Source organism: Neovison vison, chromosome X (genome assembly GCF_020171115.1).
Source record: "Neovison vison isolate M4711 chromosome X, ASM_NN_V1, whole genome shotgun sequence".
NCBI lineage: Eukaryota > Metazoa > Chordata > Mammalia > Carnivora > Mustelidae > Neogale > Neogale vison.
Genome location: NC_058105.1, coordinates 83,551,609 through 83,839,966, shown reverse-complemented (window position 1 = coordinate 83,839,966; position 288,358 = coordinate 83,551,609). Strand labels below are relative to the sequence as shown.

The 288,358-nt window shown below is 39.0% G+C and overlaps 2 protein-coding genes and 1 pseudogene across 11 annotated transcripts; 2 read left to right on the top strand and 1 right to left on the bottom strand.

Moving 5' to 3' along the window:
• Positions 1 to 60,890: 60,890 nt before the first annotated feature.
• On the bottom strand, positions 60,891 to 241,096 carry LOC122896631 (annotated as a pseudogene).
• LOC122896391 (spindlin-2) lies at positions 241,027 to 242,888 on the top strand. 5 transcript variants are annotated; one of them, XM_044234565.1, is made up of 2 exons: positions 241,027 to 241,269; positions 241,939 to 242,888. In XM_044234565.1, the coding sequence occupies exon 2, from the start codon at positions 241,941 to 241,943 to the stop codon at positions 242,715 to 242,717; it is 777 nt and encodes a 258-aa protein (XP_044090500.1). In that variant the 5' UTR covers positions 241,027 to 241,269; positions 241,939 to 241,940; the 3' UTR covers positions 242,718 to 242,888. The 5 variants fall into 5 exon arrangements, with proteins under 5 accessions (XP_044090500.1, XP_044090499.1, XP_044090498.1 ...); XM_044234564.1 differs by having other exon boundaries at positions 241,027 to 241,282; XM_044234563.1 differs by having other exon boundaries at positions 241,027 to 241,323.
• Positions 242,889 to 253,343: 10,455 nt separating this feature from the next.
• Positions 253,344 to 255,505, top strand: LOC122896386 (spindlin-2). Of its 6 annotated transcripts, none has more exons than XM_044234553.1 (2): positions 253,344 to 253,361; positions 254,556 to 255,505. In XM_044234553.1, the coding sequence occupies exon 2, from the start codon at positions 254,558 to 254,560 to the stop codon at positions 255,332 to 255,334; it is 777 nt and encodes a 258-aa protein (XP_044090488.1). In that variant the 5' UTR covers positions 253,344 to 253,361; positions 254,556 to 254,557; the 3' UTR covers positions 255,335 to 255,505. The 6 variants fall into 6 exon arrangements, with proteins under 6 accessions (XP_044090488.1, XP_044090483.1, XP_044090485.1 ...); XM_044234548.1 differs by lacking the exon at positions 253,344 to 253,361 and adding an exon at positions 253,632 to 253,885; XM_044234550.1 differs by lacking the exon at positions 253,344 to 253,361 and adding an exon at positions 253,810 to 253,940.
• Positions 255,506 to 288,358: the final 32,853 nt, after the last annotated feature.

The window sequence follows — 288,358 nt, the reverse complement described above, 5'->3', positions numbered from 1 at the left end:
ATCCTAGTCATGTTCCTGATCTCAACGAGAAGGACGCAAGCTTTTTCCCATTGAGGATTATATTTGCTGTGGGTCTTTCATAGATAGATTTCATGAAGTTCAGGAAAGTTCCCTGTATCCCTATACTTTAAAGTGTTTTAATCAGGAACGGATGCTGGATTTTGTCAAATTCTTTTTCTGCATCAATTGAGAGAACCATGTGGTTCTTCTCTCTTCTCATATTAATTTGTTCTATCACAATTATTGATTCGCAAATGTTGAACCATCCTTGTAGCCCAGGGATGAATCCCACCTGGTCATGGTGGATAATCTTTTTAATGTGCTGTTGGATCCTGTTTCCTAGGATCTTGTTGAGAATCTTAGCATCCATATTCATCAGGTATATTGGTCTGAAATTCTCCTTTTGGTAGGGTCTTTGCCTGGTTTGGGGATCAGGGTAATGCTGGCTTCATAGAAAGAGTCTGGAAGTTTTCCTTCTGCTCCAATTTTTTGAAACAGCTTCAGGATAATAGGTGTTATTTCTTCTTTGAAAGTTTGGTAGAATTCCCCAGGAAACTGTCAGGTCCTGGGCTCTTGTTTTTGGGGAGGTGTTTTTTTTTTTTTTTCTTTCCAATTTATTTATTTTCAGAAAAACAGTATTCATTATTTTTTCACCACACCCAGTGCTCCATGCAAGCTGTGCCCTCTATAATACCTACCACCTGGTACCCCAACCTCCCACCCCCCCGCCACTTCAAACCCCTCAGATTTTTTTTCAGAGTAAATAGTCTCTCATGGTTCATCTCCCCTTCCAATTACCCAAAAGCACATACCCTCCCCAATGTCCATAACCCTACCCCCTTCTCCCAAACCCCCTCCCCCCAGCAACCCACAGTTTGTTTCGTGAGATTAAGAGTCACTTATGGTTTGTCTCCCTCCCTATCCCATCTTGTTTCATGGATTCTTCTCCTACCCACTTAAGCCCCCATGTTGCATCACCACTCCCTCATATCAGGGAGATCATATGATAGTTGTCTTTCTCCGCTTGACTTATTTTGTTAAGCATGATATGCTCTAGTTCCATCCATGTTGTCGCAAATGGCAAGATTTCATTTCTTTTGATGGCTGCATAGTATTCCATTGTGTATATATACCACATCTTCTTGATCCATTCATCTGTTGATGGACATCTAGGTTCTTTCCATAGTTTGGCTATTGTGGACATTGCTGCTATAAACATTCGGGTGCACGTGCCCCTTTGGATCACTACGTTTGTATCTTTAGGGTAAATTCCCAGTAGTGCAATTGCTGGGTCATAGGGCAGTTCTATTTTCAACATTTTGAAGAACCTCCATGCTGTTTTCCAGAGTGGTTGCACCAGCTTGCATTCCCACCAACAGTGTAGGAGGGTTCCCCTTTCTCCGCATCCTCGCCAGCATCTGTCATTTCCTGACTTGTTGATTTTAGCCATTCTGACTGGTGTGAGGTGATATCTCATTGTGGTTTTGATTTGTATTTCCCTGATGCCAAGTGATATGGAGCACTTTTTCATGTGTCTGTTGGCCATCTGGATGTCTTCTTTGCAGAAACGTCTGTTCATGTCCTCTGCCCATTTCTTGATTGGATTATTTGTTCTTTGGGTGTTGAGTTTGTTAAGTTCTTTATAGATTTTGGACACTAGTCCTTTATCTGATATGTCGTTTGCAAATATCTTCTCCCATTCTGTCAGTTGTCTTTTGGTTTTGTTAACTGTTTCCTTTGCTGTGCAAAAGCTTTTGATTTTGATGAAATCCCAAAAGTTCATTTTTGCCCTTGCTTCCCTTGCCTTTGGCGATATTCCTAGGAAGATGTTGCTGCGGCTGAGGTCGAAGAGGTTGCTGCCTGTGTTCTCCTCAAGGATTTTGATGGATTCCTTTCTCACATTGAGGTCCTTAATCCATTTTGAATCTATTTTTGTGTGTGGTGTAAGGAAATGGTCCAATTTCATTTTTCTGCACGTGGCTGTCCAATTTTCCCAACACCATTTATTGAAGAGGCTGTCTTTTTTCCATTGGACATTCTTTCCTGCTTTGTCGAAGATTAGTTGGGGAGCTATAGACCAATATCCTTGATGAACACAGATGCAAAAATTCTCACCAAATACTAGCCAATAGGATTCAACAGTACATTAAAAGGATTATTCACCACGACCAAGTGGGATTTATCCCAGGGCTGCAAGGTTGGTTCAACATCCGCAAATCAGTCAATGTGATACTACACATCAATAAAAGAAAGAACAAGAACCATATGATACTCTCAATAGATGCTGAATAAGCATTTGACAAAGTACAGCATCCCTTCCTGATCAAAACCCTTCAAAGTGTAGGGATAGACGGCACATACCGCAATATCATCAAAGCCATCTATGAAAAACCAACTGCAAATATCATTCTCAATGGAGAAAAACTGAAAGCTTTTCCACTAAGGTCAGGAACACGGCAGGGATGTCCATTATCACCACTGCTATTCAACATAGTACTAGAAGTCCTAGCCTCAGCAATCAGACAACAAAAGGAAATTAAAGACATCCAAATCGGCAAAGAAGAAGTCAAATTATCACTCTTCGCAGATGATATGATACTCTATGTGGAAAATCCAAAAGACTCCACTCCAAAACTGTTAGAACTTATACAGGAATTTAGTAAAGTGTCAGGATATAAGATCAATGCACAGAAATCAGTTGCATTTCTCTACACCAACAACAAGACAGAAGAAAGAGAAATTAAGGAGTCAATCCCATTTACAATTGCACCCCAAACCATAAGATACCTAGGAATAAACCTAACCAAAGAGGCACAGAATCTATACTCAGAAAACTATAAAGTACTCATGAAAGAAATTGAGGAAGACACAAAGAAATGGAAAAATGTTCCATGCTCCTGGATTGGAAGAATAAATATTGTGAAAATGTCTATGCTACCTAAAGCAATCTACACATTTAATGCAATTCCTATCAAAGTACCATCCATCTTTTTCAAATGGAACAAATAATTTTAAAATTTATATGGAACCAGAAAAGACCTCGAATAGCCAAAGGGATATTGAAAAACAAAGCCAAAGTTGGTGGCATCACAATTCCAGACTTCAAGCTTTATTTGGGGAGGTGTTTGATCACCGCTTAAATCTCGTTACTAGATATTGGTCTATTCAGGTTGTCGATTTCTTCCTGGTTAAATTTTGGGAGTTTATAGTTTCCAGGAATGCATCCATTTCATCTAGGTCGCTAAGCTTATTGTCATATAACTGTTGACAACAACTTCTGATGATTGTTTCTACTTCCTTAGTGTTAGTTCTGATCTCTCCCTTTTCATTCATAATTTTATGAATTTGGGCTTTCTCTCTTTTCTTTTGGATTAGTGTGTCCAATGTTTTATTGATCTTTTTGATTCTTTCAAAAAACCACCTTCTAGTTTCATTGATATGTTCTACTGTATCTCTGGTTTTACCTAATCAATCTCAGCTCCAATTGTGATGATTTCCCTTCTTATGTGTGGAGTTGGTTTGATTTGTTGTTGATTCTCCAGTTCTTTAAGTTTCAGAGACTGCTGCTGTGTTCTGGATTTTTTCAACTTTTTTGAGGGAGGCTTGGATGGCTATGTATTTCCCCCTTAGGACTGCCTTTGCTGTATCCCATAGGTTTTGGACCGAAGTGTCTTCATTCTCATTGGTTTCCATGAATTGTTTCAGTTCTCCTTTGATCTCTTGGTCGATCTAAGCATTCTTAAGCAAGGTGGTCTTTAGTTACAGATGTTTGAGCTCCTTTGGAACTTTTCCTTGAGATTGAGCTCCAGTTTCAAAGCATTGTGATCTGCGAATATGCAGGGAATGATCCCCGTCTTTTGGTATCGGTTGAGTCCTGATTTGTGACCCAGTATGTGGTCTATTCCTGAGAAGGGTCCATGTGCATTTGAGAAGAATGAGTATTCTGTTGTATTAGGGTGGAATGTTCTGTATATATCTATGAGATCCATCTGGTCCAGTGTGTCATTCAATGCTCTTGTTTCTTTACTGATTTTCTGCGTCGATGATCTGTCTATTTCTGAGAGAGGTGTATTATGATCCCCACTATTAGTGTATTCCCATCAATATGACTATCTTGATTAACAGTTTTCTTATGTACTAAGCTGCTCCCATATTGGTGGCATAGATATTTACATTTTTTAGATCATCTTGGTAGATAGTAGCTTTAAGAATGATGTAATGTCCTTCTGTATCTCTGACTACAGTCTTTAATTTAAAATCTAATTTATCTGATATGAGAATAGCTACTCCAGCCTTCTTTTGAGGCCCATTGGCATGATAGATGCTTCTCCATCACTTCACAGTCAGTCTGGGTGTATCTTGGTTCAAAATGGGTCTCTTGTAGACAACATATGGATATGTCTCCAAAGGCAAAAAAAAAAAAAAAGCGAAAATAAACTTTGGGGACTTCATCAAAATCAAAAGCTTCTGCACAGCAAAGGAAACAGTTAACAAAACAAAGAGGCAACCCATGGGATGGGAGTAGATATTTGCAAATGACAGTACAGACAAAAGGTTGATATCCAGGATCTATAAAGAACTTCTCAAACTCAACACACACAAAACAGACAATCATATCAAAAAATGGGCAGGTGATATGAACAGACACTTCTCTAATGAAGACATAGAAATGACTATCAGACACATAAAAAATGTTCATCATCACTAACACTCAGGGAGATTCAAATTAAAACCACATTGAGATATCAACTTATACCAGTTAGAATGGCCAAATTCCACTGTTGGAATCTTCTACTGTGGTGGGAATGCAAGTTGGTGCAGCCTCTTTGGAGATCAGTGTGTAGATTCCTCAAGAAATTAAAAATAGAACTTCCCTATGACCCTGCAATTGCACTCCTGGGTATTTACCCCAAAGATACAGATGTACTGCAAGGAAGGGTCATCTCTACCCCAATGTTTATAGCAGCAATGGCCACAATCGCCAAACTGTGGAAAGAACCAAGATGCCCTTCAATGGACGAATGGATAAGGAAGATGTGGTCTATATACACTATGGAATATTATGCCTCCATCAGAAAGGATGAATACCCAACATTCGTAGCAACATCGATGGGGCTGGATGAGATTATGCTGAGTGAAATAAGTCAAGCAGAGAGAGTCAGTTTTCATAAGGTTTCACTGATTTGTGGAGCATAACAAATAGCATGGAGGACAAGGTGAGATGGAATGGAGAAGGGAGTTGAGGGAAATTGTAAGGGAGTTGGACCATGAGAGACTATGGACTCTGAAAAACAATCTGAGGGTTTTGAAGGGGCGGGGTGTGGGAGTTCAGGACAACAGGCCGTGGGTATTATAGAGGGCATGGATTGCATGAGCACTGGGTCTGGTGCAAAAATAATGAATACTGTTACGCTGAAAATAAAAAAATAAATTAATTAATTAAAAAATATAAAAAAAAATAAATATCATTTTTATAATTCATGGAGAATGTGGTTGATATCTATAGCAGAACAATGTGTAGTACAGGATGAGGGACAAAGAACCATTAAAACTGTTCTTTTTCTCCAGAAAAAAAATAAAGAAAATAGAAGGAGAGATAAAAAGATTCCTGGACAAACAAAAACTAAAAGGAATGGCAAACACCAAACCATCCCTATAAGAAATATTGAAAGGGGTCCTCCAAGCAAGGAGAGAGCCTAAAAGTAACAGAACAGAAAGGAAGAGAAACAATATAAAGTAACAGTCACCATACAGGCAATACAATGATACTAAATTCATATCTTTCCATAGTTACCCTAAATGTAAATGGGCTAATTGCCCCAATCAAAAGACACATGGTATCAGAATGGATTAAATAAAAAATAGACCCAATGATATGCTGTCTGCAAGAAACTCGTTTTAGACCAAAGACAACTCCAGATTTAAAGTAGAGAGGTGGAAAACAATTTGCCATGCTAATGGACATCAAAAGAAGGCTGGGGGTGGCGATCCTTAAAACAGATAAATCTGATTCTAAGCCAAAGACTATAGTAAGAGATGTAGAAGGACACCGTATCATACTTAAAGGGTGCGTCCAACAAGAAGATCTAAAAATTTTAAATATCTATGTCCCTGACATGGGAGCAACCAATTTTATAAGTCAATTAGTAACAAAATCAAAGTTGACAATAATAATCCAAAATAGTAGGGGTCTTCAACACCCCCCTCACTTAAATAGAGAGACCATCCAAGCAAAAGATTGAAAACAAAATAAAGTTTTAAAATGACATACTGGACCAGATGGACATCACAGATGTACTCAGAACAATCCTTCCCAAAGCAACAGAGTACACATTCTTCTCGGGTATGCATGCAACATTCTCAGAATAGATCACAACCTGGGTCACAAGTCAGCTCTCAGCCAGTACCAAAAGACTGGGATCATTTCCTGCATATTTTCAGACCACAATACTTTGAAACTAGAACTCAACCAGAAGAGCAAAGCTGGAAACATCTCATATACATGGAGGTTAAGGGGCATCCAACTAAAGAATGAATGGGCCAACCAGGAAATTAAAGTAGAATCGAAAAAAATCATGGAAACAAATGAAAATGAAAACACAACTGTTCAAAACCTTTAGACGCAACAAAGAAGGTCCTGAGAAGAAAGTATATACCAATACAAGCCTTTCTCAAGAAACAAGAAAGGTCTCAAGTACACAACCTAACCCTATACCTAAAAGAGCAGGAGAAAGAATAGAAAATAAGGCCAATACCCAGCAGGAGAAGAGGAATAATAAAGATCAGAGCAGAAATCAATGAAATAGAAGCCAAAAGAACAGTAAAACAAATAAATGAAAGTAGGAGCTGGCTCATTGAAATAATTAATAAGATTGGTAAGGCCTTGGCCAGAATTATCCAAAAGAAAAGAGAAAGGACCCAAATCAATGAACTCATGAATGAAAGAGGAGAGATCCCAACCAACACCAAAGACATACAAACAGCTATAAGATCATATTATGAACAACTATACTCTGGCAAATTTGAACATCTGGAAGAAATGGAGTCTTTCCTTGAGACATAAAGTACTACCAAAACTGAACCAGAAAGAAATAGAAAACCTAAATATAACCATAACCAGTAAGGAGACTTAAGCAGTCACCAAAAATCTCCCAAAGAACAAGAGCCCAAGGCTAGATGGCTTCCCAGGGGAATTCTACCAAACATTTAAAGAAGAATTAATACCTATTTTCCTGAAACTCTTCCAAATAGTAGAAATGGAAGGAAAAATTCCAATCTCATATTATGAGGCCAGCATAAGCTTGACCCCAAAACCAGACAAAGAGCTCATCAAAAAGGAGAATTACAGACCAATATCCTTGATAAACACTGATGCAAAAATTCTCACTAAAATACTAGTCAGTAGGATTCAACAGTACATTAAAAGGATTTTTTCCACCACGGCCAAGTGGGATTTATTCCTGGACTGCAAGGTTGGTTCAACATCTACAAATCAGTGTGATACAATACATTAATAAAAGATTGAAAAAGAAACATATGATACTCTCAATAGCTGCAAAAAAAAAGGACTTGAGAAAGTACAGCATCCCTTCTTGACCAAAACTCTTCACAGTGTAGGGATAAAGGGTACATAGCTCAATATCATAAAAGCCACCTGTGAAAAACCCAAAGCGAACCCCATTCTCAATGGGGAAAAACTGTGAGCTTTTCTCCTAAGGTCAAGAACACGGCAGGGATGTCTCCTATCACCACTGCTATTCAACATAGTACAAAAAGTCTCAGTCTCAGCAAGCAGACAACAAAAAGAAATTAAAGGCATCCATATTGGCAAAGAAGAAGTGAAATTATTACTGTTTGCAGATGATATGATGCTTTATGTGGAAAACCCTAAAGACTCCACTCCAAAACTGCTAGAACTCATACAGAATTTCAGTAATGTGTCAGGATATAAAATCCGTGCTGTGGGAGAGTGCCCAAGGAAAGACAAATTTTGAGTGTGGGACCCTCTCCAAGGCTGGAGTTCACACCTCACTGAAGAAGGTATAAGAGAGCCTACTGGATGACAAAGATGTTTGCTGGTTTGTGGGTGCCAGAGGTGTTTTACAAAACCATATCTGGTCTACAGTTGCAGGGTAAGCAAGAAACAACACTCTGAAACACATCAGTGTGAACAAGCCACAGGTAGTGGCCAGTATGTGGTAGTATAGTAAGAATAGCGGTGCTTATGGGGCTGGAGGCCTGGAGCTAAAAATGCCCTGTGCATAGAATCAGCAGGGCCTTTATTTTGGGAGGTTGCAGCACTGGGAGAACTACAAAAGAGTAGGTTTTTTTGGAGGGGGGCAGAGGATCAGGAAATCAGAGGGAATTAAGGGCTCAAGTAGTTTGGGTGATACCAAACCTAGTATGATGTACCAATGGATGTACCTATGAAGAGGGCCACAGAAAGCTGATCCCCAGGCCACATCAGTATTGGACATTTGATGTGGACAATTGTTCTTGGCTGATGCCTGGAGCCAAGAACTGAGGATAGTTTCATAACCACACCCCTAAGAACCAGAAATCACAGGCACTACTTCCTTCAATGCCCCTCCAGTGTCTTCTGCTGAGAGAGTATAACATTGTGTTCACTTTGAAGGAGAGATACTTAAAAAAAAATTCATCTATTATCAGAGAGTATGTTTTGAAGGGCTAACTTAGAGAAGATAGGCAATACATTAATAATTGGCTTCATGTCCTTTATCAATTTATGGGGTTCACTTCTATTTGTAGTATGCATTGATAGTAGGCACCCCAACTGCCAGTGTTATTGTTTACTCAAGTAAGGAATAGCATCGTCCTGTTATTTCTTTGGTAAATTAATGATTAAAGCATCAGGACTGGCTTTTGCAGGAGCTTTAATATACTGCTTAGGATATCTGGTGGACCTAGGATTCCCTGACCAGAACTGAGTTGTTTATTATTGTTATTATTGTTGTTATTCTTTTCAGTTAGCCACTGTGTAGTACATTAGTTTTTCATGTAGTGTTCAATGATTCATTAGTTGTGTATAACACCCAGGGCTGTGCTTTGCTGCAAAACCCAGGCTCTGACACAAGGGGTTGTCTTAGGGCTAGGGCAGAGACGCTGTGTATCCTGCATTTTAGTCCTATCCTGGGCTTATCTCCTCTACCTTTAAGGAAAACCTTGGCGTATGGTGAGGTTGCCTCTCACACCACTGTATTGTCCTTGAGAATAGAGTATTTTATACCTTAAATGCTGCTCTACATTCCTGGTAGCTGCACCTAAACTAAACAGGGAAAGAAGTTGCTTAGATTTCATTTAAAACCATGCCCAACAGAGCCCTTCCCATGAAGAAACACTGGGTGTGGTGAAAAAATAATGAATACTGTTTTTCTGAAAATAAATAAATTGGGGAAAAAAAAAGAAATGGGGCTGAAAAGTCCTGTGTTATTCTAACAAAGTGTACATGTGCACTATTGTTGTCAGTTTGAGTGATTTAATTGTACTTTCCTCAACTGTACTTCTCTCTTTGTTTTTAGGCTCCAAAATGGACAAAAATTGATGGGAGAAATGGCATATAAATATATATATATATATATATATATATATATATATATATTCCATTCTTAAGGGACAAGCTATCCAGTCTTTAGTGATTAAACTTGTAACTTATATTAAGAAGGAGAGGCATTTTAATTAAGAAAAAAACTTTCTTTTTCAGTGTGCCCATATTCAATAGATAGACTAATATACCACTTAATCAGAGAAAAAATACTTGAATAGTTGTTCATCCTTCCACTACTGTACTCTCTTTTTGGTACTACCAATGTATAAAGCATATTCACCTCTTGTGTTCAGAAACCACAGAAAATAAATAGCCTGCAGCCTTTTATTCTCACATAGGACTAGATGGGTTTCTTATCCCAGGCATCCTGAGAGCTTATACATGAGGACCTGTGTATGAATGGGGAGATTGTCCTTTAAATGCTGGTTGGACTTGCTTCCTGGTCCACCTGTCTTCGCTACCACCCTGGCAATGGTGAGATACAAATGTGAAATATGAAACTTGTTCACTAACAGGAGGAAAAACTCTCTAGAATTGCCACTTGGGAAGCTGTAACCACTGGACATCCAAGCAGGCACTCTGACTTGCTAGATATCATGGAGAATCAGTTTTTGTGGAAATAGACACCTCCAATCTGTCTTTTTGATGGTAGGCTTTTGAAGGTAGGCTGTGTAGCTGTGGTGTCTCTCCTTGGAGGAAGGAGAATTTTGGGATCCCCCATGAGGCATGGGCTGGGAGGGACCAACCAAGGGTTGCATCCTCCTAGTGACAACAGAAGTGACCACATGTCCTGGCACTCCTCAACACAAGCAAAAATTCAGAAGTGGAGAAAGTAGGAAACATAAAGAGCACAAATATGAAATCTTACTTGTGACCCTCATCTCAACCTGTCATGCTCTGGCAGAAGATACAGAGCAAGTTTAGGAGTTACTGAAAATTCAAGTAGTTGTTTCTCACTGGTCCAAATAAGGAAAAAGGGGATGGGGAATGGGGTAAAATCTGTACTTCTACATGGCTACCATTTGCACTTTGGGCAAACCTGACAACTACTGCACCACAGAAACCTTCCCCATACCTTTCACCTACATTCAGTCAGAATGTAATACAGTTTCTGAGGATACCTGAGCTCCATCACATTAAGCTCCAGTTTTCCCTCAAAAATTTCACAAGAGTGAGGTTTTTCTTTCCCTTTCTGTTTCTCTTTTCTGCAAATACCCCAACCACACTCAGGGATATCATAGCCACCCTAAGACTTCACCCAGGCCCTGTTTTGCTGCCATCCACAAACTTGGCACCTTCTGACTAGCTCAGGGGAATTGAATTTCAAGAGAGGAACTGGCTGGGACAATCCTCTCCCTAGAGAGTGCTCTAAACAGTATCTCTCTGAGACCAGAAATTAAACAAGGGACTAATGAACTAAGCCATCCTCTGGAAGGGTGTACTCTATGCCAGCAAAACCTGTTGCAGGGAATACTTTCCCTGTTATTAGTTCAGCAGGGAAATTTGCAGAACCTGTTCCTCTGCCCTTCTGGTCTGATGGAGATCAAACCTCTTCATGTCCTAAAGACAGTTCAACTTTTCAGAAAGATATATGCTACATTTCACTTGTTTTTTTTTTTTTTTTATCTGTGTGATCTGGTGAAAATAAAAACCACTGCCAATCCACACTTATTTTTATTTATTTACATATTTTTTTCATTTCAGTGTTATCCTCACCTACTTCCTATCTCGTATAGAAGTGTGGTCTTCAGGGCACTCACTTGGACCTGGGCATTGGCCCTGATGTATCTGTACTTTTAACCGTGAACTCAGACTCATTACAGAGCACAGACTCTGGAGTAAAAAGAGGTTCACAAGGCAGATGACTACTATAGTCAGAAGAAAGCCTTTATACTGCAGCCTGCTCAACAGGGAAGTTACTAGTTTTCACATTATTTATCCCACATAGGCAAATACAAGGTCCTTGTTTCAAAGCCCAGTGGACTCATATGGTCATTTTTCTTCTGCAGCATTTCCCAAAGTCTCTAGTCCCCAGCTCGGGAGACCTCTAAAGTTCCCGGGTACCTGCTGCATTTGGCCTCAACCCATCTTGCCTAAGACTCATTTTTCCAAGAAAATGCATTTTCTCCAAGGTCTACTATGGGCTGGTATACAAACTTGGAGTGGAACCTTGAAGGATGAAGAAGTATTGAATAAAAGAAGAATGGTGGACAGGAATTCTTTGGGATTTTTTGGTAATGGAACAGTCTAAACCACTTAGCATATTTGAGTACTTGACTCATCAAGTGGTATTTGCAATGACTGCTCATTGCTTTTTCATTTTCCCAACAATAAGTAACTAGTCCAGACCCTTCCTTAAATATTAGAATTCTGACACATAATTATGCTCACAAGTGGTTCACATCAGTAACAGACAAGTTCCTGGTCTATCAAAATGAAAAGCAGGGCCTTGCTTGAGATGCATATTATTAATTTCAATAAAAAGTACATTTATATCATATGAAGAAGTTGGAAATATGACAAAGAATACAGAAAACAATATCACAATAAAATAAAGAAATATAAAAAATGTATTGAATATTTTGATTTATTATTAACTTAAAAAAAAGCTAATTGGTTAAAAAATTGCCAAAACCTTGCAGGCCTTATTGCTTAAGAATTCTTTGACTCCAAACACGTTTTTCCTACTTAAATAAAAAAAATATCTGAATGTAAGGGTTCCTGGATGGTTTAGTTGGTTAAGTGTTTGCCTTCAGCCCTGGTCATGATCCCAGAGTCCTGTGACAGAGCCTCGCATCCTGCTCCTTGTTCTGCAGGAAGTCTATTTCTCCCTCTCCCTCTGCCCCTCCCCTGCTCATGCTTTCCCTATCACTCTCTCACATGCCCTCTCTTTCTCAAATAAATAAATAAAGATTTTAAATAAAAGTAAAAAGTACATATGTATATACTCATGAAGGTACATATCACCTCAGAATAGTGACCATATTCACCACCTCTAAAAGTTTGTTCCCTTGTGTATTGCTTTCCTACCGATCTCTATCCCTACCTCTGGACAACCACCAATCTGCTCTCTCTCATTATAGATTAGTTTGCATTTTATTGAATTTGTATAAGTGGAATGATACACTATATTTTCTTTCTTTATCTTTTTAAATTCAGCATAATTATTTGAGATTTATTCATGTTGTTATCTGATGTAATAAAATATTTATTATGTTATTGTATTGTGTTTCATCATATGGCTATTTTTTTCCAGTTTTTCCCTATTATACATAAAGATGCTATTAATATTCATGTGCAAGTCATTGTGCAGACATAATGCATTCTATTTTTCTTAGATAAAAACTTAAGAGCAGCAGTATGGTAACTGTATATTTAGCATTTTAAGAAACTGTCGAACTGGAGGGGCATGGAAAGATGGCAGAGGAGTAGGGGACCCTATCAACCAGTCCCTTGAATTGAGCTGCATATCTACCAGACCACTCTGAACACCCACAAAATCAGCATGAAATGTAAGAAGATATATCCAGATGTATATCAACAGAATATTTCTGGCAGCTGGTTTTGAGGTATGAAGCAGGGATCTGTGATTCTGTGGGCAGATATTGGAATATAAATAGAAAGACAAAGGGATCCACCATAAGCACTGGTGCCAGGAAAGTGAAATAACATAGGAGTACAAAAGCAAACCCTGGTGGGGACCAGGCACAGACTCGCAGATCAGTAGCAGCAAGGAAAAGATTTCAGGGTAGCACCCCACCAACTGAAACCTGGAGCTCTAGGGGCACACGTGTGAATAGGGGCTGGTTGGCAGTTTTAGAAGCACAAGGGGAAGAGACATTCCTAGACCTGGAGCCAAAGGCTGGGAGGGCTGCTGTGAAGTACACAAACCAGGACACTGTGATTTTTAGTAGCATAGACAAAAACGAAGTCAGTGTGGCTTTCTGTAGAACAGATTGTGTTCTCTCTGTTCTGAGAAAGAAGTTTGGATAAGGTCACATCTGCTCTGACTCTCAAAAGAAACTCTGAAAGCCGCCAGAGAAAGCCACCAGAGAACAAAAGCCCTCCAAAACCGGTTTTCACTGAGCGCATCCCCCACCACAGCTGGCATGGCAACTCTGCCCAAACAGGATTGCCTGCGTAACAGTGTAGCAGGCTCCTCCTCCAGAAGAGAGGCTGAAAGAACAAGAGTCCAACAACCCTAAGGTCCCTATAAAACAGGTGCATCTCGCTTGGATTGTTGTCCATAATTTGGACTCTGTACACTTCCTCAACCACCGCTCAAGAGAATAACTAGAACGTTGAACAACCAACACAAGAAAAATTAAGAGATTGTGACCTCCACCACAGAACTAATGGATATAGATATAGCAAGATGTTGGAAATAGACTCCAGGGTAACTATCATACAGACAATAGCTAAGTTGGAGAAAACCATTAGTGGCAACATGGATTCTCTAAGGGCAGAAGTGAGGGCTGATCTGGAAGAATGTAAAAATGCTATCAATAAGATCCAATCTAATCTAGATACTCTAACAGCTAGCATAAATGAGGCAAAGATCAAATTAGTGATCTAGAAGACAAACCTATAGAAAAGAAGGATCAGGAGGACACCTAGACTAAACAGCTTAGAATCTGTGAAAACAGAATTAGAGAAATAAAGAATACCATGAAACATTCCAATGTGAGAATTATTTGGATCCCTAAAAGAGCAGAGAGAGAGTGAGAGAAAGGACTAGAAGACACATTTAAGCAAATTGTAGCTGAGAACTCCCCTAATCTGGCGAATGAAATAAATATTCAAGTCCTAGAGGAAGAGAGGACACCCCCCAAGATCAAGGAGAACAGATTGACACCCAGACATGTAATAGTGAAACTTGCAAATTTTAAAACCAGGGAAACTATCCAAAGGGCAGCTAGGGGGAAGAGATTCCTTCTGTACAGAGGGAGGAACATCCAAATAATTTCAGAATTGTAAACAGAAACGTGGAGAGTCAGAAAGGGCTGGGAAGACAGATTCAGGGTACTAAATGAGAAGAACATGTGTACCAATATATTTTATCTGGCATTGCTGTCATTTAAAATGGATGGAGAGGTAAAGAGCTTCCAAGACCAGCAAAAACTGAAAGAATATGTGACCACTAAGCCATCCCTGCATAAATATTAAAGGGGAGTTCTATAAAAGGAGAAAGACACCAAGAGTGATATAAAGCAGAAATTTACAGACACAACCCATAGAAACAAAGACTTCACAGGCAACTTGATGACCATGAAATCATATCTTTCAATAATTACTCTAAACAAGAGCGGCCTAAATGCTCCCATAAAACAGCACAGGGATGCATACAGTACCCATTCTTATGCTGTCTACAAGAGAATCATTTTGAACCTGAATATACATCCAGACTGAAAGTGAAGGGATGGAGAAATATCTTTCATGCCAATGGAAGCCAAAAGAAAGCTGGGGTAGCGATTCTCATATCAGACAAATTAGATTTTAAGCTAAAGACTGTGGTCAGAGATACAGAAGGGCACTACATCATTCTCAAAGGGCCTATCCAACAAGAAGATCTAACAGTTGTAAATATTTATCTCCCAACATGGGAGCAGCAAACCACATAAGCCAACTGTTAATCAAAATAAAGAGACATATTGATAAGAATACGTTATTATTAGGGGATCTTAACATGCCCCTCTCAGCAATAGACAGATCATCTCAGCAGAAAATCAACAAAGCAACAAGAGCTTTGAATGACATATTGGATCAGATGAACCCCATGGATATATAGAGAACATTTCACCCTAAAACAACAAATACTCCTTCTTCTTGAGTGCATATGGAATCTTCTTTAGAACAGACCACATACTGGGTCATAAATCAGGTATCAGCCCATACCAAAAGACTGAGATTATTTCCTCCATATTCGCAGACTACAGTGCTTTGAAACTGGACCTCAACCACAAGAAAAAGTCTGGAAGGAATTCAAACACTCGGAAGTTAAAGTCCACCCTGCTCAAGAACGTTTGTGTCAATCAGGAAATCAAAGAAGAACTTAAACAATGCATGCAAACCAATGAGAATAAATACACCTCTTTCCAAAACCTATGGGATGTGACAAAGGCAGCCCTAGGGGGGAAATAAATAGCCATCAAAGCCTCACTTTAAAAAAAAACTAGAAAAATCCCAAATACACAAACTCTCTTTATACCTTAAAGTCCTGGGTAATCAACAACAAATTAAGCCTAACTCATGCATGAGAAGGGAAATAATTAAGATTAGAGATCGAAGAATTAGAAACCAGAAATACAGTAGAACACCTCAATGAAACTAGAAGCTGGTTCATTGAATGAATTAATAAGATCAATAAATCACTGGCCAGACTTATCCAACAGGAAATAGAAAGGACCCAAATTAACAAAATTATGAATGAAAGGAAAGATAACAACTAACATCAAGGAAATAGAAACAATTATCAGAAATTATTATCAACTAATGTATGCCAGTAAATTAAGCAACCTGGAAGAAATGGATGTCTTCTCAGAAACTTTTATAAACTGGGGGAGGAGGGACAAGAAAGCATAGAAATAGGAGACCCTGTTTCAACTGGTCCCCTAAAGTGAGCTAAATCTCTACCAGAACACTCTAAACACCCATGAAATCAACCTTAGATGTAAGACTATACACTTCTGGATCTCTTTGGGGGCAGAAGACATCAGTGGAGAGGTAAAGCAGAGTGGGGATGCTGGGACTGATATCGGAAGATGAGCAGAAGGGGGAGGGAGCGACCAGAAGTGACCCATTGCAAAGTAATATTCCAATACAAAAGTGCCCTGTGGTTGGGGATCAGAATTAACTTGAAGTCTGGTTGAAGACACTCAACTCAAAAAGAGCAAATGAGCTTAAGGGGTAATTGGTGGAATCGGGCAGTCATGGGCATGGGCCTAAACCCATGCATGAGGGCTTCTCGTGTGGGTGCCAGACACCACTCTCTAGGTCCACGGCCTTTTGTGCTCTGCACACCCTTCACAACCAAGGCTGTGAGTACACTCCCCCCAATGCCTGAGAGAGGTTGGTGTGGATGCCGGTGGTGCTCTTTAGGACCCCGGTCTTCTGCCACTGGCCGAGGGTCTGGACGCTCCTAGCCCATGCCTGAGAGGACACGGCACTATCTCTGGTTGGGATCCCTTAACGGCAGCAGCCTTCTGCTACCTGCACAACCGCGAGGTCAGAGAATACCCTCCTTGGGCCTGGACTCCAGACAGCAGTCCTGGCAAAGACGACGAATGGAAGCGGGCTCCCTAGGACAATATCACTCATGGTTTTAGTGGAACGGAGGTGCAGAGACGAACAGGTGCCTTGGGGGACCACTGAACAGTGGCTGGGAGTGCACCACCTGTGGGAGTTTGTGCCGTTCAGTGGAGTTTGTAGAGGGGGAGTCTGTGTGTTCTGTACCACTCAGAAGCGAGCAGACTGAAGCTTCTCTCTAAGGCAGAGATCAAGGTGCAGTTTGATTTCCACTAAACCTCTGAAAAGCACCCCAAAGCCCCAAAGAACAAAAAACTCCAAAGAACAAAAATCTGAAAAACCAGCTTTCACAGAACCCAGCCCCTCCATAGGGGGAAGGACTACTCAACCCAAGCAAGACTGGTGGGAAAACAATGCAGCAGGCCCCTCCCCTAGAGGGCAATCCAAAAGAATAAGAAAGCAACCACCACAGGGTCCCCATAAAACTGTAAAACCCCAACATCAGGGGAAAACAATATATTAAGCTCCCAGTATTGTGCTAAAACCTGTATATTTCATAGATACAACTTAAAAAAAAAGTCAGGTGTGGTGCATAAACAATGAATTCTGGAACACTGAAAAGAAATTTTAAAAAAACTAATAAAAATTAAATAAAATTCATTCTCACAATTCCTGTTCTTTTTAATTTTTTAACCTACTTACCATTACAACTAGAGGTTTAATGCAGCATATTACATAACAACTTTTTAACTTGAACTTTTTTCATACATATACCTGTGTTTTTCTTCATCTTTTCTATTCTTTTAATATACTTATAGATATAAGCTTCAAGGTAACCCTCTTTCCTGAATCAATGCTACCCTTATATATAAACCAGTTTTGATATCCTGTTATCTCTGGAAAGTTGAGTCCTTTAACAAAGATATCAAGATAGACCCAGGATGGACCAAAATAAACTTCTTTGCCCACATCGAGGACTTATAACCACCCTCCCATCTTTTTCTTCTGTCAGTGTTTCTGTGTATTGGTTTTTGTTCTGGTATTATATAAATCTTATTCTTGAGGTTCATGTTGGCTGGGTCCTTTTGTTTGTTTGTTTTCTTGACATTTACTTTTGACACTCTTTTTAATTATCAGTTTTTATCTATCTTATAAATCTTACTTTTGAGGCTCATTCCAGCTGGGTTTTCTCTTTTCCCTATCTCTCTCTCTTTTCTTTTTTCTTTCTTCTTGATGGTGACTTCTGATTGTTCCAAACGTTCCAGGGTGCATGTTGCCTGGATTGTGGTTGATACATTCAGCTATACATCCCTTCAACCACCTCTCACCAAAATGACTATGAGGAGGAAACTGCAACAGAGGAAAAATTCAGACACTGTGCCCTCTGCCACAGAACTATTGGATATGGACATAAGCAATATGTCAGAAGTGGAATTCAGGGTAACAACTACCCAGGCAATGGCTAGTTTGGAGAAAACTACTAGTGAGGACATAGAACCTATAAGGGCAGAAGTGAGAGATGACCTGGCAGAAGTTAAAAATGCTATCAATGAAATCTAATCTAATCTAAATACTCTAAGAGCTAGCAGAAAGCCCTTTGAGTAACTGAGGCAGAAGATAGAATTAGTGATCCAGAGGACAAAATGATAGAGAAAAAGGATTAGGAGGAGGCATGGAACAAACAGCTTAGAAGCCATGAAAACAGAACTAGGGAAATGAATGATGCATGAAACATTCCAACGTCAGTTATTGGGATCCCTGAGGAGATGGAAAAAGAAAGAAGACTAGAAGATAGGGTTGAGAAAATTCTGGATGAAAATTTACCCAATCTGGAGTATACAACAAACATTCGAGTTAGAGGCGGCAAGAATACCCACCAAGATAAACAATCTAGAAAGACCCCAAGGCAACTAATTGTGAAACTCATGAATCATAATTTTGGACAAGGGCTTCTGAGGGCAGCTAGGGGGAAGAGATTCCTTATATACACAGGAAGGTCCATCAGAATAACCTCAGATCTGTCCACAGAAACCTGGCCAGCCAGAAAGGGCTGTCAAAACATATTCAGGGCACTAAATGAGAAGAACACATTGCCAAGAATACTTTATTCAGCATTGCTGACATTCAAAAGGGATGGAGAGATAAAGAGCTTCCGAGACCGGCAAGGTTGAGAAGAGTATGTGACCACTAAGCTTACACTACAAGAAATATTAAGGGGGGGGTTATACAAAAGAAGAAAGAACCCAAGAGTGACATTGGACAGAAATTTATAGAGAGAATCTATAGAAACAAGGACTTCACAGACAACATGATGTCAATAAAAACGTATCTTTCAAATATCACTCTCAATATGATCAGCATAAATGCTCCAATAAAATGGCACAGGGTGGCAGATTGGGTAAAATGACAGGACCTGTCCATATGCTGTCTACAAGAGACCCATTTGGAACCTAAAGATAAATCCAGACGGAAAGTGAAGAATCTTTCATGCCAACAGGCCTCAAAAGAAAGCTGGGGTAGCAATTCTCATATCAGAAAAATTAGATTTTAAACTAAATTCCATAGTCAGAGATAAAGGAGACTACATCGTTCTTAAAGGGTCTATCCATCAAGAAGATCTAACATTTGTAAATATTTTGCCCCCCAATATGGGAGCAGCCAACTACATAAGCCAACACTTTAAAAAAAAATCTTATTGCTATGAATACATTAACAGTAGGGGATGTTAACACACCACTCTCAGTAATAGACATATCATCCAAGCAGAAAATCAATAAAAAAACAAGAGCTTTGAATTACCCTTTAGACCAGATGGATCTCATAGATATATACTGAACATTCCACTCTAAAGCAACAGAAGAGGCATCTGGGTGGCTCAGTGGGTTAAAACATCTGCCTTTGGCTCAGGTCATGATCCCAGGGTCCTTGGATCAAGCACCTCATAGGGCTTTCTGCTCAGTAGGGAGCCTGCTCCCCCCACCTTCTCTCTACCTGCCTCTCAGCCTACTTGTGATCTCTCTCTGTTATGTAAATAAATAAAATCCTAAAAAAAAAAAACAACACAGAATAATCATTCTTCTCAAGGGCATATGGAATCTTCTCCAGAATAGACCACGTACTGGGACACAAATCAGGGCTCAACCGATACCAAAAGATTGTGATTATTCCCTGCATATTCTCAGACTACAATGTTTTGAAACTGGAACTCAACCACAAGAAAAAGGTTGGAAGGGATTTAAACACTTGGAAGCTAAAGATCACCCTGCTTAAGAATGTCTGGATCAACCAAAAAATCAAAGAAGAACTTAAACAATTCATGAAGTCAATGAGAATGAAAACACATCAGTCCAAAAACCTATGGGATATGGAAAAGTCTGTCCTAAGGGGGAAATACATAGCCACCCAAGCCCCACTAAAAGAAACTGAAAAATCCAAGTGTACTGGAAAACAAACAACAAAGTGATTGCACCAGAAGGGAAATAATCAAGACTGGAACAGAGATCAATGCTATAGAAACTATAGATACATTAGAACACACCAACTAAACTACAAGGTGGCTCTTTGAAAGAATCAATAAGATTATTAAAGCATTGGTCAAACTAATCCATAAGAAAAGAGAGAGGACCCTAACTAATAAAATTATGAATGAAAAGGGGAGATCACGAGTAACACCAAGGAATTGGAAACAATCATCTGAAATTATTATCAACAGTGGTACGCCAATAAGTTAAGCAACCTAGAAGAAATACATGCATTCCTGGAAACGTACAAACTTCCAAGACTGAATCATGAAGAAATTGACAACCTGAATAGACCAATATCTAGCAACGAGATTGAAACAGTGATCAAAAACGTCCCAAAAAGCAAGAGCCCAGGATCTGCAAATTCCCTGGGGAATTCTCTCAAACATTTAAAGAACAACATGATCCTCTTAAAGCATTTGACAAGATACGGTATCCATTCCTGATTAAAACAATTCAAAGTATAGGGATAGAGGGAACATTCCTCAACATCATAAGATCTATCTACTATCTATGAAAAACTCACAGTGAATATCATTCTCAATGGGGAATAGCTGAGAGCCTCCCCTTTGAGATCAGGAACACAACGAGGATGACCAATTTTGCCACTGTTGTCCAATGTGATATTAGAAGTCCTACCAACAGCAGTAGAAAACAAACAGAGCTAAAAGGTATTTAAATTGTCAAAGAATAAGTCAAAATCTCTCTCTTCACAGATGATTTGATACTTTATACGGAAAACCCAAAAGACTCCACCCCCAAACTACTAGAACTCATGCAGCAATTCAGTAATATGGAAGGATACAAAACCAATGCACAAAAATCAGTTGCTTTCTTACACATTAACAAGGAAAATACAGAAAGGGGAATTAGAGAATCAATTCCATTTACTATAACACTAGGAACAATAGGATACCTGGGAATAAACCTGACCAAAGAGGTAAAGGATCTGTGCTCGAGAAACTACAGAACATTCATGAAAGAAATTGAAGAAGAAACAAAAAGGTGGAAGACTATTCCATGCTCATGGATCAGAATAATAAACATTGTTAAAATGTCTATACTGTCCAGAGCAATCTATACTTTCAGTTCCATACCAGTCAAAATTCCACTGGGATTTTTCAAAGAGCTGAAACAAATAATCCTAACATTTGTATGGAACAAGAAAAATCCAAGAATTGCTAAGGAAGTGTTCAAAAAGTAAAACAAAACCGGGTGAATCATGTTGCCTGATTTAAAGCTTTACCACAAAGCTGTGATCACCAAGACAGCATGGGACTGGCATAAAAACAGACACATAGACCAGTGGAACATAGGAGAGAGCCCAGATGTGGACCCTCAACTCTATGGTCAAATAATCTTCGACAAAGTAGTAAAAAAAACATCCAGTGAAAAAAAGGCAGTCCTTTCAATAAATGGTGCTGGAAAATTGGATAGCTATATGTAGAAGAATGAAACTCCAATATTCTTTTTACACCAAACTCAAAGATAAACTCAAAATATATAAAAGACCTCAACGTGAGGCAGGAATCTATCAAAACCCTAGAGGAGAACATAGGCAGTAAACTTTTTGACATCGGCCACGGCAGTTTTTTCAAGACATGTCTCCAAAGGCAAAGGAAACAAAAGTGAAAATGAACTTTTGGGACTTCATGAAGATCAAAAGCTTCTGCACAGCAAAGGAAGCAGTCAAGAAAACTAAGCGGTAACCCACAGAATGGGAGGAAATATTCACAAATGTCTCTACAGACAAAGAGCTGATATCAAGGATCTATAAAGAACTTCTCAACTCAACACTCAAAAAACAGATGATCATGTCAAAAAATGGGAAGAAAACATGAACAGACACTTCTCCAAAGAAGACATGCAAATGGCTAACAGACACATGAAAAAATGTCCATCACCTTTAGCCATCAGGGAGATTCAAATCAAAACCACATTGAGATACTCCCTTACACCAATTAGAATGGCTAAAATTAACAAGACAGTGAATAACAAATGTTGGTCAGTATGTGGAGAAAGGGGAACCCTCTTGCACTGTTGGTGGGAATGCAAGTTGGTGCAGCCGCTTTGGAAAACAATGTGGGGATTCCTTAAGAAATTAAAAATAAAGCTGCCCTATAACCCTGCAATTGCACCACTGAGTATTTACTCCAAAGACACAGACATAGTGAAAAGAAGGTCCACCTGTCCCCCAGTGCTCATATTGGGTATGATGCAAAAGTTGGTACATACAGTATCCATGATACATATGGATATAAAAGTTGGGTATTCTTTCTTTCTGATGGAGACATAATACTCCATTATATATATGGATCATATCTTCTTTATCCATTCATCTGTTTAAGAGCATCTTGGATCTTTCCACAGTTTGGTGAACATTGACCCTGAATTGCCAAGGAAATTTTGAAAAAGATAACAAATCTGAGGGTGTCATGTTGTCTGATTTCAAGCTATATTACAAAACTGTGATCACCAATACAGCATGGTACTGGCACCAAAACAAGGCTCAATTCTATGATCAAATAATCATTGACAAAATAGGAAAAAAATATCCAATAGGTAAAAGACATTCTCTTCAATAAGTGCTGCTGGGAAAACTGGACAGCTACGTACAGAAGAATGAAACCTGACCATTCTCTTGTACCATACAGAAAGAGAAACTCTAAATGGATGAAAGACTTCAGCGTGAGACAGGAATCCATCAAAATCCTAGAGGAGAACTTAGGCAGTATCTTCTTCGACATCAGCCACAGAAAAATTTTCCAAGACATGTCGCCAAAGGCAAGGGGAACAGAAGTGAAAATGAACTCTTCGGACTTCCTCAACATAGGTAGCTTCTGCACAACAAAGGAAACCGTGAACAAAACAAAGAGGCAACCCACGGAATGGGAGAAGATATTCATAATTGACATTACAGATAAAGGGCTGATATCCAAGATCTGTGATAAAAGAACTTCTCAAACTCAATAACCAGGAAAAACAAATCATGAAGTAAAAACATCGCAGAGGATATAAACAGACATTTCTCCAACGAAGATATACAAATAGTAAAAGACACATGAAAAAATATTCGTCTTCATTAGCTATCAGGGAAATTCAAGTCAAAACCACTTTGAGATAACACCTTACACAAGTTAGAATGGGGAACATTGTCAAGGCAAGACACTACTAATGTTGGAGTAGTTGTGGAGGAAAGGTAACCCTCTTACAGTTTTGGCGGGAATGCAAGCTGGTGCAGCCACTTCAGAAAACAGTGTGGAGGTTGCTCAGAAAGTTAAAAACATAGATAGCTACCATATGACCTAGCAATTGCACTACTGGGTATTTATATCAAAGATACAGATGTAGTGAAAATAAGGGCCATTTGCAGCCCAAAGTTCATAGCAGCAATTTCCACAATATCCAAACTGTGGAAAGAGCTGAAATCACCTTCAACAGATGAATGGATAAACAAGTTGTGATCCATATATACAATGGAATATTACTCAGCCATTAGAAAGGGTGAACACCTAACTTTTTTTTTTTTTCTGACACAGAGAGAGAGAGAGATCACAATTAGGCAGAGAAGCAGGCAGAGGTGGGAGGGGAAGCAGACTTCCCACTCAGCAGAGAGCCTGATGCGGGGCTCAATCTCAGGACCCTGAGATCACGACCCAAGCTGAAGGCAGAGGCTCAACCCACTGAGCCACCCAGGTGCCCCTGAACACCTAACTTTTGCATCAACATGGATAGGACTGGTGGAGATTATGCTGAGTGAAACAAGTCAAGCAGAGAGTCCATTAGCATTTGGTTTCAGTGACTTGTGGAAGATAAAGAATAGCATGGAGGCATTAGGAGAAGAAAGGGGAAAATGAAGATGGGAAAATCGGAGTGGGAAATGAACCATGAGAGACCATGGACTTTAAGAACAAACTGAGGTTTTTAGACAATACAGGATTGGGTGGATGAGTTAGCTTGGTGATGGGTATTAAGGCGGACACAGATTGCATGGGGCACTTTGTGTAATTCACAAAGAATGAATCTTGGAATACTATACCAAAAACTAATGATGTACTGTATGGTGACTAACATAACATAATAAAAACAAAATGAAACAAAACAAAACCAACAAACACACACAAAAAAATGAATCACTATGTTTGTATCCTTTGGATAAATTCCTAGTAGTGCATTTGTGGGTTTTAGGGTAGCTCTATTTTTAAATCTTTGAGGAAACTCCATATTGTTTTTCAGAGTGAATATAACCAGTTTCCGTTCCCACCAAGGTGTAAGAGTGCTCTCATTTTTCTGCATACTTGCCTACATCTTTTTGTTAACTGAGTTGTTAATTTTAGCCATTCTGAGGAGAATTATAGACTAATATCCCTGATGAGCATAGATGCAAACTTTTCACCAAGAAACTAGCTAGTAGGATCCAGCAGTACATTAAAATGATTACTCACCACAACCAAGTGGGATTTATTCCTGGGCTGCAAGGATTGTTCAACATTCTCAAATCAATCAATGTGATACAACAAAATAATAAAAGAAAAGAAAGGAACCGTATGATCTTCTTGATGGATGCATAAAAAGCTTTAGACAAATACAGCATCTTTTCTTTTTTTTTTTTTAGATTTTATTATTTATTTGACAGAGAGAGATCACAAATAGGCAGAGAGGCAGGCAGAGAGAGAGAGAGAGGAGGAAGTAGGCTCCCTGCTGAGCAGAGATTCCTGATGCGGGACTCGATCCCAGGACCCTGAGATCATGACCTGAGCCGAAGGCAGTGGCTTAACCCACTGAGCCACCCAGGCACCCCTATAGCATCTTTTCTTGATGAAAACTTTCTGCACTGTGGGGATAGAGAGAATATGCCTCAATATCATAAAAGCCATATACATAAAACCTACAGTTAATATCGTCCTCAATGAAGAAAAACAGATTTTCCCCTAAGGTCTGGAACATGATAGGTATTTTCTCTCTCATCACTGTTGTTCAACATGGTATTGATGTTCTAGCCTCAGGAATCCAACAACAAAAAGAAATAGAATGCATCCAAATCCACAAAGAAAAGGCAGCCATTCACTCATTGTTGTTGACATGATGCTCTATGTTGAGAACCCAAAAGTCTCCAGCAAAACATTGCTATAACTGATACAGGAAGTCACAGGATACAAAATGAATGCAGAGAAGTCAGCTTCATTTCATTAAACTAACAATGAGTAATAAGAAAGAGAAACCAAGGAAATTACTCCACTTAAAATTGCACCCGAAACCATAAGATACCTAGGAAAAACATAACTGAACAGGTAAAGGGCGTGCTCTGAGAACTATAGACCACTTACGAAAGAAATTGAGGAAGATACAAAAATGATAAAATATTCCATGTTCATCGATTGGAAGAACAACTATTGTTAAAATGTCTATGCTAGAGCACCTAGTTGCTCAGTCATTAAGCGTCTGCCTCCAGCTCAAGTCATGATCTCAGGGTCCTGGGATCAAGCTCTGCATTGCACTCCGCACTCAGTGGGGAGCCTTCTTCTCTCTCTCCCTCTGCCTGCTGCTCCCCCTACTTGTGCTTGGTCTCTTTGTCAAATAAATAAATAAATAGATAGATAGATGAATAAATAAATAAATAAAACCTTAAAAAATTTGTCTTTGCTACACAAGGCAATCTACACATTCAGTTCAATCCCTATAAAAATAACACCAGCATTTTTCATAGAGCTAGAACAAACAGCAATCCCGAAATTTGTATGGAACTACAAAAGATCCACAATAGCCAAAGTAATGTTGAGAAAGAAAACCAAAGCTGGAGGCATCACAATCCCAGACTTAAAGATGTATTGAAAGCTGTAATCATCAGAAGAGTATGGTAGTTGCACAAAAACATGTATAGATCAATGGAATAGAAACAGACCCTCAAGCCTATGGTCAACTCATCTCTGACAAAGTAGATAAGAATATCCAATGGAAAGAAGACAGTCACTTCAATGAGTGGTTTTGGGAAACCTGGACAGCCACAAGTAGAAGAATGTAGCTGGACCACTTTATTATACCAAACACAAAAATAAATTCAAAATGGATGAAATAACTAACTGTGAGACAGGAATCTGTCAAAATCCTAGAGGAGAACACAGGAAGCAACATCTTTGACCTTGGCCAGAACAACGTTTTGCTAGACACATCTCCAAAGGCAAGAAAAACAAAAGCAAAAATGAAGTTTTGGAACTTCATCATGGGTTTCTTCATCATGTTACCTTTTTTTTTTTTTTCCTCCTCCTTGTGTGACTCCTGCAGCTAGGACTTCCAGAGCTATGTTGAATAAAAATGATGTGAAAGAACCAAGATGCCCTTCAACAGATGAATGGATAAAGAAGATGTAGTCCATATATACTATGGAGTACTATGTCTCCATCAAAAAGGATGAATACCCAACTTTTGTATCAACATGGATGGAATTGGAAGAGATTATGCAGAGCAAAATAAGTCAAGCAGAGAGAGTCAATTATCATATGGTTTTGCTTATTTGTGGGACATAAGAAATAACATGGAGGACATGGGGAGATGGAGAGGAGAAGGGAGTTGGGGAAATTGAAGGGGGAGAAGAACCATGAGAGACTGTGGACTCTGTGGGACTAACTGAGGGTTTTGGAGGGGAGGGGTTTAGGAGGTTGGATAAGCCTGGTGGTGGTTATCGTGGAGGGCACGTGTTGCATGGAGCACTGGGTGTGGTGCATAAACAATGAATTCTGGAACACTGAAAAGAAATTTAAAAAAATAAAAATTAAAAAAAAATAATGAAAGATGCTTCTCCACCCCTTCACTTTCAGTCTGCGTGTATCTTTAGGTTCAAAATGGGTCTCTTGTAGACAGCATATGGATGGGTCCTGTCGTTTTATCCAATCTGCAACCCTGTGCCATTTTATGGGTGCATTTAGGCCATTCACATGAGAGACTATGGACTCTGAAAAACAGTCTGAGGGGTTTGAAGTGGCGGGGGGGTGGGAGGTTGGGGTACCAGGTGGTGGGTATTATAGAGGGCACGGCTTTCATGGAGCACTGGGTGTGGTGAAAAAATAATGAATACTGTTTTTCTGAAAATAAATAAATTGGAAAAAAAATAAATAAAAAAATAATGATATTGACATCAGGCTCTTTTTCACCTAAACTTTTATTTAAATTCTAGTTAGTTAACATTTCGTGTGATACTGGTTTCAGGAGTAGAATTTAGTGATTCATCACTTGCATATAACAATCACCATAACAAGTGCCTCCTTAATATCAATCACCCATTTAGCCCATTCTGTACCTACCTATCTCTACAACCCTCAGTTTCTTCTCTATTGTTAAGAGTCTCATGGTTGGCTTCCCTCTCTCTGTTTTTTCTTCCTGTATATTTATGTTTTGTTTCCTAAATTCCATATATGAATGAAATTGTATGATATCTGTCTTTCTTTGACTGGCCTATATCTCTTAGGATAATGCACTCTAGCTCCATCCACATCATTCTATTCATTAGTGAAAATGGAGACTTTGAACAAAATCTCCTACTGTTGTTGTTGAATTGTCTGTTTCTTTATTCTATTCTTCAAATTTTGCTTCATCTATTTTCAGGTTTTGTTATTGCAGTTTGCAATATTTGCATATATAGTTATTATTGTTGTCTTCTTGACAGATTGCCACTTTGTCAGATAAAATATCTTTTTAGCAACAGGTTTTGTTTTAAAGTCTATTTTGTCTTATGCTGGTATATATTGTCTTATGCTGGCCAGTTCTATTTTGATTATTGCTTGCATTTTTTTCCATCTTTTTATTTTCAATATGTTAGGCTTTTGTTACTCTAAAGTGTACCTCTTGTAAACAAAGTGGAGTTAGATTATGTTTCCTGTTTCTTCTACCAAACTCTATCTTTTGCTTGGGGAATATTTCATTCATTTACATTAAGGTAATTACAAATATGCTAAAGTTTATGTCCATCATTTTGCTATTTTGTTTTCTATGAGTTTTATGGGTTTTTTTTGCCTATACTCTTTCATTACTACTTTCTTTTATATTAATATATATTTTTCTACAATACCATTTTAAACAACAAAAAAAGTGATGAGTGGATATGCCTAATAGGTATTAACTCGTGCTTGAATATTCAGTAGAATTCACCTGAAAATCCATTTGCTCATGTACTTTTAGCTCTTGGAAGTTACAGAAACAGTGTTGTTACCAGCAAAATTTTTGTTTGATTTTTTTTAACTTCTTTTTGATTCAATCTTGTGATATTTAATATTTCTGGAAATTTATTGTTTTGCTTTAGTTTGGGTAATTTGTTTACATACAGTTTTTCATGTAGTATTATAATCCTTTGTATTTCCATGATGTTTGTTATTTCCCCCATTTCCTCTCTGGTTTTATTTATTTGGGCTCTCTCTCTCTCTCTCTCTCTTTTTATCTTAATGAGTCTCAGAATCTATTCAAAGCACCAATTGTCGATTTCATTAATCAGTTCCCCCTTTTGGAGTCTATTACATTTATGTTTAATATTTATTATTTTCTTCTACTATCTTTGGGCTGTGTTTATTCCTCTTTTTCTATTACCTTCAGAGGAAAATTTAATTGCTTATTTGAGATTTTTCTTGTTTCTTGATTGTTCTGTTTTGCTATAAACTTCCCACTTTGACTCTTCTTGCTATGTCCCAGATATTTTGAACTGATATGTTTTCATTTCCTTTTGCTTCCATATATTTTAAAATCTTCTCTTCATTTTAAATTGACCTATTGGTTGTTTAGGAGCAGAATGCTTTGTCTCCATTTTTCTTTCTTTTTTTTCAGTTTTCTTCTCACAATTAACTTCTAGTTTCATATCATTTTGGTTAGAAAATATGTTTGATATGATTTCAATCTTTTTAAATTTATTAATGCTTACTTTATGGCTAAACATGTGACCTATCATGGACAGTTTTCCATATGTACTTGAAAATAATGTCTGTTCTATTTTGGGGTTGAATGTTCTTAGATCCTTTAAGGCATGGTTTCTTTATTTTCTGTCTGTATGATCTATCCATTGATGTAAGTTTGGTGTTAAAGTTCTCCACTATTATTATATTACTGTCAATTTCTGCTTTTATGTCAATAAATATTTGCTTTCTGTATGTATGTGTTTCTATGTTAGGTTCATAGATATTTACAATTGTCATAACTTCTTTTTTAATTGATCCTGTTATCATTATGTAATGCTCTCTTTGGACCTTTCTATAGTATTTATGTATATATGTATGTATGTATGTATGTATGTATGTATGTATTTGCTATAGTCTTTGTTTAGTTTTTTATTGTGTTATGTAAGTCACCATAAAATACACTATCAGTTTTTCATGTAGTGTTTCAAGATTCATTGTTTATGTATAATACCTAGTTCTCCATTCAGTGAATGTCCTCCTTAATGTCCCAACACCAAGGTCACCCATATCCCACCCTCCATCCCCTCTAAAACATTCAGTTTGTATCTTGGAGTTCACAGCCTCACATAGTTCATCTCCAACTCTGATTTCCAACTCCTTCAATTTCTCCCTTCATTCTCCTAATGTCCTCCATGTTCTTCCTTATGTGCCAAAAGTAAGTGAAACTAAATGATAAAGGACTTTCTCTGCTTGACACAGTTCACTCAGCACAATCTTCCCCAGTCCCATCTATGTTGATGCAAAAGTTACCCAACTTCATCCTTTCTCATGGCTGACTAATATTCCATTGTATATACACACCAAATCTTTATCCATTCATCTGTTGAAGGGCATCTTGGCTCTTACCAAACTTTGTCTATTGTAGACATTGCTACTATGAACATTGGGGTACATATGGCCCTTCTTTTCACTACATTTGTATCATTGGGGTAAATATCCAGTAGTGCAATTGCCAGCTTGTAGTGTAGCTCTATTTTTAATTTTTTGAGGAATCTCCACATTGTTTTCCAAAGTGGTTGCACCAGCTTCCATTAGCACCAAAAGTGTAAGAGGGTTCCCCTAGCTCCACATCCTCTCCAACATTTGTTATTTCCTGCCTTATTAATCTTTACCATTATAACTCGTGTAAGGTGGTATCTCAATGTTTTTTTTTTATTTTTTTTTCAGCGTAACAGTATTCATTGTTTTTGCACCACACACAGTGCTCCATGCAATATGTGCCCTCTCTAATACCCACCACCTGGTTCCCCCAACCTCCCACACCCCACCCCTTCAAAACCCTCAGATTGTTTTTCAGAGTCCATAGTCTCTCATGGTTCACCTCCCCTTCCAATTTCCCTCAACTCCATTCACCTCTCCATCTCCCCCTTGTCCTCCATACTATTTGTTATGCTCCACAAATAAGTGAAACCATATGATGATTATCAATGTTGTTTTGATTTGAGTTTCCCTGATGGCTAATGAGAATGAACATTTTTTCATGTGTCTGCTAGCCATTTGTATGTCTTCATCGGAGAAGTGCCTGTTCATGTCTTCTGCTCATTTTTTGACTTATCAGTTTTTTGGGGTGTTGAGTTTGAGAAGTTCTTTATAAATCTTGGATATCAGCCCTTTGTCTGTAGTGTCATTTCTGAGTATCTTCTCCCATTCCGTGGGTTGTCTCTTTGTTTTGTTGATGGTTTCCTTTGTTGTGTAGAAGCTATTTATCTTGACAAAGTCCCAGAAGTTCATTTTTGCTTTTGTTTCCCTTGCCTTTGGAGATGTGTCTTGAAATAAGTTGCTGTGTCCAGTGTCAAAGAGGTTATTGCTTATGTTCTCTTCTAGGATTTTGATGGATTCCTATCTCACATTGAGGTCTTTCATCCACATTGTGTTTACCTTTCTTTATGGTGTAAGAGACTGGTCGAGTTTCCTTCTTCTGTATGTAGCTGTGCAATTTTCCCAGCATCGTTTATTGAAGAGATTATCTTTTCCACTGGATATTTTTTCCTGCTTTGTCCAAGATTATTTGACCATAGAGTTGAGGGTCCATGTCTGGGCTCTCTGCTCTGTTCCATTGGTCTATGTGGCTGTTTCTGTGCCAGTACCACATTGTCATGGTGATCACAGCATTGTACTAAAGCTTGAAATCATGCAACGTGATGCCTTTAGCTTTGTTTTTCTTTTTCAGCATTTCCTTGGCAATTTGGGTTTTTTTCTGGTTCCATACAAATTGTAGGATTGTTTATACTGGCACTTTAAAAAATACCAGTGGTATTTTGATTGGGATGATGTTGAAAGTGTAGATTTGTGATCTCAAAGGGAAGACTGTCAGCTTTCCCCCATTGACAATGATATTTACTGTGGGTTTTTCATAGATAGATTTTATAAAGTTGAGCAATCTTCCCTCCATCCTTATACTTTGAAGTATTTTAATCAGGAATGGATGTTGTATTTTGTCGAATGCCTTTTCTTCATCAATTGAGAGGATCATGGGGTTCTTCTCTCTTCATTTAATGATTCATTCTATCACACTGATTGACTTGTGAGTGTTGAATCAGCCTTGCATCCCAGGGATAAATCCTACCTGGTCATGGTGGATAATCTTTTTAATGTACTGTTGGATGCTACTAGCTAGGATCTTGTTGAGAATATTGGCATCCATTTTCATCAGGAGTATTGGTCTGAAATTCTCCTTTTTGATGGGGTCATAGCCTGCTTGGGGGATCAACATAATGCTGGTTTCATAGAAAACGTCTGGAAGTTTCGTTTATGTTTCTATTTCTTAAACAGCTTTAGAAGAATAGGTGTTATCTCTTGTTTGAGTGCATGATTGAATTCCTCAGGGAATCTGTCAGGTCCTGGACTCTTGTTTCTTGGGAAGTTTTTGATCACTGCTTCAATCTTGTTACAGATATTGATCTATTCAGGTTGTCAATTTCTTCCTGTTTCAGTCTTGGAAGTTCACAGGTTTCCAGGAATGCATCTTTTTTTTTCCCCCTAGGCTTCTTAACTTATTGGCATGTAACTGTTGATAATAATTTGTTTTTTTAATTAATCTATTTATTTTCAGAAAAACAGTATTCATTATTTTTTCACCACACCCAGTGCTCCATGTACTATACTCTATAATACTCACCACCTGGTACCCAGACTTCCCACGCCCCGCCCCTTCAAAACCCTCAGATTGTTTTTTAGAGTCCATAATAATTTCTGATAATTGTTCTTATTTTCTTAGTCTTAGTCATGAGCTCTCCTTTCTATTTCATACTTTTAATAATTTGGGTCCTCTCTCTTTTCTATTGGATTAGTTGGCCAGTGTTTTTTTTTTTTTTGTTTTGTTTTGTTTTTTTGTTTTTTGCTTTTTTTTAATCTTACTGATCCTTTCAAAGAATGAGCTTCTCATTTCGTTGACACGTTCTACTATATCTCTAGTTTATAAATCATTGATCTCTGCTCTAAACTTGATTTTTTCGCTTGTTGTGCATGGGGTTGGCTTATCATGTTATTGACTTTTCAGTTCTTTTCAGTGTAAAGAGAACTAGCATATTTGGGATTTTTCAATTTTTTTTTTTGAGTGAGGCTTGGATGTCTATGTATTTCCTGCTTAGGACCACCTTTGCCATATCCCATAGGACCAACTTTGCCATATCCCATAGGTTTTGGACGGATGTGTCTTTATTCTCACTAGTTTCCATAAATTGTTTAAGCTCTTCTTTGATTTCCTGCTTAATCCAGACATTTTTAAGTAGGGCCGTCTTTAGCTTCCAAATGTTTGAATTCCTTCCAAACTTTTTCTGTGGTTGAGTTCCAGGTTCAAAGCATTGTGGTCTGAGAATATGCAGGCAATAATCTCAGTCTTTCCATATAGGTTGTGCCCTGATTTGTGTCCCAGTATGTGGTCTATCCTGGAGAAGATTCCATATGTGCTTGAGGAGAATGAGTATTCTATTGTTTTAGTGTGGAATGTTCAGTATATATCTATGAGGTCCATCTGGTCCAAAGGGTAATTCAAAGCTCTTGTTTCTTTATTGATTTTCTGCTTGGATGATATGCCTATAAATGAAAGTGGCATATTAATATCCCCTACAATTAATGTATTCATATCAATGACTCTTTATTTTGATTAACAGTTGGCTTGTGTGGTTGGCTGTGCCCACTGGGGACAGAGATATTTACAATTTCTAGATATTCTTGTTGGATAGACCCTTTAAGAATGCTGTAGTGTCCTTCTGTATCTCTGACTACAGTCTTTGATTTAAAATGTAATTTGTCTAATATGAAAATCACTACCCAGCTTACTTTTGCAATCCATTGGCATGAAGGATGGTTCTCCGTCCCCTTCACTTTCGATCTGGATGTATCCTTGGGTTCAAAATGATTCTCTTGTAGACAGCATAAAAATGGGTCCTGTCTTTTTATCCAATCTGCTACTTTGTGCCATTTTATGGGACCATTTAGGCTATTCATTCTGAGAGTGATTAATGAAAGATATATGTTTATTGTCATCGTGTTGCCCATGAGGACCTTGATTCTATAGTTTATCTCTATAAATTTCTGATGCATATCACTCTTTGGATCTTTCTTCTTTTATAGGAATCCCCCCCTCCTTAATTTTTCTGGTAGTACCAGCTTGGTGGTCACATGTTTTTTTTTTTAATTTATTTTTATTTTCAGAATAACAGTATTCATTATTTTTGCACGACACCCAGTGCTCCATGCAATCCATGCCCCCTATAATACCCACCATCTGTACCCTAACCTCCCACCTCCCGCCCCTTCAAAACCCTCAGATTGTTTTTCAGAGTCCATAGTCTCTCATGGTTCACCTCCCCTTCCAATTTACCCCAATTCCCTTCTCCTCTTTATCTACCCATGTCCTCCATGCTATTTGTTATGTTCCACAAATAAGTGAAACCATATGGTAATTGACTCTGTCTGCTTGACTGATTTCACTCAGCATAATCTTTTCCAGTCCCGTCCATGTTGCTACAAAAGTTGGGTATTCATCCTTTCTGATGGAGGCATAATACTCCATAGTGTATATGGACCACATCTTCCTTATCCATTCATCCGTTGAAGGGAATCTTGGTTCTTTCCATAGTTTGGCGACTGTGGCCATTGCTGCTATAAACATTGAGGTACAGATGGCCCTTCTTTTCATGACATCTGTATCTTTGGGGTAAATACCCAGGAGTGCAATGGCAGAGTCATAGGGAAGTTCTATTTTTAATTGCTTGAGGAATCTCCACACTGTTCTCCAAAGAGGCTGCACCAACTTGCATTCCCACCAATAGTGGAAGAGGGTTCCCCTTTCTCCACATCCCCTCCAACACATGTTGTTTCCTGTCTTGCTAATTTTGGCCATTCTAACTGGTGTAAGGTGATATCTCAATGTGGTTTTAATTTGAAACTCCCTGATGGCTAGTGATGATGAATATTTTTTCATGTGTCTGATAGCCATTTGTATGTGTTTATTGGAAAAGTGTCTGTTCATATTTTCTGCCCATTTTTTATATGATTGTCTGTTTTGTGTGTGTTGAGTTTGAAGAGTTCATTATAGATCCTGGATATCAACCTTTTGTCTGTACTGTCATTTGCAAATATCTTCTCCCATTCCGTGGGTTGCCTCTTTGTTTTCTTGACTGTTTCCTAGGCTGTGCAGGAGCTTTTGATTTTGATGAAGTCCCAAAAGTTCATCTTCGCTTTTGTTTCCTTTGCCTTTGGAGACATATCTTGAAAGAAGTTGCTGTGGCTGATATCGAAAAGATTACTGCCTATGTTCTCCTTTAGGATTCTGATGGATTCTTGTCTCACATTGAGGTCTTTTAACCATTTTGAGTTTATCTTTGTGTATGGTGTAAGAGAATGGTTGACTTTTACTTCTACATATAGCTGTCCAGTTTTCCCAGCACCATTTATTGAAGAGACTGTCTTTTTTCCAGTGGATATTTTTTCCTGCTTTGTGATAGATTATTTGACCATAGAGTTGAGGGTCTATATCTGAGCTCTCTACTCTGTTCCACTGGTCTATTTGTCTGTTTTTATGAGAGTACCATGTTGTCTTGGTGATCACAGCTTTGTAGTAAAGCTTGAAAGCAGGTAACGCGATGCCCCCCATTTTATTTTTGTTTTTCAACATTTCCTTAGCGATTCGGGATCTCTTCTGATTCCATACAAGTTTTAGGATTATTTGCTCCAGCTCTTTGAAGAATACCGGTGGAAGTTTGATCGGAATAGCATTAAAAGTATAGACTGCTCTAGGCAGTATAGGCATTTTAACAATGTTTATTCTTCTGATCCAAGATCATGGAATGGTCTTCCATCTTTTTTGTGTCTTCTTCAATTTCTTTCATGAGTGTTCTGTAGTTCCTCGAGTACAGATCCTTTACCTCTTTTGGTTAGTAAGCTAAGCAACCTAGATGAAATGGATGCATTCCTGGAAAACTATAAACTCCCAAAATTGAACCAGGAGGAAAGTGACAACCTGAATAGACCAATATCTAGTAACGAGATTGAAGCGGTGATCAAAAACCTCCCAAAAAACAAGAGTCCAGGACCTGATGGATTCCCTGGGGAATTCTACCAAACTTTCAAAGAAGAAATAACACCTATTCTCCTGAAGTTGTTTCAAAAACATTGAAGCAGAAGGAAAACTTCCTGACTATTTCTATGAAGCCAGCATTACCCTGATCCCCAAACCAGGCTAAGACCCTACCAAAGAGGAGAATTTCAGAGCTATATCCCTGATGAATATGGATGCTAAGATTCTCAACAAAATCCTAGAAAACAGGATCCATTAAAAAGATTATCCACCATGACCAGGTAGGATTCATCCCTGGGCTACAAGGATGGTTCAACATTCGCAAATCAATCAATGTGATAGAACAAATTAATAAGAGAAGAGAGAAGAACCACATGGTTCTCTCAATTGATGCAGAAAAAGCATTTGACAAAATCCAGCATCCGTTCCTGATAAAAAATGCTTCGAAGTATAAGGATAGAGGGAACGTTCCTGAACTTCATGAAATCTATCTATAAAAGACCCACAGCAGCTATCGTCCTCAATGGGCAAAAGCTTGCAGCCTTCCCGTTGAGATCAGGGACACGACAGGGATGCCCACTCTCACCACTCTTGTTCAACATAGTATTAGAAGTCCTAGCAACAGCAATCAGACAACAAAGAGAAATAAAAGGTATCCAAATTGGTAATGAAGAAGTCAAACTCTCTCTCTTTGCAGATGACATGATTCTTTATATGGAAAACCCAAAAGACTCCACCCCCAAACTACTAGAACTCATACAACAATTCAGCAACGTGGCAGGATACAAAGTCAATGTGCAGAAATCAGTGGCTTTCTTATACACTAACAATGAAAATACAGAAAGGGAAATTAGAGAATCGATTCCATTTACTACAGCACAAAGAACCATAAGGTCACATATTCTTTTAATCTTTGCCATTCTTGGAAGCTTTTTATCTCTCCATCCATTCTGAATGTCAGCCTTGCTGAATAAAGTATTATTCCTGCATGATCTTCTAATTTTGTGCCCTATATATGTCTTGTCAGCCCTTTCTGGCTTGCCATTTTTCTGGTAGGACTTGCCAGGCATGACATTATTCTGATATTCCTCCCTCTGTACATAAGGAATCACTTACCCCTAACTTCCCTTAAGACAATTTCTCTCAATTTACTATTCCTGAATTTCACTGTCACATGTTCGATGGTCTTTCTGCCCTTGTTGATCTTGGGGTGGGAGGTTTCCTCTCTGCTGTAGGATATGAATACTTGTCTTATTCCCTAGATTAGGGAAATTCTCATCTAGGATTTGCTCAACTATATCTTCTAGTCCTCTTTCTCTTCACCCTGTCAGTGTTCCCAATAATTCTGACATTGGAATGTTTTATGGCACCATTTTTTTCTTTAACTCTGTTTTCATGGTTTCTAAGCTGTTTGTTTCATGCCTCCTTCTGATCCTTCTTTTATATCATTTTGTCTTCTAGATCATTAATTCGATCTTCTGCCTCATTAACCCTAGCTGTTAGAGTATTTATATTAGATTATCTTTAATTTAATTGATAGCATTTTTAAGTTCTGCCATATCATCTCTCACTTCTGCCCTTAGAGAATCTTTGTTGTCACTAATGGTTTTCTCCAACCTAGCTATTTTCTGCATAATAGTTACCCTGAACTCTATTTCTTACATCATGGTTATGTCCACATCCATTAATTATGTGACAGAGGACACAGTCTCTGAATTTTTCCTTTCTTGGGGGTTCCTCCTCCTAGTACTTCTGGCAAGAGGTAGTTGTGTGGATATATAGCTGAATATATAACCACGATCCAGACAATTTATACCCTGGCAAGTTTTGGAGCAATCAGAAGGCACCCTCAAATGAAAGAAAAAAGAAACAGCCAAAATGAGCCCCAAGTGTAAGATTTATAAAGTAGAAAAACAAGAGTGAACAAACAAAAAGCCCAACAAAAGAATAGAAAAAAAAGAAAGAAAAAACTATCTAAAATGAACCCCAAGAATAAGATTTATACAGTGCCAACAAGAAAGAGAGAGAGAGAGAGAGAGAGAGAGAGAAGGATTGACAAAAGAAAAGGAAAACTAATACACAGGAGGGGGTAAGAGGAAGTGCTATAATCCCTCAATTTGGGTGAGGAAGGGTATTTCATTTATTCCTGGGTGTGTCTTATTATCTTTGTTAAAGGATTCAACTTTCCAGCAATACAGGGAAATTAGAACAAGGATATATGGAGATATAGTATTGAATAGTGAAAAAAGGACTACATTGAATCCTATATCTATATATTTAAAAGAAGGAAAATAAGTATATGTATGAAAAACGTTCAAGTTAAAAAATTTACTCTGGAATATATTGTATTATGCATCTAGTTGAAATAGTAAATAGGGAAAAATAAAAGACCAAGAATTATGAAAATGAATTTTAAAAAGAGAAACATGTTGTTTCTAAGAAATATAAAGACTGTGAGGCAATACTGGAGCTCAGTATATTTTTTTCCCCTGGTATTGGTGTTTTCCAGTTGTATGGGGACCCTGTCATTGTCATACTCTTGTTTTTTTCTGACTTATTTTCTGGGGGAGGGTCCTCCTGCATGGTTTTTCAGTCAGTACTGCTTGGGTGGAATTGCTCTGCCCACTATCAAGGGCCTGGGCTCAATGGAAACCGGGTTTTGGGGCTTTTGTTCTCTGGAGGTGTTTGTCCTCTGGTGACTTTTTGCACCTTTTCAGAGGGTCAGAGCAAAGTAAACTGTCTGCACCCAGACCTCTGCTCAGAGAGAAGTCACAGTCTGCTCCGCTCTGAATAGTCCAGAACACACAGACTGCCCTTCTCTACTATCTCTGTGGAACACTGCAGTCTCCTACAGGTGGTGCACACCCCCATCCATGGTCTCAGTTGTTACCCGAGACCCCTGTTTGTCTCTGTACCCCTCATCCACCAAACCATGAGCAATTCTGGTCCAAGAGAGCCTGGTTCCAGCTGCTGTCATTCCCGGGACAACTGACTCAAGTCCATGCCAGCCACTTTCAGTGCCAGCAGCAGTGGAGGCAGCAGAGGTGACTGTGGTGGCTGCAAAAGCTGTCATCCCCAGGGACAACCAACTGGAGACTGCAGTGTGCCTGCTCAGATGTGGCTGGGCACTGGCTGTGGGCACATGCCAGCTGTGGCCATCCTGGGACTGTGGGCTTTGGTCCACGGCTGCAGCTGCCCAGTCCCACCAATTGTCCCTTAAGTCCCTTTGTTCTGTTTGAGTGCTGTTATCAATCTCCTCCCATCTTGCAGCCACCACTCTTTAAGCTATTTCTGGTCCCTAAGTACAGGGCACTTTCACATTGGGGTATTACTTTCTAATGATTTACTTCTGGTGGCTCCCTCCTCCTTCTATATACTGTCCGATATCTGTCCACACACTCTCAATTCATCTGTCTTCCTCTGCCTTCATAGAGATCCAGAAGTGTGTAATCTTACATCTCTGGCTGATTTCATGGGTGTTCAGAGTGTGCTGGTAGGTATCTAGCTCAATTCATGGACCAGTTGAAATAGTCTCTTACTCCTCCGTCATCTTGCCTCTCCTCCCTCTTATTTATTTATTATTTATTTATTTATTTATTTATTTTTAATAGAGGGAGAGGGAGAGAGAGCAAGAGAGGTGCAGTGGGAGAAGAGAGAGGGAATATCAAACAGGCTTCATGTCTATCATGGAGTCCAATGTGGGTTTTGTTTCCACAACCCTGATATTATGATTTGATCCAAAATAAAGACCCAGACATTTATCCGATTGAGCCACCCAGCCACCATTAAAAATTGTTTTATTTTCTTTATTTTTTTCTATATAGAAGGCAAATGTATTTATTTTTTATTAAAATAAATTAGCAAACATAAGTATATCATTTGTTTTTTATGTCGTGTTCAATAACTCATTAGTTGCATATAACACCCAGTGCTCATCACTTCACGTGTCTTCCTTAATGACCATCACCCAGACCACATTCCTCCACCTACCTCACTTTCCACAACTGTCAGTTTGTTTCCCCAAATCAAGAGTCTTTTATGGTTTGTCTCCCTTTCTGTTTTCTTCCCATTCAGTTTTCCCTCCATTCTACTATGATCCTCTGCACTATTTATTACATTCCACATATGAGTGAAACCATTTGATAATTGTCTTCCTCTGATTGTCTTATTTCACTTAGAATAATACTCTCCATGTTGTTGTAAATGGCAGGTATTCATCCTTTCAGATAGCTGAGTAATAGTCCATTGTGTATATGAACCATATATTCTTTATCCATTCATCCACTGAAGGACATCTTGGTTCCTTCCAAAGTTTGCTATTGTGAACATTGCTGCTATGAACATTCGAGCACAGGTGACCCTTCTTTTCACTTCTTCTGTATCTTGGTGGTAAATACCCCATAGTGAAATTACTGGGTCATAGGATCACTCTATTTTTAACTTCTTGAGAAACCTTCATAATGTTTTCCAGACTGGCTATATCAGCTTACATCCCCACCAACAGTGTAAAAGGGTTCCCCTTTTTCCACATCCTCACCAACATTTGCTGTTCCCTGTCTTGTAAATTTCCATAATTCTAACAGGTGTAAGGTGATATCTCATTATATTTTTTTATATTTTTAAGATTTTATTTTAATTCCACTCAGTTAATGTAAAGTGTAATAGTAGTTTCAAGTATACAGTGTAGCAATTCAACACTTGCATGCAGCAGTTGGGGGTTATTACCAGTACTCACTATATTTTTTATTTGTATTTTTTTATGCCAAGTGGCATGGAGCATTTTTTCATGTGTCTGTTGGCAATTTTTGTGTCTTCTTTGGATAAGTGTCTGTTCATGTCTTCTGCCCATTTATCGACTGGTTTATTTTTTTTTAGGTGTTGAGTTTGACACGTTCTTTATAGATCTTGGAAAGGTTTTATGATTGCTTTGATGGTGAAGTTAAGATGGTAGAGAATTAAGGGGAACTAGGGCTTTCCTTGTCCTTCAGCACAGCTGTATTGATGTCAGATCACTAGGAAGACTCAGGAAATCCATCTGACAATTGGAAGATTGGAGGTTGGAGGGAGACAATGTGACAGGTTCAACAAGTGTCAGGATATAAAATCAATGCACAGATACCATTTGGATTTTTATAGACAATAGGACAGAAGAAAGAGAAATTAAAGAGTCTATCCCATTTATAGTTGCACCCAAGACAATAAGATACCTAATAATAAACCTAACTAAAGAGGGAAAGAAAACTATAAAGTACTCATGAAAGCAATTGAGGAAGACACAAAGAAATGGGTTAGAAGAACATATATTCTGAAAATTTCTATACTACCTAAAGCAAACTGCACATTTAATTCAATCCCTATCAAAATACTATCAACTCTTTTCAAAGAAATGTAACAAATAATCCTCAAATGTGTATGGAAATAGACAAGACCCCAAATAGCCAGAGGAATGTTGAAAAAGAAAATGAAAGTTGGCAGCATCACAATTCCAGACTTCTAGTTCTATTACAAAGCTGTAATCATCAAGACAATACGGTACTGGCACAAAAACAAACACATAGATCATTCGAAGAGAATAGAAAGCCCAGAAATGGTCCCTCAACTCTATGGCCAACTAATCTTCAACAAAGCAGGAAAGAATATCCCATGGACAAAAGACAGTCTCTTCAACAAATGGTGTTGGGAAATTGGACAGCCTCATGCAGAAGAATAAAACTGGACCATTTCCTTATACCACACACAAGACTAGACTCAAAATGGAGAAAGACCTCAATGTGTTATAGGAATCCATCAAAATCCTTGAGAAGAACACAGGTAGTAACCTCTTAGACCTCAGCTGCAGCCACTTCTTCCTAGAAACAGTAACAAAGGCAAGGGAAGCAAGAAGAAAAATGAACTATTGGGACTTCATCAAGATCAAAATCTTTGGAACAGCAATGGAAACAGTCAACGATACCAAAAGACAATTGACAGAATGGAAATGACATATGAGGTAAAGGGCTAGTATTAAAATCTATAAAGAACTTACCAAACTCAACACCCAAAGAACAAATAATCCCATCAGGAAATGGGCAGAAGATATGAACAGGCATTTCTGCTAAGAAGACTTCCAAATGTCCAATGAACACATGAAAACGTGCTCAACATCACTCGGTATCAGAGAAATGCAAATCAAAACCACAGTGAGATACAACCTCCCACCAGGCAGAATTGCTAAAATTAACGAGTCAGGAAATGACAGATGTTGTCAAGGATGTGGAGAAAGGGGAACCCTCCTACACTCTTGGTGGGAATGCAAGCTGATGTAGCCACTCTGGAAAACCGTATGGAGTTGAAAATAGAGCTACACTATGACCCAGCAATCACGCTACTGGGTATTTACCCTAAAGATACAAATGTAGTGATCCTAAGGGGCACGTGCGCCCAGATGTTTATAGCACCAATGTCCAAAATAGACAAACTGTAGAAAGAACCTAGATGTCAATCAACAGAAGAATGGATAAAGTAGATGTGATACACACACACACACACACACACACACACACAGGGGGATACTATGCAGTCATCAAAATAAACAAAATCTTGACATTTGCAATGATGTGGGTGGAACTAGAGGGAATTATGCTGAGTGAAGTAAGACAATCAGAGAAAGGCAATTATCATATGATCACTCTGAGAGGAATTTCAGAGGCAGGGTGGGGGGTTGTGGGAGGGGTAGTGTGGGAAAAATGAAACAAAATGGGACCAGGGAGAGAGACAAACCATAAGAGACTCTTAATCTCACAAAGCAAACTGAGGGTTGCCGGGGGCTGGGGAAAGGGATAAGGTGCCTGGATTATGCACATTGGGGTGTATATGTGTTATGGTGAGTGCTGTGAATTGTGTAAGACTGATGATTTACAGACCTGTATTCCTGAAGTGAATAATACATTATATATTAATAAAAATTTTAAAAAATCAATAAGAAAAAGAAATTCTAAAAGTAATCCACTGGATTGAAATCAAAGGATTCTAGGGGCATCTGGGTGGCTCAGTGGGTTAAGCCTCTGCCTTTGGCTGGGTCCATAATCTCAGGGACCTGGGATCAAGCCCCACATCGGGCTCTCTGCTTGACAGGGAGCCTGCTTCCCCCTGTCTCTCTGCCTACCTCTCTGCCTACTTGTGATCTCTCTCTCTGCCAAATAAATAAATAAAATCTTAAAAAATAATAAAAAGGATTCTAGATTCTCATGGCCATGTAAAGATGAAAAGATCTCTGGTAAAAGTGGAAAAAATCCATTAATTTGTAATTTGGGTTTATATATTACATTTTTATCATCTAAAAGATTTAAAAGACAAATGCATAAAAATAAGTATAAATTTATGCTAATGTAATTAATAATAATAATATAAGTATAGGAGGATCAAATTATAAAGTAGTAGAGGTTTGTTTGCAAGTGAAGTTAAGTTGGCTTAATTAAAAATATACTATTGTTCAAAAAATATATATATTATTGTTCAAAAAACACAATATTGTTCTATTTTTTTTTCAATTTATTTATGTTCAGAGAAACAGTATTCATTATTTTTTCACCACACCCAGTGCTCCATGCAAGCCGTGCCCTCTATAATACCCACCACCTGGTACCCCAACCTCCCACCCCCTGCAACTTCAAACCACTCAGATTGTTTTTCAGAGTCCATAGTCTCTCATGGTTCACCTCCCATTCCAATTTATCCAAATTCCCTTCTCCTCTCTAACGCCCCTTGTCCTCCATGCTTTTTGTTATGCTCCACAAATAAGTGAAACCATATGATAATTGACTCTCTCTGCTTGACTTATTTCACTCAGCATAATCTCTTCCAGTCCCGTCCATGTTGCTACAGAAGTTGGGTATTAATCCTTTCTGATGGAGGCATAATACTCCATAGTGTATATTGACCACATCTTACTTATCCATTCGTCTGATGAAGGGCATCTTGGTTCTTTCCATAGTTTGGCGACAGTGGCCATTGCTGCTATAAACATTGGAGTATAGATGGCCCTTCTTTTCACGACATCTGTTTCTTTGAGGTAAATACCCAGGAGTGCAATTGCAGGGTCATAGGGAAGCTCTATTTTTAATTTCTTGAGGAATCTCCACACTGTTCTCCAAAGAGGCTGCACCAACCTGCATTCCCACCAACAGTGTAAGAGTGTTCCCCTTTCTCTACATACTCTCCAACACATTTTGTTTCCTGTTTTGTTAATTTTGGCCATTCTAACTGGTGTAAGGTCATATCTCAATGTGGTTTTAATTTGAATCTCCCTGAGTGCTAATGATGATGAACATTTTTTCATGTGTCTGATAGCCATTTGTATGTCTTGATTGGAGAAGTGTCTGTTCATATCTTCTGCCCATTTTTTGATGTGTTTGCCTGTTTCGTGTGGGTTGAGTTTGAGGAGTTCATTATAGATCCTGGATATCAACCTTTTGTCGGTACTGTCATTTGCAAATATCTTCTCCCATTCCGTGGGTTGCCTCTTTGTTTTTTTTGACTGTTTCCTTTGCTGTGCAGAAGCTTTTGATTTTGATGAAGTCCCAGAAGTTTATTTTCGCTTTTGTTTCCTTTGCCTTTGGAGACGTATCTTGAAAGAAGTTGCTGTGGCTGATATCAAAGAGATTACTGCCTATGTTCTCCTCTAAGATTCTGATGAATTCCTGTCTCACGTTGAGGTCTTTTATCCATTTTGAGTTGCTCTTTGTGTACGGTGTAAGAGAATGGTCGAGTTTCATTCTTCTACATATAGCTGTCCAGTTTTCCCAGCACCATTTATTGAAGAGACTGTCTTTTTTCCACTGTATATTTTTTCCTGTTTTGTCAAAGATTAATTGACCATAGATTTGAGGGTCCATATCTGGGCTCTCTACTCTGTTCCACTGGTCTATGTGTCTGTTTTTATGCCAGTACCATGCTGTCTTGGTGATCACAGCTTTGTAATAAAGCTTGAAATCAGGTAAGATGATGCCGCCAGCATTATTTTTGTTTTTCAACATTTCCTTAGCAATTCGGGGTCTCTTTTGATTCCATACAAATTTTAGGATTATTTGCTCCAGCTCTTTGAAGAATGTCGGTGGAATTTTGATCGGAATGGCATTAAAAGTATAGATTGCTCTAGGCAGTATAGACATTTTAACAATGTTTATTCTTCCGATCCAAGAGCATGGAATTGTCTTCCATCTATTTGTGTCTTCTTCAATTTCTTTCATGAGTGTTCTGTAGTTCCTCAAGGACAGATCCTTTACCTCTTTAGTTAGGTTTATTCCCAGGTATCTTATGGTTCTTGGTGCTATAGTAAATGGAATAGATTCTCTAATTTCCCTTTCTGTATTTTCATTGTTAGTGTATAAGAAAGCCACTGATTTCTGCAAATTGACTTTGTATCCTGCCACGTTACTGAATTGCTGTATGAGTTCTAGTAGTTTGGGGGTGGAGTCTTTTGGGTTTTCCATATAAAGAATCATGTCATCTGCGAAGAGAGAGAGTTTGACTTCTTCATTACCAATTTGGATACCTTTTATTTCTCTCTGTTGTCTGATTGCTGTTGCTAGGACTTCTAATACTATGTTGAACAAGAGTGGTGAAAGTGGGCATCCTTGTCTTGTTCCTGATCAATGGGAAGGCTGCAAGCTTTTTCCCATTGAGGATGATATTTGCTGTGGGTCTTTCATAGATAGATTTGATGAGGTTCAGGAATGTTCCTTCTATCCCTATACTTTGAAGCGTTTTAATCAGGAACGGATGTTGGATTTTGTCAAATGCTTTTTCTGCATCAATTGAGAGGATCATGTGGTTCTTCTCTCTTCTCATATTAATTTGTTGTATCACATTGATTGATTTGCGAATGTTGAACCATCCTTGTAGCCCAGGAATGAATCCCACCTGATCATGGTGAATAATCTTTTTAATGTGCTGTTGGATCCTGTTGGCTAGGATCTTGTTGAGAATCTTAGCATCCATATTCATCAGTGATATTGGTCTGAAATTCTCCTTTTTGGTAGGGTCCTTGCCTGGTTTGGGGATCAGGGTAATGCTGGCTTCATAGAAAGAGTCTGGAAGTTTTCCTTCTGCTTCAATATTTTGAAACAGCTTCCGGAGAATAGGTGTTATTTCTTCTATGAATGTATGGTAGAATTCCCCAGGGAATTCGTCAGGTCCAGGACTCTTGTTTTTTGGGAGGTTGTTAATCACTGATTCAATCTCGTTATTAGATATCGGTCTATTCAGGTTGTCGATTTCTTCCTGGTTCAATTTTGGTAGTTTATATTTTTCCAGGAATGCATCCATTTCATCTAGGTTGCTAAGCTTATTGGCATATAACTGTTCGTAATAACTTCTGATGATTGTTTCTACTTCCTGGGTGATAGTTGTGATCTCTCCCTTTTAATTCATAATTTTATGAATTTGGGATTTCTCTCTTTTCTTTTGGATTAGTGTAGCCAGTGGCTTATCGATCTTATTGATTCTTTCAAAAAACCAGCTTCTAGTTTCATTGATACGTTCTACTGTAACTCTGGTTTCTCCCTCATTGATCTCAGCTCTAATCTTGATGATTTCCCTTCTTAGGTGTGTAGTTTATTTGATTTGTTGTTGATCCTCCTGTTCTTTAAGTTGTAGAGACAGCTGGTGTGTTCTGGATTTTTCAATTTTTTTGAGCGAGGCTTGGATGGCTATATATTTTCCCCTTAGGACCGCTTTTGCTGTATCCCATAGGTTTTGGACCGAAGTGTCTTCATTCTCATTGGTTTCCATGAATTGTTTCAGTTCTTCTTTGATCTCCTGGTTGATCCAAGCATTCTTAAGCAAGGTGGTCTTTAGCTTCCAGGTGTTTGAGTTCCTCCTGAACCTTTCCTTGTAATTGAGCTCCAGTTTCAAAGCATTGTGATCTGAGAATATGCAGGGAAAAATCTCAGTCTTTTGGTATCGGTTGAGTCCTGATTTGTGACCCAGTATGTGGTCTATTCTGGAGAAGGTTCCGTGTGCACTTGAGAAGAATGAGTATTCTATTGTTTTAGGGTGGAATGTTCTGTATATATCTATGAGGTCCATCTGGTCCAATGTGTCATTCAATGCTCTTGTTTCTTTATTGATTTTCTGCTTCGATGATCTGTCTAATTCTGAAAGAGGCGTGTTAAGTTCTCCTACGATTAGTGTATTCATATCAATATGACACTTTATCTTGATTAACAGTTTTCTTTAGTATTGGCTGCTCCCATATTGGGAGCATAGATATTTATGATTGTTAGATCATCTTGCAGGATAGTCCCTTTAAGGATTATGTAGTGTCCTTCTGTATCTCTGACTACAGTCTTTAGTTTGAAGTCTAATTTATCTGATATGAGAATCGCTACCCCAGCCTTCTTTTGAGTCCCATTGGCATGAAAGATGCTTCTCCACCCCTTCACTTTCAGTCTGCGTGTATCTTTAAGTTCAAAATGGGTCACTTGTAGACAGCATATGGATGGGTCCTGTCGTTTTATCCAATCTGCAACCCTGTGCCGTTTTATGGGTGCATTTAGGCCTTTCACATTGAGAGTGATTATTGATTGATACGTTTTTATTGACATCGAGTTACCTTTGAAGACTTTCTTTCTGTAGACTGTCTCTATATTTCTGTTCAATGCTATTCTTGGGATTTTTCCTCTTTTATAGAACCCCCCTTAATATTTCCTGCAGTGTCGGCTTGGTGGTTGCATAGTCTTTTAAGCCTTGCCGGTCTTGGAAACTCTTTATCTCTCCATCCATTTTGAATGTCAGTCTTGCTGGATAAAGTATTCTTGGCTGCATGTTCTTCTCATTTAGTGCCCTGAATATATCTTGCCAGCCTCTTCTGGCTTGCCAGGTCTCTGTGGACAGGTCTGACGTTATTCTGATGGGCTTCCCTCTGTAAGTAAGGAGCCTCTTTGCCCTGGCGGCTTTCAAGAGATTATACCTACAATTATAATTCCTCAATTTGACTATCAGGTGTCGTGATGTTTTTTTGGAGTGTATAATCTTGGGTGGAGACCATTCAGCCTCTAGTATTTGAACGTTGGTTTCATTCGCAAGATTCGGAAAATTTTCATGAAGGACTTTTTCCACGATATCTTCTAGACTTCTTTCTTTCTCCCCCCCTTCAGGAATTCCAATAATTCTGACGTTGGAACGCTTCATGGCATCATTTATTTCCCTGATTCTGCTTTCGTGGGATCTAAGCTGTTTGTTCCATGGTTCTTCCTGATCCTTTCTCTCTATCTGTTTGTCTTCCAGATCACTAATTCTATCTTCTGTCTCAGTTACCCTAGCTTTGAGAGAGTTTAGATTAGATTGGAACTCATTGAGAGCATTGTGGACCTCCTCCCTGGTAGCTTTAAGCTCCGCCCTAACATTGTGAACATCCTGTCTGGTCGTTTTCAGTTCGGCCCTAATCAATTCTGTTTGGTCATCCATGGCTTTCTCCAACCTAGCTATTGCCTGGATAATTGTTAGCCTGAATTCTCTTTCCGACATATTGTCTATGTTGATAGCCGTTAGCTCTGTTGCAGAAGGTCCATCTTCTGTATTTTTCTTCTGTTGGGCATTCCTCCTCCTAGTCATTTTGGTGGGAGAAGACTAAACAGATGTAGCTGGTTGTATCAACTCTGGTGCAGTCAAGGTGCACCCTGGAACACTTCTGAGCAATCAGGATTCCCCACCCAAATGAGAGACAAAGGAAAAGAAAAAGGAAAAGAAGAAAAAGAAAAAAAAAAAGAGAGAGAGAGAGAGACAGGAAAGAAAGGGAAGATGAAAGAGAAGGTTCAGCCCGGATGGGCCCCAAGGTAAGATTTATGAAGTAGACAAACAAAAAGAGATAAAAAGACTGATACAATTATATGGCAAGAGAAAGAAAATATATATATATATATATGCAAATAAAGAAAGAACCTCGTCAAAAAGAACCACAAGTGTAAAATTTATATGCTATCAGGACAAACTCAAAAAACACAGAAACACTGGTGGAAGAAGATGGGAGAGTTCTTATAAATTCTCAATATGTGCGAGGAAGGTTGTTTTGATTCTTCCTGGATGTATCTTGATATCTTTGTTAAAGGACTCAAGTTTCCTAAGATAAAGGGGATGAAAAATTGGTTTACCTATAGGGGTAGTAGTGATTGGGGAAAGGGGATTACTTTGAAGTTAACTCTATATGAATATTAGAGGATAAAAGTAAAAAGGAATATACTAAACTAAACTAAAATTAAAAAAAAGGAATTCAAAAAATAAAAATGCAAAAGGAAAACATAGGTGTATGTATCAAAAAGTTCAGGTTAGAAAGGTATTATGGAATTTGATGTACTGTACAGCTCGCTGTGATGGTAAATAGGTTAAAAATTACCTATGTGTAATATATATTACACATAGGTAATTATATATATATATATATATATATATATATGAACCGGAATAGTGGAAACGAGTAAATAATACAAGTTTTCCTATGAAGTAGTGGTGGTTCTCTTGTAGTCCTTTATTTTTTTCTTTCTTGGTTTGTTTTCTGAGGGAGGGGCCTGCCACTTGGGTTGTCAGTCAATGATGTTTCCTGAGTTGAGTCCCTCCACCCCCCTCAAGGGGGTGGGCTCTGGGGAAACTGGTTTTTTTCAGGCTTTTGTTCTTTGGCGGTTTTTTTGCTTGTTCACTTTTTTCCCTCTCACCTTGACTGCCTTTGATGATTTTTGTAGTATTAGAAGAAATCAAACCGCACCCTGATCTCTGTCTCAGAGAGAAGCCTCAGTCTGGGTGCAGAAGCTGAATAAATTCCCCCTTGGCCGCTGCAGCGCAGGTTCCAAGTTTCAGACCCTAGGGGTGCAGGATCTTTTGCTCATCCCCAAAGCCAAGGCAGTGGCCGCTGTCTGGGAGCTCCCGACCACCAGAGAGGTTCCAAGCAGCGATCGCACATTGAGATTTTGCCGCCGGTCCGGGCTGGGCGTGCCCGGCTTGGGCGCACCTCTTTTCAGAGGCGGCTGTGGGTTGGGCGTGCGTCTGGGTCACTGAGAACGGGGCGCGGGTCCGTAAGCCACAGGCTGGGCTTTTGTGCGCCTCTGTCAGGGGAAGAGTTTCGCGCAGGCGTGGCTTAGGCTTTGAAACAATGGCGCGGGTCACGGAGCGCCGCTGGGCCTCAGTAACCCAGGGGAGCTTGAGGGACATGCACGCGCATCTCAAGCTTTGTGGTAGGGCTAGCGCGCGTTCTGCAGACCCGCGCAGTCCCATCCCCTCACAGGAGCCGGAACCCACACTCTCTGGGGCGCGCTGGCGGCTTAGGGTCCAGGAGCTGGTTTCTTCGCCACACTGTCTCTGCCTCTGCGCCGGGGAGGCCGTCTGGGACTGGGGACTTAAGCCCCTGTCCCTAGCCGCCCCGATTCCCACAATTTCCCCCCGCGATCCTTTGCTCTTTTGGAGTGCTTTCAACCAGTCTCCAAGTTAATGCTGGTCACCAGACGCAGGGCACTCTCACTTGTATTGGGGTATTACCTTCCCACCGGTCGCCACTGGTGGCTCCCTCCCCCTTTTGTTTATCTTCTGATATCAGTCCGCCATTCCCATTCTGCTTTACCTGCTCACTGGTGTCTTCTGCCCCTGTAGAGATCCAGATGTGTATAATTTTGATCTCAGGCTGATTTCATGGGTGATCGGTGTTCTTTGGTAGGTAATCAGCTCACTTTGGGGTACCAGCTGAAAAGACGCCTCTTCCTACCACCCTGCCATCTTGTCCCCCTCCTCAATATGGTTTTGATTCGAATTTCCCTGATGCCTAATGAGGATGAACATTTTTCCATATGTCTTTTTTGAAAAAGTGTCTGTTAATGTGTTCTTCCCCTTTTTGGACTGGATTATTTGTTTTTTAGGTGCTGAGTTTGAGCAGTTCTTTATAGCTATTGGATATTAGCCCTTTGTCTATAGTGTCATTTGTGAATATCTTCTCCCATTCCATGGGATGCTTCTTTATTTTGTTGACTGTTTCCTTTTCTGTGAAGAAGATTTTTGTCTTGATAAAGTCACAAAAGTTCATTTTCACTTTCCTTTCTTTTCCTTTTAGAGACATGTCTTGAAAGAAATTGTTGTGGCTGATGTCAAATAAGTTACTGCCTATGTTCTTCTCTAGGATTTTGATGGATTCCTGTCACACTTTGAGGTCTTTCATCCATTTTGAGTTTATCTTTGTGTGTGGTATAAGAGAATGGTCTAGTTTCATTCTTCTGTATATAGTTGTCCAATATTCTGAGCATCATTTGTTGTAGAGACTGTCTTTTTTTCCATTGGATATTTTTCTTTAAATGCTTTGTAGAATTCCCCTGAGAAGAAATGGCCCTATAGTTTTGCTTTTGGGGACGTTTTTGATTACTGCTTCAATTTCCTTGTTGGTTATGGGTCTGTTCAGATTGTCTATTTCTTCCTGTTTAAGAGGTAGTTTGTAGTTTCCAGGAAGGCAACCATTTCTTCCACATTGCTTAATTTGTTGGTATATATTTTCTGGTAATAATTTCTATTAATTGTTCTATATCTTTGGTGTTAGTCATGATTTCTCCCCTTTCATTCATGATTTTATTAATTTGGGTCTTTTCTCTTTTCTTTTAGATAAGTCTGACCAGTGGTTTATCGATCTTACTAATTCTTTCAAAGAACCAACTTTTAGATTCATTGATCTGTCCTAATGTTTTTCTTGTTCCTATTTCATTCATCTCTGCTCTAATCTTTATTAATTCTTTTCTTATGCTTGATGTACGTTGTGTTTGCTATTCTTTCTCCAGCTCCTTCAGGTGTAGGATTAGCTTGTACATTTGGAATTTTTCTAATTTTTTGAGAGAGGCTTGGATGGTATGTATTTCCCCCTTTTGGACCCACTTTGCTGTATCCCATAGGTTTTGGAATTATATGTTTCCATTCTTATTGGTTTCAATGAATTGATTATGTTCTTCTTTAATTTCCTAGTTGATTCAAACAATCATTGGCTGGAGGTTCTTTAACTTCCAAGTATTTGAATTCCTTCCAAATTTTTTTCTTATGGTTGAGTACCACTTTCAAGGAATTGTGGTCTGATACCATGCAGGGAATAATCTCTTTTGGTATCAATTGAGACCTGATTTGTAACCCAGTATTGGTATGTTTTGGAGAAAGTTCCCTTCAAGAAGAATGAGCATTCATTTTTTTAAGGTGGAATGTTCTGTATATATGTATAAAGTCCATCCAGTTCAATGTGTTGTTCAAAGCTCTTATTTCTTTGTTGACCTCCTGTTTAGATGATCTGTCCAGTGCTGAGAGTGAAGTGTTAAAGTCTTCTACTATTGGTGTATTACTGTGGATATGATTCTTTATTTTGGTTAACATTTGGTTTATATAGTTGGCTGCTCCCATGCCAGGAGCAAAATATTTACAATTGTCAAATTTTCACATTGGATAGGACCTTTAAGAATGATATAGTGTTCATCTGGATCTGTTAATACATTCTTTGGTTTAAATTTTAGTTTGTCTTATATAAGAACTGGTACCACAGCTTTCTTTGGAGTCTGTTGGCATGCAAAATGGTTCTCCATCCCCTCACTTGCAGTCTGGAGGTGTCTTTTTTCTCTTTGCTAAAGAACACTACTTCCCAAAGTTACAGGGATATTAAAACTAAAATAATTATAATTTCAAAAAAGGACAAGTTAAAAAGTTATATGCAATATGTTTTATTAAACATCATGTTGAAATGATAAGTAGGTAAAAAAAACAGAAGAAACATGGAAAAGAATTTTATTAAAAAATTGTATCTAAGAAATACACAAACTGTAAGGAAACCCCAGGGGCTTAATATACAATTTTCCCCTGATTTGGGAGCTCATAGTTTTATGGAGACTCTCAAGTTGTCATCCTCTTGTTCTTCCAGCTTGTCTTCTGGGGGAGGGGCCTGCCAACTTGTTTTTCAGGCAACCCTGCTTGGGGTTAGAGTTGCCCTCCTATCAAGTAGCTGAACTCCATGGAAACCAGTTTTTTGGGCTTTTATTCTCTTGCAGCTTTTGTTCTCTAGTGGCTTTTCATGCCTTTTTGGAGGGCAAAGGCAAAGGAACATGTCTGCAACCAGACCTCTCTCCCAAAGGAAAAAAGCCATACTCTGTTCCTCTCTGAATCCTCCAGAGTACACAGTCTCCCCTGCTGTGAGCACTGTTGCAAACTGCAGTCTCCCAGAAGTGGTGCACACCCCCAGTGATCCTCTCAGCAGTAGAACCAATCCCCTGCTTTCCTCTGCCCCTCTGTGCCTCCAAAACTATGAGTGATTCCTGGTCTGGATGTGTGCAGGTGCCCACAACAGCAGTGACTGACCCCTGGGTCCATGGGCCTGGGTCCACACCAGGTCCTCTTAGGCATGGGTTTGGATGGTAACAGCAACTCTGGCTGGCTGCTGTGGTCCCCAGGCTCAGGTCTGTGCCTACGGCCACCTGGGTACTGAGGTTTGCCCCTGAATACCCTGGATTTTGTTTGAGTGTTGTTATTGGGTCCTTCCCTTCCGGATTTCACTGTTCCCCATGCTATTTCTGGTCCCCATCACAGCTATTTCACCATGGTATTACTTTCCAGTGGCTAGCTTCTGGGGGCACCCTCCCTTTTTGTTTATCTGTCCAGGTAATCACAACTCAGTCCTCTGTACCTCTCAACTGATGATCATCTGATGCCGTAGAGATCCAGATGTTCAGAGTGGCTTGGTAGATATTTAGCTAAATTCAGGGGACCAGTTGAAATGGAGTCCCTCACTTCTACATCTTCTTGCCCTTTGACATACTCTATTTAAACCAAAACTGAAACAAGAATTGAAGGAAGGCACTGTATCATAATAAAAGGAAAATTCAACAAGAATATCTAACATTGTAAACATTGATGCCTCCAACATGGAAGCACCCAGATATATAAAATGATTAATAACAAACATATGGAAAACCTTTGATAATTATACAATAATATCAGGAGACATAAACAGTCCACTTAAGTCAATGGACAGATCATGTAAACAGAAAATCAACAAGGAAACTATGACTTTGAATGGCAGATTGGACCAGATGGACTTAACAGATATATTCAGAGCATTTCATCCTAAAACAACAGAATACACTTTGTTTTCAAGTGCACATGGGATATTCTTCAGAATCGATCACATAATAAGTAACAAACTGGGCCTCAACAAGACAAAAAGATTGAAATCCTACCATGCATATTTTCTGACCACAATGCTATGAAACTTGAAGTTCACTACCCCCCCAAAAAAGAAAGAAAGAACACAAGGAAGTTAAATAACATGTTACAAAACAATTAATGGACCTACCAGGAAATCAAAGAAGAAATTTTTTTAAAAATTGATACAAATGAAATTGAATATACAATTTTAGAAAAACTTTGGGATGTAGAAAAAAAGGTCTTGGTGGTATGAATATAATAATACAGGCCTACCTCAAAAAGCAAGAAAAATCTCAAATAAACAACCTATTTTTACACCTACAGGAGCTAGAAACCAAATAAGAAATGAAGCCAGCAGAAGGGAAATAAAGCTGAGAATAGAATTAAATAATATGGAAACTAAAAAAAATAAATATAAATATATAAACATATAAAATAAAATAAAATAAAATAATGAATTTTAAAAAGTAGAAAAGATCAATGAAACCAGGAGCTGGTTCTTTGAAAAATTAATAAAAATTGATAAAATCCTACTCAGACTTATCAAAAAGAAAATATACCCAAATGAATAAAATCACAAATGAGAGAGATAAAATAACATCTGACATCACAGAAATACAAACAAGTGTAGGAGAATATTATGAAAAACTACATGGCAACAAATTGTACAATCTGGAAAAATGGATAAATTCCTAGAAACATATAAACTACCAAAACTGAAACAGGAAGAAATAGAAAACTTGAACAGACCAATAACAAGCAGAGAAACTGAATCAGTAATCTAAAGTCTCCCAACAAAATTATCCAAACTCAGGTGGCTTCAGAGATAAATTCTACCAAATATTTAAAGAGATGTTAATACCTATTCTTCTCAAACTATTAAAAAAATTGAATATAAAGAAAAGTTCCAAATTCATTCTATACAGCCAGCATTAATCTGACACAAAAACTGAATAAAAACACCACAAAAAGAACCACAGCCCAATATCTCTGATGAACTAAGATGCATAAATCCTCAAAAAATATTTAGCAAAGAGAATCCAAAAATAGATTTTAAAAAATCATTCACCTTGATCAACTGGATTTATTCCTAGATAGCAAGTTTGCTTCACTATTCACTAATCAAACAAGATGATACACCAGATTAATAAAAGAAAGTATAAGCAACATATGATCTTCTGAATAGATGCAGAAAGAGCATTTCACAAAGTACAACATCTATTCATGATAAAAAAAAAAAACTTAAGCAAAGTACGAATACAGGGAACATGTCTCATCATAATAAAGGACATATACAGAAAACCCACACTTAATAAAATCCTCAATGGTAAAAACTGAGCACACTTCCTCCATGGTCAGAATAAGACAGAGATGTCCACTCTCACCACTGTTATTTAACATAATACTGCAAGACCTAGGCAAAGCAGTCAGAAAACACACAGAACTAAATGCACCAATGAGCAAGGAAGAAATCAAACTGTCACCTTTTGTAGATGACATGATACTATATATAGAAAACCCAAAAGACTCCACCAGAAGAATTCTTAGGACTTACATATAAATTCAGTAAAGTCATAGGATACAAAACTCAATGTACAGCAGTCTGCTTCATTTCCATGTACCAATAATGAAGCAGCAGAATGAGAATTCAAGGAATCAGTTTAATTTACAGTGGCACCAAAAGACATATGATAAGTAGGAATACACCAAACCAAAGAGTTAAAAGATCTGTACTCTGAAAACTATAGAACACTTATGGATGCCTGGGTGGCTCATTTGGTTAAGCATTTGCCTTCAGCTCAGGTCATGATCTCAGGGTCCTGGAATCAAGTCCAACTTCAGGTTATCTGCTCATCAGGGAGCCTGCTTCTCCCCCTCCTTGTCCCCCTACTTCTGTGTGCTCTATCTCTCTCTCTGTTGAATAAATGAAATTTTTATTTTATTTTATTTTACTTATTTTTAAATATACGTTTTACTTATTTGAGTTAGAGACAGAGAGCACAAGTGGAGAGGAGTGGGAAAAGCAGGCTCTACACTGAGCAAGGAGCCCAATGTGGAATTTAATCCCAGAACTCTGAGATCATGACCTGAGCCAAAGGCAGACACTTAACCAACTGAGCCACTCAGGTGCCCCCCAAAAATAATTTTTTTAAATGAAAAAGGGAACACTTGAAAGAAATTGAAAATGACATGAAAAAATGGAAAAGCATTCAAAGATGATGAAATACCACCTCACACCAATTAGAATGACTTAAATGAACATGGCGAGAGGAAACAGGTGTTGGCAAAGATGTGGAAAAAGGGACAGGTATTTTTCAAAGAACTGGAAAAAGTAATCCTAAAATTTGTATGGAATCAGAAGAGACCCCGAATAGCTAAGGAAATGTTGAAAAACAAAAATAAAACTGGCGGCATCATATTACCTGATTTCAAGCTTTACTACAAAGCTGTGATCACCAAGAGAGCATGGTACTGGCATAAAAACAGACACATAGACCAAAGGAACAGAGTAGAGAGCCCTGATATGGACCCTCACCTCTATGGTCAAATAATCTTCGACAAAGCAGGAAAAAATATCCAGTGGGAAAAAGACAGTCTCTTCAACAAATGGTGCTGGGAAAACTGGACAGCTATATCCAGAAGAATGAAACTCAACCATTCTCTTACACCATACACAAAGATAAACTCGAAGTGGATAAAGACCTCAACGTGAGACAGGAATCCATCAGAATGCTAGAGGAGAACATAGGCAGTAACCTCTTCGACATCAGCCACAGCAACTTCTTTCAAGATATGTCCCCTAAGGCAAAGGAAACAAAAGTGAAAATAAACTTTCGGGACTTCATCAAAATCAAAAGCTTCTGGACAGCAAAGGAAACAGTCAAAAAAGCAAAGAGGCAACCCATGGAATGGGAGAAGATATTTGCAAATGACAGTACAGACAAAAGGTTGATATCCAGGATCTATAATGAACTCCTCAAACTCAACACACACGAAACAGGCAAACACGTCAAAAAATGGGCAGAAGATATGAACAGACACTTCTCCAATCAAGACATACAAGTGGCTATCAGACACATGAAAAAATGTTCATCATCATTAGCCCTCAGGGAGATTCAAATTAAAACCACATTGAGATATCACCTTACACCAGTTAGAATGGCCAAAATTAACAAAACAGGAAACAACATGTGTTGGAGAGGATGTGGAGAAAGGGGAACCCTCTTACACTGTTGGTGGGAATGCAAGTTGGTGCAGCCTCTTTGGAGAACAGTGTGGAGATTCCTCAAGAAATTAGAGCTTCCCTATGACCCTGCAATTGCACTCCTGGGTATTTACCCCAAAGATACAGATGTCGTGAAAAGAAGGGCCATCTGTACCCCAATGTTTATAGCAGCAAAGGCCACGGTCGCCAAACTATGGAAAGAACAAAGATGCCCTTCAACAGAAGAATGGATAAGGAAGATGTGGTCCATATACACTATGGAGTATTATGCCTCCATCAGAAAGGATGAATACCCAACTTTTGTAGCATAATGGACGGGACTGGAAGCGATTATGCTGAGTGAAATAAGTCAAGCAGAGAGAGTCAATTATCATATGGTTTCACTTATTTGTGGAGCATAACAAGTAGCATGGAGGACAAGGGGAGTTACAGAGGAGAAGTGAATTTGGGTAAATTGGAAGGGGAGATGAACCATGAGAGACTATGGACTCTGAAAAACAATCTGAGGGGTTTGAAGTGGCGGGGGGGTGGGAGGTTGGGGTACCAGGTGGTGGATATTATAGAGGGCATGGCTTGCATGGAGCACTGGGTGTGGTGAAAAAATAATGAATAATGTTTTTCTGTAAATAAATAAATTGGGAAAAAAAAAGAAGGGCCATATGTACCTCAATGTTTATAGCAGCAATTGCCACTGTCGCCAAACTATGGAAAGAACCAAGATGCCCTTCAACGGACGAATGGATAAGGAAGATGTGGTCCATATACACTAGGGAGTATTATGCCTCCATCAGAAAGGACGAATACCCAACTTTTGTAGCAACATGGACGGGACTGGAAGAGATTATGCTGAGTGAAAGACGTCAAGCAGAGAGAGTCAATTATCATATGGTTTCACTTATTTGTGGAGCATAACAATTAGCATGGAGGACAAGAGGAGATGGAGAGGAGAAGGGATTTGAGGGAAATTGGAATGGGAGGTGAACCATGAGAGACTATGGACTCTGAAAAACAATCTGAGGGTTTTTAAGGGGCGGGGGTTGGGAGATTGGGGGATCCAGGTGGTGGGTATTGGGAGGGCACGGTTTGCATGGAGCACTGGGTGTGGTACAAAAATAATGAATACTGTTACACTGAAAACATAAAAAAAAATTAAAAAATCTAACAATTGTAAATATTTATGCTCTGAACATGGAAGCACACAAATATATAAATCAATTCATAATAGACACAAAGAAACTCATTGATAATAATACAATAGTAGTAGGGGACTTTAGTACCCCACTTACAGCAATGATAGTTCTAAGCAGAAAATCAACAAGGATACAATGTCTTTGAATGGCAAACTGGACCAGATGGAATTAATGGATATACTCAGAACATTTCATTCTAAAGCAGCAGAATGCACGTTATTTTCAAGTGTGCATGTAATATTTTCCAGAAGAAATGACGTACTGGGCACAAATCAGCCTTAAACAACTATAACAATATTGAGATCCCACCATGCACATTTTCTAACCACAACACTATGAAACTTGAAGTCACACAAGAAAAAAAAATTAGAAAGACAACAACTTGAAGTCAATGACAAGAAAAAAAATTAGAAAGACCACAAATACGTATAGGTTAAAGAACTTCTTACTAAATAATGAATGGCTTAACTGGGAAATTAAAGGAGAAATTTTTAAAAAAATACATGGAAACAAATGAAAATAAATACATGACCATCCAAAACACTTGGGATGCAGCAAATATAGTCCTAAGAGGGAAGTATATTGCAATATAGGCCTAACTCAAGAAGCAAGAAAAGTCTCAAATACATACCTAACCTTACACCTAAAGAAGCTAGAAAAGGAACAATAAATACAGCCTAAACCTATCATAAGAAGGGAAATAATGAATACCAGAGCAGAAATAAATGATATACAAACAAACAAACAAACAAAAAACAGTGGAAGTAATGAACAAAAATAAGAGCTAGTTCTTTGAAAGAATTAATAGAATTAATAACCCCCAACCCGACTAATCAAAAAGAAAACAGAAAGGACCCAAATAAATAAAATTAAGAATGAAAGGGAAGCAATCACAGCCAACACCATAAAAATACAAACCATTATAAGAAAATACTTTGGAAAAAAATATATTGCAATAAACTGGGCAACCTGGAAGAAAAGGACAAATTCCTAGAAACATACAAAGTACCAAAACTGAAACAGGAAAAAATATGAACAGACCTATAACCAACAAATAAACTGAATCAGTAATCAAAAAATCTCCCAACAAATAATAGTCCTGGGCCAAATGGATTCCCACAGGAATTTTACCAGACATTTCAAGAAGAGTTAATATCTAGCTATATTCTTCAAACTCTTCCAAAATAAAGAAATGGAAGAGAAACTTCCAAACTCATTTCATGTAGCCAGCATTACCTTGACTCCCAAACCAAAGACTCCACTAAAAGGAGAATTAAGGACCAATAGGTCCAATGAACATGGATGTAAAAATTCTCGCCATGATACTAGTAAGTCAAATTCAACAATACATTAAAAGAATTTTTCACCATGATCAAGTGGGATTTATTCCTGTGCTGCAAGGGTGTTTTAACATTCACAAATCAATCAAGGTGATCCTCTTAATGATGCAGGAAAAGCATTTGACAAAATACAGCATCATTTCTTGATAAAGACGGAACACACCTGAACACCATAAAAGCTATATTCAAAGACCCAGTTAATAACATCCTCAAAAGGAGAAATGAAGAGCTTTTTCCCTAGAGTCAGGAACAAAACAAGGATGTCCACACTCACCATTAGTATTTAAAATAATACTGAACATCGTAGCCTCAGCAATCAGATAAATAAAATAAAATAAACTCAAATAAAATAAACAATTTATTGTTTATTATTTATTTATAAATAAATAAATAAATAATAAACAATAAAATGCATCCAAACTGGCAAGGAAGAAGTAAAACCTTCAATATTTGTAGACAGTATTTGTAAACAATATGATATATTTTGATGATTTGTTGTTGTTGTGCAAGTTTTTTTTTATTTGGATGTAGTTCCAATAGTTTAATTTTGCTTCTGTTTCCCTTACCAAGGGAGACATATCTAGAAAAATATTTTTATGGCTGATGTCAAAAACTACTGTGCATTTTTTTTAGGAATTTTATGGTTTCAGGTCTCACATTTAGGTCCTTAATCAATTTTGAATTCGTTTTTATGTATGGATTAAATTTGTGGTCCAATATCATATTCTTAGATGTAGCTGTCCAGTTTTCCCTACATTTTTGTTGAATAGTTGGATATTTGTTGACTATTTTATATTACAGCTACTATAATAAACATTGGAGTTTACATATCTCTTCAAATTTTTGGTTACGTTTATTCCTGCTTCATTATTTTTGATGATATTGTATAGAATTGTTTTCTGTTTTAAGCAGAAATCATTTTTATTATGTTAAAATATCCCTTAATAAGCTAGCATTTATTCATGTAAAGGAAAGTCCATAAAACAGACTCACAACTGTATTATTCTTGTTTTTTATTAAAGATTCATAAATTATAAGTAAATGGTACTCCTTATAGTAGGTTACTAAAGGTGTATGCAGTTGTGAACTTGGAAGATCTTCTACCTTTCTTGTTGCTTCAATCACAACACAAGATTTATAACAAGGATGGGCTTTTATTTTGTGAACTTAAATCTTTACAAATGATTCAGTGCTTTTCTCTGCATGCATCAGTTTAAAGGCTTCATTAATTTATTCAAAAGAAAAATTGTGAGTCACAAATTCTTTAACTTTTATCTTTTTTTTTAAAGATTTTATTTATTTTTATTTATTTATCAGAGGGGGGGAGGAAGAGAGCGAGCACAGGCAGAGAGAATGGCAGGCAGAGGCAGAGGGAGAAGCAGGCTCCCCGCCGAGCAAGGAGCCCGATGTGGGACTCGATCCCAGGACGCTGGGATCATGACCCGAGCTGAAGGAAGCTGCTTAACCAACTGAGCCACCCAGGCGTCCCAACTTTTATCTTTTTTGATGTACATTCAGATGCCAACTTTGTGGTGCTTGCTGTATTCTTCCATTCTCCAAAGTTAATGCCTTTCCATGTGATGCCTGTTATTACCTGGAATGGGTGGATGGGCAATTTCTTCATTTGAAACAGCTATGACAACCACCACATTGATGTTACACCCTTTGTGACAGTCTCTGCTCTCATGACCTTCACATTACTCATATGCTCAAACGAGTGGTGTATTTTTCCCATCAGTCTGCTCAACACACATTTCCTAAATGGTTTTCCTGAAGTTCTGGCAATTAATACATTCAGAGACCCTAAACTACTTGAACATTTTGAATTTATCATTATTTAAGTCCATACCAATGATCTGGGACCTACTAGCCACCTTTTAGCCCATAATAATTGCTAGTCCAACTCCTCCTAGGCCAAGGACAGCATAAATAGAGCCAGGCTCCACCTTGACTATGTTCACAACAGCACTATAACCTGTTGACATGCTGCAAACCAGAAGGCAGACTATCTAAAGGTGCTAAAGGATCAATTCCAGCAAAAGAGGAATCAGCCACAACTCTTTATTCAGAAAATATGCTTGTTCCCATGTAATGCAAAATTGTATTTCTTTTTCAGGTAAATCTGCTAGTACTGTTTGACATTAATCCTTTCTTTTCAATGACTCTTGTCTTCTGGAGCTTTTTGTTTTAGGATTGAGACAAAATCTGCATTCTCTACATTGTGAAATGTAAAGTGGAATGACAATATAACTTACTTCCAACTTAGTAACTCCTTCAGCAATATTTTCCACAATTCTAGCACCTTTATGTCCCAAGATCACTGGGAGTCTCCACCAAGGATCTGTCCTACTCAGGATGTAGGAATTAGTGTGGCAAACTACAGCGGAAATAATCTTATTTCAAACTTCATGAGCCTTTGGAGTGGTACCTCTACCTTTTCTATGAAATGAGACATTTCAGCCAACACCCCACCCCCAGCAACTGCAACTTGTGCTTGCTAACCCATTTCACCACATCCTCAGTTTAGGTCCAGCACATGGAGGATTGTTTTCTGAATTTCTTTTGTGGATACTTCATTAGTACTGTAGATAAATAAAACTGATATTTCTTTACCGATTTTGTTTCCTTCAACTTTACTGGATCTACTCATTATTTCTAAACTTTTTGTGAACCCATTTAAGTGTTTCTACGTAAAATATGTCATCTGTGAACAGATCCAACAATTTGGACATCTTTTTGTAAGCTTGCCTAACATCTCTGTCAAGGTCTTCCAAAACTATGTAAGATACGAGTGGAAAAAAATGGATATCCTTGTTTTCTTCCTGATTTTAGACAAAGAGATTTTAGTTTATCATTAATGATTACTATGTTAGTTTTTGTCTTGTGATATATAACCTTTATTATGTTTAGGTAATTTCATTCTATCCCTAGTTGTTCATATTTTTTTATCATGAAAGTGCGTTGAATATTGTTAAATATGTATTCCATAACTATTCAGATAATTCTGTACACTTATCTTTCATTTCATGGTGTATCACACTAATTTATCTGCATTATTTTGAAAACATGCTTGAATACCAGGGATAAGTCCAGATCAATCATGGTGTATGTGTGTATGAATTTGGCTTGTAAATATTTTGTTGAGATTATTTGCATTTATATTCATCAAGAATATTAGCTTATAGTTTTAATTTCTTATACTTAGTGCCTTTATATTACCATGTTGATAGTTGTAATGTCTCCTTTTTAATTTATATATTATCTTTGAAGATTTCTCTTTTTTCCTAAGTTAGTATACTTACATGATTTTCATTTTGTTTAAGGCTCAAAAAACACTATTCTTGAGGGAGATGATTTAAGATGGCAGAGGAGTGGGGGACCCTAAGTTTGTCTGATCCCTCCAATACAGCTAGATAGCTATCAAATCACTCTGAAACCTGAGAATTCAATCAGAGATCTGATAAAAGAAATGCTACAATTCTACAAGTAAGAAAGGTCACTTTTTGGACAGTAGGAGGTTCACAAATTGAATCCAGGGAGATATATCTGCACATATGGAAGAGGGGAGCGAACCTGTTTAAGAAGGCTACTGCAAAGTATTATATGCAGCAGAATGCAAATCTGGAACTTTTAGAAGTATGTTACAATGGGGTATGCCCCTGGCATAAGGTGCTCAGGTAATGAAGTGGGGCAGAATCTCAGGTGTGACAGCATGGTCTCAGGATCCCCCAGCATTGCAAGAAGAACAGGTGGTGCCTGGGGGCAGGAAGAACAGCAGCTAAGAATAGCAAGTCAAAGTGGAAGCTTTCTGCTCTATGTTGCATTAACTGTGAATCTTTGCATGGTGGTGCAACTACTTTCCTGAAAGGGGTCCAGCAAAATGCAGAAGTATGCAGAGACCTCTCTCCTTCACAGGGAAGGAACAGCATGGGTCAGTGCCACGGGAGTCTGTAAAATTTGGAGTTTTGAACCCCAGCTACATGCCTGAAATTAAAAAAAAAAAAAATTCAGTCACAGGCCAGGTGAAAAAAACAGCTGTGAGGAAAACAAGGAAAAAAAAAGAGTGATTAGCTGTTTTTTTGTGGGGGCTCACTGAAGAGTAGAGGGTATGAACCTGCAGCTCCAGGGTACGACCATATTCATGTTGCCCACAGGTGCTGAAAGCCTTCATGGAGCAAAACAGATCCACACAGTGGAATCCAGAGCTGCTTAAAGCAAGCCCTGCAACTGTTCAGTATAGGCACATTTGCATTAGGGCAAGTCTAAACTGAGAATCACCACAAAAGGCTTTTGCCCAGAAGGCCTGCAAAGCTTCAGCACTTAGTGAACACAGTGTGTGTATATATATATATATACACACACATGTACATATATATATATACTGTATATTCAGCACTTAGATCCCTAAGTGTATTTCCTAAGTGCTGAAGCTTTGCAGGCATCTATGATGAGTAAACTTGGTGGGATCCAGTTATTACAGGACAGACATCTTATGACCATATTGCTTAAAACCCCTTTAATTAATGAATTAAAAATAATAAAATAATTTTTAAAATAGTGAAAGTTTAAAAATTAATATATATACATATATACACATACATGTGTGTTCACATATATACACATATACATGTTCACAAATACATGAAAAACATCCAACAAAGAAATAATACCTATTCTCCTGAAGCTGTTTCAAAAAATAGAAATGCGGAAAACTCCCAGGCTCTTTCTATGAAGCCAGCATTACCTTGATCTCCAAACCAGGCAAAGACTCCATCCAAAAGGAGAATTTCAGACCAATATCCCTGATGAATAGGGATGCTAAAATTCTCATCAAGATCCTACTAAATAGGAACGAACAGTACATTAAAAAGATTATCCATATCTGGGCTCTTTACTCTGTTCCACTGGTCTATGTGTCTGTTTTTATGCCAGTACCATGCTGTCTTGGTGATCACAGCTTTGTAATAAAGCTTGAAATCAGGTAACGCGATGCTGCCAGCTTTATTTTTGTTTTTCAACATTTCCTTAGCAATTCGGAGTCTCTTCTGATTCCATACAAATTTTTGGATTATTTGCTCCAGCTCTTTGAAGAATGCCGGTGGAATTTTGATCGGAATGGCGTTAAAAGTATAGATTGCTCTAGGCAGTATAGACATTTTAACAATGTTTATTCTTCCGATCCAAGAGCATGGAATGGTCTTCCATCTATTTGTGTCTTCTTCAATTTCTTTCATGAGTGTTCTGTAGTTCCTTGAGTACAGATTCTTTACCTCTTTGGTTAGGTTTATTCCCAGGTATCTTATGGTTCTCGGTGCTATAGTAAATGGAATCGATTCTCTAATTTCCCTTTCTGTATTTTCATTGTTAGTGTATAAGAAAGCCACTGATTTCTGCACGTTGACTTTGTATCCTGCCACGTTGCTGAATTGCTGTATGAGTTCTACTAGTTTGGGGGTGGAGTCTTTGGTTTTCCATATAAAGAATCATGTCAGCTGCGAAGAGAGAGAGTTTGACTTCTTCATTAGCAATTTGGATACCTTTTATTTCTCTCTGTTGTCTGATTGCTGTTGCTAGGACTTCTAATACTATGTTGAACAAGAGTGGTGAAAGTGGGCATCTTTGTCTTGCTCCTGATCTCAATGGGAAGGCTGCAAGGACCCTCTACTCTATGGTCAATTAATCTTTGACAAAACAGGAAAAAATATACAGTGGAAAAAAGACAGTCTCTTCAATAAATGGTGCTGGGAAAACTGGACAGCTATATGTAGAAGAATGAAACTCGACCATTCTCTTACACCGTGCACAAAGATCAACTCAAAATGGATAAAAGACCTCAACGTGAGACAGGAATCCATCAGAATCCTACAGGAGAACATAGGCAGTAATCTCTTCGATATCAGCCACAGCAACATCTTTCAAGATATGTCTCCAAAGGCAAAGGAAACAAAAGTGAAAATAAACTTTCGGGACTTGATCAAAATCAAAAGCTTCTGCACAACAAAGGAAACAGTCAAAAAAGCAAAGAGGCAACCCACGGAATGGGAGACGATATTTGCAAATGACAGTACAGACAAAAGGTTGATATCCAGGATCTATAATGAACTCCTCAAACTCAACCCACACGAAACAGGCAAACATGTCAAAAAATGGGCAGAAGATACGAACAGACACTTCTCCAATAAACACATACAAATGGCTATCATACACATGAAAAAATGTTCATCATCATTAGCCCTCAGGGAGATTCAAATTAAAACCACATCGAGATATCACCTTACACCAGTTAAAATGGCCAAAATTAACAAAACAGGAAACAACATGTGTTGGAGAGGATGTGGAGAAAGGGAAACCCTCTTACATTCTTGGTGGGAATGCAGGTTGGTGCAGCCTCTTTGGAGAACAGTGTGGAGATTCCTCAAGAAATTAAAAATAGAGCTTCCCTATGACCCTGCAATTGCACTCCTGGGTATTTACCCCAAAGAAACAGATGTCGTGAAAAGAAGGGCCATCTGTACCCCAATGTTTATAGCAGCAATGGCCATGGTCGCCAAACTATGGAAAGAACCAAGATGCCCTTCAACGGATGAATGGATAAGGAAGATGTGGTCCATATACACTATGGAGTATTATGCCTCCATCAGAAAGGACGAATACCCAACTTTTGTAGCAACATGGACGGGACTGGAAGAGATTATGCTGAGTGAAATAAGTCAAGCAGAGAGAGTCAATTATCATATGGTTTCACTTATTTGTGGAGCATAACAAATAGCATGGAGGACAAGGGGCGTTAGAGAGGAGAAGGGAATTTGGGTAAATTGGAAGGGGAGGTGAACCATGAGAGACTATGGACTCTGAAAAACAGTCTGAGGGGGTTGAAGTGGCTGGGGGGTGGGAGGTTGGGGTACCAGGTGGTGGGTATTATAGAGGGCACGGCTTGCATGGAGCACTGGGTGTGGTGAAAAAATAATGAATAATGTTTTTCTGAAAATAAATAAATTGAAAAAAAAAAAGAAAGTAAAAAAAGCGGGGGCAGAAGATATGAACAGACACTTCTCCAATAAACACATACAAATGGCTATCAGACACATGAAAAAATGTTCATCATCACTATCCCTCAGGGAGATTCAAATTAAAACCACATTGAGATATCACCTTACACCAGTTAGAATGGCCAAAATTAACAAAACAGGAAACAACATGTGTTGGAGAGGATGTGGAGAAAGGGGAACCCTCTTACACTGTTGGTGGGAATGCAAGTTGGAGCAGCCAACTTGTTTGGAGAACAGTGTGGAGATTCCTCAAGAAATTAAAAATAGAACTTCCCTATGACCCTGCAATTGCACTCCTAGGTATTTACCTCAAAGATCAGATGTCGTGAAAAGAAGGGCCATCTGTAGCCCAATGTTTATAGCAGCAAAGGCCACAGTCGCCAAACTATGGAAAGAACCGAGATGCCCTTCAACGGAGGAATGGATAAAGAAAATGTGGTCCATATACACTATGGAGTATTATGCCTCCATCAGAAAGGATGAATATCCAACTTTTGTAGCAACATGGACCGGACTGGAAGAGATTATGTTGAGTGAAATAAGTCAAGCAGAGAGAGTCAATTATCATATGGTTTCACTTATTTGTGGAGCATAACAAATATTATGGAGAAGGGGCTTAGAGAGGAGAAGGGAGTTGGGGTAAATTGGAAGAGGAGGTGAATCATGAGAGACTATGGACTCTGAAAAACAATCTGAGGGGTTTGAAGTGGCAGGAGGGTGGAAGGTTGGGGTGCCAGGTGGTGGGTATTGTAGAGGGCACAGATTTCATGGAGCACTGGATGTGGTGAAAAAATAATGAATACTGTTTTTCTGAAAATAAATAAATTAATTTAATTTTTAAAAAATACTGAAAGTTTAAAAATTAATATATATACATATATATACATATATATTAATTTTTAAACTTTCAATATTTTTTAAATTATTTTAAAATTAAATATATAGTACTATATATGTATATACATACATATATAATTAATATATGTATATATTAAAAATTAATATATATTTACACATATACATATGTGTATATGTATATATACATATATATGTGTATATATGTATATATAAAAATACTGAACGTTTAAAAATTAATATATATGCATATATGTATATATATATGGTCTATGAAATCACATATACATACATGTATGTATATATATATATTAATTTTTAAACTTTCAGTATTTTTTAAAATTATTTTATTATTTTTCAGTTATTTATATAAATATACATGATGAACATATATAGCATGTAATACCTGTATTATATATACAAAATATATATTATACATTTACCTAAATTATATTAATATAATTTATATATTTTATTTATTTTCTATTTTATTTAAATATACACAAAATATACATAAAATATAAAATATGTATTTATCTCTCTTATACATTATGTATCTTATACAAATTATAGCATGGGGAGATATGTACCATATTTTATGTATATGTATAATTATGTGTGTATTTCCTTATAGTATATTATACAGACACACACACCCACACACATACAGACATATATGTATGAAAAGACTAACAAAATTTTCTCCTTTCCTATTTTGGGATCTAGTTTCTTTTAACAGGCAGCCAAAACACACAAACTATTTGTTTTTGTTTGTTTTAACTTTTTTTCTGTTATTGTTCTTGTTTTTTTCTTTTTCTTTTCTTTTCTGGAAAAAATCATGAGATGGAGAAATTCACCCCAAAAGAAGGAACAGTAGGTAGCACTCTCTGCCAGGGATTTAAGCAATATGGAAATAAGTAAGATGTCTGAACAAAAACTTAAAACAATGAACATAAAGATACCAGCTGAGCTTGAATAAAGGATAGAAGATAGAAGAAAATCCCTTCTTATAGAAGTAACATAACTAAAATCTAGTCAGGCTGGAATTAAACTGTTATTACTGAGATGGAAACCCAAATGGAGGCTATAAAAATGGAGATGAATGAGGTAGAATAATGAATCAGTGCTACAGAAGATTAAATGATGGAAAATAAGGAAGCTGAAAAAAGGAGAGACAGAAAACTATTAGGTCATGAAGAGAGACATAGAGAACTCAGTGATTTCATAGACCAAAATAATATCTGTGTAAGAGAGGTCCCAGAAGATGAGGAGAAAGAGAAAGGAACAGAAGGTTTATTTCAAATTATGACTGAAAACTTCTCTAATCTGGGGAAGGAAGCAAGCATTCAAGTCCAGGAGACACAATCACCTCTCAAAATCAATAAAAATAAGTCAAAATCTAGACATATAGTAGTGAAGATTACAAATTTCAAGGATAAAGAGAAAATCTTGAAATTAGATAGGCAGCAGACCTATCCACAGAGACCTGGCAGGCCAGAAAGAGCTGGAATGTTATTTTCAGAGCAGTAAATGAGAAAAATATGCAGCTAAGAATACTATATCCAGCTGTCTGTCATTGAAAATAGAAGGAGAGATAAAAGGTATCCAGGATTAACAGTTTTCTTATGTAATTGGCTGCTCCCATATTGGGGGCATAAATATTTACAATTGTTAGATCTTCTTGGTGGGTAGTCCCTTTAAGAAGATGTATTGTCTTTCTGTATCTCTGACTACAGTCTTTAGTTTAAAATCTAATTTATCTGATATGAGAATCGCTACCCCAGCCTTCTTTTGAGGCCCATTGGCATGAAAGATGCTTCACCATCCCTTCACATTCAGTCTCGGTGTATCCTTAGGTTCAAAATGGGTCTTTTGTAGACAACATATGGATGGGTCCTGTCGTTTTATCCAGTCTGCAACCCTGTGTCGTTTTATGGGTGCATTTAGGCCATTCACGTTGGAAGTGATTATTGAGAGATACATTTTTATTGACATCGTGTTACCTGTGACGTCTTTGTTTCTATAGCTTGTCTCCATGTATTTCTGTTCAATGCTATTCTTGGGATTTTTCCTCTTTTATAGAACCCCCCTTAATATTTCCTGTGGTGTCAGTTTGGTGGTCGCATACCTTTTAAACCTTGCCAGTCTTGGAAGCTCTTTATCTCTCCATCCATTTTGAATGTCAGTCTTGCTGCATAGAGTATTCTTGGCTGCATGTTCTTCTCATTTAGTGCCCTGAATATGTCTTGCCAGCCCTATCTGGCTTGCCAGGTTTCTGTGGACAGGTCTGACGTTATTCTGATGGGCTTTCCTCTGTACCTAAGGAATTTCTTTCTCCTAGCTGCTTTCAAGAGCTTCTGTCTACAATTATGATTCATCATTTTCACTATCAGGTGTCTTGAGGTCTTTCTAGATTCTATAAACTTGGGTGGAGACTCTTCTGCCTCTAGTACACGAATGCTGGTTCCATTCGTGAGATTGGGAAATTTTTCATGAAGAATTTGTTCAACTATATTTTTTAGTCTTCTTTCTTTCTCCTCCCCCTCAGGGATGCAATAATTCTGATGTTGGAACATTTCATGGTGTCATTTATTTCCCTAATTCTGTTTTTGTGGCTTCTAAGTTGTTTGTTCCAGGCTTCCTCTTGATCCTTTTTTTCTATCAGTTTGTCCTCCAGATCACTAATTCTATCTTCTGTCTCAGTTATGCTAGCCTTTAGAGAATTTAGATTAGATTGGAACTCATTGATAACATTGTGAACATCATCCCTGGTGGATTTCACTTCTGCCCTAATCAATTCAATTTTGTTATCCATGGCTTTCTCCAACATAGCAGCAGACCTATTGCCTGGATAATTGTTATCCTGAATTCCCTTTCCAATATATTGTCTATGTCCATAGCCACTGGCTCTGTTGCAGAAGGCCCAGCTTCTTAATTTTTCTTCTGTTGGGCATTCCTCCTCCTAGTCATTTTGGTGAGAGATGACTGAACAGATGTAGCTGAATGTATTGACCATAGTGCAGGCAAGGTGCACCCTGGAACACTTCTGAGCAATCAAGAGCCCCCACCCAAAAGAAAGAAAAAAGAATGAAAAAAAGAAAAAATAGTGAAAAAAGGAGAGTTAAAATAAAAGAGAAGGCCCAGCCCAAATGGGCTCCAAGGTAAGATTTATTAAGTATACAAACAAAAACAAACAAATGAAAAGATCGACAAAAGTAGATGGCAAGAGAAAAAAATATATATATATTATAATATATATATATATATATATATATATATATATATATATATATAAACATATAAAGAACCAAGTCCAAAAGAACCCCAATATAGGATTTATATACTCCCAGGACAAAAACAACTACACAGAAACTTTTTCTTCAGAAGAAAAAGTTGGGAGAGTGGTTATAAAGTTTCAGTGTGGGCAAGGAAGTTTATTTTGATTCTTCCTGGGTGTATCTTGATATCTTTGTTAAAGGACTCAACTTTCCTAAGATAAAGGGGGATTAAAAACTGGTTTACTTATAGAGGTAGCATTGATTGGGGAAAGGGGATTAACTTTAAGTTTCACTATATGAATATTAAAAAATACAAATAAAAGAAAGAATAAACTAAAATAAAATAAAATTTTAAAAGAATTTTAAAAATAGAAAAGAAAAAGAAAAACATAGGTATATGTATCAAAAAGTTCAGGCTAAAAGGTTATTATGGAATTTGATGTACTGGACATCTCACCATGATGATAAATAGGTTAAAAAGTTATCTTCAGGAGGAGGAGTCAAGATGGCGGAGAAGTAGCAAGCTGAGACTACTTCAGCTAGCAGGACATCAGCTAAATAGCTTATCTAAAGAGTGCAAACACCTGCAAATCCATCGGCAGATCGAAGAGAAGATGAACAGCAATTCTAGAAACAGAAAAACAACCATTTTCTGAAAGGTAGGACTGGCGGAGAAGTGAATCCAAAGCGACGGGAAGATAGACCCTGGGGGGAGGGGCCAGCTCCCAGCAAGCGGCAGAGCAACGGAACACAAAATCAGGACTTTTAAAAGTCTGTTCCTTTCTCCACATCCTCTCCAACACATGTTGTTTCCTGTTTTGTTAATTTTGGCCATTCTAACTGGTGTAAGGTCATATCTCAATGTGGTTTTAATTTGAATCTCCCTGAGGGCTAATGATGATGAGCATTTTTTCATGTGTCTGATAGCCATTTGTATGTCTTGATTGGAGAAGTGCTTGTTAATATCTTCTGCCCATTTTTTGATGTGTTTGTCTGTTTTGTGTGTGTTGAGTTTGAGGAGTTCATTATAGATCCTGGATATCAACCTTTTGTCTGTACTGTCATTTGCAAATATTTTCTCCCATTCCGTGGGTTGCCTCTTTGTTTTTTTGACAGTTTCCTTTGCTGTGCAGAAGCTTTTGATTTTGATGAAGTCCCAAAAGTTTATTTTCACTTTTGTTTCCTTTGCCTTTGGAGTCGTATCTTGAAAGAAGTTCCTGTGGCTGATATCGAAGAGATTACTGCCTATGTTCTCCTCCAGAATTCTGATGGATTCCTGTCTCACGTTGAGGTCTTTTATCCATTTTGAGTTTATCTTTGTCTACAGTGTAAGAGAATGGTCAAGTTTCATTCTTCTACATATAGCTGTCCAGTTTTCCCAGCACCATTTATTGAAGATACTGTCTTTTTTCCACTGTATATTTTTTCCTGTTTTGTAGAAGATTAATTGACCATAGAGTTGAGGGTCCATATCTGGGCTCTCTACTCTGTTCCACTGGTCTATGTGTCTGTTTTTATGCCAGTAGGAGAAGGGAATTTGGGTAAATTGGAAGGGGAGGTGAACCATGAGAGACTATGGACTCTGAAAAACAATATGAGGGGTTTGAAGTGGCGGGGGGATGGGAGGTTGGGGTAGCAGGTGGGTAGTATAGAGGGCACAGCTTGCATGGAGCACTGGGTGTGGTGAAAAAATAATGAATACTGTTTTTCTGAAAATAAATAAATTGAAAAAAAAAAAGTCTGTTCTCCTGAGGGACATCACTCCAAAGGCTAAACCGGGGTGAAGCCCACGCGGGTTCAGTGTGGCCTCAGGTCCCGCAGGGTCACAGAAGGATCGGGGGTGTCTGAGTATCGCAGAGCTTGCGGGTATTGGAGCAAGAAAGCCAGCTGCACAGACAGAGCCGACAGTAATCTCACAGTTCAGGGTTACCTTGAACCGGTCGCAGGCTCGGTGAGTTCGGAGCTCGGCTGGAGGTCAGGCAAACGGGAGTTACTGGGTGCTGTTCACTGAGGGCGCACTGAGGGGTGGGGCCCCAGGATCACGGCTCCTCCGGGTGGGAGACCAGGAGGCCGCATTTGTATTCCCGTCCTCCAGAACTCTATGGAAAGCGATCACGGAACAAAACCTCCTGAAAGCAAACTGGAGCGGATTACTCAGCCCGGCCCCTGGTAAGGGCGGTGCAATTCCGCCTGGGGCAAAGGCACTTGAGAATCACTACAATAGGCCCCTCCCCCAGAAGATCAACAAGAAATCCAGCCAAGAACAAGTTCACCTACGAAGGAGTGCAGTTTCAATACCAAGGAGAGCAGAATTCCAGAGGAGGAGAAAGCAAAGCACGGAACTAATGGCTTTCTCCCTGTGATTTTTTAGTCTTGCAGTTAAAGTAATTTTTTTCTTTTTCATTTTTTTTCACTTCTTTTGCTAATATTTTTAATTTAAATTTTTTTTAATTATTTTTAACTTTTACCCTTTTCATTTTTAACGTTTTTTTAACTAGATTATCTAATATATATTTTTTTCTTTTTCATTCTTTTCTTTATTCCTTTTCTTTTTTTAATTCCGTTTTTTTCCCTTTCTTTTTTTTTGAACCTCTTTTTATCCGCTTTCTCCCCCCTCATGATTTGGGATCTCTTCTGATTTGGTTAAAGCATATTTTCCTGGGGTTGTTGCCAGCCCTTTAGTATTTTAGTTGCTCCTTCATATACTCTTATCTGGACAAAATGACAAGGTGGAAAAATTCACCACAAAAAAAAGAACAAGAGGCAGTACTGAAGGCTAGGGACCTAATCAATACAGACATTGATAATATGTCAGATCTAGAATTCAGAATGACAATTCTCAAGGTTCTAGCCGGGCTTGAAAAAGGCATGGAAGATATTAGAGAAACCCTCTCCAGAGATATAAAAGCCCTTTCTGGAGAAATAAAAGAACTAAAATCTAACCAAGTTGAAATCAAAAAAGCTATTAATGAGGTGCAATAAAAAATGGAGGCTCTCACTGCTAGGATAAATGAGGCAGAAGAAAGAATTAGCGATATAGAAGACCAAATGACAGAGAATAAAGAAGCTGAGCAAAAGAGGGACAAACAGCTACTGGACCATGAGGGTGAATTCGAGAGATAAGTGACACCATAAGACGAAACAACATTAGAATAATTGGGATTCCAGAAGAAGAAGATAGAGAGAGGGGAGCAGCAGGTATACTGGAGAGAATTATTGGGGAGAATTTCCCCAACATGGCAAAGGGAACGAGCATCAAAATTCAGGAGATTCAGAGAACACCCCTCAAAGTCAATTAGAATAGGCCCACACCCCGTCACCTAATAGTAAAATTTACAATCTTAGTGACAAAGAGAAAATCCTGAAATTAGCCCGGGAAAAGAAGTCTGTAACATACAATGGTAAAAATATTAGATTGGAGGCAGACTTATCCACAGAGACCTGGCAGGCCAGAAAGAGCTGGCATGATATTTTCAGAGCACTAAACAAGAAGAATATGCAGCCAAGAATACTATATCCAGGCAGGCTATCATTGAAAATAGAAGGAGAGATTAAAAGCTTCCAGGACAAACAAAAACTGAAAGAATTTGCAAACACCAAACCAGCTCTACAGGAAATACTGAAAGGGGTCCTCTAAGCAAAGAGAGAGCCTACAAGTGGTAGATCAGAAAGGAACAGAAACAATATACAGTAACAGTCACCTTACAGGCAATATAATGGCACTAAATTCATATCTCTCAAGAGTGACCCTGAATGTTAATGGGCTAAATGCCCCAATCAAAAGACACAGGGTATCAGAATGGATATAAAAAACAAAACCCATCTATATGTTGCCTCCAAGAAACTCACTTTAAGCCCGAAGACACCTACATATTTAAAGTGAGGGGGTGGAAAAGAATTTACCATGCTAATGGATATCAGAAAAAAGCAGGAGTGGCAATCCTTATATCAGATCAATTAGAATTTCAGCCAAAGACTATAATAAGAGATGAGGAAGGACACTATATCATACTCAAAGGGTCTGTCCAACAAGAAGATCTAACAATTTTAAATATCTATGCCCCCAACGTGGGAGCAGCCAACTATATAAACCAATTAATAACAAAATCAAAGAAACACATCAACAATAATACAATAATAGTAGGGGACTTTAACACTCCCCTCACTGAAATGGACAGATCATCCAAGCAAAAGATCAACAGGGAAATGAAGGCCTTAAATGATACACTGGATGAGATGGACATCACAGATATATTCAGAACATTTCATCCCAAAGCAACAGAATACACATTCTTCTCTAGTGCACATGGAACATTCTCCAGAATAGATCACATCCTCTGTACTACATCAGGACTCAACTGATATCAAAAGATTGGGATCATTCCCTGCATATTTTCAGAACACAATGCTCTGAAGCTAGAACTCAACCACAAGAGGAAGTTTGGAAAGAACCCAAAAACATGGAGACTAAACAGCGTCCTTCTAAAGAATGAATGGGTCAACCGGGAAATTAAAGAAGAATTGAAAAAAAATCAAGGAAACAAATGATAATGAAAATACAACGGTTCAAAATCTGTGGGACACAACAAAGGCAGTCCTGAGAGGAAAATATATAGCGGTACAAGCTTTTCTTAAGAAACAAGAAAGGTCTCAGGTACACAACCTAACCCTACACCTAAAGGAGCTGGAGAAAGAACAAGAAAGAAACCCTAAGCCCAGCAGGAGAAGAGAAGTCATAAAGATCAGAGCAGAAATCAATGAAATAGAAAAAAAAAAAAAAAACAATAGAACAAATCAATGAAACTAGGAGCTGGTTCTTTGAAAGAATTAATAAAATTGATAACCCCCTGGCCAGATTTATCAAAAAGAAAAGAGAAAGGACCCAAATAAATAAAATCATGAAAGAAAGAGGCGAGATCACAACTAACACCAAAGAAATACAAACTATTATAAGACCATATTATGAGCAACTCTACGCCAACAAATTTGACAATCTGGAAGAAATGGATGCATTCCTAGAAACATATAAACTACCAAAATTGAACCAGGAAGAAATAGAAAACCTGAACAGACCCATAACAAGTAAGGAGATTGAAACAGTCATTAAAAATCTCCAAACAAACTAAAGCCCAGGGCCAGACGGCTTCCCGGGGGAATTCTACCAAACATTTAAAGAAGAAATAATTCCTATTCTCCTGAAACTGTTCCAAAAAATAGAAATGGAAGGAAAACTCCCAAACTCATTTTATGAGGCCAGCATCACCTTGATCCCAAAACCAGACAAGGATCCCATCAAAAAAGAGAGCTATAGACCAATATCCTTGAGGAACACGGATGCAAAAATTCTCACCAAAATACTAGCCAATAGGATTCAACAGTACATTAAAAGGATTATTCACCACGACCAAGTGGGATTTATCCCAGGGCTGCAAGGTTGGTTCAACATGCGCAAATCAGTCAACGTGATACAACACATCAATGAAATAAAGAACAAGAACCATATGATAGTCTCAATAGATGCTGAAAAAGCATTTGACAAAGTACAGCATCCCTTCCTGATCAAAACTCGTCAAAGTGTAGGGATAGAGGGCATATACCTCAATATCATCAAAGCCATCTATGAAAAACCCACCGCAAATATCATTCTCAATGGAGAAAAACTGAAAGCTTTTCCACTAAGGTCAGGAACACGGCAGGGATGTCCATTATCACCACTGCTATTCAACATAGTACTAGAAGTCCTAGCCTCAGCAATCAGACAACAAAAGGAAATTAAAGGCATCCAAATCGGCAAAGAAGAAGTCAAATTATCACTCTTCGCAGATGATATGATACTCTATGTGGAAAACCCAAAAGACTCCACTCCAAAACTGCTAGAACTTGTACAGGAATTCAGTAAAGTGTCAGGATATAAGATCAATGCACAGAAATCAGTTGCATTTCTCTACACCAACAACAAGACAGAAGCAAGAGAAATTAAGGAGTCAATCCCATTTACAAGTGCACCGCAAACCATAAGATACCTAGGAATAAACCTAACCAAAGAGGCTAAGAATCTATACTCAGAAAACTATAAAGTACTCATGAAAGAAATTGAGGAAGACACAAAGAAATGGAAAAATGTTCCATGCTCCTGGATTGGAAGAATAAATATTGTGAAAATGTCTATGCTACCTAAAGCAATGTACACATTTAATGCAATTCCTATCAAAGTACCATCCATCTTTTTCAAAGAAATGGAACAAATAATTTTAAAATTTATATGGAACCAGAAAAGACCTCGAATAGCCAAAGGGATATTGAAAAACAAAGCCAAAGTTGGTGGCATCACAATTCTGGACTTGAAGCTCTATTACAAAGCTGTCATCATCAAGACAGCATGATACTGTCACAGAAACAGACACATAGATCAATGGAACAGAATAGAGAGCCCAGAATTAGACCCTCAACTCTATGGTCAACTAATCTTTGACAAAGCAGGAAAGAATGTCCAATGGGAAAAAGACAGCCTCTTTAATAAATGGTGTTGGGAAAATTGGACAGCCATGTGCAGAAAAATGAAATTGGACCATTTCCTTACACCACACACAAAAATAGACGCAAAATGGATGAAGGACCTCAATGTGAGAAAGGAATCCATCAAAATCCTTGAGGAGAACACAGGCAGCAACCTCTTCGACCTCAGCCTCAACAACATCTTCCTAGGAACATCGCCAAAGGCAAGGAAAGCAAAGGCAAAAATGAACTATTGGGATTTCATCAAGATCAAAAGCTTTTGCACAGCAAAGGAAACAGTTAACAAAATCAAAAGACAAGTGACAGAATGGGAGAAGATATTTGCAAACGACATATCAGATAAAGGACTAGTGTCCAAAATCTATAAAGAACTTAACAAACTCAACACCCAAAGAACATATAATCCAATCAAGAAATGGGTAGAGGACATGAACAAATGTTTCTGCAAAGAAAAAATCCAGATGGCCAACAGACACATGAAAAAGTGCTCCCTATCATTCGGCATCAGGGAAATACAAATCAAAACCACAATTAGATATCACCTCACACCAGTCAGAATGGCTAAAATCAACAAGTCAGGAAATGACAGATGCTGGCGAGGATGCGGAGAAAGGGGAACCCTCCTACACTGTTGGTGGGAATGCAAGCTGGTGCAACCACTCTGGAAAACAGCATGGAGGTTCCTCAGAATGCTGAAAATAGAACTGCCCTATGACCCAGCAATTGCACTACTGGGTATTTACCCTAAAGATACAAACGTAGTGATCCAAAGGGGCACGTGCACCCGAATGTTTATAGCAGCAATGTCCACAATAGCCAAAGTATGGAAAGAACCTAGATGTCCATCAACAGATGAATGGATAAAGAATAAGTGGTATATATACACAATGGAATACTATGCAGCCATCAAAAGAAACGAAATCTTGCCATTTGCGACAACATGGATGGAACTAGAGCGTATCATGCTTAGCGAAATAAGTCAAGCGGAGAAAGACAACTATCATATGATCTCCCTGATATGAGGAAGTGGTGATGCAACATGGGGGCTTAAGTGGGTAGGAGAAGAATCCATGAAATGGGATGGGATAGGGAGGGAGACAAACCATGAGTGACTCTTAATCTCATGAAGCGGACTGTGGGTTGCTAGGGGGAGGGGGGTTGGGAGAAGGGAGGTAGGGTTATGGACATTGGGGAGGGTATGTGCTTTTGGGTATATTGGAAGGGGAGGTTAACCATGAGAGACTATGGACTCTGAAAAACAATCTGAGGGGTTTGAAGTGGCGGGGTGGGGGGAGGCTGGGGTTCCAGGTGGTGGGTATTATAGAGGGCACGGCTTGCATGGAGCACTGGGTGTGGTGAGAAAATAATGAATAATGTTTTTCTGAAAATAAATAAATTGGAAAAAAAAGAATGGTATCTGCGGTGGGTTTTTCATACATGGCTTTGGTGATGTTAAGGTATATACTCTCTATCCCTACACTTTGAAGAGTTTTGATCAGGAAATGATGGTGTAATTTGTCAAATGTTTTTTCAGCAACTATAGAGTATCATTCTTATTTTTTTCTTTTATTAATGTATTGTATCACATTGACTGATTTGTGGATGTTGAACCAACCTTGGAGCCCTGGAATAATTTCCACTTGGTCGTGGTGAATAATCCTTTTAATGTACTGTTGGATCCTATTGGCTAGTATTTTGGTGAGAATTTTCATATCTGTGTTCATCATGGATATTGGTCTGTAGATCTCTTTTTTGATGGGATCCTTGTTTGGTGGGATTAGGGTAATGCTGGCCTCATAAATTGAGTTTGGGAGTTTTCCTTCCATTCCTATTTTTTTTATCAGTTTCAGGAGAATAGGTATTAATTCTTCTTAAAAGTTTGGTAGAATTCCTGTGGGAAGCCATCTGGCCCTGGACTCTTTTTTGCTTGGAGAATTTTGATGTCTGTGTCAATCTCCTTACTGGTTATGGTCATACCCAGGTTTTCTATTTCTTCCTGGTTCAGTTTTGGTAGTTTATATGTCTTTAGGAATACATCCATTTCTTATCGAGTGTCAAATTTGCTAGCATATAGTTGCTCACAATATGTTCTTATAATTGTTTGTATTTCTTTGGTGTTGGTTGTGATCACTCCTCTTTAATTCATGAATTTATTTATTTGGGTCCTCTCTCTTTTCTTTTTGATAAGTCTGGCCAGGAGGTTATCAATCTTATTAATTCTTTCAAATAACGACCTCCTAGGTTCATTGATTTGTTCTATTGTTTTTGTTGTTGTTGTTGTTGTTTTGTTTGTTTCTATTTCATTGATTTCTGTTCTGATCTTGATTATTTCTCTTCTTTTCCTGGGTTTAGGCTTTCTTTGTTGTTCTTTCTCCAGTGCAGGGTTAGGCTGTATATTTGAGTCCTTTATTATCTCTTGAGAAAGGCTTGTACCACTATATATTTTCCTCTCAGGACTGCGGTTACTGTGTTCCACAGATTTTGAACCATTGTGTTTTCATTATCATTTGTTTCAGTGAGTTTTTTCAATTCTTCTTTAATTTCCTGGTTGACCCATTCATTCTTTAGAAGGATGCTTTTTAGTTTCCATGTATTTGGATTCTTTACAAATTTCCTCTTGTGATTGATTTCTAGCTTCAGAGCATTGTGGTCTGAAAATATGCAGGGAATGACCCCAATCTTTTGATACTATTTGGGACCTGATTTATTACCCAGGATGTGATCTATTCTGAAGAATGTATAGTGTCCTTCCTCCTCTCTTATTATAGTCTTTGACTTAAAATCTAATTGATCTGATATAAGGATTTCCACCCCACCTTTCTTTTGATGTCCATTGGCATGGTAAATTGTTTTCCACCCTCTCACATAAATCTGGAGGTGTCTTTGGGTCTAAAATGAGTTTCTTGTAGGGAGCATACTGATGGGTTTTTGTTTTTTAATCCATTCTGATACTCTGTGTCTTTTGATTGGGGCATTTAGCCCATTTACATTCAGGGTAACTATTGAAAGATATGAATTTAGTGCTATCGTATTGCCTGTAAGGTGACTGTTACTGTATATTGTCTCTGATCCTTTCTGTTCTACTAGTTTTAGGTTCTCTCTTTGCTTAGAGGACCCCTTTCAATATTTCCTGTAGCTCTGGTTTGGTGTTCACAAATTCTTTCAGTTTTTGTTTGTCCTGGAAGCTTTTTATCTTTCTATTTTCAATGCTAGCCTAGCTGGATGTAGTATTCTTGGCTGCATATTTTTCTCATTTAGTGCTTTGAATATATCATTCCAGTTCTTTCTGGTCTTCCAGGTCCCTATGGATAAGTCCGCTGCCAATCTAATATTTTTACCATTGTATGTTACAGACTTCTTTTCCCAAGCTGCTTTCAGGATTTTCTCTTTGTCGCTAAAACTTGTAAATTTTACTATTAGGTGATGGGGTGTGGACCTATTCTTATTGATTATGAGGGGGGTTCTCTGCACCTCCTGGATTTTGATGCTTGTTCCCTTTGACACATTAGGGAAATTCTCTCCAAAAATTCTCTCCAATATACCTTCTGCTCCCCTCTCTCTTTCTTCTTTTTCTGGAATCCCAATTATTCTCATGTTGTTTTGTCTTATGGTGTCACTTATCTCTTGAATTCTCCCCTTGTGGACCAGTAGTTGTTTGTCTCTCTTGCTCAGTTTCTTTATTCTCTGCCATTTGCTCTTCTATATCACTAATTTTTTCTTCTGCCTCATTTATCCTAATAGTAAGAGACTCCATTTTGTATTGCACGTCATTAATAGCTTTTTTAAATTTCAACTTGGTTAGATTTTAGTTCTTTTATTTCTCCTTAAAGGGCTTTTTCTCTCTGGACAGAGTTTCTCTAATATCTTCCATGCCTTTTTCAAGCCCAGCTAGCACCTTGAGAATTGTCATTCTAAACTCTAGATCTTATATATTACCAATGTTTGTATTGATTAGATACTTGGCCTTCGGTACAGCCTCTTGGTTTTTGTTTTGTTTTGTTTTGTGGTGAGTTTTTCAGCCTTGTCAGTTTATCTTTCAGAAAGTGGTTGATTTTCTATTCCTAGAACTGCTGCTCTTCTCTTTGATCTCCCGTTGGATTTGTAGGTGTTTGGAATGGTTTGATAAGATATCTAGCTGATCTCCTGTGACCTTCTGTGGTCTCAGTCTGCTACCTCTCTGCCATTTTGATTCCTCCCTCCATTTGTATGTATTCTTTGAAGAAGTGTCTGTTCATGTCTTCTGCCCATTTTTTGACATGATTAACTGCTTTTATTTAATACTAAATTGAATTATTAACTTAAATTTGAAATAAAGTTGTCAGTCACATTAAGAAAACACATTCATCCAAGGTTCTGGTATTTTCTATTGTCTTTTGGTAGCTTCACTCAACACCAGAGTGGTAGGTTAGATCTTGAGCCACTGGAATGGAAAATTGTATCCTTGATATTTACTTAAATAGCCTATCTCAGGGTGACCTGAGTGGCTCAGTCAGTTAAGCAACCCAGTCTTGATTTTGGTTCAGGTCATGATCTCGGGGTCATGAGATCAAGCCTCTCAATGGGAATCCATACTAGGTGTGGAGACTGCTTAAGATTCTCTCTCTCTCCCTTTGCTCTTCCCCCACCCCTATCCTGTTGATGCATGCTCTCTCCTTAAAACAATAAAAAATTTTAAAAACTCTATCTTAAATGACGATTGAAGTACCAGGTGCACACCAAGGGATGAAGAGATAACCTAAATTATTTATAGGTTTACTCATGTTTTGGGATTGACAGAGTGTGTGAAATAATGAACTTAAGTTGTTTGGGGAAATATGGAAAATGCCAATTATATTCTTCTATTGATATCATTACCCCTCTGCTTATGTATAACACTGAGTGATATACTTGAGGAAGATGTGACAGTAATATTTGTTAAGCAACTAAGCATTCTTTCAGGGAGCACCACAGATTTTTGAGATACCATGTGCAATTCTACTTTACCCTACTGTTCTCTTTCAAATTCAGAATCTTTTTTTGTAAAAGTTCCATGTTTTTAAAATCTGAAATTAAAAATTCATCTAGACTCTGCCTGAAGAGGGAATGGAATACATGTTGTATATTACTGCCAGATCCTTATAATTTCATAGACCATGAAGGCCATGCAGATAAAAATATAAAAATGGCTGTGGTAAGCACATTAAAATAAGTTATCCTTGACTGCATACTTGGAATGTGAGGGATATGTGATATGATTATTGTGTTTGTTCATAGAAAAAGACAATCATATTGAAACCAATATAAATAGAATTCAGGGTGCTATAAAAATTTGAAACTTGTACTAGTCAGCTGGACAGACAGGGCTCTCTGTTCCTAGCTCATGAACTAGCAGATATACTTTTGAAAGTGTAATGTTTACTCAATTTGTTTTTATTTTGAAACGAATGTTACTTCAGGGAAGCCTGGGTGTCTCAGTCGTTAAAGTTCTACCTTCAGCTCAGGTAGAGTCCAGGGTCCTGAGATCAAGTCCCATGTCTCAGAAAATAAATAAATTGGAAAAAAATATTTCAAAAATAATTTAAAAAAATATGAAACAGATAAAAAAAAAGAATGCTTGGATCAACCAGGAGATCGAAGAAGAACTGTAACAATTCAAGGAAACCAATGAGAATGAAGACACTTCGGTCCAAATCCTATGGGATACGGCAAAGGCAGTCCTAAGGGGAAAATATATAGCCATCCAATCCTCCCTCAAAAAAACTGAAAAATCTAGAACACAACAGCTGTCTCTACACCTTAAAGAACTGGAGAATCAACAACAAATCAAACCAACTCCACACATAAGAAAGAAGGGAAATCATCAAAACTAGAGCTGAGATCAATGAGGGAGAAACCAGAGATACAGTAGAACGTATCAATGAAACTAGAAGCTGGTTTTTTGAAAGAATCAATAAGATCGATAAACCATTGGCCACACTAATCCAAAAGAAAAGAGAGAAAGCCCAAATTCATAAAATTATGAATGAAAAGGGAGAGATCACAACTAACACCAAGGAAGTGGAAACAATCATCAGAAGTTATTATCAACAGTTATATGCCAATAAGCTTAGCAACCTAGATGAAATGGATGCATTCCTGGAAAAAATATAAACTACCAAAATTGAACCAGGAAGAAATTGACAACCTGAATAGACCGATATCTAATAACGAGATTGAATCAGTGATCAAAAACCTCCCAAAAAACAAGAGCCCAGGACCTGACGGATTCCCTGGGGAATTCTAAGAAACCTTAAAAGAAGAAATAATACCTATTCTCCTGAAGCTGTTTCAAAAAATTGAAGCAGAAGGAAAACTTCCAGACTCTTTCTATGAAGCCAGCATTACCCTGATCCCAAACCAGGCAAAGACCCTACCAAAAAGGAGAATTTTAGACTTTTAGACCAATATCACTGATGAATATGGATGCTAAGATTCTCAACAAGATCCTAGCCAACAAGATCCAACAGCACATTAAAAAGATTATCCACCATGACCAGGTGGGATTCATCCCTGGGCTACAAGGATGGTTCAACATTCGCAAATCAATCAATGTGATACAACAAATTAATATGAGAAGAGAGAAGAACCATATGGTCCTCTCAATTGATGCAGAAAAAGCATTTGACAAAATCCAACATCCGTTCCTGATTAAAACGCTTCAAAGTATAGGGATAGAGGGAACATTCCTGAACCTCATCAAACCTATCTATGAAAGACCCACAGCAAATATCATCGTCAATGGGAATAAGCTTGCAGCCTTCCCGTTGAGATCAGGAACAAGACAAGGATGCCCACTTTCACCATTCTTGTTCAACATAGTATTAAAAGTCCTAGCAACAGCAATCAGACAACAAAGAGAAATAAAATGTATCCAAATTAGTAATGAAGAAGTCAAACTCTCTCTCTTCGCAGATGACATGATTCTTTATATGGAAAACACAAAAGACTCCGCCACCAAACTAGTAGAACTCATACAGCAATTCAGCAACGTGGCAGGATACAAAGTCAATGTACAGAAATCAGTGGCTTTCTTATACACTAACAATGAAAATACAGAAAGGGAAATTAGAGAATCGATTCCATTTACTATAGCACAAAGAACTATAAGATACCTGGGAATTAACCTAACCAAAGAGGTAAAGGATCTGTACTCGAGGAACTACAGAACACTCATGAAAGAAATTGAAGAAGACACAAAAAGATGGAAGACCATTCCATGCTCTTGGATCGGAAGAATAAACATTGTTAAAATGTCTATACTGCCTAGAGCAATCTATACTTTTAATGCCATTCCGATCAAAATTCCACCGGCATTCTTCAAAGAGTTGGAGCAAATAATCCAAAAATTTGTATGGAATCAGAAGAGACCCCGAATCGCTAAGGAAATGTTGAAAAACAAAAATAAAGCTGGCGGCATCACGATACCTGATTTCAAGCTTTACTACAAAACTGTGATCACCAAGACAGCATGGTACTGGCATAAAAACAGACACATAGACCAGTGGAACAGAGTAGAGAGCCCAGATATGGACCCTCAACTCTATGGTCAATTAATCTTCGACAAAACAGCAAAAAATATACAGTCTCTTCAATAAATGGTGCTGGGGAAACTGGACAGCTATATGTAGAAGAATGAAACTCGACCATTCTCTTACACCATACACAAAGATAAACTCAAAATGGATAAAAGACCTCAACGTGAGACAGGAATCCATCAGAATCCTAGAGAAGAGCATAGGCAGTAATCTCTTCAATATCAGCCACAGCAACTTCTTTCAAGTTACGTCTCCAAAAGCAAAGGAAACAAAAGCGAAAATAAACTTTTGGGACTTCATCAAAATCAAAAGCTTCTGCATAGCAAAGGAAACAGTCAAAAAACAAAGAGGCAACCCACGGAAATGGGATAAGATATTTGCAAATGACAGTTTGGCCATGGTCGCCAAACTATGGAAAGAACCAAGATGTCCTTCAATGGACGAATGGATAAGGAAGATGTGGTCCATATACACTATGGAGTATTATCCCTCCATCAGAAAGGATGAATACCTAACTTTTGTAGCAACATGGACGGGACTGGAAGAGATTGTGCTGATTGAAATAAGTCAAGCAGAGAGAGCCAATTATCATATGGTTTCACTTATTTGTGGAGCATAACAAATAGCATGGAGGACAAGGGGTGTTAGAGAGGAGAAGGGAGTTGGGGTAAATTGGATAGGGAGGTGAACCACGAGAGACTATGGACTCTGAAAAACAATCTGAGGGTTTTGAAGTTGCGGGGGTTGGGAGGTTGGGGTACCAGGTGGTGGGTATTATAGAGGGCACAGATTGCATGGAGCACTGGGTGTGGTGAAAAATAATGAATACTGTTTTTCTAAAAATAAATAAATTGGAAAAAAAATAAAGCTGAGGCGGCAATCCTTATAAGAGACAAATTCTATTTTAAGCCAAAGACTATAATAAAAAATGAGAAGGGGCACTATATCATACTTAAAGTTCTGTACAAGAAGGTCTAAGAATATTAAATATCTATGCCGCTAACATGGGAACACACAAATATATAAGCCAATTAATAACAAAATCAAAGAAATACATTGACAATAATACAATAATAGTAAGGGACTTTGACAGCCTCCTCACTGAAATGGACAGATCATCTAAGTAAAAGATCAACAAGGAAATAAAGGCTTTAAATGATACACCGGATGAGATGGAAGCCACAGATGTATTCAGAACATTCCACTCCAAGGCAACAATATACACATTCTTCTCTAGTGCACATCAAACATTCTCCAGAATAAGTCACATCCTGGGTCACAAATTGGGTCTCAACTGGTACCAAAGATTGGGATCATTCCCTGCCTATTTTCAGATCACAGTGCTTTGAAAATAGAACTCAATCACAAGAGGAAGTTGGAAATAACTCAAATACATGGAGGCTAAAAAGCATCCTACTAAAGAATGAATGGGTCAACCAGGAAATTAAAGAAGAATTTTTAAAAAATCATGGAAACAATCTGTGCTCCTGAGATTCTTTTTCATAGTCCATAGTCTCTCATGGTTCACCTCCCCTTCCAATTTCCCTCAAAGGCATGAGTTGCATGGAGCACTGGGTGTAGTGCAAAACCAATTAATACTGTTACACTGAAAATAAATTTAAAAATTAAAAAAAAAGATAAATACAATTATAAAACATGATCAATTTTCAAAAAAAATCATGGAAACAAATGAAAATAAAAACACAACCATTCAAAATCTTTGGAGTATACCAATAGACAGTCCTGAGAGGAAAATATATAGCAATACAAGCCTTTCTCAAGAAACAAGAAAGTTCTCAAATATACAACCTAACCCTACACCAAGAGAAGTTGGAGAAAGAACTGAAAATAAAGCCAAAACCCAGCAGGAGGTGAAAAATAAAGATCAGAACATAAATAAATGAATTACCAGAAGAACAGTACAACAGATCAATGAAACTAGGAGATGGTTCTTTGAAATAAATAATAAGACTGATAACCCCCGGGTAGACTTATCCAAAAGAAAAGAGAAATGACCCAAGTTAATAAAATCATAAATGAAAGAGGAGTGATCACAACCAACCAACACACACACACACACACACACACAAAACCCTATGAACAATTATAAGAATATATTATGAACAACTATATGCCAACAATTAGCGGATCTGGAAGAAATGGATGCATTCCTAGAAACCTATATACCACCAAAACCGAATGAGGAAGAAATAGAAAACCTGAACAAACCCATAACCTGTAAAGATGTTGAAACAATCTTCAAAAATCTCCAAACAAACAAGAGCCCAGGGCCAGACGGTTTCCCAGGGGAATTGTACTAAATATTTAAAGAAGAATTAATGCCTATTCTCCTAAACTGTTCCAAAAAATAGAAATGGAAGGAAAACTTCCAAACTCATTTTATGAGGTCAGTATGACGTTGATCCCAAAATCAGACAAAGAGCACACTAAAATGGTGAATTACAGACCAATATCCTGGATGAATGCTGATGCGAAAATTCTCACCAAAATACTAACCAATAGGATCCAACAGCACATTAAAGGAATTATTCACCACTACCAACTGGGATTTATTTCTGGGCTTCAAGGTTGGTTCAACATCTGCAAATCAATCAATGTGATACAATACATTAATAAAAGAAAGAACAAGAACCATATGTTACTCTCAATAGATGCACAAAAAACATTCGGCTAAGTACAGCCTCCTTTATTTTTTTTTTCAGCCTCCTTTCTTGATCAAAACTTTTCACAGTGTAGGGACAGAAGTTACATATCTCAATGTCATCAAAGCCATCTATGAAAAACACACAGCAAATATCATTATCAATGAGTAAAAACTGGGAGCTTTTTACTAAGGTCAGGAACACAGCAAGGTTGTTCCCTATCACCACTGCTATTCAACATAATACTAGAAGTCCTAGCCTCAGCAATCAGACAACAGAAAGAAACAAAAGCCATATGAATCAGCAAAGAAGAAGTCAAACTCTCACTCTCTGAAGATGATATGATTCTTAATGTGGAAAACCCAAAAGACTCCACCCCAAAACTACTAGAACTCATACAGGAAATCAGTAAAGTGTCAGAATGTGAGATCAATGCAAAGAAATCAATTGCTTTTCTGTATACCAACAGCCACACAGAAGAAAGAGAAATAAAGGAGTTGGTCCCAATTACAATTGCACCAAAAATCATAAGATATCTAGGAATAAACCTAACCAAAGAGGCAAAGAATCTGTACTCAGAAAACTATTAAGTACTCATGAAAGAAACTGAGGAAGATGGAAAGAAATGGAAAAACGTTCCATGCCCATAGAATGGAAGAAAAGATATTGTAAAAAATGTCTATGCTACCTAGAGTAACCCACATGTTTAATGCAATACTTATCAAAATACCATCACTTTTTTCAAAGAAATGGAACAAATAATCCTAAAACTTATATGGAATTAGAAAAGACCTCGAATAGCCAGAGGAATTTTGAAGAAGAAAACAAAAGTTGGCAACATCACAATTCTGGACTTCAAGCTCTATTACAAAGCTATAATAATCAAGACAGTATGGTATGGGCACAAAAACAGACACATAGATCAATGGAACAGAAGAGTGAACCCCAAAATAGGCAATCAACTCTATGGTCAACTAATTTTCAACAAGGCAGGAATGAATGTCCAAAGCAGTGGGAAAAAGACAGTCTCTTCAAAAAATGGTGTTGGGAAAACTGGACATCCACATGCAGAAGAATGAATCTGGACCATTTCCTTATACCACACACAGAAATAAACTCAAAATGGATGAAAGACTCTATGTGAGACAGGAATCCATCAAACTCTTTGAGGAGAACACAGGCAACAACCTCTTTGACCTCAGCCACAGCAACTTCTTCCTAGAAACATCTCCAAAGGCAAGGGAAGCAATGGCAAAAATGAACTATTGGGACTTCAACAAGATCAAAATCTTTGGCACAGCAAAGGAAACAGTCAACAAAACCAAAAGACAACCGACAGAATGTGAGAAGATGCCTGGAAATGATACATAGATAAAGGGCTTGTATCCAAAATCTATAAAGAACTTATCAAACTCAACACCCAAAGAACAAATAATACAATCAAGAAATGGGCAGAAGATATGAACAGACCTTTCTGCAAAAAAGACATCCAAATGGCCAACAGACATATGAAAAAGTGGTCAACATCTCTTGGGGTCAGGGAAATACAAATCTAAACTACAGTGAGATATCACCTCACACCAGTCAGAATGGCTACAATTGACAAGTCAGGAAATAACAGATGTTGGCAAGGATGTGGAGAAAGGGGAAACTTCCTACTCGGTTAATGGAAATGCAAGCTGGTGCAGCCATTCTGGAAAACAGTATGGAGGTTGCTCAAAAAGTTGAGAATAGAGCTACCCTATGACCAAGAAATTACACTACTGGGTATTTATCCCAAAGATACAAACATAGTGATTCATAGGGGCATGTATAGCCCAGTGTTTACAGCAGCAATGTCCACAATAGTCAAAGTATGTAAAGAGTCTAGATGTCCATCAGCAGATGAATGGATAAAGAAGATGTGGTATATTTATACAATGAAATAATATGAAGTCATCTAAAAACCGAAATCTTGCCATTTGCAATGATGTGGATGGAACTAGAGGGTATTGTGCTGTCTGGGTGGCTCAGTGGGTTAAGCCTCTGCCTTCGGCTCGGGTTGTGATCTCAGGGTCCTGGGATCGAGTCCCGCGTCGGGCTCTCTGCTCAGCAGGGAGCCTGCTTCCCTCTCTCTCCCTGCCTGCCTCTCAGTCTACTTGTGATTTCTCTCTGTCAAATAAATAAATAAAATCTTTAAAAAAATAAGCAAAATAAATCAATCAGAGAAAGATAATTATATGATTTCACTGATATGAGGAATTTTGGAAGCAAAACAGATGAACATGGGGAAGGGTAGGACAAATGAAATAAGGTAAAAACAGGGAGACAAACCATAAAAGACACTTAATCTCAGGAAACAAACTGAGGGTTGCTGGAGATCAGGTGGGTGAGGGAATGTGGTAACTAGGTTATGGACTTTTGTGAGGGTATGTGTTGTGGTGAGCACTGTGAATTGTGGAAGACTGATGAATCACAGGCCTATACCACTGAAACAAATGATACATTATATATTAATGACAAAAGGGCTTGTATCCAATATCTCTAAAGAACTTATGAAACTCCTCACCCAAAAAGAAAAAAAAATCAAGAGACAGGCAGAGAACATGAACAAATATTTCTCAAAGGAAGACATACAAATGACTAACAGACACATTAAAAAATGCTTAACATCACTCAGCGTAAGGTAAATATCAATCAAAACCACAACAAGATACCACTTCCCACCCCCTCAGAATGGGTAATCTTACAACTCAGAAAAAACACAGATGTTGGCAAGGATGTGGAGAAAGGGAAATCCTCTTTTACTGTTGGTGGGAATGCATCCTAGTGTATGTTAGGGTCCATAATCAAAGGAGTGAGACTGATACAAAGCGAAGGTCAAGCAAAGCTTTATTTCGTGCCAAGCATCGAGAATCAAACTGACCAGTCAGGGCCATCTCTTACAAAGAGGCGACCACTCTCAGCCTCACAGACTAACTTTTATAGTGTAAAGGCCATGTGGTTGATCCTGGCTACACACAGGTGGCCAATGAGATTACAATACACAGAGAAAACTGCATAGTCATGCTAGGTCACACACAGGTGGCCAATTGAATTACAATTCACCCTAGTAGATATTTGAACAAGCCTATCACCTTGGTCAGAACTGGCATAAGGTGGGGCCCACTCTCCTTGGTAACTAGAGAGACAGTATGCACACCCCACTGATTGGATATCTCCACCTGGCCTGACCCACCCTTATATTGGGCTTTGCAAGTAAGTTCCTCTGGAAGGGGAAGGGGCAATCTAAGTTTACTGCATAGGGTCAATCTAAGTTTACTGTATAAACAACAAAATGGATCCCTCTGGCTAAGTAGGCCCTTACAGTTTAGCCACTCCGAAAAACTGTTGAAAGTTTTCTCAAGTAGTGAGAAATAGAGCTACTCTATGACCCAGCAATGGCACTAGAAGGTATTTTTCCAAAGATAATAACATAGTTTTTCAAAGGGACACCTACACTCCAATGTTTATAGCAACAATGTCCACAATAGCCAAAATACGGGAAGAGCCCAGATGTCTGTTGACAGATGAATGGATAAAAATGAGGGGAGATATAGATAGATAGATAGATAGATATAGAAATAGATATAGATATTTAGATATCTAGATACCTATACATATAGGTACATATAGATATATAGATAGAGATATAGATTTCTATATATTTATATGTACATATATATATATATGTACCTATATAGATAACTATATAGATATAGATATCTATATAGATACATATATGTAATGGAATATTACTCAGCTATCAAAAAGAATGTAATGTTTTCATTTGCAATGACATGGATGGATCTAGAGGATATAATGCTAAGTGAAATAAGCCAATAAGAGAAAGACAAATATATAATTTCACTCACATGTGGAATTTAAGAAGCAAAACAGCGAGTGGGAACCAGGAATGAGGAGACAGAGCTGGAGAGTTTTCAATTCATGCTTTTTTATATTTAAAAATTTGGGGGGGGGAGGGCACTTGGGTGGCTCAGTCAGTTAAGACTCTGCCTTTGCCTCATGTCATGATCCCAGGGTCCTGCGATTGAGCCCCGGGTCAGGCTTTTTGCTCAGCAGGAGCCTGTTTCTCCTCTCCCTGTCATTCCCCCTGCTCATACTCTCTCTCTCTCTCTCTCTGTCAAATAAATAAATGAAATCTTAAAAAAAAAGAAAAACCTTGAAAAAAAGAATCCTTTAAAAATAAAAAATAAAAATAAAAATAAATTTGAACCAAGAAAAAAGTAAAAATATATGACCAATTTTTCTATCTGACTGAATATGGAAATTTCTTTTGCAATCACAGATTCTATTTTATTTGGTGAGGCAGGGGGAAGATGATGGAGGAGTAGGGAAACCTATTTGAACCTATCCCCTGAATTGAGCTGGATATCTACCAGACCACTGTGAACACCCATGATATCAACCTGAGATGTAAGAAGATATATCTCCATCTCTACAAACAGTATAACTCTGGCAGTTGGTTTCAAGGTATGAAGAGAGGAGCCATGTTTCTGTGGAGCGATATCAGAGGATAAGTAGAAGGGGGAGAGAGCCTCCATGATCCTACATCACTGGAGCACAAAAGCCTCCTGCACTGGGCACCAGGCACAGACTCGAAGACCAGTTGCAGTGGAGAAAGGACTTTAGGGCAGCCACCCAGACTGAAACCTGGAGCTGTGGAGGCACATGTGTGAACTGGGGCTGGCTGGCAGTTTTAGGAGCATGAAGGGCAGAGACATGCCTAGACTGGAAACAAGGGGTGATGGGTGGTGGTAATTGGGTGACGGCCACTAAGGAGGGCACTTGATATAATGAGCACCGGCTCTTTTATGAGACTGATGAATCACCAAATTCTACCCCGGAAACCTATATGTTAAGTATATTTAATTTAAATTAAAAAAAAAATAAAAAGAATTGGGGCACCTGGGTGGCTCAGTGGGTTAAAGCCTCTGCCTTCGGCTCAGGTCATGATCCCAGAGTCCTGGGATTGAGCCCCACATCGGGCTCTCTGCTCAGAGGGAACCTGCTTCTTCCCCTCTCTCTGCCTGCTTCTCTGCCTACTTGTGATCTCTGTGGAGTAAATAAATAAAATCGTTAAAAAATAAATAAAAAGAATTAAAAATACCAAATGTGAAAAATAAAAAATAGAACAAGACTCTTAATTATAGAGACCAAACTGATGATTTCCAGAGGCAAATGGGGTGGGAGGATAGTTTAAATTCAGATCGGGGATTAAAAAGTGTATTTGCAATGAGCACCACATGATGTATAGAAGTGCTGAATCACCATATTGTACATCTGAAACTAATATAGCCCTGTGTGTTAACTAACTGGAATTAAAATTAATACTTTAAATTTTAATAGTAATTAAAATAAATAAATATATGTGCAGGAGAAAAATGAGTTCACTGATGCATTCTTCTAAACATTTAAAGAAATAATTCCAATAGTGCTGAAACTTCCCACAAAATTGAAGATCAGGGCACACTTCCAGACTCATTTTATGAATCTAGCATTATTCTGATATCATTTCAAGACAAAAAATCTTTACATAAAGAAAACTGTCGGCCATTATGCCTGATAAAAATTGATGCAAAATCCTCAACATTACACCTCAAACTGAATTTAAAATAGTTGTACTCTGACCATATGGGACTTTTCTTGGGATCAATGATGTTTCAAAATATAAATAAATAAATAAAGTTATATGCCACATTAACAAAATAAAAGGTAAAAATCACATGTTTCTTAGAGTCCACAGTCTCTCATGCTTTACTCAGCTTAATCTCCTCCAGTCCTGTCCATGTTGATACAAAAGTTGGGTATTCATCCTTTCTGATGGAGGCATAATATTCCCTTGTATATATGCACCATATCTTCTTTAAACATTCGTCTGTTGAAGGGCATCTTAACTCTTTTCACAGTTTGGCGACTGTGGCCATTGCTGCTATGAACATTGGGGTACAGATGACCCTTCTTTCCACTACATCTGTATTTCTGGGGTAAATACCCAACATTGCAATTCCAGGGTCATAGAGTAGCTCTAGGTGTGGTGCATAAACAATGAATCTTGAAACACTGAAAAATAAAATAAACTCATTGAAATGTACATTTAAAAAATCACATGTTAAGTGACTAGGAAAATGACCAATTAAGACATCTTCCACTTATAGCCCCCTCAACAACAATAGGCATTCACTCATGGACAACATTGCTTGTGTGAGTGCTGTGGCATTCAGCACCATACTCCAATGACCAGAAGTATTCTTGACTTGTGCATTATGCAATAGGCATACAGATCTTGGTCCCGTCTGTGGACTCTTCAGTGGCAGTGTCCATCTCCAGCTCTTTTCACCCCTGGTGCAATGTCCCCTGTAGAAGACTGTATTAAGCAATCACCCACACAAGAAATCCCTTTATAGGAAACCCTACTCCTAAGAGAAAAGTTCCAGGACATCGTTGGAACAAAATAATACAAGTGTGGAACTTTAGAGGGAGTGAAGGGAAGAATTTGATTTTACCAGTATCATCCTTTTCTAAGAGGCAGAGTTCAGGCCAAGATAGAAATTCTTATTCTGCAATTTCTCCCATAAGGGAAAATGGAAGCCGTTAAGTCAGTGCCTGGCTTCTGCAGCTGTGCAGGACACTGCCAAATAGGCCATTCTTCTTTCACAACATCCAGAATATGGAATAACAATTTGTAGGACTTGTGCATGGGAAGAGGCTGTTAGAATGGCAGATAGGACACTTGAATGGCAAAAGGGACATCAGTTCTACTAAATGCATCACAGACACTTTTAAGAAGTTAGCTCATAAGCCTCTGGGGAGACCCAAACTATGGATCATCCCAATTGTCCCCAAGGTACCCTTAGTGCTTCAAGCTCCTCACCCACATCCCTGTCTTTTAACCTACCTACTCATGTTTCCAACAGCAGTAAAAACACGCTTTGGCAGTTAGGTACTGAGCACAGCAGAACACTGCAATGGATTTGCAGGCATGAGAGACCACAAGATTGACTTTAGCTTCACCATTGTTAAAACAAAATGGAGTCTTGTTAGTACACAGCCTGGTGCAATGCATGATTGTGTGAAGGCATACAAATTTAAGAATTCTTCCACAAGAGGGAGCAAGACGCATAGAGTAGCCACATCCATAGAAAGTCTAGGAAACATTTAGAACCCTTAGCAAGATATGGTAAAAGGCATTGTAGGTGTTGTATCAACATGGACAGGATTCAGGGAGATTATGCTGAGTGAAATAAGTCAATCAGAGGAAGTCAGTTATCATACGTTTCACTTACTTGTGGGGCATAAGGAATAACATGGAGGACATTAGGAAAAGAAAAGGAAAAGTGCATTTGGAGGAAATCGGAGGGGAAGCCAAACCATGAGAGACTGTGGACTCTGAGAAATAAACATTGTTTTGGAAGGGAGTGTGTGGGGGGATGTATGAGCCTGGTGGTGGGTAGTAAGGAGGGCAGCTATTGCATGTAGCACTGGGTGTGGTGCATAAACAATGAATCTTGGAATACTGAAAAAATGAAATAAAATTTAAAAATAAATAAAATAAATTCAAAAATAAAAAGAGTAAAGTCTAAAATTGCTACCATAAATAAGAAAAAAAAAAGACATTATTGGGGATGCCTGGGTGGCTCAGAAAGCTGCAGGACCCACTTCATCTTTTGTTATCTTCCAAGAGCCCCCTAATCACGGAGAACTCCAAGGTTACCCAGCGCACACCCACTTCAACTTTAGCTTTCCTGCCAAGGGTTCCATCTGCCCTGGCTTGATGGAGATCCTGGCTTGCAACCACTTCAGCTTTACCAGTCCGGCCACAGCATCTTCTACCCTGAGAAACTTAGGAAAACCCTGGCTCATGCCTACTTCATTTCTGGCAGTCACACCAAAGTGGCCACAGAACATTGCCTGGGACCCTCAGTCTATGAATGCCAAAGATCCAGCCAGCCAGCCAAAGTCACAAGGCACACGCTGTCTACATAGGGGACAACCATAAACAAGATCATTCCTATTAGGTTAGTGGTAGCTATTACTAGTAGCTATTATGGCTAATCAGAGTGAAAAAAAAAAAGAGAAGATACAGAAAGTGGAGCAGAATGAGGAGACAGAGGAATATGCTCCCCCCCCAAAAGAACTAGACAAAACCTCAGAAAAAGTATTAAATAAAACATGGATAAGCAATATGTCTGACAACGAGTTCAAACTAATGGCCAAATGGTCATGAGAATGTTCAGCACACTGGAGAAAAGAACGGATGAATTCAGTGAGAACATCAACAAAGAGACAGAAAATATTTTTTTTAAAACAGTGGAGAATAATACAATACCTGAAATGAAAAATACACTAGAGGGAATCAAGAGTAGATTAGGGGATCCAGAAGAATGAATCAACAATCTGGAAGAAAGTGTGATGAATATCACCCCAGCTAAATGACAAAATTATAAAATAACTAAAAAGAAGTAGCAGTAGTAGTACTAGTAGTAGTAGTAGTAGAGGAAGTAGTAGTAGAGGAAGTAGTAGTACAGGAAGAAGATTGGTTAAGGGATCTCTTAACATCATACAAACATCATACAAACATTCTTTCCCAGAAAGAAAAGGAGTGGCAGAAAACTTATTTGAAGAAATAACAGCTGAAATTTGCTTAGTCTGGGGAAAGTAGCAGATAAGGATAGAGGAAGCAAATTTATCGTGATACAACACATTTATGTAATGAAGGATAAAAATTATGTCATCTCAAAAGACACAGAAAAAACATTGGACAAAATTCAATTATCCATTCATGATTAAAAAAAAAAAACTTTCGACAAAGTGAGTTTAGAGGAAATATACCTCAACATAATAAAGGCCACATATGGTAAAAAGGGAGCTAACATTCAATTGTGAAAAATTGAGAGCATTTCATTTGGGGTCAAGAAAAAGACAGAAAGGAGTTAAAATGATGGAGGAGTAGGGAGACCCTAGGCTGGCATCATCCCTCAAACACAGCTAGATAAATATCAAATCATTTTGAACACCTACCTGAGGATGGAGAGAGTAAAAATGCACAAAGAGAGGTGAAAAAGCACCACATCTTAGAAGTTAGGAGTGGCTGATACTTGAATTAAGGAAGAGAAGAGCTGTGGGTGTTGTGATGGGGATGGAGCCATGATCACAGAGACAAGAATGAGACAGAAAGAAAAAGAGAAAGTAGAAGTGTTTTCAGGGAATAACACAACAAAAACTCTTCCCCAAAACCACTGACTGCGAAAAAGAGAGGGGCTGATTACCACAAGTTGTTTTGTTTGTTTGTTCATTTGTTTGTTTAAGTTAAATTAGCCTACATATAGTATATCATTAGGTTTATTTTTTAAGATTTTATTTATTTATTTAACAGACAGAGATCACAAATAGGCAGAAAGGCAGGCAGAGAGGGAGGGGGAAGCAGGCTCCCTGCTAAGCAGAGAGCCTGATGCAGGGCTTGATCCCAGGACCCTGGAATCATGACCTGAGCTGAAGGCAGAGGCTTAACCCACTGAGCCACCCAGGCGCCCCAATCATTAGTTTTTGATATAGGGTTCAATGATTCATTAGTTGTGTGTAAACCTGGTGTTAGTCTCATCACATACCCTCCTTAATGAGCATCACTCAGTTACCCCATCCCTCAACCTCCTCCCTTCTGCAACCCTTAGTTTGTTTCCCAGGTCAAGAGTCTCTAATGGTTTGTCTTCCTCTGTGATTTCTTCTCATTCAGTTTTCTCTCCCTTCCCCTATGGTCCTCTGCATTATTCCTTATATCCTGCATATGAGTGAAATGATATGGTAATTGTCTTTTTCTGATTGGCTTATTTCAGTTAGCATAATTCCCTCCAGTTCCATCCATGTTGATGCAAATGGTGGGTATCCATCCTTTCTGATGGCTGAGTAATATTCCATGGTTTATATGAACCTCATCTTCCTTATCCACTCATCTGTTGAGGGACATCCTGACTCCTTCCACAGTTTGGCCATTGAGAATACCACAGGTTTTTATTAACAGAGGAGCACAGAGTCTGAAGATTTCAAGGTCCATGCCTTTGCCAGGCTTGAGCCTTGTGGGCTTAGCAGTGCTCCAAGAGGAAAAAGGACAGAGACCAGGGAATGGGCAGGATGGTGTGAGGATCACCTAGGTTGCATGTGGAGAAGAAGTTCCCATTTGGAGTACATTTGGGAGAGGAGACACAACATCTCCGGGGAGCAAAATACACAGTGAGCAACACTGAGCTGACCCATTCACTAACATACAAACAGGAATGCTGGCTGAGGGCAGTGAGCCTTGAGGTTGGTGTTCTGCTGCACTTAACCATAAACTGCAAACCATTGAGAGGTCCTGCAACCGATCTCTGGGACAAACCCCCAAATGACCCCAAAGCAGTAAGAACAAACCACAGAGGTTCAGCATGGATCCATGCCACATGGATCTCCAAAACTTGGAGTTTTAAAACCCAGCCTCTCACCTGAGATAAAATGTAGAAATGCAGTGCTGCCTGCCAGGCAGAAATCTCAGACACAGGCAGGGTGAAGGCAGGGATATGGCAAAAGGCCGGGACACAAGACAAGTGATTATTTGCTCTCATGTGAGGACTTCCTGAAGAGCAGTGGGCACAAAATCCCCACTCCAGAGATGAGAGTGAGGTGATGTCATTTTCACCCTACCCCTAAGAACTGACTGACAGGAGAGCAAAACACAACCACAAAAGGGAAGGACAGAGCTTACACCAAGCACCTCCTCCTTGCACCTTGAAAGTGCATCGCCACTACAGTAAGTCCACCTGAGAATCAGAGCAATAGGCTCCTCTCCCAGAAAACCAGCATGAAACCCTTGCATGCACCATGTCTGCTGATCATAGAGTATCACAAACCTTCAGTTCTAGGGAAAATAGGAATTTTATTTGTATTTTTATTTTATTATTATTTATTTTAAATCATTTATTCAAATTCATTATTTTTTTAATTTTAATTTATTTTCCCTTTTAGATCTAGCTTCTTTAACAAACAGACCAAATCACATTCTGATATACCATCTCTTCATTTTTTTTTTAACCACAACAAAATTATGAGATGAAGAGTTCATCCCTAAAGAAAGAACAGGAAAAGTAAGGAGTTAAGATGGCCAAGGGGATGCTAAGATGGCTTAGAGGATGCTAAGTATTTCTGGTCCCTGGAATTCAGTTAGAGAATTATCAAATCATTCTGAATATCTGTGAAATCAGTCAAAGATCTGAGAAAAGAAATGATGTAATTCTACAAATAGAAAAGTGATCCCTTTTTTAAAGACAGGCAGGATGGAGACTTGAGCCCAGGATGATATATCAGAGGAGGCAGCAGTGGGGAAGGGTCCAACGTAAGAAGGTTAAGGTAAAAGATTATAAGCAGTGGAAGGAAGAACTTTTGTATGTCAGTTGTTGTGGGAGAAATGGCTGGACTAAAGGTGTTCAGGTGGTGAAGTGGGGTGGAATCCCAAGTAGAAGAGCATGGTCTCAGGATGCCTGGGGTTTGATGAATAATAAGGGTGCTTGAGTGCAGGCATTGGAGCAGGGAAGCGGGCTGAAAACAGCGAGGCTAGGTGGTGTCTTTCTGCTCAGTATTGCCATAAACTGTGACCCACTGCAGGATCCCATGACAATGTTCCCAGAAGGGGCCCAGGAAAAGGCAGAAGTGTGGTGAGATCCCCTTCCCTCCTCCAGAGGAACAGCATGGGTCCAGGCTGCAGGAGTCCCTAAAATATGGATACTTGAAACTTAGTGACATGCCTGAGGGGGAAAAAAAAACTTGGTCACAGGACAGGTGAACAAAGAGTTCAGATAGAAACTACAGAGAACATTTTTCCATGTGTCTGATAGCCATTTGTATGCCCTCATTGGAGAAGTGTCTGTTCATATCGTCTGCCCATTTTTTGATATGATTATCTGTTTTCTGTGTGTTGAGTTTGAGGAGTTCTTTATAGATCCTGGATATCAACCTTTTGTCTGTACCGTCATTTGCAAATATCTTCTCCGATTCCGTGGGTTGCCTCTTTGTTTTCTTGACTGTTTCCTTTGCTGTGCAGAAGCTTTTGATCTTGATGAAATCCCAGAAATTCATTTTCGCTTTTGTTTCCTTTGCCTTTGGAGACATATCTTGAAAGAAGTTGCTGTGGCTGATGTCGAAGAGGTTACTGCCTATGTTCTCCTCTAGGATTCTGATGGATTCCTGTCTCACATTGAGGTCTTTTATCCATTTTGAGTTTATCTTTGTGTACAGTGTAAGAGAATGGTCAAGTTTCATTCTTCTACTCCAATGAGGACATACAAATGGCTATCAGACACATGAAAAAAATGTTCATCATCACTAGCCATTAGGGATATTCAAATTAAAACCACATTGAGGTACATATAATACATATAATGACATATAATAGTGAAGCTTGCAAATTTCAAAGATAAAGAGAAAATCCTGAAAGCAACTAAGGACAAGAGGTCCTTAACCTACAATGGAATACATACAAGGCTGGCAACATATCTGTCCACAGAGACCTGACAGGCCATAAAAGACTGGCATGCTATATTCAATGTACTACATGGGAAAAATATGCAACCTAACAATACTCTATCCAGCAAGGCTGTCATTCAGAGTAGAAGGAGAGATAAAGAGTTTCCAGGATAAACAGAAACTAAAAGAATTTGTGATCACTAAACCAAGATAATATTTAGGGTCAAGAAAATATTTAGGGGACACTTTCAGCAAAGAGAAATCCCAAACATAACAAAGACCAGAAAAGAACAGAGAAAATCTACAAGAACAGTGACTTTACAGGTAATACAGCAGACAAAATTCACATCTTTCAATAATTAGTCTAAATGTAAATACATTAAATGCCCCCAATAAAAGACAAGAATATCAGATTGGAAAAAAATCCATTGATATGCTGTCTACAAGAGACTCATTTTAGACAGAAAGACACCTCCAGATTCAAAGTGAAGGGATCCAAATCATTTAACATGCTAATGGACATCAAAAGAAACGTGGAGTAGCAAACCTTATATGAGACAAATTCAATTTTAAAACAAAGACTAATAAGAGATGAAAAAGGGGGGACAAGATGGCGGGGTACTAGGAAGAGGCGTCTTTTCAGCTGGTACCCCAAAGTGAGCTGATTACCTACCAAAGAACTCCGATCACCCATGAAATCAGCCTGAGATCAGAATTATACACGTCTGGATCTCTACAGGGGCAGAAGACACCAGTGAGCAGGTAAAGCGGAATGGGAACAGCGGACTGATATCGGAAGATAAACAAAAGGGGGAGGGAGCCACCAGAGGCGACCAGTGCAAAAGTAATACCCCGATACGAGCGAGAGTGCCCTGTGTCTGGTGACCAGCATTAACTTGGAGACTGGTTGAAAGCACTCCAAAAGAGCAAAGGATCGCGGGGGCAAATTGTGGGAATCGGGGCAGCTAGGGACAGGGGCTTAAGTCCCCGGTCCCAGACGGCCTCCCCGGCGCGGAGGCAGAGAGAGTGCGGCGGAGAAACCGGCTCCTGGTCCCTAAGCCGCCAGCGCGCCCCAGAGCGCGGGGGTTCAGGCTCCTGTGAGGGGATGGGAGTTGCGCCGGTCTGCAGAACGCGCACTAGCCCTACCACAAAGCTTGAGATGCGCGCACGTCCCTCCAGCTCTCCTGGGTTTCTAAGGCCCAGGGGCACTTCCTGACCCGCGCCATTGTTTCAAAGTCTAAGACGCGCGCTCGAAACTCTTCCCCAGACAGAGGCGCGCAAAAGCCCAGCCTGCGGCTTACGGACCAGCGCCCCTTTCTCAGGGCCCAGACGCGCGCCCGACCCACAGCCGCCTCTGAAAAGAGGTGCGTGCAAGTCGGGCACTCCCAGCCCGGGCTGGCGGCAAAATCTCAGTGTGTGATCACTGCTTGGAACCTCTCTGGCGGTCAGGAGCTCCCAGACAGCCTCCACTGCCTTGGTTTTGGGGACGAGCAAAAGATCCTGCGCCCCCAGGGTCTGCAACTTGGAACCTGCACTGCCAGTGTCCAAGGGGGAATTTATTCAGCTTCTGCACCCAGACTGAGGCTTCTCTCTGAGACGGAGATCAGGAAGTGTTCCAGGGTGCACCTTGACTGCACCAGAGTTGATACATCCAGCTACATCTGTTCAGTCTTCTCCCACCAAAATGACTAGGAGGAGGAATGCCCAACAGAAGAAAAATACAGAGGATGCACCTTCTGCAACAGAGCTAATGGCTATCAACATAGACAATATGTCGGAAAGAGAATTCAGGCTAACAATTATCCAGGCAATAGCTAGGTTGGAGAAAGCCATGGATGACCAAACAGAATTGATTAGGGCCGAACTGAAAGCGACCAGACAGGATGTTCACAATATTAGGGCGGAGCTTAAAGCTACCAGGGAGGAGGTCCACAATGCTCTCAATGAGTTCCAATCTAATCTAAACTCTCTCAAAGCTAGGGTAACTGAGACAGAAGATAGAATTAGTGATCTGGAAGACAAACAGATAGAGAGAAAGGATAAGGAGGAAGCCTGGAACAAACAGCTTAGATCCCACGAAAGCAGAATCAGGGAAATAAATGATGCCATGAAGCGTTCCAACGTCAGAATTATTGGAATTCCTGAAGGGGAGGAGAAAGAAAGAAGTCTAGAAGATATCGTGGAAAAAGTCCTTCAGACCGAAGGCTAGGGACCTAATCAATACAGACATTGGTAATATGTCAGATCTAGAGTTCAAAATGACAATTCTCAAGGTTATAGCCGGGCTTGAAAAAGGCATGGAAGATATTAGAGAAACCCTCTCTAGAGATATAAAAGCCCTTTCTGGAGAAATAAAAGAACTAAAATCTAACCAAGTTGAAATCAAAAAAGCTATTAATGAAGTTCAATCAAAAATGGAGGCTCTCACTGCTAGGATAAATGAGGCAGAAGAAAGAATTAGCTATATAGAAGACCAAATGACAGAGAATAAAGAAGCTGAGCAAAAGAGGGACAAACAGCTACTGGACCATGAGGGGAGAATTCGAGAGATAAGTGACACCATAAAACGAAACAACATTAGAATAATTGGGATTCCAGAAGAAGAAGAAAGAGAGAGGGGAGCAGAAGGTATACTGGAGAGAATTATTGGGGAGAATTTCCCCAATATGGCAAAGGGAACGAGCATCAAAATTCAGGAGGTTCAGAGAACGCCCCTCAAAATCAATAAGAATAGGTCCACACCCCGTCACCTAATAGTAAAATTTACAAGCGTTAGTGACAAAGAGAAAATCCTGAAAGCAGCCCGGGAAAAGAAGTCTGTAACATACAATGGTAAAAGTATTCGACTGGCAGCGGACTTATCCACAGAGACCTGGCAGGCCAGAAAGAGCTGGCATGATATTTTCAGAGCACTAAACGAGAAAAACATGCAGCCAAGAATACTATATCCAGCTAGGCTATCATTGAAAATAGAAGGAGAGATTAAAAGCTTCCAGGACAAACAAAAACTGAAAGAATTTGCAAACACAAAAACCAGCTCTACAGGAAATACTGAAAGGGGTCTTCTAAGCAAAGAGAGAACCTACAAGTGGTAGATCAGAAAGGAACAGAACAAAATACAGTAACAGTCACCTTACAGGCAATACAATGGCACTAAAATCATATCTCTCAATAGTTACCATGAATGTTAATGGGCCAAATGCCCCAACCAAAAGACACAGGGTATCAGAATGGATAAAAAAACAAAACCCATATATATGTTGCCTACAAGAAACTCATTTTAAACCCGAAGACACCTCCAGACTTAAAGTGAGGGGGTGGAAAAGAATTTACCATGCTAATGGACATCAGAAAAAAGCAGGAGTGGCAATCCTTATATCAGATCAATTAGATTTTAAGCCAAAGACTATAATAAGAGATGAGGACGGACACTATATCATACTCAAAGGGTCTGTCCAACAAGAAGATCTAACAATTTTAAATATCTATGCCCCCAACGTGGGCGCAGCAAACTATATAAACCAATTAATAAAAAAATCAAAGAAACACATCAACAATAATACAATAATAGTAGGGGACTTTAACACTCCCCTCACTGAAATGGACAGATCATCCAAGCAAAAGATCAACAGGGAAATAAAAGCCTTAAATGATACACTGGATGAGATGGACATCACAGATATATTCAGAACATTTCATCCCAAAGCAACAGCATACACATTCTTCTCTAGTGCACATGGAACATTCTTCAGAATAGATCACATCCTCGGTACTAAATCAGGACTCAACCGGTATCAAAAGATTGGGATCATTCCCTGCATATTTTCAGACCACAATGCTCTGAAGCTAGAACTCAACCACAAGAGGAAGTTTGGAATGAACACAAATACATGGAGACTAAACAGCATCCTTCTAAAGAATGAATGGGTCAACCGGGAAATTAAAGAAGAACTGAAAAAAATCATGGAAACAAATGATAATGAAAATACAACGGTTCAAAATCTGTGGGACACAACAAAGGCAGTCCTGAGAGGAAAATACATAGCGGTACAAGCTTTTCTCAAGAAACAAGAAAGGTCTCAGGTACACAACCTAACCCTACACCTAAAGGAGCTGGAGAAAGAACAAGAAAGAAACCCTAAGCCCAGCAGGAGAAGAGAAATCATTAAGATCAGAGCAGAAATCAATGAAATAGAAACCAAAAAAACAATAGAACAAATCAACCAAACTAGGAGCTGGTTCTTTGAAAGAATTAATAAAATTGATAAACCCTTGGCCAGACTTATCAAAAAGAAAAGAAAAGGACCCAAATAAATAAAATCATGAATGAAAGAGGAGAGATCACAACTAACACCAAAGAAATACAAACTATTATAAGAACATATTATGAGCAACTCTACGCCAACAAATTTGACAATCTGGAAGAAATGGATGCATTCCTAGAAACATATAAACTACCAAAATTGAACCAGGAAGAAATAGAAAGCCTGAACAGACCCATAACCAGTAAGGAGATTGAAACAGTCATTAAAAATCTCCAAACAAACAAAAGCCCAGGGCCAGATGGTTTCCCGGGGGAATTCTACCAAACATTTAAAGAAGAACTAATTCCTATTCTCCTGAAACTGTTCCAAAAAATAGAAATGGAAGGAAAACTCCCAAACTCATTTTATGAGGCCAGCATCACCTTGATCCCAAAACCAGACAAGGATCCCATCAAAAAAGAGAGCTATAGACCACTAACCTTGATGAACACAGATGCAAAAATTCTCACCAAAATACTAGCCAATAGGATTCAACAGTACATTAGAAGGATTATTCACCACGACCAAGTGGGATTTATCCCAGGGCTGCAAGGTTGGTTCAACATCCACAAATCAGTCAATGTGATACAACACATCAATAAAAGAAAGAACAAGAACCATATGAAACTCTCAATAGATGCTGAAAAAGCATTTGACAAAGTACAGCATCCCTTCCTAATCAAAACTCTTCAAAGTGTAGGGATAGAGGGCACATACCTCAATATCATCAAAGCCATCTATGAAAAACCCACCGCGAATATCATTCTCAATGGAGAAAAACTGAAAGCTTTTCCACTAAGGTCAGGAACACAGCATGGATGTTCATTATCACCACTGCTATTCAACATAGTACTAGAAGTCCTAGCCTCAGCAATCAGACAACAAAAGGAAATTAAAGGCATCCAAATCGGCAAAGAAGAAGTCAAATTATCACTCTTCGCAGATGATATGATACTCTATGTGGAAAATCCAAAAGACTCCACTCCAAAAATGCTAGAACTTATACAGGAATTCAGTAAAGTGTCAGGATATAAGATCAATGCACAGAAATCAGTTGCATTTCTCTACACCAACAACAAGACAGAAGAAAGAGAAATTAAGGAGTCAATCCCATTTACAATTGCACCCCAAACCATAAGATACCTAGGAATAAACCTAACGAAAGAGGCTAAGAATCTATACTCAGAAAACTATAAAGTACTCATGAAAGAAATTGAGGAGGACACAAAGAAATGGAAAAATGTTCCATGCTCCTGGATTGGAAGAATAAATATTGTGAAAATGTCTATGCTACCTAAAGCAATGTACACATTTAATGCAATTCCTATCAAAGTACCATCCATCTTTTTCAAAGAAATGGAACAAATAATTTTAAAATTTATATGGAACCAGAAAAGACCTCGAATAGCCAAAGGGATATTGAAAAACAAAGCCAAAGTTGGTGGCATCACAATTCCGGACTTCAAGCTTTATTACAAAGCTGTCATCATCAAGACAGCATGGTACGGGCACAAAGACAGACACATAGACCAATGGAACAGAATAGAGAGCCCAGAAATAGACCCTCAACTCTATGGTCAACTAATCTTCGACAAAGCAGGAAAGAATGTCCAATGGAAAAAAGACAGCCTCTTCAATAAATGGTATTGGGAAAATTGGACAGCCACGTGCAGAAAAATGAAATTGGACCATTTCCTTATACCACACACAAAAATAGATTCAAAATGGATTAAGGACCTCAATGTGAGAAAGGAATCCATCAAAATCCTTGAGGAGAACACAGGCAGCAACCTCTTCGACCTCAGCCGCAGCAACATCTTCCTAGGAACATCGCCAAAGGCAAGGGAAGCAAAGGCAAAAATGAACTTTTGGGATTTCATCAAGATCAAAAGCTTTTGCACAGCAAAGGAAACAGTTAACAAAATCAAAAGACAAGTGACAGAATGGGAGAAGATATTTGCAAACGACATATCAGATAAAGGACTAGTGTCCAAAATCTATAAAGAACTTAACAAACTCAACACCCAAAGAACAAATAATCCAATCAAGAAATGGGCAGAGGACATGAACAGACGTTCCTGCAAAGAAGACATCCAGATGGCCAACAGACACATGAAAAAGTGCTCCATATCACTCGGCATCAGGGAAATACAAATCAAAACCACAATGAGATATCACCTCACACCAGTCAGAATGGCTAAAATCAACAAGTCAGGAAATGACAGATGCTGGCGAGGATGCGGAGAAAGGGGAACCCTCCTACACTGTTGGTGGGAATGCAAGCTGGTGCAACCGCTTTGGAAAACAACATGGAGGTTCCTCAGAATGTTGAAAATAGAACTGCCCTATGACCCAGCAATTGCACTACTGGGAATTTACCCTAAAGATACAAACGTAGTGATCCAAAGGGGCACGTGCACCCGAATGTTTATAGCAGCAATGTCCACAATAGCCAAACTATGGAAAGAACCTAGAAGTCCATCAACAGATGAATGGATCAAGAAGATGTGGTATATATACACAATGGAATACTATGCAGCCATCAAAAGAAACGAAATCTTGCCATTTGCGACAACATGGATGGAACTAGAGCGTATCATGCTTAGCGAAATAAGTCAAGCGGAGAAAGACAACTATCATATGATCTCCCTGATATGAGGAAGTGGTGATGCAACATGGGGGCTTAAGTGGGTAGGAGAAGAATACATGAAACAAGATGGGATAGGGAGGGAGACCAACCATAAGTGACTCTTAATCTCACGAAACAAACTGTGGGTTGCTGGGGGGAGGGGGGTTGGGAGAAGGGGGGTAGGGTTATGGACATTGGGGAGGGTATGTGCTTTTGGGTAATTGGAAGGGGAGATGAACCATGAGAGACTATGGACTCTGAAAAACAATCTGAGGGGTTTGAAGTGGCGGGGGGGTGGGAGGTTGGGGTACCAGGTGATGGGTATTATAGAAGGCACAGCTTGCATGGAGCACTGGGTGTGGTGAAAAAATAATGAATACTGTTTTTCTGAAAATAAATAAATTGGAAAAAAAAAAAAAGAAAAAGTCCTTCAGAAAAATTTCCGAATCTCGCGAGTGAAACCAGCGTTCATGTACTAGAGGCTGAACGGTCTCCACCCAAGATTATACACTCCAAAAAAACATCACGACACCTGATAGTCAAACTGAGGAATTATAATTGTAGGTATAATCTCTTGAAAGCCGCCAGGGCAAAGAGGCTCCTTACTTACAGAGGGAAGCCCATCAGAATAACGTCAGACCTGTCCACAGAGACCTGGCAAGCCAGAAGAGGCTGGCAAGATATATTCAGGGCACTAAATGAGAAGAACATGCAGCCAAGAATACTTTATCCAGCAAGACTGACATTCAAAATGGATGGAGAGTTAAAGAGTTTCCAAGACCGGCAAGGCTTAAAAGACTATGCAACCACCTAGCTGACACTGCATGAAATATTAAGGAGGGTTCTATAAAAGAGGAAAAATCCCAAGAATAGCATTCAACAGAAATATAGAGACATTCTACAGAAAGAAAGACTTCAAAGGTAACTCGATGTCAATAAAAACGTATCTATCAATAATCACTCTCAATGTGAATGGCCTAAATGCACCCATAAAACGGCACAGGGTTGCAGATTGGATAAAACGACAGGACCCATCCATATGCTGTCTACAAGAGACCCATTTTGAACCTAAAGATACACGCAGACTGAAAGTGAAGGGGTGGTGAAGCATCTTTCATGCCAATGGGACTCAAAAGAAGGCTGGGGTAGCGATTCTCATATCAGATAAATTAGACTTCAAACTAAAGACTGTAGTCAGAGATACAGAAGGACACTACATAATCCTTAAAGGGACTATCCACCAAGATGATCTAACAATTGTAAATATCTATGCTCCAATATGGGAGCAGCCAATTACTTAAGAAAACTGTTAATCAAGATAAAGAGTCATATTGATATGCATACACTAATCGTAGGAGATCTTAACACGCCTCTTTCAGTACTAGACAGATCACAGAAGCAGAAAATCAATAAAGAAACAAGAGCATTGAATGACACATTGGACCAGATGGACCTCATAGATATATACAGAACATTCCACCCTAAAACAGCAGAATACTCATTCTTCTCAAGTGCACACGGAACCTTCTCCAGAATAGACCACATACTGGGTCACAAATCAGGACTCAACCGATACCAAAAGACTGACATTATTCCCTGCATATTCTCAGATCACAATGCTTTGAAACTGGAGCTCAATCACAAGGAAAAGTTCAGAAGGAACTCAAACACCTGGAAGCTAAAGACCACCTTGCTTAAGAATGCTTGGATCAACCAGGAGATCAAAGAAGAACTGAAACAATTCATGGAAACCAATGAGAATGAAGACACTTCGGTCCAAAACATATGGGATACAGCAAAGGCGGTCCTAAGGGGAAAATATATAGCCATCCAAGCCTCGCTCAAAAAAATTGAAAAATCCAGAACACACCAGCTGTCTCTACACCTTAAAGAACTGGAGGATCAACAACAAATCAAACCAACTCCACACGTAAGAAGGGAAATCATCAAAACTAGAGCTGAGATCAATGAGGGAGAAACCAGAGATACAGTAGAACGTATCAATGAAACTAGAAGCTGGTTTTTTGAAAGAATCAATAAGATCGATAAGCCACTGGCTACACTAATCCGAAAGAAAAGAGAGAAATCCCAAATTCATAAAATTATGAATGAAAAGGGAGAGATCACAACTAACGCCAAGGAAGTAGAAACAATCATCAGAAGTTATTACGAACAGTTATATGCCAATAAGCTTAGCAACCTAGATGAAATGGATGCATTCCTGGAAAAATATAAACTACCAAAATTGAACCAGGAAGAAATCGACAACCTGAATAGACCGATATCTAATAACGAGATTGAAGCCGTGATCAAAAATCTCCCAAAAAACAAGAGCCCAGGACCTGACGGATTCCCTGGGGAATTCTTCCAAACCTTCCAAGAAGAAATAACACCTATTCTCCTGAAGCTGTTTCAAAAAATTGAAGCAGAAGGAAAACTTCCAGACTCTTTCTATGAAGCCAGCATTACCCTGATCCCCAAAACAGGCAAGGACCCTACCAAAAAGGAGAATTTCAGACCAATATCACTGATGAATATGGATGCTAAGATTCTCAACAAGATCCTAGCCAACAGGATCCAACAACACATTAAAAAGATTATCCACCATGATCAGGTGAGATTCATCCTTGGGCTACAAGGATGGTTCAACATTCGTAAATCAATCAATGTGATACAACAAATTAATATGAGAAGAGAGAAGAACCACATGGTCCTCTCAATTGATGCAGAAAAAGCATTTGACAAAATCCAACATCCGTTCCTGATTAAAACGCTTCAAAGTATAGGGATAGAGGGAACATTCCTGAACCTCATCAAATCTATCTATGAAAGACCCACAGCAAATATCATCCTCAATGGGAAAAAGCTTGCAGCCTTCCCATTGAGATCAGGAACAAGACAAGGATGCCCACTATCACCACTCTTGTTCAACATAGTATTAGAAGTCCTACCAACAGCAATCAGACAACAAAGAGAAATAAAAGGTATCCAAATTAGTAATGAAGAAGTCAAACTCTCTCTCTTCGCAGATGGCATGATTCTTTATATGGAAAACCCAAAAGACTCCACCCCCAAACTACTAGAACTCATACAGCAATTAAGCAGCGTGGCAGGATACAAAGTCAATGTGCAGAAATCAGTGGCTTTCTTATACACTAACAATGAAAATACAGAAAGGGAAATTAGAGAATCGATTCCATTTACTATAGCACCAAGAACCATAAGATACCTGGGAATAAACCTAACTAAAGAGGTAAAGGATCTATACTTGAGGAACTATAGAACACTCATGAAAGAAATTGAAGAAGACACAAATAGATGGAAGACAATTCCATGCTCTTGGATCAGAAGAATAAACATTGTTAAAATGTCTCTACTGCCTAGAGCAATCTATACTTTTAATGCCTTTCCGATCAAAATTCCACCGACATTCTTCAAAGAGCTGGAGCAAATAATCCTAAAATTTGTATGGAATCAGAAGAGACCCCGAATCGCTAAGGAAATGTTGAAAAACAAAAATAAAGCTGGCGGCATCACCTTACCTGATTTCAAACTTTATTACAAAGCTGTGATCACCAAGACAGCATGGTACTGGCATAAAAACAGACACATAGACCAGTGGAATAGAGTAGAGAGCCCTGATATGGACCCTCAACTCTATGGTCAATTAATCTTCGACAAAACAGGAAAAAATATACAGTGGAAAAAAGACAGTCTCTTCAATAAATGGTGCTGGGAAAACTGGACAGCTATATGTAGAAGAATGAAACTCGACCATTCTCTTACACCGTACACAAAGATCAACTCAAAATGGATAAAAGACCTCAACGTGAGACAGGAATCTATCAGAATCTTAGAGGAGAACATAGGCAGTAATCTCTTTGATATCAGCCACAGCAACTTCTTTCAAGATATGTCTCCAAAGGCAAAGGAAACAAAAGCGAAAATAAACTTCTGGGTCTTCATCAAAATCAAAAGCTTCTGCACAGCAAAGGAAACAGTCAAAAAAACAAAGAGGCAACCCACGGAATGGGAGAAGATATTTGCAAATGACAGTACAGACAAAAGTTTGATATCCAGGATCTATAATGAACTCCTCAAACTCAACCCACACGAAACAGACAAACACATCAAAAAATGGGCGGAAGATATGAACAGACACTTCTCCAATCAAGAAATACAAATGGCTATCAGACACATGAAAAAATGCTCATCATCATTAGCCCTCAGGGAGATTCAAATTAAAACCACATTGAGATATCACCTTACACCAGTTAGAATGGCCAAAATTAACAAAACAGGAAACAACATGTGTTGGAGAGGATGTGGAGAAAGGGGAACCCTCTTCCACTGTTGGTTGGAATGCAAGTTGGTGCAGCCTCTTTGGAGAACAGTGTGGAGATTCCTCAAGAAATTAAAAATAGAGCTTCCCTATGACCCTGCAATTGCACTCCTGGGTATTTACCCCAAAGATACAGATGTCGTGAAAAGAAGGGCCATCTGTACCCCAATGTTTATAGCAGCAATGGCAACAGTCGCCAAACTATGGAAAGAACCAAGATGCCCTTCAACGGATGAATGGATAAGGAAGATGTGGTCCATATACACTATGGAGTATTATGCCTCCATCAGAAAGGACGAATATCCAACTTTTGTAGCAACATGGACGGGACTGGAAGAGATTATGCTGAGTGAAATCAGTCAAGCAGAGAGAGTCAATTATCATATGGTTTCACTCATTTGTGGAGCATAACCAATAGCATGGAGGACAAGGGGCGTTAGAGAGGAGTAGGGAATTTGGGTAAATTGGAAGGGGAGGTGAACCATGAGAGACTATGGACTCTGAAAAACAGTCTGAGGGGTTTGAAGTGGCGGGGGGGTGGGAGATTGGGGTACCAGGTGGTGGGTATTATAGAGGGCACAGCTTGCATGGAGCATTGGGTGTGGTGAAAAAATAATGAATACTGTTTTTCTGAAAATAAATAAATTCGGAAAAAAAAATCAAAAGCTTCTGCACAGCAAAGGAAACAGTCAAAAAAACAAAGAGGCAACCCACGGAATGGGAGAAGATATTTGCAAATGACAGTACAGACAAAAGGTTGATATCCAGGATCTATAATGAACTCCTCAAACTCAACCCACACAAAACAGACAAACACATCAAAAAATGGGCAGAAGATATGAAAAGACACTTCTCCAATCAAGAAATACAAATGGCTATCAGACACATGAAAAAATGCTCCTCATCATTAGCCCTCAGGGAGATTCAAATTAAAACCACATTGAGATATCACCTTACACCAGTTAGAATGGCCAAAATTAACAAAACAGGAAACAACATGTGTTGGAGAGGATGTGGAGAAAGGGGAACCCTCTTCCACTGTTGGTGGGAATGCAAGTTGGTGCAGCCTCTTAGGAGAACAGTGTGGAGATTCCTCAAGAAATTAAAAATAGAGCTTCCCTATGACCCTGCAATTGCACTCCTGGGTATTTACCCCAAAGATACAGATGTCGTGAAAAGAAGGGCCATCTATACCCTAATGTTTATAGCAGCAATGGCCACAGTCGCCAAACTATGGAAAGAACCAAGATGCCCTTCAACGGATGAATGGATAAGGAAGATGTGGTCCATATACACTATGGAGTATTATGCCTCCATCAGAAAGGACGAATACCCAACTTTTGTAGCAACATGGACGGGACTGGAAGAGATTATGCTGAGTGAAATAAGTCAAGCAGAGAGAGTCAATTATCATATGGTTTCACTCATTTGTGGAGCATAACCAATAGCATGGAGGACAAGGTGCGTTAGAGTGGAGTGGGGAATTTGGGTAAATTGGAAGGGGAGGTGAACCATGAGAGACTATGGACTCTGAAAAACAGTCTGAGGGATTTGAAGTGGCGGGGGGGTGGGAGGTTGGGGTACCAGGTGGTGGGTATTATAGAGGGCACAGATTGCATGGAGCACTGGGTGTGGTGAAAAAATAATGAATACTGTTTTTCTAAAAATAAATAAATTGGGGAAAAATAGATGAAAAAGGACACAATATCAGAATAAAAGAGTCTATCTGAAAATAAGTTATAACTGTAAATAGTTATGCCCCTAACGTGGAGTCAACTAAATATATAAACCAATTAATAACAAAATTAAACAAACACGTTGATAATAATATAATAATAGTAGGGAGGGTTAGCAACTGACTCACAGCAATGAATTGATCATTTAAGCAGAAGATCAACAAGGACAAAGGGGCTTTTAATGACACACTGGGCGAGATGTACTTCACAGATATATTCAGAACATTTCATTTTGGAAATATGAAAACATAATTCATCTTGAGTAAACATGGAACATTCTCCAAAATAGATAGAATACTGGATCACAAATCAGGTTTCAAACAATACCAAAAGACTGAGATTATACAGGCATATTTTCAGAGCGCAATGCTTTGAAATTTAAACTCAATCACAAGAAAAAATTTGGAAGGAACACAAATAGATGGAGGTTAAAGTGCAGCCTACTAAAGAATGTATGGGTCAACCAGGAAATTAAAGAAGAATTTAAAAAATACATGGAAGAAAATGAAAATGAAAACACAACAGTTTAGAACCTTTGGGATTCCACAAAAGCTGTCCTAAGACAGAAGTATATACCAATACAGGACTTTCTCAAGAACAGCAAAAGTCCAAATACACAACCTAACCTAACATGTAAAGAAGTTGGAAAGAGAACAACAAATAAAATCTAAATACAGCAAAAGAGAAATAATAAAGAATAGAGCATTTTGTTTCCTTTGCCTTTAGAGACATGTCTTGAAAGAAGTTGTGGCCAGTGTGGAAGAGGTTACTGCCTATATTCTCCTCTAGGATTTTGATGGATTCCTACCTCACATTGAGGTCTTTTATCCATTTCCAGTTTATCTTTGTGTAGTATAAGAGAATGGTCGAGGTTCATTCTTCTATACATAGTTGTCCAATTTTCCCAGCATCATTATTAAAGAGACTCTTTTTTCCACTGGATTTTTTTCCTGCTTTGTCAAAGTTTATTTGACCATAGAGTTGAGGGTCCATATCTGGACTCTCTACTCTATTCAAATCAAAACCACATTGAGATATCACCTTACACCATTTAGAATGGCCAAAATTAACAAGACAGGAAACAACAGGTGTTGGAAAGGATGTGGAGAAAGGGGAACCCTCTTACATTTTTTGTGGGAATGCAAGTTGGTGAAGCTACTTTGGAAAACAGTGTGAAGATTCCTTAAAAAAATAAAAATAGAATTACCCTATGACTTTGCAACTGCACTACTGGGTATTTACTCCCAAAGATACAGATGTAGTGGAAAGAAGTGCCACCTGTACCGCAATGTTCATAGCTGCAAAGACCACAGTCACCAAACTGTGAAAAGAGCCAAGATGCCCTTCAACAGATGAACAGATAAAGAAGATATGGTCCAAGGCGCTTGGGTGGCTCAGCGGGTTAAAGCCTCTGCCTTCTGCTAGGGTCATGATCTCAGGGTCCTGGTATCAGGCCCCACATTGGGCTCTCTGCTCAGCAGGGAGCCTGCTTCCTCCTCTCTCTCTGCCTGCCTCTCTGCCTACTTGTGATCTCTGTCTGTCAAATAAATAAATAAAGTATTTTTTTTAAAAAAGAAGACATGGTCCATATATACAATAGAATATTATGCCTCCATCAGAAAGGATGGATACCCAACTTTGTATCAACATGGACAGGACTGGAGGAGATTATGCTGAATGAAATAAAGTCAAGCAGAGACAGCCAATTATCATATGATTTCACTAACTTGTGGTGCATAAGAAAAAACATGGAGGACATTAGGAGAAGAAAAGAAAAAGTGAACTGGGGTAAATTGGAGGGGGAGATGTACCATGAAAGACTGTGGACCCTGATAAACAGACTGAGGGAATGGAGGTATAGGTGAACCTGGTTTTGGGTATTAAGGATGGCACATACTGCATAGAACAATGGGTGTGGTGCATAAACAATGCATCTTGGAACACTGGAAAAATTAAACTAAATTTTTAAAAAGTCGATGTTGCCCCCCTAAAAAATAATAGAACAAAAGTCAATGATACTGAAATAATAATAATTAAAAAAAAAAACAGAACAGATCAATGAAACCAGGAGCTGGTTCTTTGAAAGAATTAATAGGATCAATAACCACTTAGCCAGACATGTCAAGAAGAGAAAGGACCCAAATAAATGAAATCATAAATGTAAGGGAAGAGATCACAAGCAACATTAAAGAAATGTGAACAACAATAAGAGAATACTATGAGCGGGGCACCTGGGTGGCTCAGTAGGTTAAGCCTCCGCCTTCAGCTCAGGTCATGATCCCAGGGTCCAGGGATCGAGCCCCACATTGGGCTCTCTGCTCAGTGGGGAGCTTGCTTCCCTTCCTCTCTCTCTCTGCCTGCCTTTCTGCCCACTTGTGATCTCTATCTGTCAAATAAATAAATAAAATCTTTATTAAAAAAAGAAAATACTATGAGCAATTATATGTTAACCAATTAAGCAATCTGGAAGAAATGACTGCATTCCTAGAAACATATAAACTGAAACAGGAAGAAACTCAAAACCTGAACAGACCCATAACCAGCAAAGAAATATAAATAGTAATCAAAAAACTCCCAACAAACAAGATTCCAGGGCCACATGGCCTCCCAGGAGAATTCTACCAAATATTTAAAGAATACCTATTCTTCTGAACCTGTTTCAAAAAGCAGGAATGAAAGGAAAGCTACCACAGTCATTCTATGAGGCCAGCATTCCCTCTATCCCCAAACCAGACAAAGATCCCACCAAAAAGGAGAATTGCTGAAAAATATCCCTGATGAAGATGGATGCAAAAATTCTCAGTGAGATACTTGCTATTAGGATCCAACGGTACATTAAAAGGATCATTCCCCTTTTAATGTAACAAAGTGGGACTTATTCCTGGGCTGCAAGTATGGTTCAATATCCACAAATCAATTAATGTGATATATACCATAATAATAAAAAGAAGGACAAGAACCATATGATTCCCTCAATAGATGCAGAAAAAGGAGTTGACAAAACATAGCACCCTTTCTTGATAAAAGCTATCCACCATGTAGGGATAGAGGGAACATATCTCAATATCATAAAAGCCATATATCAAAGACCCACAGGAAATATCATTCTCAACAGGGATAAACTGACAGCTTTTGCCTTAAGGTTGGGAATATGACAGGGATGAACACTCTCACCACTGTTGTTAAATCTAGTAATGGTAGAATAGAAGTCCTAGCTTCAGCAATCAGACAATAAAAAGAAGTAAAAGTCATTCAAATTTGCAAAGACACAAAACTTTCAGTCTATGAAGAGGACATGACACTCTATAGAGAAAACCTGAAAGACTACTCTCAAACATAGACACAAATGACAGAGTAATTCAGCAAAGTTGTAAGATACAAAATCAATGCACAGAAATCTTATCTATTTCTATACACCAAAATGAAGCATAAGGAAGAGAAATCAAGGAATGGATCCCATTTATAACTGCATCTAAACCACAAGGTATCTAGGAATAAACATAACAAAAGAGGTAAGGGATCTGCCCTCTGAAACTATAGAACAGTTATGAAAGAAATTAAGGAAGACAAAAAGAAATGGAAAAACATTCCATGCTCATCAATTGGAAGAACAAATATTGTTAAAATGTCTGTGCTATCCAAAGTAATCTATACATTCATTGTAAGCCCTATCAAAATACCACAAGCATTTTTCCCAGAGCTGGAATAAACCTAAAATTAGTATGGAACCAAAAAAGACCCTGAATAGCCAAAGGAAAGTTGAGAGAGAAAACCAAAACTGGAGGAATCATAATTCCAGGCTTCAAACTATATTACAAGTTTGTAACCATCAACACAGTATGGTACTGGCACAAAAACAGACACAAAGATCAATGGAAAACCTAGAAATGGCCCCTCAACTGTATGGTTAACTAATTTTTGACAAAGCAGGAAGGAATATACAATGGGAAAAAAGACAGTCTCTTCAACAAATGATGTTGGGAAAACTAGAAAGCCACATACAGAATAAAAGACCATGAACTGGACCACAAGCACACATTTCATCAAGAAAGTCATACAAATGGCCAACAGACACATGAATAAATGTTCATCATCACTTGGCATCAGGGAAATTCAAATCAAAACCTCAATGAGATATCACCTCACACAGGTCAGAATGGCTAAAATTAACAAGCCAGGAAACAATAGATGTTGGCAAGGATGCAAAGAAAAGGGAAACCTCTTATACTATTGCTGGGAATGCAAACTGTGCAGACACTCTGGAAAGCTGTATGGAGGGTCCTCAAAAAGTTAAAAATAGAGCTACCCTACAATTCAGCAATTGCACTACTAGATATTTATCCAAAGGATACAAACATAGTGATTGGAAAATGCACATGCATGTATCCCAGTATTTATAACCGCAATATACACAATAACCAAAATATAGAAAGAGCTAAGATTTCCATGGACAAATGGATAAATATGATATATATATATTTATATATACATATATAACATATAAAGTATAACATATAAATATATAATATATAATGTATTTTATATATAAATGGATATTATATATAAATGGTTTAAGAATATATATATATATATACACTATATAATTAGCCATCATAATGAATGAAAACTTATTATTTACAATGACATGTCTGGAACTACAGAATATTATGCAAACCAAAATAAGTCAGTCAGAAACAGAAAAATACCCTATGATTTCATTCATGGGCAGAGTTTAAGAAACAAAACAGATGAACATAGGGAAAATGAAGGAAAAATATAGAAGAAAACTGAGACAGAGGAAATACATAAGATAAGTTGAACTCTGGGAAACAAACTGAGGATTTCCAGAGGGGAGGTGGGTATTGGGAAGGAATAATTGGGTAGTGGATGTTAAAGGGGACACTTGATATAATGAGCACTGGGTGTTACATGAAACTGATGAACCACTAAGTTCTACCTCTGAAACTACTCCAGAAAGAAAGAAAGAACGGGAAGAAGTAACTGACAGGGTTTTAACCAACATAGCTATAAGTAAGATATTTTAACTAGACTTTAGAGCAACAATTATTAGGATATGAGCTGGGCTTAAATAAAGCATAAAAAGATGCTAAACAATCCCTTACTACAGAGATAACAGAACTAAAATCTAGTCAGGCCAAAATTAAAATTTCATAACTGGGATGAAAACCTGAATGAAGAATATGAAAACAAGGATGTACAAAGCACAGGAAAGAATCAGTAATATAGAAGATAAAGATAGAAAATAATGAAGTTGAAAGGAAGAGGGAGAGAAAGGTATTGTACCATGAAGGTAAACTTAGGAAGCTAAGTAATGCCTTAAAGTGTAATAACATCTGCATCACAGAAGTCCTGGAAGATGAAGAAAGAGAAAAAGGAACACAAAGTTTATTTGAACGAATTAAAGCTGAAAACTTCCCTAATTTGGGGAAGGAAACAAACACTGAATCCATGAAGCACAGATCACTCCATTAAATTCATCAAAAGCTGGCCAATACCAACATATCAGAGTAAAATTCACAAAATACACAGACAAGGAAAGAATCCTGAAAGCAGCAAAAGAAAAAGTTGTTAACCTATGAGGGAAGACAGATCTGAAAACAGATCAGGTCCACAGCAGATCTGTCCACAGAAAAGTGACAAGAGTGAAGGGAGGGACAAAATATATTCAATATACTGAATGGGAAAATTCTGTAGCCAACAGTATTTTATGCAGGAAGTCTGTCCTTGAGACTAAAAGGAGAGAGTTTCCCAGACAAATAAAAAAAAAAAAAAAAAACTAAAGGAGTTTATGAGCAGTAAATCAACCCTACGAGAAATATTACAAAGCACACACTGATTGCAGAAAATGACCAAAAGCAACATACACTAGAAAGGAACAGAGAACAATACAAGAAGCACCAACATCACAGGTAACAAAATGACACTATATTAATATATATCAATAGTCACTCTGAATGTAAATGGACTAAATGTCAAAAGACATAGGGTATCATAATAGAGAAGAAACAAGACCCACCTATATGCTGTCCACAAAAGAGTCATTATATACTTAAGCACACTTGCAGATTGAAAGCGAGGAGACAGAAAACCACCTACCATGCTAATGGAGGTCAAAAGAAAGCCAGAGTATCAAACTAGATTTTAAAACAAAAACTATAACAGGAGATGAGGAATGGGATTATATCATAATTAAAGGGTCTAACCATTAAGAAGACATAACAATAGTAAATATTTATGCCCCACATTGAGACAACCAAACATATAAGTCAATTAATATCAATTAATAGCAAACATAAAGGAGCTCAATTGACAGTAATACAATAATTGTAGGGGACATTAACACCTCATTCACAGCAACAGACAGATCATCTAAGTAGAAAATCAACAAGGAAGCAATGGCTTTCACTGACAAACTAGACCACACAAATGTAACAGATATATTCCGAATATTTTATGAATACACATTCTTTTCAAATGCACAGAGAACATTTTCTAGAATGGATTCACATCCTGGGTAATAAACCAGCCCTCAATAAGTACAAAAACATGGAGATCATACAACATCTTTAGATCACAATGCTATGAAAGTTGAAGTCAAGCACAAGAAAAAAAAATAGGAAAGACCACAAATAAGTGGAGGTTAAAGAACATCCTACTAAGAATGAATGGGTTAATTAGGAAATTAAAGAAGAAATTTTTAAAAAATACATGAAACCAAAGATGACGGGGAAGTAGGAGGAGGTGCCATTTCAACCTGTACCCTAAAGGGAGCTGATTACCTACCAAAGAACACCGATCACCCATGAAATCAACCTGAGATTAGAATTATACACGTCTGGATCTCTACGGGGGCAGAAGACACCAGTGGGCAGGTAAAGAGGAGTGGAAACGTCGGACTGATATCGGAAGATAAGCAAAAGGGGGAGGGAGCCACCAGAAGCAACCCATTGGAAAGTAATACCCCAATACGAGAGTGCCCTGTGACTGGGGACCACATTAACTTGGAGTCTGGTTGAAAGCACTCAAAAAAAGCAAAAGATTGCAGAGGGAAATTATGGGAATCGGGGCAGTTACGGACAAGAGCTTAAGTCCCCAGACCCAGGACAGCCACCCCTGGCGCTGAGCCAGAAAGAGTCTAGCGGAGAAACTTGGTCCCTGAGCTGAGCACATCTAAGAACGTGTGGGGTCTGGCTCCCGTGAGGGGCTGGTAGCCTCACCAACTGGCAGAAGCACAGAATTTTTGCAGTCCTGACCCACACACCAGGCCGTGATATCAGAGCCTGAGTAGCGCCCCACACCCTCCCCTGAGAGAGGTGCACGCAGGCGCCAGCCCAGCGCTCTCAGACCCAGAAAGACCCGGCACTCCCAGCCTGCGCCAGTGGGAAAATCTCAGAGTGCAATCACTGCTTGGAACCTCTCTGGTGGTCTGGAGCTGCCCAGATAGCTGCCACTGTTTTAGGGTACAAGCAGGAGTTCCTCTGTCCCCAGGGACTGGGACTCAGAATGTGCTCTGCCAGCTGCTGAGGGGAAACTTATGGGCTATGCAGCACCCAGAGGGGAACAGACTGAGGCTTCTCTCTGGGAGGGAGGTCTGGGTGCAGTTTGCTTTCCTCTAAACCTCCAAAAACCATCAAAAGCTGTCAAGGCGAGAGAAAACAAATGAACAAACAAACAAACATAAAAACCTCCAGAAAAAAAAAAGCCTGAAAAACCGGTTTCCTCAGAGCCCACCCCCTTGAGGGGGCAGGAGGACTTAACTTGGGGAACACTGCCTAAAAACCCACGTGGCAGGCCCCTCCCCCAGAAAGCCAACCAGGGGTTGGGGGGAAACGACAAGAGAACAAGCACCACTACTTCATAGATACAACTTGTATTTTTAATTTGTTCCCACTATTCTGGTTCATTTTTTTATATAGATAATTTTTTAACCTATTTACCATCACAGTGAGATGTCTCGTACATCAAATTCCATAATAACCTTTTAACTTGAACTTTTTGATACATATACCCGTGTTTTTCTATTTTTATTTTTTTTATTTTAGTTTATTTTAGTTTAGTTTAGTTTTTTTTTTTAATTTTTAAATATTCATGTAGAGTTAGACTTCAAGGTAATCCCCTTTCCCCAATGAATGCTGCCCCTGTAGGTAAACCACTTTTTAATACCCCTTTATCTTAGGAAAGTTGAGTCTTTTAACAAAGATATCAAGATATATCCAGGAAGAATCAAAATAACCAGGGCGCCTGGGTGGCTCAGTGGGTTAAAGCCTCTGCCTTCTCTCCCAGGGTCCTGGGATTCAGCCCCACATCAGGCTCTCTGCTCAGCAAGGAGCTTGCCTCCCCCTCTCTCTCTCTCTGCCCGCCTCTCTACTTACTTGTAATCTTTGTCAAATACATAAATAAATCTTAAAAAAAAAAAAACCTTCCTTGCCCACACTGAGAATTTATAACCACTCTCCCATCTTTTTCTTCCACCAGTGTTTCTGTGTATTTGTGTTTGTACTGATAGTATATAAATCCTATACTTGGGGTTCCTTTTGACAAAGTTTGTTATTTTTGTTTGTTTTGTTTTTGTTTTGTTTTGTTGCTTTTATATAAATATATTTTTTCTTTTGTCATATACTTGAATCAGTCTTTTTGTTTGTCTGTTTTTGTTTGTATACTTCATAAATCTTAACTTGGGGCCCATTGGACTGAACCTTCTCTTTTATCCTTCTTTTTATTTTCTTCTCTCTCTCTCTCTCTCTCTCTCTATTTTCTCTCTTTCTTTTTTCTTTTGTTTGGGTGGGGACTCCTGATTGCTCAGAAGCCTTCCAGGGTCCACCTTGACTGCACCACTTTCAATACAGCTACATCTGTTCAGCCATCTCTCACCAAAATGACTAGAAGGAGGAATGCTCAACAAAAGAAAAATTCAGAGGATAGGAATTCTGCAACAGAGCTAATGGCTACTGACATATACAATATGTTGGAAAGGGAATTCAAGCTAACAATTATCCAGGCAATAGCTAGGTTGGAGAAAGCCATGGATGACAAAACACAATTGATTAGGGTAGAACTGAAAGCCACCAGGGACGATGTTCACAATGTTAGGGTAGAAATGAGAGCCACCAGGGATGATGTTCACAATGCTCTCCATGAGTTCCAATCTAATCTAAATTCTCTAAAAGCTAGCATAACTGAGACAGAAGATAGAATTAGTGATGTGGAAGACAAACAGATAGAGAGAAAGGATCAGGAGGAAGCCTGGAACAAATAGCTTAGAAGCCATGAAAACAGAATCAGGGAAATAAATGATGCCATGAAACGTTCCAACGTCATACTTATTGGAATTCCTGAAGGGGAGGAGAAAGAAAGAAGTCTAGAAGATATAGTGGAACAAGTTCTCCATGAAAATTTTTCCAATCTCGGGAATGGAAACAGCACTCATGTACTAGAGGCAGAACGGTCTCCCCCCAAGATTATCGATACTCAAAAGTCCTCAGGACACCTAATAGTAAGAATGAGGAATTATAATTGACAGGAAAGCCCTCTTGAAGGCAGCTAGGACAAAGAAGTTCCTTACATAGAGAGGAAAGCCCATCAGAATAATGTCAGACCACCAGGCAGTATAGACATTTTAACAATGTTTATTCTTCTGATCCAAGAGCATGTAATGGTCTTCCATCTTTTTGTGTCTTCTACAATTTTTTTCATGAGTGTTCTGTAGTTCCTCGAGTAGAGATCCTTTACCACTTTGGTTAGGTTTATTCCCAGGTATCTTATGGTTCTTGGTGCTATAGTAAATGAAACCAATTCTCTAATTTCCCTTTCTGTATTTTCATTGTTAGTGTATAAGAAAGCCACTGATTTCTGTACATTGACATTGTATCCTGCCACGTTACTCAATTGCTGTAGGAGTTCTAGTAGTTTAGGTGTGGAGTCTTTTTGGTTTTCCATATAAAGAATCATGTCCTCTACAAGAAGAGAGAGTTTGACTTCTTCATTGTCAATTTGGGTACCTTTTATTTCTTTTGGTTGTCTGAATGCTGTTGCTAGGACTTCTAATACTATGTTGAACAACAGTGGTGAGAGTGGGCATCCTTGTCGTGTTCCTGATCTCAAAGGGAAGGCTGCAAATTTTTTCCCACTGAAAATGATATTTGCTGTGGGTCTTTCATAAATAGATTTTATGAAGCTCAGGAATGTTCCCTCTATCCCTATACTTTGAAGCATTTTAATCAGGAATGGATGCTGGATTTTGTCAAATGCTTTTTCTTCATCAATTGAGAGGACCATGTGGTTCTTCTCTCTTCTCTTATTCATTTGTTCTATCGCATTGATTGATTTGTGAATGTTGAAACATCCTTGTAGCCCAGGGGTGAATCCCACCTGGTCATGGAGGATAATCTTTTTAATGTGCTGTTGTATCCTGTTTGCTAGGATCTTATTGAGAATCTTAGCATCCATATTCATCAGTGATATTGGTCTGAAATTCTCCTTTCTGGTAGGGCCTTTGCCTGATTTGGGGATCAGGGTAATGCTGGCTTCATAGAAAGAGTCAGGAAGTTTTCCTTCTGCCTCAATTTTTTGAAACAGCTTCAGGAGAGTAGGTGTTATTTCTTCTTTGAAAGTTTGGTAGAATTTCCCAGGGAATCCATCAGGTCCTGGGCTCTTGTTTTATGGGAGGTTTTTGATCACTGGTTCAATCTTGTTACTAGATATCGGTCTATTCAGGTTGTCAAGTTCTTCCTGGTTCAACTATACTTTTAATGCCATTCCAATCAAAATTCCACCAATATTTTTCAAAGATCTGGAGAAAATAATCCAAATATTTGAATGAAACCAGAAGAGACCCCAAACCGCTAAGGAAATGTTAAAAAACAAAAATAAAACTGGGGGCATCACGTTACCTGATTTCAAGCTTTACTACAAATATGTGATCACCAAGACAGCATGGTACTGGCATAAAAACAGACACATAGACCAGTGAAACAGAGTAGAGAACCCAGATATGGACCCTCAACTCTATGGTCAAATAATCTTCGACAAAACAGGAAAAAATATACAGTGGAAAAAAGACAGTCTCTTCAATCAATGGTGCTAGGAAAACTGGACAGCTATAAGTAGAAGAATGAAACTCGACCATTCTCTTACACCATACACAAAGATCAACTCAAAATGGATAAAAGACCTCAACGTGAGACAGGAATCCATTAGAATCCTAGAGGAGAACATAGGCAGTAACCCCTTCGACATCAGCCACAGCAACTTCTTTCAAGATATATCTCCAATTAGCAATAATCGCGCCTCAGATAAACCTCATTGGTTACGATACTGCCATATCTCCAAAGGGAAAGGAAACAAAAGCGAAAATAAACTTTTGGGCCTTCAACAAGATCAAAAGCTTCTGCACACCAAAAGAAACAGTCAACAAAACAATGAGGCAACCCACTAAATATGAGAAGATATTTGCAAATGACAGTACAGACAAAAGTTTGATATCCAGGATCTATAAAGAACTCCTCAAACTCAACACACACAAAACAGATAATCATATCAAAACTAGGCAGAAGATATGAACAGACACTTCTCCAATGAAGACATCCAAATGGCTCTCAGACACATGAATAAATGTTCATCATCACTAGCCATCAGGGAGATTCAAATTAAAACCACATCGAGATATCACCTTACACCAGTTAGAATGGCCAAAATTAGCAAGACAGGAAACAACATCTGTTGGAGGGAATGTGGAGAAATGGGAACCCTCTTCCACTGTTGGTGGGAATGCAAGTTGGTGCAGCCTCTTTGGAGAACAGTGTGGAGATTCCTCAAGAAATTAAAAATAGAGCTTCCCTATGATCCTACAATTGCACTCCTGAGTATTTACCCCAAAGATACAGATGTCGTGAAAAGGAGGGCCATCTGTACCCCAATGTTTATAGCAGCAATGGCCACGGTCGCCAAACTGTGGAAAGAATCAAGATGCCCTTCAACGGACTAATGGATAAGGAAGATGTGGTCCATACACACTATGGAATATTATGCCTCCATCAGAAAGGATGAATACCCAACTTTTGTATCAACATGGATGGGACTGGAAGAGATTATGCTGAGTGAAATCATTCAAACAGAGAGAGTCAATTATCATATGGTTTCACTTATTTGTGGAGCACAACAACATGGAGGACATAGGGAGATGGAGAGGAGACGGGAGCTGACAGAAATTGTAAGTGGAGGTGAATCATGAGAGACTATGGACTCTGAAAAACAATCTGAGGGTTTTGAAGGGGGTGGTGGGAGGTTAGGGGAGCCAAGTGGTGGGTATTAAGGAGGGCACAATCAGGTGAGATTTATTCCTGGATTGCAGAAGTGGTTCAATATTTTCAAATCACTCAATGTGATATATTACTTTAGAAAACGAAAGAATAAAAATCATGATCCGGTCAATAGATGTAGAAAAAGCATTTTACAAAATACAACATCTATTCTTTTTTTAAGATTTTATTCATCTCTTTGACTTCAAGGGATTGAGAGAGAGAGATGGGAGAGAGAGAGAGGGAGGGAGAGAGAGCAGTATCAGGGGAGTGACAGGCAGAGTGAGTAGCAGGCTCCCAACCAAGGAGGGAGCCCGATATGGGTCTCAACCCTAAGACTCCAAGATCATTAACTGAACTAAAGGCAGACACTTAATGTACTGAGCCACCCCAGTGCCTCCACAGCATCCATTCTTGATAAAAAAAAAACCTTCAACAAATTTCTTATAAATAGAACTTAACTCAACATGATAAAGGCCATGTACAAAAGACTTACAGCTAATATATCCTCAATGGGGAAAATCTGAGAGCTTTTTCTCTATGGTCAGGAACAAGACAGGGATGTCCAATCTCAGCATTGTTCTTTAATATAGTAATGGAATTCTTAGCCTCAGCAATCAATGAAAATAAATAAAAAATAATTTATATAGGCAAAGAAGAAATCTAATTTTCACTATTGCTCTATGTAGAAAACCCAAGATTACACACACACACAAAGTACTAGAACATATCCATGAATTCAGCAACATCGCAGGGTATACAATCAACATGTGGAAATATGTTGCATTTCTATGCATCAATAACGAAGCAACAGAAAGAGAAATCAAGGAATCGATCTCATTTGCAATTCTACCAAAAACAATAAGATACCTAGGAATAAATTTAAACAAAGAGGGAAAAGATCTGTATTCTGAAAACTATAGAACACTTATGAAAGAAACACTTAGGAAAGAGGACACAAAGTAAACAGCATTCCATGTTCATGGGTTGGAAGGACAATCGTTGTTAAGATGTTTACACTATCCAAAGCAATCTAAAATTTTAATGCAATCTGTACCAAAATGCTACATGGATTTTTTACGGATCTAGTAAAAAACAATCCTAAAACTTGTATGGAACCACAAAAGACCTTGAATAATCAATACAATTCTGAAAAAGAAAAACAAAACTGGGCATCATGACTCCAGACTCCAAATCTATAGTCATCAAGACAGTGTAGTACTAGCACAAGAAAAGACATATATATCAAAGGAACAGAATGCAAACCCCAGGACTGGACACACAACTATATGGTCAACTGTTTGACAAAGCAGGAAAGAATATCTAATGGACAAAAGACAGTTCTTTGACAAGTGGTATTGGGAAAACTGGGCTAGCCATCTACAGAAGAATGAAACTGGATGACTTTCACCATGCACAAAGTTAAACTCAAAATGGATGAAATATCTAAATATTGAATAAGAATCCATCAAAATCCTGAGAAGAACTCAGGCAGAAATGTTTTGATCTTGGCAGGAGAAACTTCTTACTAGACACACGGCTCTGAAGACAAAGGGAAATAAAGAAACAAACAAAAATGAACAATCTGAGGGGTTTGAAGTGGCGGGGAAATGGGAGGTTGGGGTACAGGTGGTGGGTATTGGAGATGGCACGGATTGCATGGAGCACTGGGTGTGGTAAAAAAAATAATGAATACTGTTATGCTGGAAATTAAAAAAAAAGAACTATTGGGATTTCATCAAGATAAAATGCTTTTGCACAGTGAAGGAAAAAATCAGGAAAACTAAAAGGGAGCCTAAAAGGCAGTGAGAGAAGATATATGCAAATAATATATCTCCTAAATTATTAGTATTTAAAATCCTGAAAGAACTTATCAACCTCAACACCCATAAAACATATCATCCAGTTAAGTAAAGGACAGAAGACATAGACATTTTTTTTCCAAAGAAAACACTCAGAGGGCTAACAGACAAGTGAAAGAATGTTCAAAATCACCCATCGACAGGGAAATACAAATCAAAACACAAATCAAAACCAAAATGATATACCAACTCACACCTGTTGGAATGGCTAAAATTAACAATAGAAGATACAACAGCTGTTGGCAAAGAGGCTGAGAAAGGGGAACGCTCTTACACTGTTAGTTGGAATGCAAACATATGCAATCACTCTGGAGAAAAGGGAGGTTGCTCTAAAATTTACACAGGGAACTGTCCTGTGATCTAACAATTGCACTAATAGATATTTACCCAAAAGATACAAAAGTACTTACTTGAAGGGATTTGTGCACCCAGAGTTTATTTTTAATTTTTTAAATTAATTAATTTATTTTCAGCATAACAGTATTCATTATTTTTCACCACACCCTGTGCTCCATGCGATATTTTTTTTGTTTAAATTTTATTAGTTAACATACACTAAAGCATTTGTTTCTAGAGTACAATTCAGTGATTCTTACTTACATGCAACACCCAGGGCTCATCACAAGAAGTGCCTTCTTTGATGCCCATCACACTTTTAGCCCAACCCCCCCATCAACCCTCAGTCTGTTCTCTATTGTTAAGAGTCATGTACAACTTGTTTCCCTTTTCCCTTTTTTTCCTTTTCTCCCTTCCCCTATTATCATCTGTATTGTTTCTTAAATTCTCCATATGAATGAGGTGGTATGGTATTTGTCTTTCTCTGACTTATTTCACTTAACAAAATACACTTTAGCTCTATCCATGTCCTTGAAAATGGGAAGATTTCATTCTTTTTGATGACTGAATAACATTCCATTGAATATATAAACCAGATTTTCTTTATCCATTCATCAAAAAAAAAAGGACAATAGAGCTCTTGCCATAGTTTGGGTATTGTTGACAATGCTGTTCTAAACATACACGAGGTGCATATATCTCTTTGAATTTGTATTTTCTATATCTTTTGAATAAGTACCTAATACTAAAATTGATGCATTGTAGGATATTTTTAATTTAAACTTTTTGAGAAACCTCCATGGAGTTTGAGAATAGGTATTAACTTCTCTTTAAATGTCTAGTACAATTCTCCTGGGAATCCATCCGGAACCAGACTAAGATTTTTGGAGATTTTTGATTGCTGATTCAATTTAATTTCTGAATATGGGTCTCCTCAAATTCTCTATTTCCACGATTTCAGTTTGAGTAGTTTGTATGTTTCTAGAAAATGTCCATTTCTTCCAAGTTGCCCTTTTTTTTTTGGATATATTCTTTCATGGTATTCTCTTTTAATTGTGACTCTGTGGTATTGTTTGTGATTTCTCCTCCTTCATTTGTGATTTTTACCTATTTGAATCCTTTCCTTTTTCTGCCTTAATTTTATTTTTTAAAAAATTTTCGTTACTCATAATTTTTTATTATGTTATATTAGCTCCCACACAGTACAACTTTAGTGTTTGATGTACTGCTCCAGGGGTCATTCTTTGTGTATAACACCCAGTGGTCATTAAAAGACATGCCCTCCTATATATCCATCACTGGGATATGACATTGTGCCAGCCCTCTCCACTCTGAAACTTTTAGATGGTTTCCCAGAGAATATAGTCTCTCATGGTTCTCCTCCCCCTTTTATTTCCCCCTGTTCAATATTCGCTCCCTTCCCCTAATATGCTCCACATGTTGACTTACGTTCCACATAGGAGTGAAGCCATATGATAATTCCTTTTCTCTACTTGACTTATTTCACTTAGCATAATTCCCTCCAGTTCCAGCCATGTCGATGCTAATGGTAGGTATTCATCCGTTCTGATGGCCGAGTAAGATTCCATTGATTATATGAACCATATCTTCTGTATCCATTTATCTGTTGAAGGGCATTCCATTTCCTTCCACAGTTTGGCTATTGTGGACATTACTGCTATGAACATTGGGATCCATGAGCACCTTATTTTCACCACATCTGTATCTCAGTAGCACAATTGCTGGGTCATAGAGTATCTCATTTTTCTAACTTTTTGAAGAACCTCATGCCTTTTTCCAAAGTGGGTGTACCAACTTGAATTCTACCAACAGTGTAAGAGGGTTCCCCTTTATCCACATCCTCACCAACATTTAATGTTTCCTACTTTGGTAATTTTTGCCATTCTAGCTTTTGTAAGGTGGTATCCCAATTTGGTTTTGATGTGAATTTCCCTGATGTCTAATGATGTTGAACATTTTTTCATGTGTCTGTCAGCCATTTGTATGTTTTCTTTGGAGAAGTGTCTGTTCCTGTTTTCTGATCATTTCTTGCTTGATTATTGTCTTTTGGGTGTTGAGTTTGAGAAGTTCTTTATAGATCTTTGGTACCAGCCCCTTATTTGTAATGTCATTTGCAAATATCTTCTCCCATTTCATGAGTTGCCTTTTAGTTTCATTGACTGTTTCCTTTGCTTTTGAGAAACTTTTTATCTTGATGAAGTTCCAAAAGTTCCTTTTTTCCTTTTTTCCCCTCATCTTTGGAGACATGTCATGAGAGAAGTTTCTGTGGCCTGTGTCGAGGAGGTTCCTACCTATGTTCTACTCTAAGAGTTTGATGGAGTCCTGTCTCATGTTGAGGTCATTCATCCATTCTGAGTATATCCTTGTGTAAGGTGTAAGAGAATGATCCAGTTTCATTCTTCTGTATATAGCTGCTTAATTTTCCAAGCACCATTAATTGAAGAGACTGTCTTTTTTTCTACTAGATATTATTTCCTGCTTTGTCAAATATTAGTTGACCCTAGAGTTAAGGGACTATTTCTGGAGACTCTTTTCTTTTCCAATGATGTATGTGTTTGTTTTTGTGCCAATACCATACTCTCTTGGTGATCACAGCTTTATAACAGAGCATGAGATCAGGCAACTTGATGCCCCCATCTCTGTTTTTCTTTTTCAACATTCCATTGGCGATTTGGAGTCTTTTCTGGCTCCACAAAAATTTAAGGATTGTTTGTTCCTGCTCATTGAAAAATGCCAATGGAATGTTAATAGAGATGGTGTTGAAAGTATAGATTGTTCTGGACAGTATACACATTTTAACAGTGTTTTTATTCTTGCAATCTGTGAGCATGGAATGATTTTCCCTTTTTTGTGTGTCTTCCTCATTTTCTTTAATAAGTGTTCTGTAGTTTCTAGAGCATAGATGCTGTACCTCTTTGATGAGGTTTATTCCTACATATCTTATGTTTTTTTGTGCTATTGTAAATGGAATCCATTCACTAATTTCTGTTTCTACAGTTACATTGTTAGTGTATAGAAAAGCAACTGATTTCTGAGCATAGATATTATATCCTGCAACACTGCTGAATTGCTGTATGAGTTCTAGTAATGTGGGTGGAGTCTTTTGGGTTTTAAACATAAAATACCAAGTCATCCTTGAAGAGTGAGACTTTATCTTCTTCCTTGCCAATTTGGATGCTTTTTATTTCTTTTTGTTTTCTGATTGCTGATGCTAGGACTTCTAGTACTATGTTGAACAATAGTGGTGACAGTGGGCATCCATGTCGTGTTCCCGACCTTAAGGTAAAAACTCTCAGCCTTTCCCCATAGAGAATGATATTCATTGTGGCCTTTTCATAGATGGTTTTTATGAAATTGGGGTGTTCCCTCTATACCTACACTCTGAAAAGTTACAATTAGGAAAGGATACGGTATTTTGTCAATTTTTTTCAGCAACAATTGAGAGGACTATATAGTGACTGTCTTTCTTTTATTACTGTATTGTATCACATTGATTGCTTTGCAAATGTTGACCAACACAGCATCCCAGGAATAAACCCCACTTGATCATGCTGGATAACCCTTTTAATATATTGATAGAGGCTATTGGCTAGAGTTTTGTTGAGTATTTTGTCATTCATATTCATCATACATATTGTTCTGTAATTCTCCTTTTTTTCATTTATTTATTTTCAGCATAACAGTATCATTATTTTTTCACCACACCCAGTGCTCCAAGCAACCGGTGACCTCTATAATACCCACCACCTGGTACCCCGACTTCCCACCCGCCTGCCACTTCAAACCCCTCATATTGCTTTTCAGAGTCCATAGTCTCTCATGATTCACATCCCCTTCAAATTTACCCCAACCCCCTTCTCTCTAACTCCCCATGTCCTCCATGCTTTTTGTTATGCTCCACAAATAAGTGAAACCATATGATAATTGACTCTCTCTGCTTGACTTATTTCACTCAGCATAATCTCTTCCAGTCCCGTCCATGTTGCTACAAAAGTTGGGTATTCGTCCTTTCTGATGGAGGCATAATATTCCATAGTGTATATGGACCACATCTTCCTTATCCATTCATCCGTTGAAGGGCATTTTGATTCTTTCCACAGTTTGGCAACCATGGCCATTGCTGCTATAAACATTGGGGTATAGATGGCCCTTCTTTTCACGACATCTGTATCTTTGGGGTAAATACTCAGGAGTGCAATTGTAGGATCATAGGAAAGTTCTATTTTTAATTTCTAGAGGAATCTCAACACTGTTCTCCAAAGAGGCTGCACCAACTTGCATTCCCACCAACAATGGAAAAGGGTTCCCCTTTCTCCACATTCCCTCCAACAGATGTTGTTTCCTGTCTTGCTAATTTTGGCCATTCTAACTGGTGTAAGGTAATATCTCGATGTGATTTTAATTTGAATCTCCCTGATGGCTAGTGATGATGAACATTTTTTCATGTGTCTGAGAGCCATTTGTATGTCTTCATAGGAGAAGAGTCTGTTCATATATTCTGCCCAGTTTTGATATGATTATCTGTTTTGTGTGTGTTGAGTTTGAGGAGTTCTTTATAGATCCTGGATATCAACCTTTTGTCTGTACTGTCATTTGCAAATATCTTCTCCCATTCTGTGGTTGCCTCTTTGCTTTTTTGATGGTTTCCTTTGCTGTGCAGAAGGTTTTGATTTTGATGATGTCTCAAAAGTTTATATTCGCTTTCGTTTCCTTTCCCTTTGGAGATATATCTTGAAAGAAGTTGCTGTGGCTGATGTCGAAGAGGTTACTGCCTATGTTCTCCTCTAGGATTCTGATGGATTCCTGTCTCACGCTGAGGTCTTTTATCCATTTTGAGTTGATCTTTGTGTACGGTGTAAGAGAATGGTCGAGTTTCATTCTTCTACATATAGCTGTCCAGTTTTCCCAGCACAATTTATTGAAGAGATTGTCTTTCTTCCACTGTATATTTTTTTCCTGTTTTGTCGAAGATTAATTGACCATAGAGTTGAGGGTCCATATCTGGGCTCTCTACTCTGTTCCACTGGTCTATGTGTCTATTTTTACGCCAGTACCATGCTGTCTTGGTGATCAAAGATTTTTAGTAAAGCTTGAAATCAGGTACGTGATGCCCCCAGCATTATTTTTATTTTTCAACATTTCCTTAGCGATTCAGGGTCTCTTCTGATTCCATATAAATTTTAAGATTATTTGCTCCAGCTCTTTTAAGAATACCGGTGGAATTTTGATCGGAATGGCATTAAAAGTATATATTGCTCTAGGCAGTATAGACATTTCAACAATGTTTATTCTTCCAATCCAAGAGCATGGAATGGTCTTCCATCTTTTTGTGTCTTCTTCAATTTCTTTCATGAGTGTTCTGTGGTGCCTCGAGTACAGATCCTTTACCTTTTTGGTTAGGTTAATTCCCAGGTATCTTAAGGTTCTCGGTGCTATAGTAAATGGAATTGATTCTCTAATTTCCCTTTTTGTATTTTCATTGTTATTGTATAAGAAATCCATTGATTATTAGAGAGGAGAATGGAGTTGGGAGAAATTGGAAGGGGAGGTGAACCATGAGAGACTATGGACTCCAAAAAACAATCTGAGGGGTTTGAAGTGGCAGGGGGTGGGAGGTTGGAGTATAGGGTGGTGGGTATTATGGAGGGCACGGATTGCATGGAGCACTTGGTGTGGTGAAAAAATAATGAATACTGTTTTTCTGAAAATAAATTAAATAATTTATTAAAGAAAAAAAGAAAGCCATTTATTTTTGTACATTGACTTTGCTTAAGAATGTGTGGATTAACCAGGAGATCAAAGAGAAGCTGAAACAATTCATGGAAACCAATGAGAATGAAGACACTTTGGTCCCAAACATATGGGATACAGCAAAGGCAGTCCTAAGGGGGAAATATAGAGCCATCCAAGCCTCCCTCAAAAAAATTGAAAAATCCAGAACACAGCAGCTGTCTATACACCTTAAGGAATTGGAGAATCAACAACAAATCAAACCAACTCCACACATAAGAAGGGAAATAATCAAGATTAGAGCTGAGATCAATGAGGTAGAAACCAGAGATACAGTGGAATGTATCAATGAAACTAGAAGCTGTTTTTTTAAAGAATCAATAAGATCGATACATCATTGGCCACACTAATCCAAAATAAAAGAGAGAAAGCCCAAATTAATAAAATTTGAATGAAAAGGGGGAGATCGACTCACAGGTGGAGGAGTCAAGATGGCGGAGAAGTAGCAGGCTGAGAATACTTCAGCTAGCAGGAGATCAGCTAGAGAGCTTATCTAAAGATTGCAAACACCTGCAAATCCATCGGTAGATTGAAGAGAAGAAGAACAGCAATTCTAGAAACAGAAAAACAACCACTTTCTGAAAGGTAGGACTGGCGGAGAAGTGAATCCAAAGCGACGGGAAGATAGACACCGGGGGGAGGGGCCGGCTCCCGGCAAACGGCAAAGCAATGGAGCACAAAATCAGGACTTTTAAAAGTCTGTTCTGCTGAGGGACATCGCTCCGGAGGCTAAACCGGGGCGTAGCCCACGCGGGGTCGGCGTGACCTCAGGTCCCGCTGGGTCACAGAAGGATCGGGGGTGTCTGAGTGTTACAGAGCTTGCGGATATTGGAACGGGAAAGCCGGCTACAGAGACAAAGCCGACAGTAAGCTCGCAGCTTGGTGTTGCCTTGAACCGGTCGCAGGCTCGGTGAGCTCGGAGCGCGGCCGGAGGTTAGGCAGACGCGAGTTACTAGGAGCTGTTTGCTGAGCGCTCACTGGGGAGGGGTGCCCAGGGCTCTCCGCTCATCCGGGCCGGAGACCAGGAGGCCGCCATTTGTATTCCCGTCCTCCAGAACTCTAAGGAAAGCAATCACGGAACAAAAGCTCCTGAAAGCAAAGCCAAGCGGATCACTCAGCCCGGCCTCTGGTAAGGGCGGGGTAATTCCGCCTGGGGCAAAGACACTTGAGAATCACTACAACAGGCCCCTCCCCCAGAAGATCAACAAGAAATCCAGCCAAGAACAAGTTCACCTACCAAGGAGTGCAGTTTCAATACCAAGGAGAGAGCAGCAGAATTCCAGAGGAGGAGAAAACAAACCACGGAACTCATGGCTTTCTCCCTGTGATTTTTTTAGTCTTGCAGTTAATTTAATTTTTTTTCCTTTTCATTTTTTTCTCTTCTTCTGCTAAAATTTTTTTAACTTTTACCCTTTTCTTTTTTAACGTTTTTAAACTAGTTTATCTAATATATATATATAGTTTTCTTTTTTATACTTTTCTTTATTTGTTTTCTTTTTTTTCTTTCTTTATTTTTGAACCTCTTTTTATCCCCAAATCAGAAGAGATCCCAATCTCTTCAATCTTTTTTTTAATTCTTTTTTAAATTCTTGATTGAATTTTTAATTCAATCTTTTTTTAATTCTTTTTTTCTTTTCTTTCTTTCTTTCTTTCTTTTTTAACCTCTTTTTATCCCCAAATCAGAAGAGATCCCAATCAGAAGAGATTGGGAGATCCCAATCAGAGGAGATCCCAATCAGAGGAGATCCCTCACCCAATCGTGAGGGGGGATTTCTCCCCCCTCACGATTTGGGATCTCCTCTGATTTGGTTAAAGCATATTTTCCTGTAATTGTTGCCACCCTTTTAGTATTTTACTTGCTCCTTCATATACTCTTAGCTGGACAAAATAACAAGGCAGAAAAATTCACAACAAAAAAAAGAACAAGAGGCAGTACCGAAGGCTAGGGACCTAATCAATACAGACATTGGTAATATGTCAGATCTAGAAATCAAAATAACAATTCTCAAGGTTCTAGCCGGGCTTGAAAAAGGCATGGAAGATATTAGAGAAACCCTCTCCAGAGATATAAAAGCCCTTTCTGGAGAAATAAAAGAACTAAAATCTAACCAAGTTGAAATCAAAAAAGCTATTAATGAGGTTCAATCAAAAATGGAGGCTCTCACTGCTAGGATAAATGAGGCAGAAGAAAGAATTAGCTATATAGAAGACCAAATGACAGAGAATAAAGAAGCTGAACAAAAGAGGGACAAACAGCTATGGACCAGGAGGGGAGAATTCGAGAGATAAGTGACACCATAAGATAAAACAACATTAGAATAATTGGGATTCAGAAGAAGAAGAAAGAGAGAGGGGAGCAGAAGGTATACTGGAGAGAATTATTGAGGAGAATTTCCCCAATATGGCAAAGGGAACGAGCATCAAAATTCAGGAGTTTCAGAGAACGCCCCTCAAAATAAATAAGAATAGGCCCACACCCCGTCACCTAATAGTAAAATTTACAAGCCTTAGTGACAAAGAGAAAATCCTGAAATTAGCCCGGGAAAAGAAGTCTGTAACATACAATGGAAAAAGTATTAGATTGGCAGCTGACTTATCCACAGAGACCTGGCAGGCCAGAAAGAGCTGGCATGATATTTTCAGAGCACTAAACGAGAAAAACATGCAGCCAAGAACTATATCCAGCTAGGCTATCATTGAAAATAGAAGGAGAGATTAAAAGCTTCCAGGACAAACAAAAACTGAAAGAATTTGCAAACACCAAACCAGCTCTACAGGAAATACTGAAAGGGGTCCTCTAAGCAAAGAGAGAGCCTACAAGTGGTAGATGAGAAAGGAAAAAAAAAATATACAGTAACAGTCATCTTACAGGCAATACAATGGCACTAAATTGATATCTCTCAATAGTTACCCTGAATGTTAATGGGCTAAATGCCCCAATCAAAAGACACAGGGTATCAGAATGGATAAAAAAACAAAACACATCTATATGTTGCCTCCAAGAAACTCATTTTAAACCCGAAGACACATCCAGACTTAAAGTGAGGGGGTGGAAAACAATTTACCATGCTAATGGACATCAGAAAAAAGCAGGAGTGGCAATCCTTATATCAGATCAATTAGAATTTCAGCCAAAGACTATAATAAGAGATGAGGAAGGACACTATATCATACTCAAAGGGTCTGTCCAACAAGAAGATCTAACAATTTTAAATATCTATGCCCCCAACGTGGGAGCAGCCAACTATATAAACCAATTAATAACAAAATCAAAGAAACACATCAACAATAATACAATAATAGTAGGGGACTTTAACACTCCCCTCACTGAAATGGACAGATCATCCAGGCAAAAGATCAACAGGGAAATAAAGGCCTTAAATGATACACTGGATGAGATGGACATCACAGATATATTCAGAACATTTCATCCCAAAGCAACAGAATACACATTCTTCTCTAGTGCACATGGAACATTCTCCAGAATATATCACATCTTCGGTCCTAAATCAGGACTCAACCGGTATCAAAAGATTGAGATCATTCCCTGCATAATTTCAGACCACAATGCTCTGAAGCTAGAACTCAACCACAAGAGGAAGTTTGGAAAGAACACAAATACATGGAGACTAAACAGCATCCTTCCAAAGAATGAATGGGTCAACCGGGAAATTAAAGAAGAATTGAAAAAAATCATGGAAACAAATGATAATGAAAATACAACGGTTCAAAATCTGTGGGACACAACAAAGGCAGTCCTGAGAGGAAAATATATAGCGGTACAAGCTTTTCTCCAGAAACAAGAAAGGTCTTAGGTACACAACCTAACCCTACACCTAAAGGAGCTGGAGAAAGAACAAGAAAGAAACCCTAAGTCCAGCAGGAGAAGAGAAATCATAAAGATCAGAGCAGAAATCAATGAAATAGAAACCAAAAAAACAATAGAACAAATCAACCAGACTAGGAGCTGATTCTTTGAAAGAATTAATAAAATTGATAACCCCCTGGCCAGACGTATGAAAAAGAAAAGAGAAAGGATCCAAATAAATAAAATCATGAATAAAAGAGGAGATATCACAACTACCACCAAAGAAATACAAACTATTATAAGAACATACTATGAGCAACTCTACGCCAACAAATTTGACAATCTGGAAGAAATGGATGCATTCCTAGAAACATATAAACTACCAAAATTGAACCAGGAAGAAATAGAAAGCCTGAACAGACCCATAACCAGTAAGGAGATTGAAACAGTCATTAAATATCTCCAAACAAACAAAAGCCCAGGGCCAGACGGCTTCCCGGGGGAATTCTACCAAACACTTAAAGAAGAACTAATTCCTATTCTCCTGAAACTGTTCCAAAAAATAGAAATGGAAGGAAAACTCCCAAACTCATTTTATGAGGCCAGCATCATCTGGATCCCAAAACCAGACAAGGATCCCATCAAAAAAGAGAGCTATAGACCAATATCCTTGAGGAACACAGATGCGAAAATTCTCACCAAAATACTAGCCAATGGGATTCAACAGTACATTAAAAAGGATTATTCACCACGACCAAGTGGGATTTATCCCAGGGCTGCAAGGTTGGTTCAACATCCGCAAATCAGTCAATGTGATACAACACATCAATAAAAGAAAGAACAAGAACCATATGATAGTCTCAATAGACGCTGAAAAAGCATTTGACAAAGTACAGCATCCCTTCCTGATCAAAACTCTTCAAAGTGTAGGGATAGAGGGTACATACCTCAATATCATAAGAGGCATCTATGAAAAACCCACTGCAAATATCATTCTCAATGGAGAAAAACTGAAAGCTTTTCCACTAAGATCAGGACCACGGCAGGGATGTCCATTATCACCACTGCTATTCAACATAGTACTAGAAGTCCTAGCCTCAGCAATCAGACAACAAAAGGAAATTAAAGGCATCCAAATCGGCATAGAAGAAGTCAAATTATCACTCTTCGCAGATGATATGATACTCTATGTGGAAAACCCAAAAGACTCCACTCCAAAACTGCTAGAACTTATACAGGAATTCAGTAAAGTGTCAGGATATAAGATCAATGCACAGAAATCAGTTGCATTTCTCTACACCAACAACAAGACAGAAGAAAGAGAAATTAAGGAGTCAATCCCATTTACAATTGCACCCCAAACCATAAGATGCCTAGGAATAAACCTAACAAAAGAGGCTAAGAATCTATACTCAGAAAACTATAAAGTACTCATGAAAGAAATTGAGGAAGACACAAAGAAATGGAAAAATGTTCCATGCTCCTGGATTGGAAAAATAAATATTGTGAAAATGTCTATGCTACCTAAAGCAGTCTACATATTTAATGCAATTCCTATCAAAGTACCATCCATCTTTTTCAGAAAAATGGAACAAATAATTTTAAAATTTATATGGAACCAGAAAAGACCTCGAATAGCCAAAGGGATATTGAAAAAGAAAGCCAAAGTTGGTGGCATCACAATTCCGGACTTGAAGCTTTATTACAAAGCTGTCATCATCAAGACAGCATGGTACTGGCACAAAGACAGACACATAGACCAATGGAACAGAATAGAGAGCCCAGAAATAGACCCTCAACTCTATGGTCAATTAATCTTTGACAAAGCAGGAAAGAATGTCCAATGGAAAAAAGACAGCCTCTTTAATAAATGGTGTTGGGAAAATTGGACAGCCACATGAAGAAAAATGAAATTGGACCATTTCCTTACACCACACACAAAAATAGACTCAAAATGGATTAAGGACCTCTATGTGAGAAAGGAATCCATCAAAATCCTTGAGGAGAACACAGGCAGCAACCTCTTCGACCTCAGCCGCAGCAACATCTTCCTAGGAACATCGCCAAAGGCAAGGGAAGCAAAGGCAAAAATGAACTTTTGGGATTTCATCAAGATCAAAAGCTTTTGCACAGCAAAGGACACAGTTAACAAAATCAAAAGACAACTGACAGAATGGGAGAAGATATTTGCAAACGACATATCAGATAAAGGACTAGTGTCCAAAATCTATAAAGAACTTAACAAACTCAACACCCAAAGAACAAATAATCCAATCAAGAAATGGGCAGAGGACATGAACAGACGTTCCTGCAAAGAAGACATCCAGATGGCCAACAGACACATGAAAAAGTGCTCCATATCACTCGGCATCAGGGAAATACAAATCAAAACCACAATGAGATATCACCTCACACCAGTCAGAATGGCTAAAATCAACAAGTCAGGAAATGACAGATGCTGGCAAGGATGCAGAGAAAGGGGCACCCTCCTACACTGTTGGTGGGAATTGCAAGCTGGTGCAACCACTCTGGAAAACAGCATGGAGGTTCCTCAAAATGTTGAAAATAGAACTGCCCTATGACGCAGCAATTGTACTACTGGGAATTTACCCTAAAGATACAAACATAGTGATCCAAAGGGGCACGTGCACCCGAATGTTTATAGCAGCAATGTCCACAATAGCCAAACTATGGAAAGAACCTAGATGTCCATCAACAGATGAATGGATAAAGAAGAAGTGGTATATATACACAATGGAATACTATGCAGCCATCAAAAGAAACGAAATCTTGCCATTTGCGACAACATGGATGGAACTAGAGCATATCATGCTTAGCGAAATAAGTCAAGCGGAGAAAGACAACTATCATATGATCTCCCTGATATGAGGAAGTGGTGATGCAACATGGGGGCTTAAGTGGGTAGGAGAAGAATCCATGAATCAAGATGGGATAGGGAGGGAAACAAACCATAAGTGACTCTTAATCTCACGAAACAAACTGTGGGTTGCTGGGGGGAGGGGGTTGGGAGAAGGGGGGTAGGGTTATGGACATTGGGGAGGGTATGTGCTTTTGGGTAAATTGTAAGGGGAGGTGAACCATGAGAGACTATGGACTCTGAAAAACAATCGGAGGGGTTTGAAGTGGCGGGGGGGGTGGGAGGTTGGGGTACCAGGTGGTGGGTATTATAGAGGGCACAGCTTGCATGGAGCACTGGGTGTGGTGAAAAAATAATGAATACTGTTTTTCTGAAAATAAATAAATTGGAAAAAAAATAAAAACAAAATAATAAAAAATTTAAAAAAAAAGGAAAGGGGGAGATCACAATGAACACCAAGGAAGTGGAAACAATCATCAGAAGTTATTATCAACAGTTACATGCCAATAAGCTTAGCAACCTAGATGAAATGGATGCATTCCTGGAAAACTATAAACTCCCAAAACTGAACCAGGAAGAAATTGACAACCTGAATAGACCGATATCTAGTAAGGAGATTGAAGCGGTGATCAAAAAACAAAACAAAACAAAACAAAACAAAACAAAAAACAAGAGCCCAGGACCTAAGGGTTTCCCTGGGAAATTCTACCAAACTTTCAAAGAAGAATAACACCTATTATCCTGAAGCTGTTTCAAAAAACTGAAGCAGAAGGAAAACTTCCAGACTTTCTATGAAGCAGAATTACCCTGATCCCCAAACCAGGCAAAGACCCTACCAAAAAGGAGAATGTCAGACCAATATCCCTGATGAATATGGATGCTAAGATTCTCAACAAGATCCTAGCCAACAGGATCCAGCAGTACATTAAAAAGATTATCCACCATGACCAGGTGGGTTTCATCCCTGGGCTACAAGGATGGTTCAACATTCGCAAATCAATCAATGTAATAGAACAAATTAATATGAGAAGAGTGATGAACTGCATGGTCCTCTCAATCGATGCAGAAAAAGCATTTGACAAAATCCAGCATTCGTTCCTGATAAAATGCTTCAAAGGATAGGGATAGAGGGAACATTCCTGAACTTCATCAAATCTATCTATGAAAGACCCACAGCAAATATCATCCTCAATGGGAAAAAGCTTGCATCCTTCCCATTGAGATCATGAACACGACAAGGATGCCCACTCTCACCACTGTTGTTCAGCATAGTATTAGAAGTCCTAGCAACAGCAATCAGACAACATAGAGAAATAAATGTTATCTAAATTGGCAATGACGAAGTCAAACACTCTCTCTTTGCAGATGACACGTTTCAATTTTTTTAAGTGAGGCTTGGATAGCTATGTGTTTCTCCCTTAGGTCCACCTTTGTAGTATCTCTTGGGTTTTGGACCCAGTGTTGTACTGTTCTCATTGGTTTCCATGAATTGTGAAAGTTCTGTAATTTCCTGGTTGACCCAAACATTTTTATGCTAGATGGTCTTTAGTTTCCAAGTGTTTGAAATCCTTCCATTTATTTTTCTTGTTATTGAGTACCAGTTTCAAAGCACCGTGGTCAGAGAATATGTAAGTAATTATGTCAATCTTTTGGTATCAGTTGAGACCTGATCTGTGTCCCAATATGTGGTCTATTTGGGAGAAATTGCCATGTACATTCGAGAAGAAAGAGTATTCTATTGTTTTATGGTCGGACATTCTGTATGTCTATGAAGTCCATATGATCCAATTTGTCATTCAAAACTCATGCTTCTTTGTTGATCTTCTGCTCAGATGACTTGTCTATTGCTGAGTGGAATGTTGGGGTCTCCTACTAGTAAAGTATTATTGTCAATATGTCTGTTATTGTTAACAGTTGTCTTATATAGTTGTCTACTCCCATGTTAGGACCATAGATATTTTCAATTGTTAGATCTTTTACTGGATAGTCCCTTCAAGAATGACAGAGTGTCCCTATCTATGTATCTCTTATTTCAATATTAAGCTTAAAATCTAATTTGTCTGCTATGAAATTTGCTATCCCAGCTTTCTTTTGAGGTCCTTTGGCATAAAAAATACTTCTCCATCTCCTTACTTTCAGTCTGCAATTGTCTTTTCATTCAGAATTAGTCTCTTGTAGATAGCATATAGGTAGATCCTGTCTTTTTATCCAGTCTGTAACCCTGTGCCATTTCACGGGAATATTTAAGCCATTCATGCTGAAAGTGACTATTGAAAGATATGATTTTTGTGTTACCTATGAATTCTCTGTTTCTACAGATTGTCTCTGTAAATATCTGGTCTATATTATTTGGTGGGTCTTATTTTATAGAACCCCCCCTTAATATTTCTTGCAGGGCCAACTTTGTGGTCAACATTTTCTTTTGATTTCTGCTGGTCCCAGAATCTCCTTGTCTCTCTACCCATTCCAAATGCTAGCCTTGCTGGATAAATTATCCTTGGTTGTATGTTCTTCTCATTTAGTACCCTGAATATGTCTTGCCAACCCTTTCTGTCTTGTCAGGTCTCTGTGGACATGTATGACATTATTCTGATTTTCCTCCATCTGTATGTAAGAAAACTCTTCCCCCTTTCTACCTTCAGGATTGTTTCCTTGGATCTAAGGTTTGTGAATTAGTACTATTATATGTCAGAGCATTGATCTGTTCTTATTCATCTTGGGAGGGGTTCTCCTGGCCTCTTGTACAGGAATCGTTGTTTTCTTCCCCAGGTTAGGGAAGTTCTCAGCTATAATTTTCTCTAGTCCTCATTCACTCTCCACCCCCTCAGAGATCCCAATAATTCTGATATTTGAATGTTTCATGGCTCAGTCTCAGTCTGAACTCTTGGGCTTTTAGATGCTTTTCCCAGGCATCCTTTACTGCTTTTCTTTCCCCTATCATCTTATATTCTAACTCATTAATTCATTCTTCTACCTCATTTACCCTGGCTGTCAGAGTATCCAGTTTAGAATGCATCTCATTCATAGCATTTTTAAGTTCAGCTTGGTTAGATCTCATTTCTTTCCTTAGAGACTCTATATTGACACTAATATTTTTCTCAAGCCTAGATATTGACTTCATAATTGCTACTCTGAGGTCTATCTCTGCCATCTTGTTTCTGTTCATATCCATTAGGTCTGTGACGTTCTGATTCTTTTCTTTTGGGGGGGGCACCTCCTTAGTCATTCTGTTGGGGAGTGGTTGAGGGAATGTACAGAGTCCAAAGTTTTAACCATGACCCAAGCAAGATACACTCATTTTATAAGGACCCTAGTGTTGCTCTCTTGTTCTTCAAGCCTGTCTTCTGGGAGAAAATTCTGTCGCACTTTTACTCAGGTAACCCTGCTTGGGCAGATTTTCCCTTCCTCCTGTCAGGGGGTTGGGCTCAGTGGAGTTTTGAGTGTGTGTGTGTGTGTGTGTGTGCATGTGCGTGTGTGTGTGTGTGTGTATGTTTTTGTTCTCTGGTGGCTTTCTGAGTCTCTTCTCTCTCTTCTGAGAGCAGAAATGACCACACCCAAACCTCTAACCCAGAGAAGAGAAATCCCACTCTAATCTTCACTGAACTCTCAATGTCTGTTTCTGTCTGCACTACTAAAAACCTCAGCCTCTCCAGTGGTACACCCCACAGAAACTCTCTCAGTGGTTATTCCCAGCACTGAGGCACATCTCCTCCATTTGTGTTTCTAAAACCGTGAACCTCCCCTTGTTTACATGCATGCACCTGCAGTTGCTGTGTCCTCTATGTGGGCTATACTGAAGTCTTTTCCCCACTACTACCTGTCTGTTACTCTGTGCCTGGTCCCCAGTGTGGAACGCTATTGTGTTCCAGTGTTATATCATCGTCCTGGTGCTAGCTTATGGCACCACCCTCTCCTTTCTGTTTATCTCTGATATCTGCCCACAGAATCACAATTCTGCCCTTCATATGTCACAAACACTGAAGAATTTCTGCTTGTTGAGATCCAGGTGTATATTCTTATATCTTGGGCTGATTTCATGGGTGTTCAGAATGGTTTGGTAGATATCCATCTAAATTCAGGGGACCAGCTGAAGTAGGAGCCCCTACTCCTCAGCCATCTTGCTTCCCTCTTCCTTTTCTTTATTATTTTTAAATATTTTATGTATGAATTTGAGATAAAGATATTAAGCATGAGGAGGGGGAGGGTCAAAAGGAGAAGCAGACTCCCTACTGAGCAGAGAGCCTGAGGTAGGGCCTGGAACCAGAAGCCCCAGATCATGACTTGAGCCAAAGGCAAGTGCTTAATCAACTGAGCCACCTAGGTGCCCCTTCTTCTTTTTGATGTTTCATTAGGGGGTTATCAATTTGATTAATTCCTTAGAAGAACCAGTCCTTGGTTTTATTAATCTGCTTTACTGTTTTTTCTTTTGTTGTTTCTATAACATTTGTTTCTGCTCTAGTATTTATTACTTCCCTTCTTCTGCTGGTTTTGTCTTTGGTGTTCCTTTTGTAGCATTTTTAGGTAAAAAGCTAGGGTGTCTGTTTGAGACTTTTCTTGCTTCTTGAGGTAAGCCTGTATTATAATATACCTCCCTCCTACCACTGCCTTTGCTACATCCCAAGGGTTTTAGACTGTCACGTTTTCATTTTCCTCACTTATATGTAATTTTTAAAATTTCTTTTTTAATTTCTTGGTTAAACCATTTATTCTTAGTAAGATGTTCTTTAACCTCCATGAATTTGTGGTCTGTCCATTTTTTTTTCTTGTGGTTGAGTTCAAGTTTTTAGCATTATGCCCTGAAAATATGAATACTGTGTTCTCAATCTTTTTTTACTTGTTGAGGAATGATTTGTTGGTTACCCAGTATGTGACCTACTCTGGAGAATATTCTGTGTGCACTCAAAAGGATGTATATTCTGTAGGCTTAGGATGAAATGCTTTGAATATACCTGTTAAGAGCATCTGGTCCAATGTGTCATTCAAAGACATTATTTCATTGATGGTTTTCTGCTTATATTATCTTCCCACTGGTGTAATTTTGGGTACTAGGTTCTCCTACTATTATTGTATTATTTAATCGATGAGTTTCTTTATGTTTATTTTCAGTTCATTTATATATTTGGTTGCTTCCAAGTTGGGGCATAAATATTTACAATTATTAGATCTTCATGATAGATAGACCTCTTAATTATGATATAATGCCCTTATTAATCTCTTTTTATAGTCTTTGTTTTAAAACCTAGTTTATCTGATGTAAGTATGGTTACTCTGGTTTTCTTTTTATGTCCGTTGCCATCATAGATGGTTGTCCATCCCCTCGTTTTTAATCTGTGAATATATTCAGGTCTAAAATAAATGTCTTATAGGCAGCACATAGATGGATCTTGTTTTATAACTTGTTCTGACATCCTATGTCTTTTGATTAGAGTATTTAGTCCATTTACATTCAGAGTCAGCTTTGAAAGATATGAATTTAGTGTCATTGTGTTAACTGTACAGTCAGTGTGTCTCATGATGTTCTCTGGTCCTTTCTAGTCTTGGTCACTTTTATTTCCCCCTCCACTCTTAGTGCAGAAAATTTCTCTCAAGGCTCATTTAGTGGTCAAAAATTCCTTCAGTTGGGCGCCTGGGTGGCTCAGTGGGTTAAGCTGCTGCCTTCGGCTCAGGTCATGATCTCAGGGTCCTGGGATCGAGTCCCACATCGGGCTCTCTGCTCAGCAGGGAGCCTGCTTCCTCCTCTCCTCTCTGCCTACTTGTGATCTCTCTCTGTCAAATAAATAAATAAAATCTTAAAAAAAATTCCTTCAGTTTTTATTTGCCTGGAAAATTATTTATTTCTTCTTCTATTCTGAATGGCAGCCTTGCTGGATAAAAATTTTGTAGCTAGATTTTTTCCTTTTCAGCATTTTGAATATTTCTTGCTACTAGAAGCCTGCCAAGTTTCTGTGGACTGATATGCTGAGAACATATCTGACTTACCTCATAGGTTAAGGACACGTTTTCTCTTACTTTCAGGATTCTGCCCTTGTCTGTGTCTTTTGTGAATGTGACTATGATATGCCTTGGCAATGATCAGCTTATGTTGAATTTAATGGGGGCTCTTTGTGCTTCTTGGATTTTGATGTCTTCCTTTCCCAAATTAGGAACGTTTTCAGCTATATTTTGTTTAAATAATCCTTCTGTCAATTTTTTCCCTTTTTATCTTTTGGTACTGTTATGATACAAATGTTAATCTGTTTTAATAAGTCGCTGAGTTCCCTAAGTCTACCTTTGAAGTCTGTTAGCTTTCCTTCCCTCCTCTTTCCAGCTTCATTATTCTCCTTAATGTTATCTTCTTTTTCACCGATTCATTCCTCTTATTCATCCATGGCCATTTTTTTGCGCTCCACTAGGACCGCATCTTTGTTATAGCATTTTTAATTTTGGGCTGGCTAGATTTTAGTTCTTTTATCTCTGCAGTAAGGGAAACTCAGCTAGTATCCTTAAAATTTTTATTTTAAATTCTCATTCAGACATCTTACCTGTGTCTGTATTGATTAAATCCCCGCTGTGAGAACTACCAACTGTTCTTTGTTTTGGGAAGAATTTCTCCATCTCATCATTCTGTCCAGAAAAGAAAAGAAGAAAGAAAATGAAAAACAAAACAAAGCAAAACCTAGATCCTGAGTGTGTTTTCTTCTGCTTGTTGAAAGAATCTAGAGATAAAAATAAGAGAAAATAAATAAAATAAATTATAATGAAAGTAAGCCAAAATGTACTATATGTATAAATCATACACACACATGCACACACACACACACACACACACACAAATTAAGAGGTAATGATGCAGAAGAACTAAAAAATGTTTTGAATAAAAAATAAAAATAAAGAATAAGAGTACAAAGGAGGCTAGATAACATTTTTCTCTAGATCTGAAGCTTTGTAGTTCTCTTTGATCAGTAAAATTTGTGTTTGACCAGTAAAATTTGTGTGAGTTGATGTTCAGGTCCTCTGGGGGACAGTTCTATTGCAGTGATTCTCAGGTGGACTTGCCATAGTGAAATTGCATCTTCTGGATGCAGTAAAATAGGGCTTTGGTTAAGCCACTCTGGACTCACTAGGTGGCTCTTTTATGCACCCTGAAGAATTTACAACTGATGGGTGGAATGAATTATGGCAGTGTCAAATTCTTTAGCCCTGGAGTAGAAAGTTCACCCCTTACCCACTCTTCACTGAGCCTTCACAGAAGAACACTCATTTACTCTTGTCTCTTCAGTTTCTGTTTGAATACTGTATTTACCCTGCCTGTGTCTGCTCACATTATTTATTTATTTTTTTGTCTCAGGTTTGTGACCGAGTTTCAAAACCAAATTTTAGGGACTTCCCTGGCACAGATCCATGCTGTTCCTCCCAGGGAGGGTCTCACTCATTTCTGCCATTTGCTAGGCTTGTCCTAAGAAATAGGTCACAAGACAGTGAAGCAGTTTGAAGTTTAAGGCAATACAGAACAGAAAGCCACTACATAGATTCACTGTTCTCAGTTGGCTTCTAGGATCCTATGGCACTTAGGTGATACCTCTTCTTCTTGAGACCCATGGAATCCTCAGATCACAATGTCACACATGGAATTTAATTCTACTTCACCACTTGATCACCTTTAAGCTAGGCACATCTCCACAGTTACAGACCTCTAAAAGTTCCATTTTTTTGCTCTCCTGCTTATAAATACTTTGCAGTAGACTCCCCAAGCAGGCTCCATCCTGCTGCCATATCTACATCTATACTTCCCCCCCAACTTCAAGTCCCTGCACCTCCTACATTCCAAAAGTGGCCACTTTTCTACTTGTAGTCTAACAGTACATTTTTTCTCAGATCTCAATTTATTTATCTAATGTTCAGAATGGTTTGATAACTATCTAACTGTGTTTGAGGGAGGAGACAAAATTAAGGTCCTTCTAATCCTCCAACACCTTAACCCATCCCCGCACCCTGGTATTTATAGCAACAATATCAGCAATAGCTGAACTATGGATGAAGTCCAAACATCCAATGACTGATCAAAGGATAAGAAAATATGGTATGAACAATTTCATAATATGATGAAATATTACTCAGTCATGAAAAAGAATAAAGTCTTGCCATTTGCAATGACATGGATGGAGCTAGAGTACATTCCACTAAGCAAAATAAGTCAGTCAGACAAAGACAAAGAACATATAATTTCACTCATATATGGAACTTAAGGAACAAAACAGATGAGCATAGGGGAAAGGAGAAAAACAGAGAAGGGAAGCAAACCATAAGAGACTCTTAATGATTAAGAACAAACTGAGTGTTGATGAAGGGACATGGGTGGTGATGGGTTGGATGGGTGATGAAAATTAAGGAGGGTACTTGGTATAATGAGCATTGAGTATTATATGTGATTGATGAACCACTGAATTGTACTCCTGAAACCAATATTGCATTGTATGTTAAGTAACTAGAATTCAAATAAAAATTTGAAAAATCACTAACAATAATCTGGAAAAAATAAAATAATTACTGATACATAATACAAGCATACCCCAGAGACATTGTGGGTTCATTTCCAGACCAGTGTGATAAAGCAAATATCAAAATAAAGTTATACAAATGAGAAAAAAAAAGACAAAGATGTCCATTCACATCAAATTTTATTCAACATGGTACTGGAAATCCTACACAAAGCAATGAGACAAGAGAAATAAATAAAAAGGCATCTAAATTGCTAAGGAAGAAGTTAAACTGACACTATTTGTAGCTGGAATGATGCTATATATAGAAAACCCTAAAGACACAACCAAAAATCTATTAAAATGAACAAAAGAATTCAGCAAAGCCACAGTATTCAGAGTTAATAAACATAAATATCTTGTTTTTATACATTTATAATGAAATAGCAGGAAAAGAAATTAAGGGAATAATACCATTTACAATTACATTGAAATAAATGCAATATATAGAAATAAACTTTAACAAAGAGTTCAAAGACCTGTACTCTGTAAAGTATAAAACATTGATGAAAGAAATGGAAGACAACACAAACAAATGGGAAAATATTCCATGCTCATGGATTAGCAGAATTAATATTGTAAAGATGTTCATACTATTCAAAGAAATCTACAGATTCAAAATATCAGTGATATTTTTCACAGAACTACAACAAATAATACTAAGATTTATATGGAACCACAAAAGACCAAAAATCATCAAAGCAATCTTAAAAGAGAAAAACAAAGCTATACATATCACAATCTCTGATTTCAAGATATACTACAAAGATATAATAATTAAAGCTGGCACAAAGATAGACACATAGATTAATGGAACAGAGTAGAGAGCTCAGAAATAAACCCACACCATATGGTTAATTAATCTATAACAAAGCTTAGAATATGCAATGGGGAACAGATAGTTTTTTCAATAAATGGTGCTATGAAAACTGGGTTATATGTAAAAGAATATAATTGAACCATTTTTACACACTTCCCAAAATAAGCTCAAAATGAATTAAAAATTTAAATATCAGACCTGAAATCATAATACTTATAGAAGAAATCATAGACAGCAATCTCTTTGACATCAGCCTTAGCAATATTTTTCTAGAAAATTTTTCATTTCCCTTGCCTGAAATGGAAGCAAAAATGAACTCTTAGTACCATATCAGATAAAAAGCTTTTGTACAGTAAAGGTAAACATCAACAAGATAAAAAGGTAACCTATTTAATGAGAGAAGATATTTACAAATAATATGTGTGATAAGGGGGTTAATATATAAAAAATAAGTCAAGCAGAGAGAGCCAACTATCATATGGTTTAGCCTATTTGTGGAGCTTAAGGAATAACACAGAGGACATGGGAAGATGGAGAGAAGGGAGTTAGGGGAAATTGGAGGGAGAGATAAACCATGAGAGACTGTGGACTCTGAGGAACTAACTGCTGGGTTTGGAGGATAGGGGGTGGGAGGTTGGGTAAGCCTGGTGGTGGGTATTGTGGAGGGCACATACTGCATGGAGCACTGGGTGTGGTCCATAAACAATAAATTCTGGAACACTGAAAAGAAATTTAAACAAATAAATAATTTTTTTAAAAAAAATCTAAAAAATAAAATCTTAAAAAAAAAGAATTTATACAACTCAACACCAGAAAACTCACAAATAATCCAAAATGGGTAGAGGACCCAAAGAAACATTTTTCTAAAAACCTACAGAATATATGCCTAACATCACCAATCACCGGGGAAAGCAAAGCAAATCAAAACACCATGAGATTATCACCTTACACAGGTCAGAATGGCTATTATAAAAAAAAATAGTAAGCATTGGCAAGGATGTGGAAAAAAAGGGACCCTGATGCACTCGGTTTGTAGAAATGTAAATTGGTACAGCCATTCTGGGAAACACTGTGGAGAATCCTCAATAATTAAAAATAGAAATACCATATAATATAGTAATTCCATTACATAGTATTTACTCAAAGAAAATAAAAACTAATTCAAAATGATATATGAACCCTATATTTATTGCAGTTATTATACATAGCTATGATATGGAAGCAAACCAACTGTTCATCAATAGAAGAATAAAGAAGATGTGATATATGTGTGTATATATATTTATATACAGATAAATATTAATATTATAGGCATAACAAAGAAAAAAAGAATTATATATTGCCATTTGTGACAACATGAAGGAACATAGATGGTATTAGGCTAAGTGACATAAGTCAAAGAAACACAAATTCCATATAATTACATGTGGAATCTAAGAAAACAAAAACCAAAACAAAATCAATGAACAAACAAATAAAGCAAAAACAGACCCATAAATACAGAAAAAAAAAGTGGTAAAGGTAAATGGATGGGAAAATAGATGAAATGGATAAGTGAAGTGAAGGCATAGGCTTTCCATAACGGAATGTATAAGTCATGGTGATGAAAGAAACATGGGTGAGCCTGGTGGTGGGTATTAAGGAGGGCACATATAGAATGGTTCACTGGGTGTGGTGCATAAACAATGAATCCTGGAACCCTATGGAATAAAATTAAATCAAAAAAGGAAATGTACAGCATAAGTAATATAGTAAATTGTATTGTAATAGCATTGTGTGGCTATAGATGGTATCTATACTTGTGTTGGGTCCAGCATAATATATACAATTATTGAGTCACTACTTTATGGACATGAAACAAATGTAAAATAGTGTGTCAACTCTACTTCAAAACACAAGTTAATAAATATATAAATATAAAACTATGAGAATGTCTCTTTTTAAAAAAGTGGAGTTCTTACATTTTTTGATTTTAAAATCTTCTTCAAAGCTGCAGTAATTAAAATAATGTAGTACTGACATAAATTCAGACATATACATTGAAGGAACAGTACACACAGATTATATATCCCTCAAGTATATATGGTCATATGATCTTTACAATGCATACCAAGATCACTAAAGTGAGAAAAGAAAATCTCTTCAACAAATAATATTGGGAAAAGTGAATATCTATAATCCAAAAAGCAAAGTTAGACTCATATTCTACCACAAAAAATTAACTCAACATGGATTAAAAACCTAAACTTAGACCTCAAAACTATAAAACACCTAGAAGAAAATATCAGGTCAAATCATTATGACCTTGAAGTTAACAATGAATGCTTGGATATAAAATCCAATGCACAGGCAAGCAAATTAAAAATAGACAAATGCTGAATGAAATAAGTCAAGCAGAGAGAGTCAATTATCATATGGTTTCACTTATTTATGGAGCATAACAAATAGCATGGAGGACAAGGGGTGTTAGAGAGGAGAAAGGAGTTGGGGTGAATTGGAAGGGGAGGTGAATCATGAGAGACTATGGACTCTGAAAAACAATCTGAGGGGTTTGAAGTGGCGGGGGGATGGGAGGTTGGGGTACCAGGTGGTGAGTATCATAGAAGGCACGGATTGCATGGAGCACTGGGTGTGGTAAAAAAATAATGAATACTGTTGTGCTGAAAATAAATAAGTTAATTTAAAAAATAGACAAATGGAAATACATCAAACTTAAAAACTGCTATTCACCAAGGTACAATAGTTGGAAAAGTCAACTTATCCAGCTGGAGATATTTTTTCCCAAATCAAATATAAGTGGTTAATATTCAGAAAATATAAAGAACTTCTTCAACTTATAAAAATGAAAAAAATAAATAAATGACCTGATTTTTAAAAATATGTGAATGACTTGAATAGATATTTCTCCAAGTATGATATACATATGCCCAACAAGCATATGAAAAGATAATCTACATCAAGTATTATAAAAGAGATGCAAAACAAATCGACATTGATATGTAACTTCTTATTCACTAGAATGGCTATTATTCACAAAAAAAGATGTATCAAGTGTTTGTGAGGTTGGGGAGAAGGAAGCCTTTGTGCACTGTTTGTATGATTATAAAACGGCACAACTATTATGGAAAACAATATGGAGGTGTCTCAAAAACTTAAAATAGAATTACTATTTGATCCAGGAATCCGACTTCAAGGTGTATATCTAAAAGAACTGAAAACTGGTTCTTGAAATTATATTTGCACACCCATATTTATAGAGGCACTATTCACATTAAGAGGCTGAAGCAACCCAAATTTTATTTATTTCCTGAGATAAGAGAATATTATGGTTTGTCTCCCTCCCTGGTCCCATTTTGTTTCCTTTTCTTCCTCCAATCCCCCATGACCCCCACCCTGATTCTCAAATTCCTCATATCAGAGAGATAATTTTCTTTTTGAGATTGACCTATTTCTCTCAACATAATGCCCACTAGTTCCAACCACAACATTGTAAATGGCAAGATTTCATTTTTTGATGGCTGCTTAGAATTCCATTGTATGTATGTATATATATATATATATATATACCAATTCCTCTGTATTCATTCATCTGTTGATGGACATCTAGTTTTTTTCCATAGGTGGTTATTGTGAACATTGCTGCTATAAACCCTCGGGTTCATGTGCCCCATTGGATCACTACATTTGCACTTTAAGGTAAACACCCAGGGGTATGAGGGCTGAGTCATAGAGTAGCTCTATTTTCAACTTTTTGAGGAGCCTCCATACTGTTTTCAGAGTGGTTGCACCAGCTTGCATTCCCACCAACAATGTAGGAGGGTCCCCCTTTCACCACATCCTTGCCAACATCTGTAATTTCCTGACTTGTTAATTGTAGCCATTCTGACTGCTTTGAGGTGGTATCTCACTGTGGTTTTGATTTGTATTTCCCTGATGCTGAGTGATGTTGAGCACTTTTTCATGTGTCTGTTGGCCATTAGGATGTCTTCCTTACAAAAAGATCTCTTTGTTTCTTCTACCCATATCTTGATTGTGTTATTTCTTCTTTGGGTGTTGAGTTTGATAAGTTCTTTATAGATTTTGGATACTACCTCTTTATCTGATGTATCATTTGCAAATATCTTCTCCCATTCTGTTGGTTGTCTTTTGGTTTTGTTGACTGTTTCCTTTGCTGTGCCAAAGATTTTGATCTTGATGAAGTCCCAGTAGTTCATTTTTGCCCTTGCTTCCCTTGACTTTGGTGATGTTTCTATGAAGAAGTTGCTGCGGCTGAGCTTGAAGAGGTTGTTGCCTTTGTTCTCCTCAAGGAGTTTGATGGATTCCTTTCTCACATTGAGGTCTTTTATCCATTTTGAGTCTATTTTCGTGTGTGGTATAAGGAAATGCTACAGTGCCATTCTGTATGTGGCTGTCCAATTTTTCCAACACCATTTTTTGAAGACACTGTCTTTTCCACTAGACACTATTTCCTTCTTTGTCAAAGAATAGTTGACCTTAGAGTGGAGGGTCCATTTCTGGGCTCTCTTTCTGTTCCATTGATCTATGTGTCTGTTTTTGTGCCACTATCAGACTGTCTTGATGATTATAGCATTGTAATACAACTTCAAGTGTGGAATTGTGATGCCACCGACTTTACTTTTCTTTTTCAACAATACTCTGCTTCCTCAGGGTATTTCCTGATTCCATATAAATTTTAGGATTATTTATTCCATTTCGTTAAAAAGAGTTGATGGTATTTTGATAAGTATTTCATTAAATGTGTAGATTGTTCTAGATAGCATCAACATTTTCACAATATTTGTTTTTCCAATCCATGAGCATGAAACGTTTTTCCATTTCTTTCTATCTTCCTCAATTTCTTTCATGAGTACTTAATAGTTTTCTGAGTACAGATTCTTTGCCTCTTTGGTTAGGTTTATTCTTAGGAAAAAAATCTTGTGATTTTTAGTGCAATTGTAAATGAGACCAACTCCTTTATTTTTCTTTCTTCTGTGTTGCTGTTGTTGTACAGAAATGGAATTGATTTCTTTGCATTGATCTCACATCCTGACACTTTATCAAATTCCTGTATGAGTTCTAGCAGTTTTGGAGTGGATTCTTGGGTTTTCCACATTATGGATCATATCATCTTCAGAGAGTGAGAGTTTGACTTCTTCTTTGCTGATTCAGATGACTTTTGTTTCTTTTTGTTGTCTGATCACTGAGGCTAGGACTTCTAGTATTATGTTGAATAGCAGTGGTAATAGTGAGCAGCCTTGCTGTGTTCCTGACCTTAGGGGAAAAGCTCTCAGCTTTTCCCCATTGATAATGATATTCACTGTGGGTTTTCATAGATGGCTCTGATGACACTGAGATATGTAACTTCTATCCCTACACTGTGAAAAGTTTTGATCAAGAAAGGAAGCTGTACTTAGTCAAATGCTTTTTCAGCATCTATTGAGAGTATCATATAGTTCTTGTTCTTTCTTTTATTAATGTACTGTATCACATTGATTGATTTGCAGAGGTTGAACCAACCTTGCAGTCCAGGAAAAAATACCTCTTGGTCATGGTGAATAATTCTTTTAATGTACTATTGGTTCCAATTGGGTCATATTTTGGTGTTCATCAAGGATATTGGTCTGTAATTCATTATTTTAGGGGGGTCTTTCTCTGATTTTGAGATCAAGGACCTGCTGACCTCATAAAATGAGTTTGGAAGTTTTCCTTCCATTTTATTTTTTGGAACAGTTTCAGGAGAATAGGTACTAATTCTTCTTTAAATATTTGGTAGAATTCCCTTGTGAAGATATATAGCCCTGGGCTCTTCTTTCATGGGAGATTTTTGGTGACTGATTCAATATCCTTACTGATTATGATTCTGTTCAGGTTTTCTATTTCTTCCTTGTTCCATTTTGGTAGCTAATACGTCTCTGAGAATGCATCTATTTCTTCCAGATTGTTAAATTTGCTGGTGTATAGTTGTTCATAATATGTTCTTATAATTGTTTGTATTTCTTTGGTGTTGGTTGTCATCTCTCCCCTTTCATTCATGATTTCAATAATTTGCGTCCTTTCTCTTTTCTTTTGGATAAGTCTGGCCAGGGGTTATCAATCTTACTAATTCTTTCAAAAAACCAGCTCCTAGTTTTATTGACTTGTTCTACTGTTCTTTTGGTTTCTATTTCATTGATTTCTACTCTGATTTTTGTTATTTCTCTTCTCCTGCTGAGTTTAGGCTTTCTTTAGTATTCTTTCTCTGGCTTCTTTAGATGTAGGGTTAGGTTGAGGCCTTGCTTGCTTCTTGAAAAGGCTGTGTTGCTATATACTTTCCTCTCAAGACTGCATTCCCTGTGTCCAAAGATTTTGACCAATTGTGTTTTCACTTTTCCAATTGTGGTAATAGTGAACAATTTTTGACCAATTGTGTTTCACATTTCCTTGAATTTTTAAAATTCCTAATTTATTTCCTGCTTGATCCACTCAATCTTTAGTAGGATGCTCTTTAGCCTCCATGTATTTGAGTTCTTTCCAGCTTTCCTACTCTGGTTGAGCTCTAGTTTCAAAGCATTATGGTGTGAAAATATTTAGGGAGTGATCCCAATGTTTTGGTACCAGTTGAGACCTCAATTGTGACGCAGGATGTGATCTATTCTGGAAAATATTCCATGTGCACTAGAGAAGAATGTGTATTCTGTTGCTTTGGATGCAATATTCTGAATATACCTGTGAAGTCCATCTGGTCCAGTGTATCATTTAAAACTTTATTTCCTTGTTGATCTTTTCCATAGACAATCTGTCCATTTCAGTGAGGGGGTGTTAATATCCCCTACTATTATTCTGTTATTTTCAATGTGTTTATTTGATTTTGTTATTAATGGGCTTATATAATTGGCTGCTCCCATGTTAGAGGCAAAGATATTTACAGATGTGAGATCTTCTTGTGAGACAGAACCTTTAAGGATGATGTAGTGTACTTCCTCATCTCTTATTATAGTCTTTGGATTAAAATCTAATTTGTCTACTATAAGGATTGCCACCCCAGCATTCTTTTCATGTCCATCAGCATAGTAAATTGTTCTCGACTCCGTCACTTTAAATCTGGAGACATCTTTCAGTATAAAATGAGTTTCTTGCAGACAGCATATCGATGGGTCCTATTTTTTTAAATCCATTTTGATACCCTGTATCTATACTTTGGGGTATTTAGTATATGTTCATATAGGGTAACTATGGAAAGATATGCAGTTAGTGCCATTAAGTCCTATAAGGTGACTGTTACTGTATATGCTGTCTGTTCTTTTTGGCTCTGTTACTTTAAGGATCTCCCTTTATTTAGAGGGCCCATTTCAATATTTCCTGTAGCACTGTTTTGGAGTACACAAATTCTTCTACTTTTTGTTTCTCAGGAAAGCTTTTTTTTTTTTTTAATCTTGATTTTATTTTATTTTTTTTCAGTGTTCCAGGATTTGTTGTTTAAGCACCACCCATAGTGCCCCATGCAATATGTGCACTCCAAATCCCTACCACCATGCTCACACATCCCTCTATCCCCCTCCCTTCCAAACCCCTCAGTTTTTTTCTCAGTCCAGAGTCTCTCATGCTTCTTTTCCCCCCCGTTCTGATTTACCCCAATTCACTTTTCCTTTCCTTCCCCTGTCTTCCATGTTATTCCTTATGCTCCACAAGTAAGTGAAACAATATGATAATTGACTCTCTCTGCTTGACTTGTTTCACTCAGCATAATCTCCAGTCCAGTTCATGATGATACAAAAGTTGGGTATTCATCCTCTCTGATGGAGACACAATACTCCATTGTATATATGGACCATATCTTCTTTATCCAATAACCTGTTGAAAGGCATTTTGGCTCTTTCTACCATTTGGCAACTCTGGCCATTGCCGCTATGACCATTGAGATACATATGGCCCCTCTTTTCACCACATCTGTATCACTGTGATAAATAACTAGTAATGCAATTGCAGGGTCATAGCACAGCTCTATTTTTAATATTTTAGGAATCTCCATGCTATTTTCCAAAGTGGCTACACCAACTTGCATTCCCACTAAAAGAGTAAGAGGTTTCCCTTTCTTCACATCCTCTCCAACACATGTTGCTTACTGTCTTGTTAATGTTGGCCATTCTAAATTGAGTAAGGTGGTATCTCAATGTGGTTTTGATTTGAATCTCCCTGATTGCTAATGATAATGAACATTTTTTCATGTGCCTGTTAGCCATTTGTATGTCTTCTTAGAGATGTGTCTGTTCATATATTTTCTCCATTTTTTTGACCTGATTCTGTCTTTTAAGTGTAGAGTTTGATCAGTCCTTTTAAAAAAAATTAATTTTATTTTCTCAGTGTTCAAAATTTATTGTCTATGCACCACACTCAGTCCTCCAGGCAATACGTGCCCTCAATAATACCCACAACCAGGCTCACACATCCCCCACACCTTCCTTCCATAACCCTCAGTTTGTTTCTCAGAGTCCACAGTCTCTTGTGGTTCATGCCCCCTCTCTGATTTATATATCTTGAATATCAGCCCTTTCTCAGTAGTGTCATTTGTGGATCTCTTCTCCCATTCCATGTTTGTTGTTGTTGTTGTTGTTGTTCTTGTTGACTGTTCCCTTTGCTATGCAGAAGCTTTTGATCTTGATGAAGTCCCAAAAGTTCATTTTTCCTTTTTTTTCCTTTGCCTTTGGAGACATGTCTTGAAAGAAGTTACTGTGGACAATGTTGAAGAGGTAACTGCCTATGTTTTTCTCTAGGATGTTGATAGATCCCTGCCTAACTTTGAGGTCTTTTATCCATTTCAAATTTATCTTTGTGTATGGTATAAGAGAACGGTCAAGTTTCATTTTTCTATACATAGCTGTCCAATTTTTCCAGAAAAAAATTATTGAAGAGACTGTCCTTTTTCCACTGGATACTTTTTCCTGCTTTTTTGAAGATTGGTTGACCATATAGTTGCAGGTCCATACCTGGGCTCTCTCCTCTGTTCCACTCGTCTATGTGTCTGTTTTTGTGCCAGTACCATACTGTCTTCATGATCACAGCTTTGTAGTAAAACTTGAGGTCAGGCAACATTATGCCCACGCTTTGGATTTTTTTCTCAAAATTTTCTTAGCAAATTGCAGTCTTTTCCGGTTCCATACAAATTTTGGGATTCTTTGTTCCAGCACTTTGAAAAATGCTGATCAGGATGGCATTGAAAGTATAGATTGCTCTAGGCAGTATAGACATTTTAACAATGTTTATTCTTCCAATCCATGAGCATGGAATGGTTTTTCATCTTTTTCTGTCTTCTTTGATTTCTTTCATGAGTGTTCTGTAGTTCCTCAAGTACAGATCCTTTACCTCCTTGGTCAGGTTTATTCCCAATTATTTTATGGTTCTTCGTGCTATAGTGAAGGGAATCAATTCTCCAATTTCCCTTTCTGTATTTTCATTGTTAGTGTATCAGAAAGCAACTGATTTCTGTGCATATATTTTGTATCCTGCCACATTACTGAATTGCTGGATGTGTTCTACTAGTTAGGGGTGGAGACTTTTGGGGCTTGCATATAAAGTATCACATAACTTGGGAAGAGAAATGTTTGACTAATTTTTGTTAACTTGAATAACTTGTATTTATTTTTGTTGTCTGATTGCTGTTGCTAGGACTTCTTCTACTATATTAAAGAACAGTGGCGAGAGCGGGCATCCTTGTTGTTCTCCTGATCTCAAAGGGAAGACTGTTCAGCTTTTCCCCATTAAGAATGATATTCACTTTGGGTTTTTAATTGATAGATTTTATGAAGTTGAGGAATGTTCCCACTATCGCTGTACTTTGAAGAGCTTTAATCAAGAATGGATGCTGTATTTTGTCAAATGCTTTTTCTGCATCAATTGATAAGACTGTGTGGTTCTTCTCTCTTCTCTTATTCATTTGTTCAATTGCATTGACTTGCAAATGTTGAACCACCCTTGCATTCCATGGATAAATCCCACCTGGTCATGGTGGATAATCTTTTTAATGCACTGTTGAATGTTATTTGCTAGGATTTTTAAAAAAAAAAATTTTAACTTTCTTTTCAGTGTTCCAGGATTCATTCTTTATGCACCACACCCTGTTCTCTATGCAGTATGTGCCCTCCATAATACCCACCACCAGGCTCACCCATCCTCCCACCCCCTGCCCCTCCAAAACCCTCAGATTGTTTTTCAGAATCCACAGTCTCTCATGGTTCTTCTCCTCCTTCAATTTCTCCCAACTCCCTTTTCCTCTCCATCTCCCCATGTCCTCCATGTTATTCCTTACTTGTTAGGATCTTGTTGAGAATTTTAGCATCCATATTTATTGGGGATATTGGTCTGAAATTCTACTTTTTAATGTAATCTTTGCCTGGTTTGGAGATCAAGTTAATGTTGGTTTCATAGAATGAGTTTGGAAGTTTTCGTTCTTTTTTAAATTTTTTTGAAACAGTGTAAGGACAATAGGTATAATTTCTTCTTTGAATGTTTGGTAGAGTTCCTTAGGGAATCAGTCAGGTCTTGGTCTCTTGTATTTTGGGGGAGGTTTGATAACTGCTTCAATCTTGTTGCTAGTTATTGATCTATTCAGGCTGTCAGCTGCATCCTATTTCAGTCTTAGAAATTTACAGGTTTCCAGGAATTCATCCATTTCTTCTAGGTTGCTTAGCATATTGGTATATTTCTGCTGTTAATAATTTCTAATGATTGTTTCTATTTCTTTGGTGTTTTTCAAAATTTTATTAATTTGGGTCTTCTCTCTTTTCTTTTGGATTTGTTTGTCCATTGGTTTATCAATCTTATCTTTTCTTTGAAAGGAACCTATGTTCATTGATGTGAATTATTGTATCTTTAGTCTCTAATTCATTGACCTCTGCTCTAATCTTAATAATTTCCCTTCTTGTGCATGGGGTTGGCTTAATTCATTGTTGATTTTACAGTTCTTTAAGGTATAAAGATAGTTAGCGTTTTCAGGATTTTTCAGGTTTTTTTGAGAGAAGCTTGGATGGCTATGTATTTCCCTTTAGGACCACCTTTGCTGTGTCCCATATGTTTTGGATTGATGTGTCTTCATTCTCACTGGTTTCCATGAATTGCTTAAGTTCTTCTTTGATTTCCTGGTTGATCCAGACATTCTTGAGCAGGATGGTCTTTAGCTTCCAAGTGTTTGAATTCCTTCCAAATTGTTACTTGTGGTTGATTTCCAGTTTCAAGCATTGTGGTTTGAGAATATGCAGGGAATAATCTCAATCTTTTGGTATCAGTTGAGCCCTGAGTAGTGACCCAATATGTGGGCATTCTGGAGAAATTCCCATGTGCATTGAGAAGAGTGAGTTTTCTATTGATATAGAGTGGAATTTTCTGTATATATCTATGAGGTCCATGGTCCAATATGTCATTCAAAGCTCTTGTTTCTTTGTAGATTTTCTGCTTAGAAGATCAGTCTTTTGCTAAGAGTGGCATGTTAAGATCTCCTACAATTAATGTATTCATATCACTATCATTCTTTATTTTGCTGAACAGTTGGGTTATGTAGTTGGGGGTGTAAATATTTACAATCTTTAGACCTTCTTGGTGGATAGACCCTTTAAGAATGATGTCATGTCCTTCTGTATCTCTGACTGCAGTCTTTAGCTTAAAGTCCAATTTATTTGGCATAAGAATCAATACCACTTCTTTCTTTTGAGGCCTGTTGGCATGAAAGATGGTTATCCATCCCTTTACTTTCAATCTGAATGTATTGTTAGGTTCCAAATTTCTCTCTTGTAGAGAGTATATGGATGGGCCCTGTCATTGTATCCAGTCTGCAATCCTGTGCCTTTTCATCAGAGCATTTAGGCCATTTAAGTTGAGAGTGATTCTTGAAAGATACATTTTTATTGACATCATATTGTATAAGAAAGCAACTGCCTTCTGTACATTTGTACATTTGTACATTTGTACATTCTGATTTTGTACCCTGCCACATTACTGAATTGCTGTATGAGTTCTAGTAGTAGTGAAAAGAAGAGTTATATGTACCTCAGTGTTCATAGCAGCAATGGACACAGTCACCAAACTGTGGAAAGAACCAAGATGCCCTTCAGTGGACAAATGGATAAAGATGATGTGGTCCATATATACTTTGGAGTATTATGTCTCCATCAGAAATGGTGAATACCCAACTTTTGTAGCAACATGGACGGGACTGGAAGAGATTATGCTGAGTGAAATAAGTCAAGCAGAGAGAGTCAATTATCATATGGTTTTACTTCTTTGTGGAACATTAAAATAACACAGAGGACATGGGGAGATGGAGAGGAGAGGGACTTGAGGGAAATTGGAGGGGGGATAAACCATGAGAGACTATGGACTCTAAAATACAATCTGAGGGTTTGGAAGGGAGGAGGGTGGGATGTTGGGTGAGCCTGGTGGTGGGTATTATGGAGGGCACGTATTGCATGGAGCACTAGGTGTGGTGCATAAACAATGAATTCTGGAACACTGAAAATAAATTTAAAAAATAAATTTTAAAAAAACCTCATTTTCCAATAAAGAGTGGAAAAGATTTGCAAAATTATCTGTTTTGCCCTCATGTTGCCTGAGAAGTTCTTGTTTCTTTAGATTATCTTGGTAAATCTCTGTTCTAGGCCACTCTTGGGTTCTTTCTTCTTTTATGGAATACCCCTTAATATTTCTTGTAGTGCAGGCTTGGTGGTCACATACACTTTTAAACCTTGCCGGTCTTGCATACTCTTTATCTCTCCATCCATTTTGAATGTTAACCTTGCTAGATAAAGTATGTTTGATTGCATGTTCCTCTCATTTAGTGCCCTTAATATGTCCTTCCAGCCCTTTCTGGCTTTCCAGGTTTCTGTGTATAGGCTTGATGTTATTCTGTATGTAAGGAATCTCTTTCCCGTAGATGCCCTTAAGACCTCTTGTCTGAAATTACAATTCATGAATCTCACAAATAAGTGTCTGGAGTTCTTTTTAGACTCATTGAACTTGGGGGGGTGTCTTTTCTGCCTCTAGGACCCAAACACTTGTTCCACTCACCTGACTGGGAAATTTTCATCTAGCATTTGTTCAAATATATCCTCTAGTCTTCTCTCTTTCTCCATCCCCTCAGGGATCCCAATAATTCTGACATTGGAACATTTCATGGTGTCATTCATTGCCCTAATTCTGTTTTCATGGCTTCTAAGCTGTTTGTTCTATGTCTCCTCCTGTTCCTTCTCTTCTATCAGTTTGTCTTCTAGATCACTAATTCAATCTTCTGTCTCATTTACCCTAGCTGTTAGAGTATTTAGGTTAGATTGCATCTCATTGATAGAATTTTTAATTTCTGCCAGATCAGCTCTCACTTCAGCCCATAGAGATACTGTGATGCCACAAGTGGTCTTCTCCAATACAGCCATTGCCTGTATAATTGTTACCCTGAATTCCCTTTCTGACATACTCTTTATGTCCATATATGACAGTTCAGATGGAGAGAGCACAGTCTCTGAATTTTTTTTCTGTTGGGTGTTCCTCCTCCTAGTCATTTTGGTGAGAGGTGGCTGAGATGTATAATTGAGCATATCAACCACGATCTTGGCAAGGTGCACCCTGGAAAGTTTCAGAGCAATTGGAAGTCACCACCAAAAAGAAGGAAAAAGGAAAATAGAGAGATAAACAGAAAAAAAAAAAAACATATTGTCATTAATGGTTTTCTCCAACCTAGCCATTGTCTGGATAGATGTTAGCCTGCATTCCCTTTCCGACATACTGTTTATGTCCAAATCCAATAGCTCTGATGGAAAGGACACAGTCTTTGAATTTTTTATCTGTTGGGCATTCCTTTTCCTAGTCATTTTGGTGAGAGATGGCTTAGGGGATGTGTAGATGAATGTATCAACTCTGATCCAGGCAAGGTGCACTTTGGAAAGTTTCAGAGAAATCAGAAGTCACCACCAAAAAGAAAAAAGAGAGAGAGAGAAGAGAAAACTCAGCCAAAATGAGCCCCAAAAGTACGATTTATAAGGCACATAAACAAAAATGAAGAAACAATATGCTGACAAAAGTAAAGGACAAGAAAAAAATAAAAGAAAAGAATATCCCAGCTGAAATGAACCCCAAGCATAAGATTTATATAGTACAAGGACAGAAACAAATACACAGAGAAACACTGACAGAGGAATAAGATGGGAAGGTGGTTATAACCCCTTGATGTGGCAAGAAAGTACTTCCTTGATGTGTCTTGTTATGGTTGTTAAAGGGATCAACTTTCCAGAGAGACAGAGAAATTAAAATTGTTTAATATATAGAAGTAGTATTGCAAAGGGACAGAGGATTAATATATTAATATTAATATATTTATATATAATATATTTATATATTAATATTAATATATATTAATATATTACATAATATATTAATATATGCATAATAACTTTTAAATGTAAACATTTTTCATAAATGCACTGTGTATATATATGGTGTATTTTTCATACATTTTTTCATACATACACCATATAAATATGAAAAATGTTCACATTAAAAAGTTATGAAGTAGTATGTTGTACTAAACACCTAGTTGTAATGGTAAATAGGTTAAAAAAAGAAGAAGAATCCTGAGAACGAATTAAAAAAAAAAAGCTGAAGATATGAAATACACAGGTTTTTCAGGCAATACTGTGGTCTTAATATATTGTTTCTCCTTGAAGTTGGGGTTTTACAGTTTTATGGGGATCCTGCGGTGGTTGTTCTCTTATTCTTTTGGCTTGTCTTCAGGGGGAAGGGCCTGCAGCACTGTTTTTTTTTGTTTTTGTTTTTGTTTTTTTAGTTTTATATATGTGATTCTATTTAGTTCCGCCTCTCAGAAATGTCCTTATTATACCTAATACTCATATAAGGCAACTGAGGTCCAACGTGTTTTAACGAACGTTGGTATGTCTGTCACCAAAGCACATGTTCTTTCTTCCATAAGTCTTGAGAAGCACTTTGATAAGGAAATTTTTTCTTGACAAGGAACGTTGTTTCTTTTTGGTTCAACTTTACAAAAATCATTGTGAAAAGGTACCAATCATCTTATACTGTTCGTTGGTTAGTTTCTTTACACTCAAGAAAATATCACTAGAAAAGAATGAAACAATCTTAAATTTGCCACACTTAGTTTCTGTCCTTTCTTTTTTTTTAAATTTATTTATTTTCAGAAAAACATTATTCATTATTTTTTTCACCACACCCAGTGCTCCATGCAAGCCGTGCCCTCTATAACACCCACCACCTGGTAACCCAACCTCCCACCCCCCCGCCACTTCAAACCCCTCAGATTGTTTTTCAGGGTCCATAGTCTCTCATGGTTCACCTCCCCTTCCAATTTACCCAGATTCCCTACTCCTCTCTAACGCCCCTTGTCCTCCATGCTATTTGTTATGCTCCACAAATAAGTGAAACCATATGATAATTGACTCTCTCTGTTTGACTTATTTCACTCAGCATAATCTCTTCCAGTTCCGTCCATGTTGCTACAAAAGTTGGGTATTCATCCTTTCTGATGGAGGCATAATACTCCATAGTGTATATGGATCACATCTTCCTTATCCATTCTTCCGTTGAAGGGCATCTTGGTTCTTTCCATAGTTTGGCGACCGTGGCCATTGCTGCTATAAACATTGGGATACAGATGGCCCTTCTTTTCATGACATCTGTGTCTTTGGGGTAAATACCCAGGAGTGCAATTGCAGGGTCATAGGGAAGCTCTATTTTTAATTTCTTGAGGAATCTCCACACTGTTCTCCAAAGAGGCTGCACCAATTTGCATTCCCACCAACAGTGGAAGAGGGTTCCCCTTTCTCCACATCCTCTCCAACACATGTTGTTTCCTGTTTTGTTAATTTTGGCCATTCTAACTGGTGTAAGGTGATATCTCAATGTGGTTTTAATTTGAATCTCCCTGAGGGCTAATGATGATGAACATTTTTTCATGTGTCTGATAACCATTTGTATGTCTTTATTGGAGAAATATCTGTTCATATCTTCTGCCCATTTTTTGATGTGTTTGCTTCTTTCATGTGTGTTGAGTTTGAGGAGTTCATTATAGATCCTGGATATCAACCTTTTGTCTGTACTGTCATTTGCAAATATCTTCTCCCATTCCGTGGGTTGCCTCTTTGTTTTGTTGACTGTTTCCTTTGCTGTGCAGAAGCTTTTGATTTTGATGAAGTCCCAAAAGTTTATTTTCGCTTTTGTTTCCTTTGCCTTTGGAGACGTATCTTGAAAGAAGTTGCTGTGGCTGATATCGAAGAGATTACTGCCTATGTTCTCCTCTAGGATCCTGATGGATTCCTGTCTCACGTTGAGGTCTTTTATCCATTTTGAGTTGATCTTTGTGTACGGTGTAAGAGAATTGTCAAGTTTCATTCTTCTACATATAGCTGTCCAGTTTTCCCAGCACCATTTATTGAAGAGACTGTCTTTTTTCCACTGTATATTTTTTCCTGTTTTTTCAGTCATTGTTGCTTGGCTGAGTCACCATCCCCTCTATCAAGGTGCTGGGCACTATGGAAACCAGTTTTTCAGGCTTTTGTTCTCTAGGGGTTGTTGTGCTTTGGCAGCTTTTTGTGACTTTTCAGAGGGTTAGTGCAATGTAAACTGTCCACACCCAGTCTTCCGCCTCAAAGAGAAGTCTCAGTCTGGACCTCTTTGGATGGTCCCAAACACACAGACTCCCTCTCTGCAAACTCCACTGAACATGGCAACTTCCCACAAGTGGTACACACTCCCAGCCACTGTCTCAGTGGTCACCCAAGGCCCTCCGCTTGATTCTGCACCCTTGTGCCTCTAAAACCATGAGTGATATTGGTCCAGGTGAGCCTGATCCTAGTTTTTGAAATTGACAGGATTGCTGTCTAGAATACATGCCTATGACCCTGCAACAATGAAGGTAATGGAAGGTTGTGAGTCCAGAGACCTCCTGGAGAAGCCTGAGCCAGGCTTTTAGGCATGGGCAGGGTGCACACAACCGCAGTGCTGGTGCAAGCAGCAGAAAGCCATGGCCTAAGGGAGCACTGACTTGGGCCCTGCCAGGCTCTGACAGGGTGGGCACCAGCTGTGACTGCCATGAAACTATGGGTTTAGGTCCCTGCCTGATTCCAGAAACTGTCCTTAAGACCCTTTGTTCTTTTTGTATGCTTTTAATCATATTCCAAGGTAATGTTGGTCTCCAAGCACAGGGCACTTTTGTATTGGGATATTACTTTCAAATATGTTGTTCCTGGTAGCTCCCTCCCCCTTCTGTTTATCACCTGATATCAGTCAAAGAGCTTTCACTCCACTGACCTCCCCATTGGTTATATTCTGACCTCATAGAGATAGGAAAGTTTATAATCTTACATCTCAGGCTGATTTCTTGGGTGTTCAAAGTGTTCTGGTAGATATTAGCTCAATTCAGAGAACTGGGTAAAACAGGGTCTCCTACTTCTCCACCATTTTGCCCTGTCCTGGAAGCTTTTTATCTCTCTTTCTATTTTCTCTTGATTGATTGATTGATTGATTGATTTTCATCATAACATAATTCATTGTTTATGCACCACACCCAGTGTTCCATGCAATATGTGCCCTCCATAATACCAACAACCTGGCTCCCCCAACCTTCCACCCCCCGCCCCTTCAAAACCCTCAGATTTTCAGAGTCCATAGTCTTTGAGGGTTCATCTCCCCTTCCAATTTCCCTCAACTCCCTTCTCACCATCTCCCTATGTCCTCCATGTTATTTGTTATGCTCCACAAATAAGTGAAACCATATGATAATTGACTCTCTCTGTCTCTTTAACTTATTTCACTCAGCATAATCTCTTCCAGTCCTATCCATGTTGCTACAAAGGTTGGGTATTCGTCCTTTCTGATGGAGGCATAATACTCCATAGTGTATATGGACCACATCTTTCTTATCCATTTGTCCATTGAAGGGCCTCTTAATTCTTTCCACAGTTTGGCGACCATGGCCTTTGCTGCTATAAACATTGGGGTACAGATGGCCCTTCTTTTCATGACATATGTATCTTTGGGGTAAATACCCAGTAGTGCAATTGCAGGGTCATAGGGAAGCTCTATTTTTAATTTCTTGAGGAATGTCCATACTGTTCTCCAAAGAGGCTGCACCAACTTGCATTCCCACCAGCAGTGTAAGAGGGTTCCCCTTTCTCCACATCTCTCCTTCTATTTTCAATGACAGCCAGCTGGATATAGTTTCCTTGGCTGCATATTTTTCTCGCTAAGTACTCTGAATATATCATGGCAGTCCTTTCTGGCCTGCCAGGTCTCTGTAGATAGGTCTGCTAATAATCTAATATTTCTACCATTGTATGTTACAGACCTCTTATCCTGAGCTGCTTTCAGGATATTCTCTTTGTCACTGAGGTTTATAAGTTTTACTATTAGATTATAGTTCTTTTACCTATTTTTATTGATTTTAAGGAGATTATCTGTGCCTCCTGGGTTTTGATGCTTGTTTCCTTAACCAAATTAGTCAAGTTCTCTGCTACAATTAAGTCCAATATAACTTCTGCCTCCCTCTCTCGTTCTTCTTCTGGGATTCCAAATATTCAAATATTGTTTCATCTGATGGTATTACTTCTCTCCCAAATTTTCCCCTCATGGACCAGTACTTGTTTAATCTCTTTTTCTCAGCTTCCTTATTCTCCATCCTTTGGACTTCTATATCACTAATCTTCTCTTCTTCATCATTTATCCTAGCAGTGGAGCCTCCTTTTTTTATTGTACCTCATTAATAACATTTTTAAAATTTCAATTTGGTTAGATTTTAGTTCTTTCTTTTTCTCCAGAAAGGGATTCCCTAGTATCTTCCATGTTTCCTTCAAGCCCAGTTTGCACCTTGGTAATTGCCATTCTGAACTCTAGTTCTGACATCTTACTAATGTCCATATTGATTAAGTCCCCAGCCATTAGTACTGTCTCTCGTTCTTTTTTTGAGATGAGTTTTTTCAGCTTATTATTTTATCCAGATAAGAATAGATGAATGAGAGAACAAAATATGAAAAGGCTAGCAATGATCATGGAAAAAATATACACAAAGAAAATCAGAAGAGTTCTGAAAACCAGGAGGAGAAGAAAGGAGGAAATGCATGTGTGTGTGTGTGTGTGTGTGTGCGTGTGTGTGTATATATGTATGATAGGTGAATAGAAAAGAGCCAGACACTGGGTTTTAGGTCTATTTTGGTCTGTTAGAAGAAATTCCCTACCAAATTTAAAGAAAGAAAAACATATATATATATATATATATATATATATATATATATAACAACAACAAACAACAACAACAACAAAACAACAAATATATATATATATATATATATATATATATACACAAAAATAAGGGTAAAACAATGAAGGGTTGAATATTGATGTAAGGATGAAAATTTAAAAAGATTCCAAGAGATGAGGGTAGGAGACAAGATGGCGGAGAAGTAGGAGACGCTGTTTCAAAGTGAGCTGATTATCTACCCCGAACTCTGATCACCCATGAAATCACCCTGAGATTAGAATTATACACTTCTGGATCGCTACAGGGACAGAAGATGCCAGTGGACAGGTAAAGTGGAGTGGGAACATCAGACTGATATCTGAAGATAAACAAAAGGGGGAGGGAGCCACCAGACATGACCCATTGGAAAGTAATACCTCATTACAAGAATGCCCTGTGATTGGAGGCCAGCATTAACTTGGAGTCTGGTTGAAAGCGCTCAAAAGAGCAAAGGTTCTTAGGGGGAAATTGGTGGAATCATGTGGTTAGGGGTAGGGGCTTAAGCCCACAGACCCAGGATGGCCACCTCTGGCGCCGAGCTGTAGAGAGTGCAGTGAAGAAGCCAGGCATTGGTCCCTGAGCCACAGCATGCATGTCAGCCTGGGTGGTAGCGCACATGAGTGAGTCTGGTGTGGATACCAGCAGGCACTCTCTAGAACCACAACCTTTTGTGTTCTGCACACACACTGCACAACCAGTTTCTGAGTCAAACTCCATACCCTCAATTGAGAGAAATCTGTGCAGGTACTAGCCCATGGTCCTCAGGACCAGAAGATTCTGAACACTCCAAGCTTGGGCCAGCATGAAAATCTCAGTTTGCTGTCTCTGGTTGGGATCTCTCTGGTGGTCTGGACAGCCACTGGAAGCCAACACTCTGGACCAGCATTTCTCATGGTTTTGGGTACAAGCAGGAGTTCATGTGACCTCTGAGACCGTGACTGGGGATGTGCTCTGCCAGTGACAGAGGGAGAATTTATGTGCTCTGGAGTACCCAGAAGGGAACAGACTGAGGCTTCTATCTGAGACAGAGGTCTGGGTGCAGTTTGCTTTCTTCTAAACCTCCAAAGAACCACCAAAAGTTGCCAAGGAGAGGAAAAAAAACAAAAACAAAACCAAAACAAAACAAAATAAAAAAACAAACAAACAAAGACAAAACAAACAAACAAACAAACAAACAAAAACCCTCCAGAGAACAGAAGCCTGAAAAACCAGTTTTCAGGGCACAGATCCTTGATAGGGGGCAGGGGGACTCAACTCTAGCAAGATTGCCTGAAAAACCACACAGTAGGACCCTACCCCAGAAAGCCAGCCAAAACAATAATAATAGTAATAATAATAATAACAAGAGACAACCACCGCTACTTCATAGATACAAATTTCATTTTTAATTCATTCCCACTATTCTTGTTCTCTTCTATTTTTTAAATAACTTTTAACCTATTTACCATCTCAATGAGATATTCAGTACAACAAATTCCATAATAACCTTTTAACTCAAACTTTTTGATACATATACCTGTTTTGCTTTTCTATTTTTTAAATTTTTAAATTTTATTTTATTTTATATATTTTTATTTTTTCCAATTTATTTATTTTCAGAAATACAGTATTCATTATTTTTTCACCACACCCATTGCTCCATTTTATTTTTTAATATTCATATAGAGATAAGCTTCGAGGTAATCCCCTTTTCCCCAATCAATGCTACCTATATATATAAACGAGGTTTCACCCCCTTTATCTCAGGAAATTTGAATCTTTTAACAAAGATATCAAGAAACATTCAAGAAGAATCAAAATAAACTTCCTTGCCCACGCAGAGAATTTATAACCACTCTCCCATAGGTTTCTTCTGTCAGTGTTTCTGTTTATTTGTTTTTGTTCTGGTAGTATATAAATCTTATACTTGGGGTTCATTTTGGCTGGGTTATTTTTTATTATTATTATTCATTTACTTCTGTTGGTTTCTTTGTTTGTTTTTGCTCATATACTTTATAAATCTTACCTTTGGAGGCCATTCGAGCTGGGTCTTCTCTTTTATTTTTTTCTGTTTTTCTTTTTTATCCTGTCTCTCTGTCACTCTTTTTTTTTTTCTTTCTTTCTTTTTGGTGGGAACATCCAATTGCTCAGAAGTGTTCCAGAGTTCACCTTCCCTGCACCATGGATGATACATTCAGCTAAACACCCCCTCAGCTGTCTCTCATCAAAATGACTAGGAGGAGGAATGCACAACAAAGGAAAAATTCAGAGACGGTGGCCTCTCCATCAGAGCTATTGGATTTGGACAGAAACAGTATGTCAGAAAGGGAATTCAGGCTAACAGTTATCCAGGCAATGGCTACGTTGGAGAAAACCTTTAATGACAAAATGAAATTAATTAGGGCAGAAGTGAAAGCCACCAGGGATGATGTCAACAATGCTCTCAATGAGTTCCGAACTAATCTAAATTCTTTAACAATGAGGGTAACTGAGGCAGAAGATAAAATTATTGATCTGGAGGACAAACTGATAGAGAAAAATAATCAGGAGGAAGCCTGGAACAAACAGCTTAGAAGCCATGAAAATAGAATAGGGAAATAAATTATGCCAAGAATTGTTTCAATGTCAGAATTATTGGAATCCCTGAGGGGGAGGAAAAAGAAAGAAGACTAGAGGATATAGTTGAATAAATTCTTCATGAAAATGTTCCCAATCTGGCTAAAATTGAATCAGCATTCATGTCCTAGAGGCAGAAAGGACTGCCCCCAAGATCATAGAATCTAGATTGTGAAAAAGATAAATCATAATTTTAGACAGGAGTTCTTGAAAGCAGCTAGGGGGAAGTGATTCCTTAGATCCATATGAAAGCCCATCAGAATAATGTCAGACCGGTCCACAGAAACCTGGCAAGCCAGAAAGGGCTGGCAAGACATATTCAGGGCACTAAATGAGGAGAACATGCAGCCAATAATACTTTATCCAACAAGACTGACATTCAAAATGGATGGAGAAATAAAGGACTTCCAAACACCAGCAAGGTTTAAAAGAGTATGTGACCACCAAGCCAGCACTACAAGACATAGAGGAAAAACATTCAAGAGTATCATTGAACAGAAATTAATCTATAGAAACAAAGACTTCTACACATAACATGATGTCAATAAAAACATATCTCTCAATAATCAATCTCAACGAGAGTGGCCTAAACATGCCCATAAAATGGCACAGGGTTGCAGATTGGATAGAATGACAGGACACATCCATTTGTTGTCTACAAGAGACCCATTTTGAGCCTAAGGATACATCAAGACTGAAAGTAAAGGGATGGGGAAGCATCTTTCATGCCAATGGGCCTCAAAAGAAGGCTGGAGTAGTGATTCTCACACCAGATAGATTTTAAACTAAAGACTGTAGTCAGAGATACAGAAGGACACCACAAAATTCCTAAAGGGTCTATCCACCAATAGACCTAGATCTAACAATTGTAAATATTCATGCCCCCAATATGGGAGCAGCCAATTACATAAGAAAACTGTTATTCAAGATAAAGAGTCATATTGATTTACATTATATTAACAGTAGGGTATCTTAACACGCAAGTCTCAATAATCCACAGGTCACCCAAGCAGAAAATCAGTAAAGAAACATGACCACCGAATGACACATTGGACCAGATGGAACTCATAGATATATACACAATATTCCACCCTAAAAGAACAGAATATACACTCTTCTCTAGTGCACATGGAACCTTCACATAATAGATCATGTACTGGGTAACAAATCAGAGCTTAACCAATACCAAAAGATTGAGATTATTCCCTGTGTATTCTCAGATCAAAATGCTTTGAAACTGAAGCTCAATCACAAGAAAATTTTTGAAAGGAATTCAAACACCTGGAAGCTAAAGACCATCTTGCTTAAGAATGTTTGGATCAAAAAAAAAAAATATTTGGATCAACCAGGAAATCAAAGAAGAGCTTAAACAATTCATGGAAACCAATGAGAATGAAGACGCATTGGTCCAAAACCTATGGGATACAGCAAAGGCAGTCCTAAGGAGGGAACACATAGCCATCCAAGCCTCCCTCAAAAAACTGAAAAATCCAGAATACATGAGCTGTCTTTACACCCTAAATAACTGCAGAATCAACAACAAATTAATGCAACTTGACACACAAGAAGGGAAATAATCAAGTTTAGAGTAGAGATCAATGAGATAGAAACTAAAGATACATTAGAAAGCATCAATGAAACTGCAGCTGGTTTTTTAAAAGAATGATTAAGATACATAAACCTTTGGCAACACTAATACAAAAGAAAAGAGAGAAGACCAAAATTAATAAAATTATTAATAAAAAGGGAGAGATCACAACTAACACCAAGGAAATAGAAACAATCATCAGAAATTATTATCAACAGTTATATGCCAATAAGTTAAGCAACCTAGACGAAATGGATGCATTCCTAGAAAACTATAAACTTCCAAAACTGAATCAGGAAGAAACTGACAACCTGAATAGACCAATATCTAGTAAAGAGATTGAATCAGTGATCAAAAACCTCCCAAACAAAACAAAACAAAACAAAACAAAACAAACAAAAAACCTCCCAAAAAAACAAGATTGCAGGACCTGACGGATTCCCTAAGGAATTCTACTAAATTTTCAAAGAAGAAATAATACCTATTGTCCTGAAGCTGTTTCAAAAAACTGAAGCAAAAAGAAAATTTCAAGACTCTTTTTTGAAAAGATTTTATTTATTTATTTGACACACACAGAGAAAGAGATCACAAGTAGGCAGATCAATGGGCAGAGAGAGAGGGGGAAGCAGGCTCCCTGCTGAGCGGAGAGCCTGATGCTGGGCTCAATCCCAGCACCCTGAGATCATGACCTGAGCTGAAGGGGTGCCACTCAAGTGCCCCTTTCAGACTCTTTTTACAAAGCCAGCATTACCTTGATCCCCAAACCAGGCAAAGTCCCCACCAAAAGGGAAAGTTTCAGACCAATATCCTTGATGAATATGCATGCTAAGATTCTCAACAAGATCCTAGCAAACAGGATCCAACAGTACATTACAAATATTATCCACCAGGACCATATGGAATTTATCCCTGAGTTTCATGGGTGATTCAGCATTCACAAATCAATCAGTGTGATAGAACAAATCAATAAGAGAAGAGAGAAGAATTACATGGTCCTCACAATTGATGCAGAAAAAGTATTTGAAAATCCAACAATTATTCCTGATTAAAATGCTTCAAAGAATAGGGATAGAAGGAGTATTCCTCAACTTTATAAATCTATCTATGAAAAACCCACAGTGAATATCATCTGCAGTGGGAAAAAGATGACAGCCTTCCCTTTCAGAATAGGAACAAGACAAGGAGGCCCACTCTCACCATTCTTGTTCAACATAGTATTAGAAGTCCTAGCAACAGGGGGGACAAGATGGTGGGGTAGTAGGAAGAGGCGTCTTTTCAGCTGGTACCCCAAAGTGAGCTGATTACCTACCAAAGAACTCCGATCAACCATGAAATCAGCCTGAGATCAGAATTATACATGTCTGGATCTCAACAGGGGCAGAAGACGCCAGTGAGCAGGTAAAGCGGTATGGGAACGGCGGACTGGTATTGGAAGATAAACCAAAGGGGGAGGGAGCCACCAGTGGTGACCGGTGGGAAAGTAATACCCCAATCCGAGCGAGAGCGCCCTGCGTCTGGGGACCATCAGTAACTCAGAGACTGGTTGAAAGCACTCCAAAAGAGCAAAGGATGGGGGGGGGGGGGATTGTGGGAATCGGGGCGGCTAGGGAGAGGGGTTTAAGTCCCCGGTCCCAGACAGTCTCCCCAGCGCGGAGGCAGAGAGAGTGTGGCAGAGAAACCGCTCCTGGTCCCTAAGCCACCAGCGCGCCCCAGAGCGCGTGGGTTCCGGCTCCTGTGAGGGGATGGGAGCCTCGCCGGTCTGCAGAACGTGCGCTAGCCCTACCACAAAGCTCGAGATACGCACGCACGTCCCTCTAGCTCCCCTGAATTACTGAGGCCCGGCCTGCGCTCCTTGATCCTCACCATTGTTTCAAAGCCTAAGCCGCGCGCGCACGCGAAACTCTTCCCCGGACAGAGGCGCGCAAAAGCCCAGCCTGGGGCTCACGGACCTGGCGCCCCGTTCTCAGTGCCCCAGACGCGCGCCCGACCCATAGCCGCCTCTGAAAAGAGGTGCGCGCAAGCCGGGTACTCCCAGCCTGGGCCGGCGGCAAAATCTCAGTGTGCGATCGCTGCTTGGAACCTCTCTGGCGGTCAGGAGCTCCCAGACAGACGCCACTGCCTTGGCTTTGGGGACAAGCAAAAGATCCTGCGCCCCCAGGGTCTACAACTTGGAACCTGCGCTGCCAGCGGCCAAGGGGGAATTTATTCAGCTTCTGCAGCCAGACTGAGGCTTCTCTCTGAGACAGAGATCAGGGTACGGTTTGATTTCTTCTAATACTAAAAAAACCATCAAAGGCGGTCAAGGTGAGAGGGAAAAAAGTGAACAAGTAAAAAAACCGCCAAAGAACAAAAGCCTGAAAAAAACCAGTTTCCCCAGAGCCCACCCCCTTGAGGGGGGCGGGGGGACTCAACTCAGGAAACATCATTGACTGACAACCCACGTGGCAGGCCCCTCCCCCAGAAAAAAAAAACAAGAAAGAAAGAAAAAAAAGGACTACAAGAGAACCACCACTACTTCATAGGAAAACTTGTATTGTTCACTCGTTTGCACTATTCCGGTTCATATATTTTTGTTTTTTTTACACATAGGTAATTTTTTTAACCTACTTATGATCACAGCGAGCTGTACAGTACATCAAATTCCATAATACCGTTCTAACCTGAACTTTTTGATACATACACCTATGTTTTTCTTTTGCATTTTTATTTTTTGAATTCCTTTTTTTAAAAATATTTTTAGTTTAGCTTAGTCTAGTATATTCCTTTTTATTTTTATCCTCTAATATTCATATAGAGTTAACTTCAAAGTAATCCCCATCCCCAATCAATACTACCCCTATAGGTAAACCAATTTTTCATCCCCTTTATCTTAGGAAAGTTGAGTCCTTTAACAAAGATATCAAGATACATCCAGGAAGAATCAAAACAACCTTCCTCGCACATTCTGAGAATTTATAAGACCTCTCCCATTTTCTTCCACCAGTGTTTCTGTGTTTTTTGTGTTTGTCCTGATAGCATATAAATTTTACACTTGTGGTTCTTTTTGACGAAGTTCTTTCTTTATTGATATATATATATATATATATTTTTTTTTCTCTTACCATATAATTGTATCAGTCTTTTTATCCCTTTTTGTTTGTCTACTTCATAAATCTTAGCTTGGGGCCCATCTGGGCTGAACCTTCTATTTCATCTTCCCTTTCTTTCCTGTCTCTCTCTCTCTCTCTCTTTTTTCTTTTTTGTTTTTCTTTTTCTTCTTTTTGTTTTTTTCTTTTTCTTTTTCTTTTCTTTTGTCTCTCGTTTGGGTGGGGAATCCTATTGCTCAGAAGTGTTCCAGGGTGCACCTTGACTGCACCAGAGTTGATACATCCAGCTACATCTGTTCAGTCTTCTCCCACCAAAATGACTAGGAGGAGGAATGCCCAACAGAAGAAAAATACAGAGGATGGACCTTCTGCAAAAGAGCTAACGACTATCAACATAGACAATATGTCAGAAAGAGAATTCAGGCTAACAATTATCCAGGCAATAGCTAGGTTGGAGAAAGCCATGGATGACCAAACAGAATTGATTAGGGCCGAACTGAAAGCGACCAGACAGGATGTTCACAATGTTAGGGCGGAGCTTAAAACTACCAGGGAGGAGGCCCACAATGCTCTCAATGAGTTCCAATCTAATCTAAATTCTCTCAAAGCTCGGGTAACTGAGACAGAATAAAGAATTAGTGATCTGGAAGACAAACAGATAGAGAGAAAGCATCAGGAGGAAGCCTGGAACAAAAAGCTTAGATCCCACGAAAGGAGAATCAGGGAAATAAATGATGCCATGAAGCGTTCCAACGTCAGAATTATTGGAATCCCTGAAGGGGAGGAGAAAGAAAGAAGTCTAGAAGATATTGTGGAACAAGTCCTTCATGAAAACTTTCCGAATCTCGCGAATGAAACCAGCGTTCATGTACTAGAGGCTGAACGGTCTCCACCCAAGATTATACATTCCAAAAAAACACCACGACACCTGATAGTCAAATTGAGGAATTATAATTGTAGGTATAATCTCTTGAAAGCCGCCAGGGCAAAGAGGCTCCTATCTTACAGAGGGATGCCCATCAGAATAACGTCTGACCTGTCCACAGAGACCTGGCAAGCCAGAAGAGGCTGGCAAGATATATTCAGGGCACTAAATGAGAAGAACATGCAGCCAAAAATTCTTTATCCAGCAAGACTGACATTCAAAATGGATGGAGAGATAAAGAGTTTTCAAGACCGGCAAGGTTTAAAAGACTAGGCAACCACCAAGGCGACACTGCAGGAAATATTAAGGGGGGGTTCTATAAAAGAGGAAAAATCCCAAGAATAGCATTGAACAGAAATATAGAGACAGTCTACAGAAAGAAAGACATCAAAGGTAACTCAATGTCAATAAAAACGTATCTATCAATAATCACTCTCAATGTGAAAGGCCTAAATGCACCCATAAAACGGCACAGGGTTGCAGATTGGATAAAACGACAGGACCCATCCATATGTTGTCTACAAGAGACCCATTTTGAACCTAAAGATACAAGCAGACTGAAAGTGAAGGGGTGGAGAAGCATCTTTCATGCCAATGGGACTCAAAAGAAGGCTGGGGTAGCGATTCTCATATCAGATAAATTAGACTTCAAACTAAAGACTGTAGTCAGAGATACAGAAGGACACTACATAATCCTTAAAGGGACTATCCACCAAGATGATCTAACAATTGTAAATATCTATGCTCCAATATGGGAGCAGCCAATTACTTAAGAAAACTGTTAATCAAGATAAAGAGTCATATTGATATGAATACACTAATCGTAGGAGATCTTAACACGCCTCTTTCAGTACTAGACAGATCATAGAAGCAGAAAGTCAATAAAGAAACAAGAGCATTGAATGACACATTGGACCAGATGGACCTCATAGATATATACAGAACATTCCACCCTAAAACAGCAGAATACTCATTCTTCTCAAGTGCACACGGAACCTTCTCCAGAATAGACCACATACTGGGTCACAAATCAGGACTCAACCGATACCAAAAGACTGACATTATTCCCTGCATATTCTCATATCACAATGCTTTGAAACTGGAGCTCAATCACAAGGAAAAGTTCCGAAGGAACTCAAACACCTGGAAGCTAAAGACCACCTTGCTTAAGAATGCTTGGATCCACCAGGAGATCAAAGAAGAACTGAAACAATTCATGGAAACCAATGAGAATGAAGACACTTCGGTCCAAAACCTATGGGATACAGCAAAATATAAGGGGAAAAAATATAGCCATCCAAAGCCTCGCTCAAAAAAATTGAAAAATCCAGAACACACCAGCTGTCTCTACACCTTAAAGAACTGGAGGATCAACAACAAATCAAACCAACTCCACACATAAGAAGGGAAATCAAAAAGATTACAGCTGAGATCAATGAGGGAGAAACCAGAGATACAGTGGAACATATCAATGAAACTAGAAGCTGGTTGTTTGAGAGAATCAATAAGATCGATAAGCCACTGGCTACACTAATCCAAAAGAAAAGAGAGAAAGCCCAAAGTCATAAAATTATGAATGAAAAGGGAGAGATCACAACTAACGCCAAGGAAGTAGAAACAATCATCAGACGTTATTACGAACAGCTATATGCCAATAAGCTTAGCAACCTAGATGAAATGGATGCATTCCTGGAAAAATATAAACTACCAACATTGAGCCAGGAAGAAATCGACAACCTGAAAAGACCGATATCTAATAATGAGATTGAATCAGTGATCAACAACCTCCCAAAAAACAAGAGCCCAGGACCTGACGGATTCCCTGGGGAATTCTACCAAACCTTCAAAGAAGAAATAACACCTATTCTCCTGAAGCTGTTTCAAAAAACTGAAGCAGAAGGAAAACTTCCAGACTCTTTCTATGAAGCCAGCATTACCCTGATCCGAAAACCAGGCAAGGACCCTACCAAAAAGGAGAATTTCAGACCAATATCACTGATAAATATGGATACTAAGATTCTCAACAAGATCCTAGCCAACAGGATCCAACAACACATTAAAAAGATTATTCACCATGTTCAGCTGGGATTCATCCCTGGGCTACAAGGATGGTTCAACATTCGCAAATCAATCAATGTGATACAACAAATTAATATGAGAAGAGACAAGAACCACATGGTCCTCTCAATTGATGCAGAAAAAGCATTTGACAAAATCCAGCATCCGTTTCTGATTAAAACGCTTCAAAGTATAGGGATAGAGGGAACATTCCTGAACCTCATCAAATCTATCTATGAAAGACCCACAGCAAATAACATCCTCAATGTGAATAAGCTTGCAGCCTTCCCATTGAGATCAGGAACAAGACAAGGATGCCCACTTTCACCCCTCTTGTGCAACATAGTATTAGAAGTCCTAGCAACAGCAATCAGACAACAGAGAGAAATAAAAGGTATCCAAATTGGTAATGAAGAAGTCAATCTCTCTCTCTTCGCAGAGGACATGATTCTTTATATGGAAAACCCAAAAGACTCCACCCCCAAACTACTAGAACTCATACAGCAATTCAGCAACGTGGCAGGAAACAAAGTCAATGTGCAGAAATCAGTGGCTTTCTTATACACTAACAATGAAAATACAGAAAGGGAAATTAGAGAATCGATTCCATTTACTTTAGCACCAAGAACCATAAGATACCTGGGAATAAATCTAACTAAAGAAGTAAAGGATCTGTACCTGAGGAACTACAGAACACTCATGAAAGAAATTGAAGAAGACACAAATAGATGGAAGACCATTCCATGCTCTTGGATCAGGTATAAACATTGTTAAAATGTCTATACTGCCTAGAGCAATCTATACTTTTAATGCCATTCCGATCAAAATTCCACCGGAATTCTTCAAAGAGCTGGAGCAAATAATCCTAAAATTTGTATGGAATCAGAAGAGACCCTGAATCACTAAGGAAATGTTGAAAAACAAAAATAAAGCTGGCGGCATCACCTTACCTGATTTCAAGCTTTATTACAAAGCTGTGATCACCAAGACAGCATGGTACTGGCATAAAAACAGAAACATAGGCCAGTGGAACAGAGTAGAGAGCCCAGATATGGACCCTCAACTTTATGGTCAATTAATCTTCGACAAAACAGGAAAAAATATACAGTGGAAAAAAGACAGTCTCTTCAATAAATGGTGCTGGGAAAACTGGACAGCTATATGTAGAAGAATGAAATTCGACCATTCTCTTACACCGTACACAAAGATCAACTCTAAATGGATAAAAGACCTCAACGTGAGACAGGAATCCATCAGATCTTAGAGGAGAACATAGGCAGTAATCTCTTTGATATCAGCCACAGCAACTTCTTTCAAGATACGTCTCCAAAGGCAAAGGAAACAAAAGCGAAAATAAACTTTTGAGACTTCATCAAAATCAAAAGCTTCTGCACAGCAAAGGAAACAGTCAAAAAAACAAAGAGGCAACCCACGCAATGGGAGAAGATATTTGCAAATGACAGTACAGACAAAAGTTTGATATCCAGGATCTATAATGAACTCCTCAAACTCAACCCACACGAAACAGACAAACACATCAAAAAATGGGCAGAAGATATGTACAGACACTTCTCCAATCAAGACATACAAATGGCTATCAGACACATGAAAAAATGCTCATCATCATTAGCCCTCAGGGAGATTCAAATTAAAACCACATTGAGATGTCACCTTCCACCAGTTAGAATGGCCAAAATTAACAAAACAGGAAACAACATGTGTTGGAGAGGATGTGGAGAAAGGGGAACCCTCTTCCACTGTTGGTGGGAATGCAAGTTGGTGCAGCGTCTTTGGAGAACAGTGTGGAGATTCCTCAAGAAATTAAAAATAGAGCTTCCCTATGACCCTGCAATTGCACTCCTGGGTGTTTACCCCAAAGACACAAATGTCGTGAAAAGAAGGGCCATCTGTACCCCAATGTTTATAGCAGCAATGGCCACGGTCGCCAAACTATGGAAAGAACCAAGATGCCCTTCAACGGAAGAATGGATAAGGAAGATGTGGTCCATATACACTATGGAATATTATGCCTCCATCAGAAAGGATGAATACCCAACTTTTGTAGCAACATGGACGGGACTGGAAGAGATTATGCTGAGTGAAATAAGTTAAGCAGAGAGAGTCAATTATCATATGGTTTCACTTATTTGTGGAGCATAACAAGTAGCATGGAGGACAAGGGGTGTTAGAGAGGAGTAGGGAATTGGGGTAAATTGGAAGGGGAGGTGAACCATGAGAGACTATGGACTCTGAAAAACAATCTGAGGGGTTTGACGTGGCGGGGGGGGGTGGGACGTTGGGGTACCAGGTGGTGGGTATTATAGAGGGCACGGCTTGCATGGAGCACTGGGTGTGGTGAAAAAATAATGAATACTGTTTTTCTGAAAATAAATAAATTGAAAAACAAAACAAAACAAAACAAAACACAAAACAAAACAAAACAAAAAAAGAAGTCCTAGCAACAGCAATCAGACAACAAAGAGAAATAAAAGGTATCCAAATTGGCAATGAAGAAATCAAACTCTCTCTCTTCACAGATGATACGATACTTTATATGGAAAACCCTGCAATTGCACTGCTGGGTATTTAACCCAATGATACAGATGTAATGAAAAATGGGCCATCTGTACCCCAATATTCATAGCAGCAATGGCCACAGCCACTAAACTGTGGGAAGAATCAAGATGCCCTTCAATGGATGAATGGATAAGGAAGATGTGGTCCATATATATTATGGAGTATAAGGCCTCCCTCATAAATGATGAATACCCAACCTTCATATCAACATGGATGGGATTGGAAGAGCTTATGCTGAGTGAAATAAGTCATAGAGACCGAGAGAGTCAATTATCATACAGTTTCACTTATTTGTGTAGCATAAGAAATAACATGGAGGACATGGGTAGATGGAGAGGAGAAGCGAGTTGGGGAAATCAGAGGGGGAGATGAACCATGAGAAATGGTGGACTCTGAAAACAATATGAGGTTTTTGAGTGTTGGGGGCTGGGAGGTTGGGTGAGCCTGGTGGTGGATGTTATGGAGGGCACATATTGTATGGAGTACTGGGTGTGGTGCATAAAAAAATGTATTCTGGAGACATATCTTGAAAGAAGTTGCTGTGACTGATGGATTCCTGTCTTACGTTGAGGTCTTTTATCCATTTTGAGTTTATCTTTGTGTACGGTGTAAGATAATGGTCGAGTTTCATTCAAAAGCGAAAATAAACTTTTGGGACTTCATCAAAATCAAAAGCTTCTGCACAGCAAAGGAAACAGTCAAAAAAAACAAAGAGGCAACCCACGCAATGGGAGAAGATATTTGCAAATGACAGTACAGACAAAAGGTTGATATCCAGGATCTATAATGAACTCCTCAAACTCAACCCACACGAAACAGACAAACACATCAAAAAATGGGCAGAAGATATGAACAGACACTTCTCCAATCAAGACATACAAATGGCTATCAGACACATGAAAAAATGCTCATCATCACTAGCCCTGAGGGAGATTCAAATTAAAACCACATTGAGATATCACCTTACACCAGTTAGAATGGAACAACATTAACAAAACAGGAAACAACATGTGTTGGAGAGGATGTGGAGAAAGGGGAACCCTCTTACACTGTTGGTGGGAATGCAAGTTGGTGCAGCCTCTTTGGAGAACAGTGTGGAGATTCCTCAAGAAATTAAAAATAGAGCTTCCCTATGACCCTGCAATTGCACTCCTGGGTATTTACCCCAAAGACACAGATGTCGTGAAAAGAAGGGCCATCTGTACCCCAATGTTTATAGCAGCAATGGCCACGGTCGCCAAACTATGGAAAGAACCAAGATGCCCTTCAACGTATGAACGGATAAGGAAGATTTGTTCCATATACACTATGGAGTATTATGCCTCCATCAGAAAGGATGAATACCCAACTTTTGTAGCAACATGGACGGGACTGGAAGAGATTATGCTGAGTGAAATAAGTCAAGCAGAGAGAGTCAATTATCATATGGTTTCACTTATTTGTGGAGCATAACAAATAGCATGGAGGACAAGGGGCGTTAGAGAGGAGAATGGAATTTGGGTAAATTGGAAGGGGAGGTGAACCATGAGAGACTATGGACTCTGAAAAACAATCTGAGGTGTTTGAAGTGGCGGGGGGGTGGGAGGTTGGGGTACCAGGTGGTGGGTATTATAGAGGGCATGGCTTGCATGGAGCACTGGGTGTGGTGAAAAAATAATGAATAATGTTTTTCTGAAAATAAATAAATTGAAAAAAAAAAGAAGCAAAAAAAAACCAGAATTATAGAGTGGGGATGTTAGTCAGGACTTTCAAGTGAAAAGAAACCAACAGGATATGACTGTGAACCACTATATTATTATTTTTTATTTTTTATAGTATTATTATTTTATTTCTTTTCAGTGTTCCAGAATTCATTGTTTATGCACCACATGCAGTGGTCCATGCTACACATGCTCTCTGTAATACCCACCACCAGTCTCACCCAACACCTCATTCCCCTCTCCTCCAAAACCCTCAGTTTGTTTCTCAGAGTCCACAGTCTCTCATGCTTCTTCTCCCCATTCAATTTTCCCCAACTCCCTTCTCCTCTCCATCTCCCTACGTCCTCCGTGTTATTGCTCATGCTCCACAAATGAGTGAATCCATATGATAATTGACTCTCTCTGCTTGACTTACTTCATTCAGCATAATCTCTTCTAGTCCCGTCCATGTGGATACAAAAGTAGGGTATTCATCCTTTCTGATGAAGGCATAATACTCCATAGTACATATGGGCCATATTACATTATTTTTAAAAATTTTTTTCCATTTATTTATGTTCAGAAAAACAGTATTCATTTTTTTTTCACCACACCCAGTGCTGCATGCATGCCGTGCCCTCTATAATTCCCACCACCTGGTACCCCCACCTCCCACCCCCCGCCACTTCAAACCCCTCAGATTGTTTTTCAGAGTCCATAGTCTCTCGTGATTCACCTCCCCTTCCAATTTACCCCAACTCCCTTCTCCTCTCTAACACCCCTTGTCCTCCATGCTATTTGTTATGCTCCACAAATAAGTGAAACCATATAATAATTGACTCTCTCAGCTTGACTTATTTCACTCAGCATAATCTCTTCCAGTCCTGTCCATGTTGCTACAAAAGTTGGGTATTCATCCTTTCCGATGGAGGCATAATATTCCATAGTGTGTATGGACCACATCTTCCTTATCCATTCATCCGTTGAAGGGCATCTTGGTTCTTTCCATAGTTTGGTGACCATGGCCATTGCTGCTATTTTTTGATGATTTATTTATTTGAGAGAAAGGATGGAAGTGCTGATGGAGAGTGAGAGAGAGAGTATCTCAAGCAGACTCCCCAATGATTGTAGAACCTGGCTTGGTTCTCAAACCCAGGATTCCAAGATCATGAGCTGACCTGAAACCAAGGATAATATTCTTAACCAACTGAACCACCTGGTGCCTGGTCCCCATCTAAATTATTAAGGGCAATATTACTTTATTTAAAATCTAGGATTTAGGGCATAAAGAAAAGGTGGTGGAGGAGTAAGGGACCTTATTTAATCCAGTCCCCTAAATTTAGCTGGATGTCTACCAAACCCTTCTGAACACCCACAAAACTAACCAGAGATGTAAGAATATATATCTGGATCTCTACAAACAGTATCTCCAATGGTCTCAAGGTATGAAGCTGGCACCTGTGATTCTGTGGACAGATATCAGAAGATAAACAGAAGGGGGAGGGGGCCACCATAAGCTGGTGTTGGGAAGGTGATATAACATTAGAGCACAAAAGCGTTTCATGCTGGAAGCCAGGCACAGACTTGTAAACCAGTAGTGGCAGGGAAAGAACTTTAGTACATCCCCAGACAGGTTCCAGGAGCTGCGGGTACAAATGCATGATTCTGGTGTGACTTGTGGGTTTAGAAGCACAAACAGCAGAGATATGCCTGGCCCAGGGATCCATGGCTGAGAGGGCTGCATGGGGTGCACAAGCAGGGATGCTGCTGTTTTTAGCAACACAGACAGAAACAAAGATTTTGTGTCCTGGAGACTTCAGTGAAGATCATACTGCAATTTTGCTGTCCGGAGACAGGGGTTTATTGTGGTCACTTCTGCTATGACTCTCAAAAGACACACAGAAAGCTGCCATGAAAAGCCACCAGGGAATGTGTACAAAGAAAAAAAAAAAGCCCCTAAAAACGGTTTTCAATGAGCACAGACCCCCGCCCCTAGCGGCCAGGGCGAACAGTACCGTAAATCCGTCCCTAGAAGACAGGCTGGAAGAACAAGAGGACGACAACCCTAAGGTCCCTATAAAACAGGTACATGTTGCTTGGGTCACAGTTACTAAATTAGACACTGTACATTCCCTAACCAGCCCTCAACAGAATGACTAAGAGGAGGAACCTTCAACAAAGAAGATAATCAAGACTGTGGCCTTTGCCATAGACCTAATGGATATAGATATAAGCAAGATGTCAGAGATAGACTTCAGAGTAATAATTATGAAGTCAATATCTAGTCTTGAGAAAAATATGTGGTGACAATATAGAAGCATTAAGGGAAGAAATGAAGTCTAATCAGGCTGAATGTAGAAATTATATGAACAAAATGAAGTCTAAACTGTATACACTGACTGCCAGGGTAAAGGTGGCAGAAGAATGAATTAGTGAGCTAGCAGATAACATAATAGGAAAGAAGGAAGCCAGGGAGGGGGGGCAAGATGGCAGAGAAGTAGGAGACACTGTTTCAACTGGTCTCCTAAAGTGAGCTGATTTTCTACCAGAACACTTGGATCACCCATGAAACCAGCCTAAGTATTATACACTTCTGGATCTCGATGGGGACGGAAGACATCAGTGGAGAGGTAAAGTGGAGTGGGAATGCTTGGACTGATATCAGAGGATAAACAGAAGGGGGAGGAAGCCACTAGATGTGACCCATTGGAAAGTAATACCCCAATACGAGAGTGCCCTGTGATTGGGGACCAGCATTAACTTGGAGTCTGGTTAAAAGCCTCTAAAATATCTTAAGGGGAAATTGGTGGAATCAGGCAGTTATGGGTACAGGCTTAAGCCCACAGACCCAGGATGGCCACTGCCAGCACTGTGCCAGAGTGAGTACAGTGAAGCATCCAGGCCATGGTACCTGAGCCGCAGGCATGCATGAGGGCATCTGGGTGGCAGTGCGCATGAGTCAGTCAAGTGTGGGTGCCAGCCAGCGCTCTCTAGAACCACAGCCCTTTGCACTCTGCATGTGTGCTGTGCAGCACAGGGTCTGAGTCACGCTCCACACCTTCCCCTGAGAGAGGTCCATGCAGGCGCTAGCCAGTGCTCTCTAGGACTGGCAAGAGTCTGAATACACCCAGCTTAAGCCAAAGTGAAAATCTCCATACACTGTCTCTGGTTGAAATCTCTCCAGTGGTCTGGACCTGCTCAGACAGCCGTGGCAAAGGCAGTCACTGGAGAGTGGGCTCTCTGGACTAATATTGCTTGTGGTGTTACTAGCAATGGTACAGAGACAAGTGGTAGCTCCTGTGACCCCTGAGACTGTGGCTGTGGATAAGTTCTGTTGGTGGTAGGTGGCGGGGGTGGGGGGTACTATGTGCTCTGAACCACCCAGAGGGGAACAGACTGAGGCTTCTCTCTGAGTTGGAGGTCTGGAGGCAGTTTTCTTTTCTCTAAACCTCCAAAGAATCACCAAAACCACCAAGGGAAAAAAACAAACAAGCAAAAGCAAAAAACAATGAACAAAACCATCCAGAGACTAGAAGCCTGAAAAACCAGCTCCTTGATAGGGGGCAGGACGACTCAACTCTAGCAAGACTGCCTGAAAAACCAGGTGGCAGGCCCCTCCCCCAGAAAGCCAGCCAAAAAAACAAAACAAAACAAAAACAAAAACAAAACAAACAAACAAACAGAAAAACAAGAGGGCAACCGCCACAGGGTCCCCATAAAACTATAAAACCAGTATCCAGGAAAAAGAAAATATTAAGCTCATGGTACTTCATAGATACAACTTTTATTTTTAATTTGTTCCCACTATTCTTGTTCTTTTTAATTTTTATAACTTTTAACCCATTTACCATCATAATAAGAAGTTCAGTACAACAAATTCCATAATAACCTTTTAACATGAATTTTACTGATACCTATACCTGTGTTTTTCTTTTCCATATATATATATATATATATATATATATATATATATATAGTATTTATATAGAGAAAAGCTTCAAGGTAATCCTCTTTCCCCAAACAATACTACCTCTCTATATAAACCAGTTTTAAACCCCCTTTATCTTGGGAGAATTGAGTCTTTAACAAAGATATCAAGGTACATCCAGGAAGAATAAAAATAGCCTTCCTCCCCCACACTGAGGATTTGTAACCACTCTCCCATCTTTTTCTTCTGTCAGTGTTTCTGTGTATCTTTTTTTGTTCTAGTAGTCTATAAATCTTATACGTGGAGTTCATTTTGGTTGGGTTCTTTTTTTTCCTTGTCATTTACTTTGGTTGGTCTTTTTGTTTGTCCATTTTTTTTTCTTATACATTATAAACCTTACTCTTGGGGACAATTCTGTCTGGGTCTTCTCTTTTTTTTTTTTATTTTTTTCCAGTCTCTCTCTTTCACTCTCTTTTTTTCTTTTTTTCTTTCTTTTTGGTGGGGACTCCTGATTGCTCAGAAGCATTCCAGGGTGCACCTTTCCTGGATCACAGTTGATACATTCATCTACACATTCCCTCAGCATCCTTCACCAAAATGAATAGGAGGAGGAATGCCCAACAGAGGAAAAATGCAGAGACTGGGCCCTCTCCATCAGAATTATTAGATATGGACATAAACAGTATGTCGGAAAGGGAATTCAGACTAACAATGATCCAGACAATGGATAGGTTGGCGAAAACCATGAATGACAGCATGGAATCAATTAGGGAAGAAGTGAAAGCCACCAGGGAAGAAGGTGAAAATGCTATCAATGAGATCCAATCTAATCTAAATTCTCTAACAGCGAGGGTAACTGAGGCAGAAGATAGAAGTAGTGATCTAGAGGACAAAGTAATAGAGAAAAACGATCAGGAGTAGGCCTGGAACAAACAGCTTAGAAGCCATGAAAACATAATTAGGGAAATCAATGACACTATGAAACGTTCCAACATCAGAATTATGTGAATCCCTGAGGGGGAGGAGAAAGAAAGAAGACTAGAAGATATAGTTGAATAAATTCTTCACGAAAATGTTCCCAGTCTGGGGAATGGAACCAGCCTTCCTGTCCTGGAGGAAGAATGATCTCCCCTCAAGATCATAAATTCTAGAAAGACCTCAAGACACCCCCCTATGAAACTGATGAATCATAATTTTAGACAAAAGCTCTTGAAAGAAGCTAAGGGGAAGAGACTCCTTACATACAGAGAAAGGTCCATCAGAATAACGTCAGACCTGTCCACAGCCACCTGGCAGGCCAGAAAGGGTTGGCAAGACATATTCAAGTACAAAATGAGAAAAACATGCAGCCAAGAATACTTTATCCAGCAAGACTGACATTCAAAATGGATGGAGTGATAAAGAGCTTCCAGGACTGGCAAGGTTTAAAAGAGTATGTGACTACCAATCCAGGACTACAAGAAATATTAAGGGGGAGTCTATAAAAGAAGAAAGAGCCCAAGAATGTCATAGAACAGAAATTTACAGAGCCTAACTATAGAAACAAGACCTTCACAGGCAAAAGGATGTCAATAAAAACGGATCTCTCAATAATCATTCTCAATGTGAACAGCCTAAACACTCCCAGAAAACAGAAGAGGGTTGCAGATTGGATAAAATGACAGGACCCATCCCCATCTTGTCTACAAGAGACCCATTTTGAGCCTATGCAGAGATACATCCAGAGTGAAAGTGAAGGGATGGAAAAGCAGCATTCATGGCAATGGGCCTCAAAAGAAGGGTTGGGTAGTGATTCTCATACCAAATAAATTAGATTTTAAACTAAAGACTGTAGTCAGAGATAAAGAAGAACACTGCATCATTCTTAAAGGGTCTATCCACAAAAATATCTAACAATTGTAAATATTTATTCCCCCAATACAGGAGTAGCCAAGTACATAAGACAACTGTTAATCAAGATAAAGAGTCATATTGATATGAAAACATTAATATCAGGGGATCATAACATGTCACTCTCAGTAATAGACAGATCATCCAAGCAGAAAATCAATAAAGAAACAAGACCACAGAATGACACATTGGAGCAGATGGACTTCATAGATATATACAGAACATTTCACCCTAAAACAACAGAATACTCATTTTTCTTGAACACACATGCAAGTTTCCCCAGAACAGACCACATACTGGGTCACAAATCAGAACTCAACAGATACCAAAAGACTGAGATTATTCCCTACATATCCTCAGACCACAATGCTTTAAAACTGGAACTCAACCAGAAAAAGTTTAGAAGGAATTCAAACACCTAGAAGCTAAAGACCATAATGTGTAAGAAGTTTGGATCAACCAAGACATCAAAGAAGAACTTAAGCAATTCATGGAAACCAATGATAATGGAGAGTGTTTGGTCCAAAACCTATGGGATATAGCAAATGCTGTCCTAAGGGGAAAATACATAGCCATAAAAGACTCCCTCAAAAAAAAAAAAATAGAAAAATCCAGAATACACCAGCTGTCATTACACCTTAAAGTACTGGAGAATCAACAACAAACTAAGCCAACTCCACACACAAGAAGGGAAATAATCAGGATTAGAGCAAAGACCAATTAGATAGAAACTAGATGTACAGTAGTACATGAACCTAGAAGCTGGTTTTTTTGAAAGAATCAATAAGATAGATAAACCGTTGGCCAAACTAATCCAAAAGAAAAGAGAAAGGACCCAAATTAATAAAATTATGAATGAAAAGGAAGAGATCACAACTAACAACAAGTATGTACAAACAATCATCAGAAATTACTATTAATGGTTATATGGTCATTAAGTTAAGCAACCTAAATGAACTGCATGCATTCCTGGAAACCTTTAATCTTCAAAGACTTAATGAGGAAAAATTGACAACCTGAAGAGATTACTGTCTAGTAACGAGATTGAAGCAGTGATCAAAAACCTCCCCCAGGAAAAAGGCCCAGGACCTGAAAGATTCCCTGGAGATATCTACCAAACATTCAAAGAAGAAATAATACCTATTCTACTGAGACTGTTTCAAGAAATAGAAAGAGAAGGAAAACTTCCAGACTCTTTTTATAAAACCAGCTTTGCCGTGATCTCCAAACCAGGCAAAGACTCCACCAAAAGCGAGAATTTCAGACCAATATCCCTGATGAATATGGATGCTAAGATTCTCAACAAGATCCTGGCTAAAAGGATCCAACAGGGCATTAAAAACGTTATCCACGATGACCTGGTGGGATTGATCCCTCGGACACAAGGGTCATTCAACATTTGCAAGTCAATAAATGTGATAGAACACATCAATAAGAGTAGTGAAAATAAAGACATGGTCCTCTTAATTGATGCAGAAAAAACATTTGACAAGACACAATATCTGTTTCTGATTAAAATGATTCAGTGTATAAGGATAGAGGGAACATTCATCACCTTCATCAAATCTAACTCTGAAAAACCCACAGGGAATATCATTCTCAATGGGGAAAAGGTGACAGCCTTCCCTTTGAGATCAGGAATACGGCAAGGATGCCCATTCTCGCCACTCTTATTCAACATAGTACTAGAAGTCCATGCAACAGCAATCAGACAACAAAGAGAAATAAAATTTATTCAAAGGGGCAAAGAAGAAGTCAAACTCTCTTTCTTCACAGATGACATTATCCGTTACTTTCTTATAGACTAATTATGAAAATAAAGGGAAATTACATGATCTATTCCATTTACTATAGCACCAAGAACCATAAGATACCGGGAAATAAACTTAACCAAAGACATAAAAGATCTGTACTTGAGGAACTACAGAAAATTTATTAAAGAAATTGAAAAGACACAAAAAGGTGGAAGAACATTCCATGCTCATGGATCAGAAAAGTAAACATCGTTAAAATGTCTATGCTGTCCAAAACAATCTATACTTTCAATGCCATCCTCTACTTTCAATATGATCAAAATTCCAAGGGCATTTTTCAAAGAGCTGGAATAAACAATCCTAAAATTAATATGGACCCAGAAGAGACTCCAAATTGCTAATAAAATGTTGAAAAGCAAAAACAAAACTGGGATTTCAAGCTTTACTAAGAAGCTGTGATCACCAAGACAGCATGGTACTGACACAAAAACCAACACACAGAGAAGTGGAAAAGAGTAGAGAGCCCAAATATGGACCTGCAAACTGTATGGTCAAATAATCTTCAACAAAGCAGGAAAAAATATACAGTGGAAAAAAGACAGTCTCTTCAACAAATGGTGCTGGGGAAATTGGACTGGTATGTGTACATTAATGAAACTGGCCATTCTCTTAAACCAAACACAAAGATAAACTCAAAATGGATAAAAGACTTCAATGTGAGGCAGGAATCTATCAACATTCTAGAGGAGAACTTAGGCAGTAACCTCTTCGACATCAGCCACAGCAACTTTCCTCAAGATACGTCTCCAAAGGCAAAGGAAACAAAAGTGAAAATGAATTTTTGGGACTTCATCAAGATCAGAAGCATCTGCACAGTAAAGGAAACAGTCAACAAAACAAAGAGGCAACCCACAGGATGGGAGAGGATATTGGCAATTGACATTACAAAGGTTGATATGCAGGATCTATAAAGAACTTCTCAAACTCAGCACACACAAAACAGATAATCACATCAAAAAATGGGCAGAAGACATGAACAGACACTTCTCTAAAGAAGACATATAAATGGCTAAAAGACACATGAAAAAATGTTCATCATCATTAGCCATCAGGAAGATTCAAATCAAGACCACATTGAGATACCACCTTACACCAGTTAGAATGGCCAAGATTAACAAGACAGTAAACAACATGTGTTGGAGAGGATGTGGAGAAAGGGGAACCCTCTTACACTGTTAGTGGGAATGCAAGTCAGTGCAGCCACTTTGGAAAATAGTATGGAGATCCTTCAAAAATTAAAAATAGAGCTACACTATTATCTTGCAATTGCAATTTGGGGTATTTACCCCAAAGTTACAGATGTAGTGAAAAGAAGGGCCGTCTGTACCCTAATGTTCATAGCAGCAATGACTACAGTGGCCAAACTGTGGAAAGAACCAAGGTACCCTTCAATGGTCAAATGTATAAAGAAGATATGGTCCATATATGCAATGGAGTATTATGCCTCCATCAGAAAGGGGGAATACCCAACTTTTGTATCAACATGTACAGGACTAGAAGAGATTATGCTGAGTGAAATAAGTCAATTATCATATGGTTTCACTTACTTGTGGAGCATAAGGAATAACATGGAGAACATTGGGAGGGTGAGAAGGGAGTTGAGAGAACTTGGAGGGTAAGACAAAACATGAGAGACTGTGTACTCTGAGAAACAAACTGGGGGTTTTGGAGGGAAGGTGTTGGGAGTTTGGGAGAGCCTGGTGGTGGTTATTATGAAAGTCATATATCACATGGGGCACTGGGTGTGGGGCATTGTGTGTGGTGCATAAAAAATGATTTTGGAACACTGAAAAAATAGAATAAAAAGGAAAAAAATTTGATAAATTATCAAATAAATATTTATTTCTTTTACAAAAAGATGCCAAGAATTTTATAGTCCAGAAATTTACAGAGACAATCTATAAAAGCAAGGACTTCACAGTCAACATGTAGGCAATAAAATGATATTTTTCAATCACTCTCAACATGAACAGCCTAAATGTTCCCATGAAATGGAACAGGGTAGTAAATTGGATAAAAACACATGACACATTCATTTTCTGTCTGCAAGAGACTCACTTGAACTTAAAGACACCTCCAAACTGAAAGTGAGTGGTTGAAGATTTTTTCATTCCAGCGGTCCTTAAAAGAAACAAGCTTGGATAGCAATTCTCATGGCTGATAAATTAGATTTTAAGCTAGAGTGTAGAAATACACTGAAATACAGAAGGACACTATATCATTCTCAAATGGTCTATACAATAAGAAGATCTAAAAATTGTACATATCTAAGCTTCTAACAGGGGAGCATCCAACTACATAAGCCAGCTGTTATGAAAGATAAAGAGACATATTGATAATACTTAAATAATAGGGAGATCAACACTCCTCTCTTAGGAATAGACAGATCATCAAGGTGGAAGATCAACAAAGAAACATGAGGTTTGAATGACACAATGGATTAGATGGACTTCATAGATATATACAGAACATTCCACCCTAAAACAATAGAATACTAATTCTTCTCGAACACACATGGAACTTTCTCGAAAATAGACTACATACCAGGTCACAAATGAGGTCTCAACCAATATGAAGAGATTGAGATGATTCCCTGCAGAGTCTCAGACCACGATGCTTTGAAACTGAAACTCAATCACAAGAAAAAAAAAAGTGGAAGGAACTCAAACACTTAGAAGTTAAAGACCATCCTGCTTAAGAATGTTTGCATCAACCAGGAAATTTAAGAAGAACTTAAACAATTCATGGAAACCAATGAGAATGAAAACACATTTCCAAAACCTATGGAACACTGCAAAGACAGGCTTATGGGGGAAAGACATAGACATCCAAGCCTCACTCAAAAAAAATAGAAAAATCCCAAAATCACAAGCTAAATATTCACCTTAAAGAACTGGAGAAAGAACAACAAATAATGTCTAAGCCATGCAGGAGAAGAGAAATAATAAAGATTAGAACAGGGATCAATGATTTAGAAACCAGAAATACAGTACAGCAGATAAATGAACCAAGATGCCTGTTCATTGAAAGAATTAAAAAGCAATAAACCACTGGCCAGATTTATCCTAAAGAAAAGAGAAAAGATCCAAATTAACAAAATTATGAATGACCTAACACCAAGGAAATAGAAACAATTATTGGAAATTATTATCAACAACTGTATGCCAATAAATTAAGCAACCTGGAAGAAATGGATGCCTTCCTGGAAACCTATAAACTCCCAAGACTGAAACAGGAAGAAATTGACAATCTGAATAGACCAATAACCAATGAGGTAATTGAAGCAGTGATCAAAAAACTCCCAGAAAGCAAAAGTCCAGAGTCTGGAGATTCCCAAGGGAATTCTACCAACCATTTAAAGAAGAAATAAAACCTCTTCTCATGAAGCTTGTCCAAAATAGAAACAAAAGGAAGGCTTCCAATCTTGTTTTATGAGGCCAACATTAACTTGAACCCCAAACCCAACAAGAGCACCATCAAAAAGGGGAATTACTGACCAATATCCCTGATTAATATGGATGACAAAATTTTCAACAAGATCCTAACCAATAGGGTCCCACAGTACCTTACAATGAATACCCATCACAACTAGGTCAGATTTATCCCTGGATACAAGGGTGGTTTAACATTTGCAAATCAATCAGTGTGATAAAATACATTAATAAAAGAGAAGATAAGCACCATATGATACTCTCAACTGATGCAGAAAAAGCATATGACAAAATACAGTGTCCTTTCTGGATTAAAAGTTTTCAGAATGTAGGGATAGAGAGGACACTCCTCAGTTTCATAGATACCATTTACAACAAGCCCACAGCAAATGCCATTCCCAGTGGGGAAAGGCTGAGAAACTTTTCATTTAGGTTAGGAACACGACAAGGATACCAATTCTCACAACTACTGTTCAACAAAGTATTAGAAGTCCTAGCATCAGTAATCAGACAACAAAAAGAAATAAAATGTATTCATATTGGCATAAAGAGAGGCGTCAAGATGGCAGAAGAGTGGCAGGCTGAGATGACGTCAAGTGTTAGGAGATCAACTAGATAGTTTATCAAACCATTCCAAACACCTACAAATCCAACAGGAGATCGAAGAGCAGAGCAGCAATTCTAAAAACAGAAAATCGACCACTTTCTGAAAGGTAGGACCTGCAGAGAAGTGAACCCAAAGCAATGGGAAGATAGACCATGGTTGGGTGGGGGGGGGCTGGCTCCCAGCAAGTGGCAGAACAACGGAGCACAAAATCAGAAATTTTAAAAGTCTGCTCCATTGAGGGACATCGCTCCAGAGGCTAGCCAGAGTGAAGCCCCAGTGGGGACAATGTGGTCTCAGGTCCCGTGGGGTCAGAGAAGGATTGGGGGTGTCTGAGTGTCACAGAGCTCGCAGGTATTAGAGCAGGGAAGCCACTCAGAGACAGAGCTGAGGAGTGAGCTCTCAACTCGGAGTTACCTTAAACTGTGATCCGTGGCACAGTCAAGCCCTGCTCTTTGAGCAGGGACCCCACAAGATCCAGGGAGACCCCCCCAGAAGACCGTAGGGATCTGCTGGGTTTGGAGACTCCAGGTGGGGCTGTGTGCCAGAGACAGAGATGCTTGGTCACAGTCTGGGTGAGCTCAGAGTACGGTCAGTGGCCAGGGAGATGGGAGTGAATGAGCACTTTTCTCCGAGGGTGAACTGAGGAGTGGGACCCCGAGCTCTTGGCACCTCCAGGACGGAGATTGGAAGGCTGTCATTTTCATTCCCATCTTCCGGAACTCTACAAAAAGTGTTCAGGGAACAAAAGCTCCCAAGAGTGAACCCGAGCAGATTACTTAGCCCAGACCCTGGTAAAGGCAATGCACTTCCGACTTGGGCAAAGACACACGTGAATCACTGCAACAGACCCCTCCCCCAAAAGAACAGCAAGAAATCCAGTAAAGACCAAGTTAACTTACCAAGGAGAACAGTGGAATTCCAGAGGAGGAGAAAGCAGAGCATGGAATTTCATGGCTTTCTCCTCATGATTTTTAGTTTTGCAAAGATAATTAATTTTTTAATTTTATTTTTATGCTAATTTTTAACTTTTACGCTTCCCTCTTTTAATATTTTAACTAGTTTATCTTAATACCTTTCATAAAAAATATATTTTTCAAGCTTCATTATTATAGTCATATTTTATCCTTCATTATATCTAATTTTATTTTTTGTATACACACAGGGTTTTTTCTCCTAAAAAAAATTTGGGATACAACTTCTTTTAATAGATCAATATATACCTTAAATCCAGCACAGGGCTTTCTTCTAGTCTCCAGCCTGAGCAAATTATCTGCACATTCCTTTTCTTTATTCTCCCAAACAACATAACTTATCAACTTTTTTAGAAATTTCTTAAACAGGGGGGGACAAGATGGCAAGGAAGTAGGAGGAGGCACCTTTTCAAACTGTACCCTAAAGTGAGCTGATTACATACCAAAGAACTCTGATCACCCATGAAATCAGCCTGAGATCAGAATTATACACATCTGGTTCTCTACAGGGGCAGAACACGCCAGTGGGCAGGTAAAGCGAAGTGGGAAAGGCGGAATGATATTGCAAGATAAACAAAAGGGGGATGGAGCCACCAGAGGTGACCAGTTGGAAAGTAATACCCATAATATGAGCGAGAGTACCCTGCGTCTGGGGACCTGCATTAATTTGGAGACTGATTGAAAGCACTCCAAAAGAGCAAAGGATCATGGGGGCGGGAAATTGTGGGAATCAGGGTGGCTAGGGACAGTGGCTTAAGTCCCCAGTCCCAGGACAGCCTCCCCTGGTGCTGAGCCAGAGTGCAGTGGAGAAACCAGGTCTTGGTCCCTGAGCCACCAGCGCACCCGAGATTGCATGGGTTCTGGCTCCTGTGAGGGGATAGGAGCCATGCCAGATGGCAGAATGCGCAAGCCCTGCAACAGAGCCTGAGATGCGAGTGCCCCTCATCCTCCCCTGAGAGAGGTACAAAGGCCCAGCTGATGCTCTTAGATACACACCATTGTTTCCGAGCCTAAGACCTGTGCCCCAAAATCTCCCCCGAGAGAGGTGTGCGAAGGCCCAGCCTGGTGCTTTCGGACCTGCGCCCCGTTCTCAGAGCCTGAGACACACGGGTGACCCAGAGCCTTCCCTGAAAGAGGTGTGCACAAGCCAGGAGCTCTTAGACCCAGAAAGACCAGGCACTCCCAGCCCGGGCCAGTGGGAAAATCTCAGTGTGTGATCACTGCTTGGAACCACCTCTCTGGTGGTGTGGAGCTCCCAGACAGCTGCCGCTGCTGTGGTTTTGGGTACAAGCAGAAGATCCTGCATTCCCAGGGACCCCGACTCAGAAACTGCTCTGCCAGCAGCCAAGGGGAAATTTATATGGCCTCTGCAACACCCACAGAAGAACAGACTGAGGCTTCTCTCTGAGAGGGAGGTCAGGGTGCAGTTTGCTTTCCTCTAAACCTACAAAAACCATCAAAAGCAGTCAAGGCGGGCGGGGGGGGGGGTAAAGGGGAGCAAACATAAAAACCTCCAGAGAGCAAAAGCCTGAAAAAACCGGTTTCCTCAGAGCCCACATCCTTGAGTGGGACTGGAGACTTAACTCAGGAAACATCATTGACTAAAAACCCATGTGGCAGGCCCCTCCCCAGAAAACCAACAGGAAAGAAAAAAAAAAAAAAAAGACTAAAAGAGAACCACCACCACTACGTCATAAGAAAACTTTTATTTTTAATTTGTTTCCACTATTCTGGCTCATTTTTAAAATATAGATAATTTTTAACCTATTTACCATCACAGGGAGCTGTCTAGTACATCAAATTCCATAATAACCTTCTAACCTGAACGTTTTGATACATACACCTGTGTTTCTCTTTTGTATTTCTATTTTTTTGAATTTTTTTAAAATTTTAGTTTAGTCTAGTTTATGCCTTTTTTATTTTTATTTCCTAATATTCATATAGAGTTAAAGTTCAAAGTAATATCCTTTCCCCAATCAATACTACCCCTATAGGTAAACCAATTTTTAATCCCCTTTAATCCTAGGAAAGTTGAGTCTTTTAACAAAGATATCAAGATACAACCAGGAAGAATCAAAACAGCCTTCCTCGCCCACAATGAGAATTTATAACCACTCTCCCATCTCTTTCTTCCACCAGAGTTTCTGTGTATTTGTGTTTGTCCTGATAGTATATAAACCTTACACTTGGGGTTCTTTTTGACAAGGTTCTTCCTTTGTTGCATATATATTTTTTTCTCTTGTCATATACTTTTATCAGTCTTTTTGTTTGTCTGTTTTTCTTTGTATACCTCATAAATCTTACCTTGGGGCCCATTTGGGCTGACCTTCTCTTTTATCTTCCCTTTCTTTCCTGTCTCTCTCTCTCTCTCTCTCTCTCTCTCTTTTTTCTTTTACTTTTCTTTTGGCTCTCGTTTGGGTGGGGAATCCTGATTGCTCAGAAGTGTTCCAGGGTTCACCTTGACTGCACCACAGTTGATACATCCAGCTACATCTGTTCAGTCATCTCTCACCAAAATGACTAGGAGAAGGAATGCCCAACAGAAGAAAAATACAGACGATGGGCCTTCTGCAACAGAGCTAACGGCTATCAACATAGACAAAATGTTGGAAAGAGAATTCAGGCTAACAATTATCCAGGCAATAGCTAGGTTGGAGAAATCCATGGATGACCAAAAGGAATTGATTAGGGCCGAGCTGAAAGCAACCAGACAGGATGTTCACAATGTTAGGGCACAGCTGAAAACTACTAGGGATGAGGTTCACAATGCTCTCAATGAGTTCCAATCTAATCTAAATTCTCTCAAAGCTAGAGTAACGAGACAGAAGATAGCATTAGTGATCTGGAGGACAAACAGATAGAAAAGATCAGGAGGAAGCCTGGAACAAACAGTTTAGAAACAACAAAAACAGAATCAGGGAAATAAATGATACCATGAAATGTTCCGACGTCAAAATTATTGGAATCCATGAAGGGGAGGAGAAAGAAAGAAGTCTAGAAGATATAGTGGAACAAGTTCTTCAAGAAAACTTTCCCAATCTGGCGAATAGAACCAGCATTCATGTACTAGAGGCCGAACGGTCTCCACCCAATACTATAGATTCCAGAAAAACATCAAGGCATGTGATGGTCAAATTGAGGAATCATAACTGTAGGTATAATCTCTTGAAAGCTGCTAGGACAAAGAGGCTGCTTACTTACAGAGGAAGGCCATCAGAATAACGTCAGACCTGTCTACAGAGACCTGGCAAGCCACAAAGGGCTGGCAAGATATATTCAGGGCACTAAATGAGAAGAACATGCAGCCAAGAATACTTTATCCAGCAAAACTGACATTCAAAATGGATGGAGAGATAAAGAGTTTCCAAGGCTGGCAAGGCTTAAAAGACTATACAACCATCAAGCCAACATTGCAGGAAATATTAAGGGGGGTTCTGTAAAAGAGCAAAAATCCTAAGAATAGCATTGAACAGAAATATAGAGACAATCTACAGAAAGAAAGACTTCAAAAGTAACATGATGTCAATAAAAACGTATCTATCAATAATCACCCTCAATGTGAATGGCCTGAATGTGCCCATAAAAGTGCACAGGGTTGCAGATTGGATAAAATGAAAGGACCCATCCATATGTTGTCTACAAGAGACCGATTTTGAACCTAAAGATACACGCAGACTGAAAGTGAAGGGATGGAGAAGCATCTTTTATGCCAATGGGCCTCAAAAGAAGGCTGGGGTAGCGATTCTCATATCAGATAAATTAGATTTTAAACTAAAGACTGTAGTCAGAGATACAGAAGGACACTACATCATGCTTAAAGGGGCTATCCACCAAGATGATCTAACAATTGTAAATATCTATGCTCCCAATATGGGAGCAACCAATTACTTAAGAACACTGTTAATCAAGATAAAGAGTCATATTGATATGAATACATTAATAGTAGGAGATCTTAACATGCCTCTCTCAGAAATAGACAGATCATCGAAGCAGAAAATCAATAAAGAAACAAGAGCATTGAATGACACATTGGACCAGATGGACCTCATAGATATATACAGAACATTCCACCCTAAACCAACAGAATACTCATTCTTCTCAAGTCCACATGGAACCTTCTCAGGAACAGACCACATACTGGGTCACAAATCAGGACCCAACCGATACCAAAAGACTGAGATTATTCCCTGCATATTCTCAGATCACAATGCTTTGAAACTAGAACTCAATCACTAGGAAAAGTTCTGAAGGAACTCAAACACCTGGTAGCTAAAGGCCACCTTGGTTAAGAATGCTTGGATCAACCAAGAGACCAACAAAGAACTGAAACAATTCCTGGAAACCAATGAGAATGCAGACACTTCGGTTCAAAACCTATGGGATACAGCAAAGGAGGTCCTAAGGGGGAAATACATAGCCATCCAAGCCTCCCTCAAAAAAATTGAAAAATCCAGAACACAAAAGCTGTCTCTACACCTTACAGAACAGGAGAATGAACAACAAATCAAACCAAGTCCATACGGAAGAAGGGAAATCATCAAGCTTAGAGCTGAGATCATGAGGAAGAAACCAGAGATACAGTAGAAAGTATCAATGAAACTAGAAGCTGGTTTTTGAAAGAATCAATAAGAGCGATCAACCATGGGCCACACTAATCCAAAAGAAAAGAGAGAAAGCACAAATCCATAAAATTATTAATGAATAGGGAGAGATCACAACGAACACCAGGTAAGTAGAAACAATCATCAGAAGTTATTATCAACAGTTATATGCCAATAAGCTTAGCAACCTAGATGAAATGGATGCATTACTGGAAAAATATAAACTCCCAAAATTGAACCAGGAAGATATTGACAACCTGAATAGACCAATATCTAGTGACAAGATAGAAGAAGTGATCAAAAACTTCCCAAAAAACAAGAGCCCAGGACCTGAAGGATTCCCTGGGGAATTATATCAAAGAAGAAATAACACCTATTCTCCTGAAGCTGTTTCAAAAAATTGAAGTAGAAGGAAAGCTTCCAGACACTTTCTGTGAAGCCAGCATTACCGTGATCCCCAAACCAGGCAAAGACCCTACCAGAACGGAGAATTTCAGACTGATATCACTGATGAATATGGATGCTAGGATCTCAACAGGATCCTAACAATTAGGATCCAACAGCACATTAAAAAGATTTTCCACGATGAACAGGTGGGATTCTTCCCTGGGCTACAAGGATGGTTCAACATTTTCAATCTAACAGTGTGATAGAACAAATTAATAAGAAAATAGAGAAGAACCACAAGGTCCTCTCAATTGATGCATAAAAAGCATTTGACAAAATCCAGCATTCGTTCCTGATTAAAACACGTCAAAGGATAGGGATAGAGGGAACATTCCTGAACTTCATGAAATCTATCTATGAAAGACCCACAGCAAACACCATCCTTAACAGGAAAAAACTTGCAGCCTTCCCGTTGAGATCAGGAACATGACAAGGATGCCCACTCTCACCACTCCTGTTCAACATAGTATTAAAAGTCCTAGCAACAGCAATCAAACAACAAGGAGAAAGAAAAGGTATCCAAATTGGTAATGAAGAAGTCAAATGCTCTCTCTTCGCAGATGACATGATTCTTTATATGGAAAACCCAAAAGACTCCGCCACCAAACTACTAAAACTCATACAGCAATTCAGCAACGTGGCAGGATACAAAGTCAATGTACAGAAATCAGTAGCTTTCTCATAAACTATCAATAAAAAGACAGAAAGGGAAATTAGAGAATCGATTCCATTTACTATAGCACCAAGAACCATAAGATACCTGGGAATTAACCTAACCAAAGAGGTAAAGGATCTGTACTCGAGGAACTACAGAACAATCATGAAAGAAATTGAAGAAGACACAAAAAGATGGAAGACCATTCCATGCTCTTGGATCGGAAAAATAAACATTGTTAAAATGTCTATTCTGCCTAGAGCAATCTATACTTTTAATGCCATTCCGATCAAAATTCCACTGGTATTCTTCAAAGAGCTGGAGCAAATAATCCAAAAATCTGTATGGAATCAGAAGAGACACCGAATTGCTAAGGAAATGTTGAAAAACAAAAATAAAACTGGGGGCATCATGCTACCTGATTTCAAGCTTTACTACGAAGCTGTGATCACCAAGACAGCATGGAATTGGCATAAAAACAGAAACATAGACCAGTGGAACAAAGTAGAGAGCCCAGATATGGACCCTCAACTCTACGGTCAAATAATCTTCGACAAAACAGGAAAAAATATACAGTGGAAAAAAAGTCAGTCTCTTCAATAAATAGTGCTGGGAAAACTGGGCAGCTATATGTAGAAGAATGAAACTCGGCCATTCTCTTACACTATACACATAGATATACTCAAAATGGATAAAAGACCTCAACATGAGACAGGAATCCATCAGAATCCTAGAGAAGAATATCGGTAGCAATCTCTTCGATATCAGCCACAGCAACTTCTTTCAAGATATGTCTCCAAAGGCAAAGGAAACAAAAGCCAAAATAAAGTGCTGGGACTTCATCAAAATCAAAAGCTTCTGCACAGCAAAGGAAACAGTCAAGAAAACAAAGAGGCAACCCACAGAATGGGAGAAGATATTTGCTAATGACAGTACAGAAGTACAGACAAAAGGATCTATAAAGAACTCCTGAAACTCAACACACACAAAACAGATAATCATATCAAAAAATAGGCAGAAGAATGGTCGCCAAACTATGGAAAGAACCAAGATGCCCTTCAACAGACAAATGGATGAGGAAAATGTAGTCCATATACACTATGGATTATTATGCCTCCATCAGAAAGGATGAATACCCAACTATTGTAGCAACATGGAAGGGACTGGAAGAGATTCCGCTGAGTGAAATAAGTCAAGCAGAGAGAGTCAATTATCATATGGTTTAACTTATTTGTGGAGCATAACAAATAGCATGGAGGACATGGGGAGTTAGGAGAAGGGAGTTGGGGGAAATTGGAAGGGGAGGTGAATCATGAGAGACTGTGGACTCTGAAAAACAATCTGAGGAGTTTGAAGTGGCGGAGGGGGTGGAGGTAAGGGTACAAGGTGGTGGGTATTATAGAGGGCACGGAATGCATGGAGCACTGGGTGTGGTGAAAAAGTAATTAATACTGTTATGCTGAAAATAAATAAATTTAATTTTAAAAAAAGTATTCTGTGTATGCAGAAGACATTTTTGCAGGGGCTCATGAGTACATTATATTCTGTCCTGCCAAAACTCAGATTTTCTACACATGAACATTTCACATATGAACATGAGAAATGCTCTAAAACTTTTCTCAGTAAAATATATAATTTCATTCTATCATATACATTTAATAAATTTGCTTATCAATCTTTCTAGCTAAGTATCTGTAGAATAAAGCCATTTCAAGATTTATTTCCATTTGGAAAGTTATTCTTCTCCTTTCCTCTTCCTTATTCTCCCCATTCCTGTTCTTTTTTTTCTCCACTTTATTCTCTAGCTGTGTGTGTATGTATTTTGCCAAAATTTGTATCAACCCTTTTTTAATAAGCATATTTTAACCACACAGTGTGTATACATGAGCTTTTGGAAAATGAAACAAGGTCTATACTATTAAAGTCATGTAAACATTGAAAGTTATGATCTTTGCCTTGACTTTTGTTGTGAGCAACCCAACCTAAGACAATAGTTGAATGAACAACATACATAACAAGAAAATCCCATTTTATAGGTATATTATTTTCTAAAATATTTCCACATTTTTTGATTAAAATTGTTGAGGTTTATCAAAATGTAGGTCATGTAGGTCATGACCCATTAGTAGGTCACAAAATCAATTTAGAGGCCTGCTACCTTTTTAGCTAAATAAGAGAATTACTAGACTAAAAAATATCAAAGTGTGTCATACAGAATAAAGGTATGTAAAGGTTCTGTTTCAATTACATACGTAAAGGAATACTTTTGTGTACTAATTATCAATGTAAAACGTATTTCTTCCTGTGGATAACAACTTAAAATAAGCTCTAATGTACTTTAAAAAATAGGCAGAAGATATGAACAGACATTTCTCCAATGAAGATATACAAATGGCTATCAGACACATGAAAAAATGTTCATCATCACTAGCCATCAGGGAGATTAAAATTAAAACCACATTGAGATATCACCTTACACCAGTTAGAATTGCCAAAATTAGCAAGACAGGAAACATGTCTTGGAGGGGATGTGGAGAAAGGGGAACCCTCTTCCACTGTTGGTGGGAATGCAAGTTGGTGCAGCCTCTTTGGAGAACAGTGTGGAGATTCCTCAAGAAATTAAAAATAGAGCTTCCCTATTTCCCTGCAATTGCACTCCTGGGTATTTACCTCAAATATACAGATGTCGTGAAAAGAAGGGCCATCTGTACCCCAATGTTTATAGCAGCAATGGCCACGGTCGCCAAACTATGGAAAGAACCAAGATGCCCTTCAACGGACGAATGGATAAGGAAGATGTGGTCCATATACACTATGGAGTATTATGCCTCCATCAGAAAGGATGAATACCCAACTTTTGTAGCAACATGGACGGGACTGGAAGAGATTATGCTGAGTGAAATAAGTCAAGCAGAGAGAGTCAATTATCATATGGTTTCACTTATTTGTGGGGCATAACAAATCGCATGGAGGACAAGGGGTGTTAGAGAGGAGAAGGGAGCTGGGGTAAATTGGAAGGGGAGGTGAACCACGAGAGACTATGGACTCTGAAAAACAATCTGAGGGGTTTGAAGTGGCGGGGGGTGGGAGGTTGGGGTACCAGGTGGTGGGTATTATAGAGGGCACGGCTTGCATGGAGCACTGGGTATGCTGAAAAAATAATGAATACTGTTTTTCTGAAAATAAATAAATTGAAAAAAAAAGAATGAATGGGTCAACCAGGAAATGAAACAAAAATTGAAAAAATTCATGGAACCAAATGGTAATGGAAATACAACTGTTCCAAATCTGTGGGACACAGCAAAGTCAGTCTGGAGAGGAAAATATATAGCAATATAAGCCTTTCTCAAGAAACGAGAATGGTGTCAAATACATAGCCTAACCTTACACCTAAAGGAGATGGAGAAAGAACACCAAAGAAAGCCTAAACCCAGCAGGAGAAGAGAAATAATCAAGATAGAGCAGAAATCAGTGAAATACAACCCCCCCCCAAAAAAAAGCCACAAAAAAAATCAACGAAACTAGGACCTGGTTCTTTGAAAAAAATAATAAGATTGATAAACTCCTGGCCAGACATATCAAAAAGAAAAGATAAAGGACAAAAATAAATAAAGTCATGAATGAAAAAGGAGAGATCACAACCAACACCAAAAAAATACAATTATAAGAATATACTATGATCAACTATACACCATCAAATTTGACAATCTGGAAGAAATGGATACATTTCTAAAGACATATAAACTACCAAAACTGAACCAGTAAGAAATCAAAAACCTGAGAAGACCCATACCAGTAAGGAGATTAAAGCAGTCATCAAAAATCTCCCAACAAATGAGAGCCCAGGGCCAGACAGCTTCCCACAGGAATTCTACCAAACTTTTAAAGAATTAATTCCTATTCTCCTGAAACTGTTCCAGAAAATAGAAATGGAAGAAAAACTTCCAATCTCAATTTATGAGATTGATCCCAAAACCAGACAAAGATCCCATCAAAAAAGAGAACAACAGGGCGCCTGGGTGGCTCAGTGGGTTAAACCTCTGTTGGCTTGGGTCATGATCTCAGGGTCCTGGGATCAAGCCCTGCGTCAGGCTGTCTGCTCAGCAGGGAGCCTGCTTCCCCTGCCTTCTCTGCCTGCCTCTCTGCCTACTTGTGACCTCTCTTTGTCAAATAAATAAATAAAGTCTTAAAAAGAGAGAGAGAGAGAACTACAGACCAATATCCTTGATGAACACAGATACGAAAATTCTCACCAAAAATACTAGCCAATAGGATCCAACAGTACATTAAAAGGATTATTCACCACGACAAAGTGGGATTTATTCCACAGCTGCAAGGTTGGTTCAACAACCGCAAATCAATCTATGTGATACAATACATTAATAAAACAAAGAACAAGAACCATATGATACTCTCAATAGCTGAAAAAGCATTTGACAAAGTACGGCATCCTTTCCTGATCAAAACTCTTCAAAGTGTAGAGTTAGAGGATACATACCTCAATATCATCAAAGCCATCTATGAAAAATCCACAGCGAATATCATTCTTAATGGAGAAATCAGAGCTTTTCTGCTAAGGTCAGGACCACAAGAGTGATGTCCATTATCACCACTGCTATTCCACCTAGTGTCAGAAGTCCTAGCCTCAAAAATCAGACAACAAAAAGAAATTAAAGGCATCCAAATCAGCAAAAAAGAAGTCAAACTATCATTCTTTGCAGATGATATGATACTATATGTGGAAAACCCAAAAGACTTCACTCCAAAACTGCTAGAACTTGTACAGGAATTCAGTAAAGTGTTAAGATATAAAATCAATGCACAGTAATCAGTTGCATTGTTTTACACCAACCACAGGACAGAAGAAAGAGAAATTAAGGAGCCAATCCATTTAAAATTGCACCCAAAACAATTAGATACCTAGGAATAAACCTAACCAAAGAGGCAAAGCATCTGTACTCAGAAAACTATAAAATTCTCATGAAAGAAATTGAGGAAGACACAAAGAAATGGAAAAAATGTTCCATGCTCATGGTTTGGAAGAACAAATATTGTGAAAACGTCTATGCTACCTAAAGCAGTCTACACATTTAATGCAATCCCTATCAAAATACCATTATATTTTTCAGGGAAATGGAACAAATAATCCTAAAATTTATATGGAACCAGAAAATACCTTGAATAGCCAGAGGAATGTTGAAAAAGAAAGCCAAAGTTGGTGGCATCACAATTCCAGAATTCAAGCTCTATTACTAAGCTGTCATCATCAAGACAGTATGGTACTGGCACAAAAACAGACACATATATCAATGGAACAGAATGGAAAGCCCAGAAATAGACCCTCAACTTTATGGTCAACTAATCTTCAACAAAGCAGGAAAGAATGTCCAGTGGAAAAATGACATTCTCTTCAACAAATGGTGCTGGGAAAATTAAACAGGCACATGTAGGAAAATGAAACTGGACCATTTCCTTACACCACACAGGAAAATAGACTAAAAATGGATGAAGGACCTCAATGTGAAAAAGGAATCCATCAAAATCCTTGAGGAGAACACAGGCAGCAACCTCTTTGACCTCAGCCACAGTAACTTCTTCCAAGGAACATCGCCAAAGACAAGGGAAGCAAGGGAGAAATTGAACTATTGGGACCTCATCAAGATAAAAGCTTTCACGCAGCAAAGGAAACAGTCAACAAAACCAAAAGACAACTGACAGAATGGGAGAAGGTATTTGCAAATGACATATATGATAAAGGGCTAGTATCCAAAATTTATAAAGAACTTATCAAACTCAAAACCCAAAGAACAATAATCCAATCAAGAAATGGACAGAGGACATGAATGGATATTCTGCAAAGAAGACATCCAGATGGCCAGCAGGCACATGAAAAAATGCTCCACATCACTTGGCATCAGGAAAATACAAATCAAAACCACAATGAGATACCACCTCACACCAGTCAGAATGGCTAAAATTAACAAGTCAGGGTATGACTGATGTTGGCGTGGATGTGGAGAAAGGGGAACCCTCCTACACTGTTGGTGGGAATGCAAGCTGGAGCAACCACTCTGGAAAACAGAATGGAGGTTCCTCAAAAAGTTGAAAATAGAGCTTCCCTATGACCCAGCAATTGCACAACTGGGTATTTACCCTAATGATACAAATGTAGTGATCCTAAGGGGCATGTGCACCTGAATGTTTATAGCAGCCAGGTCCACAATGGCCAAACTATGGCAAGTACCTAGATGTCCATAAAGAGATGAATGTATAAATAAGATGTGATACACACACACACACACACACACACACACACAGGAATACTATGCAGCCATCAAAAGAAATGAAATCTTGCCATTTGCGATGACGTGGATGGAACTAGAGGGTATTATGCTTAGCGAAATAAGTCAATCAGAGAAAGACAATCATCATATGATCTCCCTGATATGAGGAATTTGAGAGGCAGAGTGGGAGGTTTGAGGGGTAGGAAAAGAATAAATGAAACAAGATGGGATTGGGAGAGAGACAAACCATAAGAGACACTTAATCTCACAAAACAAACTGAGGATTGCCAGAGGAGAGGGCTAGGGAGAGGGTGGTGGGGTTATGGACATTGGGGAGGGTATGTGCTATGGTTAGTGCTGTGAAGTGTGTAAACCTGGTGATTCACAGACCGGTATCCCTGGGGCTAATAATACATTATATGTTAATAAAAAATTTTTAAAAATACTTTAAAAATTTGGCATGAAGAAGTCAAACTCTCTCTTGTCACAGAAGACATGATACTTTATGTAGAAAACCCAAAAGACTCCACCCCCAAACTACTAGAATTCATATAGCCATTCAGTAATGTGGCAGAATGCAAAATTAGTGCTCAGAAATTAGTTGCTTTTCTATAAATTAATAATGTAACTGTAGAAAGAGAAATTTGGGTATTGTCACAATTTACAATAGCACCAAAAACCATCAGGTACCTTAGAATACACTTAATCCAAGAGGGAAAGGATCTATACTCTGGAAACCACAGAACACTTATGAAAGAAATTTAAAAAGACACAAAAAGTTGGAAAATCATTCCATTCTCATGGATTGGGAGGACAAACTTTATTAAAATGTCTATATCGCACAGTGATCTATACTTATAACGCTGTTCCAATCAAAATTCCAATGACATTTTCCAAAGAGCTGGATCAAACAATCCTGAAATTCATATGGAACTAGAAAGGACGATGAATCACCAAGGGAATGTTGAAAAAGAAAAGCAAAGCTGGGAGTATCACATTTTCTGATCCCAAGCTATATCACAAAGCTGTGATATCCAAGACAGCATGGTACAGGCACAAAAACAGACACATAGATGAATGGAACAGAATACAGAGTCCAGATATGGACTCTCAGCTCTATGGTGAACTAATCTTTGACAAAGCATGAAAAAAATATCTAATGGAAAAAACACATTCTCTTTAATAAATGGTGCTGGGAAAATTGGACAGCTATATACAGAATATTTGAAGTTGACCATTCTTTTATACCATACACAAACAAACTGTAAATAGATGAAAGCTCTCACTGTTAGACAGGTATCCATCAATAACCTAGAGAACATCAGCCACAGCAACTTCTTTCAAAACATGTTTTCAAAGGCAAAGGAAACAAAAGCAAAAATGAACTTTTGGGGCTTCATCAAGATAAAAAAGCTTCTGCACAAGGGAAACAGTCAACAAAACACTGAAGCAACCCTCAGAATGGGAAGAGATATTTACAAATGAAACTGCAGAAAAAGGGCTGATATCCATGATCTATAAAGAACTCCTCAAACTCAAAACCCAAAAAACCAATAAGCAAGTCTAAAAATGGGTAGAAGATGGGACATCTGGGTGGCTCAATGGGCTAAAGCCTCTGCCTTCAGCTCAGGTCATGATCCCAGGGGCCTGGGATCGAGCCCTGCATTGGGCTCTCTGCTCAGTGGGGAGCCTGCTTCCTCCTCTCTCTCTCTCTGCCTGCCTCTCTGCCTACTTGTGATCTGTCAAATAAATAAATAAAAATCTTAAAAAAAATAAAAAAATAAAAATGGGCAGAAGACATGTACAGACACTTCTCTGAAGAAGACATACAAATGCCTAGCAGATACATGAAAAAATGTTCAACATGACTAGCCATCAGGGAAGTTCACATCAAAAGTACATTGGGATACACCTTATACCAGTTAGAATGGCAAAAATTAACAAGGTAGGAAACATCAAGTGTTGGAAAGGAAGTGGAGAAAGGGGAACCCTCTTACATAGTTGGTGGGAGTTCAAGTTGCTACAATCAGCTTGAAGTTTCCTCAAAAAGTTAGAAAAGTGAGCTACTCTATGACCCAGCAATTGCACTATTTACCCCAAAGGTACAGATGTAGAGAAAAGAAGGGGCACATGGACCCCAATGTTCATAGCAGCAATGTCCACAATAGCCAAGATGTCAAAGGAGCTTAGATGCCCTTTGACAAGGAATGGATAAAGATGATGTTCATATATACAGTGGAATATTATTCGGCCACCAGAAAGGATGAGTACCCAGCATTTGCACTGACATGGATGGAACTGGAGGGGGTTATGTAGTGGAAATAATTCAAACAGAGAAAGAGAACTATCATATGGTTTCACTCATATGTGGAACATGAGGAAAAACATGAAGTACATTAGGGGACTCAAAGGAATACTGAAGTGGTTGAAACAGAGGTGGCGAGGAACCATGAGAGATTATGGACTCCGGGAAACAAACTGAGGTATTCAAAGGGGAAGGGTGTATGGGGATATTTTAGCCTTGTGATGGGTATTAAGGAGGGCATGCATTTCAATGAGCACTGAGTGTTATAGGCAAAAAATGGACATGGAACACTACATCAAAAACTAATGACGTACTGTATGGTAACAAACAAAACATAATAAAAAAAGTAAAAACTAATATCTAGGGTTCAAGTTTAACTATTTTAATTCCAGTTAGTTAACGAAAAAGGGTTACATTAGTTTAAGGGGTTCAACACATACATGCATAACCTGGTGCTCATCGTGATACATGTACTTCTTAATTCCCATCACCTTTTTCAGCTGTCCCCACACCCTTCTCCACTGGTAACCATATCTTTGTTCTCCATAATTAAGAGTCTGTTTTTTACTTTGTTTCTCTTTCTTTTTGTCCCTTCATTCATTTGTTTTGTTTCTTAAATTCCACATATGAGTGAAATCATATATTCATCTTTCTGTGACTAACACATTGTGCTTAACATTGTTCTGCCTAGCTCTATCCATGTCATTGAAAATAGAAAGATTTCATTGTTTTTATGGCTGAATGATTATACACATGCACACACATACACACTATATTCTCTTTATCTATTTACCAATATGTGGACACTTGGGCTGCTTCTCTATCTTGGCTATTATAAATAATATTGCTATAAACATAGAGGTGTGTGCATCTCTTTGAATTGTGTTTTTGTATTCTTGATATAAATAACCAGTAATATGATTGCTGGGTTGTAGGCTAGTTCTATTTTTAACTCTTTGAGGAACCTCCAAACTGTTTTCCACAGTGGCTGTACCAATGTACATTCCCACCAACACTGCAGGAGTGTTCCTTTTTCTCCACATACTTTCCTATACCTGTTGTTTCTTGTTTTGTTGATATTACCTATTCTGACAGGTGTGATGTAGTATCTCATTGTAGTTTTGATTTGCATTTCCCTAATGCTAAGTGATGATGAATATCTTCTAATGTATCTGTCAACCATCTGGATGTCTTCTTTGGGGAAATGTCTGTTCATTTATTCTGCCCATATTTAATTGGATTATTTCTTTTTTGTTGTTGAGTTTTATAAATTTTTTAATATATTTTGGATATTGACCCTTTATCAGATATAACTTTTGCAAGTATTGCCTCCCATTGTGTAGGTTGATTGTTTCCATCATGCAGAGTTTTTTTTTTTACATTTAAAATTTTTTCAGTTTTATTGAGATATAATTAATATACAGTGTTGAATAAATTTAAGGTGTGTAGCACAATGATTTGACTTCATATGTCATGAGATTATTACTACAGTAAATTTAGTTTACATCTCTCCTCTCATGCAGGTACAAAGAAAAGAAAAAAAATTATTCCCTGTGATGAGAACTCGTAGGATTTACTTTCTTAACAACCTTCATATATGCTATTCATCAGTGTTATATTAATCTGTAGTATATTATATCCCTAGTTCTTTTATCTTTTAACTGTAAGTTTGGACCTTTTGACCACCTTCATCCAGTGCCCCTTCCTCTGGTAACCATAAGACCACAAGTCTGATCTCTTTTTCTGTGAGATCTTGTTTGTTTGTTTTAAGATTCCACATATATTTGGGATCATATAGTATTTATCTTTCTCTGCTTGATTTATTTCACTTAACATAATGCCCTCATAGTCCATCTATGTTGTCCCAAATGGCACAATTTCCTCCTTTTTTATTCCATTACACACACATACACACACCCCACAACTATATTATCCACTGATGGACAATTTGTTGTCTCCATGTCTTGGCTGTTATAAATAATGCTGCTGAGTTCCTTTTCCTCTACATCCATGACAACACTTATTTCTTATCTTTTTGAGTCTTGCCATTTTGATAGGTGTAAGGTGCTGTTTCTTGTTGTTTTGAGTCTTGCCATTCTTTTTTTTTTGAAGGTTTTTTTTATTAAATTTTATTTTGATGTAGTCCCAAACAAGTTCCTTTGATTTCCTTTGCCTTAGGAGACATATCTAGAAAATAGTTGGTATGACTGATATCAAACCACTTACTACCTGTGTTTTCTTCTAGGATTTTTAAGTTTTCAAGTCTCACATTTAGGTCTTTAATTGATTTTGAATTTATGTTTGTGTGTGGTATAAGAAAGTGGTCCAGCTTCATTCTTTTGCATGTAGCTGTCCAGTTTTCCCAATACCCTTTGTTGAAGAGACTTTTTTCCATTGGATTTCTTTCCTGCTTTGTCAAAAATTAATTAACCATATAGTTTTCGGTTCCTTTTGGGTTTCTGTTCTATTCCATTGATTGATGTGTCTGCTTTTGTACCAGTACCATATTGTTTTGATCACTACAGGTTTGTAGTGTAGCTTGAATCCAGATGCTTCCATCTTTGCTTTGCTTTTCATGATTACTTTGGATATTCATGGTCTTCTATGGTTCCATACAAATTTTAGGATTATTCGTTTTTGTTTTTGTTTTTGTTTTTTAAGATTTTATTTATCTATTTGACAGAGAGAGATCACAAGTAGGCAGAGAGGCAGGCAGAGAGAGAGAGGAGGAAGCAGGCTCCCTGCTGAGCAGAGAGCCCGATGCGGGACTCGATCCCAGGACCCTGAGATCATGACCTGAGCCGAAGGCAGCGGCTTAACCCACTGAGCCACCCAGGCGCCCAGGATTATTCGTTTTATCTTTGTGAAAAATGCTATTGTTGTTTTGATGGAGATTGCATTAAATGTAGAGATTATGGCATTTTAATAATATTTGTTCTTAAAAAAATATTTGTTATTCCAATCCATGAGTATGGAACTTCTTTCCATTTGTGTTATCTTCAGTTTCCTTCAACAGTGTTTTATAGTTATCAGAGTACAGATTTTTCACCTCTTTGATTAGGCTTATTCCTAGATATCTTATTGGTTTTGGTGCAGTTGTAAGTGGGATTAGTTCCTTAATTTCTCTTTCTGTCACTTCATTACTGATGAATAGAAATGCAACAGATTTCTGCACATTGATTTTGTATTCTCCAACTTTATTGAATGCATATATCAGTTCTAGAAGTTTTTTGCCTGGCTCTTCAGGGTTTTTTATAGAGAGGATCATGTCAACTGGAAATAGTGAAAGTTTTACTTCTTCCTTAATGATCTGGATTCCTTTTATTTCTTTTTGTCGTGTGATTGCTACAGCTAGAATATCCACTTCTATGTTGAATAAAAGTGCTGAGATTGATCATCCTCATCCTGTTTGTTACCTTAGGGGAAAACTCTGTTTTTCTATGGACTTAAATGTTAATCACATTGTTAAAATTCCTTCACAACAAAATCAGGACTCCTGTTTGACAAAATAACTAGGTACCACAGCCCAGGAAGTTGACACATAAAATTAATTATTACGGTGGATATACAGAACAGTGGTTTGAGAAGGGGTGTTGCTGTATAGGTGAATGGAAGGGCATTTTTCAGAATAATGAAACCATCCTGTGTGGTCCCGTAATAACGGTGTTATGGGCTGAAATGTGTCCTGCTCAAAATTCATATGTTGAAGTCCTAATGCCTAATGTTACTACATTTGGAGACAGGATTCATAAGGAGGTAATTAAGGTTAAATGTGGTCTTAAGGGTGGGACCTGAGTCCAATAAGAAGAGGAAGAGACACCAAAAAGCCTTCCAACTCTCTCTCACTCTCACTCTTGCTCTCGCTCTCATTCTCACTCTCATTTCCTCTCTCTCTCCTTCTACAAGAGTGCACAGAGAAAAGGCCATGTAAGAACAAAATGAGAAGGAAGAGAGGTATCACAAAAAACTAACCCTAACATCATTTTGATTTGAGGTTTTTAGCCTCCAAAACTATGAGAAAACAAATTTCTGATGTTTTAATCCCCCAATGTATGATATTTTAAAAAAGATTTTATTCACTTATTTGAGAGAGAGAGAGCATGGTTAGGGAGTGGGGCAAAGGGAGAGCAGACTCCCGACTGAGTAGGGAATCTCAAAGCAAGGCGCAATCTCAGGACCCCGGGATCAGGACGAGAGCTAAAGGCAGATGCTTAACCAACTTAGCTACCCAGGCTCTCCAATATATGATATTTTGTTATGGAAGCCCAAGTAGACTAATACAGGTGGATATATTATATATGTATCTGTCAAAATCCACTGAATTTTATAGAGTATCAAAAACAAACCTTATGGATTCCTGTCTCACATTGAGGTCTTTTATCCATTTTGAGTTTATCTTTGTGTACGGTGTAAGAGAATGGTCGAGTTTCATTCTTCTACATATAGCTGCCCAGTTTTCCCAGCACCATTTATTGAAGAGACTGTCTTTTTTCCACTGTATATTTTTTCCTGTTTTGTCAAAGATTAATTGACCATAGAGTTGAGGATCCATATCTGGGCTCTCTACTCTGTTCCACTGCTCTATGTGTCTGTTTTTATGCCAGTACCATGCTGTCTTGGTGATCACAGCTTTGTAATAAAGCTTGAAATCAGGTAACATGATGCTGCCAGCTTTATTTTTGTTTTTCAACATTTCCTTAGCGATTCGGGGTCTCTTCTGATTCCATACAAATTTTAGGATCATTTGCTCCAGCTCTTTGAAGAATGCCGGTGGAATTTTGATTGGAATGGCATTAAAAGTATAGATTGCTCTAGGCAGTATAGACATTTAACAAATTTTATTCTTCCGATCCAAGAGCATGGGATGGTCTTCCATCTATTTGTGTCTTCTTCAATTTCTTTTGTGAGTGTTCTGTAGTTCCTCAAGTACAGATCCTTTACCTCTTTAGTTAGGTTTATTCCCAGGTATCTTATGGTTCTTGGTGCTATAGTAAATGGAATCGATTCTCTAATTTCCTTTTCTGTATTTTCATTATTAGTGTATAAGAAAGCCACTGATTTCTGCACATTGACTTTGTTTCCTGCCACGTTGCTGAATTGCTGTATGAGTTCTAGTAGTTTGGGGTTGGAGTCTTTTGGGTTTTCCATATAAAGAATCATGTCCTCTGCGAAGAGAGAGAGATTGACTTCTTCATTACCAATTTGGATACCTTTTATTTCTCTCTGTTGTCTTATTGCTGTTGCTAGGACTTCTAATACTATGTTGAACAAGAGAGGTGAAAGTGGGCATCCTTGTCTTGTTCCTGATCTCAATGGGAAGGCTGCAAGCTTTTTCCCATTGAGGATGATATTTGCTGTGGGTCTTTCATAGATAGATTTTATGAGGTTCAGGAATGTTCCCTCTATCCCTATACTTTGAAGTGTTTTAATCAGAAACGGATGCTGGATTTTGTCAAATGCTTGAAAAGAAGGGCCATCTGTACCCCAATGTTTATAGCAGCAATGGCCACGGTTGCCAAACTGTGGAAAGAACCAAGATGCCCTTCAACGGATGAATGGATAAGGAAGATGTGGTCCATATACACTATGGAGTATTATGCCTCCATCAGAAAGGATGAATACCCAACTTTTGTAGCAACATGGACGGGACTGGAAGAGATTATGCTGAGTGAAATAAGTCAAGCAGAGAGAGTCAATTATCATATGGTTTCACTTATTTGTGGAGCATAACAAGTAGCATGGAGGACAAGGGGTGTTAGAGAGGAGAAGGGAATTTGTGTAAATTGGAAGGGGAGGTGAATCATGAGAGACTATGGACTCTGAAAAACAATCTGAGGGGTTTGAAGTGGCGGGGGGGGTGGGAGGGTGGGGTACCAGGTGGTGGGTATTATAGAGGGCACGGCTTGCATGGAGCACTGGGTGTGCTGAAAAAATAATGAATACTGTTTTTCTGAAAATAAATAAATTGAAAAAAAAACCTTAATGCAATTTTAAAAAGGATAATTTAGGAAATAATTGATACCAGATTACCAGATTATTGCAGACTGTAACACAAATAATGAATGCAGGCTGTAACACAAATATCAAACTGTGTTTACAAATGTATTAAATGATACACTGAAGGCGGGTAGGGAGAAAAGTTGCTGACCTATTTAACTTTGGAGATAAGTAGATCCTGTAAAAATAAAGGTGGATAGAACTGTGCTATATTCTGGTTTGATAAAGTAGAATCCTAAAAAAGGTTTAGGCTTAGCAAATCTGAATCAATATATACATGTATTAGATTTGGGCAACTCAGAAATGATTAGGTTGATGTTGGGAGCCAAGTTTCTTGCTTTTAGAGTGAGAAGTTACAGACAAGGTAAACTAATCTACATGGCAATTGTTTTGATTTGAAGGCACTGTTATAAGTTCATGTTTAGCTTAATATAGGTACAGGTGGTTACTTATGAAAGTTTTTATAGCTATGTGTATGTATACAAAAATTAATATACACACATATGTCTTCCTTCTCTGTCAGCTGAGAGAGCCTAAAATAAATGACACTGCAGGAGCAATGAGCACATCTATTACCCAGATCTTGTTGCTTTTCTTTTTTTTCATATATATAAAATTTTTTAAATTTATTTATTTTCAGCATAACAGTATCATTATTTTTTCACCACACCCAGTGCTCCATGCAATCTGTGCCCTCTATAATACCCACCACCTGGTACCCTGATCTCCCCCGAGCCACTTCAATCCCCTCAGATTGTTTTTCAGAGTCCATAGTCTCTCATGATTCACCTCCCCTTCCAATTTACCTCAACCCCCTTCTCTCTAACTCCCCATGTCCTCCATGCCTTCTGTTATGCTCCACAAATAAGCGAAACCATATGATATGTGACTCTCTCTGCTTGACTTATTTTACTTAGCATAATCTCTTCCAGTCCCTTCCATGTTGCTACAAAAGTTGGGTATTCATCTTTTCTGATGGAGGCATAATACTCCATAGTGTATATGGACCACATCTTCCTTATCCATTCATCCGTTGAAGGGCATCTTGGTTCTTTCCACAGTTTGGCAACTGTGGCCATTGCTGCTATAAACATTGGGGTACAGATGGCCCTTCTTTTCACGACATCTGTGTCTATGGGGTAAATACCCAGAAGTGCAATGGCAGGATCATAGCGAAGTTCTATTTTTAATTTCTTGAGGAATCTCCACACTGTTCTCTAAAGAGGCTGCACCAACTTGCATTCCCACCAACAGTGGAAGAGGGTTCCTCTTTCTCCACATCCCCTCCAACACATGTTGTTTCTTGTCTTGCTAATTTTGGCCATTTTAACTGGTGTACGGTTATATCTCAATGTAGTTTTAATTTGAATCTCCCTGATGGCTAGTGATGATGAACATTTTTTCATGTGTCTGATAGCCGTTTGGATGTCTTGATTGGAGAAGTGTCTGTTCATATCTTCTGCCCATTTTTTGATATGATTGTCTGTTTGTGTGTGTTGAGTCTGAGGAATTCATTATAGATCCTGGATATCAACCTTTTGTCTGTACTGTCATTTGCAAATATCTTCTCCCATTCCGTGGGTTGCCTCTTGTTTTCCTGACTGTTTCCATTGCTGTGCAGAAGCTTTTGATTTTGATGAAGTCCCAAAAGTTCATCTTCGCTTTTGTTTCTTTTGCCTTTGGAGACATATCTTGAAAGAAGTTGCTGTGGCTGATATCAAAGAGATTACTGCCTATGTTCTCCTCTAGGATTCTGATGGATTCCTGTCTCACATTGAGGTCCTTTATCCATTTTAAGTTTATCTTTGTGTACGGTGTAAGAGAATGGTCGACTTTCATTCTTCTACATATAGCTGCACAGTTTCCCCAGCACCATTTATTGAAGAGACAGTCTTCTTTCCACTGTATATTTTTTCCAGTTTTGTCAAAGATTATTTGGCCATAGAGTTGAGGGTCTATATCTGGGCTCTCTACTCTGTTCCGTTCCACTGCTCTATGTGTCTGTTTTTATGCCAGTACCATGCTGTCTGGTGATCACGCTTTGTAATAAAGCTTGAAATCAAGTAACATGATGCCGCCAGCTTTATTTTTGTTTTTCAACATTTCCTTAGCGATTCGTGGTCTCTTCTGATTCCACACAAATTTTTGGATTATTTGCTCCAGCTCTTTGAGAATACTGGAGGAATTTTGATCGGAATAGCATTAAAAGTATAGATTGCTCTAGGCAGTAGAGACATTTTAACAATGTTTATTCTTCTGATCCAAGAGCATGGAATGGTCTTCCATCTTTTTGTGTCTTCTTCAATTTCTTTCATGAGTGTTCTGTAGTTCCTCAAGTACAGATCCTTTACCTCTTTGGTTAGGTTTATTCCCAGGTATCTTATCGTTCTTGGTGCTATAGTAAATGGAATCGATTCTCTAATTTCCCTTTCTATATTTTCATTGTTTATGTATAAGAAAGCCACTGATTTCTGTACATTGACTTTGTATCCTGCCAAGTTGCTGAATTGCTGTATGAGTTCTAGTAGTTTGGGGGTGGAGTCTTTTGGGTTTTCCATATAAAGAATCAAGTCCTCTGCGAAGAGAGAGAGATTGACTTCTTCATTACCAATTTGGATACCTTTTATTTCTCTCTGTTGTCTTATTGCTGTTGCTAGGACTTCTAATACTATGTTGAACAGGAGAGGTGAGAGTGGGCATCCTTGTCGTTTTCATGATCTCAATGGGAAGGACGCAAGCTTTTTCCCATTGAGGATGATATTTGCTGTGGGTCTTTCATAGATAGATTTTATGAGGTTCAGGAATGTTCCCTCTATCCCTATACTTTGAAGCATTTTAATCAGGAACGGATGCTGGATTTTGTCAAATGCTTTTTCTGTATCAATTGAGAGGACCATGTGGTTCTTCTCTCTTCTCTTATTAATTTTTTCTATCACATTGATTGATTTGCACATGTTGAACCATTCTTGTAGCCCAGGGATGAATCCCACCTGGTCATGGTGGATAAACTTTTTAATGTGCTGTTGGATCCTGTTTGCTAGGATCTTGTTGAGAATCTTAGCTTCCATATTCATCAGTGATATTGGTCTGAAATTCTCCACTCTGGTTTGGTCTTTGCCTGGTTTGGGGATCAGGGTAATGCTGGTTTCATAGAAAGCGTCTGGAACTTTTCCTTCTGCTTCAATTTTCTGAAACAGCTTCAGGAGAATAGGTGTTATTTCTTCTTTGAAAGTTTGGTAGAATTTCCCAGGGAATCCATTAGGTCCTGGGCTCTTGTTTTTTGGGCTTTTGTGATCACCGCTTCAATCTCATTACTAGATATCGGTGTATTCGTTGTCAATTTCTTCCTGGTTCAGTTTTGGGAGTTTATAGTTTTCCAGGAATGCATCCATTTCATCTAGGTTGCTAAGCTTATTGGCATATAACTGTTGATAATAACTTCTGATGATTGCTTCTACTTCCTTGGTGTTCATTGTGATCTCTCCGTTTTCGTTCATAATTTTATGTATTTGAGCTTTCTCTCTTTTCTTTTGAGTTAGTGTCACCAATGGCTTATCGATCTTATTGATTCTTTCAAAAAACCAGCTTCTAGTTTCATTGATATGTTCTACTTTATCTCTGGTTTCTATGTCATTGATCTCATCTCTAATCTTGATGATTTCCCTTCTTATGTGTGGAGTTGGTTTGATTTGTTGTTGATTCTCCAGTTCTTTAGGGTGTAGAGTCAGCTGGTGTGTTCTGGATTTTTCAGTTTTTTGGAGGGAGGCTTGGATGGCTATGTATTTCCCCCTTAGGACAGCTTTTGCTGTATCCCATAGGTTTTGGACCGAAGTGTCTTCATTCTCATTGTTTTCCATGAATTGTTTCAATTCTTCTTTGATCTCCTGGTTGATCCAAGCATACTTAAGCAAGGTGATCTTTAGCTTCCAGTTGTTAGAGTTCCTTTGGAACTTTTCCTTGTGATTGAGCTCCAGTTTCATGGCATTGTGATCTGAGAATATGCAGGGAATAATCTCAGTCTTTTGGTATCGGTTGAGTCCTGATTTGTGACCCAGTATGTGGTCTATTCCTGAGAATGTTCCATGTGGACTTGAGAAAAATGAGTATTCTGTTGTTTTAGGGTGGAATGTTCTGTATATATCTTTGAGGTCCGTCTGGTTCTATGTGTCTTTCAATGCTCTTGTTTCTTTATTGATTTTCTGCTTTGATGATCTGTCTATTTCTGAGAGAGGCGTGTTAAGATCTCCTACTATTAATGTATTCATATTAATATGACTCTTTATCTTAATTAACAGTTTTCTTATGTAATTGGCTGCTCCCATATTGGGGGCATAGATATTTACAATTGTTAGATCATCTTGGTGGACAGGCCCTCTAAGAATGATGTAGTGTCCTTCTGTATCTCTAACTACAGTCTTTAGTTTAAAATGTAATTTATCTGATATGAGAATCGCTACCCCAGCCTTCTTTTGAGGCCCTTTGGCATGAAAGATGCTTCTCCATCCCTTCACTTTCAATCTGGGTGTATCCTTAGGTTCAAAATGGGTCTCATGTAGACAACATATGGATGGGTCCTTTAGTTTTATCCAATCTGCAACCCTATGTCATTTTATAGGCACATTTAGGCCATTCACATTGAGGGAGATTATTGATAGATACGTTTTTATTGACATCATGTTACTTTTGAAGTCTTTCTTTCTGTAGATTGTCTCTATATTTCTGTTCAATGCTATTCTTAGGATTTTTGCTCTTTTACAGAACCCCCCTTAATATTTCCTGCAATGTTGGCTTGGTGGTTGTATAGTCTATTAAGCCTTGCCAGCCTTGGAAACTCTTTATCTCTCCATCCATTTTGAATGTCAGTTTTGCTGGATAAAGTATTCTTGGCTGCATGTTCTTCTCATTTAGTGCCCTGAATATATCTTGCCAGCCCTTTGTGGCTTGCCAGGTCTCTGCGGACAGGTCTGTCCTTATTCTGATGGCTTTCCTCTGTAAGTAAGCAGCCTCTTTGTCCTAGCAGCTTTCAAGAGATTATACCTACAGTTATGATTCCTCAATTTGACCGTCACGTGCCTTAATGTTTTTCTGGAATCTATAGTCTTGGTTGGAGACCGTTTGGCCTCTAGTACATGAACTCTGGTTCCATTCGTGAGAGTGGGAAAGTTTTCATGAAGAACTTCTTCCATTATATCTTCTAGACTTCATTCTTTCTCCTTCCCTTCAGGGATTCCAATAACTCTGACGTTGGAATGCTTCATGGCATCATTTATTACCCTGATTCTGTTTTCGTGACTTCTAAGCTGTTTGTTCCAGGCTTCCTCCTGATCCTTTCTCTCTATCTGTTTGTCCTCCAGATCACTAATTCTATCTTCTGTCCAGTTACTCTAGCGTTGAGAGAATCTAGATTAGATTGGAACTCATTGAGAGCATTGTGAAGCTCGTCCCTGGTAGCTTTCAGCTCTTCCCTAATATTGAAAACATGATCTCTAGTTGTTTTCATTTCGGCCCTAATCAATTCCGTTTGTTCACCCATGGCTTTCTCCAACCTACCTATTGCTTGGATAATTGTTAGCCTGAATTCTCTTTCCGACATATTGTCTATGTTGATAGCTATTAGCTCTGTTGCAGAAGGTCCATCCTCTGTATTTTTCTTCTGTTGGGCATTCCTCCTCCTAGTCATTTTGGTGAGAGATGGCTGAACAGGTGTAGCTGAGTGTATCGACTGTGGTGCAGTCAAGGTGCACCCTGGAATGCTTCTGAGCAATCAGGGTTCCCCACCCAAATGAGAGGAAAAAGAAAAGGAAAAGAAAAAAATAGAGAGGGAGAGATACAGGAAAGAAAGGTGAGATAAAAGAGAAGGTTTGGCCCAAATGGGTCCCAAGGTAAGATTTATGAAGTATACAAACAGACACAGACAAACAAAAAGACTGATAAAAGTACATGACAAGATCAACTCAAAATGGATAAAAGACCTCAACGTGAGACAGGAATCTATCAGAATCTTAGAGGAGAACATAGGCAGTAATCTCTTCGATATCAGCCACAGCAACTTCTTTCAAGATACATCTCCAAAGGCAAAGGAAACAAAAGCGAAAATAAACTTCTGGGACTTCATCAAAATCAAAAGCTTCTGCACATCAAAGGAAACAGTCAACAAAACAAAGAGGCAACCCACGGAATGGGAGAAGATATTTGCAAATGACAGTACAGACAGAAGGTTGATATCCAGGATCTATAATGAACTCCTCAAACTCAACCCACACGAAACAGACAAACACATCAAAAAATGGGCAGAAGATATGAACAGACACTTCTCCAATCAAGAAATACAAATGGCTATCAGACACATGAAAAAATGCTCATCATCATTAGCCCTCAGGGAGATTCAAATTAAAACCACATTGAGAAATCACCTTACACCAGTTAGAATGGCCAAAATTAACAAAACAGGAAACAACATGTGTTGGAGAGGATGTGGAGAAAGGGGAACCCTCTTACACTGTTGGTGGGAATGCAAGTTGGTGCAGCCTCTTAGGAGAACAGTGTGGAGATTCCTCAAGAAATTAAAAATAGAGCTTTCCTACGACCCTGCAATTGCACTCCTGGGTATTTACCCCAAAGATACAGATGTCGTGAAAAGAAGGGCCATCTGTACCCCAATGTTTATAGCAGCAATGGCCACAGTCGCCAAACTATGGAAAGAACCAAGATGCCCTTCAACGGAAGAATGGATAAGGAAGATGTGGTCCATATACACTATGGAGTATTATGCCTCCATCAGAAAGGATGAATACCCAACTTTTGTAGCAACATGGATGGGACTGGAAGAGATTATGCTGAGTGAAATAAGTCAAGCAGAGTCAATTATCATATGGTTTCACTTATTAGTGGAGCATAACCAATAGCACGGAGGACAAGGGGCGTTAGAGAAGAGTAAGGAATTTGGGTAAATTGGAAGGGGAGGTGAACCATGAGAGACTATGGACTCTGAAAAACAGTCTGAGGGGTTTGAAGTGGTGGGGGAGTGGGAGGTTGGGGTACCAGGTGGTGGGTATTATAGAGGGCACGGCTTGCATGGAGCACTGGGTGTGCTGAAAAAATAATGAATACTGTTTTTCTGAAAATAAATAAAGTGGAAAAAAATAAATAAATAAATAAATAAAAATTAAAATAAATAAATAAATAAATAAATTGGAAAAATGGCAAAAAAAAAGTTGAAAAAAAAAAAAAAGAAGTACATGACAAGAGAAATATATATATATATATTTGCATATATATATATGCAAATAAAGAAGAACCTCATCAAAAAGAACCCTGAGTGTAAGATTTATATACTATCAGGACAAACACAAAAACCCAGAAATACTGGTGGAAGAAAAAGATGGGAGAGTGGTTGTAAATTCTCAGTGTGGGTGAGGAAGGTTGTTTTGATTCTTCCTGGATGTATCTTGATATATTTGTTAAAGGACTCAACTGTCCTAAGATAAGGGGGGATTAGGAATTGGTTTACCGATAGCAGTGGCATTGATTGGGGAAAGGGGATTACCTTGAAGTTTAACTCTATATTAATATTAGAAAATAAAAATTAAAAAAGGAATAAACTGTACTAAACTAAACTAAAATTAAAAAAAAAGAAATTTAAAAAATAGAAATGCAAAAGGAAAACACAGGTGTATGTATCAAAAAGTTCAGGTTAGAGGGTTATTATGGTATTTGATGTACTGAACATCTCACTGTGATGGTAAATAGGTTTAAAAATTATCTATATAGTAAAAAATTAACTATATAAAAAATGAGCCATAATAGTGGGATCAAATTAATAATAAAAATTGTCCTATGAAGTAGTGGTGGTTGTTCTCCTGTCGTCTTTTTTTTTTTCCCCTTTCCCGGTTGGTTTTCTGGGGTATGGGCCTGCCATGTGGGTTTTCAGTACAGGAAGTTCTCTCAGCTAAGTCTTCCCTCCCCTTTCAATGGGGTGGGCTCTGAGGAAACTGTTTTTTTCAGGCTTTTGTTCTCTGGAGGTTTTTATATTTGTTCACTTTTGTTTTTTCTCTCTCGCCTTGACCGCTTTTGATGGTTTTTGTAAGTTTAGGGGAAAGCAAACTGCACCCTGACCTCCCTCTCAGAGAGAAGCCTCAGTCTGGCTGCAGAGCCCATATAAATCCCCCCTTGGCCACTGGCAGAGCAGGTTCCCAGTCGTGGTCCCTGCGACTCAGGATTTTTTGCTTGTACCCCAAACCACAGCAGCGGCAGCTGTCTGGGCAGCTCCAGAGTGCCAGAGAAATTCCAAGCAGCAATTGCACACTGAGATTTTCCCACTGGCCGGGGCTGGGAGTGCCTGATCTTTCAGTCTGAGAGTACCTGGCTGGCATTTGTGTGCACCTTTCTCAGGGGAGGGCGCGGGGCACGACTTGGACTCTGATGGCTTGGCAGGGTGTGGGGACTGCAAAAAGGCTGTGCTTCTGTTGGCTGGCGAGGCTCCCAGTCCCTCATGGGAGCAGGCCACCATGCACTCTCAGGCGTGCTGGTGGTTTAGGGACTGAGACCTGGTTTCTCTGCTGCACTGTCTCTGGCTCTGTGCCAGGGATGGCTGTCCTGGGTCTGGGGACTTAAGCGCCGACCCTAACACCCTGATTCCCGCAATTTCCTCCCGGTGATCCTTTGCTCTTTTTTTTTTCCAATTTATTTATTTTCAGAAAAACAGTATTCATTATTTTTTCACAACACCCAGTGCTCCATGCAAGCTGTGCCCTCTATAATACCCACCACCTGGTACCCCAACCTCCCACCCCCCCGCCACTTCAAATCCCTCAGATTGTTTTTCAGAGTCCATAGTCTCTCATGGTTCATCTCCCCTTCCAATTTACCCAAAAGCACATACCCTCCCCAATGTCCATAACCCTACCCCCCTTCTCCCAACCCCCCTCCCCCCAGCAACCCACAGTTTGTTTCGTGAGATTAAGAGTCACTTATGGTTTGTCTCCCTCCCTATCCCATCTTGTTTCATGGATTCTTCTCCTACCTTTGCTCTTTTTGAGTGTTTTCTACCAGACTCTCGAGTTAATGCTGGTCCCCAGGCGCTGGGCACTCTAGTATTGGGATATTACATTCCAAGGGGTCACCTCTGGTGGCTCCCTCCCCCTTTTGTTTATCTTCCGATATCAGTCCAACTTTCCCACTCAGCTTTACCTGCCCACTGGCGTCTTCTGCTCCAGTAGAGATCCAGACGTGTATAATTCTGATCTCAGGCTGATTTCATGGGTGATTGGAGATCTTTGGAAGGTAATCAGCTCACTTTAGGGTACAGGTTGAAAGGGCGCCTCCTCCTATTTTTCTGCCATCTTGTCTCCCCCAGATCTTGTTTCTTATGTTATTTTTCAATAAAAGGAACCAGGACCCCTTTGAGAAATATATGATTCCAGGATTAGAGCATATAATATACAAGATAAGCCTCAAGAAACTTATTGTGTCAGAAAGTAAAGAGTTGCTCAAAAGCAAAATCCAAAATGATGTGGTATGTTAACAAAACATTGGAGCTAACTGAAAAAGTCTTGGTGGTCAAAGCTAGAACTATTAGAATAGCAAAATAAATAACACTGTATTGGATTATAACACAAACTATAAAATAAATATCCATGGACCTAAACTGAGATAAAAAAATTATTAAATAGATGAATGATTAAATAAATGAATGAATAAATAAATAAGGAAGAACAGAAAATCTCCCATGCAAAATTATTCAAAGTTATGTATCTTAATTATACAGGGCAGCCTGGGTGGCTCAGGCAGTCGAGTGTATGCCTTCAGCTCAGGTCATGTTCTTGGGGTCCTGGGATGGAATCCCACATTGATTTCCTTGTGGGGTGTCTGCTTCCCCCCCCTGCTCCTTTCCACTACTTGTGCTTATCCTCTGTCTCTCATAAATAAATAAATAAATAAATAAATAAATGATCTTTTTAAAACAATCCAAATAATGTCTGTAGATGAAAGAGATGGAACACAACTTCCACTCCTTAACTAGAGACTATAGATAGTGACTTCCTTCTAAAGAGTATGGGGAGAAAAAGTCTAACTTCACTGTGGAGTAACTGGATGAACATTACCTCAGCCAGATAATGAAGGTAAGCATCAGCAGTGATAAGTCTCCTAGATAGTATGTATCCTTGATATGATGTGACAAGAATAGAAATTTATGTTTAAATTCTTGCTACTAAAAATCCATGACCCCAGATTTAATCATTAGGAAAACATCGAACAAAACACAATTGTGGTACATTCTACAAAATACCCAACAAGAACTTCTCAAAACTTTCAAGATCATCGAAAGAAATCAAGTCTGAGAAACTGTCACAGCCAAGAGGAAGCATAGGCAACTAGATGAAATGTGATATCCTGGATGGGATCCTGAAACAGAGAAATGACTTTGGGTAAAAACAGAAAATATGAATAAAGTATGGATTTGTTTAAAAATGCACTTTGCTTTCCTCTAAAACTACAAAACCATCAAAAGCGGTCAAGGTGAGAGGAAAAAAAAAGTGAACAAATATAAAACCTCCAGAGAACAAGAGCCTGAAAAAAAATACAGTTTTCTCAGAGCTCACCCCCTTGAGGGGGCAGAAGGACTTAACTCAGGGAACATCATTGACTGAAAACTCACGTGGCGGTCCCTTCCCCGAGAAACAAGCCAAGAAAGGAAAAAAAAAAAAAAGACTACAAGAGAACAAACACCACTACTTCATAAAAAAAACTTTTATTTTAATTCGTTCCCACGATTCTGGTTCATTGTTTTTATATAGATAATATTTCAACCTATTTACCAAGACATTGAGCTGTCCAATACATGAAATTGCATAATAACATTCTAACCTGAACTTTTTGATACATACACCTGTGTTTTTATTTTGCATTTCTGTTTTTTGAATTTCTTTTTTAAATTTTATTTTAGTTTAGTCTAGTTTATTCCTTTTCTAAAATTTTCTAATATTCATATAGAGTTAAAATTCAAAGTAATCCCCTTTACCCAATCAATACTGCCCTATAAGTAAACCAATTTTTAATCCCCCGTTATCTTAGGAAAGTTGAGTCCTTTAACAAAGATATCAAGAAACATCCAGGAAGAATCAAAACAACCTTCCTCGCACACACTGAGAATTTAAAACAACTCTCCCATCGTTTTCTTCCACAAGGGTTTCTGTATTTTTGTGTGTGTCCTGAATATATATAAATCTTACACTTGGGGTTCTTTTTGACGAGTTCTTCCTTTATTTGCATATATATATATATATATATATATATATATACATATTTTTTCTCTTGTCATATAATTTTGTCAGGCTTTTTGTTTGTCTCCTTTGTTTGGATACTTCATAAATCTTACCTTGGGGCCCATTTGGGCTGACCTTCTCTTTTATCTTCCTTTTCTACCCTGTCCCTCTCTCTCTCTCTCTCTCTTTCTTTTTTCTTTTTCCCTCGTTTCGATGGGGAATCCTGATTGCTCAGAAGCGTTCCACGGTGCACCTTGACTGCACCACAGTTGATACATCCAGCTACATCTGTTCAGTCATCTCTCACCAAAATGACTAGGAGAAGGAATGCCCAACAGAAGAAAAATACAGACGATGGGCCTTCTGCAACAGAGCTAACGGCTATCAACATAGACAAAATGTTGGAAAGAGAATTCAGGCTAACAATTATCCAGGCAATAGCTAGGTTGGAGAAATCCATGGATGACCAAAAGGAATTGATTAGGGCCGAGCTGAAAGCAACCAGACAGGATGTTCACAATGTTAGGGCACAGCTGAAAACTACTAGGGATTAGGTTCACAATGCTCTCAATGAGTTCCAATCTAATCTAAATTCTCTCAAAGCTAGAGTAACGAGACAGAAGATAGCATTAGTGATCTGGAGGACAAACAGATAGAAAAGATCAGGAGGAAGCCTGGAACAAACAGTTTAGAAACAACAAAAACAGAATCAGGGAAATAAATGATACCATGAAATGTTCCGACGTCAAAATTATTGGAATCCATGAAGGGGAGGAGAAAGAAAGAAGTCTAGAAGATATAGTGGAACAAGTTCTTCAAGAAAACTTTCCCAATCTGGCGAATGGAACCAGCATTCATGTACTAGAGGCCGAACGGTCTCCACCCAAGATTATAGATTCCAGAAAAACATCAAGGCACCTGATAGTCAAATTGAGGAATCATAACTGTAGGTATAATCTCTTGAAAGCTGCTAGGACAAAGAGGCTGCTTACTTACAGAGGAAAGCCCATCAGAATAACTTCAGACCTGTCCACAGAGACCTGGCAAGCCACAGAGGGCTGGCAAGATATATTCAGGGTGCTAAATGAGAAGAACATGCAGCCAAGAATACTTTATCCAGAAAGACTGACATTCAAAATGGATGGAGAGATAAAGAGTTTCCAAGACCGGAGGGCTTAAAAGACTATGCAACCACCAAGCCAACACTGCAGGAAATATTAAGGGGGGGGTTCTATAAAAGAGGAAAAATCCTCAGAGTAAGATTGAACAGTAATATAGAGACCATCTACAGAAAGAAAGACATCAAAGGTAAAACAATGTCAATAAAAACATATCTATCAAAAATCACTCTCAATCTGAATGGCTTAAAGGCTCCCATAAAACGACACAGGGTTGCAGATTGGATAAAACGACAGGACCCATCCATATGTTGTCAACAGGACCCATCCATATGTTGTCTACAAGAGACCCATTTTGAACCTAAACATACACCCAGACTGAAAGTGAAGGGATGGAGAAGCATCTTTCATGCCAAAGGGCCTCAAAAGAAGGCTGGGGTAGCGATTCTCTTATCAGATAAGTTATATTGTAAACCAAACACTGTAGTCAGAGATACAGAAGGACACTATATCATTCTTAAAGGGACTATCCACCAAGATGATCTAACAATTGTAAATATCTATGCCAATATGGGAGCACCCAATTACATAAGAAAACTGTTAATCAAGATAAAGAGTCATATTGCTATGAATACATTAATAGTAGGAGATCTTAACACGCCTCTCTCAGAAATAGACAGATCATTGAAGCAGAAAATCAATAAAGAAACAAGAGCCCTGAATGACACATTGGACCAGATGGACCTCAGAGATATATACAGAACTTTCCACCCGAAAACAACAGAATACTCATTCTCCTCAAGCACACATGGAACCTTCTCAGGAACAGACCACATACTGGGTCACAAATTAGGACTCAACCGATACCAAAAGACTGAGATTATTCCCTGCATATTCTCAAATCACAATGCTTTGAAACTGGAGCTCAATCACAAGGAAAAGTTCCAAAGGAACTCAAACACCTGGAAGCTAAAGACCACCTTGCGTACGAATGCTTGGATCAACCAGAAGATCAAAGAAGAACTGAAACAATTCATGGAAACCAATGAGAATGAAGACACTTCAGTCCAAAAGCTATGGGATACAGCAAAAGTGGTCCTAAGGCGGAAATACATAGCCATTCAAGCCTCCCTCCAAAAAATTGAAAAATCCAGAACACAGTAGCTTTCTCTACACCTTACAGAACTGGAGAATCAACAACAAATCAAGACAACTCCATACATAAGAAGGGAAATCATCAAGATTGAGCTGAAATCAATGAGGTTGAATCCAGAGATACAGTAGAATGTATCAATGAAACTAGAAGCTGGTTTTTTGAAAGAATCAATAAGATTGCTAAACCATTGGCCACACTAATCCAAAAGAAAAGATAGAAAGCCCAAATTCATAAAATTATGAATGAAAACGGAGAGATCACAATGAACACCAAGGAAGTAGAAACAATAATCAGAAGTCATTATCAACAGTTATAGGCCAATAAGCTTAGCAACCTAGATGAAATGGATGCATTCCTGGAAAACTATAAACTCCCAAAACTGAACCAGGAAGAAATTGACAACCTGAATAGACTGATATCTAGTAACGAGATTGAAGCAGTGATCAAAAACCTCCCAAAAAACAAGAGCCCAGGAACTAATGGAATCCCTGGGGAATTCTACCAAACTTTCAAAGAAGAAATAACACCTATTCTCCTGAAGCTGTTTCAAAAAATTGAAGCAGAAGGAAAACCTCCAGACTCTTTCTATGAAGCCAGCGTTACCATGATCCCCAAACAAGGCAAAGACCCTACCAGAACGGAGAATTTCAAACCAATATCACTGATGCAAATGGGTGCGAAGATTCTCAACAAGATCCTAGGAAAGAGGATCCAATAGCACATTAAAAAGATTTTCCACGATGAACAGGTGGGATTCTTCCCTGGGCTACAAGGATGGTTCAACACTCACAAATCAATCAGTGTGATAGAACAAATTAATAAGAAAAGAGAAAAGAAACACAAGGTCCTCTCAATTGATGCAGAAAAAGCATTTGACAAAATCCAGCATCCGTTCCTGATTAAAATGCTTCAAAGGATGGGGATAGAGGGAACATTCCTGAACTTCATCAAATCTATCTATGAAAGACCCACAGCAAATATCATCCTCAATGGGAAAAAGCTTGCATCCTTCCCATTGAGATCAGGAACATGACAAGGGTGCCCACTCTCACCACTCTTGTTCAACATAGTATTAGAAGTCCTAGAAACAGCAATCAGACAACAAAGAGAAATAAAAGGTATTCAAATTGGCAATGAAGAAGTCAAACTCTCTGTCTTCGCAGATGACATGATTCTTTATATGGAAAACACAAAAGTCTCCATCCCCAAACTAGTAGAATTCATACAGCAATTTAGCAACGTGGCAGGGTACAAAGTCAATGTGCAGAAATCAGTGGCTTTCTTATACACTAACAATGAAAATACAGAAAGGGATTAGAGAATCGATTCCATTTACTATAGCACCACGAACCATAAGATACCTGGGAATAAACCTAACCAAAGTGGTAAAGGATGTGTACTCGAGGTACTACAGAACACTCATGAAAGAAATTGAAGAAGACACAAAAAGATGGAAGACCATTCCATGCTCTTGGATCGGAAAAATAAACATTGTTAAAATGTCTATACTGCCTAGAGCAATCTATACTTTTAATGCCATTCCGATCAAAATTCCACTGGTATTCTTCAGAGAGCTGGAGCAAATAATCCAAAAATTTGTATGGAATCATAAGAGACCCCGAATCGCTAAGGAAATGTTGAAAAATAAAAATAAAACCGGGGGCATCACGCTACCTGACTTCAAGCTTTACTATGAAGCTGTGATCACCAAGACAGCATGGAATTGGCATAAAAACAGACACATAGACCCGTGGAACAGAGTAGAGAGCCCAGATATGGACCCTAAACTCTATGGTCAAATAATCTTTGACAAAACAGGAAAAAATATACAGTGGAAAAAAGACAGTCTCTTCAATCAGTGGTGCTAGGAATATTGGAGAGCTATACGTAGAAGAATGGAACTCGACCATTCTCTCACACCGTACACAAAGACAAGCTCAAAATGGATAAAATACCTCAACGTGAGACAGGAACACATCAGAATCCTAGAGGAGAATATAGGCAGTAATCTCTTCGATATCAGCCACAGCAACTTCTTTCAAGATACGTCTCCAAAGGCAAAGGAAACAAAAGCGAAAACAAACTTTGGGGACTTCATCAAAATCAAAAGCTTCTGCACAGCAAAGGAAACAGTCAAGAAAACAAAGAAGCAACCCACAGAATGGGAGAAGATACTTGCAAATGACAGTACAGACAAAAGGTTGATATCCAGGATCTATAAAGAACTCCTGAAACTCGACACACACAAAACAGATAATCATATCAAAAAATGGGCAGAAGATATGAGCAGACACTTCTCCAATGAAGACATACAAATGGCTATCAGACACATGAAAAAATGTTCATCATCACTAGCCATCACAGAGATTCAAATTAAAACCACATTGAGATATCAACCTTACACCAGTTAGAATGGCCCAAATGAGCAAGACAGAAAACAACATGTGTTGGAGGGGATGTGGAGAAAGGGGAACCCTCTTCCACTGTTGGTGGGAATGCAAGTTGGTGCAGCCTCTTTGGAGAACAGTGTGGAGATTCCTCAGGAAATTAAAAATAGGGGGGGAGTCAATATGGCGGAGAAGTAGCAGGCTGAGACTACTTCAGCTAGCAGGAGATCCGCTAGAGAGCTTATCTAAAGATTGCAAGCACCTACAAATCCATCGGCAGATCGAAGAGAAGAAGAACAGCAATTCTAGAAACAGAAAAACAACGTCTTTCTGAAATGTAGGACTGGTGGAGACGTGAATCCAAAGCGACGGGAAGATAGACCCCAGGGGGAGGGGCCGGCTCCCAGCAATCGGCGGAGCAATGAAGCACAAAATCAGGACTTTTAAAAGTCTGTTCCGCTGAGGGACAACACTCCAGAGGCTAAACCGGGCTGACGCCCATGCGGGGTCAGTGTGGCCTCAGGTCCCGCAGGGTCACAGAAGGATCAGGGGTGTCTGAGTGTCTCAGAGCTTACAGGTATTAGAACCTGTACAGAAGCCAGCTACAGAGACAGAGCCAACAGTGAGCTCACAGCTCGGGGGTACCTTGAAGCGGTCGGTAACTCAGTGAGCTCGGAGCGTGGCTGGAGGTCAGGCAGATGGGGTTACTGGGCGCTGTTCTCTGATGGCGCACTGAGGAATGGGGCCCCAGGCTCTCGTCTCCTCTGGGCCAGAGACCAGGAGGCCACCATTTGTATTCCCTACCTCCAGAACTCTACGGAAAGAGCTCAGGGAACAAAAGAAAGCAAACCCAAGCGGATTACTCAGCCCGGCCTGGTAAGGGCCGTGCAATTCCACCTGGGTCAAAGACACTTGAGAATCCCTACAACAGGCCCCTCCGCCAAAAGATAAACAAGAAATCCAGCCAGACCAAGTTCACCTACCAAGGAGTGCAGTTTCAATACCAAGGAGAGCAGCAGAATGCCAGAGGAGGAGAAAGCAAAGCACGGAACTCATGGCTTTCTCACTATGATTCTTTAGTCTTGCAGTTAATGTAATTTTTTTTCTTTTTCATTTTTTTCTCTTCTTCTCCTAAATTTTTTTAACTTTTACGCTCTTCTTTTCTAACGATTTTTAACTAGTTTATCTAATATATATATATATTTTTTCTTTTTTATACTTTTCTTTGTTCGTTGTCTTTTTAAAATTCTTTTCTTTCTTTACTTTTCTTTTTTTTTCTTTCTTTCTCAACCTCTTTTTATCCCCTTTCTCCCCTGTCACAATTTCGGATCTCTTCTGATTTGGTTAAAGCATATTTTCCAGCGGTTGGTGCCACCCTTTTAGTATTTTACTTGCTCCTTCATATACTCTCATCCGGACAAAATGACAAGGCGGGAAAATTCACCACAAAAAAAAAAAAAAAAAAAAAAAAACAAGAGGCAGTACCGAAGGCTAGGGACATAATCAATACAGACATTGGTAATATGTCAGATCTAGAGTTCAAAATGACAATTCTCAAGGTTCTAGCCGGGCTTGAAAAAGGCATGGAAGATATTAGAGAAACCCTCTCCGGAGATATAAAAGCCTTTCTGGAGAAATAAAAGAACTAAAATCTAACCAAGTTGAAATAAAAAAAGCTATTAATGAGGTGCAATCAAAAATGGAGGCTATCACTGCTAGGATAAATGACGCAGAAGGAAGAATTAGCGATATAGAAGACCAAATGACAGAGAAGAATGAAGCTGAGCAAAAGAGGGACAAACAGCTACTGGACCACGAGGGCAGAATTTGAGAGATAAGTGACACCATAAGATGAAACAACATTAGAATAATTGGGATCCGAGAGGAAGAAGAAAGAGAAAGGGGAGCAGAAGGTATACTGGAGAGAATTATTAGGGAGAATTTCCCCAATATGGCAAAGGGAACGAGCATCAAAATTCAGGAGGTTCAGAGAACACCCCTCAAAATCAATAAGAATAGGCCCACACCACGTCACCTAATAGTAAAATTTACAAGCCTTAGTGACAAAGAGAAAATCCTGAAAGCAGCCTGAGACAAGAAGTCTGTAACATACAATGGTAAAAATATTAGAATGGCAGCAGACTTATTCACAGAGACCTGGCAGGCCAGAAAGAGCTGGCATGATATATTCGGAGCACTAAATGAGAAAAACATGCAGCCAAGAATACTATATCCAGCTAGGCTATCATTGAAAATAGAAGGAGAGATTTCCAGGATAAACAAAAATTGAAGAAATTTTCAAACACCAATCCAGCTCTACAGGAAATATAGAAAGGGGTTCTTTAAGCAAAGAGAGAGCCTACAAGTCATAGATCATAAAGGAATAAAGACAATATACAGTAACAGTCACCTTACAGGCAATACAATGGCACTAAATTCGTATCTCTCAATGGTTACCCTGAATGTTAATGGGCTAAATGTCCCAATCAAAAGGCACAGGGTATCAGAATGGATAAAAAAAACAAAACCCATCTATATGTTGCCTGCAAGAAACACATTTTAAGCCCGAAGACACCTCCAGATTTAAAGTGAGGGGGTGGAAAAGAATTTACCATGAAATGGACATCAGAAGAAAGCAGGAGTAGCAGTCCTTATATCAGATAAATTAGATTTTAAGCCAAAGACTATAATAAGCGATGAGGAAGGACACTATATCATACTCAAAGGCTCTGTCCAACAAGAAGATGTAACAATTTTAAATGTCTAAGCCCCCAACGTAGGAGCAGCAACTATATAAACCAATTAGTAACAAAATCAAAGAAACACATCAACAATAATACAATAATAGTAGGGGACTTTAACACTCCCCTCACTGAAATGGACAGATCACCCAAGCAAAAGATCAACAAGGAAATAAAGGCCTTAAATGACACACTGGACCAGATGGACATCACAGATATATTCAGAACATGTCATCCCAAAGCAACAGAATACACATTCTTCTCTAGTGCACATGGAACATTCTCCAGAATAGATCACATCCTCGGTCCTAAATCAGGACTCAACCGGTATCAAAAGATTGAGATCATTCCCTGCATATTTTCAGACCACAATGCTCTGAAGCTAGAACTCAACCACAAGAGGAAGTTTGGAAAGAACCCAAATACATGGAGACTAAACAGCATCCTTCTAACGAATGAATGGGTCAACCGAGAAATTAAAGAAGAATTGAAAAAAAAAACATGGAAACAAATGATAATGAAAACACAACGGTTCAAAATCTGTGGGACACAACAAAGGCAGTCCTGAGAGGAAAATATATAGCGGTACAAGCCTTTCTCAAGAAACAAGAAAGGTCTCAGGTATACAACCTAACCCTCCACCTAAAGGAGCTGGAGAAAGAACAAGAAAGAAACCCTAAGCCCAGCAGGAGAAGAGAAATCATAAAGATCAGAGCAGAAATCAAAGAAATAGAAACCAAAAAACCAATAGAACAAATCAACGAAACTAGGAGCTGGTTCTTTGAAAGAATTAATAAAATTGATAAACCCCTGGCCAGACTTATCAAAAAGAAAAGAGAAAGGACCCAAATAAATAAAATCATGAATGAAAGAGGAGAGATCACAACTAACACCAAAGAAATACAAACAATTATAAGAATATACTATGAGCAACTCTACGCCAACAAATTTTACAATCTGGAAGAAACAGATGCATTCCTAGAAACATATAAACTACCGCAACTGAACCAGGAAGAAATAGAAAGCCTGAACAGACCCATAACCAGTAAGGAGATGGAAACAGTCATTAAAAATCTCCAAACAAACAAAAGCCCAGACCAGACAGCTTCCCGGTGGAATTCTACCAAACATTTAAAGAAGAAATAATTCCTAATCTCCTGAAACTGTTCCAAAAAATAGAAATGGAAGGAAAACTTCCAAACTCATTTTATGAGGCCAGCATCACTCTGATCCCCAAACCAGACAAGGATCCCATCAAAAAAGAGAGCTATAGACCAATATCCTTGATGAACACAGATGCGAAAATTCTCATCAAAATACTAGTCAATAGGATTCAACAGTACATTAAAGGGATTATTCACCACGACCAAGTGGGATTTATCCCAGGGCTGCAAGGTTGGTTCAACATCCGCAAATCAACCAATGTGATACAACACATCAATAAAAGAAAGAACAAGAACCATATGATAGTCTCAATAGATGCTGAAAAAGCATTTGACAAAATATAGCATCCCTTCCTGATCAAAACTCTTCAAAGTGTAGGGATAGAGGGCACATACCTCAATATTATCAAAGCCATTTATGAAAAACCCACTGCAAATATCATTCTCAATGGAGAAAAACTGAAAGCTTTTCCACTAAGGTTAGGAACACGGCAGGGATGTCCATTATCACCACTGCTATTCAACATAGTACTAGAAGTCCTAGCCTCAGCAATCAGACAACAAAAAGAAATTAAAGGCATCCAAATCGGCAAAGAAGATGTCAAACTATGATTCTTCGCAGATGATATGATACTATATGTGGAAAATCCAAAAGGCTCCACTCCTAAACTGCTAGAACTTGAACAGGAATTCAGTAAAGTGTCAAGATATAAAATCAATGCACAGAAATCAGTTGCATTTCTCTCCAACAACAAGACAGAAGAAAGAGAAATTAAGGACTCAATCCCATTTACAATTGCATCCAAAACCATAAGATACCTAGGAATAAACCTAACCAAAGAGGCACAGAATCTATACTCAGAAAACTATAAAGTATTCATGAAAGAAATTGAGGAAGACACAAAGAAATGGAAAAATGTTCCATGCTCCTGGATTGGAAGAATAAATATTGTGAAAATGTCTATGCTACCTAAAGCAATCTACACATTTAATGCAATTCCTATCAAAGTACCATCCATCTTTTTCAAAGAAATGGAACAAATAATCCTAAAATTTATAAGGAACCAGAAAAGACCTTGAATAGCCAAAGGAATATTGAAAAAAAAAAAAAAGCCAAAGTTTGTGGCATCACAATTCTGGACTTCAAGCTCTATTACAAAGCTGTCATCATCAAGACAAGATGGTGCTGGCACAAAAACAGATGCATAGATCAATGGAACCGAATAGAAAGCCCAGAAGTAGGTCCTCAACTCTCTGGTCAACTAATCCTCGACAAAGCAGGAAAGAATGTCCAATGGAAAAAAGACAGCCTCTTCAATAAATGGTGTTGGGAAAATTGGACATCCACATGCAGAAAAATGAAATTGGACCATTTCCTTACACCACACACGAAAATAGACTCAAAATCGATGAAGGACCACAATGTGAGAAAGGACTCCGTCAAAATCCTTGAGGAGAACACAGGCAGCAAACTCTTTGACCTCAACCGCAGCAACATCTTCCTAGGAACATCGCCAAATTCAAGGGAAGCAAAGGCAAAAATGAACTATTGGGATTTTATCAAGATCAAAAGCTTTTGCACAGCAAAGGAAACAGTTAACAAAACCAAAAAACAACTGACAGAATGGGAGAAGATATTTGCAAACGACATATCAGATAAAGGGCTAGTGTCCAAAATGTATAAAGAACTTAGCAAACTCAAAACCCAAAGAACAATAATCCAATCAAGAAAAGGGCAGAGGTCACGAACAGACATTTCTGCAAGGAAGACATCCAGGTGGCCACCAGACACGTGAAAAAGTGCTCCATATCACTCAGCATCAGGGAAATACAAATCGAAACCACAATGAGATATCACCTCACACCAGTCAGAATGGTTAAAATTAACACTCAGGAAATGACAGATGCTGGCAAGGATGCAGAGAAAGGGAAACCCTCCTACACTGTTGGTGGGAATGCAAGCTGGTGCAACCTCTCTGGAAAAAAACATGGAGGTTCCTCACAATGTTGAAAATGGAACTACCCTATGACCCGGCAATAGCACTACTGGGTATTTACCCTAAAGATACAAATATAGTGATCCGAAGAGGCACCTGCACCAGAATGTTTATAGCAGCAATGTCCACAATAGCCAAACTATGGAATGAACCTAGATGTCCATCAACAGATGAATGGATAAAGAAGAAGTGGTATATATACACAATGGAATACTATGCAGCCATCAAAAGAAATGATATCTTGCCATTTGCGACAATGTGGATGGAACTAGTGCGTATCATGCTTAGCGAAATAAGTCAAGCAGAGAAAGACAACTATCATATGATCTCCCTGATATAAGGAAGTGGTGATGCAACATGGAGGCTTAAGGGGGTAGGAGAAGAATAAATGAAACAAGATGGGATTGGGAGGGAGACAAACGTTAAGTGACTCTTAATCTCACAAAACAAACTGAGGGTAGCTGGGGGGAGGGGGGTTGGAAGAAGGGGGGTGGGATTATGGACATTGGGGAGGGTATGTGCTTTGGTGAATGCTGTGATTTGTGTAAACTGGGCGATACCTGTACCCCTGGGGATAAAAATATATTATATGTTTATAAAAAATAAAAAATTAAAAAAAAAGAAATTAAAAATAGAGCTTCCCTATGACCCTGCAATTGCACTCCTGAGTATTTACCCCAAAGATACAGATGTCATGAAAAGAAGGGCCACCTGTACCCCAATGTTTATAGCAGCAATGGCCACGGTCGCCAAACTGTGGAAAGAACCAAGATGCCCTTCAGTGGACGAATGGATAAGGAAGATGTACTCCATATACACTATGGAGTATTATGCCTCCATCAGAAAGGACGAATACCCAACTTTTGTAGCAACATGGACAGGACTGGAAGAGGTTATGCTGAGTGAAATAAGTCAAGCAGAGAGAGTCAATTATCATATGGTTTCACTTATTTGAGGAGTATAACAAATAGCATGGAGGACAAGGGAAGTTACTGAGGAGAAGGGCGTTGGGGGAAATTGGAAGGGGAGGTAAAGCATGAGAGACTATGGACTCTGAAAAACTATGAGGGGTTTGAAGCAGCAGGGGGTGGGAAGTTGGGGGAACCAGGTGGTGGGTATTATAGAGGGCACAGATTGCATGGAGCACTGCGTGTGGTGCGAAAATAATTAATACTGTTATGCTGAAAATAAATAAAAAATAAATTAAAGAAAAAGTTGTTGAACAGGTTCTCTCTGTCACTGCATAATAATAAGGAAGTATATAACCAAAGGAAGTTCATATATATATATATATATATATATATATATATATATAACTTATATATAATAGTAAGGAAGTATATATGCCAAAGTTTTTGACAACCATATTGTAACATCAGCTTCTGGATGAAACTGACATCAGAGAGAAAATAGAAGATAAAACAAAACTGGCTTTGGTTGTCATTCCTGAGTATATTCATTTATTAGGACTGCCATAAAAAGTAACAAAGACTCAGTGGCCCAAATAATGCAAATTATTTTCTCCCAGTCCTAAAAGTTATAAATACAGTATCAAGGTGTCCAAGTCCAAGATTTAAAGCTTCTCTCCTTAGATGGTAGATGGCCATTTTCTCTCGCTGTCTTTGCATGGTCTTTCTTTCACGTGTGTCTATGTTTTAATATCCTCTTCTTATAAAGACACCAGTTATATTAAAGTCTACACATATGAGGCCATTTTACATTAATTACTACTTTAATTAAATGCCCAACCTCCAAATACATTCACATTCTGATGTACTAGTGGCCAGGTCATAAACATACAAATTTGGAGGGGACACAATTCAGCTCAAGAAACTAAGCACATAGTTTAACCCTTATCTGATGCCTATCAAATTTTTCAAATAATGAACTAGTAAATACCATTTATTATTAATCAGTTTGAGATTGCTGTCCTATTTTTTAAAATTTATTTATTTATTTATTTATTTGAGAGAAGGAGAGAAAGAGAAGACATGAGGGAAGAACGGCAAAGGGAGAGGAAGAAACAAGCTCCCTGCCAGGAAGCCCAGAACCACTGGGCTTGGTCACAGAACCCCCAGATCATGACCAGAGCTGAAGGCAGATGTTTAACAAACTGAGCTACCCAGGCACCCCAAGATTGCTTTCATCTTGCAAGTAAGTGCTAACAGCCTACCAGATACAGTACCATAATATTGATTTTTTAGAGAATTATAAGATATTATTGAAAAACTCTATACACAACAAAAAGCATTACAAACAAGTGTTAAAATGGATGCCATTCTATGCAAAACTACCTAAGGTTGTTACTAATTGTAATCACATTCAAGAACAACTCCCCTGTTGAAAGTAAGACACTATTTCTCCAAAGCAAGATCTCCAAATCTAAGATGCCTAACCCTGTTTTGGAAAAACACTTATTATATGTATTTCTGTTTATGTGTAAGCAGAGACTTATGTCTGTGTGTAGTGTGATTGGGGAGATGTGTATTGGGGATTATGTGTATGGAGATATGAGTATCAGGTAATACATAGAGACAATGTGTGTATATATATATATAAATGCACAAACATATATTTTTGTACAAATATAAAGAATTTCTGGATCCATATGTATTTTGGGTATTTCTTGATCAATTTGTATGTATACAAAAAGTGTGCAGAATATGCAAAAAATGAAAAGACACTTTAGCTGGGGAGATGAGAGGTGGAGCTAGAGAGCATGAGTTGGTGCAGGTATACAGGAAGAAAAAGGACAACCTATAAGTACCACGGATCTGAATTTTGAAAGAGGAGGAGCATTAGAGGAGTTCATTCATGACTACCAAGGCTGGTTGTCTTATTCAGCAGGAAGGGGAGGCCTCTTTACCAACAGGAAACCGAAAGTATCTCCTTTAGGGAAAAGGGGAGGAGACTACGGCGGCGGCAGCGGCTGGTGGGAGCCCCATGTGGCAGAAGGGCCGCCGCCGCCGCCGCCGACAGGGAGGCGGAGGACCCGCGAAGCTCAGAGCTGGGCATACCGCCGCCATCCTCTTCGCCTACCCAGACGCCCTCCTAGACGCGTTCCCCGCCTGCGGATCCTCCCCTCCTAGCCGGGGCAGGCATCCGGCTCGTCGCCTGCTGATCCGCCTTCGGCACAGGCTCACGGCGGAGGCAGCTGCACGGAGGTGTCCGATTTGGGCACGGAGGCAGCACGGCGGAGGTGTCCGATTTGGGCACGTGAGGCCTGCGATCCGGGCGGTGGACGCCAGGCAGGGCAAGGCCATTGGTGGGCTCCAGCATGGAGAAGGGGGATGGGGTGGACTCCTGGGAGAGATAAGGGGTGGGGGCGGGCGCCGGGTGAGGCTGGAGTCGGGGAGTGCGATGGGAAATAGGAAACGGGGGTGGCGTTAGGAGCCAGGCAAGAAATTGAAGGTGAGCCTGGGGAAGCGAGGGCGCTGAGTGCCAGGAAAGCGATCCTGGGTAGACAAGGGGCGTATGGGCAGCAGGCTGAGGCGTCCAGGGCAGGACGACAGTGAGTGCGTGCGGGTCAAGGCGGTGAAGGGATAGCCGTTTTGCGGGGGACTGAGAGTGGGCGCCAGTGGCGGGTGATGGAGGCAGTGGGTTCTGAACAAGGAGGTAGCCCGCCCGCTCCTGCAGAGTCCCTAACCCCAGCCAGCACCACTGCCGCTGCCGCCTTTCCCCGCAGCCTAAAGGAACCTGGGAGGCAGAGCACTTGGCAGGCACGCAGCCAGAATTTCCAGCACTGCTGCCAGGCTCATGGGGAAAATTTAGGTTCTGGCGCAGGGTACGCAGACACATCGCTGTTGGGAGAATTTCACCTTATGTCATATTGAGTGTTTCTGTCTTATCGTTTCTCCTCCCCCTGCAGGCATGAAGACCCCCAACGCACAGGATGCCGAAGGGCAACAAACCAGGGCAGCTGTGGGCCGGGCCACTGGGTCAGCAAACATGACGAAGAAAAAAGCCTCCCAAAAGAAGCAGAGGGGCAGACCTTCGTCCCAGCCCCGCAGGAACATCGTGGGCTGCAGAATTTCGCATGGATGGAAGGAAGGTGATGAGCCCATCACCCAGTGGAAAGGAACCGTTCTGGATCAGGTGCCTATAAATCCCTCTCTTTATCTGGTGAAATATGATGGAATTGACTGTGTCTATGGACTGGAACTTCACAGAGATGAAAGAGTTTTGTCTCTTAAAATTCTTTCCGACAGGGTGGCATCATCTCAAGTCAGTGATGCAAACCTTGCAAACACCATAATTGGTAAAGCTGTGGAACATATGTTTGAGGGTGAGCATGGTTCTAAGGATGAATGGAGGGGAATGGTCTTAGCCCAAGCACCAATCATGAAAGCCTGGTTTTATATTACCTATGAGAAAGATCCTGTCTTGTACATGTATCAGCTTCTAGATGATTATAAAGAAGGAGACCTCCGTATCATGCCAGAGTCCAGTGAGTCTCCTCCAGCAGAAAGGGAGCCAGGAGGAGTTGTAGATGGCCTGATAGGTAAACATGTGGAATATACCAAAGAAGATGGTTCCAAACGGATTGGCATGGTCATTCACCAAGTAGAAGCCAAACCCTCTGTGTATTTCATCAAGTTTGATGACGATTTCCATATCTATGTCTATGATTTGGTGAAAAAGTCCTAACTGTTAGGGCAAACTTTGCCACATTTGTGAAAACAAATGTATACTTTGTAGACTTGCAAAATAATGTTGCTTTTCAGTGTATTGAAAGCTTAAGGGTCCCTGTTAACTCAACACCTCTGCCAGCATAACTGTTGTTTTGTTCTGAAAAAATACAAATTTATGTGGACATGACATGCTGTGTGTAAGGACTTTGTCATGTTGAAAAGATTGGGTGTGTTTGGTGGATGGGGCATGAAAGGAAGGGACAGCTGTAAATGCAGGCTGTGAATAAAGTTCAGCTAGTATCATAATCAGCCATCTAAAAATGGAATAGGACTTAGCTGGCCTGGTCTGGGGGCGGGGAGGAGAAGGAACTAGAGATGGGCTGTGGGGGGAGGGAGAAGGGGAGGTGACTGCTTGGGAAGAGGTGGGGGCAGGGCCAGAAATGGAGAGGCTCCCTGGGGGAGGGATGACCTAAGAAAGAGGCACCCAACTGGGAGGGGGTGGAGAATAACAGAGAGAGTGAGATCTTGGGGCTTAGAGGAAAACAGACAGAATGCCTTGAGTAGAGAGGGACACAAAGGAGCTTAGAAGAGGTCCAGAGCAAGGGGACAGAAAAGAAGAAGCTGGCAGGAATCTGGAGAGGGGCTAAAGGATACTCAAAGGGAGGGTCTATGCATGAGTAAGGAGCCAGAAGGGGAGGAACACTGAGGAAGGAAGAATTCCAAGGAGAAAGACTGACAGAGGAAGTGAGAACATAGAAAAGGAGGTGTGGGGAGTGGGGCCCATGAGAGATGGGGTGGCCCAGGAAAAAGCTGGACTTCTGGCAGTATCCACATTTTTCTCTCTGGCTCTGTGCAGAAAGGACGTGACAGCTGTCAAAGAACCAAATGGGTTGGAACTTCCCTGGAATGGCATTTTGACAGGGATGACTCAAGAGTTAAGCAGGAGCCAACTTTATACCCAAAAGGCTTTTCTTGCGTCAGGAAACTCATGCCACACCTGCCGAGTAGAACCCGAAGCCTCAGCCTAAACACACTGACCTGACACCCCATGAGCAGTGGGCTGTGAGCAGCCTCCTCACCTTTCCCAGAGGACCCAGGTGCAGTAAATCTTGGACCTGAAGTTCTTGGTTCATTCCCCCTACACTGGATAAACAGTTCTTGTGGGAAATGGGTCAGTGGGGTGCTCAGGACTTAAGAGATATGCCACCTTGGGTTTGGAAAGTATTTTATCCCCCCCCAAAAAAATGGAACTTTGCTGAACACAGGTACAGGAGTCCCCTCACTGTTCTTTCTCCTACTGCACTGTGCCTTGCCTCCCTGCAGTGGAAGGGCATCAGAGGATTTGAGCCTAATGTTTCTCTCCAGGACATGGGGAGTACTTGACAGTGCATGCTTCTCTCAGCAGCTGCCTGACACCACAGGTGGCTCCACCCACTGCTTCACTAAATGGAGGTCTGCTGCCTCCAGAAGCCCCATTCAGGCTATACCCCAACAAAGCTGGCGGCTACCGACCCTTCACAGGTACATCCTGGCCAGTCTTGCCCACCCCAAGCACACAGAGAAGATGTCATGGAAGTTTGTGCAGCTCTGTTTCCAGGTAAGATGAATGGCATGGGGCAGTTGGGCTGTGAGTTGTGACTTTGTATAACTAACTCCTTCAACCCTCTAATGCCACCTAGAGGGGCTGTGGTTGGTGGGGAGAGAGTGCAGTAACCCCAATAAAGTCCCTCAGAGATATGGTGCCCCAACACTATAGAGGTCTGTGTCCTCTTTTTCTCCTTCTTGCCTTTCCCCAGTCCTGCTGTGGACAGCCCCTTCAAGACCCTCTCTCTGGTTTCCCCACCCCACACTTCACTAAAATATACCCCTGCCCTCAAAGAAAGAGTTCTGGTGACCCCGCTGCCCAGGCTTCCCTAATCCCATACAAAGCGGGAGGGGATGGGTTTAGCTGTTGGCAAGGAGCTTCCAGAAGTTGAAAAAAGATGCTAATCCCAAGTCACTCTCTCCACCCAACATGGCCTGAAATGGATTGCCTGAAGAATTATACAAGGCAAGCCCACCTTGCAGGGATTAGTTTTCTTTGTTTCATACATCACAAAATTTAGTCTAGCAAAACACCTGCAGGCCACCCATGGGCCAATTTCAGCCAGCTGTCATGTTTTGTTTGATCTTTGTGTTTTTGTTGTTTTCTAGGTTTAAATTAATTACTTAGACATTTGGGAGATTTCACACTACAAAAAAACCATATTTCTTGCCCACCTGAAAACAAAGCAATAAACTGAGGATTAGGGCCCACATTCCAACAAGGATACAAGCAGCTGGGTCTGAGGAATGGCTCAGCCCATTTTAGACCCTGAGTGTGCTCTCAAACTAGCCATGCCCCCAGCTGCCCTGATTCACTCTAATAAAATTCCCAGTTGTGCCCTAAAGGCATTTGCGTTTGTAGCTTTGGGGCTAGACCCAGGGGGAACTGCCTAGCTCTACTTTTGGCTTAAGCTGACCCCGTTTGCTTTTTAATTCATTTGTTTTGTCTTCATCCCACCAATACTTACTTTAGGTGGGCTCTCTGCCAGGCAGTCTTCAGGTACAGGTACTGGTGATATGGTAATGCACAAAGTAAACAGAGGAATCTTACCCTGGTGGAGCTTTCATTTTAGTGTGGGAAACAAGACAGTAGCCAAGATATAATAAGTGAAATGTAAAGTATTCTCAAAGTGAAAAGTGTTAAGAAAGGAAAAACAAAGCAAGGAATGGGGAATTGGAATTCCAGGTGGGAGGCTGAAATTAGACAGATAGAGTCCAAGGACGGGCTTACTGAGAATGTGGATTTTGAGTAAAGACCAAGGCAGTGAGAGGACTGGCCCTGTGGTTGTCCAGGGAAGGAGCATTCCAGGTAGAGGGACAGCAGGGAAGGAGTAAGCCTGACATGCTCAAGGAACACTGATGATACCAGCATGGCTGGAGCCAAGTGAGCGAGATAGAAAATATCAGGAAGTGAGTTCAGAGAGGTGATGGGGATCTGGCAGAAACTGAGAGCTTAGAGACTTAGAAGTCCTAGAATGGAATTTGTTTTTTATGCTAGGGTGATTATGGGAGACATTTGAGTATTTTTCAGCATAGGCACGACATGATATTTTAACAGGAGCACTCTTGCAACTCTGTAGAGTTGTCTGAATTTGGTACATGGTAATCCAGTATTCCAGGTAACATAATCCAGTATTATATTAATATAATATACGTTAATAGAATAATACACTTATATAAATATATTAATCCTGTCTGACAGTAGTTGGTATAATAAGAATGGGTCGAGAACTGGATATATTTTGAAGGATCACCTGTATAATTTGCTCTTAGAGAAAATAACTGGTCGAAAGTAATTGTTGGGGGTATTCAATTTCAACACCAGATTCCAGATTTTCTGATACCCTTGAGCCAAATAACATCTCAAGAAAAATAACAAATGAAGTATTTGGGCTCTTACTGCATCAGGTTGGGTGTATCATGCTGATGTAATGACTTTCTGGTGAAAGAGAAACTGACCACAAGAACTTATGCAGTTTTATTCTTAGCTTCACCTCCTTGGAATGTTTTCTAGTTCTTTTGGAACCAAGTGAGAACTTAAAGAAGCTATCATGGTAATGGGCAGCAGGTACCCACGCTCATTTTGTCATGGGTTTAAAACAGCTCGTTTCAAAGGATTTAACATAATAGGATTTAAATAATTGGCTGTTCAAAAGCAGGAAGGTTTTAGACAGGTCTTGAACTTGTTACTGTGTCTTGATAAAGGATAGAGATCTATACTTATATATAGAATTATTCCAAGTGTATTGCCTAGGTCATATCCCATTCCCCATTTCCCAAACCAAAGTGATATTGTCCTTTCTGAGTATAAGTTTAAAATGGAGGTGGTATGGTAGTAGTGATTATATTAGTGACAGGATCACACAGTCAACCTAGTTTTTGTATGAATTACTATTAAAGAGATATGATCAGAATCTCCCAACACTTTCCCAGGTCATTACTAGAAAGAATTGCAAAGTACCACTTTGGAAGGCCAAAAGTCTTCTTTCCTATCTTAGAGATGACAATACATTTCCTAAGAACCCATTTCCTTTATTTATAGTAGAGAAGTAATGCACATCCTAGCACACCCATAAGGATTATTCCTTCCTTCCCAGATTAAAATTGTGCCACAACTCAACATAATGTTTTGGTTGAGGTTTCAGAATACTGATAAATAAAATCCTTTTTCTTTTTGTAAGTTTGTAACCATTTGAGAGACAAGCATAATAATTATACAAATAGAGGTCAAAATACCACCTTTATAATTGATAAAAGCTGAATTGGAGGACATGCTTAACTATGAGACCACAAGGGCTTCCTCATACTTCATCTAGTCATAGGCAGAACTGAATGACTGCAGGCTTCCATGATAGACAGGTACCCCTGGCTTGCAAAACTTATTCTGTGTTTGACTATAAATTGGATTGCGTCTTCTGCCTGAAAGAGATAAATCCCAGAGACAACTCAAATGGTTTCTCACATGTCCAACTCCTAGCAAACGTACCAATTAAAGAGTCATTGGGACATATGAGGCCAGGGGAGTGAGGGTCCTATTTGACAACTATTACACATAGACCTGGTAGGAGAATCAAAATGAAATGTCTTTTAAAAAAATAATTGCTTACTGAAGTACATAATTGACACACTATGTTAATTTCAGGTGTACAACATTTTTATAAATATTCTGAAATAATCACCACACATAGTTACAAAATTTTTTCCTTAAAATGAGAACTTTTAAGATCTACTCTCTTAGCTATTAAGTATGCATTGCAGTACGTTAGGTATAGCCATCACAGTGTGCATTACATCCCCATGACTTATTTATTTTATAATTGGAAGTTTGAAGATTTTGAACCCTTTCACCCATTTTGCCCACAATTTCTTAACTTTGTGTAGTTAATATACTGAACATAATTTTCAATGGGTTATAGTATAGGGGATTAATATTCTAATATTTTAAAGTATTTTCATTTAAAATATAAATATATTTGTATTAATATAATTATATTACATATTAATATATAATTATATAATTAATTATATATGGCTATATAATACATGATCATATATAAGTATATTATATACTTATATGTAATATCTATGCTATATTATTAATATATTTAATATATACTTATATAATCTATCATATATTTACTAGTTATATATCATATATTACATGCTTTATATAATATTGTGTTTTTATATATTAATATGACAATACATTATTTATTATATAATACATATAGTGCATGTAATATAATTATCTATTAATATAATATATGTTAATATAATACACTTATATATAAATACATTAACTTATAAAAGATATATAAATTTATTATATTATATAAAATAATATATAATATAAGTATATATCTAAATATAAATATGTTATAATATAAATAAAATATTAAATAAAATATTAAAACTATTTTAAAAGTATGTTAATGTCCTTTTTAAAATCAATTTGAGAGGCTTCTGAGATAAACTGTGAACTGCCTAGTTCAGTCTTTAAAAAAGCAACAGCAGATATTTAAGGAGAACCTTCTTAAAGTATGAGTTTGACTTATCTGATTCCCCTATAATCCTCATACCTGCATCACGAAGAGAGAAAACTACACCACTGGTTGTCCGCAGGAGTGCCTAATTAACCCATTGGCTTAAAAGAGACTAAAATGTGGATGGAAAAATACTCTTTCATTAAAATCACTTTAAATGTTAGCTAAAATATATGACAGATCACCTATTCAATGTATAGCTGAGCTTTAAAGAGTGTTGGGAAAATCCCCAGGGGCAATGAGAAGAATTGGAAACAAAAACAGTAAACACATGACCTGATGCTTTGGCAGGTTGGAGGGAGAAGGATGTTGACTCAGTAATTAAAAATTGTAGAACAGAAGGTTAGTCCTTACCCCTGATTAAATTGGGTGTGGGGAACTAAGGTCTCCTTGCTTTTCCTTCAATTCTCCACATAACAGCTAGTGATCTTTTAAAAATATAAATGAGATTATATTTAAAACTTAAAACTCTCCAAAGGCTTCCTATTACAATTGCTATCCAATTTAATCTTCTTGCATTACTCTGCAATGCCTAGATCAGCTTTCTCAACTAGGACGGTATTGCCCCAAGGAGGAAGAAAGTTGATCCCTGGTGTGGGAGATGGAAAGACTCTTACCTCCAAAGCTCAAATGTATTTGGCAAAATGTTACTTTTAAAATCATTCTCATTGAGTTTTCTTGGATATCCCATGAGCAACACTGACATCGAGTTAATGGAAGATATACAAAATGTATGCAAGATCAATATTACGATACCTTAGCAAACAGGTGGCTGTGATTGGAGGACTTCTGATCCATTGCTTATTCCTGATGCCATATTATGAGAAGTGGCCTATGTGTGCCTATTGGCTGTCTTTGACTATCTTTATGTTTTATCATCCATGCCCTTGAGTGTAACATGGGCTTTGAGAATTAAAACAGCATATATTGGGCGCCTGGGTGGCTCAGTGGGTTAAGCTGCTGCCTTCAGCTCAGGTCATGATCTCAGGGTCCTGGGATCGAGGCCCGAATCGGGCTCTCTGCTCAGCAGGGAGCCTGCTTCCTCCTCTCTCTCTGCCTGCCTCTCTGCCTGCTTGTGATCTCTCTCTGTCAAATAAATAAATAAAATCTTTTAAAAAACAGGATATATTTAATTCTACAAAAGAATTTGTGCCAAATAATGCAAAGAAAAAATGTCAGCGATATATGAATAAATAGCAGCTAGTTATATCAAGCCAGTTAGAAGATGAGTTCACTAAAAATAACTTTTAAAAAATTATTTTTTCAGGGTGCCTGGGTGGCTCAGTAGGTTGGGTGACTGCCTTCGGCTCAGGTCATGATCCCAGGGTCCTGGGATTGGGCCCCACATCAGGCTCCTTGCTCAGCAGGGAACCTGCTTCTCTCTCCCTCCCTCTGCCTGCTACTCTGCCTGCTTGTGTGCGCGTGCGCGCTCTCTCTCTCTCTCTCTCTCTCTCTCTCTCTCTCGCTGTCAAATAAATAAATAAATCATTCTTTTTTTAAAGAAATTATCTTTTCAATCGTTTTGCTTCCGTTGGAAAAAATAGTTTTCAAATTATTTTAAAAATGTGATTATAATGATATGCATATACATTTATAATCTGTGCATGTAAATTTTATACATTATCATTTATGTAGGTAAATAAACTCCATTAAAATCCTTCAATACTGGGGCGCCTGGGTGGCTCAGTGGGTTAAGCCGCTGCCTTCGGCTCAGGTCATGATCTCAGGGTCCTGGGATCCAGCCCGCATCGGGCTCTCTGCTCAGCAGGGAGCCTGCTTCCTCCTCTCTCTCTGCCTGCCTCTCTGCCTACTTGTGATCTCTGTCTGTCAAATAAATAAATAAAATCTTTAAAAAAATAAAATAAAATCCTTCAATACAGTTAAGTTAAAAGTTAGTAGCTTCCTAATTTTTAATTTAACCTCTATCTTCAAATTTTACTTATTCTTAGCCTTACATCAAGCTTGATTTTTTTATATACGTATTTTTATGTATAAAGCACAGATACACATACATTTATTAAACAGACCCTTGGCCGTTTAAGATACCTTGAATTGCAAGTAATAGTAAATATAGACTCAAAATGCTTTAACTATGAAAAAAATTTTTTCTATCTCATAACTTGAAGTCAGAAGTAGGACGCCAGAAATGGGTCTGATCAGCAGCTTAAAATAAATGATCAAAGGGCTCAGAGCATCCCCATTCCCGCCTTTGTCATCTTTATTATGCTAGTTTTGCCCTTAGGCTGGTTACAGAAATTCCAAGGGTTATATATGGCATAGCATCCTAAAAAAATAAAAGGAAACATCACTTCCTGTTTCTCTTTCTTAAGAGGAAAGACTTCTTTTTTCAGAGCTCCCCAGCAGACATATTATGTTTAATTGGCCAGGATTAGCTCATATGCCAAATGCTAAACCAACCACTTGTGGGAGGAATATTACCATGATTAGCTTAGAGTAACGTTTTGGAGTGGGATCACTAGGACAACAATCTCCCTTTTTGCTTATCTTGGCTCTGATCTCTTCTCTGTGCTTCTGACATCCTTAGTCTCCAGATGATGGTAAGCTTAATAGAGCAACTTGATCTTCACATCTTCTCAGGTTCACTTATGTCCAATGGAAAAGATCATCTACTTCATACCAAGGAGTTTGCGTAAAATACCATTGTACCTCATTGTCTCTGACTTGGTTGTGTGCCTACTCCTAAAACAATCACTCTAACAGTGTTTTAATGCTCTGAAAGGTCAGACTTAAGTTGTTCAAAAGAGGAAAATGGGGGCATTATTACCAGAAGAACTGTGATGGGATGCTAGGATGCAATATCAAAAGATGTTACAATTCAACACATTTTGCTGCTTAGCATTTATATGAACCCTTCTTGCAATATATACTCATTCAAAAATGTCTCCACAAAAGTGTTCTTTTATCAAGTACTGGTGGAATGAGAATTGTTATCATCTGTTTCAAAAATATCATTGCAAGAGTAACTGTTATTTTAACATTTAAAGCGATAGAGTAGTTTGACTGTTTTTGGTGTTTAAATAAATTGGAAAGAAAAATGTGTGCCCTTTTGTTGTCTTCATTTTTCAACATATTTGTAAGATTTATTCATGTTGTTGAATGTGGTTATAGTCCCATGTATGAATATGCCAACACACATCCAGTCTACTGTTGGTGGAAATTTGGGTGATTTCCAGTTTAGAGCTATTACAATAGTTAAACACATATATTTTATAATAAATTATTAGGTGTTGGGTTTTAGTGATAGGAACCACTAAGTCAAGTTTTTTCATCGAAAAAACAAAAACTGGATGAAATAGCAAAAACTAAATCTGCCAACGCAACTGATAATATAGGAATATATATAGGAAAGAGTTACCCAGCTAAGATATAGGCGAGAACAGGTTCAAGAAAGAAACGAGTGAATTTGGTGAATGTTTTTCCCTTGAGGAAGTTAACCTACTGTAGAAGGAACTGTTAAAAGGTTTAGAAGCTCAGAAGAGATTATGACCTCCTGTTAAAACTAAGGATAAAGAATTTGGAGTCTTGAGCCCTGGTAAGCCCCCTTCACTTTCGGTTGGCATGTCAAGTGTGATATCCCAGGAATAAGGGTTAATAAGAACTAAATAAACCCTTATGTAAAGGGAAGTGTATCTGAAAATTCTTTTCCATAAAAAAGGATGAATTTTCATTTGCATCAGCACTAAATGAGAAACCTTTTCCTCATGTTCAGTGACATTAATATTTTAATGTTCTTTCATACTTTGTTGAGTCAAGAATTTTATTGATCACATTCTCCCTTTTAAGGAATATATTTTTTTAAGATTTTATTTATTTATTTGACAGAGAGAGATCACAAGTAGGCAGAGAGGCAGGCAGAGAGAGAGGAGGAAGCAGGTTCCCCGCTGAGCAGAGAGCCCGATGCTGGGCTCGATCCCAGGACCCTGGGATCATGACCTGAGCCAAAAGCAGAGGCTTTAACCCACTGAGCCACCCAGGCGCCCCAAGGAATATTTTGTTTAAGCTTATTCTGTTAACATGCAACTCATCACCTGATTCAGTAACCGTTCACATGATTCAATACCTATTACATATCCATATGTTTACTGCTCTTTAGTTCATTCATTTGCTTTTTCTTGTGTTTTATTCCCTTCATTTTACATTTTAACAAATTCTGATACGGGAATAAATTTAGTGTAAAATTTCCCCAAATACTCAAAGAACTATATCAGAATCTCTTAAAGAATACCCAGTCATTCTCCACTGAATTATAAAACCATCATTACCCTAATTTCTTTATAAAGTTGTTTTTCCAAAGCTTTCCTTTCTGATAAATGAATCATATTACCATTATGGTGGAAACATTATACTAAATCTACAGTAATGGGAGAAAAGTTAACTTGTGGTCACTGTAAAATTGATATTTATAGAATGATGACCAGACATGTAATAGGTGCTCAATAAATATTTCTCAAATAAATAAGAGAAATAATGGTTTAAAAAATATCTAATGCCTTGAGAGAATGCTTATTCTATATGGAAAAGAACAGGACATGAAACTGCATTTGGAAAATTATCCTAGTTTTGTTAAGAGCCTTGAAAAATGACAAAAAGAAATAATGAGTATTAATATTTTGCTGTGAGCCCTTGTGAATGGGATCTGGGATAAATTGCATTTGATTATTTTCCTCACATCAGTTTTCTGAAATTTAAAGTGTTATCGTGCAAATATTCATTTGCAATACAGTAACAGAAAAAAAAGAAAAGAAATAGGTAGAAAATTCTCTAAGAAGTAAAATCCAGGAATAAATAGTTATTAAAAAAATTACACAGAGATTGGGTCAAGATGGCAAACTGAGCACTAACACATTTTCTCTCTTTCCACCACAAATCCTTGTAAATTATAAAAACAAATTAAAAAGCCAACAGATTTATGTATAAAAATTAAGTACACAGGATCCTGGGAAGAAGAAAGGACTAATTCCTGGAAGAGGAAAACAGATGGGGCAAGGGGCACTGAGAGGGTGGAGTTGGAGGTGAGCAGAGGGAACTAATGGGTACAGAAATGAGTAGGAGAGAGGGTCCAGAAATGGGGGAGGAGCCGGTAGTTGAGAGCTCCCCGAATTCTTTCCGAAAGGGCCAGGACCTTGAAACCAAGAACAACTCTCAGGCCCAAGGCAGTGGGCTTAAAAATTGGGGGGGGGGGCGTAAACCATGTTTGCAGGAAGGGGAGGCCTCACTCCAGGCAGGAAGCTGCGCTACGGAAAGAGGGAGGAGACTGCGGCGGCGGCAGCGGCTGGTGGGAGCCCGATGTGGCAGAGGGGCCGCCGCCGCGGACAGGGAGGCGGAGGACCCGCGAAGCTCAGAGCTGGGCATACCGCCGCCATCCTCTTCGCCTACCCAGACGCCCTCCTAGACGCGTTCGCCGCCTACGGATCCTCCCCTCCTAGCCGGGGCAGGCATCCGGCTCGTCGCCTGCTGATCCGCCTTCGGCACAGGCTCACGGCGGAGGCAGCTGCACGGAGGTGTCCGATTTGGGCACGGAGGCAGCACGGCGGAGGTGTCCGATTTGGGCACGTGAGGCCCGCGATCCGGGGCGGTGGACGCCAGGCAGGGCAAGGCCATTGGTGGGCTCCAGCATGGAGAAGGGGGATGGGGTGGACTCCTGCGGGAGATAAGGGGTGGGGGCGGGCGCCGGGTGAGGCTGGAGTCGGGGAGTGCGATGGGAAATAGGAAACGGGGGTGGCGTTAGGAGCCAGGCAAGAAATTGAAGGTGAGCCTGGGGAAGCGAGGGCGCTGAGTGCCAGGAAAGCGATCCTGGGTAGATAAGGGGCGTATGGGCAGCAGGCTGAGGCGTGCAGGGCAGGACGACAGTGAGTGCGTGCGGGTCAAGGCGGTGAAGGGATAGCCGTTTTGCGGGGGACTGAGAGTGGGCGCCAGTGGCGGGTGATGGAAGCAGTGGGTTCTGAACAAGGAGGTAGCCCGCCCGCTCCTGCAGAGTCCCTAACCCCAGCCAGCACCACTGCCGCTGCCGCCTTTCCCCGCAGCCTAAAGGAACCTGGGAGGCAGAGCACTTGGCAGGCACGCAGCCAGAATTTCCAGCACTGCTGCCAGGCTCATGGGGAAAATTTAGGTTCTAGCGCAGGGTACGCAGACACATCGCTGTTGGGAGAACTTCACCTTATGTCATATTGAGTGTTTCTGTCTTATCGTTTCTCCTCCCCCTGCAGGCATGAAGACCCCCAACGCACAGGATGCCGAAGGGCAACAAACCAGGGCAGCTGTGGGCCGGGCCACTGGGTCAGCAAACATGACGAAGAAAAAAGCCTCCCAAAAGAAGCAGAGGGGCAGACCTTCGTCCCAGCCCCGCAGGAACATCGTGGGCTGCAGAATTTCGCATGGATGGAAGGAAGGTGATGAGCCCATCACCCAGTGGAAAGGAACCGTTCTGGATCAGGTGCCTATAAATCCCTCTCTTTATCTGGTGAAATATGATGGAATTGACTGTGTCTATGGACTGGAACTTCACAGAGATGAAAGAGTTTTGTCTCTTAAAATTCTTTCCGACAGGGTGGCATCATCTCAAGTCAGTGATGCAAACCTTGCAAACACCATAATTGGTAAAGCTGTGGAACATATGTTTGAGGGTGAGCATGGTTCTAAGGATGAATGGAGGGGAATGGTCTTAGCCCAAGCACCAATCATGAAAGCCTGGTTTTATATTACCTATGAGAAAGATCCTGTCTTGTACATGTATCAGCTTCTAGATGATTATAAAGAAGGAGACCTCCGTATCATGCCAGAGTCCAGTGAGTCTCCTCCAGCAGAAAGGGAGCCAGGAGGAGTTGTAGATGGCCTGATAGGTAAACATGTGGAATATACCAAAGAAGATGGTTCCAAACGGATTGGCATGGTCATTCACCAAGTAGAAGCCAAACCCTCTGTGTATTTCATCAAGTTTGATGACGATTTCCATATCTATGTCTATGATTTGGTGAAAAAGTCCTAACTGTTAGGGCAAACTTTGCCACATTTGTGAAAACAAATGTATACTTTGTAGACTTGCAAAATAATGTTGCTTTTCAGTGTATTGAAAGCTTAAGGGTCCCTGTTAACTCAACACCTCTGCCAGCATAACTGTTGTTTTGTTCTGAAAAAATACAAATTTATGTGGACATGACATGCTGTGTGTAAGGACTTTGTCATGTTGAAAAGATTGGGTGTGTTTGGTGGATGGGGCATGAAAGGAAGGGACAGCTGTAAATGCAGGCTGTGAATAAAGTTCAGCTAGTATCATAATCAGCCATCTAAAAATGGAATAGGACTTAGCTGGCCTGGTCTGGGGGCGGGGAGGAGAAGGAACTAGAGATGGGCTGTGGGGGGAGGGAGAAGGGGAGGTGACTGCTTGGGAAGAGGTGGGGGGCAGGGCCAGAAATGGAGAGGCTCCCTGGGGGAGGGATGACCTAAGAAAGAGGCACCCAACTGGGAGGGGGTGGAGAATAACAGAGAGAGTGAGATCTTGGGGCTTAGAGGAAAACAGACAGAATGCCTTGAGTAGAGAGGGACACAAAGGAGCTTAGAAGAGGTCCAGAGCAAGGGGACAGAAAAGAAGAAGCTGGCAGGAATCTGGAGAGGGGCTAAAGGATACTCAAAGGGAGGGTCTATGCATGAGTAAGGAGCCAGAAGGGGAGGAACACTGAGGAAGGAAGAATTCCAAGGAGAAAGACTGACAGAGGAAGTGAGAACATAGAAAAGGAGGTGTGGGGAGTGGGGCCCATGAGAGATGGGGTGGCCCAGGAAAAAGCTGGACTTCTGGCAGCATCCACATTTTTCTCTCTGGCTCTGTGCAGAAAGGACGTGACAGCTGTCAAAGAACCAAATGGGTTGGAACTTCCCTGGAATGGCATTTTGACAGGGATGACTCAAGAGTTAAGCAGGAGCCAACTTTATACCCAAAAGGCTTTTCTTGCGTCAGGAAACTCATGCCACACCTGCCGAGTAGAACCCGAAGCCTCAGCCTAAACACACTGACCTGACACCCCATGAGCAGTGGGCTGTGAGCAGCCTCCTCACCTTTCCCAGAGGACCCAGGTGCAGTAAATCTTGGACCTGAAGTTCTTGGTTCATTCCCCCTACACTGGATAAACAGTTCTTGTGGGAAATGGGTCAGTGGGGTGCTCAGGACTTAAGAGATATGCCACCTTGGGTTTGGAAAGTATTTTATCCCCCCCCAAAAAAATGGAACTTTGCTGAACACAGGTACAGGAGTCCCCTCACTGTTCTTTCTCCTACTGCACTGTGCCTTGCCTCCCTGCAGTGGAAGGGCATCAGAGGATTTGAGCCTAATGTTTCTCTCCAGGACATGGGGAGTACTTGACAGTGCATGCTTCTCTCAGCAGCTGCCTGACACCACAGGTGGCTCCACCCACTGCTTCACTGAATGGAGGTCTGCTGCCTCCAGAAGCCCCATTCAGGCTATACCCCAACAAAGCTGGCGGCTACCGACCCTTCACAGGTACATCCTGGCCAGTCTTGCCCACCCCAAGCACACAGAGAAGATGTCATGGAAGTTTGTGCAGCTCTGTTTCCAGGTAAGATGAATGGCATGGGGCAGTTGGGCTGTGAGTTGTGACTTTGTATAACTAACTCCTTCAACCCTCTAATGCCACCTAGAGGGGCTGTGGTTGGTGGGGAGAGAGTGCAGTAACCCCAATAAAGTCCCTCAGAGATATGGTGCCCCAACACTATAGAGGTCTGTGTCCTCTTTTTCTCCTTCTTGCCTTTCCCCAGTCCTGCTGTGGACAGCCCCTTCAAGACCCTCTCTCTGGTTTCCCCACCCCACACTTCACTAAAATATACCCCTGCCCTCAAAGAAAGAGTTCTGGTGACCCCGCTGCCCAGGCTTCCCTAATCCCATACAAAGCGGGAGGGGATGGGTTTAGCTGTTGGCAAGGAGCTTCCAGAAGTTGAAAAAAGATGCTAATCCCAAGTCACTCTCTCCACCCAACATGGCCTGAAATGGATTGCCTGAAGAATTATACAAGGCAAGCCCACCTTGCAGGGATTAGTTTTCTTTGTTTCATACATCACAAAATTTAGTCTAGCAAAACACCTGCAGGCCACCCATGGGCCAATTTCAGCCAGCTGTCATGTTTTGTTTGATCTTTGTGTTTTTGTTGTTTTCTAGGTTTAAATTAATTACTTAGACATTTGGGAGATTTCACACTACAAAAAAACCATATTTCTTGCCCACCTGAAAACAAAGCAATAAACTGAGGATTAGGGCCCACATTCCAACAAGGATACAAGCAGCTGGGTCTGAGGAATGGCTCAGCCCATTTTAGACCCTGAGTGTGCTCTCAAACTAGCCATGCCCCCAGCTGCCCTGATTCACTCTAATAAAATTCCCAGTTGTGCCCTAAAGGCATTTGCGTTTGTAGCTTTGGGGCTAGACCCAGGGGGAACTGCCTAGCTCTACTTTTGGCTTAAGCTGACCCCGTTTGCTTTTTAATTCATTTGTTTTGTCTTCATCCCACCAATACTTACTTTAGGTGGGCTCTCTGCCAGGCAGTCTTCAGGTACAGGTACTGGTGATATGGTAATGCACAAAGTAAACAGAGGAATCTTACCCTGGTGGAGCTTTCATTTTAGTGTGGGAAACAAGACAGTAGCCAAGATATAATAAGTGAAATGTAAAGTATTCTCAAAGTGAAAAGTGTTAAGAAAGGAAAAACAAAGCAAGGAATGGGGAATTGGAATTCCAGGTGGGAGGCTGAAATTAGACAGATAGAGTCCAAGGACGGGCTTACTGAGAATGTGGATTTTGAGTAAAGACCAAGGCAGTGAGAGGACTGGCCCTGTGGTTGTCCAGGGAAGGAGCATTCCAGGTAGAGGGACAGCAGGGAAGGAGTAAGCCTGACATGCTCAAGGAACACTGATGATACCAGCATGGCTGGAGCCAAGTGAGCGAGATAGAAAATATCAGGAAGTGAGTTCAGAGAGGTGATGGGGATCTGGCAGAAACTGAGAGCTTAGAGACTTAGAAGTCCTAGAATGGAATTTGTTTTTTATGCTAGGGTGATTATGGGAGACATTTGAGTATTTTTCAGCATAGGCACGACATGATTTCCCTCATATTTTAACAGGAGCACTCTTGTAACTCTGGAGAGTTGTCTGTTTGGACTGCAAAGAAGAACAAAGGTAGGTCATGTACATCAGGGAAACAGAGTAGAGACATGAAGAGTAAATCTTGGACCTAGACTTAGAAAATTTGAAACTAAGAAAGATGACATATGAGGGTTAATGATGAAAAGATTTTATTTGACAAGTATTTCATGATTAATGTGTTTTCTGTTTTCCAATAAGTAAATTTTAATCCCTTTATTACATGTTCTACTCAAATTTGAAATGGAAAATAGTTAAGACTCAAATTTGGAAAATATCATTTGTAAGAAAATAAATGGGAATATATATGGGAAATGGGAAAAAAGTTTCCTTAAGGCAGAAAATCCACAAATCCTGAAATATTTGTTAAATTTGATTTTATAGAGTTGAATTTTTCTAATTTCTGGAATCATTCTCTAAAAAGTGGGGTAAAATAAGGTTAGGGTAAACTTTGATAGTTAAAGTGAATAAATAAAATATATATTAAGTTAGAATAAAACCAGCATCCTATAGAGATCTTGGTAAATATATTAACAGACATTTCACAAAATAGGAGATTCTATGGTCAATAAACAATCATTGTTTTAAAGTGCTTCCCATTATATTTTTCTTTTCAATAACATATGTCCTCTCAAAAAATTCTGCATAATTTACTTAGTAAGTTTTTTTTTTACCCTTCTCAGAATCTAAGCTCTGTACTGTGTGATTTTCTTTCCTTTTTTTCACTCCTGTATCTCAAATATTTAAAATAGTATCTAGCATGTAGTAGGTGCTTAATAATTATTTCTTGGTTTCATGTGTCTCACCAGTAATTAGAGAGATGGAAATTTAAGTAATATACAGTTTCATGTGTATTAGATCAGCAATTTGTATGAATTTTGACAATATGCATTGTCAACCAGATAAAGAAGTGGGAGATCCTATATCCTGTTGGTGGGAATTCAGTTGGAGATAAATTTGCCTTTATCCAGTGTTTTTGAAGATGGCGTGTTTAGAGCAATTTTTGTCTTTTACTTTGTTTGAAGACAATTCTGTATGGATCTCTCCTGTTTCTGAAAGTTTTGCAATCAAGGCACTCAATGTTTTTTTTTGTTTGTTTGTTTGTCACATTCCTTTGAAGGAGGTGTGAATAACAAACATATTTGTAAGATGAGATAGTGTTTCTCTGTGTAGCAATGGGTAAGGATGCTTACCTGAAATCTAATAAATATTAATGTCTCCTTCCAGAGGAAACAATCTTAAAAGGCATGTTTACTACTCATTATAAAATATTAGGTTAATTAAACTGGTTTCTTTTCCTGTAATGCAGTCTACTGTGTATAGATATGTCAAGTGCCCATTTCGCATCACCTTGTGGTATATGGGCCTCAGGAATTTAGAGTTAAATTGCTCATTTTCCAGTTGTCATTCTTGATGTGAAAAATAAAAAGTTAATGATGGCAGTTTGAGGAATTGGTTCCAGGATGAGTACCAGGAAGTAGAATCAAAGACAGAGGCTGGAACTACTCATTGTTTCTTGGTAATTGAGCTCCTGGTGAGGCAACTTGCTCCTCAATCTGTTCATTAGCCTCAGGCCCGCTCTATTGTATCAAATAGCACTGAGATTGATGCTGTGTAAGCAGAAGTTTTTGGTTTTTAGGTAAAAGAGTCTACACACAAAGACACTGAGAGTTAAAGGAAGGACATCACAAGAATCATAAGCAGAAACTGGAGAATCCTTAGGACTTTTGCTAGGTGGCTATGGAGACGAGAGGGCTGGACAAATAATGCTTAAAACCGAAGGATATAAATAGATGGACTATTTATGACTCAGCCCATCTTTCACGTGACCATACAAACCTTAGATTAGTTTGGACATAACAGCAAATATCCCAGTTACTTTTTGTTTCATTGGTTGGCTTTTGAAGTGATTACTGTGCGCAAAAGGGTGTTTTGACCCACTTGGGGAGAGTTTCTAAGATTCTTGTGTATACCATAAATGAGTCTTTCATAGTACTCAGGCTCTTACTACCCTAGATTTTACTAATGACATCAACCAATAATAATGAGAAGCGGAACTAAAGAAATGTATATAAATTCATGTTGATCAATCCCACTTCCCCTAGAAAATTCCCCAGCTTTTGTGTTGCAAATATGTGAGAAAATATAGAGACAATATTTTCCTAATGAGGCAGCAGAGACCCTAGGTTATGGTGACTTTCTCAGATAGGTTTACTGCTATGTGAGCCAAGTCAGCCTGAGGGCACAATACCACAATTTTGCCTTCGTTAATGTGACTGTGGTTGCTGAGTCAAGATGTTGTCTAAGGCTAAAATAGATGATGTTGCCAATTAAGGTGTTGCCACATAACATAGAACATTGAGTCATTTGAAAACATGGGGGGTTTGATTTCCTAGAGACACAAGCATCCACCATGCCACACAAAATTATAAGTGAATACAAAGTCTTTTTAATGATTACAGAGCCACACTCTCCCTCTATGCCATCTGATCTTTCCCTCTGCTTTAACTCAGCCACAGCTTCTATATGGGAAAAATAGAGATGAGACTGAGATCTCTCTGTCCCCAGTGGAAATCAAATGCCATATGGATTCCGGATGGCTCAATAGCCTGGGGAATTTTGATGAGAGAAGAGAATGAAACTTTTATAGCTCTGTTAAATATGGATACCTAAGTCACTTATTCTACAGGACCCATTGAATGAAACAGCATCCAGAATCAAGTTATGGGTTTTGGCCATATTTAGAGTAAAGAGAACTCCTATATGACATTGTGAATGAAACCTTTGTGGTCAATTCTGTGCAATCTTGGTGTACCTTTACATATGAATGTATAAAAACATGTTTATTTCCCTGTCCCATAGAGTGCTAGATGAAATTCAATCACATGTAGAGAAGTGTTAGTGGGAAACCTAAATAGCTTGCCCACCAACCTTTCTGTCTCATCCTGGGTAGTTTAACACAAGGTGTGTTGAAACCCAGGAGGAAATAAGAAAATCACAACCCTGATTAGATACTTAGAGGAAACAGAGATGCAAGATCACTATAGAACAGCTACGTATGTCCAATATAAAGTTCTTAAGAAGAGCTGGAGTTTTATAGTGGATTACTATTAAATAAATTCATTTGGTTCCCTGTATAATTTCAGCAGTTGCAGACAATATGACTCTAACTGAATCCATTATACACACTTAATAACACATGGTACACCGTTTAAAACATTGACAGCATCTTTCCAATACTACTGGCACCTGACAATCGATATCTGTTTGCACGTATGTAACAAGGCCTCTGAGGTATGTTTTGTACTTCCCCTTCAAGGTTACCTAAACGTCATTGTCATTTGTGAAAATAGGATAAATCCGAATTTAGTGCTAGTGTTTACACACTCTTGATTTCCAGTGCTCACTTCGGCAGCACATATACACACTCTTGATTTCCAAAACCTTTATACATATACATGATGTACTGGTTATCACTAATCAAAAGGTACAGTTTCAGAACTGTTGGTTGTGGCATTATCACACACCTCCCAAGATAATTTTCTGAAAACCTCCAACAAAATCCAGGAGTCTGCTTGCCAAGTTATGTTGCTTGGGGCTGTATAGGCAGATTCACAATACTGAATCCTCTGGCAGCTAAAGAAAAAGTGTTGTCTTTTCAGCCCCTCACCACTGAAAAGGAGGCCTGGCGCCAAACTGGATCCTTTGGATATTGGATTTGGATTGATTGAAATTCTGCTTGGTCCTTTTATATCAGTGAATCCACAAATTAGCATCTTTTGAATAGGGCCTAAAACAGCATTCTGCTATGGAAAGTATCCAGTGAGTTGTGTCAGTCTTTTTATCTTTAGGACTCTACATTCATAATGGCCACTTTGAGCTTTAAGTCTCTGTAACTAATGATTTTTTAAAAGATTTTATTTATTTATTTGTGAGAGAGAGAGAACAAGAAGGCAGAGCGGCAGGCAGAGGCAGAGAGAGAAGCAGGCTCCCTGCTGAGCAAGGAGCCCAAAGCAGTACTTGATCCCAGGACTCTGGGATCATGACCTGAGCCAAAGGCAGGGGCTTAACTGACTGAGCCACCCAGGCATCCCTCTGTAACTAAGGATTTTATAATTGGAGTCTCTGACAAAGGAAAGCAGTCTATGCCTGGGGTTGTCCCTTGGGGTTTTGGACTCAACTTCTCATTGACATGACTGTTAGATACATCCCTTTTGAAAAGCAACTATTAGTTTGCTACTGGAGTCTTTTCCAAACTGAACACCAAAACCATAGTGACATTGTGTCTCTGTAGTCTGATGTTTCCTTTTTTGTTGGCCAGTTCCAACTTAACACCTGTAATGGTGAGAAAATTTCAACAAGCCTTGTTTCTCAAAGGTAAATTATATATTTAAAAAGTTACCTGGGGCGCCTGGGTGGTTCAGTCAGTTAAGTGTCTGCTTTCGGCTCAGTTCATGATCTCAGGGTCTTGGGGTCAAGCCCCACATCAGGCTCCCTGCTCAGTGGGGAGTATGTGTCTCCCTCTCTCTTTGCTCCTACTCTTGCTTGTGATTGTTCTCTCCCTCTCTCTTTCAAATAAATAAATCCTTTAAAAAAAAACTTACCTGTTTTTACCCTAGTGGCATATAGGCTTTGCATGAAAAAAGTGGGCATTACACTTTTCAGAGAAACCCTATTAACCCCTCTGCCACCTAAAGTAAACTGGCTAAATGAGGCCTTGACTCATTTAGAGGTTCAACTAAATATGTGGGCCTGGTTCTTTCATTCTTCAAAGAGACAAAAAGCTGAACTGATGGTGTTCACTATGCTGCTGCATGTTTAATCTCACTGCTGGCTTACCAGAATTAAAAGCAGATGGTGGTCACTCTCCTCAGTAGTCAAAATACAAGGCTTTTTCATGGGTTTGGGTAATACTTACCTAAATGAAGTTTGTCATATTTTTAGTGACTATGGCATATTGACAATTGCCTAATTGTGTGGCCTACCACATGAAAAAAAAAAACTGCAGAATTTCAGACTAAAGGCACCTCTCTATGAGGCTTCGAACTATGGAAGCAAAAGAGTGGTATTGTAAAGATGTTGCCATAGATTGTTCCCAAGTTCACTCCCTTCACAAGAACAGCTAACAACTACTTATGAAAAAGACACCAATAAAATATTGTAGAACATGGAGTGAGGCTCGAGCGCTCTCTGCACCACAGAGACCAGGAGAGTCCACAGATTAAGAGAAGTAGCTACATGTTAACTGTACTGCCTCTCCCCCAAACTGACATAGTACCACACTAAGAAGTCTCCCTGGAGCCTAGAGTTTCTTCAGTGGGAAAAGAAAGCCCCAGGAGTAGGTATTTAGCTCTTCTAGGATTGTGGGTCACTTCTTGGGAGTCTCCACTCTGGTCTTGTCTAACAAGGACCATGGAGGAATATGTGGGGCTTAACTGCTAGAATTCTGGTTGTGATGGAGAAGGGAAGAAGGATTTGCAACAACCATTACATATCTTGGCAAACAAGTTCTTACTTGAAGTATACATTTAGTACTCAATCAGCAGTTTTTTCTCATCTGCAGTAAAAAGACAGTGGAAGAGTCTGACCAGGAAACATGACAAAAAAACATGACAGCACCAAAGGAAACGAATGAAGTTGTAATAACTAGCATAATAAATGGAGATTAATAAGCTGTCACACTAAGAATTCTGAATACATCTCTTAAAGTTTAGTGGACTACAACGATACAGAGACACAACTAAACAACATTAGAAAAACATGAATGAAACAATTTCAACAAGAAATATACATTAAAACAGAAATCCTAGAACTGAAACACAATGACAAAACTGAAAAAGTCAACAAAGAGCTTCAAAGAAGACTCAAACATGAAGAAAGAATCACCAACTTAATAGGACAACATTATTCAGTTAGGGGAGCAAAGAGACAAAAAGAGTGAAGGAAGTCTATAGGATTTATAAGGTGTCATCAAAAAAAAAAAAACAATATCTGCACTATGGAAATTCCAGAAGGAGATAAAGAGACAAAGAATGTTTAAAACAATAGTGGCTGCATACTGCTAAAAACCTGGGAAGAAAAATAGACATCCAGATTATTGATGTCCAAAAGATCCCAAATAGGTTGAGCCTTAATAGGGCTATCCTAAGAAACATTGTAATTACATTGTCAAAAGTGAAAAAGAACAGTTTTGAAAGAAGCTAGAAAAAAGAGAAAAGTTACATATGAGGGCACTTCTATAAGACTGTAGGCAGATTTCTCAACAGAAATGTATTGGGACAGGAGAGAATGGATAATATATTCAGAATATCAGCATGGGAACAATCAACCAAAAATACTGTAGTCAGAATAGTTGTCCTTCAGGAATGAAAAAGAGATAAAAACTTTCCTAAACAAACATGAACTGAGGAAGTTCATTCCCACTGGACCTGCACTAAAAGAAATGCTAAAGGTAGTTTATTGAGTGGAATTAAAAGAATGCTTATTGGGGTGTCTGGGTGGCTCAGTGGGTTAAGCCTCTGCCTTCGGGCTCAGGTCATGGTCTCAGGGCCCTGGAATCAGGCTCCCTGCTCAGTAGGGAGCCCGCATCCCCCTCTCCCTCTTCCTGTGCCTCTGTCTACTTGTGATCTCTCTTTCTGTCAAATAGATAAAAAATAGATTAAAAAAAAAAAGAATGCTTATTAGCAACCATTAAAAAAAAAAATAAGAGGGTAGTGAAAAAGATGGTAGGGGCACCTGGGTGGCCCAGTTATTAATTGTCTGCCTTCAGCTCAGTTCATAATCCCAGGGTCCTGGGATTGAGCCTTGCATGGGGCTGCCTGCTCAGCAGGGAACCTTATTCTCCCTCTCCCACTCCCCCTGCTTGTGTCCCCTCTCACACTGTCTCTCTCTTTCTGTCAAATAAGTAAATGAAATCTTAAAAAAAAAAAAAAAAGAAAAGAAAAAGATGGTAAATATATAGTCAATGTTAGGTTCTTCAATATGGTTGCTATGGTATGTAATTCACTTGTAATTCTAGTTTGAAAGTTAAAAACAGTAAAAATAGTCATAGCTACAATAGTGTGTTATTGGGTGCACAATATAAAAATATGTAAACTATTACATCAATGACCTAAAATATGTAAACAAATAAAAGTGTAAAGTCTAGGAGAGCTATCAAAATTAAATTGTTGTCAATTTAAAATAGGGTGGCATAATTTTAACATATTTTATGTAAGCCTTATGGTAACTGCAAGGTAAAATCTATGGTAAAACATAAAAAAGAACATAGTGAAGAAATTAAAACATACACGAAAAGTCTTCAAATTAAAAAAAAGGGCAAAAACCAAGGAACAATGGATAAACAAAATGCCAGAAAACAATGAACAAAATGGTAATACTAAGTCATTACCTATCAATAATTAATTATTTTTTCAAGCATAATTAAAAGTGTTATATTAGCTTCAGGTATGCAATATAATTTAACCATTCTATACATTTCTCAGTGCTCATCAAGATAAGTACTTTTAAAATTTTTTTCTCACAAATAAATAAATTTTTTTTTGTTTGTTTCAGGGGTACAGGACTGTGATTCATCAGTCTTACACAAGTCACAGCACTCACCATAGCATATACCCTCCACAATGTCCATTCCCATCAGCCCCACCCCTCCTACCCACTCACCTCCAGCAACGCTTAGTTTGTTTCCTGACATTAAAAGTCTCTTACGGTTTGTCTCTCTCTCTCTCCCTGGTTTCATCTTGTTGCATTTTCCCCTCCCTTCCCCTATGATCATCTGTCTTGTTTCTCAAATTCCTCTTATCAGTGAGTTCATAAAATAATTGTCTTTCTTTGTTTGACTTATTTCCCTTAGTATAATAACCTCTAGTTCCTTCCACATCATTGCAAATGCCAAGCTTTCATACTTTTTTGATGGCTGCAAAATACTCCATTGTATATACCACATCTTTATAGATTCATCTGTTGTAGACATCTAGACTATTTCCATAGTTTGGATATTGTGGACATTGCTGCTATAAACATTGGGGTGCATGTGCCCCTTCAAATCACTACATTTGTATCTTTGGAGTAAATTCCCAGTAATGCAGTTGTTGGGTTGTAGGGTAGTTCTATTTTCAATTTTTTAAGGACCTCCATCCTGTTTTCCAGAGTGGCTGCACCAGCTTTCATTCCCACCAACAGTGTAGGAGGGTTCCCCTTTCTCCACATCCTTGCCAACACCTTTTATTTCCAACACCTTTTGATTTTACCCTTTCTGACTGGTGTGAGCTGGTATCTCACTGTGGCTTTGATTTTTATGATTTTTATGTCCCTGAAGCCTAGTGATGTTGACCACTTTTTTATGTGTCTGTTGGTCATGTGGATATCTTCTTTGCAGAAATTTCCGTTTATATCTTCTGCCCATTTGTTGATCGGATTATTTGTTCTTTGGGTGTTAAGTTTGATAAGTTCTTTATAGGTTTTGGATACTAGCCCTTTATCCAATATGTCATTGCAAATATCCAGCCCATTCTGTCAGTTGTCTTTTGGTTTTGTTGACTGTTTCCATTGCTGTGCAAAAGCTTTTTATCTTGATGAAGTTCCAATAGTTCATTTTTGCCCTTGCTTCCCTTGCCTTTGGCAAAATTTCTAGAAAGAAGTTATTGTGGCTGAGGTCGAAGAGGTTGCTGCCTGTGTTCTCAAGGATTTTGATGGATTCCTGTCTCACATTGAGGTCTTTCATCCATTTTGAGTCTGTTTTCCTGTGTGGTGTAAGGAAATGGTCCAGTTTCATTCTTCTGCGTGTGGTTGTGCAATTTTCCTAACACCATTTGTTGAAGAGACTGTCTTTTTGCATTGGATATTAGTCTTTTTGCATTGGATAATTCTTTCTTGTTTTGTTGAAGATTAGTTGACCATAGAGTTGAGGATCCATTTCTGGGCTCTCTGTTCTGTTACACTGATCTATGTATCTGTTTCTGTGCCAGTAAGATACTGTCTTGATAAGTGTACTCTTAATGCTGTTTATCTATTTTGCCCATTCCCCACATACCTCCTGTCTTAAAAACCACCAGTTTGATGTCTGTATTTAAGATCTGTTTTCTTGAGGGAAGGGCAAGATGGCAGAGAAGTACGAGACCCTGTTACAACTGGTCCCCTAAAGTGAGCTAAATATCTATCAGAACACTCTGACCACCCATGAAGTCAGTCTGAGATGAAAGATTATACACTTCTGTATCTCTTCAGGGTCAGAGGACATCAGTGGAAAGGTAAAGTGGAGTGGGAACACTTGGACTGATATTGGAGGATAAATAGAAGGGGGAGGGAGCCACCAGAAGCAACCCACTAGAAAGTAATACACCAATACAAACATGCCCTGTGATCGGGGACCAGCAGTAACATGGAGTCTGGTTAAATGCACCTAAAAAGAGCAAAAGATCTTAAGGGACAACTGGTGGAATTGGGTGGTCACAGGCAAGGTTCTAAGCCCACATTTCCAGGACAGTCACTGCCAGTGACCATCTGTGCCAGAGAGAGTCCGGCAGGGCCTCCAGTCCATGGTCCTCTAGCTCCCAGCTTTCCACTGCTTGCACCACCCCTTGGGCTGGGCACAGTCCCACCTGCGCCTGAGAGAATCTGGAGTGGTCAGTAGCTGGTGGTCTCTAGGAATGCAGCCTTCCGCAACCTGCATGACTGTGAGGTCAGAGCACACTCTCCTGTGCCTGAGAGAGCCTGGTATGGGCACCAGCTTGCAATCTCTTGGCCCATAGCCTTCTGAGACTGGCCGTGGAGTCTGAGTGCTCCCAGGTCATGCCTGAGAGAACCCAGTGTGATCTCTGCCCAGGGTCCCTTGGCCTGCAGCCTTCCAAGACCTGTGGGACCATGGGAATTGAGTGTACCCAGCAAGGGCCTGGACTCCAGACAGCAGTCCTGGCAAAGGCAGACACCAGGAGCAGGATTCCTGGACCTATATAGTTCATGGTTTTTGTGGCACGGGATACAGAGACAAGTGGGGGCCTCAGGTGAACACTGGATGGTGGCCGGGGGTACACATCCCATGAGGGAGGTTGTGCTGTTCAGAGGAGGTTGCAGAGAGTGCATTTAACCAGACTCCATCTGTGTGTTCTAAACCACCCAGAGGGGAACCATCTGAGTCTTCTCTCTGAGGCGGAGGACTGGATAAAGAGAGAAGACAACAAGATATAGTTGAAGAAATTCTGAATGAAAATTTCCCCAATCTGGGGAATGGAACAAGGGTTAATGTCCTCAGACAGAAAGGACACCCACAAGATCAATGAGCCTAAAAAGACCTCCAGACACTTAACTGTGAAATTAATGAATCATAATTTTAGACAGGAGGTCTTAAGGGCAGCTATGGGGAAGAGATTCATTACATAGAGAGGAAGGGCCAACAGAATAATGTCAGACCTGTCCACAGAAATCTGTCAAGCCAGAAAGGGCTGTCTAGACATATTCAGGGCACTAAATGACAAGAATGTGCAGCCAAGAATACTTTATTCAGCAAGATCGACATTCAGAATGGATGGGAAAATAATGAACTTCCAAGACCGGCAATGTTTAAAAGTGTATGTGACCACCAAGCTGACAATACAAGAAATATTAAGGGGGGTTCTATAAAAGAAGAAAGAATCCAAGAGTAACAGAGCAGAAATATACAGAGACAATCCACAGAATCAAGGACTTCTCAGGCAACAGGATGTCAATATAAACTTATCTTTCAATAATCACTCTCAACGTGAATGATCTAAATGCTCCCATAAAATGGCCCAGGGTTGCAGACTGGATAAAATGACAGGACCCATCCATATGCTGTCTACAAGAGACCTAATTGGATCCCAAAGATACATCTGGATGGAATGTGAAGGGATGGAGAAGCATCGTTGATGCCATTATGCCTCAAAAGAAAGCTGGTGTAGCAATTCTCACAACAGATAAAATAGATTTTAAGCTTAAGTCTGTAGTCAGAGATGCAGAAGGACACTACATCATTGTTAAAGCATCTATTCACCAAGAAGATCAAACAAATGTGAATATTTTTGCCCCCAGTATGGGAATAGCCAACTACATAAGCCAACTGTTAATCAAAATAAAGAGTCATATTGATATGAATATATTAATTGTAGGGTATCTTAACATGCCACTCACAGTAATAGACAGATCATCCAAGCAGAAAAATCGATAAAGAAGAGCTTTGAAAGGCACATTGGACTAGATGGACTATGTAAATATATACAGAACCTTCCATCCTGAAACAACAGAATACTCATTCTTCTTGAGTGCACATGGAACTTTCTCCATAACAGACCAAATACTAGGTCACAAAGCAGGGTTCAACCTATCCCATAAGACTGAGATTATTCCCTGCTTATTCTCAGACCACAGTGTTTTGAAACTGGAAATCAACCACAAGAAACAGTTTGGAAGGAATTCAAACTCTTAGAAGCCAAAGACCATTCTGCTGAAGAAAGTTTGGATCAACCAAGAAATCAAAGAAGAACTTAAACAATTCATGCGTATAAATGTGAAAGAAGAAAAATTGGTCCAGAACATGGGATACAGCAAAGGCGGTCCTAAGGGGGAAATACATTGTCATCCAAGCCTCACTCAAAAAAAATGGAAAAATCCTGAATACACCAGCTCTCTTTACACTTTAAAGAAAAGAAAAGTCAACAACAAATTAAGTCAAACGCAGGCACAGGGAAGTAAATAATCAAGATTAGAGCAGAGATTAATGAGTTAGAAATTAGGGGTACAGTAGAACACATCAATGAAATGAGAAGCTGGTTCTTTGAAAGAATCAATAAGATGGATAAACCACAGGCCAAACTAACCCAGAAGAAAAGAGAGAGAACCCACATTAATAAAATTATGCATGCAAGGGAAGAGATCACGACTAACACCAAGGAAATGGAAACAATCCTCAGAAATTATTACCAATGGTTATATGCCAATAAGTTAAGTGACCAAGATGAAATGGATGCATTCCTGAAAACATATAAACTTCCAAGACTGAAACAGGAAGAAACTAATAACCTGAATAGACCAATGTCTAGTAATGAGATCGAAGCAGTGATCAAAGACCTCCCAAATAAACAGGAGCCCAGGACCTGAAAGATTTCCTGGGAATTCTACCAAACATTCCAAGATGAAATAATAGCTATTCTCCTGAAGCTGTTTCCAAAAATAACAGAAGGGAAACTTCCAGACTGTTTCTATTCTATCAAGACAAAATACAACATCTGCTCCTGATTAAAACTTCAAAGTACAGGAATAGAGGGAACATTCCTCAACTTCATAAAATATATCTATGAAAAACCCACAATGAATATCATTCTCAAAGGGTAAAAGCTGATAGTCTATCCTTTGAGATCAGGAACACGAGAAGGATGCCAACTCTCGCCACTCTTGCTCAGTATAGTACTAGAAGTCCCAGCAACAGCCATCAGAAAACAAAAAGAAATAAAAGATATTCGAATTGGTGAAGAAGAAGTCAAACTTCCTTTTCTCAAATAACATGATACTTTATATGGAAAACCCAAAAGACTCCACCACCAATGTCGCGGCTGACGTGACAAATCAACCAGGAACATGAGGGTAAGAGGATGGAAATTCTTTTCTCAAAGAATCAAGGAAGCAAAGAGATGGGGGCAGGAGGAACACTGAGGAGGATGTCCAACAGTGCTAAGTTTATTCAAAGCACTAAGGCCATATATATAATGATAGGAGAAGCAATACACCTGTGCCTAGTTAAAGAACCACGAGTTCCCATAATAAGTTTCACATTTAACTATAAGCAGACCTCATGATGCCAAATGGCTGATGCCAATACAATTGTTCTGTATTGATACAGCAAACCTGAAGGTAATTTATGAGCAGTACTAGGGCAGCAAGGACCAACAATGAACTTTTTTTTTTTTAAGATTTTATTTATTTATTTTTTGACAGAGATCACAAGTAGGCAGAGAGGCAGGCAGAGAGAAAGGAGGAAGCAGGCTCCCTGCTGAGCAGAGAACCCGATGTGGGGCTCGATCCCAGGACCCTGAGATCATGACCTGAGCCAAAGGCAGAGGCTTTAACCCACTGAGCCACCCAGGTGCCCCAGCAATGAACTTTTGACCCCAACTGAATTGTTCTCATTTGTTTAGTAAAAATGTGGGAAGTCCCGTAGGTGAGCACACAACACATAGCAACAGACCCTTTCTCAGTGCTACTCAACTTTTCCCGTCCTAAACCTTTTGTTAGGTTATTCAGACTTTAAAGGAGGCACAAGTCAGGGCCTGGTTTGGTCCTCGTCTCAAGCCTTATTGTGGCCTCCCACACCCCAAATTACTACGACTTATACAGCAATTCAGTAGTGTGGCAGGATACAAAATCAATGCACAGAAATCAGTCACTTTCTTATATACTAACAATGAAAATATAGAAAGGGAAACTAGAGAATTGATTCCATTTACTATAGTACCAAGAACCATACGATACCTGGGAATAAACCTAAACAAAGAGGTAAAGGGTCTGTGCTCGAGAAACTACAGAACACTCATGAAAGAAATTGAAGAAGACACAAAAGATGGAAGAGCATTCCATGGTTATGGATCGGAAAAATAAACATTGTTAAAATGTCTATACTGCTTACCATGTCATTTCAATCAAAATTCCCCTGGCATTTTTCAAAGTGCTGGAACAAACAATTCTAAAATCATTTGGGGACCAGAAAAGATCCTGAATTGCTAAGGAAATGTTGAAAAAGAAAAACAAAACTAGGGGCATCATGTTGCCTGATTTCAAGCTTTACTACAAAGCTGTGATCACCAAGACAGCATGGTACTGGTACAGAAACAGGCACATAGACCAGTGGAACAGAGTAGAGAGTCCAGATATGGACCCACAACTCTACATTCAAATAATCTTCAACAAAGCAGGAAAAAATATCCAGTGGAAAAAAGACAGTCTCTTCAATAAATGGTGCTGAGAAAATTGGACCGTTATGTATAGAAGAATGAAACTTGACTGTTCTCTTACACCATACAGAAAGATAAACTTAGAATGGAAAAAAGACCTCAACATAAGGCAGGAATCTATCAAAATCCTAGAGGAGAACATGGGTTATAACCTCTTTGACATCAGCCACAGCAACATCTTTCAAGACATGTCTCCAAAGGCAAATGAAACAAAAGTGAAAGTGAACTTTTGGGACTTCATCAAGATAAACTGCTTCTGCAGAGCAATGGAAACAGCCAACAAAACAAAGAGGTAACCCATGGAATGGGAGAAGATATTCGCAAATGACACTGCAGACAAAGGGCTGATATCCAAGATCTATAAAGAACTCCTCAAACTCAACACACACAAACAGATAATCACGTCAAAAAAAATGGGTGGAATACATGAACAGACACTTCTCCAAAGAAGACACACAAATGGCTAACAGACACATGAAAAAATGTTTATCACCATTAGCCATCAGAGAGAGTCAAGTCAAAACCACATTGAGATACCACCTTAAACCGGTTAGAATGGCCAAATTCAACAAGACAGTAAACAACAAGTTTTGGAGAGAATGTGGATAAAGGGGAATTCTCCTACACTGTTGGTGGGAATGCAAGTTGGTGCAGCCATTTTGAAGAACAGTGTGGAGATTCCTTAAGAAATTAAAAATAAAGCTACCTTATGACCCTCCAATTGCACTACTGTGTATTTACCCCAAAGATACAGATATAGTGAAAAGAAGGGCTATCTGTACCCCAATGTTCATAGCAGCAATGGCCACAATTGCCAAACTGTGGAAAGAGCCAAGATGCCCTTCAATGGAGAAATGTATAAAGAAGATATGGTCCACATATGCAATGGAATATGCCTCCATTAGAAAGGATGATTACCCAAATTTTGTATCAACATGGACGGGAATGGAGGAGATTAGGCTGACTGAAATAAGTCAAGCAGAGAGAGTCAATTTTCATATGATTTCACTTAATTCATTTTATTCACTTTATTTCACTTTATTCATTATTCATCATAGTGAATAACTTGGAGAATATTAGGAGAAGGAAAGGAAAAGTGAATTGGGGGAAATTAGAAAGGGAGATGAAGCATGAGAGATTGTAGACTCTGAGAAACAAGCTGAGCATTTTGGAGGGGGGGATTGGTGGTGGGACAGGTGAACCTGGTGGTGGGTATTAAGGAGGGCACGTATTGCCTGGAGCACTGGTGTGGTGCATAAACAATGAATCTTGGGACACTCAGAAAATAAAATTTTTTAAAAAGGAGTCTATTTTCTTGTCTCTTTTTATTTTTCATTTTGTTTTCTGAATTCCATGTATGAATGAAACTATATAGTATTGTAATTTTTCTGACTGACTTATTTCACTTAGCATTATACCCTCTAGGTCTATATATATTGTTTCAAATGGCTGGATTCCATTCGTGTGCTTGACTAATATTCCATTGTCTATATACTATATCTTCCTTATCTATTCATGTACCAATAGAAATTTTGATTTCATCCATATTTTGGCTATTGCAAATAATGCTGCAATAAACATAAGGGAGCATATAACTATTTGAATTGGTAGGTTCTTGGGGACAAATGCGTGATATTGGAATGACTAGATCATTTGGTAATTAAATTTAAAAATTTTTGAGGAGTCTGCATATTGTTTTCCACAGAGCGTGCACCACTTTGCATTCCCACTAAAAGTGCATGAGAGTTCCTTTTTCTCCACAGTCTCACCAACACGTGTTACGTATTGTATTTTTTTTTTATTTTAGCCATTATCACAGGCATGAAATAATATTTCATTGTGGTTTATATTTGCATTTCCTTGATGATTAGTGATGTTGAGCATCATTTCATGTGTCTGTTAGCTGTCTGTATATATTCTTTGGAAAAATTTCTATTCAGGCCCTCTGCCAATTTTTTTTTTCAATTTATTTATTTTCAGAAAAACATTATTCATTATTTTTTCACCACACCCAGTGCTCCATGCAAGCCGTGCCCTCCATAATACCCACCACCTGGTACCCCAACCTCCCACCCCCCACCACTTCAAAACCCTCAGATTGTTTTTCAGAGTCCATAGTCTCTTATAGTTCATTCTTTTTGATGGCTGAGTAATATTCTCATCTATACCATATCTTCTTTTTTTTAATTTATTTATTCTCTGCCAATTTTTTAATTGAGTTTTTGTGTGTGTGTGTGTGTGTTGAGTTATATATATATACTTCATATATTTTGAATATTAACCCTGTATCAGATACGTTATTGACTAATATCTTCTCCCATTTCAGTAGATTTTCTTTTCATTTTGTCAATGGTTTCATTCACTGTGTAGTTGCAATAGATTTTGCTTTTGTAACCCTTGCCAGAGGAGACATATGCAGAAAAATATTTCTACAGCCAATGTGAAAGAAATCATTGCCTATGTTTTCTTCTAGGATTTTAATTGTTTCAGGTCTCACATTTAGGCTTTAATCCATTTTGAGTTTGTTTTTGTATATGATATAAGAAAGTGGTCCAGTTTCATTCATTTGTATGTAGCTCTCCAGGTTTCCCAAAACCATTTGTTGAAGAGACTCTCCTTTTTCTTACTGGATATTTTTACCTATTTGTCATAGATTAACTGACCATAAAAATTCAGGTTTATTTCTGGACTCTGTATTCTGTTCTATTGATCTGTGCGTCTATTTTTGTGTCAATACCATACGGCTTTGATTACTACAGCTTAGTAGTATACCTTGAAATCTGGGATCTTGATACTTCTAACTTTGTGCTTTCTCAAGATTTTTTTTTTGGCTATTTGGGGTCTTTTGTGTTTCCACACAAATTTTATAGTTGTTGGTTCTAGTTCTATGAAAAATGTTCTTCGTATTTTGATATGGTTTGCATTGAATCTATAAATCATGTTAGGTAATATGGATAATTTCACAGTATTTTTCCTCCCAAGTAATGAGCATTGAACATCTTTTTATTTGTATTAGCTTTAATTACTTTTATCAATGACTTTTAGATTACAGTATAAAGGACTTTCACTACCTTCATTAATTCTTAAGTATTTTACTATTTGGGGATCAATAATAATAATAATAATAATAAAAGGGATTATTTTCTTAACTTCTCTTTCTGCTATGTCATTATCAGTTTATAGAAGTGCACCAATTTCTGCACATTAAGTTTGTCTTCTGCGATGTTACTGAGTTCATTTACTCTACTAGTTATTTTGGTGGAGTCTATTGGGTTTCCTATATGTATAGTATTATGTCATAAGCAAATAGTGAAAGTTTTGCATCTTCCTTATCAGTTTGGATGCCTTTAATTCTTGTTATTTTCCAATTACTGCACTTAAAAATTCTAGTTGACTGTGTTGAATAAATGTGGTGAAAGTGAACATCCTTGTTTTGTTTTAGACCTTAGAGGAAAAGCTCTCAGCTGTGGGTTTTTCATATATGGACTTTATAATGTTGAAGTATGTTACCTCTAAAAGCACTTTGTTGAGAGCTTATTCCATGAAAGAATGTTATACTTTGTGAAATGATTCTTCTGTATCTATTGAGATTATGTGTTTTTTATCCTTCGTTAATGCAACATACCACTTCAATGGATTTGCAAATAATGAACTGCACTTGCTTTCCTGGAATAAATCACACTTGATTGTGGTGAAGGCTTTTTTTAATGTATTATTAGATACTGCTTGATAGGATTTTGATGAGGATTTTTGCATCTATGTTCATTCAGAGATATCGGACCATAGATATGGGCTTTGTTTTGCTTTTTTGGTGGTGTCTTTATCTGGTTTTTGAACCATGCTAAAACTGGCCTGATGGAATGACTTTGGAAGCTTTCCTTCTTATATTTTTTGGAATACTTCAGGGATAGTTATTAACTCTTCTTTAAATGTTTGTTAGAATTTGCCTGTAAAAAGCAGGAAGAAATACCCAGTGGAAAAAAAGACATTCTCTTCAATAAATGGTGCTGGGAAAATTGGAGTTATGTATAGAAGAATGAAATTTGACCATTCTCTTACACCATACACAAACGTAAAGTCAAAGTGGATGAAATACCTCAATGTGGGGCAGGAATCTATCAAACTCCTAGAGGAGAACATAAGCAGTAACTTCTTTGACATCAGCCACAGCAACTTCTTTTACGACATGTCTCCAAAGGCAAAGGAAACAAAAGTGAAAATGAACTTTTGGAAATTCATCAAGATAAAAATGTTTCTGGGGCACCTGGGTGGATCAATGGGTTAAGCCACTGCCTTCGGCTCAGGTCATGATCTCAGGGTCCTGGGATTGAGTCCCGCATCGGGCTCTCTGCTCAGCAGGGAGCCTGCTTCCTTCTCTCTCTCTCTCTGCCTGCCTCTCTGCCTACTTGTAATCTCTCTCTGTCAAATAAATAAAATCTTTTAAAAAAGATAAAAATGTTTCTGCCAAGCAAAGGAAACAGCCAACAAAATGAAGAGGCAACCCATGGGATGGGAGGAGATATTCACAAGTGACACCAAAAAGGGCTGATATCCAAGATCTATAAAGAACTTGTCAAACTCAACACCCAAAAACAGATAATCATGTCAAAAACTGGGCATAAGGCATGAACAGACACTTCCCCAAAGAAGACATACAAAAGGCTAACAGACACATGAAAAAATGTTCATCATCATTAGCCAGCAGGAAATTCAAATCAAAACCGCATTGAAATACCACCTTACACTAGTTAGAATGGCCAAAATTAACAGGACAGAAAACAACAGGTGTTGGAGGGAATGTGGAAAAGGGGGAAGCCTCGTACACAGTTGGTGGGAATGCAAGTTGGTGCAGCCACTTTGGAAAACAGTGTGGAGATTCCTCAAAAAATTAAAAATAGAGCTACACTATGACCCTGCAGTTGTACTACTGGGTATTTACCACAAAGATACAGATGTAGTGAAAAGAAGGGTCATCGCTACCTCAATGTTAATAGCAGCAATGGCCACAATCATCAAACTGTGGAAAGAACCAAGATGCCCTTCAACAGACAAATGAATAAAGAAATGTGATCCATATATACAATGGAATATTACACAGCCAGTAGAAATGATGAATACCCAACTTTTCTATCAACATGGACATATCAACATGGACAGGACTGGAGGAGATTATGTTTTGTTAAATAAGTCAAGCAGAGAAAGTGAATTATCCTATGGTTTCACTTACTTTTGTAACACAAGGAATAACACAGAAGACAAATAGGAGAAGGAAAGAAAAAGTGAATTGGGGTAAATCAGAGGGGGAGATGAACCATGAGAGACTATGGGCTCTGAGAAACAAACAGGATTTGAAGGGGTGGAGAGTGGGGGTTTGGGTGAGCTTGGTGGTGCATATGAAGGAGGGTACATATTACATGGAGCACTGGGTGTGGTACATATACAATGAATATTGGAACACTGAAAAAATAAAATTAAAAAAATAATTAATTAAATTATATTAAATTAAAAAATGAAAAAAAGAAATCACCTGTGAAGCCATCTGATCCTGGACTTTTGTTTGTTGGGCATCTTTCTTTCTTTCTTTTAATACTGGTTTAATTTCATTGCTAATAATTAGTCTATTCAAGTTTTCCATTTAATCCTGTTTCAATATTGGAAGGTTATGTTTCTGGGAATATGTTCATTTCTTCTAGATTGTCCAATTTGTTGGTATATAATTTTTCATAATATAAATTTATAATCCTTTGTATTTGTATAATACCAGTTATTATTTCTCCTACTTCATGTCTTGTTTTATTTATTTGATTCCTTTCTCTTCTTTTTTTGAGCAATCTGGGAAAAAGGTTAACAAATTTTGTTTATTTTTTAAAGAACTAGCTCTTCATTTCATTGATCTGCTCTCTTGTTCTCTCTCCCTCTCTCTCTTTCTCATTTCTATTTCATTTATTTCTGCTCTAATCTTTATTATTTCCTTCCCCATACTGGCTGTGCACTTTGTTACATTGTTCTCTTTCTAGATCCTTTAGGTGTAAGGTTAGGTTGTTTATTTGAAAATTTTCTTACTTCTTGAGGAAGGCCTCTATTGCTATAATCTCCCTTCTTGGAACAGCTTTTTTCACATCCCAAATATTTTGAACCATTGTGTCTTTATTGTCATTTGTACCCATGCATTTTTTTTAATTCCTTTTGATTTCTTGTTTGATCAACTCATTGTCTAGTAGCATGTTATTTAGCCTCCATGTGTTTATGTTCATTCCAGATGTCTTCTTGTGATTAATTTCCAAGTTCATTCCACTGTAGTTTCAAAAGATGTCTAATACGATTTTAGTCTTTTTGAATTTGTTGAGACTTGTTTTGTGGCCTAAAATGTGATTTATGTTGGAGAATGTTTCATATGCACTTGAAAACAATGTGTATTCTGCAGGTTTTGGATTGAATGTTCTGAATATATCTATTAAGTGCATCTCACCAAATTAGTAATTCAAAGCCAATGTTTCCTTGTTGATATTCTGTCTGGATAATCTATCCACTGAGGTAAGTGAGATGTTAATGTTCCCTAATATTATTGTATTACTGTACATTTTTTTCTTTATGTCTATTAATAGTTAATTTATGTGTTCAGGTGCTCCCGTATCGGGTATATAAATATTTACAACTGTTATATCATCTTGTTTGATCATTAGCTTTAACATTTTGTGGTATCCTTCTTTGTCTCTTGTTACAATCTTTGTTTTTTTTAATTTATTTATTTTCAGAAAAACAGTATTCATTATTTTTTCACCACACACAGTGCTCCATGCAATCCATGCCCTCATTAATACCCACCACCTGGTACACCAACCTCCCACACCCCCGCCACTTCAAATCCCTCAGATTGTTTTTCAGAGTCCATAGTCTCTCATGGTTCACCTCCCCTTCCAATTTACCCAAATTCCCTTCTCCTCTCTAATACCCCTTGTCCTCCATGCTATTTGTTATGCTCCACAAATAAGTGAAACCATATGATAATTGACTCTCTCTGCTTGACTTATTTCTCTCAGCATAATCTCTTCCAGTCCCGTCCATGTTGCTACAAAAGTTGGGTATTCATCCTTTCTGATGGAGGCATAATACTCCATAGTGTATATGGCCCACATCTTCCTTATCCATTCGTCCGTTGAAGGGCATCTTGGTTCTTTCCATAGTTTGGCGACCGTGGCCATTGCTGCTATAAACATTGGGGTACAGATGGCCCTTCTTTTCACGACATCTATGTCTTTGGGGTAAATACCCAGGAGTGCAATTGCAGGGTCATAGGGAACTCTATTTTTAATTTCTTGAGGAATCTCCACACTGTTCTCCAAAGAGGCTGCACCAATTTGCATTCCCACCAACAGTGTAAGAGGGTTCCCCTTTCTCCACATCCTCTCCAACACATGTTGTTTCCTGTTTTGTTAATTTGGGCCATTCTAACCACATTATCAACGTGGTTTTAATTTGAACCTCCCTGAGGGCTAATGATGATGAACATTTTTTCATGTGTCTGATAGCCATTTGTATGTCTTGATTGGAGAAGTGTCTGTTCATATCTTCTGCCCATTTTTTGATGTGTTTCCTGTTTCGTGAGTGTTGAGTTTGAGGAGTTCATTATAGATCCTGGATATCAACCTTTTGTCTGAACTGTCATTTGCAAATATCTTCTCCCATTCCGTGGGTTGCCTCTTTGTTTTTTTTTTTGTTTGTTTGTTTGTTTGTTTGTTTGTTTTTGACTGTTTCCTTTGCTGTGCAGAAGCTTTTGATTTTGATGAAGTCCCAAAAGTTTATTTTTGCTTTTGTTTCCTTTGCCTTTGGAGACATATCTTGAAAGAAGTTGCTGTGGCTGATACCGAAGAGATTACTGCCTATGTTCTCCTCTAGGATTCTGATGCATTCCTGTCTCACGTTGAGGTCTTTTATCCATTTTGAGTTGATCTTTGTGTACGGTGTAATAGAATGGTCGAGTTTCATTCTTCTACATATAGCTGTCCAGTTTTCCCAGCACCATTTATTGAAGAGACTGTCTTTTTTCCACTGTATATTTTTTTCCTGTTTTGTCGAAGATTAATTGACCATAGAATTGAGGGTCCATATCTGGGCTCTCTACTCTGTTCCACTGGTCTATGTGTCTGTTTTTATGCCAGTACCATGCTGTCTTGGTGATCACAGCTTTGTAATAAAGCTTGAAATCAGGTAAGGTGATGCCACCAGTTTTATTTTTGTTTTTCAACATTTCCTTAGCGATTCGGGGTCTCTTCTGATTCCATACAAATTTTAGGATTATTTGCTCCAGCTCTTTGAAGAATGCCGGTGGAATTTTGATCGGAATGGCATTAAAAGTATAGATTGCTCTAGGCAGTAGAGACATTTTAACAATGTTTATTCTTCTGATCCAAGAGCATGGAATGGTCTTCCATCTATTTGTGTCTTCTTCAATTTCTTTCATGAGTGTTCTGTAGTTCCTCAAGTACAGATCCTTTACCTCTTTGGTTAGGTTTATTCCCAGGTATCTTATGGTTCTTGGTGCTATAGTAAATGGAATCGATTCTCTAATTTCCCTTTCTGTATTTTCATTATTAGTGTATAAGAAAGCCACTGATTTCTGCACATTGACTTTGTATCCTGCCACGTTGCTGAATTGCTGTATGAGTTCTAGTAGTTAAGTCTGGAGTCTTTTGGGTTTTCCATATAAAGAATCATGTCATCTGCGAAGAGAGAGAGTTTGACTTCTTCATTACCAATTTGGATACCTTTTATTTCTCTTTGTTGTCTGATTGCTGTTGCTAGGATGGTCACATACTCTTTTAAACCTTGCCCATCTTGGAAGCTCTTTATCTCTCCATCCATTTTGTATTCTTGGCTGCATGTTCTTGTCATTTAGTGCCCTGAATATATCTTGCCAGCCTCTTCTGGCTTGCCAGGTCTCTGCGGACAGGTCTGATGTAATTCTGATGGGCTTCCCTCTGTAAGTAAGGAGCCTCTTTGCCCTGGCAGCTTTCAAGAGATTATACCTACAATTATAATTCCTCCATCTGACTATCAGGTGTCGTGATGTTTTTTGGAATGTATAATCTTGGGTGGAGACCGTTCAGCTTCTAGTACATGAACGCTGGTTTCATTCGCAATATTGGGAAAATTTTCATGAAGGACTTGTTCCACTATATCTTCTAGACTTCTTTCTTTCTCCTCCCCTTCAGGGATTCCAATAATTCTGACGTTGGAACGCTTCATGGCATCATTTATTTCCCTGATTCTGTTTTCATGGTTTCTTAGCTGTTTGTTCCAGGTTTCCTCCTGATCCTTTCTCTCTATCTATTTGTCTTCCAGATCACTAATTCTATCTTCTGTCTCAGTTACCCTAGCTTTGAGAGAGTTTAGATTAGATTGGAACTCATTGAGAGCATTGTGAACCTCCTCCCTGGTAGCTTTAAGCTCTGCCCTAACATTGTGAACATCCTGTCTGGTTGCTTTCAGTTCGGCCCTAATCAATTCTGTTTGGTCTTCCATGGTTTTCTCCAACCTAGCTATTGCCTGGATAATGGTTAGCCTGAATTCTCTTTCTGACATATTGTCTATGTTGATAGCCATTAGCTCTGTTGCAGAAGGTCCATCCTCTGTATTTTTCTTCTGTTGGGCATTCCTCCTCCTAGTCATTTTGGTGTGAGATGACTGAACAGATGTAGCTGGATGTATCAACTCTGGTGCAGTCAAGGTGCACCCTGGAACACTTCTGAGCAATCAGGATTCCCCACCCAAACGAGAGACAAAAGAAAAGAAAGAGAAAAAGAAAAAGAAAGAAAAGAAGAAGAAGAAAAAGAAAAGAGAGAGAGAGAGAGACAGACAGGAAAGAAAGGGAAGATGAAAAAGAAGGTTCAGCCCAGATGGGCCCCAAGGTAAGATTTATGAAGTAGACAAACAAAAAGAGATAAAAAGACTGATACAAGTATATGGCAAGAGAAAAAAAAATATATATATGCAAGTAAAGAAAGAACCTCGTCAAAAAGAACCACAAGTGTAAAATTTATATGCTATCAGGACAAACACAAAAAACAGAGAAACACTGGTGGAAGAAGATGGGAGAGTTCTTATAAATTCTCAGTGTGTTCGAGGAAGGTTGTTTTGATTCTTCCTGGATGTATCTTGATATCTTTGTTAAAGGACTCAACTTTCCTAAGATAAAGGGGATTAAAAATTGGTTTACCTATAGGGGTAGTATTGATTGGGGAAAGGAGATTATTTTGAAGTTTAACTCTATATGAATATTAGAAGATAAAGATAAAAAGGAATAAACTAGACTAAACTAAACTAAAATTTTAAAAAAGGAATTCAAAAAATAAAAATGCAAAAGAAAAACATAGGTGTATGTATCAAAAAGTTCAGGTTAGAAAGGGATTATGGAATTTGATGTACTGTACAGCTCGCTGTGATGGTAAATAGATTAAAAAAATTACTTATGTGTAAAAAAAAAAAATGAACCGGAATAGTGGAAATGAGGGAACAATACAAGTTTTTCTATGAAGTAGTGGTTGTTCTCTTGTAGTCCTTTTTTTTTTTTTTTTCTTTCTTGGTTTGTTTTCTGGGGGAGGGGCCTGCCACGTGGGGTGTCAGTCAATGATGTTTCCTGAGTTGAGTCCTCCCGGCCCCCTCAAGGGGGTGGGCTCTGGGGAAACTGTTTTTTTTTAAGCTTTTGTTCTCTGGCGGTTTTTTTGCTTCTTCACTTTTTTCCCTCTCACCTTGACCGCCTTTGATGGTTTTTGTGGTATTAGAAGAAATCAAACCATACCCTGATCTCCCTCTCAGAGCGAAGCCTCAGTCTGGGTGCAGAAGCTGAATAAATTCCCCCTTGGCCGTTGGCAGAGCAGGTTCCAGCTTGCAGACCCTGGGGGCACAGGATCTTTTGCTTGTACCCAAAGCCAAGGCAGTGGCGGCTGTCTGGGAGCTCCCGACCGCCAGAGAGGCTCCAAGCAGCGATCGCACACTGAGATTTTGCCGCCGGCCCGGGCTGGGAGTGCCCAGCTTGCGCGCACCTCTTTTCAGAGGCGGCTATGCGTCAGGCATGCATCTGGGGCACTGAGAACGGGGCGCTGGTCCATAAGCCCCAGGCTGGGCTTTTGTGTGCCTCTGTCAGGGGAAGAGTTTCGGGCACGCGGCTTAGGTTTTGAAACAAGGCGCGGGTCAAAGAGCGCTGGCTGGGCCTTTGTAACTCAGGGGAGCAGAGGGATCTGTGGGCGTATCTCAAGCTTTGTGGTAGGGCTAGCGCACGTTCTGCAGACCGGCGCGGCTCCCATCCCCTCACAGGAACTAGAACACACACATTCTCGGGTGTGTTGGCAGCTTAGGGACCAAGAGCGGTTTCTCCGCTGCACTCTCTCTGCTTCAGTGCCGGGGAGACTGTCTGGGACTGGGGACTTAAGCCCCTGCCCCTAGCCGCCCTGATTCCCACAATTTCCCCCGCGATCCTTTGCTCTTTTGGAGTGCTTTCCAAAAAAGTCTCCAAGTTAATGCTGGTCCCCAGATGCAGGGCACTGTCGCTCGTATTGGGGTATTACTTTCCAACCGGTTGCCTCTGGTGGCTCCCTCCCCCTTTTGTTTATCTTCCGATATCAGTCCGCCTTCCCACTCAGCTTTACCTGCCCACTGGCATCTTCTGCCCCTGTAGACATCCAGACATGTATAATTCTGATCTCAGGCTGATTTCATGGATGATCGGAGTTCTTTGGTAGGTAATCAGCTCACTTTGGGGTACTGGCTGAAAAGGCGCCTCTTCCTACTCCCTCGCCATCTTGTCCAGTCTCCTACAATCTTTGTTTTAAAGTTTATTTGGCCTGATAAAATACTGCTTTCACAGCTTTCCTTTTGGTTTATTTCCATAGTAAGTACTTTTCTATCATGTCACTTTCAATGTGCATGTGTCTTCATATATACCATGAGTCTCTTGTAGGCAGCATATTAGATGGGCTTTGCTTCCAAGTTTTTATGTAAATTCCAGTTAGTTAACATACACTGTAGTATTAGTTTCAGGTATAGAATTTAGTAGTTCAAAACTTACATATGACACCCTTTACTCATCACAGCAAAAGTCCTCAAACCCCATCACCTATTTAACCCATCTCTTTGCCCATCTCCCCTCTAGTATCCCCCAGTTTGTTCTCTGCAGTTAAGAGTCTGTTTCTCAGTTTGCCTTTTTCCACCCCTGTGTTCATTTGTTTTGTTTCCTAAATTGAATTTGTGTGTGAAATCATATGGTATTTGTCTTTCTCTGACTGACATCTTTGCTTAGCATAATATTCTCTAGCTCCACCTACATCTTTACAAATGGTGATATTTCATTCTTTTTGTTGGCTGAATAATATTCCATTGTATGTATACTACCTCTTCTTTATCCATTCATGAGTTGATGGACATTTTGGCTTTTTCCATAATTTAGCTATTGTTGATAATACTACTATGAAAATAGGGATGTATGCACCCCTTCAAATAAGTACTTTTCTGTCCTTTGAGAAATACCAAGTACTACAATTGCTGGATTAGAGGATAGCTCTATTTTTAACTTTTCAAGGAAACTCCATACTGTTGTCCAGAGTGAGTGCATCCCCACCAACAGTGTAACAAGACAGTAAACAACAACTATTGGGGAGGATGTGGAGAAAGGGGAACCGTCTTACACTGTTGGTTGAAATGCAAGTTGATGCAGCCACTTTGGAAAACAGGGTGAAATTCCTTAAGAAATTAGAAATAGAGCTACCCTATGACCCTCCAATTGCACTACTTGGTATTTACCCCAAAGATACATATGTAGTAGAAACAAGGGCCATCTGTACCCCAATGTTCATAACAGCAATGGCCACAGCCACTAAACTGTGGAAAGAGCCAAGATGCCCTTCAACAGATGCATGGATAAAGAAGATATGGTCCATATATACAATGGGACATTATGCCTCCATCAGAAAGGATGAATACCCACCTTTTGTATCTACATGGACAGAACTGGAGGCGATAATGCTGAGTGAAATACATCAAGCAGAGAGTCAATTATCATATGGTTTCACTTATTTGTGGAGCATAAGGAGTAACACAGAGGACATTGGGAATTGGAAAGGAGAAGGGAGTTGGGGGAAATGAGAGGGGGAGAAAAACCATGAGAGACTGTGGACTCTGAGAAATAAACTGTTTTGGAGGGGAAGGAGGTGGGGGTTTGAGTGAACCTGGTGGTGGGTATTAAGGAGGGCACATATTGCATGGAGCACGGGATGTGGTGTATAAACAATGGATCTTGGAACACTGAAAAAAAAAAAAAAGTACTGGCCATATAAAGAGGTGCTGTGGTGCCCCATAGGGCAATATTTCCTCAACCAGGCATTTCAGGTGCATCACCTTTGTGGGTTGCATGCACCCTTCTGTCCTGTCCAAGCCTCATCTGCCTTCAGCTCAGTCAACTGCAGTGGCCCACTTTGCCTTTTGTGGGCTGGGTTTGTTCCTTGCATTGTTAATGTTCAAATCTGGGGCTGCTGTGCGCTTGTAGTTTGGTCATGTCAGCACTCAGAGCAGATGTTTGCTCTCAGCCCATTTGCTGGGTCTTCAGTCACACTGACCTTAAGAATGCTCTCCCTGAATTGAACTCCTAAGAGGCTTCTGGTGGTGGTCAGGGCTGACTGCCAGACCAGATGCCTGCCCCAGCCCATCTGTTGGGATTGCAGTAGCTCCAACATGCAAAGTTCTCTCCCTGCTTTGTCCCCTGAGAATATTTTATTGGTGTTGCAGGGCTGAAAGTCAGATCAGATGCCTGAACCCAATCTGTCTGCCAGGGATGCAGTGATCCAAACTTCAGGTTTCCCTTGATGACCCCTAAAACACTTTTATTGGAGGATGAGGCCAGCAGTTAGATCAGATATCTTCCCCCATACCATTTTCTGGGGCTTCAATTGAAATTGTGCGTGTGACTGTTTTCTCCTTTCCCCTGAGCAAGAGTTACTTTGAAGTGGCATCAGTTCCTGCCAGGGCTACTTGCAGGATATAAGGTGGCAGGTGCCACTTTGGACAGACATTTGCCAAGTGGGGCAGATAGGATGGGCAATCCACAGGAAAATGTGGGAATGGGGCATGTGGTGTTAGTAACATAGGTGGGTGGTCGTCCTGCTGACTACTGCAAGTCTCCAGCTATCTAGGTCGTGGGGAGGAGAGACATGGCATCTGTCAGCTCATTTCTTCTTTAAGAAGGCCCCTGAAGGGGCGCCTGGGTGGCTCAGTGGGTTAGGCCGCTGCCTTCGGCTCAGGTCATGATCTCGGTGTCCTGGGATCAAGTCCTGCATCAGGCTCCCTGCTTGGCGGGGAGCCTGCTTCCTCCTCTCTTTCTCTCTCTGCCTGCCTCTCTGCCTACTTGTGATCTCTGTCTGTCAAGTAGATGAATAAAATCTTTTAAAAAAATTAAAAAAAAAGAAGGCCCCTGAAGATCCCTATCCCTTCAGCACACATTGTGATATTACTAAATACATCTTCACATATAACCCAGGCACTTTTCAAACTGCTATTCTGATGCTCTGTCTTGGGAGGGATGTTATGTTGTCTCTATGGGCAGGGACTGAGTTTCCTATTACACTGCAGCTATCCATGAGCAAAACCCATTGACTTTTAACATACCTGGAATTAAGTACCACCCATTGCAAAAAACCTGCAAAGCTAAGCTCCACTGGTTTTCAAAGCCAAGTGTTATACGGACAGGTCTTTTTGGTGCAGGTCTCCTGTATCTGGGGTAATTGGTGTGGGGTCTTCTTCTCTCCCTTCTTCATTCTTGTGATGTCCCCCTTGTTTGTGCTTATTTTCACTGGCATCTTGGTTCTGACCATGTCTTCACGCTACCTATCCTTTTCAATGTGGCCTCCTCTCTATGAGTAACTAAAATGTCTGTTCTTCCTGTCTTTGGGTTTTTTATTTGGGTTAGTTGCCCTGATGTGGCTATTATTTAGGTGTGTCTGTTGGAAGAGGTATACTTAGGATGCTATTACTCAGCAAGTTCTTAGAAGTCTCTACTCAATAATTACTTAACATAAATGGATTACTTTTTCCAATCAAAAGAATGGCTGAATGGATTAAAACACAAGAAAAAGAAAAGACCCAAGAGACCCAATCTCTGCCTAATAAGAGATTCACTTTAGTCTTAAAGATTCACTTATATGGAGTATATGGGGAGTAAAGTAAATTAAAACATATCTCAGACAAATTGTAAACAATAAAATATAGGAGTAGCTATACTTATATCAAACAAGCCAGAGTTTATTTTTTTTTAGGATTTTATTTATTTATTTGACAGACAGAGATCATAAACAGGCAGAGAGGCAGGCAGAGAGAGAGGAAGGGAAGCAGGCTCCCCGCTGAGCAGAAAGCCCAATGTAGGGCTCAATCCCAGGACCCCGAGACCACAACCCAAGCTGAAAGCAGAGGCCCCAAACCACTGAGCCATCCAGGTGCCCCCAAACCAGACTTTCAAAAAGTTAAAGAGAAAAAGGGTAGGTCATATAGTGTTTGTTGGTTTGTAAATCTGGGAGTTCCTGGGTAAAATTCTAAACTGTCTATCATACATGGAAGGCAAGGCTATCTGTTCTTTGTTTTTTGTTGTTGTTGTTTGTTTGTTTGTTTTTAATGAACACACCAGGCCGTTAAAGCACTATTTATTCATCTGGGAGAGAGAGAGAGAGAGAAAGAACAAGTGGTGGGGGTGGGGAGAGCAGAGAGAGAAGGACGATACTCGTTGCAGTTCTTGGAAAATTTCTCCTATTTTGTTATGCCCCTCCCCCAGAAATTTATATTTTTTGACATTTAACACTCCTTGTAGGGTGGTAGGGACACTGGTTTACAGTTGGCATTTTCCCTCAGCATTGGTTTGATTACCCTAGAGGCAG

Coding starts and splice junctions, on each gene's coding strand:
- LOC122896391 (XM_044234565.1), top strand. CDS start 241,941: ATGAAGACCCCCAACGCACAGGATGCCGAAGGGCAACAAACCAGGGCA.
- LOC122896386 (XM_044234548.1), top strand. CDS start 253,636: ATGTGGCAGAGGGGCCGCCGCCGCGGACAGGGAGGCGGAGGACCCGCG. Junction 253,886..254,555: donor ACGGAGGCAGCACGGCGGAG/GTGTCCGATTTG, acceptor CTCCCCCTGCAG/GCATGAAGACCCCCAACGCA.